Source organism: Bombina bombina, chromosome 5 (genome assembly GCF_027579735.1).
Source record: "Bombina bombina isolate aBomBom1 chromosome 5, aBomBom1.pri, whole genome shotgun sequence".
NCBI lineage: Eukaryota > Metazoa > Chordata > Amphibia > Anura > Bombinatoridae > Bombina > Bombina bombina.
Window position 1 is genome coordinate 809,389,828 of NC_069503.1, and position 288,358 is coordinate 809,678,185.

Consider the following 288,358-nt stretch of genomic DNA (forward strand, 5'->3'; position numbering starts at 1 on the left):
GCTTCAGTATGTCACAGTACATGTTGGCATTCATGGTTCCCTCAATAAACTGTAGCTCCCCAGTGCTGGCAGCACTTATGCAGGCCAAGACCATGACACTCCCACCACCATGCTTGACTGTAAGTAAAACATACTTGTCTTTGTACTCCTCACCTGGTTGCCGCCACACACACTTGACACCATCTGAACCAAACAAGTTTATCTTGGTCTCATGGGACCACAGGTCATGGTTCCAGTAATCCATGTCCTTAGTCTCCTTATCTTCAGCAAACTTTTTGTGGGCTTTCGAGTGGATCATCTTTAGGAGCGGCTTCCTTCTGGGATGACAACCATGCAGACCAATTTGATGCAGTGTGCGGCGGATGGTCTGAGCACTGACAGGCTGACTCCCCCCATCAACCTCTGCAGCAATGCTAGCAGCACTCATACATCTATTTCCCAAAGACAACCTCTTGATATGAGGCTGAGCATGTGCACTCAACTTCTTTGGTCAACCTGTCCTGTGAAACCGCTGTACAGGGAGTGCAGAATTATTACGCAAGTTGTATTTTTGAGGATTAATTTTATTATTGAACAACAACCATGTTCTCAATGAACCCAAAAAACTCATTAATATCAAAGCTGAATAGTTTTGGAAGTAGTTTTTAGTTTGTTTTTAGTTATAGCTATTTTAGGGGGATATCTGTGTGTGCAGGTGACTATTACTGTGCATAATTATTAGGCAACTTAACAAAAAACAAATATATACCCATTTCAATTATTTATTGTTACCAGTGAAACCAATATAACATCTCAACATTCACAAATATACATTTCTGACATTCAAAAACAAAACAAAAACAAATCAGTGACCAATATAGCCACCTTTCTTTGCAAGGACACTCAAAAGCCTGCCATCCATGGATTCTGTCAGTGTTTTGATCTGTTCACCATCAACATTGCGTGCAGCAGCAACCACAGCCTCCCAGACACTGTTCAGAGAGGTGTACTGTTTTCCCTCCTTGTAAATCTCACATTTGATGATGGACCACAGGTTCTCAATGGGGTTCAGATCAGGTGAACAAGGAGGCCATGTCATTAGATTTTCTTCTTTTATACCCTTTCTTGCCAGCCACGCTGTGGAGTACTTGGACGCGTGTGATGGAGCATTGTCCTGCATGAAAATCATGTTTTTCTTGAAGGATGCAGACTTCTTCCTGTACCACTGCTTGAAGAAGGTATCTTCCAGAAACTGGCAGTAGGACTGGGAGTTGAGCTTGACTCCATCCTCAACCCGAAAAGGCCCCACAAGCTCATCTTTGATGATACCAGCCCAAACCAGTACTCCACCTCCACCTTGCTGGCGTCTGAGTCGGACTGGAGCTCTCTGCCCTTTACCAATCCAGCCACGGGCCCATCCATCTGGCCCATCAAGACTCACTCTCATTTCATCAGTCCATAAAACCTTAGAAAAATCAATCTTGAGATATTTCTTGGCCCAGTCTTGACGTTTCAGCTTGTGTGTCTTGTTCAGTGGTGGTCGTCTTTCAGCCTTTCTTACCTTGGCCATGTCTCTGAGTATTGCACACCTTGTGCTTTTGGGCACTCCAGTGATGTTGCAGCTCTGAAATATGGCCAAACTGGTGGCAAGTGGCATCTTGGCAGCTGCACGCTTGACTTTTCTCAGTTCATGGGCAGTTATTTTGCGCCTTGGTTTTTCCACACGCTTCTTGCGACCCTGTTGACTATTTTGATTGAAACGCTTGATTGGTCGATGATCACGCTTCAGAAGCTTTGCAATTTTAAGAGTGCTGCATCCCTCTGCAAGATATCTCACTATTTTTGACTTTTCTGAGCCTGTCAAGTCCTTCTTTTGACCCATTTTGCCAAAGGAAAGGAAGTTGCCTAATAATTATGCACACCTGATATAGGGTGTTGATGTCATTAGACCACACCCCTTCTCATTACAGAGATGCACATCACCTAATATGCTTAATTGGTAGTAGGCTTTCGAGCCTATACAGCTTGGAGTAAGACAACATGCATAAAGAGGATGATGTGGTCAAAATACTCATTTGCCTAATAATTCTGCACTCCCTGTATGGTCTTGCCCACCGTGCTGCAGCTTAGATTCAGGGTCTTGGCAATCTTCTAATAGCCTAGGCCATCTTTATGTAGAGCAAAAATTCTTTTTTTCAGATCTTCAGAGAGTTCTTTGCCATGAGGTGCCATCTTGAACTTCCAGTGACCAGTAGGAGTGTGAGAGCAATAACACCAAATTTAACACCCCTGAGACCTTGTAACACTAACGAGTCACATGACACCGGGGAGGGAAAATGGCTAATTGGGCCCAATTTGGACATTTCCACTTAGGGGTGTACTCACTTTTGAGTTATTTTGAGGTGACAGCAAATTTACACTGTTATACAGGCTGTACACTCACTACTTTACATTGTAGCAAAGTGTCATTTCTTCAGTGTTGTCACATGAAAACAGAAAATATTTACAAAATTGTGAGGGGGTGTACTCACATTTGCGAGATATTGTATATACGGATTGTTATTGGCTCACCCATGTGTTCAGTTAGAAACCAGTTGTGCATTGCTGCTTCTTCAAAAAATTATACCAAGAGAATGAAGCAAAGTTGATAATAGAAGAAGTAAATTGGAAAATTGTTTAAAATTGTATGTTCTACCTAAATCATGAAAGAAAAGTTTTGGGTTTCATTTCCCTTTAAGGATTTAAATAGGCACATACACATTGAAGATATTACAATGAACGTTTCTACCAGGAAACGTTACTAACATGCACCAAGCAATGTCTTCTCTATGTAAAAGAAAAAACATAGCTTCTCTTAATACCCAGAGACAGGCAGAACAAGAACGCTGCTCAGTTCTCAGCCGGAGAACGAGGCGTGGTCATATATCCAGACTCAGTAAGATCTAAAAATGGTGCCGCTCTGCTTCTCAGAGGAGGCGGGCCAAAAAAATCGGCATGGAAATTAAGTGCTTCATTCTGCCGAGGAAATTTAGTCTCCAGAGTCCAGCTGCTAAATAACAACGAGGTGTTCTTGCAGTAAATGTATGCAAAGAAGACCAAGTTGCTGCTTTGCAAATCTGATCAATGAAGCTTCATTCTTAAAAGCCCAAGAAGTGGCAACTGATCTAGTCTGATAAGCCTTGTGAATCAAAAGCTTTAACTAAGATGCCAAAGAACTAGGACCAGAAAAAACAACAAATAGACTAGAAGTCTTCCTGAAATCTTTAGTAGCTTCGACATAAGCTCTTACAACATTGATTCAGCATGCAAAGCTGCAGAGGTCTCATATGAAAACGAGCAAAGGGGATCGCGTCTGATGCTGCAGTCATGAGACCTAAAACTTCCATGCACATAGCCACTGAAGGGAAAGATTGAGACTGAAGGTTCCAACAAGCTGAAACCAATTTTATTCGTCTCTCGTCTGTTAGAGACAAAGTCATGGACACTGAATCTATCTGGAAACCTAAAAAGGTGACCCTTGTCTGAGGAATCAGGAAACTCTTTGGAAAATTGATCCTCCAACCATGTCTTTAAAGAAACAACACTAGTTGATTTATGTGAGATTCTGCTAAATGAAAAGATTGAGCCAGTACCAAGATATCGTCCATATAAGGAAACACCGCAATACCCTGCTCTCTGATTACAGATAGAAGGGCACCTAGAACCTTGAAAAAGATTCATGGAGCTGTTGCTAGGCCAAATGGAAGAGCGACAAATTGGTAATGCTTGTCTAGAAAAGAGAATCTCAGAAACCGATAGTGGTCTGGATGAATTGGAATGTGAAGATATGCATCCTTTAAGTCTATTGTGGACATATAATGACCTTGCTGAACAAAAGGCAGAATAGTCCTTAGAATAGTCACCTTCTTGAAAGTTGGGACCCTTACAAAACGATTCAAAAATGTCAGATCCAGAATTGGTCTGAATCAATTTTCCTTCTTCGGGACAATGTATAGATTTGAATAAAAACCCAAACCCTGTTCCAGAAGTAGAACTGGTACAATTACCCCTGAAAGCTCCAGATCTGAAACACACTTCAGAAAGGCCTGAGCTTTCACAGGATTTGTTGGAATGTGAGAGAGAAAAAAACCTTCTCACAGGAGTTCTTATTCTGAAACCTATTCGATACCCCTAAGAAACAATATTCCGAATCCAATGATTTTGAACGGAACCTGACGAAATGTCTTGAAAAAAAATTCAATCTGCCCCCCACCAGTAGAACTGGATTGAGGGCCGCACCTTCATGCAGTCTTGGGGGATAGCTTTGGTTTCATATAAGGCTTGGATTTATTCCAACTCAAAGATGGCTTCCAATTGGAGCCAGAGTCCTTAGGGGAAGGAGTGGTTTTCTGTTCTCTTTTCTGGCGAAAGGAACGAAACCGATTAGAAGCTTTAGATTTATTTTCTGATAAACAGAAGCTTCATTCCTAAAAGCCCAGGAAGTAGAAACTGACCTAGTAGAATGAGCCGTAATCCTTTGAGGCGGGGATTTACCCGACTCTACATAAGCATGATGAATCAAAGACTTTAACCAAGATGCCAAAGAAATGGCAGAAGCCTTCTGACCTTTCCTAGAACCAGAAAAGATAACAAATAGACTAGAAGTCTTTCTGAAATCTTTAGTAGCTTCAACATAATATTTCAAACCTCTCACTACATCCAAAGAATGTAAAGATCTCTCCAGAGAATTCTTAGGATTAGGACACAATGAAGGGACAACAATTTATCTACTAATGTTGTTAGAATTCACAACACCGCCTTATTCTGATGAAAAATCAGAAAAGGAGATTCACAAGAAAGAGCAGAAAACTCAGAAACTCTTCTAGCAGAAGAGATGGCCAAAAGGAACAAAACTTTCCAGGAAAGTAATTTAATATCCAGAGAATGCATAGGTTCAAACGGAGGAGCCTGTAAAGCCCTCAGAACCAAATTGAGACTCCAAGGAGGAGAGATTGACTTAATGACAGGCTTGATACAAACCAAAGCCTGTACAAAACAATGAATATCAGGATGATTAGCAATCTTTCTGTGAAAAAGAACCGAAAGAGCAGAGATTTGTCCTTTCAAGGAACTTGCAGACAAACCCTTATCCAAACCATCTTGAAGAAATTGTAAAATTCTAGGAATTCTAAAAGAATGCCAAGAGAATTTATGTGAAGAACACCAAGAAATGCAAGTCTTCCAGACTCGGTAATAGATCTTTCTAGACATAGATTTACGAGCCTGTAACATAGTATTAATCACTGAGTCAGAGAAACCTCTATGACTAAGTATTAAGCGTTCAATCTCCATACCTTCAAATTTAATGATTTGAGATCCTGATGGAAAAATGGGCCTTGAGACAGAAGGTCTGGCCTAACGGAAGTGTCCAAGATTGGCAACTTGCCATCCGAACGAGATCCGCATACCAAAACCTGTGTGGCCATGCTGGAGCCACCAGCAGTACAAACGAACGCTCCATTAGGATTTTGGAAATCACTCTTGGAAGAAGAACTAGGCGGAAAGATATAAGCAGGTTGATAATTCCAAGGAAGTGACAACGCGTCCACCGCTTCCGCCTGAGGATCCCTGGATCTGGACAGATACCTGGGAAGTTTCTTGTTTAGATGAGAGGCCATAAGATATATTTCTGGAAGCCCCCAGATTTGAACAATCTGAAGAAATACCTCTGGGTGAAGAGACCATTCGCCCGGATGTAACGTCTGGCGACTGAGATAATCCACTTCCCAATCCACTTCCCAATTGCCTGGGATGTGAACCGCAGAAATTAGACAGGAGCTGGATTCCGCCAATACAAGTATCCGAGATACTTCTTTCATAGCCTGAGGACTGTGAGTCCCCCCTTGATGATTGACATATGCCACGGTTGTGACATTGTCTGTCTGAAAAACAAATAAATGATTCTCTCTTCAGAAGAGGCCAGAACTGAAGAGCTCTGAAAATCGCACGGAGTTCCAAAATGTTGATTGGTAATCTCACCTCCTGAGATTCCCAAACACCCTGCGCTGTCAGAGATCCCCATACAGCTCCCCAACCTAAAAGACTCGCATCTGTTGAGATCACAGTCCAGGTTGGACGAACAAAAGAGGCCCCTTGAACTAAACAATGGTGATCCAACCACCAAGTCAGAGAAGATCGAACATTGGGATTTAAGGATATTAATTGTGATATATTTGTATAATCCCTGCACCATTGGTTCAGCATACAAAGCTGGAGAGGTCTCATGTGAAAACGAGCAAAAGGGGTCGCGTCCGATGCAGCAGTCATGAGACCTAAAATTTCCATGCACAAAGCTACCGAAGGGAAAGATTGAGACTGAAGGTTTCGACAAGCTGAAGCCAATTTCAGACGTCTCTTTTCTGTTAGAGACAAAGTCATGGACACTGAAATTTGGAAACCCAAAAAGGTTACCCTTGTCTGAGAAATCAAGGAACTCTTTGGTAAATTGATCCTCCAACCATGTCTTTGAAGAAACAACACAAGTTGATTCATGTGAGATTCTGAAGAATGTAAAGACTGAGCAAGTACCAAGATATTGTCCAAATAAGGAAATACCGCAATACCCTGCTCCCTGATTACAGAAAGAAGGACACAAGAACCTTCGAAAAGATCCTTGGAGCTGTTGCTAGGCCAAAAGGAAGAGCAACAAACTGGTAATGCTTGTCTAGAAAAGAGAATCTCAGGAACTGATAATGGTCCGGATGAATTGGAATATGAAGATATGCATCCTGTAAGTCTATTGTGGACATATAATGCCCTTAATGAACAAAAGGCAGAATAGTCCTTATAGTCACCATCTTGAATGTTGGTATCCTTACATAGCGATTCAATATTTTTAGATCCAGAACTGGTCTGAAAGAATTCTCTTTCTTTGGAACAATGAAAAAATTTGAATAAAAACCCCAGGCCCTGTTCCGGAACTGGAACTGGCACAATTACCCCAGCTGACTCCAGATCTGAAACACATTTCAGAAACGCTTGAGCCTTTACTGGATTTACTGGAATGCGTGAAAGAATCTTCTCACAGGCGGTTTTACCTTGAAACCTATTCTGTACCCTTGTGAAACAATGTTCTGAATCCAAAGACTTTGAATCGAATTGATCCAAACATCTTTGAAAAATCGTAACCTGCCCCCTACCAGCTGTGCTGGAATGAAGGCCGCACCTTCATGCGGATTTGGGAGCTGGTTTTGACTTTCTAAAAGGCTTGGATTTATTCCAGACTGGAGAAGGTTTCCAAACGGAAACTGTTCCTTTAGAGGAAGGGTCAGGCTTTTGTTCCTTATTCTGACGAAAGGAACGAAAACGATTAGCAGCCCTATATTTACCTTTAGATTTTTTATCCCGAGGTAAAAAGGCTCCCTTCGCCCCAGTAACAGTTGAAATTATTGAGTCTAACTGAGAACCAAATAATTTATTACCTTGGACAGAAAGAGAAAGCAAAGTTGACTTAGAAGTCATATCTGCATTCCAAGACTTAGGCCATAAAGCTCTTCTGGTTAAAATAGCTAAAGACATATATCTGACATCAATTCTAATGATATCGAAAATGGCATCACAAATAAAGTTATTAGCATGTTGAAGGAGTTTAACAATGCTATAAGCATTATGGTCTGACACTTGTTGCGCTAAAGCCTCCAACCAGAAAGTTGAAGCTGCAGCAACATCAGCCAAAGAAATAGCAGGTCTAAGAAGATTACCTGAACATAAATAAGCCTTCCTTAGAAAGGATTCAAGCTTCCTATCTAAAGGATCTTTAAACGAAGTACTATCTGCCGTAGGAATAGTAGTACGTTTAGCAACAGTAGAGTTAGCCCCATCAACTTTGGGGATTTTCTCCCAAAACTCTAATCTATCAGATGGCAAAGGGTACAATTTCTTAAGCCTTGGAGAAGTAGTAAATGAAGTACCCAGACTATTCCATTCCCTAGAAATTACTTCTGAAATAGCATCAGGAACTGGAAAAACTTCTGGATTAACTACATGAGGTTTAAAAACGCTTATTAGTTTTAATATCAAGAGGACTAGACTCCTCCATATCTAATGCAATCAACACTTCTTTAAGTAAAGAACGAATAAACTCCATCTTAAACAAATATGAAGATTTATCAGTGTCAATATCTGAGGTAGAATCTTCTGAACCAGATAGATCCTCATCAGAAATAGATAAGTCAGAATGATGGCGGTCATTTAAAAATTCATCTGAAATATGTGAAGTTTTAAAAGACCTGTTACGTTTACTAGAAGGAGGAATAACAGACAGAGCCTTCCGAATAGAATTAGAAACAAATTCTTTAACATTAACAGGAACATCCTGAACATTAGATGTTGAAGGAACAACAACAGGTAATGGATTATTACTAATGGAAATGCTATCTGCGTTTGATAGCTTATCATGACAACTAACACAAACTACAGCCGGAGGAACAGTTACCAAAAGTTTACAACAAATGCACTTAGCTTTGGTAGAACCGACATCAGGCAGCGCTTTTCCAGAAGTAGATTCTGATCCAGGGTCAGGTAGTGACATCTTGCAATATGTAAAAGTAAAAACAACATATAAAGCAAAATGTATCAAATTTCTTAAATGGCAGTTTCAGGAATGGGAAAAAAATGCAAAATGAAACAAGCCTCTAGAAAACCAGAAGCAACTAAAAAGTGAGACTGAAATAATGTGAAAAAAACTGGCGCCAAGTATGACGCCCACATCTTTGGCGCCAAGTATAACGCCCATATTTTTTTGGCGCCAAAAAAACGTCCGCAATACACATAAATACACGTGAAAACTTCCGGCGCCAACTATGATGCCGGAAATGACGAAAATTTTTGCGCCAAAAAAGTCTCGCGCCAAGAATGACGCAATAAATAGAAGCATTTTCTGCACCCACGAGCCTAACAGCCCGCAATTTAGAGAAAAAGTGAATTGAAAATTTTAAGGTAAGAAAAAATAAAATTTATATGCATTTTTCCCAAAAAAATTAAACTGGCAGTCTGAAGAAGGAATACTGATTATACTGAATCATGGCAAATATAAGTTTAAACACATATATTTAGAACTTTACATATAAAGTGCCCAAACATAGCTTTGAGTGTCATGAAAGGAAATAAGACTTACTTACCCTAAGACACTCATCTACATATAGTAGATAGCCAAACCAGTACTGAAACGAGAATCAGTAGAGGTAATGGTATATAAGAGTATATCGTCGATCTGAAAAGGGAGGTAGGAGAAGAAATCTCTACGACCGATAACAGAGAACCTATTAAATAGATCCCCTAGAGAAAGACCATGGTATTCAAATAGGCAATACTCTCTTCACATCCCTCTGACATTCACTGCACTCTGAGAGGAAAAACGGGCTTCAGCCTGCTGCAAATCGCATATCAACGTAGAATCTAGCACAAACTTACTTCACCACCTCCATGGGAGGCAAAGTTTGTAAAAACTGAATTGTGGGTGTGGTGAGGGGTGTATTTATAGGCATTTTGAGGTTTGGGAAACTTTGCCCCTCCTGGTAGGAATGTATATCCCATACGTCACTAGCTCATGGACTCTTGCTAATTACATGAAAGAAACATAGATTTAACATCAATATTGATGATATAAAAAATAGCATCACAGATAAAATAAGCATGTTGAAGCAAACGAACAATGCTATGCAAATCAGAGTCTTTTTCCCGTTGTGCTAAGCTATCCAACCAAAATGTTGATGCAGTAGCAACATCAGCCATAGAAATGGCAGGTCTGAGAATAAAGCCAGAATGTAAATAAGCTTTCCTTAGATAAGATTCAATTTTCCTATCTAAAGGATCCTTAAAAGAAGTAGGAATAGTATTACGTTTAGCAAGAGTAGAAATAGCCCCATCAACCTTAGGGACTTTTCCCAAAAACTCTAATTTAGCCACTGGCAAAGGATATAACTTTTTTTTTTTTAAATTTTCAAAAGGGCTTTATTTTGGTACTTTATGCATACACGTCATAGGTTAAATGTGCACATCATAAATTCAAGCTGTTACATTAAAATGCTTCATCACAATAAACCATTATAAAAACTGTAAAAAGGTGTGAGATATAGTCATGTACATTCACTTCATCACTTGAGGACACCTTCTAAATTCAGTGTATGCTATAACTGTTCCCTTATATCTAGTTATGCAGACCACTCTTGGGTCCGAGATAAATACTTATAAGAACAGTATTGAGTATGTATAAAGATGTGAGGAGAAGCTGAGGGGTAAAGAAAATCAACAATTATAATATAACCGAAACAGGCTATTGGGTAACACAGAACTTATGTGCTTTAAGGCTATATCAGGCATGTATATTTCAAAACCGATTCCCGTATTTGCGGGAGCTTGATATGGAGTAATTGTAGATTACAGGGGGTAAATGAGTTACTAACAAATAACCATGGGAATATTATATAAAAACTGAGATCGGAGGACTAAAATGATATATCTTGTTCGTGCGCTTAGATGAATGAATGTGCAGTTAGGGGGCATTAGTATGTGCATACTAAAACAGCTTAGGTCTTATAATTCAGATTAGCTCCTTTATATATATTTTAGGATGTATCTAGGTCACTCAGATACTAGCCCCTTGAATGCATAACACATAGACCCCTAGATAGTGTCATGATACAGACGGTATGTTTTATCAATGTATGTGAGTCATTAATCTTTTCCCACGTTGCACCACAAATTTAAAAAAACAAACAAAAAACATGCAACCAAGCAAACACACCATGTTTTTTTTTTTTTTTTAAATTTGTGGTGCAACGTGGGAAAAGATTAATGACTCACATACATTGATAAAACATACCGTCTGTATCATGACACACCATGTGCAGCAATATTCTCAATACATTTCAGAAACTATCAACATAAAATTGAACACCTCCATCTTAGTTTTATTAACGTCCATTTAGCATGTCTTTAGGTAGAGGTGTTCACCCTCGTTCCCTAGGGCTTTGCTGGCTTACTCCATTCATTTAAGTAACAGACAGGCTTTTTAACAATAAAACTACTGCTAATTCATCTACAGATCAGAGAGAGGGAGAGGGAGGATAAATAAGGGGCATAGCTTAACTAAGGTTTAAATGTCAAACATTTCAACAAATCATAAGAAAAAGTTAGTCATAACTGCTGTAAAGTTACCAGTGTCCATTTTATGTGGCGTTAGCTGAAGGGATATGCTGCAGTGAAGGGCAAAACCGACCACATGCTGGTTGAGGGGAGCATCTGCCATCTACCCCTCTCCTTTCTTCGGGGTATGACCGCTTATGTGTGAGCAGGAGATGTTTTGCCAGGTACTGGCATGAAATATGTTTGTGGGTCTCCTCGCCATTTGGTCTGGTAGCTGAATTGCCGACATTAATAAGTTGCACAGTCCTGCTTTCCCATCTGCCGTGATGTATGTCATCCTCCTCTTGTTTGCCCGAGAGCGCGGGGCCTCCGTCAGAGGCATCCCCTGAGGCTGGGCAGTGTGTTCGCTATGCTTCCCTGAAATGCCGGTAAGAGGAGGCAAAGGCTGTGGGAGAGGTTTCGCAATCAGCTCTCTTTGAATGTTTGCTGTACTCCATGCGGGCTACTTGTAATGGCGGGTGGTCATGCTGGCTTTGTGGAGTACTTGTTTGGGTCGGTGGCACTAAATCAAACACGGTTTCTGTTTCTGGAGGCTTGTGTGGGCTTATTTGTATGCGCTGTATCAGAAAGTCATATGGCGCCCTATCCATCAAGTTTTGCATGAGTAGCTCAAATTTCCATAGGTGGCTGTCAGGCTGCTGCATATGTCTCACTTCTGCCATGTCTATTATATCAGATGTCTTCCGGGCGTAGCAGGAGAGAGAAGAGAGATGATCAATGGGCGCAGATGTTGCTGTCCTCCAGTACAACTTGCTTTCCCGTTTTTAGTATGCGGTGAAGAAATTTCAGCAAGTCGGAGTCTACCGACAGCGCTGATACCCCGTTTCTTCTCAGGGGGGGAGGTGTATGCCTGACAATGGGCCGCCGCCCTAGGCCTTCTTTTTCCAATCTGAATCTCCGAGGTCATAAAAGCAAACAAGAATTTAAGTGCCGGGTCACAATCAGTGACAGTGTGAAGCCTTAATGTAATATGATTTTAATCTTGCTGCTGTTAACAATAATCAGCGGATTATCAGTTTTTCTGCCGGAGCATTCAGAAGATGCGTCCTCACCAGAACGCTGCACGGACACGCCCCCAGGATATAACTTTTTAAACCTTGAAGAAGGAACAAAAGAAGTACCAGAGAGACCATTCCTTAGCAATCACATCAAAAATAGCATCAGGAACAGGAAAAACCTCAGGAGTAGACACAGGAGGTTTATAGACAGAATTTAAACGTTTACTGGATTTATTATCAAGAGGACCAGACTCTTCAATATCCAAAGTTATCAACACTTCTTTTAACAAAGAACGAATATACTCAATCTTAAAAAGATAAGATGATTTATCAGTGTCAATGTCTGAAGTAGGATCTTCTGAGTCAGAGAGATCCTCATCAGAGGATATATCAGTATGTTGTTGGTCATTACAAATTTCATTAGAAGCATGAGAAGTTTTAAAAGACCTTTTACGTTTATTTGAAGGCGGAATAGCAGACATAGCCTTCTGTATCACATCAGCAATATAATTTTTTATATCAACAGGGATTTCATGTACTTTAGATGTTGAAGGAACAACAGATACTGTACTAGCACTAATAGAAACCTTTTCTGCATGCAAAAGCTTATCATGACAACTGTTACATACTACAGCTGTAGATATAATCTCCACTAGCTTACAACAGATAGCTTTGGTAGAACTGTCATCAGGCAGCATGGTTCCTACAGCAGTTTCTGAGAAAGGATCAGATTGAGACATCTTGTAAAATGTAAAAAAAAAAAATAACATTTAAGGGGACAGTCAACACCCGACACAACAGGATTTCATGTTTGTAACGCAAACGAAGATCCGCCTGCACTGCCTCCCTTCTCTATTACCTCTATCCTTGTCCTAGTAATCCTTCCAAATACATCTGTTAATCTTTTTGAAATATGGCCGCCAAACTCCCCCCACTGTTACGTATTAACCTTCTTTTTCAAGCCATCCTCCAATCAGAATAGAATCCTCGGTCAGAATCTTTAAACTCGTTCACAGCGTTAAGCGCATGCGCAACTCAATTTTTTAAAGCTAACAAATTAATTTGCTGCAACAAGTCCGATTGCTGTTTCCGATCTGACTGAATTACAAATGCGCATGCACAATGACATATCGAGCGCGTCATCAATCCCTACATGAACGAGCCTGAATTGGAATAGAGATGAGGGAGGAGGAGGGGGAAGAAATTGGCAGACATTTTTTGAGTCGTTTAACGGATGTATTTGGAAGAATTACTAGGACAAGGATAGAGGTGATAGAGAAGAGAGGTGGTGCAGGCGGATCTTCATTTGCGTTACAAACATATGAAATCCTGTTGTGTCGGGTGTTGACTGTTCCTTTAAACAAAAATATCTTATTTCCACATATAGCAGTTTCAGGTATGGGAAAAAATGCAAATGCTAAAATTGACAAAAAAGCAAATAGCATAGCCCACTGAGCATAAAGAAGGCAAGGAGCATATAGGAAGTAAGGAAAATAAAACTAAATTTCTTTCTGACACAATGAGTCCACGGATCATCTAATTACTATTGGGAATATCACTTCTGCCCAGCAGGAGACGGCAAAGAGCACCACAGCAAAGCTGTTAAATATCACCTCCCTTCCCTCCAACCCCAGTCATTCTCTTTGCCTACGTTAGAGAAAGGAAGTGGTAAAGTTAGGTGTTAGGAAAAGATTCTTCAAGCAAGATTTTATTCTTTTTTTAAGCAGTGCAAGATTGTTCTGCTTTGCTCTAGGGTGTAGCCGTAGTCCATATCAGTCTCTTCAGTAGAGCAGTGGTGGCTTTAAAGCAATGGGAACTTGTGGGACATAATTCTCACTGCGCCTCCCATGTATTTATGCTGCCCTATCCATGCAAGCCTGAGTAAGATTACTCAGTCTTTGTTTCTACCCACAGGTAGATGTGAGGGAACTGGCCTCCCAAACCTAGTGAGCTGCTGTGCTGCCTGGCAGAAGTATTAAGGTATGTGCTAACTTAATATTGTTCTGGGACATGCAGAGAAAAAGGATAGAACTTTTATGATGTTCAGGATCCCTGGGCGGTGGACATCGTGTCCCAGGGATACAAACTAGAGTTCAAAACTTTTCCTCCCAGGGGCAGGTTTCTGCTTTCAATATTATCTGTAGACCAGACAAAAAGAGAGGAGTTCTTACACTGTGTTCGGGACCTCTGGGAGTAATAGTTCCTGTTCCGATGCAGGAACGGGGTCTGGGGTTCTATTCCAATCTGTTTATGGCTCCCGAAAAGGAGGGAACCTTCAGACCAATTTTAGATCTCAAGAGTCTAAACAAATTCCTCAGAGTGCCGTCCTTCAAGATGGAAACTATTCGTTCCATTCTTCCTTTGGTCCAAGAGGGTCAATTTATGACAATGGTGAATTTAAGGACGCGTACCTGCATGTACCCATCCACAGGGATCATCACAAGTTTCTAAGGTTTGCATTTCTAAACAAACACTTCCAGTTTGTGGTTCCTCCATTCGGCCTTGCCACAGCTCCCAGAATTTTCTTAAAGGTTCTGGGATCCCTGTTGGCGGTACTCTGGACGACATTCTGGTTCAGGCATTATCCTTTCAACAAGCAAGATCCCACACGGAAATGTTGTTTTCTATCAAGAGATCTCACGGTTAGAAGGTAAATTTGGAAAAGAGTTCCTTAGTTTCAAATACAAGGGTAATTTTCTTGGGAACCATAATAGATTCCTTATCAATGAAAATTTTTCTGACAGAAGTCAGGAAATCAAAGATTTACAATTCTTGCCTAGCGCTTCAGTCCTCTCCCCGGCCTTCAGTGGCTCAGTGTATGGAGGTAATCGGTCTGATGGTAGCAGCAATGGACATCATCCCGTTCGCACATTTCCACCTCAGACCTCTGCAGTTAAACATGCTCAGTCAGTGGAATGGAGATTATGCGGATCTGTCTCCACGATTAAAGTCGGAGCAGGAGACAAGGGATTCTCTTCTTTTTCGTGGTTGTCTCAGGATCATCTCTCCCAGGGAACCTGCTTTTGCAGACCCTCTTGGGCGATTGTGACAACAGATGCCAGCCTTCTGGGATGGGGAGCAGTCTGGGGCTCTCTAAAGGCCCAGGGAACATGGACTCGGTCGGAGTCTGTTCTACCCATAAACATTCTGGAGCTGAGAGCAATCTTCAATGCTCTTCTGGCTTGGCCTCAGCCCGGTTCATCAGGTTCCAGTCGGACAATATAACTTCAGTGGCTTACATCAACCATCAGGGAGGAACTCGGAGATCCTTGGCCATGAAAAAGGTAGACAAGATCATTCAGTGGGTAGAGACCCACAATTGCTGCTTGCCAGCGATCCACATCCCAGGAGTGGACTACTGGGAGGCAGACTTCCTTCCGACCTTTCACCCGGGGGAGTGGGAACTCCATCCGGAAGTGTTCTCCAGCCTGATTCTCAAATGGGGTCAGCCGGAATTGGATCTCATGGCATTTCGGCAGAATGCCAAGCTTCCGAGATATAGGTCGAGATCAAGGAACCCTCAAGCCATACTGATAGATACCTTGGAATTTCAGTCTCGCATACCTATTTCCTCCGTTCGCTTTTCTTCCTCGGGTCATTGCTCGAATCAAACAGGAGAGAGCGTTGGTGATCCTCATTGCACCGGCGTGGCCTCGCAGGATTTGGTATGCAGACTTGGTGGACATGTCATCTCTTCCACCTTGGAAACTTCTGTTGAGGAAGGACCTTCTACTTCAAGGACCCTTCCTTCTTCCAAATCTATTTTCTCTGAAGCTGACTGCTTGGAGATTGAACGCTTAATTTTATCCAAGCGTGGATTTTTAGAATCGGTAATTGAGACCATGATTCAGGCTTTTATAACATATGGCGTAAATATCTATATTGGTGTGAATCCAAGGGCTACTCTTGGAGTAGAGTTAGGATTCCTAGAATTCTGTCCTTTCTCCAAGGTTTGGAGAAGGGTTTATTGGCAAGTTCCCTAAAGGGTCAGATATCTGCCTTGTCTATTTTGTTACATACACGTCTGGCGGACGTCCCAGACGTGCAATCGTTTTGTCAGGCCTTGGTCAGGATCAGGCCTGTGTTCAAGCCAGTTACTCCTCCCTGAAGTCTTAATTTGGTTCTTTAAGGGGCTCCGCTTGAGCCTATGCATTTCTTAGATATTAAGTTGTTATCTTGGAAAGTTTTGTTTCTTGTTGCTATTTCATCTGCTCATAGAGTGTCAGAGCTCTCGTCATTACAGTACTAGTCTCCTTACCTTGTTTTTCATTTGGATAAGGTGGTTTTGCGCACTAAGTTTAGGTTTCTCCCTAAAGTAGTTTCAGACCGAAACATTAATCAGGAAATTGTTGTTCCTTCCTTGTGTCCTAATCCTTCTTCTCAAAAGGAACGGCTTTTGAACAATCTGGACGTGGTGCGTGCATTAAAATTCTATTTATCGGGACTAAGGATTTTCGGCCGTCTTCTGCTCTGTTTGTGGTTTTCTCTGGGAAATGTAAGGGGCAGAAAGCTACAGCTACTTCGCTTTCTTTGTGGCTGAAGAGTATCATTCGCTTTGCTTATAAAACTGCTGGACAGCAGCCTCCTGAGAGTTACGGCTCATTCTACAAGGGCTGTTTCCTCTTCCTGGGAATTCAAAAATGAAGCTTCTGTGGAACAGATTTGCAAGGCTGCAACTTGGTCCTCTCCACACTTTTTCAAAATTCTATACATTTGACACTTGACTCTTTTGGGAGAAAGGTTCTTCAAACAGTGGTGCCTTCCGTTTAGGTTCCCTGTCTTGTCCTTCCCTTATCACCTGTGTACTCTAGCTTGGGTATTGATTCCCAATAGTAATTAGATGATTCGTGGACTCATCATGTCAAGAAAGAAATTTATCAGGTAAGCATAAATTTTGTTTTTTTTGGCCCCAAGTATGACGCACAACGCAAAAGAAAGTGTATATACATTTGGCACCAACAAACATATGGAAATGACGCAACTCGCGTCATAAACACAACTTTGCGTCAACTAAGACGCAGGAAATGTCAAACTTGCTTCATTATAGACGCACATTTGCGCCAAAAAAACTAAATTTATGCTTACCTGATAAATGTATTTCTTTTTTGACACAATGAGTCCACGGATCATCTAATATCACCTCCCTTCCCTCCCACCCCAGTCATTCGACCAAAGTAAAGGAGAGAAAAGAAGTAACAAGGTGCAGAGGTGTCTTAAGTTTATAACAAACCTGTCTATAAAACAGGGCTGGCCGTGGACTCATTGTGTCAAAAAAGAAATACATTTATCAGGTAAGCATAAATTTTCTTTTTAATGACACAAGTCCACGGATCATCTAATTACTATTGGGAATCAATACCCAAGCTAGAGTACACAGATGATACGGGAGGGACAAGACAGGGAACCTAAAACGGAAGGCACCACTGCTTGAAGAACCTTTCTCCCAAAAGCAGCCTCAACCGAGGCAAAAGTGTCAAATTTATAGAACTTTGAAAAAGTGTGGAGAGGACCAAATTGCAGCCTTGCAAATCTGTTCCACAGAAGTTTCATTTTTGAATGCCCATGAGGAAGCAACAGCCCACGTGGAATGAGCCATAACTCTCTCTGGAGGATGCTGTCCAGCAGTCTCATAGGCAAAACGTATGATACTCTTCAGCCAAAAAGACAGAGAAGTAGCCATGGCTTTTTGACCCTTATGTTTTCCCGAGAAAACCACAAAGCAGAAGACTGACGAAAATCCTTAGTTGCCTGTAAGTAAAATTTTAAAGCATGTGCCATGTCTAAATTGTGCAGCAGTCGTTCCTTCTGAGAGGATGGATTAGGGCAGAAGGAAGGAACAACAATCTCCTGATTAATATTCCGGTCAGAAACTACTTTAGGAAGAAATCCTAATTTAGTACGTAAAACTACCTTATCCGAAAGAAAAATAAGGTAAAGAGACGCATACTGTAACGCCGAGAGCATAGGCTCAAATGGAGTCCTTTGAAGAACTAAATTAAGACTCCATGGAGGAGTAACTGGTTTAAACACAGGCCTGAGCCTGGCAAAAAGATTGCACGTCTGGTACGTCCGCCAGACGCTTATGTAACAAAATAGACAAGGCAGATATTTGACCCTTTAGGGAACTTGCCGATAATCCTTTCTCCAAACCTTCTTGGAGAAATGACAAAATTCTAGGAATCCTAACTCTACTCCAAGAGTAGCCCTTGGATTCACACCAATAGAGAGATTTACACCATATCTTGTGGTAAATCTTTCTAGTCACCAGTTTACAAGCCTAAATCATGGTCTCTATGACCGATTCTGAATAGCCCCGCTTGGATAAAATTAAGCGTTCAATCTTCAAGCAGTCAGTCTCAGAGAAACTAGATTTGGATGAAGAAAGGGCCCTTGAAGTAGAAGGTCCTTCCTCAACGGAAGTCTCCAAGGTGGAAGAGACGCCATGTCCACCAGATCTGCATACCAAATCCTCCCTCTCCTGCTTGATTCGAGCAATGACCCGAGGAAGAAGAGCGAACGGAGGAAAAAGGTATGCTAGACAGAAGGTCCAAGGTACCGCCAGGGCGTCTATCAGTACAGCCTGAGGGTCCCTGGACCTCGATCCGTACCTCGGAAGCTTGGCATTCTTTCGAGATGCCATGAGATTCAATTCCGGCTGACCCCATTTGAGAATCAGACTGGAAAACACTTCCAGATGGAGTTCCCATTCCCCTGGGTGAAAAGTCTGCCTGTTCAGGAAGTCCACCTCCCAGTTGTCCACCCCTGGGATGTGGATCGCCGACAGACAGCAAGAGTGGGTTTCCGCCCACCAAATTATTTTGGCTACCTATGTCATTGCTAAGGAACTTTGCGTTCCTCCCTGATGATTGATGTAAGCTACTGAGGCTATGTTGTCCGACTGGAACATGATTAACTGTGCCGAAGCTAACTGGGGCCAGGCCAGAAGAGCATTGAAGATCGCTCTCAGCTCCAGAATGTTTATAGGCAGAACAGACTCTGATTGATTCCAAACTCCCTGAGCCTTCAGGGAGCCCCAGACTGCTCCCTATCCTAGAAGTCTGGCGTCTTGTCACAATCACCCAGGAGGGTCTGTGAAAGCAGGTTCCCTGGGAGAGATGGTCCTGAGACAACCACCATTAAACAGAATTCCTTGTCTCCTGCTCCAGTAGAATTCATGGAGACAAATCCGCATAATCTCCGTTCCATTGACTGAGCATGTTTAACTGCAGAGGTCTTAGGTGGAAACGAGCGAACGGGATGATGTCCATTGCCGCTACCATGAGCCCGATAACCTCCATGCACTGAGCCACTGATGGCCAAGGAGAAGGCTGAAACGCTAGGCAAGAATCGAAAATCTTTGATTTCCTGACTTCTGTCAGAAAAATCTTCATTAATAGGGAATCTATTATGGTTCCCAAGAAAGTTACTCTCGTATTTGGAACTAAGGAGCTTTTTTTCAAAATTTACCTTCCAAACGTGAGATCGCAGGAAGGATAACATTTCCGTGTGGGACCTTGCTAGTTGAAAGAATGGCGCCTGGACCAGGATGTCGTCCAGATAGGGCGCCATTGCAATGCCCCGCAATCGGAGCACAATTCTGGGAGCTGTGGCAAGACCAAAGGGAAGAGCCACAAATTGGAAGTGTTTGTCTAGAAAGGCAAACCGTAGAAACTTGTGATGATCCCTGTGAATGGGAACATGCAGGTACGCGTCCTTTAACGCCACCATTGTCATGAATTGGCCCTCTAGGACCAAAGGGAGAATGGAACGAATAGTTTCCATCTTGAAGGACGGTACTCTGAGGAATTTGTTTAGACTCTTGAGATCTAAAATTGGCCTGAAGGTTCCCTCTTTTTTGGGAACCAGGAACAGATTGGAATAAAATCCCAGACCCTGTATCGGAACAGGAACTATCACTCCCAGGTCGGAGAGGTTACTTATACAGTGTAAGAACGCCTCTCTCTTTGTCTGGTCTACAGATAATCCTGAAAGCAGAAACCTGCCTCTGGGAGGAAAACCTTTGAACTCTAGTTTGTATCCCTGGGACACTATGTCTTTGATTTAATAGCAGGCTTCTTGGATTGTTTTCCCTTAGTCTAAGACTGATTGGGTCTCCATGAAGGTTTAGACTGCTCCTGCTTGGAAGTGGAAGAATTTCCCTTAAAATTTCGAAAGGAACGAAAATTACTCTGATGTTCCTTTTGCTTGTTTCTCTTATCCTGAGGGAGGAGATGATACCTCCTGTAATTTAAGAGATTATTTCCGTCAATCCCGGTCCAAAGTCTTCCCTTTGTAAGGAATTGCTAAAAGTTTAGACTGAGAAGAAAGCTACGGCATATATTGAAACTCGTCATTAGACTCCTGGACAACATCTGTTTTAGAAATTGCTGGCTCAGAAAAAAGTTTATTCCTATAATTTAAAGTCCTCTCAATGCATGAGGAACAGAAAAGGATTGGTGGTTCCACATTGGCATCAAAACACAAGGAACAGGTGACATTTTGCAAGGGCCCTTGGTCCATTCTGGTTCACAATAGGTTAATTATCAAATAAAAACCTTAATTTTATTTAAAAAAATATAAGTGAAAAAACGTTACTGTCTCTTTAAATTTAAAAGTGTAACTTTTTTACCGGAGATTGCAGAAATACCAAATCAACAAATTAATGGCAATAGAGCACCTCTACGCCTCAGCAGCTTTGCTGAGGTGCCTACCTGACTCGTTATACCAGAGCTTATTCTTCCCCCTTTTATTTCAAGAAGACAATCCGGAACTCAGCAGGAGAGGAATGTAGCCGATCTCTGGTCCTAGAAACGCATGCTTCTCAGAGAATCATGCGTTTTTAGGCAGACCTTGAAGATCTCTATCCGTGATGTACTCACTCTGAGGCGCAATGAAAGTGGCGCGCAGCTCAGATTACCGCCTTAAAATGATCCGCCCATCTCCCGGTCGGCATTTTTCTAAATTAAACCGCCGGGAGATTCTGTTAACCACCAGAGCCATCTTAAGCCTTCTCAGCCCCAGTGCCTGCATCATAAAGGCTGCCAAACCGTCCTCTCCAGACTAGGAGAGTTTACATGTCCCACAAACAAAGTGCCCCTTTTTTACTCTGAGCCCTTTATAATGGTTTGAAATAGAGTGCTCACTTCTTTCTGAGTATTTCCTTTTGTTGCCCCAGAAATAATAAAGTCAGCACTTCGACCTGTGGAAAAAATAAAGACTGAATAATTTCACTCAGGCTTTAGGAGTTAGGGCAGCATAAATTACATGGGAGGCGCAGTGAGAATTATGTACCACCAGTTCCCATTGCTCTAAAGCCACCACTACAATAAATATACCGAATATCACAAAGAAAAAAATGTGAAATAAATGTGATAACAAAAATCAAAAAGGAAAACCAAATAAAGTTCTGAATCAAGGATATGTCTGTGTCCTCTGGATGAGTTTTTCAGCTTGTTAGCATTCCTCAGTGAGATCCCATAAAAAAGAAAACAGAAAATTGCAACATAGTGTGAATCTGTAACGGCACTTTGAGGAAGTAGTTGTTTTGTAACAAATGACTACTCACATTTGTTGGAGCTTTCGACTAAGCTCAAGGATATGCGCACTCACACTTTATACTGATGGGAAAACAGTATACTAGGCAAAACTTGGATACAAATTTATTTTAAAATATATAAAAGCGTCACATAAGCCTTGATAACACCACAATGTAAGGGTACAAAAGCAGATATGCTGTAACAAATGCTTCAAATCGCCAAACTTGCAAAGAGGTAAATGGATCAGCAGGAGTGTGACCGCCAAAACCAAAACCTCTATAGTAGCAAGACAATAGCGCTAAGCCCCCAGGTGTCCTGGCTAGTATAGAGACGCGATAAAACTCAATATAGAACAGTTCAGTTCCGACGTACGTTTCACTGGTATGCTTTGTCAAGGAATGTTAGTGCGCATGTCCAAGAGTCCTTTTAAACAATCCATTGATAAGTTTCTGACAGGTTTGTGGTTACATCCTCCATTTTGGAAGTTGGCATTTAGGTAATATGTCATTAAACAACTAGTATGTTTTTCAACTTCTTTCAGTTTTATACATTTTGTTGATATATGCATAGATGTTAAGATGGATAACCAGAATTGGGAAATTATGCATTATAATGTTATAGCATTATACATATATGCAAAACTTCAAAAAACATAATCACATTGTGCCTGCAATTAGTGTCTATACTGATGATATATGTAGGTATTTGTTTTTTAACCCCTTATTGTGAAGGTATTAGTTATATCTTTTTTAGTTTAAGTGATGTTACTGACTATATGTCCTATGGACCATAATTAAACTACTAGCCTTATCATAAACCTAGTTGTGTCGCAATGTTTTCAAAAATAGATTTTATTTGTTAGCATGTAACATGTTTAAAAACATATATTGTACTTATGTGTGTTTGTGCTGAAAAGTTATGATAGGATGTTGAGGTTACTGTTTCTAACTATGTGTTTAATTTTACATTTGGGGTTCCATATATTGAAAATAAGTTTGTTCAAAATCTTTATTAAGACCATTGGGTATGAAGCTATCCATAATATGGATCCACTTCATTTCCAATTGTCCCAATCTATTCTGTGTGTCTCCTCCCTTACAATTCTGTTCTAATTTCCTAATGCCCAGAAATTCCAAATCCTTTACATTTCTATTGTGCTTTTTATCAAAGTGAGACGATACTGTATGATTAGCATAACCCTTTTCAATATTGTAAATATGCTCATTCATCCTAATTTTTAGAAGTCTAGAGGTACGCCCTATATAGATTAAATTGCATGAGCATCGTAACATGTAAATTACGTTTTTGCTATTGCAAGTAATAAATTGATCTATACTGTACTCCCTTTTGTTATCTCCAGAATTTTTTTTTTTTACAGAATTTGAGTTTTTTTCATAAATTTACAAGCATTGCAGAATTGACACTTTCTAAAACCCATTTCAGATGGTAACAACTATGGTTGCACCGATACCGATATTAGTATCGGTATCGATACCAAGTATTTGCATGAGTACTTGTACTCGTGCAAATGCACCGATACTTAAACCAATACTTCCAATTACTACTCATACGCCATCTTGTGGTGTTTTTCAAACTGCATGTTCCCATTTAATTTTAAGCTGGAGTGGAGACTTAACTAAAATTTTTCACTTTTGTTCTGCCAATACAAATTGCTGTTATTTGTATTATTGTACGTTTGGGAGCAGTGCTCCAAAAGCTGCTACTTTACAGCTGGAAGCCTACCTGGGAGAGATCAATGTACCTCATTCAGACAAACCCCGAAGTACTGGGCAGTTAATAAACTGAGATTTAATGGCCCAAAAACATAATTTATGTAAGAACTTACCTGATAAATTCATTTCTTTCATATTAGCAAGAGTCCATGAGCTAGTGACGTATGGGATATACATTCCTACCAGGAGGGGCAAAGTTTCCCAAACCTCAAAATGCCTATAAATACACCCCTCACCACACCCACAATTCAGTTTAACGAATAGCCAAGAAGTGGGGTGATAAAAAAGTGCGAAAAGCATATAAAATAAGGAATTGGAATAATTGTGCTTTATACAAAATCATAACCACCACAAAAAAAGGGCGGGCCTCATGGACTCTTGCTAATATGAAAGAAATGAATTTATCAGGTAAGTTCTTACATAAATTATGTTTTCTTTCATGTAATTAGCAAGAGTCCATGAGCTAGTGACGTATGGGATAATGATTACCCAAGATGTGGATCTTTCCACACAAGAGTCACTAGAGAGGGAGGGATAAAATAAAGACAGCCAATTCCTGCTGAAAATAATCCACACCCAAAATAAAGTTTAACGAAAAACATAAGCAGAAGATTCAAACTGAAACCGCTGCCTGAAGTACTTTTCTACCAAAAACTGCTTCAGAAGAAGAAAATACATCAAAATGGTAGAATTTAGTAAAAGTATGCAAAGAGGACCAAGTTGCTGCTTTGCAAATCTGATCAACCGAAGCTTCATTCCTAAACGCCCAGGAAGTAGAAACTGACCTAGTAGAATGAGCTGTAATTCTCTGAGGCGGAGTTTTACCCGACTCGACATAGGCAAGATGAATTAAAGATTTCAACCAAGATGCCAAAGAAATGGCAGAAGCTTTCTGGCCTTTTCTAGAACCGGAAAAGATAACAAATAGACTAGAAGTCTTTCTGAAAGATTTAGTAGCTTCAACATAATATTTCAAAGCTCTAACAACATCCAAAGAATGCAACGATTTCTCCTTAGAATTTTTAGGATTAGGACATAATGAAGGAACCACAATTTCTCTACTAATGTTGTTGGAATTCACAACTTTAGGTAAAAATTCAAAAGAAGTTCGCAACACCGCCTTATCCTGATGAAAAATCAGAAAAGGAGACTCACAAGAAAGAGCAGATAATTCAGAAACTCTTCTGGCAGAAGAGATGGCCAAAAGGAACAAAACTTTCCAAGAAAGTAATTTAATGTCCAATGAATGCATAGGTTCAAACGGAGGAGCTTGAAGAGCCCCCAGAACCAAATTCAAACTCCAAGGAGGAGAAATTGACTTAATGACCGGTTTTATACGAACCAAAGCTTGTACAAAACAATGAATATCAGGAAGAATAGCAATCTTTCTGTGAAAAAGAACAGAAAGAGCAGAGATTTGTCCTTTCAAGGAACTTGCGGACAAACCTTTATCTAAACCATCCTGAAGAAACTGTAAAATTCTCGGAATTCTAAAAGAATGCCAAGAAAAATGATGAGAAATACACCAAGAAATATAAGTCTTCCAGACTCTCTCTAGATACAGATTTACGAGCCTGTAACATAGTATTAATCACAGCGTCAGAGAAACCTCTTTGACGAAGAATCAAGCGTTCAATCTCCATACCTTTAAATTTAAGGATTTCAGATCCTGATGGAAAAAAGGACCTTGTGACAGAAGGTCTGGTTTTAACGGAAGAGTCCACGGTTGGCAAGAGGCCATCCGGACAAGATCTGCATACCAAAACCTGTGAGGCCATGCCGGAGCTACCAGCAGAACAAACGAGCATTCCTTCAGAATCTTGGAGATTACTCTTGGAAGAAGAACTAGAGGCGGAAAGATATAGGCAGGATGATACTTCCAAGGAAGTGATAATGCATCCACTGCCTCCGCCTGAGGATCCCGGGATCTGGACAGATACCTGGGAAGTTTCTTGTTTAGATGGGACGCCATCAAATCTATTTCTGGAAGTTCCCACATTTGAACGATCTGAAGAAATACCTCTGGGTGAAGAGACCATTCGCCCGGATGCAACGTTTGGCGACTGAGATAATCCGCTTCCCAATTGTCTACACCTGGGATATGAACCGCAGAGATTAGACAGGAGCTGGATTCCGCCCAAACCAAAATTCGAGATACTTCTTTCATAGCCAGAGGACTGTGAGTTCCTCCTTGATGATTGATGTATGCCACAGTTGTGACATTGTCTGTCTGAAAACAAATGAACGATTCTCTCTTCAGAAGAGGCCAAAACTGAAGAGCTCTGAAAATTGCACGGAGTTCCAAAATATTGATCGGTAATCTCACCTCCTGAGATTCCCAAACTCCTTGTGCCGTCAGAGATCCCCACACAGCTCCCCAACCTGTGAGACTTGCATCTGTTGAAATTACAGTCCAGGTCGGAAGCACAAAAGAAGCCCCCTGAATTAAACGATGGTGATCTGTCCACCACGTTAGAGAGTGTCGAACAATCGGTTTTAAAGATATTAATTGAGATATCTTTGTGTAATCCTTGCACCATTGATTCAGCATACAAAGCTGAAGAGGTCGCATGTGAAAACGAGCAAAGGGGATCGCGTCCGATGCAGCAGTCATAAGACCTAGAATTTCCATGCATAAGGCTACCGATTGTGACTGAAGGTTTCGACAAGCTGCCATCAGTTTTAGACGCCTCTTGTCTGTTAAAGACAGAGTCATGGACACTGAATCTATTTGGAAACCCAGAAAGGTTACCCTTGTCTGAGGAATCAATGAACTTTTTGGTAAATTGATCCTCCAACCATGATCTTGAAGAAACAACACAAGTCGATTCGTATGAAATTCTGCTAAATGTAAAGACTGAGCAAGTACCAAGATATCGTCCAAATAAGGAAATACCACAATACCCTGTTCTCTGATTACAGACAGAAGGGCACCGAGAACCTTTGTAAAAATTCTTGGAGCTGTAGCAAGGCCAAACGGCAGAGCCACAAACTGGTAATGCTTGTCCAGAAAAGAGAATCTCAGGAACCGATAATGATCCGGATGAATCGGAATATGCAGATATGCATCCTGTAAATCTATTGTGGACATATAATTCCCTTGCTGAACAAAAGGCAAGATAGTCCTTACAGTTACCATCTTGAACGTTGGTATCCTTACATAACTATTCAATATTTTTAGATCCAGAACTGGTCTGAAGGAATTCTCCTTCTTTGGTACAATGAAGAGATTTGAATAAAACCCCATCCCCTGTTCCTGAACTGGAACTGGCATAATTACTGCAGTCAACTCTAGATCTGAAACACAATTCAGAAATGCTTGAGCTTTTACTGGATTTACTGGGACACGGGAAAGAAAAAATCTCTTTGCAGGAGGTCTCATCTTGAAACCAATTCTGTACCCTTCTGAAACAATGTTCTGAATCCAAAGATTGTGAACAGAATTGATCCAAATTTCTTTGAAAAAACGTAACCTGCCCCCTACCAGCTGAGCTGGAATGAGGGCCGCACCTTCATGTGGACTTAGAAGCAGGCTTTGCCTTTCTGGCTGGCTTGGATTTATTCCAGATTGGAGATGGTTTCCAAACTGAAACTGCTCCTGAGGATGAAGGATCAGGTTTTTGTTCTTTGTTGAAACGAAAGGAACGAAAACGATTATTAGCTCTGTTTTTACCCTTAGATTTTTTATCCTGTGGTAAAAAAGTTCCTTTCCCACCAGTAACAGTTGAAATAATAGAATCCAACTGAGAACCAAATAATTTGTTACCCTGGAAAGAAATGGAAAGTAGAGTTGATTTAGAAGCCATATCAGCATTCCAAGTCTTAAGCCATAAAGCTCTTCTAGCTAAAATAGCTAGAGACATAAACCTGACATCAACTCTGATAATATCAAAGATGGCATCACAGATAAAATTATTAGCATGCTGAAGAAGAATAATAATATCATGAGAATCATGATGTGTTACTTGTTGCGCTAAGGTTTCCAACCAAAAAGTTGAAGCTGCAGCAACATCAGCCAAAGATATAGCAGGTCTAAGAAGATTACCTGAACACAGATAAGCTTTTCTTAGAAAGGATTCAATTTTCCTATCTAAAGGATCCTTAAACGAAGTACCATCTGACGTAGGAATAGTAGTACGTTTAGCAAGGGTAGAAATAGCCCCATCAACTTTAGGGATTTTGTCCCAAAATTCTAATCTGTCAGACGGCACAGGATATAATTGCTTAAAACGTTTAGAAGGAGTAAATGAATTACCCAATTTATCCCATTCTTTGGAAATTACTTCAGAAATAGCATTAGGAACAGGAAAAACTTCTGGAATAACCACAGGAGATTTAAATACCTTATCCAAACGTTTAGATTTAGTATCAAGAGGACCAGAATCCTCTATTTCTAAAGCAATTAGAACTTCTTTAAGTAAAGAACGAATAAATTCCATTTTAAATAAATATGAAGATTTATCAGCATCAACCTCAGAGACAGAATCCTCTGAACCAGAAGAGTCATCAGAATCAGAATGATGATGTTCATTTAAAAATTCATCTGTAGGGAGAGAAGTTTTAAAAGATTTTTTACGTTTACTAGAAGGAGAAATAACAGACATAGCCTTCTTTATGGATTCAGAAACAAAATCTCTTATGTTATCAGGAACATTCTGTACCTTAGATGTTGAAGGAACTGCAACAGGCAATGGTACTTTACTAAAGGAAATATTATCTGCATTAACAAGTTTGTCATGACAATCAATACAAACAACAGCTGGAGGAATAGCTACCAAAAGTTTACAGCAGATACACTTAGCTTTGGTAGATCCAGCACTAGACAGCGATTTTCCTGTAGTATCTTCTGACTCAGATGCAACGTGAGACATCTTGCAATATGTAAGAGAAAAAACAACAACATATAAAGCAAAATTGATCAAATTCCTTAAATGACAGTTTCAGGAATGGGAAAAAATGCCAAAGAACAAGCTTCTAGCAACCAGAAGCAATGAAAAATGAGACTTAAATAATGTGGAGACAAAAGCGACGCCCATATTTTTTAGCGCCAAATAAGACGCCCACATTATTTGGCGCCTAAATGCTTTTTGGCGCCAAAAATGACGCCACATCCGGAACAACGACATTTTTGGCGCAAAATAACGTCAAAAAATGACGCAACTTCCGGCGACACGTATGACGCCGGAAACGGAAAATAATTTTTGCGCCAAAAAAGTCCGCGCCAAGAATGACGCAATAAAATGAAGCATTTTCAGCCCCCGCGAGCCTAACAGCCCACAGGGAAAATAGTCAAATTTTTGAAGGTAAGAAAAAATTATTAAATCAAATGCATTATCCCAAATATGAAACTGACTGTCTGAAAAATAAGGAAAGTTGAACATTCTGAGTCAAGGCAAATAAATGTTTGAATACATATATTTAGAACTTTATAAACAAAGTGCCCAACCATAGCTTAGAGTGTCACAGAAAATAAGATTTACTTACCCCAAGACACTCATCTACATGTTTGTAGAAAGCCAAACCAGTACTGAAACGAGAATCAGCAGAGGTAATGGTATATATAAGAGTATATCGTCGATCTGAAAAGGGAGGTAAGAGATGAATCTCTACGACCGATAACAGAGAACCTATGAAATAGACCCCGTAGAAGGAGATCACTGCATTCAAATAGGCAATACTCTCCTCACATCCCTCTGACATTCACTGCACGCTGAGAGGAAAACCGGGCTCCAACTTGCTGCGGAGCGCATATCAACGTAGAATCTAGCACAAACTTACTTCACCACCTCCATCGGAGGCAAAGTTTGTAAAACTGAATTGTGGGTGTGGTGAGGGGTGTATTTATAGGCATTTTGAGGTTTGGGAAACTTTGCCCCTCCTGGTAGGAATGTATATCCCATACGTCACTAGCTCATGGACTCTTGCTAATTACATGAAAGAAAATATCTTTCTGACCCATGCAGTAGTGTGAAAAGTGAAAGAACATGCAGAGATACTTCTGTTCCTTAATGAGAACTTGCCACTAACTTTTGAAAAATGTATTCTAATTGCTAGATTAACTGTTATACTGCTACTTCTCATCTTGCACAATTATGCTCAAAACATACTGTACTCTGAGGAACATCCTTAGCCAGGGCTGGACTGGGAATAAAAAGCAGCCCTGGAAAAATATGAAGACCGGCCCTATTTTCTATTGAGTCAGTAGAATGCAAATGCCCCATTTTTCTCAAAGGGGATTACTGGGACACTCCTTCCCCAATATTTTTTTCAGAATTAAATTATATTACTTTGTATTAAGTACAAATGTTAGATTTATCAGTTATATAGGCACCCTACAACCCAATTGCATCTAGTAATCACCCCTTTTAAATTGTAGCTTTCCAGCCCCAGCTGCTGCAAGCTGTTATTTATTGTTATTATTAATATATGTTATTGTAATATTTTTATTTATAAACATGTTCTGTGAACTTTGTGACAACAAGCACATAAAACTGTTTAATTATTTAAAAATGTCTTTTGAGATACAGTTCATAATTATAAAGAAGCAATCTTAAATCAGTCTTTTTTGTGCTTGATAAACTGTCATGACATAAAAAGTATCGGTAATTGGTATCGGTGAGTATTTGAAATAAAGTATCAGTACTTGTACTCGGTCTTAAAAAAATGGTATCGGTGCAACCCTAGTAACAACCAATTTTTTACTTTGTTGTTGTCTACTTCTTTAATACATTGGGATAGTTGAAACTTAAGATTGGGAACCTTTCTAAAAATGTTAGGTCCATCACCTAAAAATTCATTTAATGCTGCATCTCTTGTGAGAATTCCCCAGTGTTTTTGTATGATGTTCCTAAGTTCTCCACTCTGAGTGCTATGTTGGAAGATAAGTCTATTTGCTAGTTTATCATCAGTGAATTTCTTATTTTTGATTTTATATTTTAATAAATCTGACCTGTCCATGTTGGTTACTTCTATTTTTTCATCTAGAAAATTAGCTGGATAATTTTTCTCTAAAAAAAGTTTTTTTAGGATTTGAGATTGAACCTTATACATATCTTGTTCTTTACAATTACGTCTCAATGAAAACATTGCGACACAACTAGGTTTATGATAAGGCTAGTAGTTTAATTATGGTCCATAGGACATATAGTCAGTAACATCACTTAAACTAAAAAAGATATAACTAAAAACTTCACAATAAGGGGTTAAAAAAACAAATACCTACATATATCATCAGTATAGACACTAATTGCAGGCACAATGTGATTATGTTTTTTGAAGTTTTGCATATATGTATAATGCTATAACATTATAATGCATAATTTCCCAATTCTGGTTATCCATCTTAACATCTATGCATATATCAACAAAATGTATAAAACTGAAAGAAGTTGAAAAACATACTAGTTGTTTAATGACAAATTACCTAAATGCCAACTTCCAAAATGGAGGATGTAACCACAAACCTGTCAGAAATTCATCAATGGATTGTTTAAAAGGACTCTTGGACATGCGCACTAACATTCCTTGACAAAGCATACCAGCGAAACGTACGTCGGAACTGAACTGTTCTATATTGAGTTTTATCGCGTTTCTACACTAGCCAGGACACCTGGGGGCTTAGCACTATTGTCTTGCTACTAAAGAGGTTTTGGTTTCGGCGGTCACACTCCTGCTGATCCATTTACCTCTTTGCAAGTTTGGCGATTTGAAGCATTTGTTACAGCATATCTGCTTTTGTACCCTTACATTGTGGTGTTATCAAGGCTTATGTGACGCTTTTATATATTTTAAAATAAATTTGTATCCAAGTTTTGCCTAGTGTACTGTTTTCCCATCAGTATAAAGTGGGAGTGCGCATATCCTTGAGCTTAGTCGAAAGCTCCAACAAATGTGAGTAGTCATTTGTTACAAAACAACTACTTCCTCAAAGTGCCGTTACAGATTCACACTATGTTGCAATTTTCTGTTTCCTTTTTTATGGGATCTCACTGAGGAATGCTAACAAGCTGAAAAACTCATCTAAAGCCACCACTGCTTTACTGAAGAGACTGATATGGACTACGGCTACACCCTAGGACAAAGCAGCACAATCTTGTACTACTTTAAAAATAATAAACTCTTGATTAAAGAATCTTTTCTAACACCTAACATTACCACCTCCTTGCAGTTAACGTAGGCAAAGAGAATGACTGAGGTGGGAGGGAAGGGAGGTGATATTTAACAGCTTGGCTGTGGTGCTCTTTGCCGCCTCCTGCTGAGCAGGAGTGATATTCCCAATAGTAATTAGATGATCCATGGACTCATTGTGTCATTAAAAAGGAATTCTCGCGCCAAGAATGACGCAATACATAACAGCATTTTGCACACTCGCAAGCCTAATTTACCCGCAACAAGTAAAATTGAAGAGAAAACCCCCCCCCCAAAAAAAAAACCCAGGTAAGACAAAAACTTCCTAAAACATGATTCCCATATTGAAACTGCCCGACTGCAAAGGGAAATATACATAGACCTGACTCATGGCAAATATAAGTAAATACATATATTTTGAACTTTATATAAATACATAAAGTGCCAACCATAACTGTGTGTGTCTTAAAATAATAATAATAATACACACTTACTGAAAAACACTCATCCACATATAGCCAAACCAGTACTAAAAACTATCAGCAGAGGTAATGGTATAAGAGTATATCGTCGATCTGAAAAGGGAGGTAGGAGATGAATCCCTACGACCGACAACAGCGAACCCTTGAAAAAAATTCCCGCGAAGGAAACAAAAAAATAAATAAATAGGCGGTACTCTCTTCACATCCCTCTGACAAACAATGTATTCTGAGAGGAATTGGGCTTCAGAATGCTTAGAAGCAATTATCATTAGAAGAAAACAAAAACAAAAAAATCAAGCACAAACTTACTTCACCAACTCCATAGGAGGCAAAGTTTGTAAAACTGAATTGTGGCTGTGGTGAGGGGTGTATTTATAGGCATTTTGAGGTTTAGGAAACTTTGCCCCTCCTGGTAGTATTATATATCCCATACGTCACTAGCTCATGAACTCTTGCCAATTACATGAAAGAAAAAAAGAACAAAGTAAATCTACTCTGACTTTCTATACTAGCAGCAACATGTTAGGAAAACACAGTGAGGCCCACCTCTCAAGTTCCTAACTGCTTTAAAGCCACTACTACTCTACTGAAGAGATTAACGTGGAGTACGGCTAGACCCAAAAATCTTGCTTGTAGCGAAAGAAAACAGAATTTATGTTTACCTGATAAATTTCTTTCTCCAACGGTGTGTCCGGTCCACGGCGTCATCCTTACTTGTGGGATATTCTCTTCCCCAACAGGAAATGGCAAAGAGCCCAGCAAAGCTGGTCACATGATCCCTCCTAGGCTCCGCCTACCCCAGTCATTCGACCGACGTTAAGGAGGAATATTTGCATAGGAGAAACCATATGGTACCGTGGTGACTGTAGTTAAAGAAAATAAATTATCAGACCTGATTAAAAAACCAGGGCGGGCCGTGGACCGGACACACCGTTGGAGAAAGAAAATTATAAGGTAAACATAAATTCTGTTTTATACAACATAGGTGTGTCCGGTCCACGGCGTCATCCTTACTTGTGGGAACCAATACCAAAGCTTTAGGACACGGATGAAGGGAGGGAGCAAATCAGGTCACCTAAATGGAAGGCACCACGGCTTGCAAAACCTTTCTCCCAAAAATAGCCTCAGAAGAAGCAAAAGTATCAAACTTGTAAAATTTGGTAAAAGTGTGCAGTGAAGACCAAGTCGCTGCCCTACATATCTGATCAACAGAAGCCTCGTTCTTGAAGGCCCATGTGGAAGCCACAGCCCAAGTGGAATGAGCTGTGATTCTTTCGGGAGGCTGCCGTCCGGCAGTCTCGTAAGCCAATCTGATGATGCTTTTAATCCAAAAAGAGAGAGAGGTAGAAGTTGCTTTTTGACCTCTCCTTTTACCTGAATAAACAACAAACAAGGAAGATGTTTGTCTAAAATCCTTTGTAGCATCTAAATAGAATTTTAGAGCGCGAACAACATCCAAATTGTGCAACAAACGTTCCTTCTTTGAAACTGGTTTTGGACACAGAGAAGGTACGATAATCTCCTGGTTAATGTTTTTGTTAGAAACAACTTTTGGAAGAAAACCAGGTTTAGTACGTAAAACCACCTTATCTGCATGGAACACCAGATAAGGAGGAGAACACTGCAGAGCAGATAATTCTGAGACTCTTCTAGCAGAAGAAATCGCAACTAAAAACAAAACTTTCCAAGATAATAACTTAATATCAACGGAATGTAAGGGTTCAAACGGAACCCCCTGAAGAACTGAAAGAACTAAATTGAGACTCCAAGGAGGAGTCAAAGGTTTGTAAACAGGCTTGATTCTAACCAGAGCCTGAACAAAGGCTTGAACATCTGGCACAGCTGCCAGCTTTTTGTGAAGTAATACCGACAAGGCAGAAATCTGTCCCTTCAGGGAACTTGCAGATAATCCTTTTTCCAATCCTTCTTGAAGGAAGGATAGAATCCTAGGAATCTTAACCTTGTCCCAAGGGAATCCTTTAGATTCACACCAACAGATATATTTTTTCCAAATTTTGTGGTAAATCTTTCTAGTTACAGGCTTTCTGGCCTGAACAAGAGTATCGATAACAGAACCTGAGAATCCTCGCTTCGATAAAATCAAGCGTTCAATCTCCAAGCAGTCAGCTGGAGTGAAACCAGATTCGGATGTTCGAACGGACCCTGAACAAGAAGGTCTCGTCTCAAAGGTAGCTTCCAAGGTGGAGCCGATGACATATTCACCAGATCTGCATACCAAGTCCTGCGTGGCCACGCAGGAGCTATCAAGATCACCGACGCCCTCTCCTGATTGATCCTGGCTACCAGCCTGGGGATGAGAGGAAATGGCGGGAACACATAAGCTAGTTTGAAGGTCCAAGGTGCTACTAGTGCATCCACTAGAGCCGCCTTGGGATCCCTGGATCTGGCCCCGTAGCAAGGAACTTTGAAGTTCTGACGAGAGGCCATCAGATCCATGTCTGGAATGCCCCACAGGTGAGTGACTTGGGCAAAGATTTCCGGATGGAGTTCCCACTCCCCCGGATGCAATGTCTGACGACTCAGAAAATCCGCTTCCCAATTTTCCACTCCTGGGATGTGGATAGCAGACAGGTGGCAGGAGTGAGACTCCGCCCATAGAATGATTTTGGTCACTTCTTCCATCGCTAGGGAACTCCTTGTTCCCCCCTGATGGTTGATGTACACAACAGTTGTCATGTTGTCTGATTGAAACCGTATGAACTTGGTCCTCGCTAGCCGAGGCCAGGCCTTGAGAGCATTGAATATCGCTCTCAGTTCCAGAATATTTATCGGTAGAAGAGATTCTTCCCGAGACCAAAGACCCTGAGCTTTCAGGGATCCCCAGACCGCGCCCCAGCCCATCAGACTGGCGTCGGTCGTGACAATGACCCACTCTGGTCTGCGGAACGTCATCCCTTGAGACAGATTGTCCAGGGACAGCCACCAACGGAGTGAGTCTCTGGTCCTCTGATTTACTTGTATCTTCGGAGACAAGTCTGTATAGTCCCCATTCCACTGACTGAGCATGCACAGTTGTAATGGTCTTAGATGAATGCGCGCAAAAGGAACTATGTCCATCGCCGCTACCATCAACCCGATCACTTCCATGCACTGAGCTATGGAAGGAAGAGGAACGGAATGAAGTATCCGACAAGAGTCCAGAAGTTTTGTTTTTCTGGCCTCTGTTAGAAAGATCCTCATTTCTAAGGAGTCTATAATTGTTCCCAAGAAGGGAACCCTTGTTGACGGGGATAGAGAACTCTTTTCCACGTTCACTTTCCAGCCGTGAGATCTGAGAAAGGCCAGGACAATGTCCGTGTGAGCCTTTGCTTGAGGAAGGGACGACGCTTGAATCAGAATGTCGTCCAGGTAAGGTACTACTGCAATGCCCCTTGGTCTTAGCACCGCTAGAAGGGACCCTAGTACCTTTGTGAAAATCCTTGGAGCAGTGGCTAATCCGAAAGGAAGCGCCACGAACTGGTAATGTTTGTCCAGGAATGCAAACCTTAGGAACCGATGATGTTCCTTGTGGATAGGAATATGTAGATACGCATCCTTTAAATCCACCGTGGTCATGAATTGACCCTCCTGGATGGAAGGAAGAATAGTTCGAATGGTTTCCATCTTGAAAGATGGAACCTTGAGAAACTTGTTTAAGATCTTGAGATCTAAGATTGGTCTGAACGTTCCCTCTTTTTTGGGAACTATGAACAGATTGGAGTAGAACCCCATCCCTTGTTCTCTTAGTGGAACAGGATGAATCACTCCCATTTTTAACAGGTCTTCTACACAATGTAAGAACGCCTGTCTTTTTATGTGGTCTGAAGACAACTGAGACCTGTGGAACCTCCCCCTTGGGGGAAGTCCCTTGAATTCCAGAAGATAACCCTGGGAGACTATTTCTAGCGCCCAAGGATCCAGAACATCTCTTGCCCAAGCCTGAGCGAAGAGAGAGAGTCTGCCCCCCACCAGATCCGGTCCCGGATCGGGGGCCAATATTTCATGCTGTCTTGGTAGCAGTGGCAGGCTTCTTGGCCTGCTTTCCCTTATTCCAGCCTTGCATTGGTCTCCAAGCTGGCTTGGCTTGAGAAGTATTACCCTCTTGCTTAGAGGACGTAGCACTTTGGGCTGGTCCGTTTTTACGAAAGGGACGAAAATTAGGTCTATTTTTCGCCTTGAAAGGCCGATCCTGAGGAAGGGCGTGGCCCTTACCCCCAGTGATATCCGAGATAATCTCTTTCAAGTCAGGGCCAAACAGCGTTTTCCCCTTGAAAGGAATGTTTAGTAGCTTGTTCTTGGAAGACGCATCAGCCGACCAAGATTTCAACCAAAGCGCTCTGCGCGCCACAATAGCAAACCCAGAATTCTTAGCCGCTAACCTAGCCAATTGCAAAGTGGCGTCTAGGGTGAAAGAATTAGCCAATTTGAGAGCATTGATTCTGTCCATAATCTCCTCATAAGGAGGAGAATCACTATCGAGCGCCTTTATCAGCTCATCAAACCAGAAGCATGCGGCTGTAGTGACAGGGACAATGCATGAAATTGGTTGTAGAAGGTAACCCTGCTGAACAAACATCTTTTTAAGCAAACCTTCTAATTTTTTATCCATAGGATCTTTGAAAGCACAACTATCCTCTATGGGTATAGTGGTGCGTTTGTTTAAAGTAGAAACCGCTCCCTCGACCCTGGGGACTGTCTGCCATAAGTCCTTTCTGGGGTCGACCATAGGAAACAATTTTTTAAATATGGGGGGAGGGACGAAAGGAATACCGGGCCTTTCCCATTCTTTATTAACAATGTCCGCCACCCGCTTGGGTATAGGAAAAGCTTCTGGGAGCTCCGGCACCTCTAGGAACTTGTCCATTTTACATAGTTTCTCTGGGATGACCAACTTTTCACAATCATCCAGAGTGGATAATACCTCCTTAAGCAGAATGCGGAGATGTTCCAACTTAAATTTAAATGCAATTACATCAGGTTCAGCCTGTTGAGAAATGTTCCCTGAATCAGTAATTTCTCCCTCAGACAAAACCTCCCTGGCCCCCTCAGATTGGGTTAGGGGCCCTTCAGAGATATTAATATCAGCGTCGTCATGCTCTTCAGTAATTAAAACAGAGCAGCCACGCTTACGCTGACAAGGGTTCATTTTGGCTAAAATGTTTTTGACAGAATTATCCATTACAGCCGTTAATTGTTGCATAGTAAGGAGTATTGGCACGCTAGATGTACTAGGGGCCTCCTGAGTGGGCAAGACTCGTGTAGACGAAGGAGGGAATGATGCAGTACCATGCTTACTCCCCTCACTTGAGGAATCATCTTGGGCATCATTGTCATTATCACATAAATCACATTTATTTAAATGAACAGGAATTCTGGCTTCCCCACATTCAGAACACAGTCTATCTGGTAGTTCAGACATGTTAAACAGGCATAAACTTGATAATAAAATACAAAAATCGTTTTAAAATAAAACCGTTACTGTCCCTTTAAATTTTAAACTGAACACACTTTATTACTGCAATTGCGAAAAAACATGAAGGAATTGTACAAAATTCACCAAATTTTCACCACAGTGTCTTAAAGCCTTAAAAGTATTGCACACCAAATTTGGAAGCTTTAACCCTTAAAATAACGGAACCGTTTTAACACTTTAACCCCTTTACAGTCCCTGGTATCTGCTTTGCTGAGACCCAACCAAACCCAAAGGGGAATACGATACCACTAAAAAACTCTAAGCCATCTCCGTGGAGATGTTGCCTGTACAACGGCAAAGAGAATGACTGGGGTAGGCGGAGCCTAGGAGGGATCATGTGACCAGCTTTGCTGGGCTCTTTGCCATTTCCTGTTGGGGAAGAGAATATCCCACAAGTAAGGATGACGCCGTGGACCGGACACACCTATGTTGGAGAAATCCAATTTTCTTCACACACACCAAAACTCCACCTCCTCCATTGACAAAGGCAAAGAGTATGACTGAGGTTTTAGGGAAGGAGAGTGGTACTGAACAGCTTTGCTGTGGTGCTCTTTGCCTCCTCCTCCTGCTGGCCAGGAGTGATATTCCCAATAGTAATTGAAGACGTTGTGAACTCACCATATCTTAGGAAAGACAAGACATTCACCAGTCAGTCATTACAAGACAAACATCATTGCCACTGAAAGCCTAAACTCCTAGAATATTATACTCTTCAGAGAAATAATCATAAAAAGGAAGGACAAAAATTAAAATGCATACAATATCAAATATCATCTAGGCTAGGGCAAATCATTCTCTCTAAACTGTCCTGCATATGTGAATGAAACAAGGACGTATGATATCTATAGAATAGTCAAGAGTCCAATAATGTGCTTGGTGTATCTAATATTTGAAGAAACATTACCAAAATTAGTAAAGAAATAAGTGCAATGGTAAAGAGTAACAGTAAATTTAAAAACCAACATCCAACCAAATGCAAAACAAAAGGATCTATAATCCGGAGATGTAAGGGAAAAAAAAGGCCAGTACAGACAACAGCATTGGTAGCATATAGTTTCCCCCCCATGGAATCTTCTGTTAAGAAACGGAGGGAGAGTGTAAATAAGTCTGTTTTATATAAAGTACACTATCCCCACGCACTACTGCAAAATGCAGTTTAAATGGACAACACAAACATGCACACAAAAAAAATGCAGCAAATATTTTTCAAGAAAAATCACAAAACCGTTTATTTTATTTTGGAAAGGTTTGTGAGGACAATCTTAGAATTGCTGTAAAATTCTGGTACATTGTACATAAGCTGAATGTATGCTTTACTTTTCCAGTGTTAAATGCCTTCAGCTCCACCACGAGGCTGCAGTGAATATCAAATGATTTATATCATTAAATGGACACGATTCCCAATATTTTTCTTTCTTGATTCAGATAGAGCATGCAATTTTTAAACACATTTTTAATTTACTTCTATTATCACATTTTCTTTGTTCTCTTGGTATCTTTTGTTGAAAAGCAGGGACATAAGCGTGCATGTGTCTGGAGCACTAGATGGCAACAGCAAGAACGTTACCCATATGCAAGAGCACTAGATGGCAGCAAAAAAAGAATATTATGGGAAATAAGCAAATTTGATATTATAAGTAAATTGGGGGGGGGGGGGGAATTGGGTTATCTATCTGAATCACAAAATTTTATGGGTTTCATATCCCTTTAAAGATTAGGCTCGTATAAATGACCTTGATTTGATTTAGCTTTTATCTGTTGGTGGGGGCATTAAATATAAGAGGGTCCCCTAATCCAGGTGAAAACTCGTATGTCACTTTAAATGAGCTTTTGGCTTCTTTTTTTGGCCATTCCATTAGATTAGGAGCTTTGAATTAGCCAAAAAAAAAATATGTAAACAATACAGAAAGGAAAACACACGCACAAAAAAAAAAAAAAAATGAAGACAGGCAGATTATTGACTTTGCAAATTAGTTTTTGCTGGAATTTAAGGAAGCAAAAAATAGACAAAGTAAAATTAAACAATGGCTAATTGAGCCAATATTGTTAATGATAGCCGAATCAGTTTAAATACAAGTTTTTCACTTACCGAAATAACAATTTATGACATGTGTTAAACACTTTCTCATTGTTTTGAGCAATTGACACATTAGCATTTAAACAACAAAACAGTTAATTGCAATCCTAAATGAATATTCAGCATATGTTGCTCAAGGCAAAATGAGTTTTCATGAGGTAAAGGCTGTTAAATTTAAAAAGTCCAAATATTCTACTTGAAGCTGCTAGAAAAAGTGTTTTTTTTATAGACTGGAATATCCCTGTCAAATTATTGTACTAGTAACATATTTGAAAAGCTGGTGATAAAGGGGTCTCAATGGATATTTCTAATGAAATGGAGTATGAAAACCCACCAAAAAGCCATGTGAGGCAAAACATTTTGAATTGAATAGGGGTCACACAGGAAATACTGTGTTTCCCACATTGATATACATACAGAGTTATTAAGGTCAAAGAGCCTTGATTTTGGAACAAACATTGTTAAGCCCTCTAGTAACAAACAAATAGATTATTTTAGAAAGATGTCAATGTTTAAAGAAAAGCAACATTTTTTCCCAGCTTTGCACAACCAACATTCATATATAAATATACTTTATAACCTCTAAACCACTAAATATTTGCCAGTTTCTAAGTCACTACAGGCCGCCTCTTATCTCAGTGCATTTTATTAGCTTTTCACAGCCAAACACTGCTAGTTCATGTGTGCCATATAAATAACATTGCAGGAGTCAGCACTGATTGGCTAAAAAAACAAGTCTGTAAAAAGAACTGAGATAAAGGGGCAGTCTGCAGAGGCTTACATACAAGGTAATCACAGAGGTAAAAAGTATATTAATATAACCATGTTGGTTATGCAAAACTGGGAATGGTTAAAAAGGGATTAGCTATCATTTTAAACAAACATTTTCAAGAAGACTGTCACTTTAACGTCATCAAATCACACATTTAGCCAATGTCTGTAATAATTGTGAAAGGTGAGAATTCTTCTTTTAGAACACACACCCTGATTTTGGGAACTTTTTTTTTTTTACTTTTTTTTTATAGCAAAGTATGGAAAATTGTGCAGATTTTTACCAGTCACAAACTATATATGTTTGATAAACAACCATAAAATCATAACATAAATCACTTGACGCAACGCAAGAGACAAATTGATATTAACTCTAAAACTAAAAGAATGCAGAAGGAATGTTTTTAAGTACAAACCCACACCAGACATTCATTCTATAATTACAAGTCCAGGTGGTTGATAGTTTAAAATTACTCCCCCATGTTTTTTTTTTTTTTACTAAAATGTTTGGACTTACTCAGTTCTACTAGATAAATTATACTTAGGAGTATCAGGTGAGAAGACATTGATACATAGGATCATTTAACATTACGATTACATATATTTGCATTCAAAAAAAACAAAATCTTACTTTCCTACAAATATTTAACAATGAAAATGTTCCTGGTTCATTGAAAATTGTTACAATAACCAGTCACTTATGGTTGAATTCAAATAAAAAAATCTTGTTTGAATATGAACTATTATAAGAATGTTTATAATTATTTTGTGAAGATATTACAGTCGAATACATTTTATGCAGAATGTGCACACAGATCAGCTGAAAAAGAAATGTATTGTTTGAAGAAGTACTTAGACAACATGCTGTGAGTTCTAGTGCAAGAGCTTTTAACACAAAAAAAAATTATATTTGCATCACAATAATCAACAGTCTTAATTATATAGCCTGTTTAAAATATGACAAAACATAAAACCAGTAGAATACTATATGTGTATAAACAAACTAAATAACTTGTATAGACACACATACAACAAAGTGCCACGTATTAGTAGCATATACAATCCGATAGAGGTTTATATTTAAATATTTAATATTCCAGTCATTTACAGAAAACCAGTATTACATATTTGTATAAATACAGACAGGGGCTCAATAATATGAGACCACATGATCAATCTAGGTGACTAAACTCATGCTGTAATTATATGTGATCCTAAATACAGTCACTTTACACATTATTATGAACTGGGGCGCAGCAGCCTTACATACACTCTGCCAAGTTACATAACGGCATTGAATGGCAACAGAAAGTGCAGAAATATGTAAATTGTTTTTCCACAATACATAAATACTATTCATTTGTATCCCAACTTTATATCCGTATCATCACATTATCCAGTAAATCTGATGCCAGAATCATAGATACATATTCAATCAATGCAAGCTATTGATATTAACAAAGTCCTCCTGAATATTCATCATCTTCATCTACTTGAGCCGATCCTTGAGCAGTTGCTGGTACTCCATCCTGTGAAGTTGCAGGGGATTTCTTTTTTATCCCACCTCCAGGAACTGCCAAACTTAAAGCAAGCTTAGCATACTAAAATGGAAAAAAAGTTAGACTTTTAAACTCAACATTTAACAATGCATAAAATGTTTTTATTATTGAAAATAATATCCATAATTTATTTTTCTGCCTTTTGATGTAAAATACAAATAAATAATTGTGTTTATTCTACTTGGGTTAATACAGTTATCTAAATTTCTGTTTACCTCTTCCCCTCCCTCATTTTCTCTCCAGCCATTTGCTCTTTTAAAGGTGAATTATCAGTTTTGCATCAACAATGCATAAAATGTTTTTATTATTGAAAGTAATATCTATAATTTATTTTGCTGCCTTTTGATGTAAAATACAAAATAAATAATTGTGTTTCTTCTACTTGGGTTAATACTGTTATCTAAATTTCTGTTTACCTCTTCCCCTCCCTCATTTTCTCTCCTGCCATTTGCATAAACAATCATAGGAAATTCATTATTTTCAATAGCAGTGGGCATACTAGGCAGTTTAGTAGTAACTATTAGTGTATATATATATATATATATATATATATATATATATATATATACACACACATATACATACACACACATATACATATATATACACACACACACATAAATCAGTTTGTACTCGTAGGTGTAATGTATACCCGATGTGTGTACAACCTGTGTGTGAATAACGTGACTTTGGATTGTACACACATCAAGTATACATTACACCTACACATAGGAGTAGAAACGGATTTAGCTCCACACTCAAAGATTTATGTATGCACTTAACTTTTCTAACAATTACTTTACTAGGGAGCTGTATCAAATAATTGTGTTATCTCATGTATGAATTTATGTATGTATTTGACAACTTGTTAAAAATAATGTTGATTTTTGATAATTATCACCATGGACTACAGGGTCACATTTTGGCGCAATTTTCAAACTTGGGGGAGGGGCTAGAGGGTATTTAAGATCACTTTGTTTCACTAAAGTTGTTTAGTTTGAGGAAGGGGTCTGTGGATCCCGAAACATCACTATGATATAACAAAAAAATTTTTTTTTTCACAAATCCAGTGCAGGCTATATGTTTTTCTATTAAAATGTAATCCTGACCAAGCCTCCTGGTCGATGACTACCTGGCAGTGAGAGTGCAGATGCTTGTGGGATAGAAATATATATATATACATAAACACACACACACATATATATATATATATATATATATATATATATATATATATATATATATACACACCATACACACAATATATACAGTCGTAAGCAAAAGTTTGGGCACCCCTGACAATTTCCATGATTTTCATTTATAAATAATTGGGTGTTTGGATTAGCAATTTCATTTTGATCTATCAAATAAATGAAGGACACAGTAATATTTCAGTAGTGAAATGAGGTTTATTGGATTAACAAAAAATGTGCAATATGCATCCAAACGAAATTAGACAGGTGCATAAATTTGGCCACCTCAACCAAAATATTGCATCAATATTTAGTAGAGCCTCCTTTAGCAGAAATAACAGCCTCTAGACGCTTCCTATAGCCTGTAATTAGTGTCTGGATTCTGGATGATTCCTCCTTGCAAAACATCTCCAGTCCAGTTAGGTTTGATGGTTGCCGAGCATGGACAGCCCACTTCAAAACACCCCACAGATTTTCAATGATATTCAGGTCTGTGTACTGGGATGGCCATTCCAGAACATTGTACTTGTTCCTCTGCAAAAATGCCAGAGTAGATTTTGAGCAGTGTTTTGGGTCGCTGTCTTGTTAAAATATCCAGCCTCTGTGTAACTTAAACTTTGTGACTGATTCCTCAACATTATTCAAGTATCTGCTGATATTGAGTGGAATTCATGCGACTCTGACAAGATTCCCAGTACCGGCACTGGCCACAAAGCCCCAAAGAATGATTTAACATCCACCAAATTTTACTGTGGGTAGCAAGTGTTTGTCTTGGAATGCTGTGTTCTTTTGCTGCCATGCATAACGGTCCTTGTTATAACCAAATAACAATCTTTGTTTCATCAGTCCACAGCACCTTCTTCCAAAATGAAGCTGGCTTGTCCAAATGTGTGTTTGTGGCGTGTGTGCAGAAAAGGCTTCTTCCGCATCACTCTCCCATACAGCTTCTCCTTGTGCAAAGTGCACTGAATTGTACAACGATGCACAGTGACACCATCTGACGCAAGATGATGTTGTAGGTCTTTGGAGTTGGTCTGTGGGCTCTTTTTGACCGTTCTCACCATCCTTTGACTTTGCCTCTCCAATATTTTACTTGGCCTGCCACTTCTGGCCTTAACAAGAACTGTGCTTGTGGTCTTCCATTTCCTCACTATGTTCCTCACAGTGGACACTGACAGCTTAAATCTCTGCAATAGCTTTTTGTAGCCTTCCCCTAAACCATAATGTTGAACAATCTTTGTTTTCAGGTCATTTGAGAGTTGTTTTGAGGCCCCCATGTTGCCACTCTTCAGATGAGAGTCAAAGAGAACAACAACTTGCAATTGGCCACCTTAAATACCTTTTCTCATGATTGGATGCACCTGTCTATGAAGTTCAAGGCTTAATGGGATCACCAAACCAATTGTGTGTTCCAATTAATCAGTGCTAGGTAGTTACAGGTATTCAAAGCAACAAAATGACAAGGATGCGCAAATTTATGCACCTGTCTAATTTCGTTTGGATGCATATTGCACATTTTCTGTTAATCCAATAAACCTCATTTCACTACTGAAATATTACTGTGTCCTTCAGTTATTTGATAGATCAAAATGAAATTGCTAATCCAAACACCCAATTATTTATCACAAGTATCTGCACTCTCACTGCCAGGTATTCATTGACCAGGAGGTTTGGTCAGGATTAAAATTTTAATAGTAAAACATATAGCCTGCACTGGATTTGTGAAATATTTTTTTTTTTAGTAAGGGGTTGATACTGTGTACATAGATTTGCAGGAAAGCAGTGGCATTGCAGGGACAGTAAAGTTAAAAAAAAAATAATAAATAATAATATATATATATATATATATACACACACACATACACACACAGTATATATATATATATATATATATATATATATATATATATATTATTATATACATATATAAATTTTTAACTTTACTGTCCCTGCAATGCCACTGCTTTCCTGCAAATCTATGCACACAGTATCAACCCCTTACTAAGTTTCAAGAAGATCAATGAATAGAACATTATTTGGAGTGGAATAGATATGCACAAGGACCTAATTGTGAGAAGGGAGAGGCAAGCAGTAAATATTAAATATAATGTCATTGTTTTAGCTAAATAAAACTATTTAAATTGTTATTATTAAAGTAATCATTCTATTTCTCCTTCCAATAAAGTACTGCTGTAAAGTTGATTAAATATAAACCTATTAAAACTGAAGATAGTTCACCTACCAATAATTTTATTCATTTCAATGATCTATTTATTTCTAATAGTATATAACCAAATCAGTAATTGTCTGATATAACTGGAAAAATAATCTGAAAAATGTATTTTAAAAATTAAACCTTTATGTAAAAAAACAATGATTTTCATCTATTTAAATCAAGTCTTAGTGACTATTGATTTAAATCAAATACACCCTGGCGCAAACTAATTATTACATTGCAATATAGACTGCAGGAAATCCCTTAAAAAACTATCACAAGAGCACTAGTCTTTACAATACTACAGGGACAACTTCTTACTATGTTCACACAGATCATGTAAAGATGACAATTTCAATGCACCTGACAATATGTCTACAAAATCCCTGACTTTGCTTAAGTGTACCAAGTAGAATTGATGCAGTTTTGAAGGCAAAGGGTGGTCACATGAAATATTGATTAGATTAAGATTTTTCTTCTGTTAACTCACTTTGCATTTTGTTAATTAATAACAATAAACTATTAACATTTCTATTTTTTAAAGCATTTTTACTTAACAGCATTGTTTCACACCTGCCTAAAACGTCTGCACAGTACATATATTACAAAGCAAAATTATTAACACAACACATATAAAACATCATTTATGCTTACCTGATAAATTAAAGAGTCCACAAACCATTACTCATGGGAATTACTCTTTTCTACCACTAGGAGGAGGCAAAGATTCCCAAACCCCAATAGCTCTATAAAACTCTCCACCTCACACATACCTCAGTCTGACATATATCCAAGCAAGTGAGGTAAGAAAAAAGGAATAAGAGCCATAAAAGGAGCAGGGAAAAAAAATTGAAAACATACAGGTGGTGAGAGTCTACGATCCATTACTCATAGGAACTAATACCCAAGAGTCCACAAGTAATAACATAAAGGGAGGGATTTAAAAAAAAAAAATTCCACAACCCTAATAACTGTTTTTTTTATAAATGCACTTAAAAAGTAAACAGGCAAAGCAATCAAACTGAGACAACTGCCTGAAGAACCTTTCTACTAAAGGCTGCTTCAGCAAAAGCAAAAACATAAAATAGGTAGAATTTAGTAAAAGTATGCAAAGAAGACCAAGTAGCTGTCTTGCAAATTTGGTCAAATGAAGCCTCATTTGTAAAAGCCCAAGAAGTGGCAACTGATCTTGTAAAATAAGTAGTAATCTGCTGCGGTGGAGGCTGACCTGCCTCCAAATAAGCTTTGTGATTCAAAAGTTTTAAACCAAGAGGCTAAAGAAATAGATGCATTCTTAAGGACAGAAAAAAGAACAAACCAACTAGAACTTTGTCTAATATCCTCACTAGCATTAACATAATACTACATTTTTAGGATTAGGACACAAAGAAGGAACAAAAATCTGAACAAAAGTTGTCTGAAGAAACAACCTTAAACCAAAAAGTAAATAATGTCCGTAAAAAAAGCCTTGTACTGATGAAAAAACAAAATTTATGCTTACCTGATAAATTCATTTCTCCTGTAGTGTGGTCAGTCCACGGGTCATCATTACTTCTGGGATATTATCTCCTCCCCTACAGGAAGTGCAAGAGGATTCACCCAGCAGAGCTGCTATATAGCTCCTCCCCTCTACGTCACCTCCAGTCATTCGAACAAAGGACCAACGAGAAAGGAGAAGCCCAAGGGTGTAGTGGTGACTGGAGTATAATCCAAAAATTTTTTAGCCTGCCATAAAAAACAGGGCGGGCCGTGGACTGACCACACTACAGGAGAAATGAATTTATCAGGTAAGCATAAATTTTGTTTTCTCCTGTTAAGTGTGGTCAGTCCACGGGTCATCATTACTTCTGGGATACCAATACCAAAGCAAAAGTACACGGATGACGGGAGGGACAGGCAGGCTCTTTATACGGAGGGAACCACTGCCTGAAGAACCTTTCTCCCAAAAACAGCCTCCGAAGAAGCAAAAGTGTCAAATTTGTAAAATTTGGAAAAAGTATGAAGAGAAGACCAAGTTTCAGCCTTGCAAATCTGTTCAACAGAAGCCTCATTCTTAAAGGCCCAAGTGGAAGCCACAGCTCTAGTAGAATGAGCTGTAATTCTTTCAGGAGGTTGCTGTCCAGCAGTCTCATAGGCTAATCGTATTATGCTACGAAGCCAAAAAGAGAGAGAGGTAGCCGAAGCTTTTTGACCTCTCCTCTGGCCAGAATAAACGACAAACAGGGAAGACGTTTGACGAAAATCCTTAGTTGCCTGTAGATAAAATTTCAGGGCACGGACTACATCTAGATTGTGTAGAAGACGTTCCTTCTTCGAGGAAGGATTAGGACACAAAGATGGAACAACAATCTCTTGATTGATATTCCTGTTAGTGACCACCTTAGGTAGGAACCCAGGTTTAGTACGCAGAACTACCTTGTCTGAATGAAAAATCAGATAAGGAGAATCACAATGTAAGGCAGATAACTCAGACTCTTCGAGCCGAGGAAATAGCCATTAAAAACAGAACTTTCCAAGATAACAACTTGATATCAATGGAATGAAGGGGTTCAAACGGAACACCCTGTAAAACATTAAGAACTAAGTTCAAACTCCATGGCGGAGCAACAGTTTTAAACACAGGCTTGATCCTAGCTAAAGCCTGACAAAAAGCTTGAACGTCCGGAACTTCTGACAGACGTTTGTGTAAAAGAATGGACAGAGCTGAAATCTGTCCCTTTAAGGAACTAGCGGATAAACCCTTTTCTAAACCTTCTTGTAGAAAAGACAATATCCTTGGAATCCTAACCTTACTCCATGAGTAACTCTTGGATTCGCACCAATATAAGTATTTACGCCATATTTTATGGTAAATCCTTCTGGTAACAGGCTTCCTAGCCTGTATTAAGGTATCAATAACTGGCTCAGAAAACTCACGTTTTGATAAAATCAAGCGTTCAATTTCCAAGCAGTCAGCTTCAGAGAAGTTAGATTTTGATGTTTGAATGGACCCTGGATCAGAAGGTCCTGTTTCAGAGGTAGAGACCAAGGCGGACAGGATGACATGTCCACTAGATCTGCATATCAAGTCCTGCGTGGCCATGCAGGTGCTATTAGAATCACTGATGCTCTCTCCTGTTTGATTCTGGCAATCAATCGAGGAAGCATCGGGAAGGGTGGAAACACATAAGCCATCTTGAAGATCCAAGGTGCTGTCAGAGCATCTATCAGAACCGCTCCCGGATCCCTGGATCTGGACCCGTAGCGAGGAAGCTTGGCGTTCTGACGAGACGCCATGAGATCTATCTCTGGTTTGCCCCAACGTCGAAGTATTTGGGCAAAGACCTCCGGATGAAGTTCCCACTCCCCCGGATGAAAAGTCTGACGACTTAAGAAATCCGCCTCCCAGTTCTCCACTCCCGGGATGTGGATTGCAGACAGGTGGCAAGAGTGAGACTCTGCCCAGCGAATTATCTTTGATACTTCCATCATTGCTAGGGAGCTTCTTGTCCCTCCCTGATGGTTGATGTAAGCTACAGTCGTGATGTTGTCCGACTGAAACCTGATGAACCCCCGAGTTGTTAACTGGGGCCAAGCCAGAAGGGCATTGAGAACTGCTCTCAATTCCAGAATGTTTATTGGAAGGAGACTCTCCTCCTGATTCCATAGTCCCTGAGCCTTCAGAGAATTCCAGACAGCGCCCCAACCTAGTAGGCTGGCGTCTGTTGTTACAATTGTCCAGTCTGGCCTGCTGAATGGCATCCCCCTGGACAGATGTGGCCGATAAAGCCACCATAGAAGAGAATTTCTGGTCTCTTGATTCAGATTCAGAGTGGGGGACAAATCTGAGTAATCCCCATTCCACTGACTTAGCCTGCACAATTGCAGCGGTCTGAGATGTAGGCGTGCAAAGGGGACTATGTCCATTGCCGCTACCATTAATCCGATCACCTCCATGCATTGAGCTACTGACGGGTGTTGAATGGAATGAAGGACACGGCATGCATTTTGAAGCTTTGTTAACCTGTCTTCTGTCAGGTAAATCTTCATTTCTACAGAATCTATCAGAGTCCCCAAGAAGGGAACTCTTGTGAGTGGAAAGAGAGAACTCTTCTTTTCGTTCACCTTCCATCCATGCGACCTTAGAAATGCCAGTACTAACTCTGTATGAGACTTGGCAGTTTGAAAGCTTGAAGCTTGTATCAGAATGTCGTCTAGGTACGGAGCTACCGAAATTCCTCGCGGTCTTAGTACCGCCAGAAGAGTACCCAGAACCTTTGTGAAGATTCTTGGAGCCGTAGCCAATCCGAATGGAAGAGCTACAAACTGGTAATGCCTGTCTAGAAAGGCAAACCTTAGATACCGGTAATGATTTCTGTGAATCGGTATGTGAAGGTAAGCATCCTTTAAATCCACTGTGGTCATGTACTGACCCTCTTGGATCATGGGCAAAATTGTTCGAATAGTTTCCATCTTGAACGATGGAACTCTTAGGAATTTGTTTAGGATCTTTAAATCCAAGATTGGCCTGAAAGTTCCCTCTTTCTTGGGAACTACAGATTTGAGTAAAACCCTTGTCCTTGTTCCGACCGCGGAACTGGATGGATCACTCCCATTAATAAAAGATCTTGTACGCAGCGTAGAAACGCTTCCTTCTTTGTTTGGTTTGTTGACAACCTTGACAGATGAAATCTCCCTCTTGGGGGAGAGGATTTGAAGTCCAGAAGGTATCCCTGAGATATGATCTCTAACGCCCAGGGATCCTGAACATCTCTTGCCCAAGCCTGGGCGAAGAGAGAAAGTCTGCCCCCCACTAGATCCGGTCCCGGATCGGGGGCCCTCGATTCATGCTGTCTTAGGGGCAGCAGCAGGTTTCCTGGCCTGCTTGCCCTTGTTCCAGGACTGGTTAGGTTTCCAGCCTTGTCTGTAGCGAGCAACAGCTCCTTCCTGTTTTGGTGCAGAGGAAGTTGATGCTGCTCCTGCTTTGAAATTACGAAAGGAACGAAAATAAGACTGTCTAGCCTTAGCTTTGGCTTTGTCCTGAGGCAGGGCATGGCCTTTACCTCCTGTAATGTCAGCGATAATCTCTTTCAACCTGGGCCCGAATAAGGTCTGCCCTTTGAAAGGTATATTAAGCAATTTAGATTTAGAAGTAACATCAGCTGACCAGGATTTTAGCCACAGTGCTCTGCGTGCCTGAATGGCGAATCCGAAATTCTTAGCCGTAAGTTTAGTTAAATGTACTACGGCATCTGAAATAAATGAGTTAGCTAACTTAAGGGCTTTAAGTTTGTGTGTAATCTCATCTAGTGTAGATGATTCCAGTGTCTCTTCCAGAGACTCAAACCAAAATGCTGCTGCAGCCGTGACAGGCGCAATACATGCAAGAGGTTGCAATATAAAACCTTGTTGAACAAACATTTTCTTAAGGTAACCCTCTAACTTTTTATCCATTGGATCTGAAAAAGCACAGCTATCCTCCACCGGGATAGTGGTACGCTTAGCTAAAGTAGAAACTGCTCCCTCCACCTTAGGGACCGTTTGCCATAAGTCCCGTGTGGTGGCGTCTATTGGAAACATTTTTCTAAATATCGGAGGGGGTGAGAACGGCACACCGGGTCTATCCCACTCCTTAGTAACAATTTCAGTAAGTCTCTTAGGTATAGGAAAAACATCAGTACTCGCCGGTACCGCAAAATATCTATCCAACCTACACATTTTCTCTGGTATTGCAACTGTGTTACAATCATTCAGAGCCGCTAATACCTCCCCTAGTAATACACGGAGGTTTTCCAGCTTAAATTTAAAATTTGAAATATCTGAATCCAGTCTGTTTGGATCAGAACTGTCACCCACAGAATGAAGTTCTCCGTCCTCATGTTCTGCCACCTGTGACGCAGTGTCTGACATGGCCCTAATATTATCAGCGCACTCTGTTCTCACCCCAGAGTGATCACTCTTACCTCTCAGTTCTGGTAATTTAGCCAAAACTTCAGTCATAACAGTAGCCATATCCTGTAATGTGATTTGTAATGGCCGCCCAGATGTACTCGGCGCTACAATATCACGCACCTCCCGAGCGGGAGATGCAGGTACTGACACGTGAGGCGAGTTAGTCGGCATAACTCTCCCCTCGTTGTTTGGTGAAATATGTTCAATTTGTACAGATTGACTTATTTAAAGTAGCATCAATACAGTTAGTACATAAATTTCTATTGGGCTCCACTTTGGCATTAGCACATATAGCACATGTATCTTCCTCTGAATCAGACATGTTTAACACACTAGCAATTAACTAGCAACTTGGAAATGCTTTTCAAGTAATTTGCAATAATATGAAAACGAACTGTGCCTATAAGAAGCACAGAAAAAATTATGACAGTTGAAATAAATAAATTATAGCATCAAATCTTTGTAAGAAATATACAATTTTAGCAAAGGATTGTTCCCATTAGCAAAGGATAACTAACCCTGACAGCAGAAAAAATACACAAATAAACGTTTTTTATCACAGTCAACTACAATCTTCACAGCTCTGCTGTGAATGATTACCTCCCTCAAAACAAGCTTTGAAGATCCCTGAGATCTGTAGAGATGAACCGGATCATGCAGGAAGAAAATGAACCTCTGACTGAGTTTTTTGATGTGTAGTAAAAGCGCCAAAAATGGCCCCTCCCCCTCACACATAACAGTGAGGGAGATCAGTAAACTGCTTAAATTTAAACAAAACTATTGCCAAGTGGAAAAAACAGTGCCCAAAAGATTTTTTCACCCAGTACATCAGAGAAATAAACGATTTTACATGCCAGCAAAAAACGTTTAACCTCAATAAATTAATTGTTATTTAAACACCTATTGCAAGTCCCTGCAAATTAGGTTAAGTCTATGCATACAGTATAAATCCAGTGAAGTACCATTCCCCAGAATACTGAAGTGTAAAATATACATACATGACAGCCTGATACCAGATACATCTACTGTATTTAAGGCTGAGTTTACATTATAACGGTATGGCAGGATTTTCTCATCAATTCCATTGTCAGAAAATAATAAGCTGCTACATACCTCTTTGCAGATTAATCTGCCCGCTGTCCCCTGATCTGAAGTTTACCTCTCCTCAGATGGCCGAGAAACAGCAATATGATCTTAACTACTCCGGCTAAAATCATAGTAAAAACTCAGGTAGATTCTTCTTCAAATTCTACCAGAGAAGGAATAACACACTCCGGTGCTATTATAAAATAACAAACTTTTGATTGAAGGTAATAAACTAATTAAAATCACCACAGTCCTCTCACACATCCTATCTATTCGTTGGGTGCAAGAGAATGACTGGAGGTGACGTAGAGGGGAGGAGCTATATAGCAGCTCTGCTGGGTGAATCCTCTTGCACTTCCTGTAGGGGAGGAGATAATATCCCAGAAGTAATGATGACCCGTGGACTGACCACACTTAACAGGAGAAATCAGATAAGGAGGTTCACAAGAAAAAACAGACAATTCAGAAACTCTTCTAACAGAGGATATATCCAGGAGAAACAACACTCTCCAAGAAAGTAGTTTAATGTCCAATTTATACATATGTTTAAAAGACAAATGATCATTAGGAAGATTAGCAATCTTTTTGTGGAACAAAACTGAAAGGGCTGAAATCTGCCCTTTCAGAGAACTGGCAGATAGACCCTTATCTAGACCATTCCTCAAACATTTCAGAATTCAATGAATCCTGAAAGAAAGCCAGGAAAAAACATTATCTATACACCAAGAAATGTAATATGATGGTACACTGAGCGCCTCCTACTTTGGGAGACCTGTGGCTCTGATAAATTGACCCCTAGCGGTCAAATGCAAATGGAAAAACAGAAAAATCAGAAATATATCAGAGCGCCAAATAACAATGGCAGGGTCTAGATGAAACCATATGTTCAGGACATTTTATTCATACACATATAATACATAAAACATGAATTTAGTACATAAAATGGCAGATAAAACAAATAAAAACAAATAATCAAGGATCCAAGATTTCACAATGTATAAAAAGCCCAATTTCTTGGGTGATTCACAATGTTGTTCAACAGTGGCAGATTAAAAACATAAAATTGTGTAATTGTCTTGCTGATGTTTAGTCTGGGAAAAAATATATATTGTGGACCTAAGGAGGTGAGATAGCAGTGGTCCTACTAATTGGTATAAGGTGTCAGTTGATACTTGTATCAAAGTGATTTAACAGGTGTCTTTTAAATAGTAATTTGTGTGATCATTGAGTTAGCTAATGATCTCCATAAGTTGAACCTTATATCAAAGTGATTGATTGGTGTGGCTTTCCAATTAATAATTTATATGAACAAAGAAATTAACTAGTGGCCTCCATGAAGGGTAATAATACAATATAAATAAGCTTAGTGAGATGAAAAATGCAGATGATTTGATGTAAAAAACTTCTGTGTGTCAAAAATAAAAAAAATGGCAATAGTGAAAAGACATCACAAAAAAACGATAAGCAAAGAACAGTGTGTGCACACAAAAACTTGAATAGTGCAGATTGTATAAACAATCTGTCTAGATAAACAATGGACAGTCAGAATGCAGTCTTCACAATTGTGCAAATACAATCCAAATATCAAATCTTTATAAAAAATGTTCCATAGTGGAAAATTTCCAAGTGCAAAAAAGAAGAAAACGAAAAAACTTAGTCCTGGATAAGTGTGAACAATCACACAACAAATAGTGAATGTCAGATTGTGATAATATGTGTAGTGGTTTTCTCCCAATATTAGGTGCATTATGTCTTCTATGCAGTAGCCCAAACGATAATTTCAACTTGCTGCACAGATATTGCCTTCTGCCAAAAAGAAATAAATAATAGTGTAGATAGTTTAAAATAAGTAATATTACCAGAGTATCACTCACCAGTCGACGCATTTCGGTCATACACTGACCTTTATCAAGACTGGTTTTACATTACAATGAAGGTCTTTAAATACCCTGTTTAGTAATTACCTTTTTTCTTTTTTTCGTAATACCGGAAGAGAGTTTTTCAACTTACGGTTTCGCGTTAGGCTAATATAGTTATAAAGTTTATTTAATTCTTCTCAATTTTATTTATAGAGCAAATTTTACTATTTAATTCATGTCTGTTACATGAGGCTTTTATTTTCTGAGACACTTTTTGCGCAATTTTTGCGCGAAGTCTTGGCTTTTACTCCCGTTTTTCTATTGGTAGCCTCATTTCTTATACATACCTTCCTGATTGGCTAGATCAGGGGTGTGTTATAAATGACCCACATCATTGGCCATAGGTAGTATTATGTGTGTCAGGAACGGATATACCATTAGTGGAATTCCCTGTATTTACAGGTTAGCGTTTCCGTTTTTTTCTGCGTTCCTATTGGATGGTAGCAAGCCTATCCACATCCATTACTGATTGGTTAGATTTAGGGGTGTGTCGTGACTTGAAGAATTCTATTGGTCCCTATACGAGTGTAAAGAGATATGTAGTGGTGTGCTCTCAAATGATAATATATACCGAGGTGTACTCAAGATATATACATATATGATAAAAAATATATACACAGAGGTGCAATGGGGATATACATAATAAAACCTTTACATCACGTAAATGTATAAGTCTAAAAAGAATGCGATAGTCATCTAAGGAGATAGAGCAACCCTATTAATTTTCTTAGTACTTATAACGAGTAAATAGTGTATTTCAACCATATGGCTCATCTGTCACCTTTAATATTTCAAAATTGCGAGGTTTAACCAGGCTATCTTTAAGAAACATTCTATGATTGATTGTTTACACGGTAAATACCAATGTTTCTAATTTTTCACCATTAGAAATAAATATTGGAGGACCCAAATATTTCTGATTTTTCAACATTATAATTAAATGTCAGAGAACCCAAAACGAGATATGTATATATTCCTGTATATCATACAAGCTTGATGTATCGTCTATGCTGTTTATAAATCAGTCATAATCTTTTATAAAACTTGAGTGATCTTGCAGCTCTTATAAATTTAAATATCTATTTTGACTTGGAGATGGAATGAGACCAAATTATATCGATGAGTAAAAATATATAATAGTGTGTATTTGTAGGAAGGGTAATTGTCACCTTAAAATATCAGAAGAGATTTTTTCTTTCTTTCAGTTTATACTAAATTAGATCAAAGGGCTACCGTTATACTTCAACTAAATGCTAAGGATTAATTAGAATTTCTCAAAAGGTAGCTTTATCTTGATTGGTAAATTAAGGATATAAAGGAAGCTTATATTGTTAATCGTCCTATATGGGATTGCTTTTGTTGATATGATAGACTGTTATAAATTAGGACTTTGTATATTCATTTTAAAAGAAGGGGCTTATATTGTTAGCCTTCCTAGTAGGCTTACATTGAGTGATATATCGACTTATTAAATTGAAAACTATTCATGTTCATTTTTAATTATAGTCGTCAAGTTGTTAAACCATATGTTAATCTGAATAAGGCTCTGCCCTCCAAAGGAGGGACTGTGCTCACCAATAATATGGGACAGTTTAGACAACTATTGGAATATTAGTCTGGACAGAGATGGACATTAGATAAAAAGAGAGATCCAAAGAGAGAGATTTACACACCAGTTCCTATTTTTTATTCCATTGTTCTGATTTTCACTTTATCTGGTTGTGATCATATAGTTGTTTCATCAGGTCAAGGTAAGACAACTTGGAGAAATGTTCATGATTCTTTTATTCATTCACTTAGATAGATTTGAAGGCGGAGTATATTCTATTATCTTTATTCTTTCCATCAATACATACAGAATCTTCAGTTTTTTTCAAGAGAAATAGAGTTAGGTAGTTTCACCAGGTCATCAGATTGTCTTGCTCAGATGTAAAAATAGGGAAAGCGAGATTTGTTATATATTTGTTCGAAGTTTAAGAGCTTATAAGTTACTCTGGTACTCTTCATCCTCATGATTTCTTCTAAGAAAGTCTTTAATTGAGGTTTAGTAAGTGGGACAAATCTTCTTTATTATTTAATCCTCTCGGGTAGAGGCAATCCAAACGAAAGATCCATTTTGATTCTTCAGTGAGTAGCTTTTTCTCCTGGTTACCTCCTCTCCAATTCCTTGGTACTTTTTGTATTCCCATATACTTCAATGTTTTAATGTCTCCATGATGTTTTTCGGAGAAATGTTTATACAACGCGGTCTCTTTATTGAATTTCTCAATGCACAAAAGATGCTCACGTATTCTGTCCCTCAATGGCCTGGACGTTTGTCCCACATACTGGAGGCCACAGGGACACTGGAGTAGGTACACCACTTTCTTATCTTGACAGCGTATCAAGTCCTTGATCTTATATTTTTCTTGATTGTTATGTGATTGGAATTCCGTAGATTTTTTACCGCATTTGCATGCCTTGCATGTGTGACAAGGGAAAAACTGTTTTCCCAAATGTGTCTTTCATTTCAGGTTTTTTGGCCTTTTTTATGCTTGGGGCTAGTTTGTTTTTCAAATTATTAGTCCTTCTATACACAAATTTTGGTCTATGAGGTAGTTTTTCTCCGAGGATGTCATCATCCTTCAATATATCCCAATGCTTATGAAAGATGTCCTCAATGATACCACTATTTTCACTGTATTCCGTTATTAACGGTACATCAAGGATCTCGTTATTTTTGTTCCCACTTGTCTTATCTTTATATTTGGTTAGCTCTTTTCTTTCAATTTTTCGAATTTCTTCTATATTCTGGTCCAGGAGATTTTCTTTATATCCTCTATCGAGAAATTTAGCCTTAATTATCTGGGCTTGTTCTTCCCATTTTTGTGGATCTGAGCAATTTTTCTTCATCCTTAGAAGTTGTCCCTTTGGGATGTTAGCTTTCCAATTTCTATGATGGCAACTGGTTTGGTGGACATAGTTGTTACTGTCCACCTTTTTAAAATGAGTAGATGTTTCAATGGCATTATCCTTTATTTCTATATTCAAGTCAAGGTATGTGAGAAATTTCTGGCTGTGTTCATATGTAAAACGAAGATTTACTTCATTTTGGTTCATCACCTTGAAGGTATATTCCAGATCTTCTTGTGTTCCTTTCCAGATCAGAATGATATCATCAATGTAGCGGCGGTAGAGGACCAAGTCCGCGCCTGCTGGGCATGATTCCCAGAAAATTTCTTCCCACTTTGCCATGTAGAGGTTAGCATAGCTAGGCGCGAACCTGGTCCCCATCGCCGTCCCACATATCTGTCTGTAAAATTTCCCTTCATTACAAAAATAATTGTGATGTAAGATGTAATGGATGCTCTCAAGTATGAAATCACATTGTTTTGCCGGGATCTCTTAGTCTCTCTCTAGATAAAATTGTACTGCTTTCATTCCTTCTTCGTGAGGAATACTTGTGTACAATGCTGTAACGTCACAAGTTGCTAAGATGTAATTCTCTTCCCAGTTTATTTCCTCAAGAAGGTTTATTATCTGAGTAGAGTCTCTTAAATAAGATGGACGTTCCTTGACATGCTTTTGAAAGTGTCTGTCCACATACTCCGACAGATTGCTGCTCAAGGATCCTATCCCCGAAATTATTGGTCTTCCCGGGGGATTATTAAGATTTTTATGAATTTTCGGAAGATGGTATATTAATCGGAGTCTTCGGGAACTGTACCATTGATGTAATTGTACTCTTTTTCATTCAAGATGTTGTCATCTTTTGCTCCCTTCAGGAGATTAATCAATCTTTTTTTATATATGTTGACAGGATTTTCTTTTAGTTTTTGATATGTATTTTGGTCACTCAAGATCCTCTCTGTCTCATTGTTATAATCTGTTCTGTTCATCACCACAATCCCCCCGCTTTTATCGGCGGACTTGATGGTAAGATTGTGATTCTCTTCCAGTTGTTTAACAATTCGAAATTGTTTATCCGATAGATTCTTGTTTTTCAATTTTAACTTTTTATTATCAATGTCTCTTATTTCTCTACAGACTATTGTCTCGAAAGTCTCGAGCGCCGTCCCCTTATGTGTGAAGGGATAGAATGTAGACTTTGGCTTAAGGTTTGTATGTTTATAACCATCGTTTTGCTGAGTCTGATTGTATTCTTGAAATCCATAAGCCATCCTTTCAAGAGGTGATTTCAGAAAAAATCTTTTCAGAGTTAATTTCCTGATAAATTCTTTTGTGTTTACAAATGTAGTAAACTTGTCCAAGCTTTTGGACGGGGCAAAAGATAAACCAAGTTTTAGGATAGATTTCTCATCCTTATTTAGTTCATAGGAGCTCAGGTTGAATATCCCTTTATCAGTTACCTCTTCTTCCTGGTCATCATCTTTATTTATTTTCTTCTTTATTTTTACACCTCCTCTTTTCCCTCTGTGGGTCTTGTTTTTACCCGGGTGGTAGATTGGTTTTGTTCTTTTTTGTAATTGTGATGGCCCAGCTCTAAAAAAAGAGGAGGAGGAGTGGGGTACTTGTATGTTTGTTAATGTTTGATGAGTTCGCTCCAATTTCTTTCTCTCTGACTCTTACTTGTTCCCCAGATTTTTCAGTCCTCTCATTCAATCTCTCATTATGAGGATCATCTCTTGATCTTTGTTGTCTTTTCTCTTGTTTCGGGGTCTCATATGTTCACATTTCTAGAATGTTGATCATACCTTTCTCCATATGGTCTTCCTCCATCAAAATTTCGCTTCTGCTGGTAGTTTCTCGTATCTCGATAGTATTCCCTTTCCTGGTAGTTTTGATTTCTCCAATTCCTCTCTGGGTAGTTGGAATTTCTCCAATTTCCTCATGCAAATCTCCCTCTATAGTCTCGTTCTCTCCATCTCTCATCATAGGGATTTATATATTGTTCCCTTCTTTGTTCAAATTGGTTATTGCCCATTCTGCGATTATTGAATGACCCTTCATACATATTTCGCCTGTTATATGTATGTTGCCCCCTAAAACTGTTATCAAAATTTCTTTGTCTCTGATTGTATGTACAAGTATTATATTCATTTCTATAATCAGTATATCTAAAGTTATCATTGTAATAATCTGACATATCATTCCTATAATATGGAGTGTGTTGTTGTGTTTCAGGATCTTGCGGGTTAGATCTATCTTTATTAGCTTTCTTATATGTCACTGTTGTCCATGTATTAGATTCATTTTTGTCATTTTCAGTGTAAGTATTTGCCTCATTTAAATTCTCTTCAGATTCAAAATTACCTTTTTCTTCATTATTCTTCTTTTCTAATTCCCTTATTAATTTCTTAGTCTTCTTTTTTATTATATCATCCTTTATTTTGCTTACTTTTTTAACCAAGGTCTCTTTTTTATCTGCAATTTCCTCACATTCTGGTCCTGAATTCTCCATATTCAGAACAATAACTTCATTATCCTTAATTTCTAAATCTATCTTTGTAATTCGTTTCTCTATATTCTATAATCAATTTTATCAGCTCTTGTGAAGTTTGTATTAGTACATTTTTCAGCTAGAGTGTCTGAAAGTGGGAAAGCACACTCTTTGTGTACTAGTAATCCTTTTGGAATAATTTCTAATTCTAGACATTTTTTGAGGAAAGATATTTCTCCTTTATATTTCACCTCGGAGATAAGTAGTTTTTCTAATTCTTTAAAAATTAAGTGTATATCTATAGTATCTTCTTCATCTTCTAATATATGCTCTTCTCTTCCTGTATTTGTAATGTTAATATTAATAGGCCGTCTTAAACTCTGGAAGGGGTTCATTTTGTGTATAGTTAGTATGGTAGTGGCTGCTCTGTGTTAGCTAGGAGAAATATGACAATGTAATATGATGGTACATTGAGCGCCTCCTACTTTGGGGGACCTGTGGCTCTGATAAATTGACCCCTAGCGGTCAAATGCAATGGAAAAACAGAAAAAACAGAAATATATCAGAGCACCAAATAACAATGGCAGGGTCTAGATGAAACCATATGTTCAGGAAATTTTATTCATACACATATAATACATAAAACATGAATTTAGTACATAAAATGGCAGATAAAACAAATAAAAACAAATAATCAAGGATCCAAGATTTCACAATGTATAAAAAGCCCAATTTCTTGGGTGATTCACAATGTTGTTCAACAGTGGCAGATTAAAAACATAAAATTGTGTAATTGTCTTGCTGATGTTTAGTCTGGGAAAAAATATATATTGTGGACCTAAAGAGGTGAGATAGCAGTGGTCCTACTAATTGGTATAAGGTGTCAGTTGATACTTGTATCAAAGTGATTTAACAGGTCTTTTTTTTTTTTTTTTTTTTTTAATTTTTTATTGAGGTTTAAGAAGGGAGGGCATACAAACAAAATATGACATTTGAAAGATATACATAGAATTTGTTATCAAGCATGAATACATATACTGCGTATCAGTGAGTAAACAAAACATCAGCCCATATGAAATTATCTTTAGATCATATAAAATCAACACCTCAATTTAAGGGTAAAGGGAATATATTGATATCATACTTCAAATGTTCACAATTAAACAAAGTTAGGGGGTTTCGATGGGGTCTGTGCCCCTAGGCTTAACCAGTAAGCTATATATACAAGGGGGGGTAATTTAACAGCGGTCATATAGAAAATGACCAATATGTAAAGTTAGGTTATAACAGTGGTATTAAGTGTAAACACTTAGCTAGGTACAAAATCCACCTACAACTTGGCAAAATATGAGCTATAAAGTCAAATAACATCTTTCACATTTCAAATAGTATTAGATATGGAGAGCTATTGGTAGATAACTGGCAGCTAAAACATAATAACTAGTAACAATATCGTTAAAGTCATATTTATCATGGAATACATTATACCTCCTACCCAGAAGCATGGGCCCTATGCCCCTAGGCCAAAGGCAAAATGATCAGCTACCTAATAAACAATATAAAAATATATCTAGTAAGAAAAGGATAAGGGGTTAACAAATATATATTTGAATTGCAGCCATAGCCCACCAGGTTAGTCCCAAAGTAGGCATTAACAGCAATATTAGGCACATCCTAGTACGTATCTTATAAGGAGCAAAATATTTACACATAAGGACAATACAGTGTCTAAACCTATGTCTAATAAGTAAGCAATCTGTACAATGATCAATCTAACAGTATGAGCAATATCTATATTATAGAAGCCATAAACAGATAGGGTAGTAATTTAACCTAAAGTAACTAACGTCTAGTAGACACACAGCTTCATATTAGTCCGTTTAAACTGCATGCTTTACAGAATAACCCTTAGTCCAGACAGGCGGCTAGCAAGGGATGAAAGGCATTTTAAAGGATCTTAACCAATGCCAAGCCTGAGTCGCATGTCTATGTCCCTTGTCATTTGCAGTGAATAGCAACTTTGAGACTCTCCGATCCTAACGAGTCGTTCCCTCAAGAGAGAGTCATCAGCAGGCCGGGTTATGAAATAATCTCCCAGATCTAGGCCCACCATGTTTGTACCTGTATGCCGCTGTGGGTCTCCACACAGGGAGCAACGCAATATTTCTGTCCACATTGTCTCTGCGGAGCGGTCGCTCCAGATCCCGGTAAGCTGATCCCCATCAGCACGTCCAGATTCCCCATCCAACTGTGAAAACCCGTCTTGTACAGCCAAGTCTCCCCACCGGGGTTCGGCCGCCACCACCGGTGGCGAAACCAATGAGATAGGCATTAGGGATACCGACGGCGAAGCTGCTAGTCGGGACAGGGAACCCGACTGTGGTAAGGCAGCTCTCCGGCTCTGTATCAATTTCTCTGCCTGTGTCAGCGGTTGCCGAACAGGCTCTCCAGGTCGGGCCTCCTGAAATGCATATTCCAGCTGCTGTTGGATCGATAATGCGAATTCTTCAAATAAAGCGGAGATAGTTGTAATAGTGCCCTCCATAGTTGGTATATGGTAGAGATGAGTGGTCTTAGCCTGTAAAACCAACAATTCACTTGTGTTGGAAAGTTTAGAGCAGCTCCCAGGCCTCTTCTACAACAGAACCTTCCACGTGGCTTTGATCTAGGTGCGGGTAGTCCAAAAGTCAGCATAGGACCCAATCCTTTTCAGATTCTAGTGGCGGACCAGCATCATATAGGTTTCCAGTAGATTTGAATAAAAATTTGAGAAGAAATACACTGCTATTTAGCTCAAAATATCATTTATAAGCAGGAGCTCTCAAAATGTGCGTCTGATCATTGCAATGGCTAGCTCCACCCCCCTAACAGGTGTCTTTTAAATAGTAATTTGTGTGATCAGAGAGTTAGCTAATGATCTCCATAAGTTGAACCTTATATCAAAGTGATTGATTGGTGTGGCTTTTCAATTAATAATTTATATGAACAAAGAAATTAACTAGTGGCCTCCATGAAGGGTGATAATACAATATAAATAAGTTAGTGAGATGAAAAATGCAGATGATTTGATGTAAAAAACTTGTGTGTGTCAAAAATAAAAAAAATGGCAATAGTGAAAAGACATCACAAAAAAAAAAAACGATAAGCAAAGAACAGTGTGTGCACACAAAAACTTGAATAGTGCAGATTGTATAAACAATCTGTCTAGATAAACAATGGACAGTCAGAATGCAGTCTTCACAATTGTGCAAATACAATCCAAATATCAAATCTTTATAAAAAATGTTCCATAGTGGAAAATTTCTACATTGTGAAATCTTGGATCCTTGATTATTTGTTTTTATTTGTTTTATCTGCCATTTTATGTACTAAATTCATGTTTTATGTATTATATGTGTATGAATAAAATTTCCTGAACATATGGTTTCATCTAGACCCTGCCATTGTTATTTGGCGCTCTGATATATTTCTGATTTTTCTATACACCAAGAAATAAAGGCTTTCCAGACCTTGTAATAGATCTTCCTAGTAACACGTTTACAAACCTGAATCAGAGTTTCAATCACAGAATAAGAGAAACCCCTATGTCTCAGAACTAAGCGTTCATTTTCTATGCCATCAAGTTTAGAGACATGAGATCCTGATGGAAAAAATGACCTTGGGACAGAAGGTCTGATTGCAGAGAAAGAGGCCAAGGAGGGCAACTGGACATCTGAACTAGATCTGCATACCGAATCCTGCAAGGCCAAAATGGGGCAATCAGAATTACAAACAACTTCTCTAGTCTTATCTTGGAAATCACTCAGGGAAGAAGAACCAGAGGTGGAAAATTCCAAGGAACTACAAGGACATCCACTAACTCTGCTTGAGGATCCCCGGACCTCACAAAGTACCTGGGAAGTTTGTTGTTCAAACAGGCCATTAGATCTATTTCCTGGTGAAAAGACCCCCCCAGATGTAGAGACTGACAACTTAGAAAGTCTGCCTCCCAATTGCTCACTCATGGAATGTGAATTGCAGAAACTAGACAAGAATTGGCTTCAGCCAAAGAGAAAATCCGAGACACCACAATCATTGCCAGGGAACTGTGATGGTTGATATAAACCACTGCTGTGACATTGTCTGTCTGAAAACAGAGATGAGACTCCCTTTTCAACAAAGGTTAAAACTTGAAGGGCCCTGAAAATTGCACGGAGAACATTGATTAGTAACCTCGCCTCCGGAGGATCCCAAATCACTTGTGCAGTTAGAGACCCCCGGACAGTTCCCCGACCTGAAATACTTGCATGTAAGAAAACAAAAGAAGAAAAGAACCCCCCTGATTAATACACTAATGATCGTGCCACCAAGTTAGAGAAACTGATTTGTACTGGGATCCAAAAATATCTTTTGGGACAGCCGAGTATAATCCCTGCACCATTCACACAGCATACAAAGCTGAAGAGGAACCTGAATTGCACCTGAAGCTGAAATCATGAGACCTAGTACTTCCATACACAGAGCCACTGAAGGAAGAGAGAGAAACTGAAGGTTTAGACAAGCTGACACCAATCTGAACCGTGTTTGCTGTGTTAGAGAAAGACTAATGAGTCTTTTTGGAAACCCAAGAAAGTTATCTTTGCCTGAGGAACCAAAGAACTCTTTGGAAAATTGATCTTCCAACCATGCTTTTGAAGAAACAAGGAGTTGAGTGGTGTGAGATTCTGCTAAAGGAAAAGACTGAGCTTAAACCAAGATGTCGTCCAGGTATAGAAACATTGTAATAACCAGAGTTCTGATCACAGACAAAAGGGCACCCAGCAACTATGTAAATATTCTTGGAGCTGTAGCCAGACCAAATGGTAGACCAACAAACTGAAAATGCAAGTCTAGAAAAACAAACCTCAGAAAGTGGAAATGTTCTCTGTGAATAGGAACATGAAGGTAAGCATCCTTTAAATCTATTGTGGACATAAACTGACCTAGCTGAACATAAGGCAGAAAGGTCCTGATAGTTTCCATTCTGAAAGATGGAATCCTTAAAATTTGTTCAGAGCCTTTAGATCCAGAACTGGTCTGAAAGTGCCTTCCTTCTTTGGAACAATGAAGAGCGTTAAATAAAATCCCATCCCCTGTAACTGCAAAGGAACTGGAACAATTACTCCCATATCTATCAGATCTGAGACAGATTGACGAAAAGCTTGAACTTTTATAGGATTCCTTTTGGACAGAAAAAAACCTTCCTCAAGGAGGCCTTGTTCTGAATCCTATTCGACATCCTTGAGAAACAATATTCCGGACACAAGGATCTGGAACAGGTTGAAACCAAGCCTCCTGAAAGATGCTTTATCTTCCCCCCTACCAGAACGTCTGGATTAGGGGCCACACCTTCATACAGTTTTGGAAGTTGGGATAGATTTCTTACCCTCCTTTGACTTATTCCAGTTAGCATTAGGTCTCCAGACTGAACAAGAGGAACCTTGCTTCTGAGCAGAGGAGTCCGTTTTCGTTCCTTCCGGCAGAATAATGAACAGAAAACTATTAGAAGCTTTGGATTACCCTTTAGACTTTGTCTTGAGGAAGAAAAGCCCCTTTACCTCCAGTAATAGTTGAAATATTAGAATTTAAATCAGAACCAAATAACTTCTTTCCCTGAAAGAAAAACAACAATCTTGATTTAGACACCTATCAGCAGACCAGGATTTAAGCGACAAGTCCCTCCTGGCAAGAATAGCTAATTACATGCTTTTGACATTAATCTTCATAATGTCAAACACAGCATCAGAAATAAAAGAATTAGCATTCTGAAGCAAACCCAATAGATTTGCACTAACAGGGTCATTAGAAAACTGCTCTGAAAGACTAGACAACCAGTAAGTAGAAGCAGCAGCTACATCAGCAATATAAATAGCTGGCCTGGGAATATAACTAGCATGTAATATGGGTAGACTTGATGGGCCTTTTTGGTTCTTATCTATCGTAAAATTTTATGTTTCTATGTAAAAGGGCGTTTCTATGAAAATGCTCTCATTTTCCGTCTAAAGATTCCTTAAAAGAAGTACTGTCTTTCAAAGGAATAGTAGTATGTTCAGCCAGAGTGGAAATGGCCCCATCCACCTTAGGAATGGTTTCCAATAAATTTAAAATTAGCATCAGGCACAGGGATATAACTCTTTAAACCTTGCACAAAGAGTAAGAGACATACCTGGCTTAGACCATTCCCTAGAAATCAGGTCAGAGGCAGCATCAGGCACAGGGAAAACCTCAAGGAGATTAACAACAGTCATAAAAACTTAATTTAAACAATTACAAGGTTTATCATTAGATACTTTTAAATCTATAAACCCTAAAGTAAAAAGGAACTCTCTTAAAAGAGAACGAATATGTTCAACGTTAAACAAAAAAAAGGAAATATCAGGTTCAACATCAGATGAGGAATCCTCATCTCCAGCGGAAAACTTCATTATCTGAAGAATAAAAAGTATCCCTGGTCTCAGGGCACATAGCACTTGTAGAAGGTACATTTTGAACTGACCTTTTACGCTTATTAGAAGTTGGGAGAGCAGCCAACACTTCAGAGACTGCAGCCTTGATAAAGGTTTCAAGGCAGGAAGCACTAACCTATAATTAACAAAGACTAGGTGCATTAGTAACCAAAGAAAAAGCATTAAATTAGTCTGTTTGCATTAACAAAACACGAGCCACATAAATGAGCTGAAGAAGGCACTTCAGCTTTCTTACAATAAGCACACATAAAGGCGGTAGAAAGGCGTTCAGAAGATTCAGCTGCTTGGGTATATTTTAGGACAGAATCCCGCTGTTCCATTATAGCTTATAGCATATAGCAAAGCAATGCAATAAACACAATTAAAACCCCTAAAAAAGCTCTTGAGGAATGGAAACAAAATACCCCGTCCTAAGCAGCTTTTACAGGAACAATGCATGCTAAGCCGAGCTGAAATATATGTGAAAAAACACATTACCACCCAACGCGTGTCAAACGACTGACAACTAAGATGGGAATTGTGCGTGTCAAAAACCTGACGTGCACATAGCCGAGTGAACTCGACGTGTGTAAACCAACATGGAGGAAGACTAATGGGGCGTGTGCTAACCCTATGAGCATAAACCCAACACACAAAAATCTAAGCGGGCCAAAAAAGCCCCCACTTGCAAATGCAAGGGAATAGTGAAAAGGAACTGTTTGTCCCTGGGCCAAATATAAACAACATAAATAGAAAAACTTTTTATAATTAATAAGTGCCTATAACATAGCTATATGAGTGTCTAAATATTAAAATAAAAAAATACTTACCACTAGCAATCAAGTAGCAGATAGCCAAACCAGTACTGAAACATATAAGCAGCGGTTTATGGAATAGGAGTCTATTTTAGATACCTAAAGGGAGGCAGAGGACACGTTCCTGCAACAGATTATAAAAAATTTCCTATGAGGTGAAACAAAGAATCATAAATCATACCCCAAATACATCCCTCTAACAAGCACTGTACTCTGAGTGGAAACTGGGCCTCAACATAGACTGAAACCCCTTTCTCTCAAGAATCATATGCAGGGGTTTTATTGAGCTCTTGTGTTTTGGGAATCTTTGCCTCCTCCTAGTGGTAGAGAAGAGTAATTCCCATGGGTAATGGACTCTCACTGCCTATTTGAAAGAAATCTGGCATTTTCTTTTAATCTAGCTTTGTGCTTGCAAGAGAGTGCCAGACTTTCTATGTGTTGCATTAATAGTTTTGTAATTTTCCCTATGGGCTTTGAACCCAGGCTGGTCTGGGGTTAACTGCCTGAGTCACTGAAAGTTGCGGAGCTGGCTGTGAGTGCTGGTACGGCTGGTACACAGTACGGTTTAAGAGTGCAGTCTATTTCAGTGTTTTGTATATGTCTAGGGAAATTGCAAAGGGCTTACGTCACCCTTGCTTATATCTCAGTGTGTTTCGTTAAGGTATGGATTGTGTGGCTGTAGGTTAGGGACCTACGGAGGAAGAAGCCTTGATGTGGTGCTGGGCCTATCACTATTTGGCCAAATATTCTAACTCTTCCATTTTGCTTTTAATATAGCTGTATGCTTGCACATACACATATTTCATTCTTACTATGCAACTGTCCATTGTTGTTTTCAAACACAGAAATCTTGCTATCACATTTCTCAACTGCAAAGGTGTCAAATTTGTGAAAACACTTAAATGTCTTGTTCTTGGAGTTGTGCAAAGATGGCAACCAGTGCTTTGGTGAAATTCCTTGGAAAAACGAAAAGCCAAAAGGGAAGACAACATGAAAATGGTTTCCTCTGAAAGCAAACTGCTGCTTATAGGTTCTTTCAGACATTTAAAAAGTTGATGTTTCACTTTGAGGACTATTCTAGCCAAATTGTACTTTTTCGCCAACTGATTGTTCACCTAAAGTTTTTAGAATTGTGGGCAGAATCATGCACTTGCCTCAAAGTCTTTGGAAATAAAATGATTCTAGTGCCGAATAATTTTTTTTTTTTAGTAAATTCTTATATTAATATACTAGCCACTACAGACAGCCTCTTATCACATGCTTTTTTATCAGCTTTTCACAACAAGAGACCGGTAATTCATGTGTGCCATATAGATAACATAGTGCTCTCTCCTGTGGAGTTGTGCATGACACTGCACTAATTGGTTAAAATGCAAGTCAATAGAAAAACAACAAGTCATGTAATCAGGGGGCTGTCAGAACAGTCTTAGATACAAGTTAATCACAGAGGTAAAAACCAAAAATTTATGCTTACCTGATAAAAAAATTTATTTCTCGACACAACGAGATTATCTGGGTATAGGGCAATGTTTAGTGAGTCTCACATGTCACCCCCAGAGGGACAGGAGTTCAGGTGGAAGGGATGACATGTCCACCAGGTCTGCATACCAAATCCTGCGAGGCCACGCTGGTGCAATGAGGATCACCGACGCCCTCTCCTGCTTGATTCAAACAATTACCCAAGAAGAAGAGCAAACGGAGGAAATAGGTATGCGAGACTGAAATTCCAAGGTACTGCCAGGGCGTCTATCAGTACAGCCTGAGGGTCCCTTGACCTCGACCTGTACCTTGGGAGCTTGGCATTCTGCCGAGATGCCATGAGAGCCAATTCCGGTTGACCCCATTTGAGAATCAGGCTGGAAAATTATTTCCGGATGGAGTTCCCACTCCCCCGGGTGAAAGGTTTGCCTGCTCAGGAAGTCCGCTGCCTAGTTGTCCACTCCTGGGATGTGAATCACCAACAGACAGCAATTGTGGGTCTCCGCCCATTGAATTATCTTGGCTACCTTTGTCATGGCCAAGGAACTCCGCGTTCCTCCCTGATGGTTGATAAAAGCCACTGAAGTTATGTTGTCTGACTGGAACCTGATGAACCGGGCCAACGCTAACTGAGGCCAGGTTAGAAGAGCATTGAAGATTGCTCTCAGCTCCAGAATATTTATGGGTAGTATAGACTTTGATCTGAGTCTTTATAGAGCCCCAGACTGCTCCCCATCCCAGAAGGCTGGCGTCTGTTATCACAATCACCCAAGCGGGTCTGCGAAAGCAGGTTCCTTGGGAGAGATTATCCTGAGACAACCACCAAAGAAGAGAATCCCTTGTCTCCTGCTCCAGCTGTAATCGCAGAGACAGATCCGCATAATCTCTGTTCCACTGGCTGAGCATGCTTAACTGCAGAGGTCTGAGGTGGAAACGAGCGAACAGGATGATGTTCATTTCCGCTACCATCAGACCGATTACCTCCATGCACTGAGCCACTGATGGCCAAGGAGAGGACTGAAGCACTAGGCAAGAATCGAAAATCTTTGATTTCCTGACACCTGTCAGAAAAATCTTTATTGATAAGGAATCTATTATGGTTCCCAAGAAAATTACCCTTGTATTTGGAACTAAGGAACTCTTTTCCAAATTTACTTTCCATCCGTGAGATCGCAGGAAAGATAACATTTACGTGTGGGATCTTGCTTGTTGAAAGGATGGCGCCTAAACCAGAATGTTGTCCAGATAAGGCGCTACTGCAATGCCCCACAATCGGAGCACCTCCAACAGAGATCCCAGAACCTTTGAGAACATTCTGGGAGCTGTGGCAAGGCCGAATGGAAGAACTGGAAGTGTCTAGGAATGCAAACCTTAGAAACTTGTGATGATCCCTGTGGATGGGAACATGCAGGTACACGTCCTTTAAATCCACCATTGTCATAAACTGACCCTCTTGGACCAAAGGAAGAATGGAACGAATAGTTTCCATCTTGAAGGACGGCACTGAGGAATTTGTTTAGACTCTTAAGATCTAAAATTGGTCTGAAGGTTCCCTCCTTTTTGGGAACCACAAACAGATTGGAATAGAACCCCAGACCCCGTTCCTGTATCAGAACAGGAACCATCACTCCCAGGTCGGAGAGGTCCTGAACACAGTGTAAGAACGCCTCTCTTTTTGTCTGGTCTACAGATAATCTTGAAAGGAGAAACCTGCCACTGGGAGGAAATGTCTTGAACCCTAGTTTGTATCCCTGGGACACGTATTGCACCGCGCCCAGGGATCCTAAACATCTCAAACCCAAGCCTGAGTGAAGAAGGAAAGCCTGCCCCCCACAAGATCCTGTCCCGTATCGGGGGCAGGCCCTTCATGCCGTTTTTGAGTCAATAGCAGGCTTTTTGGATTGTTTTCCCTTGTTCCAAGACTGGTTGGGCCTCCAGGAGGGCTTGGGCTGCTCCTCCTTGGAAGAGGGAGTGGAAGGATTTCCTTAGAAATTCCGAAAGGAACGAACGTTAATCTGATGTCCCTTTTGTTTATTTCTCTTATCCCTTTCCTTCCCTAATGTCAGAAATTATTTCCGTCAAACCCGGCCCAAACAAGGTCTTTCCCTTGTAAGGAATCTCCAAAAGATTAGACTTAGATGACACATCCACAGACCAAGACTTCAACCATAAAGCCCTGCGGGCCAGTACGGCAAAACCAGAAATCTGAGCTCCCAGCTTAATAACCTGAAGGGAAGCATCTGTAATAAAGGAGTTGGCCAACTTAAGGGCCTTTATCCTATACTGGATTTCTTTGAGGGGAGTGTCTGTCCGAATAGAATTGGACAATGCATCAAACCAGTATACTGCCGCACTAGTGACAGTAGCAATACAAACCGCGGGTTGCCATTGAAAACCCTGGTGTACATACATTTTCTTGAGTAACCCCTCTAACTTCTTGTCCATAGATCCTTAAAAGAACAACTATCCTCTATGGAAATAGTAGTTCTCTTGGCTAGGGTGGAAATTCCCCCCCTCCACCTTGGGTACCGTCTGCCAAGACTTCTTGATAGAGTCTGCTATAGGAAACATCTTTTTAAATATAGGGGATGGAGAAAAAGGGATACCCGGTCTCTCCCATTCCTTAGCAATAATCTCTGTAGCCCTATCTGGTACAGGAAATACCTCCACCATGGAGGGCACGTCAAAGTACTTGTTAAGTTTACTAGACTTCTTAGGATTGATTACGACGGTAGTGTCTGTGTCGTTCAGGGTACCTAAAACCTCCTTAATTAAAAAATGGAGGTGTTCAAGCTTAAACCTGAAAGAAACAACTTCAGTATCAGATAAAGGTATTACACAGTCTGAGATTTCACCCTCAGATGCTACCGAAGTATCTCCCTCTTCAGGCTTCTGGGAAGAAACATTCGGAATAGCCACTACTGTGTCAGCAACCTTATACACAGATTGATTAAATTTCCTCTTACGCTTTCCCTGCAGCATGGGAAAAGCAGACAACGCATCAGATACCGCTGATGACATTAGGGAAGCGATGTCTTGCAAAATAAATCCAGGTGGAGTAATAGAGGAAGCGCAGGGCATAGAAAGGGATTGGTGGTTTTAAATTGGCATCAAAACATAAAGAACATGTTACATCTTGCAGGGTTTCTTGGTCCATCTTTATTCACCATTAAACAGACAAAATTGATATTTTTATTTAGAAAATAGCCCCCCCCCCCAAAAAAAAAAAATCATTACTGTCTCTTTAAATTTTAAACAACAAAAATAACACCTCAGACAGCTCTACACCTCAGCTTAGTGCTGAGGTGCTTACCTGCCTGCCTACTAATGCAGTATATGACCTGTAGTTGATCCGGACTCAAATGTCTAACTGCAGAGGTTTGTTAACATTAAAGTTCCGTAACCGCAACACTACATAATATGTGACGCAGCTGATCTCTAATGCGGAACACAGGAAGTGATACAGGGCCAGACAAAAAATGCGCGCAATAGACTGCCGCCGAATCTATCTCCGCCCATCGTGGGCGTAACCACAAGAAACTCCCGATCTGCTAAATTATCACAGCCGTCGGGAGTAAAGTTAAAACACATACACCACCGTCACTGAGCCAGTTCTCCTTGTCCCCAGTGCCTGCTCTGCTGCCCTTAATAAACATTCCCCTAACTAGGTGAATGTGACTTGTCCCCAAAAAAATTTATATGTGAAAGTGCTATCTTTTTCTCTGTATGAGTCACAGAAAAAAAACAAAATTTATGCTTACCTGATAAATTTCTTTTTGCGATGTACCGAGTCCACGGATTCATCCTTACTTGTGGGATATTATCCTTCCTAACAGGAAGTGGCAAAGAGAGCACCACAGCAGAGCTGTCTATATAGCTCCCCCTTAACTCCACCCCCCAGTCATTCGACCGAAGGCCAAGGAAGAAAAAAGGAGAATCTATAAAGGTGCAGAGGTGACTGAAGTTTTCAATAAAAAATACTATCTGTCTTGAATAGACAGGGCGGGTCGTGGACTCGGTACATCGCAAAAGAAAGAAATTTATCAGGAAAGCATAAATTTTGTTTTCATTTGCAAGATGTACCGAGTCCACGGATTCATCCTTACTTGTGGGATAGCAATACCAAAGCTTTAGGACACGGATGAAGGGAGGGACAAGACAGGAGCCTAAACGGAAGGCACCACTGCTTGCAAAACCTTTCTACCAAAAATAGCCTCCGAAGAAGCAAAAGTATCAAATTTGGAAAAGGTGTGAAGCGAAGACCAAGTCGCAGCCTTACAAATCTGTTTAACAGAAGCATCATTGTTAAAAGCCCATGTGGAAGCCACCGCTCTAGTAGAGTGAGCAGTAATCCTTTCAGGAGGCTGCTGTCCAGCAGTCTCGTAAGCCAAACGGATGATGCTTTTCAGCCAAAAGGAAAGAGAGGTAGCCGTAGCCTTTTGACCCCTACGTTTCCCAGAGTAGACAACAAACAAAGAAGATGTTTGACGAAAATCTTTGGTTGCCTGCAAATAGAACTTCAAAGCACGAACCACGTCCAAGTTGTGCAATAAACGTTCCTTCTTAGAAGAAGGATTAGGACACAGAAGGAACAAATATTTCCTGATTGATATTCCTGTTAGTAACAACCTTAGGGAGGAACCCAGGTTTGGTACGCAAAACCACCTTATCAGCATGAAAAACAAGATAAGGCAAGTCACATTGTAATGCAGATAGTTCAGAAACTCTTCGAGCTGAAGAGATAGCCACTAGAAACAGAACTTTCCAAGATAGAAGCTTAATATCTATGGAATGCATGGGTTCAAACGGAACCCCCTGAAGAACTTTAAGAACTAAATTTAGACTCCATGGCGGAGCAACAGGTTTAAACACAGGCTTGATTCTAACTAAAGCCTGAACGTCTGGGACATCTGCCAGACGTTTGTGCAATAGAATAGACAAAGCAGATATCTGTCCTTTTAAGGAACTAGCTGACAAGCCTTTCTCCAATCCTTCTTGAAGAAAGGACAAAATCCTAGGAATCCTGATCTTACTCCATGAGTAGCCTTTGGATTTGCACCAAAAAAGATATTTACGGCATATCTTATGATAGATTTTCCTGGTGACAGGCTTTCGAGCCTGAATCAAGGTATCTATGACCGACTCAGAGAACCCCCTCTTGGATAAAAATCAAGCGTTCAATCTCCAAACAGTCAGCCGCAGAGAAATTAGATTTGGATGCTTGAACGGACCTTGAATCAGAAGGTCCTGTCTTAGTGGCAGAGTCCATGGTGGCAGAGATGACATGTCCACCAGATCTGCATACCAAGTCCTGCGTGGCCACGCAGGTGCTATCAAAATCACAGAAGCTCTCTCCTGTTTGATTCTGGCAATCAGACGGGGAAGGAGAGGGAAGGGTGGAAACACATAAGACAGGTTGAACGACCAGGGTACTGCTAGAGCATCTATCAGTATTGCCTGAGGATCCCTGGACCTGGATCCGTAACAAGGAAGTTTGGCGTTCTGACGAGACGCCATCAGATCCAATTCTGGTGTGCCCCATAGCTGACCCAGTTGAGCAAACACCTCCGGATGGAGCTCCCACTCCCCCGGATGAAAAGTCTGACGACTTAGAAAATCTGCCTCCCAGTTCACTACCCCTGGGATATAGATCGCTGAAAGATGGCAAGAGTGAGTGTCTGTGCCCATCGGATTATCCTGGAAACTTCTATCATCGCCAAGGAACTCCTTGTTCCCCCCTGATGATTGATATAAGCTACAGTCGTGATGTTGTTGGACTGAAATCTGATGAATCCAGCCTTAGCCAGCTGAGGCCACGCCTGAAGAGCATTGAATATCGCTCTTAATTCCAGAATATTTATCGGCAGGAGGGCCTCCTCCTGAGTCCACAAACCCTGTGCTTTCAGGGAATTCCAGACTGCACCCCAGCCCAATAGGCTGGCGTCCGTCGTCACTATAACCCACGCTGGCCTGCGGAAACACATTCCCCGGGACAGGTGATCTTGTGACAGCCACCAAAGAAGAGAGTCTCTGGTCTCTTGATCCAGATTTATCTGAGGAGATAAATCTGCATAATCCCCATTCCACTGTTTGAGCATGAATAGTTGCAGTGGTCTGAGATGCAAGCGAGCAAACTGAACTATGTCCATTGCCGCTACCATAAGTCCGATTACATCCATACACTGAGCCACTGACGGCCGAGGAATGGAATGAAGAGCTCGGCAGGTGGTTAAAATCTTTGATTTTCTGACCTCCGTCAGAAACATTCTCATGTCCACCGAATCTATCAGAGTTCCCAGGAATGGAACTCTTGTGAGAGGAATAAGAGAACCCTTTTTTTACGTTCACCTTCCACCCATGAGATCTTAGAAAGGCAAACACTAAGTCTGTGTGAGACTTGGTTAGTTTGAAAGTCGACGCTTGAATTAGGATGTCGTCTAGATAAGGCGCCACTGCTATGCCTCGCGGCCTTAGGACCGCCAGAAGGGACCCTAGCACCTTTGTGAAGATTCTTGGCGCCGTGGCCAACCCGAAGGAAAGCGCCACAAACTGGTAATGCCTGTCCAGAAAGGCAAACCTGAGGAACTGGTGATCTTTGTGGATAGGAATGTGTAGATACGCATCCTTTAAATCCACTGTGGTCATATATTGACCCTCCTGGATCATTGGTAAAATAGTCCAAATGGTCTCCATCTTGAAGGATGGAACTCTTAGGAATTGGTTTAGGATCTTGAGATCTAGAATTGGTCTGAAGGTTCCCTCTTTTTTGGGAACCACAGATTGGAGTAGAAACCTTGTCCCTGTTCTGCTTTCGAAACTGGGCAATCACTCCCATGGCAAAAAGGTCTTCTACACAGCGTAAGAACGCCTCTCTTTTTGTCTGGTTTACAGACAATTGAGAAAGATGATATCTCCCCCTTGGAGGAGCATCTTTGAAATCTAGAAGATACCCCTGGGTTACAATTTCTGTTTTGCATATATAAATATGACCCTGGGGATAGTCTCCCTAAGGGTGATGGGGGAAACCAGACGTGGACTCCTTGCCCAATGTGCTTAGAGGGATATGGCTGCACCTCACTGACGAGGCCCAAAGGAGGCCGAAACGATCGTCTGGGGTTGTCATGTTCCTTGTTCAGAGGAGAATTGCCTGGTATTTCGGGGCTGGACTGACCATGTCGGCGGGATCAGACTGATATACTACAGGAAAGTTTTCCTCTGTTAAAAGCACAATTGGGCAGAAAGAAGCTACTGCCAGGTGGCAACCAGGCCATAGAACAAGCTATTGATGCTGCTGTTCGTTCCTGGCAGACTGCTTCTCATTCTGTTTTGCATATATAAATATGACCCTGGGGATAGTCTCCCTAAGGGTGATGGGGGAAACCAGACGTGGACTCCTTGCCCAATGTGCTTAGAGGGATATGGCTGCACCTCACTGACGAGGCTCAAAGGAGGCCGAAACGATCGTCTGGGGTTGTCATGTTCCTTGTTCAGAGGAGAATTGCCTGGTATTTCGGGGCTGGACTGACCATGTCGGCGGGATCAGACTGATATACTACAGGAAAGTTTTCCTCTGTTAAAAGCACAATTGGGCAGAAAGAAGCTACTGCCAGGTGGCAACCAGGCCATAGAACAAGCTATTGATGCTGCTGTTCGTTCCTGGCAGACTGCTTCTCATTCTGTTTTGCATATATAAATATGACCCTGGGGATAGTCTCCCTAAGGGTGATGGGGGAAACCAGACGTGGACTCCTTGCCCAATGTGCTTAGAGGGATATGGCTGCACCTCACTGACGAGGCCCAAAGGAGGCCGAAACGATCGTCTGGGGTTGTCATGTTCCTTGTTCAGAGGAGAATTGCCTGGTATTTCGGGGCTGGACTGACCATGTCGGCGGGATCAGACTGATATACTACAGGAAAGTTTTCCTCTGTTAAAAGCACAATTGGGCAGAAAGAAGCTACTGCCAGGTGGCAACCAGGCCATAGAACAAGCTATTGATGCTGCTGTTCGTTCCTGGCAGACTGCTTCTCATTCTGTTTTGCATATTACAATTTATACGGCCCAGGAGTCCTGAACGTCTCTTGCCCAGGCCTGAGCAAAAAGAGAGATAGTCTGCCCCCTAATAGATCCGGTCCCGGATCGGGTGCTACCCCTTCATACTGTCTTAGTGGCAGCAGCAGGCTTTTTGGCCTGTTTACCCTTGTTCCAAGCCTGGTTAGGTCTCCAGGTAGGCTTGGATTGAGCAAAGTTCCCATCTTGCTTTGCAGCAGGGGAAGAGGAAGCGGGACCACCCTTGAAGTTTCGAAAGGAACGAAAATTATTTTGTTTGGTCCTTGTCTTATTTGACTTATCTTGAGGGAGGGCATGGCCTTTCCCCCAGTGATGTCTGACATGATCTCTTTCAGTGCAGGCACGAATAGGGTCTTACCTTTGAAAGGGATGGTCAAAAGTTTAGATTTTGATGACACATCAGCCGACCAGGACTTAAGCCATAACGCTCTACGCGCTAAAATGGCAAAACCTGAGTTCTTTGCAGTTAACTTAGCGAGATGAAAAGTGGCGTCTGTAATAAAAGAATTAGCTAGTTTAAGAGCCTTAATTCTATCCAGAATATCATCTAGTGGGGTCTCCACCTGAAGAGCCCCCTCTAGAGCCTCAAACCAAAAGGCAGCTGCAGTGGTTACAGGAACAATGCACAGTATAGGTTGAAGAAGAAAACCTTGATGAACAAAAATTTTCTTTAGGAGACCCTTTAATTTTTTATCCATAGGATCTATGAAAGCACAACTGTCTTCAATAGGTATAGTTGTACGCTTAGCCAGAGTAGAAATAGCTCCCTCCACCTTAGGGACCGTCTGCCATGAGTCCCGCATGGTGTCAGATATGGGAAACAATTTCTTAAAAACAGGAGGGGGAGCGAACAGAATACCTGGTCTATCCCACTCCTTAGTAACAATGTCCGAAATCCTCTTAGGGACCGGAAAAACTGTAAGCAGGAACCTCTAAATATTTGTCCATTTTACACAACTTCTCTGGAACTACAATAGGGTCACAATCATCCAGAGTCGCTAAAACCTCCCTGAGCAATAAACGGAGGTGTTCTAGCTTAAATTTAAATGCCGTCATATCTGAATCTGTCTGAGGGAACATCCTTCCTGAATCAGAAATCTCTCCCTCAGACAGCAAATCCCTCATCCCTACCTCTGAACATTGTGAGGGAATATTGGATACGGCTACTAAAGCTTCAGAAGGCTCAGCATTTGTTCTTAACCCAGAGTTACTGCGCTTCCCTTGTAATCCTGGCAGTTTAGATAAAACCTCTGTGAAGGTAGAATTCATAACTGAGGCCATCTCTTGCAAGGTGAAAGAATTAGACGCACTAGAAGTACTTGGCGTCGCTTGTGCGGGCGTTACTGGTTGTGACACTTGGGGAGAACTAGATGGCAAAACTTGATTTCCTTCTGTCTGAGAATCATCCAATGCCTAACTCATATAAGTCAAAATATGCTGTTTGCAATTTATAGACATATCAGTACAAGTGGGACACATTCTAAGAGGGGGTTCCACAATGGCTTCTAAACAAATTGAGCAATGAGTTTCCTCAATGTCAGACATGTTTAACAGGCTAGTAATGAGACAAGCAAGCTTGGAAAACACTTTATTTAATGAAAAAAAAAAAAACTGAATTTATGCTTACCTGATAAATTACTTTCTCTTACGGTGTATCCAGTCCACGGATTCATCCTTACTTGTGGGATATTCTCAATCCCTACAGGAAGTGGCAAAGAGAGCACACAGCAGAACTATCCATATAGCTCCCCTCAGGCTCCGCCCCCCCAGTCATTCGACCGACGGTTAGGAGAAAAAGGAGAAACTATAGGGTGCAGTGGTGACTGTAGTTTATCAAAATAAATTTGAACCTGACTTAATTGCCAGGGCGGGCCGTGGACTGGATACACCGTAAGCGAAAGTATCCAGTCCACGGATTCATCCTTACTTGTGGGATACCAATACCAAAGCTTTAGGACACGGATGAAGGGAGGGAACAAGTCAGGTAACCTAAACGGAAGGCACCACTGCTTGCAAAACCTCTCTCCCAAAAATAGCCTCCGAAGAAGCAAAAGTAACGAATTTGTAAAATTTGGCAAATGTATGCAGTGAAGACCAAGTCGCTGCCTTACAAATCTGTTCAACAGAAGCCTCATTCTTGAAAGCCCATGTGGAAGCCACAGCTCTAGTGGAATGAGCACAAATTCGTTCAGGGGGCTGCTGTCCAGCAGTCTCATAAGCCAATCGGATGATGCTTTTCAGCCAGAAGGAAAGAGAGGTAGCAGTCGCTTTCTGACCTCTCCTCTTACCAGAATACACAACAAACAAGGATGAACCATGAACCACATCAAGATTGTGCAACAGTCGTTCCGTCTTAGAAACTGGATTAGGGCACAGAGAAGGAACAATGATTTCCTGGTTAATATTCTTATTAGAAACCACTTTTGGAAGGAAACCAGGTTTGGTACGCAAAACAACCTTATCTGCATGGAACACCAGATAGGGTGAATTACACTGCAAAGCAGACAATTCAGAAACTCTTCGAGCAGAAGAAATAGCTACCAAAAACAAAACTTTCCAAGATAATAACTTTATATCTATGGAATGCAAAGGTTCAAACGGAACCCCTTGAAGAACTGAAAGAACTAAATTTAGACTCCATGGAGGAGACACAGGTCTGAAGACAGGCTTGATTCTAACTAGGGCCTGTGCAAACGCCTGAACGTCTGGTACAGCTGCCAGACGCTTGTGTAACAGGATAGACAGAGCAGATATCTGTCCCTTTAAGGAACTAGCTGACAAACCTTTCTCCAATCCTTCTTGGAGAAAAGACAATATCCTTGGAATCGTAACCTTACTCCACGAGTAACTTTTGGATTCACACCAACAAAGATATTACCGCCATATCTTATGGTAAATTTTCCTGGTGACAGGCTTTCTAGCCTGGATCAGAGTATCTATAACTGATTCAGAGAACCCTTAGCTAGAATTAAGCGTTCAATCTCCAAGTAGTCAGTTGCAGAGAAACTAGATTTGGATGCTTGAATGGACCTTGAATAAGAAGATCCTGCCTCGATGGAAGTCTCCATGGTGGAGCCGATGACATGTCCACTAGGTCTGCATACCAAGTCCTGCGTGGCCACGCAGGCGCTATCAGAATTACCGAAGCCTTTTCCTGTTTGATTCTGGCTACTAGCCGAGGGAGAAGAGGAAACGGTGGAAAGACATAAGCTAGACTGAATGACCAAGGCGCTACTAAAGCATCTATCAATGCCGCCTTGGGATCCCTGGACCTGGATCCGTAAAGGGGAAGTTTAGTGTTCTGACGGGACGCCATCAGATCCAATTCTGGAATGCCCCATAGCTGGGTTAGTTGAGCAAAGACCTCCGGGTGGAGTTCCCACTCCCCCGGATGGAAAGTCTGACGACTCAGATAATCTGCCTCCCAGTTGTCTACTCCTGGGATGTGAATTGCAGATAGATGGCAGGAGTGATCCTCCGCCCATTTGATGATCTTGGTTACTTCCTTCATCGCTAGGGAACTCTTTGTTCCTCCCTGATGATTGATGTACGCTACAGTCGTGATGTTGTCCGACTGAAATCTGATGAATTTGGCCTCCGCTAGTTGAGGCCAGGCCTGGAGCGTATTGAATATCGCTCTAAGTTCCAAAATGTTTATCGGGAGAAGAGATTCTTCCCGAGACCATAGACCCTGAGCTTTCAGGGAGTCCCAGACCGCACCCCAGCCTAACAGACTGGCATCGGTCGTGACAATGGTCCACTCCGGTCTGCGGAAACTCATTCCCTGAGACAGGTGATCCTGAGACAACCACCAGAGAAGAGAGTCTCTGGTTTTCTGGTCCATTTGTATTTGAGGAGACAAATCTGCATAATCCCCATTCCACTGCTTGAGCATGCACAGTTGCAGTGGTCTTAGATGAATTCGGGCAAAAGAGACTACGTCCATTGCCGCAACCATTAGACCGATTATTATTATCGGTTATTTGTAGAGCGCCAACAGATTCCGCAGCGCTATAAACAAAGGGGGAGTACAACAAAACAATTATAGGGTAGAGGGCCCTGCCAAGAGTTGCACTGTTGTAGTCAGCTCTTAAGAAGGTGATCTACAGACAGCTGGACTTTTAGGCTTACATGCTAAGAGGGTTCAGGGGATTGCAGTGGAGGAGAGGAACTGGTAATAGGAAAGGTTAGCGTAGGTTGTATGCGTCCCTGAACAGTAGAGTCTTTAGGGAGCACTTGAAGCTTTTAAAACTAGAAGAGAGTCTTGTGGAGCGAGGCAGAGAGTTCCATAAGATGGGAGCCAGTCTGGAGAAGTCCTGTAAACGGGAGTGTGATGAGGTGACAAGAGAGGAGGAGAGTAGGAGGTCATGAGCAGAGCGAAGGGGACGGGAGGGAGAGTATCTGGAGACAAGGTCTGAGATGTAGCGGGGAGCAGTGCAGTTGAGGGCTTTGTATGTAAGAGTGAGAGTTTTGTGTTTGATCCTAGAGGCAAGAGGAAGCCAGTGAAGGGATTGGCAGAGAGGCGCAGCAGATGAAGAGCGACGTGTAAGGAAGATGAGTCTGGCAGAGGCATTGATTATGGATTGTAAAGGAGCTAGGCGGTAGGAGGGGAGACCAGAGAGGACAGAGTTGCAGTAATCAAGGCGGGAAAGAATGAGAGAGTGGATTAAAATCTTAGTTGTGTCTTGTGTAAGGAAGTGTCTAATTTTAGAGATGTTTTTAAGGTGGAAGCGGCAGGCTGTGGCCAAGGACTGAATGTGAGGAGTGAAGGAAAGATTTGAGTCAAATGTGACCCCGAGACATCGGGCATGCGGGGTAGGGGTAATGATGGAGTTGTCGACAGTTATAGAGATATTGGGGGTGGAGATTTTGGAAGAAGGGGGGAAAATGAGGAGCTCAGTTTTGGAGAGATTTAGCTTGAGGTAGTGAGAGGACATCCAGGAAGAGATGTGAGAAAGACAGTTAGTGACACGGGTTAGCAAGGAAGGAGATAGTTCTGGTGCAGAGAAGTAGATTTGGGTGTCATCGGCATACAGATGATATTGGAAACTGTGGGACTTAATAAGGGAACCTAGTGATGACGTATAGATTGAGAAGAGAAGGGGACCGAGGACAGAGCCTTGCGGTACTCCGACAGAAAGGGGTGACGGGGCAGAGGAGGCCCCAGAGAAGGCTACACTGAAGGTACGGTTTGACAGGTAGGAAGAGAGCCACGAAAGGGCTGTGTCACAGATGCCGAAGGATTGGAGGGTTTGGAGCAAAAGAGGGTGGTCGACAGTGTCAAAGGCTGCGGACAGATCAAGGAGGATAAGCAGAGAGAAGTGGCCTTTTGATTTAGCTGTAAGTAGGTCATTGGTGACCTTAACAATAGCTGTCTCTGTGGAGTGATAGGGACGAAATCCAGATTGCAGCGGGTCAAGAAGGGAGTTTAACGTAAGGAAATGGGATAGGCGTGCATATACTAGTTTTTCGAGAAGCTTTGAAGCAAGAGGGAGGAGGGAAATTGGGCGGTAGTTGGATGGGGAGGTAGGATCAAGGGAAGGTTTTTTGAGGATAGGTGTGACCAGTGCATGTTTCAATGATGAGGGAAATGTACCAGTGCTGAGGGAGAGGTTGAAAATGTGTGTTAGTATAGGGGTAAGGGTATCAGAGAGAGAGGGGAGCAGCTGTGAGGGGATAGGGTCAAGGGGACAGGTAGTGAGGTGAGAGCGCAGTATAAGTGCTGAAACTTCGTCCTCAGTAACAGGGGAGAATGAACTAAGTTTCAGGTTATGAGGGTTGTGGTTGAGTGAGAGTATTTGAGGGGGGGAGAGAATGGAATTGTGTTGAGAGCTGATTTCATGTCTGATGGAATCAATTTTGTTAATGAAGTGACTGGCAAAGTCTTGAGCTGACAGAGAAGTTGTATTAGGAAGTGGGGGAGGGCGGAGGAGACTATTGAAAGTGGAGAACAGACGTTTTGGATTTGAAGAAAGATTAGAGATAAGAGTAGAGAAGTAGTGTTGCTTGTGGAGATTAAGGGCAGAGTAGTAGGAGTTCAAGATGAATTTGTAATGAAGAAAATCAGCTGAACTCCGTGATTTTCTCCAATGCCGTTCAGCAGTACGGGAACATCTGCGTAGGTACCGTGTCAGAGGAGTATGCCAGGGCTGGGGATGAGTGTGTGATTTCCTAGCAGTGGTAAGAGGGGCGAGATTGTCAAGGACGGATATAAGGGTGGAATTATAGTGGCAGATAGATTGTTCAGGGCAGGAAAAGGAGGAGAAGGTTGAGAGGAGCGGTTGAAGGGAATTAGCAAGTTGTTGCTGATCTAAAGACCTAATGCTTCTGTGAAGTTTGGTATGAGGAGTAGAAGGTGGGAGAGTTGTAGGAAGGGATGATATGTTGCAGGTAAGGAGATGGTGGTCAGAAAGAGGAAAAGGGGAGTTTGAGAAGTTTGAGAGAGTGCATCGATAGCTAAACATCAGGTCAAGGGAGTGACCGTCTTTGTGAGTGGGAGAATCAGTCCATTGTGACAGACCGAAAGAGGAAGTGAGTTGCAGAAGTTGTTTAGCAGATGAGGCAGTGGGATTGTTAATGGGGATGTTGAAGTCGCCAAGAATGAGGGCAGGGGTGTCTGAGGAAAGGAAATAAGGAAGCCAGGCAGCAAAGTGATCTAAAAATTGAGTTGGGGAGCCAGGGGGGCGGTATATGACTGCAACACGTATAGAGAGGGGAGAGAATAACCGAATCATGTGTGCTTCAAATGAAGAAAATGTGAGTGAAGAGAAGGGCTGTATTTGTTGGAAGGTGCAACGAGAGGAAAGTAAAATACCGACACCACCTCCTTGTCTATTGCCAGACCTAGGAGTGTGGCTGAAATGGAGACCCCCATGTGACAGTGCAGCAGTGGATGCTGTGTCTGAAGCAGAGAGCCAGGTTTCTGTAAGAGCCAGAAGGTTAAGAGAGTGGGAGATGAAGAGATCATGGATAGAAGTTAGCTTGTTGCAAACAGAGCGAGAGTTCCAGAGTGCACAAATGAAGGGGGAGGGGGTTTTAGATGTAAGAGGAATGCGATTAAGGTTACCAGAGTTTAGTTTTTGAAGTCTATTGAAAGGCACACAAGGATGTGAAAGGTTAGGAGGTTGTGAGGGACCAGGATTAGGGGAGATGTCGCCAGCAGCTAGTATGAGCAAGAGGGAGAGTGACATGAGATGAGAAGCAGATTTGTAGTAATGAGACTGTTGTTTAACTGAAGTGCAGGGGGGAGAGAGAGTATTTAGGAATAAGTAGAGTTCATGAGTACAAAAGTAAGGTGAGTATAAGAGAGATGGGCTAATGAACAGTGCAGGTGGAGAGGGAGAAGGAGTAACTGAGTAATGTAGTTTGTTGTAGAGACAAGAGGTAGCAAAAAGGAATATGAAGATATTGAGCATTATTCTGAAAGTGGGAACCAAGTAAACACATAAGACACAGTGTTACAGCAGCACTTGCAAGAGGATACAATGATATAAATAAAACATAGTAATACAAGAGTACTTGCCTTGTGTCTTGCCCCTTGCCCAATCCTTGTTCAATTCTTGTATAATTCTTAAAAATTAATGCCTCACTTATAAAATGTTCACTTTGAAAATGTGAACATATGCTATTGTTAAAAAGTACACAGCCCTGTTACCAATGCACAAACCCCTGTGCAATGCACATCCCCTAACTAGTCTGAAATATATACAGGTAGGGCAGTCAGCTGAGTCCACTAAATTTACTTAATTGCTAATCAAAGACAGTTGGTAAGGCCAATTGGAATGTTAGAGTCTGGTCAGGGTGAGATGAGTTAGGTAAACAGACAATAAAATTTGGAGGGGGTTAAAACTGTGACATAAGAAAACTATAAATTTTAGAGTTATAGCAAGTATTGATAAGGAGTGAGCATCACATGGCAATTAACTAGACATTAGAATTGAGACATTGGGAAAAATCATTTAAAAAAAATGCAGGACTTTATTTTAACAGACTAAATTCAATTGCTCAAACACAGAGGGATTTGTTGTAAAATGACAGAAATGCAGGGAATAGCAAGATATCAGTGCAGGGCCTGAGTTCACGTACCAAAAAGAGGGATTTGTTGTAAAATGACAGAAATGCAGGGAATAGCAAGATATCAGTGCAGGGCCTGAGTTCACGTACCAAAAAGAGGGATTTGTTGTAAAATGACAGAAATGCAGGGAATAGCAAGATATCAGTGCAGGGCCTGAGTTCACGTACCAAAAAGAGGGATTTGTTGTAAAATGACAGAAATGCAGGGAATAGCAAGATATCAGTGCAGGGCCTGAGTTCACGTACCAAAAAGAGGGATTTGTTGTAAAATGACAGAAATGCAGGGAATAGCAAGATATCAGTGCAGGGCCTGAGTTCACGTACCAAAAAGAGGGATTTGTTGTAAAATGACAGAAATGCAGGGAATAGCAAGATATCAGTGCAGGGCCTGAGTTCACGTACCTGAAAGCAGAAGAGACAGTAGGTTAACTCAGCATTCCTTAGCAGATGTCAGTAGGCAGTTTGATAGTTAGTAACCAGCAGTGTGGAGAGTATTGAGAGTAATTCTTGTATAATTCTTAAAAATTAATGCCTCACTTATAAAATGTTCACTTTGAAAATGTGAACATATGCTATTGTTAAAAAGTACACAGCCCTGTTACCAATGCACAAACCGATTACCTCCATGCACTGAGCCACAGAAGACCGAGGAATGGAATGAAGAACTCGGCAAGTATTCAAAAGTTTTGACTTCCTGACTTCTGTCAAAGATTTTCATTTCTACCGAGTCTATTAGTGTTCCCAGGAAGGGAACCCTTGTGAGCGGGGACAGAGAACTTTTTTCTACGTTCACCTTCCACCCGTGAGACCTTAGAAAGGCCAGAACAATGTCCGTAAGAGCCTTCGCTCTGTGAAAAGACGACGCCCGTATTAAGATGTCGTCTAGGTAAGGTGCTACTGCAATGCCCCGCGGTCTTAGTACCGCTAGAAGGGACCCTAGCACCTTTGTGAAAATTCTGGGAGCGGTGGCCAACCCGAAAGGAAGGGCCACGAACTGGTAAAGCGTGTCCAAAAAGGTGAACCTTAGGAACTGATGATGATCCTTGTGGATAGGAATATGTAGGTACACATCCTTTAGATCCACAGTAGTCATATATTGATCTTCCTGGATTATTGGCAAGATTGTCCGAATAGTTTCCATTTTGAAAGATGGAACTCTGAGGAATTTGTTTAGAATTTTTAGATCCAGGATTGGCCTGAAAGTTCCTTCCTTTTTGGGAACTACAAACAGGTTTGAGTAAAAGCCCTGTCCTTGTTCTGCAATTGGGACTGGGTGTATCACTCCCATCTTTAGGAGATCTTCGACACAGCGTAAGAACGCCTGTTTCTTTGTCTGGTCTGAAGACAAGCGAGAAATGTGGAACCTTCCCCTTGGGGGGGGTCCTTGAATTCTAGAAGATACCCCTGAGCAACAATTTCTAATGCCCAGGGATCTGGAACGTCTCTTGCCCAAGCCTGAGCAAAGAGAGAAAGTCTGCCCCCAACTAGATCCGGTCCCGGATCGGTGGCAACCCCTTCATGCTGTCTTGGCAGCAGACGCAGGCTTCTTGGCCTGTTTACCCTTATTCCAGCCCTGCAAGGGTTTCCAGGTTGCTTTAGGCTGGGAAGCGTTACCCTCTTGCTTAGCGGCAGCAGAGGTTGAAGCAGGTCCGCTCCTGAAGTTGCGAAAGGAGAGAAAATTAGCCTTGTTTTTGACCTTGAACGGTCTATCCTGCGGAAGGGCATGACCCTTCCCTCCAGTGATATCCGTAATAATTTCTTTCAACTCGGGACCAAAAAGGGTCTTTCCCTTGAAAGGAACGTTTAGTAGTTTTGTTTTGGACGACACGTCAGCCGACCATTACTTGAGCCAAAGCGCTCTTCGCGCCATAATGGCAAAACCTGAATTTTTCGCAGCTAACTTAGCTAATTGGAAAGCGGCATCAGTGATAAAAGAATTAGCCAGCTTTAAAGCGTGAATTCTATCCATGACACGTCATATGAAGTCTTCCTCTGGAGCGACTCCTCCAGCGCCTCAAACCAAAAAGTCGCTGCAGTAGTTACAGGAATAATGCAGGCAATTGGCTGGAGGAGGAAACCTTGCTGAACAAACATTTTCTTCAGCAAAACTTCCAATTTTTTATCCATAGGATCTTTGAAAGCACAACTGTCCTCTATTGGTATAGTTGTACGCCTAGTAAGCGTTGAAATAGCTCCCTCTACCTTAGGGACCGTCTGCCACGCGTCCGCCTGGGGTCATTTATGGGGAACATTTTCTAAAAGATAGGGGGGGGGGGGAACAAAGGGTACACCTGGTCTCTCCCACTCCCTAGTCACAATATCCGCCACCCTCTTTGGGATCAGAAACGCCTCAGTGTGTACAGGGACCTCTAAAAACCTGTCCATTTTACACAATTTTTCTGGGACCACCATGGGGTCACAATCATCCAGCGTAGCTAAAACCTCCTTAAGCAGGACGCGGAGGTGTTCCAGCTTAAATTTAAACGCTAAGGAATCTGACTCTGCCCGCTGAGAAACTTTTCCTGTGTCAGAAATTTCTCCCTCGGACAGACCATCCCTCACTGCCACTTCAGAGTGTTGTGAGGGTACTACAGATAAATTATCCAAAGCTTCCGATTGCTCATCCTCTGTATTTAAAACGGAGCTATCGCGCTTTCTTGGAAAAACTGGCAGTTTGGATAAAAATGCTGCAAGGGAATTATCCATTACTACTGCTAATTGTTGTAAAGTAATAGGGGCCAATGCGCTAGAGGTACTAGGCATCGCTTGCGCGGGCGTAACTGGTGTTGACACATGGGGAGAGGAAGAAGGACTATCCTCATTACCCTCCGTTAAAGAATCATCTTGGGCTACATTTTTAAGTGTCACTACATGGTCTTTAAAATGCTTAGATGCTTTAGCACACTTTAAACACAAATGCAATGGGGGTACCGCCATGGCTTTTAAACACAAAGAACAGGGTCTATCTGAAGGCTCAGACATGTTTGACAGACTTAGACAGCACTAAAATACAGTAAAAAACACTTTTTGAAAAAACATTACTGTGCCTTTAAATAAAAAGCACACACTTTTTTACCAAATCACCAAAAAACATCCGATCTTGATGAAATTTTCACCACATGATCCTAATGCCTTGAAATGCACACAAATTTTCAAATCAATTAACACATTGCCCAAACCGGAGCTAAATGAAGCAGTCTACCGGTTTAAAACACTACAGCACGGTGCCACAGTCTCTGCTGTGGCTTTACCTTCCTTAGGGTTTATTTGTAGACGAAAATAAGCCGAAGCTGCATGAAGCTGTCTTGTAAAACAACTGCGCAACTGAGGCGCGAAAATGAGGCCCCCTCCCTCCGGAGTTATTGGGCCTTCCTGAGACAGATTAGGTGTCTTATAATATGCCAGGCGTAATAAAACCCCAAAAAGTGTTCCAAACGTCTAAAACACTTGCACAAATATGAGATTATACTAATGAAGTAATCGATTTAGCCCATAACAGTGTCCACCAGTATTTAAGCCCTTAACCTAAGCCATCCTTCTATACTGAGTCTCAGAAAATGGCTTACCTTACCCCATGGGGATTTCTGTCAGTCTTCTAGCATTACCAGGTCTTGTTAGAAAAAAATGACTGAGCATACCTGAAGCAGTTAAGCCTGCAAACTGTTCCCCCCAACTGAAGTTCTCCGGTTGTAACTGAGAGTACAACAAAGTTATAAAGAGAGAGTAAATCCACTAGTGTCTAATAACACTATCACATCTACTGATATCATAAGGTTTTCCAAAAAAAATAGTGTTGAAAAATTGGTTCCCATTCATTCATACATTATAGTTTATTAGGCTAAGGAACTCACACTCATACAAGTAGCAAAAGCTGTGAATTAAAACCACTTGAACTCTGTGATTAGCATAATAGCCTTAAAGTTAATATGTCACTATTAGATATCCTCAATCCAAAAGATTTAAAGTTAACTAAGCCCTTACAATCCGAGGGCTGTTTTACTTTTACATATGCAATAAACGATATGAGGATATAGTATTAACTATTTGGTACATAATATATCACAAGAGTAAGCAAAGTTAAAAACGGACGATAGGAGAGACAAAGCTGCCCCTATCGGACCCCTGACGCGCGTTTCACGAACGCTTCCTCAGAGGGGGTGCGGGCCGCTGCTACTCGGCGTCCTATATTCAATCTTAATGCCCACCACTTAGACCGGATTGGATACCGGATTGGGAGTTGTCTCCTTACGCTTGGTTGATTCTCCTGTCAATCTTGGTAGGTATTTTACGTAGGAGACATGCGAAAAAAAGGGGATGTGTGCTTGATGGGTTACCAAGGCAGCACCAATCAGCAAATACGCTTGTCTTGCCTACAGTGGGTGTGCTGATTCGAATAACTGTGATTGGATGATCAACTAAAAAAGCGTTATTGTAAACATCACAGTAGCTAGATTATAACTTTGTTGGTATACAATTCTTATCGCCAAAAATTGGCAATTGTGAAGTATATACCTGGGATTGCTCTTCTGATTACACACTCGTAGATCAATTTATACTTTGCGGGATTTATACAATACGTTTTTTGATTATATTCACGATAGTCAAATCTTTTTTGTTTTCTGCTTTTTTACTGTTCTTGTTAGAATTCAATTGCGCAATAAGTAATACTATCTTCTTATTTCTTGCATAACAATTTTAGGATTCGTACTTCAATATCCATGCAAGGAATAAATATTCTGTGTTAATACTAACTACTTATTTTTACTGGTCACCGTCCTCACAGTTAATATCGGTGTGTGCTGTAAAACTATATGCTTACTTATAAGCTATTACTATTCACTTATATTTAATGCGAGGTTGAAGTAGTTATTCTGATGTTCCTAGGATGCTAAGTTGAAATGATTATATTAATTCCACTGTTATCCCAGATGATCCTGTGGCCAGATTCTTTATGCATGATGGAACAAGCATGTTATGTACTAATAATATTTAAGATTGTACAGAATCCATATCTTTAGGAATATTAAGAATGTAAAGATATTTTACTGACACCTAGGACCAAGCTGCAAACAGCTCAATTATAATATGTGAGGGAATGTATAGATCTGAATAGATATATACTGAGGTTCATTGTGCTACCGTTACTAAAGCTATTCCAGTGTAAGTGAGTGTGCCCACTTAGAGAAAATATATATCTATGTGCTCAAATCCTAGCGTGCAATTAATTCTTGAAACTAATACATAACAACACTTAAATAAGATTGTGGTGAATGTGTGTAAATTATAAAAAGTGACATTATAAAAGTAAATGTGTTAAGGGATATCAAATCATATTATTATGTTTCAGTGATTGGAGGTGGCTTAAATAAGATTGTGATGAATGTGTACAAATGACATTATAAGGGTAGTGTATAAGTGAATGAATGTTTTAGGGGATATCAAACTTTATTATTATTATATTCCAGTGATTGGAGGTACGTGTGTGAGGTGAATGGTAAGTATATATTGATATCGATCCTAAGTGTAGTAAGGTGAAAGTTGAATTTTTTGCTACATTACGACCTTTAGATCTGTGTGTTTCATAACTAATAATCTCTTAATCCCATGTTGGACATGATCCACATTGGACTGGATATAATTCACTTGGGACTGGACTGGTTATATTAGCTGTAACGTCTGACAGTAACTTATTGCAAAAGATTTTACAGATAAACAAAATAATTATTGTAGTCATTCATCCCACTTGGTTTGACAGTGTTCAATAAGTAAATCCACCTGCATTCCATTTTTAACAGCACTTTTTCTATGTTACCACCTCTAATGCCAAGTGATGCTTTTTGAATTACTGTGAATTTCAGATCTTTAGGAGAGCTCTCATGGTGTAGTAAGAAATGTTTGGCAACTGAGGTTATTTTTTTGCCCTTGCTCAGATCTCGTTTTGCTGTTTTGATGTTATAGCAGTGTTCCAAAATTCTTGTTTTTACCTCCCTAGTAGTCATGCCAACATAGAACATCTGGCATGAACAATGTAGTGCATAGACTACTCCAATTGTAGTGCATGAAAAATGGTAGGGTATTTTATGAATCCTACCAGTTTTATCAGTCAAAGTTTTGACTTTCCACACATATTGACATGCAGAGCATGTTCCACAAGGGTACATGCCTGGGTCCTTATGTTGTTTTTTTATAGATCTCACAAAATGGCTAGATACCAATTTATCCCTTAAATTCTTTGGTCTCTTATATCCAAGTGATACTCTTTCTCCAATGAGAGGTTTGAGGGTCTCATCATTCTGTAGTATTTGCCAATGGTCAGTTACAACTAGTTTGTCTAGTTGTTGTTAGGTTTCCTAGTGAGTAATCCACTCCAGGTTTTGCTTCTTTGCAGAATCAATAATCTCAATATCTGAATATTATATGTAAAACGTCAATTCAGGTAAAATCTGGCAAAATTTTCACAAATCTACTCCCCCCAACCCTTTATCTCTAAATAAGTTTGCACTTTGGGAGAATATACTCAGACACCTGTACTGAGTTTAGCCCTTTTCTTAGGGGGAAAAAATATTACTTTGATAATGAATATCCAAAATGATATGGCGAACCGCCACCAAAAGAGACTACAAGAATTAAATTCTATTTTTAATGTCTCATCTAAGGACAACATAGTGATTAATGAGGAGGAACTAAACAATGTACTATGTAAATTACATCAAACATTACATAAACAGTCCAAAAGGTGGTGGAACTGGCACTTCTTTGAGAAGTATGCAGAGAAAAACATCATACCTAGAGGTCTGAGAATGAAGGTATTCCCTGCCTTTAATTTAAACAATGAAGTCTTAGTTAAAGAGTGGGAAACAGCTTTATCAGAATGCTCTCTGAAATTAATCCAAATATTAATCAAACATGATAAGTTGGAACTAACCAAATTGGATACAGAGATTGAAGAATACAATGCTCAGTTGTCTCAATTCAATGATAAAATTGATTACAAAACACAATATGACAGATATCAAAAAGAATTAGACAAACTAGAGCTAGAAATAATAGCTACTAAAAAACAGAAACTTCAAAGGGATATAGAGGATTTCTCAAACCATAGAGTCTATAGATGGCGTAATAACACCAACACCACATTTAGACGGAGAACCAGTAGATACTTAGTACAGCAATCTGAAAGCAGTGCTGAAAGTGAAACTGACAATTCTGATATAGACTCAGACCACATAAGTGGGGATGAACCCAATGACACAACACCGAGTACATCTAGTATCAGACCTAGAAGTTATAGCTCTGCACAATCTCGAACCTCCTCCACTTCCTCCTCTGTTTCTTTTTTGTCCACCACACCACAGAACACGACTCAACCAGTTACACAGTCCAATCCAACCAACACACAGAACAGAGGCAACAAAAGAAAGTTTTCAGGCCCTGTAAGGCAATCAACAAGGAGAAGGGAATTGAGTCCATTCAGCAAAATAAGGATGAACAAATGAGAGTGATTAATTTATCAGACCATATACTAAGTGAAACACATAAATCAGTACTTTCTAAAGGACTATCTTTCTGCCCTGTTAATTCTCTTAATAAATTTGAATTGATTAAGGATATACACCTATTTTCTAGAAAAATGTTACTCAAGAAAATGTATGCATATAATCCAAATATCCTTAATGCAGAAGATTTAGCCACAGCTGATATATTATGTGAATTGTCAGAAAGTAGTAATGATACTGATAATATTAACTTGACACCGACACATCAAGTCTGGAAGTCAAATGTGAAACCTAAGTCAACATACGTTCCATCCTTATCCGTATCACCTGAGATACAAGTGTTTTGCAAAATGGTTTGCCAAAAAATCGAACAGATACCTATATACAATGTGAATAACAATCTTAGCAGTTCTGAAATACGAGCTTTAAAGGAGATTGAATCATGGCAGGATATACTGATTAAGCCATCAGACAAGGGTGGGAATGTGGTCCTATGGCCACAACAAATGTACCTAGATGAAGCTACAAAACAACTGTCTAACAATTCCTGCTACAAATTATTGATATTCAATCCCCAGAATTCTTACCTCATACAATATAATCGAATGATTAAAGAAGCATGGGAGAATAACATACTCTCCAATTCAGAAAAAAAGTTTTTGACAAAAGACAATCCTAAAATTGCCACACTGTACTTTCTACCGAAAGTTCACAAAAACCCACTAGAACCACCTGGTAGACCTATCATGTCTGGAAATGATAATTTAACTGAGAATGCTAGCAAATTCATAGACTTAAGATTGAGGGAATATTTAACAACATTACCATCATACGTTCGTGACACTATGGAGGTCTTGCAAATGGTAAAAGATATTGAACTAACAGACAACATGTGGTTAGTCACAGCAGATGTAGAGTCCCTATACACCAACATCAGGCATAGGGATGGAATAGAAGCCATTAAATACTACCTAGCCTCAAACAGTATAGAGAATGAAACACATAATGCTTTCATAATTCAGTTGTTACATTTTATTCTAACACACAATTTCTTTACATTCAATGATAGGTACTATCTTCAAACACAGGGTACCGCAATGGGTACTGCCTGTGCACCTACATACGCAAATTTATTCCTTGGTTTTTGGGAACGCTTCTGTGTATTTTCAGACGTATTGCAAATGTATACTGAACATATACCCCTGTGGGTAAGATTCATTGATGATGTCCTGTTCATCTGGGAGGGTACATTTGATGATTTGCAACTCTTTATGTCTAAACTCAATGAGAATGAATTAAACATAAAATTGACATATTCTGCGAGCCAGCAGGAGATATGCTTCTTAGACTTGAAATTGTTTAAAAACATAGATGGTATTATCAACACCACAATCTATAGAAAGGAAACAGCAACGAATACTCTCCTACATTACTCGAGTGCTCACTCACCAAGCACCCTTAAAGCGATCCCATATGGGGAATTCTTAAGGCTCCGCCGAAACTGTACAAGTAAAGATATCTACATAACAGAGAGTGAGGCACTATCGCAGAGGCTAATATCACGAGGGTACAGCAAAAAGTCTGTAAAGAGAGCCAAGTATAAGGCACTAAAAGTTTGCAGAGATGAACTATTGGTTCCCAAGGAAAGAACAAAAGCTGAATCCTGCCCAAGGCTAATAACTACGTATAACCCACAGATGAGACATGTGACAAAAATCATAAATGACCATTGGCAAATACTACAGAATGATGAGACCCTCAAACCTCTCATTGGAGAAAGAGTATCACTTGGATATAAGAGACCAAAGAATTTAAGGGATAAATTGGTATCTAGCCATTTTGTGAGATCTATAAAAAAACAACATAAGGACCCAGGCATGTACCCTTGTGGAACATGCTCTGCATGTCAATATGTGTGGAAAGTCAAAACTTTGACTGATAAAACTGGTAGGATTCATAAAATACCCTACCATTTTTCATGCACTACAATTGGAGTAGTCTATGCACTACATTGTTCATGCCAGATGTTCTATGTTGGCATGACTACTAGGGAGGTAAAAACAAGAATTTTGGAACACTGCTATAACATCAAAACAGCAAAACGAGATCTGAGCAAGGGCAAAAAAATAACCTCAGTTGCCAAACATTTCTTACTACACCATGAGAGCTCTCCTAAAGATCTGAAATTCACAGTAATTCAAAAAGCATCACTTGGCATTAGAGGTGGTAACATAGAAAAAGTGCTGTTAAAAATGGAATGCAGGTGGATTTACTTATTGAACACTGTCAAACCAAGTGGGATGAATGACTACAATAATTATTTTGTTTATCTGTAAAATCTTTTGCAATAAGTTACTGTCAGACGTTACAGCTAATATAACCAGTCCAGTCCCAAGTGAATTATATCCAGTCCAATGTGGATCATGTCCAACATGGGATTAAGAGATTATTAGTTATGAAACACACAGATCTAAAGGTCGTAATGTAGCAAAAAATTCAACTTTCACCTTACTACACTTAGGATCGATATCAATATATACTTACCATTCACCTCACACACGTACCTCCAATCACTGGAATATAATAATAATAAAGTTTGATATCCCCTAAAACATTCATTCACTTATACACTACCCTTATAATGTCATTTGTACACATTCATCACAATCTTATTTAAGCCACCTCCAATCACTGAAACATAATAATATGATTTGATATCCCTTAACACATTTACTTTTATAATGTCACTTTTTATAATTTACACACATTCACCACAATCTTATTTAAGTGTTGTTATGTATTAGTTTCAAGAATTAATTGCACGCTAGGATTTGAGCACATAGATATATATTTTCTCTAAGTGGGCACACTCACTTACACTGGAATAGCTTTAGTAACGGTAGCACAATGAACCTCAGTATATATCTATTCAGATCTATACATTCCCTCACATATTATAATTGAGCTGTTTGCAGCTTGGTCCTAGGTGTCAGTAAAATATCTTTACATTCTTAATATTCCTAAAGATATGGATTCTGTACAATCTTAAATATTATTAGTACATAACATGCTTGTTCCATCATGCATAAAGAATCTGGCCACAGGATCATCTGGGATAAAAGTGGAATTAATATAATCATTTCAACTTAGCATCCTAGGAACATCAGAATAACTACTTCAACCTCGCATTAAATATAAGTGAATAGTAATAGCTTATAAGTAAGCATATAGTTTTACAGCACACACCGATATTAACTGTGAGGACGGTGACCAGTAAAAATAAGTAGTTAGTATTAACACAGAATATTTATTCCTTGCATGGATATTGAAGTACGAATCCTAAAATTGTTATGCAAGAAATAAGAAGATAGTATTACTTATTGCGCAATTGAATTCTAACAAGAACAGTAAAAAAGCAGAAAACAAAAAAGATTTGACTATCGTGAATATAATCAAAAAACGTATTGTATAAATCCCGCAAAGTATAAATTGATCTACGAGTGTGTAATCAGAAGAGCAATCCCAGGTATATACTTCACAATTGCCAATTTTTGGCGATAAGAATTGTATACCAACAAAGTTATAATCTAGCTACTGTGATGTTTACAATAACGCTTTTTTAGTTGATCATCCAATCACAGTTATTCGAATCAGCACACCCACTGTAGGCAAGACAAGCGTATTTGCTGATTGGTGCTGCCTTGGTAACCCATCAAGCACACATCCCCTTTTTTTCGCATGTCTCCTACGTAAAATACCTACCAAGATTGACAGGAGAATCAACCAAGCGTAAGGAGACAACTCCCAATCCGGTATCCAATCCGGTCTAAGTGGTGGGCATTAAGATTGAATATAGGACGCCGAGTAGCAGCGGCCCGCACCCCCTCTGAGGAAGCGTTCGTGAAACGCGCGTCAGGGGTCCGATAGGGGCAGCTTTGTCTCTCCTATCGTCCGTTTTTAACTTTGCTTACTCTTGTGATATATTATGTACCAAATAGTTAATACTATATCCTCATATCGTTTATTGCATATGTAAAAGTAAAACAGCCCTCGGATTGTAAGGGCTTAGTTAACTTTAAATCTTTTGGATTGAGGATATCTAATAGTGACATATTAACTTTAAGGCTATTATGCTAATCACAGAGTTCAAGTGGTTTTAATTCACAGCTTTTGCTACTTGTATGAGTATGAGTTCCTTAGCCTAATAAACTATAATGTATGAATGAATGGGAACCAATTTTTCAACACTATTTTTTTTGGAAAACCTTATGATATCAGTAGATGTGATAGTGTTATTAGACACTAGTGGATTTACTCTCTCTTTATAACTTTGTTGTACTCTCAGTTACAACTAGTTTGTCTAGTTGTTGTTAGGTTTCCTAGTGAGTAATCCACTCCAGGTTTTGCTTCTTTGCAGAATCAATAATCTCAATATCTGAATATTATATGTAAAACGTCAATTCAGGTAAAATCTGGCAAAATTTTCACAAATCTACTCCCCCCAACCCTTTATCTCTAAATGAAGTTCTCCGGTACTCAACAGTCCTGTGTAGGAACAGCAATGGATTTTAATTACAACATGCTAAAATCTTTTTCCTCTCAGCAGAAATCTTCATCACTTTCTGCCTCAGAGTAAATAGTACAAACCGGCACTATTTTAAAATAAACTCTTGATTGAAGAAATAAAAACTACAAATCTAACACCACAAACTCTTTACCCTCCCGTGGAGACGCTACTTGTTAGAGCGGCAAAGAGAACGACTGGGGGGGCGGAGCCTGAGGGGAGCTATATGGACAGCTCTGCTGTGTGCTCTCTTTGCCACTTCCTGTAGGGATTGAGAATATCCCACAAGTAAGGATGAATCCGTGGACTGGATACACCATGTAAGAGAAAACACAATTTTCAAAAACTGTACTGTGCCTTTAAGAGAAAAAAAGGCATACACAAACTGCTTAAAATTGTTTCAAATTTTCCAAAATTTTTACAGTATACCCACTAAGCTTTAGTAAGATTGCACCACAAGTAATTAAGCAATAAACCCCCAAATGAGAAAACCGGATAGACAAACGTCCAAACCAGTAAAAAAAACCCTGTCAGCACCTTGCCACAGCTCTGCTGTGGCGCCTACCTGCCCTTAGGGAACAATAATATGGGGATAAAGCTTCAATTAGGCCCCAGAAGTGTACTAGGACCTCTGGAGATGTTGCTTGCTGCTTGTCTGCATAAACTAAATGCACAACTGAGGCGCGAAAATAGCCCCCGTCCATCTCACTCGATGTTGCTGGGGCCTAAACAAAATCTACAAAACCTTTTTTGTAAGCCATGTGGGTTATAAAAACCCCTAAATAAGCCAAGTGTACCCTCAAACAGATGTCCCATAAGAATAAAAACAGTACTCCCAAAACACACAAACGTTTGCCTAATATATCATATACAAACTGAGTGCCCATAAGATTAGCCCTGTATGCAAGCTAGTAATGCCCCTTATTAAACTAGGATTACAGCTTACCCTTCCCCTAATGGGGATACTGTCAGCCTTTCTGAGTTAACAGTCTCTGCAGAAAAAAATGACTGAACATACCTCATTGCTGTATAGCAAGAAACCGTTCCTCACACTGAAGTTTTCCTGTACTCCTCAGCTTCTGTGGGAACAGCAGTGGACCTTTGTTACAAATGCTAAGATCATCATCCTCCAGGCAGAAATCTTCATCTATGTCCTGCCTGAGAGTAAATAGTACAACACCGGTACCATTTAAAAATAAACTCTTGATTGAAGATAAAATAAAACTAACAGTTTAACACCTCTTTCACTTTACCCTTCCTGCTTAGAACCGGCAAAGAGAATGACTGGGGGGTGGACTTAAGGGGGGAGCTATATAGACAGCTCTGCTGTGGTGCTCTTTGCTCCACTTCCTGTTAGGAAGGATAATAACCCACAAATAAGGATGAATCCGTGGACTTGGTACATCTTGCAAAAGAAATCACAGTTAGCACTTACCTTAAGACTTCTGCCAGACAGCACAGCAGCTCACTAGGTTTGAGAGGCCAGATCGCTCACATGGACCTGTGATAAAAACACAGACTTAGTAATCTTACTAAGGCTTGCATGGATAGGGCAGCATAAATATATGGGAGGCGCAGTGAGAATTATGTCCGACAAGTTCCCATTGCTTTAAAGCCACTACTGAAGAGACTGATATGGACTACGGCAACACCCTAGAGCAAAGCAGAACAATCTTGCACTGCTTATAAAATAAAATCTTGCTTGAAGAATAATTTCCTAACACCTAACTTTACCACTTCCTTGCTCTAACGTAGGTAAAGAGAATGACTGGGGTTGGAGGGAAGGGAGGTGATATTTAACAGCTTTGCTGTGGTGCTCTTTGCCGCCTCCTGCTGGGCAGGAGTGATATTCCCAATAGTAATTAGATGATCTGTGGACTCATTGTGTCATTAGAAATAAAGTACATTAAAATAACCATGTTGGTTGTGCAAAACTGGGGAATGGGTAAATGAAAGGGATTATCTATCTTTTTAAACAAAAAAATTGGAGTAAAATGTCCCTTTATGCACCCTATTTATCAATAGGCACACTGACAATGTTCCCAGTTAGGGCATGTGTCTGCCCTTGCTTGCCGCGAGCAAGCAGCAATGTGCCTGCGTTTATTATTGTACAAGCAAATGCTTGTGCAGAGATCAATCCCGAGAGAGCATGTCAAATCACCATGGACTAGCGCGTTTGGGATGATTTAACTTTGCCACCTTTGCGGAGGAGAGGATAAGAAGCAGCCTCTACTGCTTGATAAATAGATCCATAAGCTTCCATTTAACTCTTTAGAGTGAAAACAACATCCAACGTACAGGACACAAAGGCTGTTAAAGGGTTAATGGTAAATGGAACAGATTCCAGGACAGAACTAAAAATAATGCTGTGTTGTAAAAAGAATGAAACTTATAGCGCACTCAAAAAAAAAAAAAAGTTACGATATTTGCTGGTGAGTGCTTTTCTTGTGCTCCAATGTACTAATAAATTTATGTATATGTTTTACTTCCAAATATCAGCCCTTTTTTTAGCATTGAGGTTTATTAAAAACACTTATTTTACATCTCACAATTTATTTTAACACACTGTGACAGGGTATTTGCATTTATAACCAACAAAGAGGTCTATCATAATAGTTTACAAAAACGTATTAAATTATCTGTAAAAATCCCAGTAGACTTCAATGGTGATTTTCTGTAGAAAATCCATTAGATTTACTTTTCCAAAACATTGTAATCAACCCTAAACTCAGGGGGAAAAAAATTATCCACTAACCACAGAGGAAGTACACACATTGTACAGAGCACCTGTATTCTAAAATGCAACATCACTAAATAATATACATGCACACACACACCTGTCTTTAATTATAAAACAAAAGCAAAAAAACAAAACAGCCTTCTTGAACATATTCACCTATGTGAACAATCTGGTTGACCAAAATCTCTGCCGCTCATTTTAATTAGATTTATAAGGTGGAAAATAGCTGTTCTAATAGATAAAGCTGAAAAATAGGACAACCTTTTTAGGTTGCTTCAAATAACAGTGAGAACCAACAACCTAATGGACCAGTACTAAATATAAATATATATATATATATATATATATATATATATATATATATATATATATATATACACACATATATATACACACACACACACAAAGAGAAGTGCACTCACAGGAGCGAACAAATGGCTCAATACCATTGTTAGCCTGCTCTATGGCGATTTCCCACCTTGGTGCAGACACACACGATAGATATATATATATATTTATTATCTATCGTGTATGTCTGCACCAAGGTGGGAAATCGCCATAGAACAGGATAACAATGGTATTGAGCCAGTTGTTCGTTCCTGTGAGTGCACTACTCTTTGTGTGTGTGTATATATATATATATATATATATATATATATATATATATATATATATATATCAAAATTTCCAGTACTAAGCTACTAGCTAGGCCGAAACGTTACTCGCCACTTTTGATCCCACCTACAAACTGCCCATGCCATGTCCACTACCCCACCCTATCTTAACATATGTTTAGACATTGCAAAACACCTTCTTATGCAGTAATTTTTATTTTATACAATAAGAAATTAAATAATGATACATACAGTAATAAATAAACACAACAAAGTGCATAACAGAATCAACAACTAGAGATTCTGGGGAAGACAACAGCTAGATGAAGTAGGCTGCTCATTAAATAATCCTAGTTAGACTCAATTAAGAGTGTGGTCTCCCCTATGATAACAGAGCTCCACAGGGGTATATACTGTAGGTGTAAGTCACATGTAACTGTAGCCTTGTATTGATAGAGCTTCACACAGGTACGAGACTAAAAGTTCCAAGGAAGTAGCTGAAACTTTGAGTCACCGTCTCTCTGGAAACATTTTTTCAGACAGTGTATGCTTATTCAGAAAACTTGATATATTGTCTGGAATGGCAACATTTAAATAAATAAATCTATTTATCTATATCTCCCTCTCTCCCACATACTCCCCTCTTTCCCTCCCTCACACACTTCCTCTCTCTAACACTTTACCCCTCCCTTTCCACATACCCCACACCCTCTTATGCACTTAAATTTCAATATATGCACTCATATATACAAGCACATACATATCCACACACTTATCAAAAATCTATAAGATTTCCAAATGGACCCACAGAAAATGAGATTCACCTATTGTATGAACATATTTCTTTAGGACAGACAGGGCCGGCTCAAGACATTGTGCTGCCTGTGTCCGATAATTAAATTACCCCCCCCCCTTCCCCTTAAAGGGATATGAAACTCAATTTTTTTTCCTTTCATGATTTAGGTGTGATTTTAAACAACTTTCCATTATACTTCTATTATGTAATTTGTTTTGTTCTCTTGGAATCCTTCAAAATCTGTTCAAAAGGATACATAGGTAGGCCAAGGAGCTGCTTATTGGTGGTTGCACATATATACCTCATTTTATTGGATCAACTGGTGTTCAGCTAGGTCCCAGTAGTGCGTTGCTGCTTCTTTAACAAAGGATACCAAGAAAATTAAGTAAATTAGACGAAAGCAGTAAATTGGAATGTTGTTTAAAATAGTATTCTCTATTTGAATCATGAAAGAAAAAAATTGGGTTTCATATCCCTTTAAAAAGCCTGCCTGGTGCATGCATGCAACTTGACCATGAACCAATTCTTATGCAGTGTCTGGTGTGGGAGAGACGCAGGAGAGAAGCGGCACCTTTTGGCCCAGGTGGCAAGTACAACCACATGGTCATACAAAATAAATACATATATACAGTGTATAAGTAAACAGAGGTCCCTCACACACACAGACCCTTACTCAGTACCATATGTACCGTATATTATAGAGAGATAGATTATATATTATAGAGAGCATTGCAATTCCTGAGCAGAACTTGGCCAGTGAGACCAGGAGCAGCAGATTCACATAACTGAGCTGACAATGATAAGCATATCAGCATCACATCCGCTGCAAATTCCTTTGTTCCACAGTTGCAGGTTCTACGGTGTTATCAATTACAGCATTTTAATATTAGACTGGCATGTCCTTTTGATGAAATCAAACAATAATATTCATTCATTAATAGAAGCAGAACATGTTTTAAAACAATAAATTAGGGAGATCAGTCAAAATGAATGAGGTCATTTCTTAAATCCTGAAACATAAGTCAAAGCAACAACTGATCAAAATATAATGCCTCATTTTACACTTTATTTATGATGATAGAATACTGCCCGAACACAAAGCAGCTGAGAGGGGATCACACAGTTAAAAACAAACTTTTAGAAGAGGTCTGACAAATTGGACACATTTAAAAGTGATTACTTATTTTAAGATTTTAATTAATTGTGTAGATTAAGTACTTTAAGATGCTTGTTAATAATTTAATGTTACATGTTTGGGGCTACATGCATATAATTAATGATAATGCCAGAGGACAAAAAAACAATGCAATGGGCAGCCCTGCAAATGTAAAGCTGACCCTAGGTCTTACGTCATGCCCTGACACTGTCAAGGTAATGTCTGTGCTCTCAGTCAGAAACATACAATTATTATCGGTTATTTGTAGAGCGCCAACATATTCCGCAGTCCTAACAATGTAATCTGACACACAGAACAAGAGGCAGGCTAACACTTCACTCACCTCTATCTACCATTCAACACAGCCAGATCTGAACATGATCGCACAGGAATGTGGGTTTGTAGTTGTAGCAGAGTGAGGGGTTTGGTAAAAAAAAAATAAAAAAAAAATGTAATATTATTATTGCCCAGCTACAGCAGCTTAGCCTTACATGATGTAGTTCTCCATTAGGATGTCAACCTTACACTAACACCCCCTCCCTCCCCCATCTTCTACAAAGATGCAACCTGTTTATCCACACTGCCACCGTAAGTCCAAGCTGGTCCCTTCCTGTTCGCAGAAGGATCCACGTGTGGGAAAGAGGGAGACGGCTGCACATCATTGGCAGTAAGGAGTGAGTAGTGTGTTACATCACACTGTGGGTCAGAATGACTCACTCGTGCACTTCTCTAAGTTTGCACCCCCCCTGTTGGGGTGCCTTTAGCTTACTGGAGCTGACTGTTAGGGAAAGTGGACTGAGATTGTAAGAAAGGGGTGTGGTAGCCTGGGACTAAGTCTGACTCTCAGTTATTAAAGAGATGCTCCCTCCCGATGCAGTTATGTTGAAAGCACAACCTGTTGCTGCAACTGCGAGGTCAGGAGGAGAGACAGATCGAGCACACTCAGTCACTGAAGTGCCGCCCCCTCTTAAGTGCCGCCTGGGAGACAGTTTCACCACTTTAAACGCTTCAGTGCTTGGCAGGATATTCAATCAAGATAAGGATAAGCACTCACTGGATTTAAGTATAATAACTATTTATTGGTAGTGACGTTTCGGGGCATTCACCCCTTCCTCAGACGATCTGGTCTGAGGAAGGGGTGAATGCCCCGAAACGTCACTACCAATAAATAGTTATTGTACTTAAATCCAGTGAGTGCTTATCCTTATCTTGAATATATATATATATATATATATATATATGGCCCTCGTTTTACAACGGTTCAATTTACACCGTTTCAGAATAACAACCTTTTTTTCCAGTCATGTGACTGCTATTGAAAAGCATTGAGAAGCAGTGCATTTATTAAAATAGCCAGTAGGTGGAGCTGTCCGCTTGTGTTGCAGCAAAGCCAAGCAAGCTGAAATTAATCAGTTTAACCAGACCTGAGCTATTGAGCAGATTTCAAAGGAACAATATCTTCCTGTCTATAAATCAGTCCAGATTGGAATGCATAGAAAGAACTATTTGCAGAAAAATGCACGTGAAGTCTGTGTTGTGTGATTATTGTATTAGGTTTATAATGCTGTTTTGCAAATGTTTTTGTTCATTTAACTTAGTTTAATTATATATTCTGTGTTGTGCGATTATTTTATTAGGTTTATAATGCTGTTTAGCATTTAAAGTCTTCATTTCAAAGCTTTAAAAATAATGTATTAGGTGTTACTTATGACAATTTTGAGAGGGGCCTGGAACCTATCTCCCTCACTTCCCATTGACTTACATTATAAACTGGGTTTCAATTTACAACGGTTTCGATTTACAACCATTCCTTCTGGAACCTAACCCCGGCGTAAACTGAGGGCTACCTGTACACACATACATACACATATACATACACACATACACACATATATATATATTTACACACACATACATATACACACACATACATACACATATATATATGCATCTAAGTGTACTGTGTGATCATATGAACCTGAAGGGTGATTAATTTGCAATGAAGGTTATGCTACATATGCATCACTACTACATAGGTATGTAAAAACTACTTGAGATAATTTGTAGCATATTTACAAAAACATGAATGCATTTGTTGGAAATTTCTTTAGCAAACATAATTGAACATTTTCATATTTTCTTTTAGGCATGCAGATACGAACAACTGCCAGTCTGTTTACAAACTGTGAACTTACATCATTATCCATGTATTTAAAAAGCGGTGAGTTACAAACATCAGACACCTGATCCTGGTCTTGCTGATCATAACCCTCTAGAAGCTGTTCCAAGGCAGCACAGTCTTCACTGCCATTAAAACCAGGTATACTAAAAAAAGAAAGAAAAAAATATATATTTTTGTGTGGATAAAATGTTAAAACATCAAAAAAATATGGCACACTTCGAATACAAACAATAAAAACAGAATTTATGTTTACCTGATAAATTTCTTTCTCCTACGGTGTGTCCAGTCCACGGCTTCATCCTTACTTGTGGGATATTCTCTTCCCTTACAGGAAATGGCAAAGAGAGCACACAGCAAAGCTGTCCATATAGCCCCCCCTCTGGCTCCGCCCCCCAGTCATTCGACCGACGGTTAGGAGAAAAAGGAGAAACTATAGGGTGCCGTGGTGACTGTAGTGTTCAGAAATAAAAAAATTGGAACCTGACTAAAAGCCAGGGCGGGCCGTGGACCGGACACACCGTAGGAGAAAGAAATTTATCAGGTAAACATAAATCCTGTTTTCTCCTACATTGGTGTGTCCGGTCCACGGCTTCATCCTTACTTGTGGGAACCAATACCAAAGCTTTAGGACACGGATGAAGGGAGGGAACAAGTCAGGTTACCTAAACGGAAGGCACCACGGCTTGCAAAACTTTTCTACCAAAAACAGCCTCCGAAGAAGCATAAGTATCGAATTTGTAAAATTTGGCAAAAATATGCAGAGAAGACCAAGTCGCTGCCTTACATATCTGATCAACAGAAGCCTCGTTCTTGAAGGCCCATGTGGAAGCCACAGCTCTGGTGGAGTGAGCTGTAATTCGTTCAGGAGGCTGCCGTCCGGCAGTCTCATAAGCCAATCGGATTATGCTTTTCAGCCAAAAGGAAAGAGGTAGCAGTAGCTTTCTGACCTCTCCTCTTACCAGAATAGACGACAAACAAGGAAGATGTCTGTCTGAAATCCTTTGTTGCTTCTAAATAGAATTTTAAAGCACGGACCACATCTAGGTTGTGTAACAAACGTTCCTTCTTTGACACTGGATTCGGACACAGAGAAGGAACAACTATTTCCTGGTTAATATTCCTGTTGGAAACCACTTTAGGAAGAAAACCAGGCTTGGTACGTAAAACTACCTTATCTGTATGGAATATCAGATAGGGAGAAGAACACTGCAAGGCAGATAATTCAGAAACTCTTCTAGCAGAAGAAATAGCAACTAAAAACAAAACTTTCCAAGATAATAACTGAATATCTATGGAATGTAAGGGTTCAAACGGAACCCCTTGAAGAACTGAAAGAACTAAATTTAGACTCCAAGGAGGAGTCATGGGTCTGTATACAGGCTTGATTCTAACTAGGGCCTGTACAAACGCCTGTACATCTGGCAGTAATCCTCCGCCCAATTGATGATCTTGGAAACCTCTCTCATCACCAGGGAACTCTTTGTTCCCCCCTGATGATTGATGTACGCTACAGTCATCATGTTGTCCGACTGAAATCGTATGAACCTGGCCCTCGCAAGATGAGGCCAAGCCTGAAGCGCATTGAATATCGCTCTCAGTTCCAAAATGTTTATCGGGAGAAGAGACTCTTCCCGAGACCATAGACCCTGAGCTTTCAGGGAGTTCCAGACCGCACCCCAGCCTTGGAGACTGGCATCGGTCGTCACAATGACCCACTCCGGTCTGCGGAAAATCCTTCCCTGAGACAGGTGATCCTGAGTCAACCACCAGAGGAGAGAGTCTCTGGTGACCTGGTCTACTTGAATCTGGGGAGACAAGTCTGCATAATCCCCATTCCACTGTCTGAGCATGCACAGTTGCAATGGTCTTAGATGAATTCGAGCAAAAGGAACCACGTCCATTGCTGCAACCATTAATCCTATTACCTCCATGCATTGAGCTATGGAAGGATGAGGAATAGCGTGAAGAACTTGACAAGCGTTTAGAAGCTTTAACTTTCTGGTCTCTGTCAGAAAAATCTTCATTTCTACAGAATCTATAATTGTTCCCAGAAAAGGAACCCTTGTGGACGGGGAACTTTTTTCTATGTTCACCTTCCACCCGTGAGATCTGAGAAAAGCTAAGACAATGTCTGTATAAGCCTTTGCTTTGGAAAGAGACGACGCTTGAATCAGGATATCGTCTAGGTACGGCGCTACTGCAATGCCCCTCGGTCTTAGGACCGCTAGAAGGGACCCCAGCACCTTTGTAAAAATTCTGGGAGCAGTGGCTAGACCGAATGGAAGAGCCACGAACTGGTAGTGTTTGTCCAAAAAGGCGAACCTTAGGAACTGGTGATGATCTTTGTGGATAGGAATATGTAGGTACGCATCCTTTAAGTCCACGGTAGTCATAAATTGACCCTCCTGGATTGTTGGTAAAATCGTCCGAATGGTTTCCATCTTGAATGATGGAACTCTGAGGAATTTGTTTAGAATTTTTAAATCCAGAATAGGCCTGAAAGTTCCCTCTTTGAGTAAAACCCCAGACCTTGTTCCACTATTGGAACTGGGTGTATCACTCCCATCTTCAGTAGGTCTCCTACGCAATGTAAGAATGCCTGTTTTTTATCTGGTCTGAAGATAAGCGAGACATGTGGAACCTTCCCCTTGGAGGAAGTTCCTTGAACTCTAGAAGATACCCCTGAGAGACTATTTCTAGTGCCCAGGGGTCCGGAACATCTCTTGCCCAGGCCTGAGCAAAGAGAGAAAGTCTGCCCCCTACTAGATCCGGTCCCGGATCGGGGGCTATCCCTTCATGCTGTCTTGGTAGCAGCAGCAGGCTTCTTGGCCTGTTTACCCTTGTTCCAGCCTTGCATTGGTTTCCATGCTGGTTTAGGCTGGGAAGTGTTAACCTCTTGTCTAGAGGCTGCAGAGTTAGTAGACGGTCCGTTCCTGAAATTGCGAAAGGAACGAAAATTAGAATTGTTCTTAGCCTTGAAAGGCCTATCCTGTGGGAGGTCATGGCCCTTCTCCCCAGTGATGTCTGAAATAATCTCCTTCAATTCTGGCCCAAAAAGGGTCTTACCTTTGAAAGGAATATTAAGCAGTTTTGTCTTGGACGATACATCCGCCGACCAAGATTTTAGCCAAAGCGCTCTGCGCGCCACTATTGCAAAACCTGAATTTTTCGCCGCTAATTTTGCCAATTGCAAAGCAGCATCTAAAATAAAGGAATTAGCCAACTTTAATGCGTGAATTCTGTCCATGACATCCTCATATGGAGTCTCCTTATTGAGCGAATTTTCTAGTTCCTCGAACCAAAAAGACGCCGCCGTTGTGACAGGAATAATGCACGAAATTGGCTGGAGAAGGAAACCTTGCTGAACAAATATCTTTTTAAGCAATCCTTCCAATTTTTTATTCATAGGATCTTTGAAAGCACAACTGTCCTCAATGGGAATAGTCGTGCGCTTGGCCAACGTAGAAACTGCCCCCTCAACCTTAGGGACCGTTTGCCATGCGTCCCTTCTGGGGTCGACAATGGGGAACATTTTCTTAAATATGGGAGGTGGGACAAAAGGTATACCTGGCTTCTCCCACTCCTTGTTCACTATGTCCGCCACCCTCTCGGTATCGGAAAGGCCTCAGCGTGCACAGGGACCTCAAGGAATTTGTCCATTTTGCACAATTTCTCTGGAATCACCAAAGAGTCGCAATCGTCAAGAGTAGTTAGCACCTCCTTAAGCAGGGCGCGGAGATGTTCTAACTTAAATTTAAATGTCACGATATCAGGTTCTGCCTGCTGAGAAACTTTTCCTGAATCAGAAATTTCTCCCTCAGACAGACCCTCCCTCACTGCCAATTCAGACTGGTGTGAGGGTATAACGGATAAATTATCGTCAGCGCCCACTTGCTCATCCCTCTGTATTTAAAACTGAGCAATCACGCTTTCTGGGAAATGCTGGCATTTTGGATAAAAGATTTGCTATAGAATTATCCATTACAGCAGTTAATTGTTGCATAGTAACAAGCATTGGCGCGCTAGATGTACTAGGCGTCGCCTGCGCGGGCATAACTGGTGTTGACACAGAAGGAGAGGATGATGGAACTATCCCCACTACCTTCATTTGAGGAATCATCTTGGGCAACCTTATTAAATGTGACAGTACTGTCCTTACTTTGTTTGGACGCCATGGCACAATTTTAACATACATTTAAAGGGGGAACCACCTTGGCCTTCATACACACAGAACAAATTCTATCTGAAGGTATAGACATGTTAGGCAGACTTAGGCAGGCTATTAATGCAATAAAACCGTTTTTAAGCAAAACCGTTACTGTCTCTTTAAATAATAAAAGAGTACACTTTATTTCTGAATGTTTGAAAAACTATGAAGGAAATATCCGATCTTTACAAAATTTGCACCCTAGCGTCTTAATGCTTTGAAAGTATTGTACACCAATTTTTAAGTCTTTAACCCCTTAAATGAGCAAACCGGAGCTAATTGTTCAAATTATCAGTTTAACCCACTACAGTCCCTGCCACAGCATTTGCTGCGGCTTTACCTTTCCTTGGGGGTTATTCACCACAGCAATAAGCCTTCTAGAAATCGTTTTTATGGCCACAGGACCTTCTCACATGAAGCTGCATGCACTGCTTCCAGAAGTAACTGCGCAATTAAGGCGCGAAAATGAGGCCTCCTCCCACTGCATACCAGAGTGAAGGGGCCTTCCTGACTAGATTAGATGCCTAAATAGCTGCCAGGCGTAATAAAAACGTTCCCAAAAGTGTTTTTAAGACCAAAAGTCATATAAATACCATAAAAATCAATCGATTTAGCCCACAATAGTGTCAACCAGTATATAGCCCTTTATAAGCCTTCATTCTGTTATGAGTCTAAGAAAATGGCTTACCGATCCCATAAGGGAAAATGACTTCTAGCATTACTATGTCTTGTTAGATAAGAGACTAGTCATACCTGGAGCAGAAAAGTCTGCAAACTGTTCCCCCCAACTGAAGTTCTCTGGTTTCAACAGTCCTGCGTGGGAACAGCAATGGATTTTAGTTACTGTTGCTAAAATCATACTCCTCTTTAAACAGAACTCTTCATCACTTTCTGTTGTAGAGTAAATAGTACAAACCGGCACTATTTTAAAATAACAAACTCTTGATAGAAGAAATAAAAACTACAACTAACACCACATACTCTTTACCATCCCCGTGGAGATGCTACTTGTTCAGAGCGCCAAAGAGAATGACTGGGGGGCGGAGCCAGAGGGGGGGGGCTATATGGACAGCTTTGCTGTGTGCTCTCTTTGCCATTTCCTGTAAGGGAAGAGAATATCCCACAAGTAAGGATGAAGCCGTGGACCGGACACACCAATGTAGGAGAAATAGTATAGGCTATAAAAATATCCACTTCATCATTCAATTCATTATAGCAAGCACATTAAATGAATGACATTTAATGTAATGGTTACATCTGGAAATAATTTCAGAAGGGGATTATGTACATTAAAGCAAACAGAAGATTGCATTTTATAAGTGGCTACCTGTCTCCTTTAAGCAGATAAAAAAAAAAAATTCAGAAGATTTAAATAAAGACTTCTGTAGAAAAGCTCAGGGTTTTCACTGAAAATAGACTGCGTTTACAATGCTGGTGGGAAACTTTTTTTGGCATATCGATAACTATTGGCTTTTTGTTATCTGTCGGCTCTGCAGCTTGATAATGTATAAATAAAGAGAGAAGCGCTCAACCTGGGAACGAACAATAGCATAATAGCTTGTTCTATGGCTAGTTACCACCCTAGAAGCAGCCTCTTTTTGCTCAACATGTGCCTTTTACAGAGAAAAATTTTCCTGTAGCATATCAGTCTGATCCTGACTTCACAGTAAAGTCCAGCACCAGAATACCAGGCAATCCCTCTCTGAACGAGAGAAACGGCAAAACCCCAGACGTATGTTTCAGCCTAGAGTGGGCCTCGTCAGTGAGGTGCAGCCATATCCCTCTAGGCACACTGAGCAACAGGTCGACGTCTGGATTCCTGCATCACACTTAGGGAGACTTCCCTAAGAGTCATAATTTGCATAAATAAAGAGAGAAGCGCTCAACCTGGGAATCAACAATAGCATAATAGCTTGTTCTATGGCTAGTTACCACCCTAGAAGCAGCCTCTTTTTGCTCAATATGTGCCTTTCACAGAGAAGAACTTTCCTCTAGCATATCAGTCTGATCCTGACTTCACAGTACAGTCCAGCACCAAAATACTTGATAAGCACGGAAAGCTTGATAATGTAGCCCTCTGTCTCTTCACAATATGAAACACATACTGAAAAGTTGACATAACTAAGGGCACACACTTGTATGTCCTCTCTTTAGGAGCAACATGATCATTCTTTAAAAACATATTGGAAAAAGGTCAACATAATTGAAAGAAAATAAACTATATATGGCGCAAAACAACTGAATTTATAAAATCTTCATATGAAAATGGAAAGCTTCCATTTGGGGAGAGGACCAACTATAATTACTGCATTCAATTTATGTTTGTGTGTAAATATGGTTTCACTCTTAGAAGAGGCAAGATCAACTACAGATTCTAATGTTTTGATGACCATTTTAAATGTAATATACATTAAGTAACCTGAAGTGGGAGATCCCAGCTAAAACATACTTATCTTCAACAAAAGGAAAAGATTGCTCACTTTATATGGAATGAAGGATGGATCACACATGTAAACTAAATGTATTTCATAAAGGTAAGCACATCCTGTCCTATACAGGTTCCTGCACATAGAAAATGCCAAATGATTATATGGCTCCTTGAAAAGAAGATGGAGGAAACAAAATGCCCTCGTTCTAAAAATGAAAAGCTCAAAAAGTTGCTTTTATAACAGTAGAAGACAGAAAAATAGTCATCTAGAAGAAGAGAAAAAAGTTAACTTCACACCTTATTTTTCAACAGGACTTTCAATTTACAGTCTTCAGAAAACCTTGTGAGTGTCTATCAAAAGTTCTAAATCCAAAAACAATTTTTGCTGACATGTATTTCCAGCAACAGTGCTGAAACATAAGAGGCATTTGACAACCACGGAGGTGCATTTCATTGAGTTAGTAAATTGTTTTCTCACAGACAAGGTCATATAATAGTGTTTTTATTGATTTATATACTAAACACTATGAAGTAATTCAATGAAAAAGCTCTCTGCGAGGCCGTTTTGCTCTTGACAATGTTTTAGGATTCGTAGCGTGAACAGTTTAAGAACTTGGTTGAGCTTACTCTGCAAAATTGTCATAAAAATGCAGTAATTGAACAGCTACATGTGGAAAAAAAAAAAATTAGACATTAACCCATTTTTATTTTGCACTTCAAAAAGGGACATTATCTTGGTAGCCTTTGTTAAAGAAGTAGCAATGCACTAATGGGAGCTAGCTGAATACATTGGGTGAGCCAATGATAAGATGAATATATTATAAAGGTAATAAGGCAAATACATGACTGGAACCATTTTATCAGGAAATGTGTTGCAGACCCTAAGGTTTGATTGGAAACAACTCTGAGTAAGCTGTTATTTATACAGGTAGAACAGAAGTACCAGAGGAATAGCTGTTTAACAAGACAGATAGACCGTAAGAAGCCGGTTGTCGTGACATAGCATCATTTCCGGTTTCTTCTAGCTGTGACATTGCGGTAGGTCTGCAGACAGCGAGGTGCTGTTCTTTTATTACATGCTACAGCTAACATGTCGGATGAAATTTAGAGAAAGATCAAAAACTTCAAAACTGCAGGTACATTCCCAGGCAAAATCTGAGTGGCACATGCCCATCTGAATTGGACTCATCTGGTCGATACAGAAGAAACCTTGATGCTTGAATGTTGTTGATAAGGATATTGTCCATTTTAAACTATTTGCATCTGTTGTTCGCTCAATAGAAAGCTTCTAGTAAATTTGATTTATGTGTCAATAAAAGGTCTGAAAAATAGACCAAAAAAATAATAACAAAGCTGGTTGTCACAACATAAGGGGGTTTCAATACAGTAAGCCAGAATAGAGTTCCAGGGGTCTTTCACCAGGATATAAGTCCATGAACTGAGGTACAGATTAAGCAGGAGACAGAAGTCATAGAACTTGCTAGGGTCAAAAACAGAAGGGCAACCTGGGGAACAAGATTGCTAGGATTTCCAAACAAATACAAGCACTGAACTGGTGTAGGCAGTGACCTTTTAACTCCTCCCATTCAGTCTTAGCGCCCAGGAAACAGCTGGAACACTTCCAATGCAAAATATACAAATAGCGTTAATCTTTGAGCACCCCCTCTACAAGTATCCTCACATGGAAGGCCACTGGCGCACGTTGAGCTGCTAGCCATGCTAGACCAAAGTTTCTTTAGCGCTGTCCCGGACTCCTGCAAGAACAGCCTTCCTAAGAATAGCATGCCCACAGTCTGCCACACCACTGCTACAGGTAGGAAAAGCAACTCACATATATAATAAGAATCATAACTTAAATAGCACATTTTTTCCTCGGTTGGACTCAAAGCAGGCAAAAATCACCAGCTAGCTCCCAGTAGTGTTTTGCTGCACCAGAGCCTTAATAGGTTTGTTCAACAAAGGATATCAAGAGAACAAAGCATTTAATAGAAATAAATTGGACAGATGTTTAAAACTGCATGCTTTATTTTAATCAAAAAATATTTTGGGTTTCATGTACCTTTATGAAGCTTTAAACATTACAGTACACCTGTTTTTAAAGGTGAGATAGACAACTTGTTAGACAAGTTAAAGCTTGGGATCTTTATACATTAAACTTTATGGTTTTAAGGTGAGGCTACTGTCTGCTTCATGTATGAATAACTTAAAAGGGACACTGCACCCAAAATTTTTATTTCTCCAACATAGGTGTGTCCGGTCCACGGCGTCATCCTTACTTGTGGGATATTCTCTTCCCCAACAGGAAATGGCAAAGAGCCCAGCAAAGCTGGTCACATGATCCCTCCTAGGCTCCGCCTACCCCAGTCATTCTCTTTGCCGTTGTACAGGCAACATCTCCACGGAGATGGCTTAGAGTTTTTTAGTGTTTAACTGTAGTTTTTATTATTCAATCAAGAGTTTGTTATTTTAAAATAGTGCTGGTATGTACTATTTACTCTGAAACAGAAAAGAGATGAAGATTTCTGTTTGTATGAGGAAAATGATTTTAGCAACCGTTACTAAAATCCATGGCTGTTCCACACAGGACTGTTGAGAGGAATTAACTTCAGTTGGGGGAACAGTGAGCAGTCTTTTGCTGCTTGAGGTATGACACATTCTAACAAGACGATGTAATGCTGGAAGCTGTCATTTTCCCTATGGGATCCGGTAAGCCATTTTTATTCACACAGTAAATAAGGGCTTTACAAGGGCTTATTAAGACTGTAGACATTTTCTGGGCTAAATCGATCATATTTACACATATTTAGCCTTGAGGAATCATTTAATCTGGGTATTTTTTGTAAAAGAATATCGGCAGGCACTGTTTTAGACACTTTATTCTATTGGGGCTTTCCCTAATCATAGTCAGAGCCTCATTTTCGCGCCGGTATGGCGCACTTGTTTTTGAGAACAGCATGACATGCAGCTGCATGTGTGTGGAGCTCTGATACATAGAAAAGTCTTTCTGAAGGCATTATTTGGTATCGTATTCCCCTTTGGGCTTGGTTGGGTCTCAGCAAAGCAGATTCCAGGGACTGTAAAGGGGTTAAATATAAAAACGGCTCCGGTTCCGTTATTTTAAGGGTTAAAGCTTCCAAATTTGGTGTGCAATACTTTTAAGGCTTTAAGACACTGTGGTGAAATTTTGGTGAATTTTGAACAATTCCTTCATACTTTTTCGCAATTGCAGTAATAAAGTGTGTTCAGTTTAAAATTTAAAGTGACAGTAACGGTTTTATTTTAAAACGTTTTTTGTGCTTTGTTATCAAGTTTATGCCTGTTTAACATGTCTGAACTACCAGATAGATTGTGTTCTGACTGTGGGGAAGCCAAGGTTCCTTCTCATTTAAATAGATGTGATTTATGTCATAATAAATTTAGTAAAAATGATGCCCAAGATGATTCCTCAAGTGAGGGGAGTAAGCATGGTACTGCATCATCCCCTCCTTCGTCTACACCAGTTTTGCCCATACAGGAGGCCCCTAGTACATCTAGCGCGCCAATACTCCTTACTATGCAACAATTAACGGCTGTAATGGATAATTCTATCAAAAACATTTTAGCCAATATGCCCACTTATCAGCGAAAGCGCGACTGCTCTGTTTTAGAAAATACTGAAGAGCATGAGGCCGCTGATGATATTGTTTCTGAAGGGCCCCTACACCAGTCTGAGGGGGCCAGGGAGGTTTTGTCTGAGGGAGAAATTTCAGATTCAGGAAAAATTTCTCAACAAGCTGAACCTGATGTGATTACTTTTAAATTTAAGTTGGAACATCTCCGCGCTCTGCTTAAGGAGGTGTTATCCAATTTGGATGATTGTGATTATCTGGTCATTCCAGAAACACTATGTAAAATGGACAAGTTCCTAGAGGCCCCGGGGCCCCCCGAAGCTTTTCCTATACTCAAGCGGGTGGCGTACATTGTTAATAAAGAATGGGACAGGCCCGGTGTACCTTTCGTACCTCCCCCCATATTTAAAAAATTGTTTCCTATAGTCGACCCCAGAAAGGACTTATGGCAGACAGTCCCCAAGGTCGAGGGGGCGGTTTCTACTCTAAACAAGCGCACCACTATACCCATAGAAGATAGTTGTGCTTTCCAAGATCCTATGGATAAAAAATTAGAAGGTTTGCTAAAAAAGATGTTTGTTCAGCAAGGTTACCTTCTACAACCAATTGCATGCATTGTCCCTGTCACTACAGCCGCGTGTTTCTGGTGCGATGAGCTAGAAAAGGCGATTATTAGTAATTCTTCTTCTTATGAGGAGATTATGGACAGAATTCGTGCTCTTAAATTGGCTAATTCTTTCACACTAGACGCCACCTTGCAATTGGCTAGGTTAGCGGCGAAAAATTCTGGGTTTGCTATTGTGGCGCGCAGAGCGCTTTGGTTAAAATCTTGGTCAGCGGATGCGTCTTCCAAGAACAAATTGTTTGACATTCCTTTCAAGGGGAAAACACTGTTTGGCCCTGACTTGAAAGAGTTTATCTCTGATATCACTGGGGGCAAGGGCCACGCCCTTCCTCAGAATAGGTCTTTCAAGGCCAAAAATAAACCTAATTTTCGTCCCTTTCGCAGAAACGGACCAGCCCCAAGTGCTACGTCCTCTAAGCAGGAGGGTAATACTTCTCAAGCCAATCCAGCCTGGAGACCAAGGCAAGGCTGGAACAAAGGAAAGCAGGCCAAGAAACCTGCCACTGCTCCCAAGACAGCATGAGATGCGGGCCCCCGATCCGGGACCGGATTTGGTGGGGGGCAGACTCTCTCTCTTCACTCAGGCTTGGGCAAGAGATGTTCTGGATCCTTGGGCGCTAGAAATAGTCTTCCAAGGTTATCTTCTGGAAGTGATTCATCCTGTTCCATTAAAAGAACGAGGGATGGGGTTCTACTCCAATCTGTTCGTAGTTCCCAAAAAAGAGGGAACGTTCAGACCAATCTTAGATCTCAAGATCCTAAACAAGTTTCTCAAGGTTCCATCGTCCAAAATGGAAACCATTCGAACAATCCTTCCATCCAGAAAGGTCAATTCTTGACCACGGTGGATTTAAAGGATGCGTATCTACATATTCCTGTCCACAAGGAACATCATCGGTTCCTAAGGTTCGCATTCCTGGACAAGCATTACCAGTTCGTGGCGCTTCCTTTCGGATTAGCCACTGTTCCAAGGATTTTCACAAAGGTACTAGGGTCCCTTCTGGCGGTGCTAAGACCAAGGGGCATTGCTGTAGTACCTTACTTGGACGACATTCTGATTCAAGCGTCGTCCCTTCCTCAAGCAAAGGCTCACACGGACATAGTCCTGGCCTTTCTCAGATCTCACGGATGGTAAGTGAACGTGGAAAAGAGTTCTCTATCTCCGTCGACAAGAGTTCCCTTCTTGGGAACAATAATAGACTCCTTAGAAATGAGGATTTTTCTGACAGAGACCAGAAAAACAAAACTTCTAAACTCTTGTCGGATACTTCCTTCCGTTCCTCTTCCTTCCATAGCACAGTGCATGGAAGTGATAGGTTTGATGGTAGCGGCAATGGACATAGTTCCTTTTGCGCGCATTCATCTAAGACCATTTCAATTGTGTATGCTCAGTCAGTGGAATGGGGACTATACAGACTTGTCTCCGAAGATACAAGTAAATCAGAGGACCAGAGACTCACTCCGTTGGTGGCTGTCCCTGGACAACCTGTCGCTAGGGGTGACCTCCCGCAGACCAGAGTGGGTCATTGTCACGACCGACGCCAGTCTGATGGGCTGGGGCGCGGTCTGGGGATCCCTGAAAGCTCAGGGTCTTTGGTCTCGGGAAGAATCTCTTCTACCGATAAATATTCTGGAACTGAGAGCGATATTCAATGCTCTCAAGGCTTGGCCTCAGCTAGCGAGGGCCAAGTTCATACGGTTTCAATCAGACAACATGACGACTGTTGCGTACATCAACCATCAGGGGGGAACAAGGAGTTCCCTGGCGATGGAAGAAGTGACCAAAATCATTCAATGGGCGGAGACTCGCTCCTGCCGCCTGTCTGCAATCCACATCCCAGGAGTGGAAACTTGGGAAGCGGATTTTCTGATTCGTCAGACATTGCATCCGGGGGTGTGGGAACTCCATCCGGAAATCTTTGCCCAAATCACTCAACTGTGGGGCATTCCAGACATGGATCTGATGGCCTCTCGTCAGAACTTCAAGGTTCCTTGCTACGGGTCCAGATCCAGGGATCCCAAGGCGACTCTAGTAGATGCACTAGTAGCACCTTGGACCTTCAACCTAGCTTATGTATTCCCGCCGTTTCCTCTCATCCCCAGGCTGGTAGCCAGGATCAATCAGGAGAGGGCGTAGGTGATCTTGATAGCTCCTGCGTAACCACGCAGGACTTGGTAGGCAGATCTGGTGAATATGTCATCGGCTTCACCATGGAAGCTACCTTTGAGACGAGACCTTCTTGTTCAAGGTCCGTTCGAACATCCGAATCTGGTCCTACTCCAGCTGACTGCTTGGAGATTGAACGCTTGATCTTATCAAAGCGAGGGTTCTCAGATTCTGTTATTGATACTCTTGTTCAGGCCAGAAAGCCTGTAACTAGAAAAATTTACCACAAAATATGGAAAAAATATATCTGTTGGTGTGAATCTAAAGGATTCCCTTGGGACAAGGTAAAGATTCCTAGGATTCTATCATTTCTTCAAGAAGGATTGGAGAAAGGATTATCTGCAAGTTCCTTGAAGGGACAGATTTCTGCCTTGTCTGTGTTACTTCACAAAGAGCTGGCAGCTGTGCCAGATGTTCAAGCCTTTGTTCAGGCTCTGGTTAGAATCAAGCCTGTTTACAAACCTTTGACTCCTCCTTGGAGTCTCAACTTAGTTCTTTCAGTTCTTCAGGGGGTTCCGTTTGAACCCTTACATTCCGTTGATATTAAGTTATTATCTTGGAAAGTTTTGTTTTTGGCTGCAATTTCTTCCGCTAGAAGAGTTTCAGAATTATCTGCTCTGCAGTGTTCTCCTCCTTATCTGGTGTTCCATGCAGATAAGGTGGTTTTACGTACTAAACCTGGTTTTCTTCCAAAAGTTGTTTCTAACAAAAACATTAACCAGGAGATAGTCGTGCCTTCTTTGGGTCCGAAACCAGTTTCGAAGAAGGAACGTTTGTTGCACAATTTGGATGTTGTTCGCGCTCTAAAATTCTATTTAGATGCTACAAAGGATTTTAGACAAACATCTTCCTTGTTTGTTGTTTATTCTGGTAACAGGAGAGGTCAAAAAGCAACTTCTACCTCTCTCTCTTTTTGGATTAAAAGCATCATCAGATTGGCTTACGAGACTGCCGGACGGCAGCCTCCTGAAAGAATCACAGCTCATTCCACTAGGGCTGTGGCTTCCACATGGGCCTTCAAGAACGAGGCTTCTGTTGATCAGATATGTAGGGCAGCGACTTGGTCTTCACTGCACACTTTTACCAAATTTTACAAGTTTGATACTTTTGCTTCTTCTGAGGCTATTTTTTGGGAGAAAGGTTTTGCAAGCCGTGGTGCCTTCCATTTAGGTGACCTGATTTGCTCCCTCCCTTCATCCGTGTCCTAAAGCTTTGGTATTGGTTCCCACAAGTAAGGATGACGCCGTGGACCGGACACACCTATGTTGGAGAAAACAGAATTTATTTTTACCTGATAAATTACTTTATCCAACGGTGTGTCCGGTCCACGGCCCGCCCTGGTTTTTTAATCAGGTCTGATGATTTATTTTCTTTAACTACAGTCACCACGGTATCATATGGTTTCTCCTATGCAAATATTCCTCCTTAACGTCGGTCGAATGACTGGGGTAGGCGGAGCCTAGGAGGGATCATGTGACCAGCTTTGCTGGGCTCTTTGCCATTTCCTGTTGGGGAAGAGAATATCCCACAAGTAAGGATGACGCCGTGGACCGGACACACCGTTGGAGAAAGTAATTTATCAGGTAAACATAAATTCTGTTTTTGTAATTCAGAAAGAGCATGCAATTTTAAGCAACTTTCTAATTTACTCCTATTATCAATTTTTCTTCGTTCTCTTGCTATCATTATTTGAAAAAGAAGGCATCTAAGCTTTTTTTTGGTTTCAGTACTCCGGACAGCACTTTTTTTTATTGGTGGATGAATTTATCCACCAATCAGCAAGGACAACCCAGGTTGTTCACGAAAAATGGGCCAGCATCTAAACTTACATTCTTGCATTTCAAATAAAGATACCAAGAAGAGAAAGAAGAAAATTTGATAATAGGAGTAAATTAGAAAGTTGCTTAAAATTTCATGCTGAATCTGAATCACAAAAGAAAATTTTTGGGTACAGTGTCCCTTTAAGTTTGTTGGACAGTCATAAAAAAAGAACTGGAGAAAGGAGTAAAGGGACACTGAACCCAATTATTTTCTTTCATGAGTCAGATGGAGCATGCACATTTAAGCAACTTTCTAATTTACTCCTATTATCAATTTTTCTTCATTCTCTTGGTATCTTTATTTGAAAAAGCAGCTTTCGAGTTAGTCCATTTTTGGTTCAGCACCTGGGTAGCACTTGCTGATTGGTGGCTACATTTAGCATGACAGTTATGTTAAAGGCTGATAAAGAAATGTACTTTTCACTAAAGTCAGTTACAAACTTACCTATAGGTTTCTCTGACACATTTTTCAGCAGCTACATAGTCATTTCTGTGAAGATGTACTAACACTTGAGCAATTGCTTTCTTTAAACAAAAGAAAATTAAAAATTCAGAAAGATTTCAGGGAATTTATATATATTTTAGATATTAAACAGTGCACACATACAGAAATATTCCATGCATACCTTCTTTCCTTGCTACTTTAATCATGAACTGCTTATCTTGGCTCGCCCTAGTTAATAACCAGTGACATACTGCTCCCACAACCAAACATTTTAGGCTGTAGAGGTATGAAGAACATCTATTAGTAACCCAAATGTCTGCAGTGCACATTATCTGATCAGATTTCCAGTAAACCAGAAAGAAAGGTAATCCAGCAACAGTCACCAAGCTATTTCCCATCCACTTCTACAATACAGGTTGATGCCTTTTTTCAAATATGCAACTTAATGCTCATTTATGTTTCTCTAATATTAGTTAAACCACTATTTGTATGCAAGGTCAAGAAAGCAGAAGCAAAATGTATTGTAATACTTCCACTTAGGCCAAGAAACCATGGTCCCACTGCTCATATTGCATGTGCTTTCATAACATATGCATCTCTGGCATGTCTTTCCCTAGAAGGCCGCATGACAACATATTTGGAAAGGAAGCACATTATAAAAAAAAAAAAAAAAAAAAAAAAAAAAAGAGAATAAAAAAAGAATACAAATTTTCATCAATTTAACAGTGTTAACTAAATATAAAAAAATTAGATTGTATTATATTACTCTCTATGTGAGGTTTAACAATTTACCATATAATCTAATGAAAAATATATTTTTTTTCTTTCTATTCTTATATATTCAATAAAGTGCAATCCCTTATAAATACATGTTTATCCAAAACAAACCTCCAATAGAAAGTAATAAGCACAGTACACACTGAGAAATTGACTGGGATATTAGCACTTCATAAAAATACGAGATACATGCAAGTATACCACAAGGTATATAAATATACTTCCAATGACCGACAACACTCAAGCCCATACTAGACCCCAAAAATGTGAAGGGTAATGTCTAGACGGGAGAAATATCCGAGATCTAGGTCGTTCTTAAAGTTTCTACAACTATATACAAAGTACAAATATAAAGGCTTCAAGGGACCGGCATTTGCACACTCGCTACACCCCAACCTAAGCAAACACCAAATCCAGAAGGGATAGGAACCCTGTCTGCTCTATACATATAGGGATCTATGACAGACTGCAGCGGTGTCTTGTTACAAAATCAGGTTACACGTAACAAATAACCAGTATACAATAAGACCATGTCAAAGAATTCTTCACATAAAGCAAAGGAAAATTTTGATGATGTAGAAGTGTCCGTTTCCCAGACGCTACACAATTAAAAAAAAAAAGTCATATGTGTATAGATTTAGTAGCGTTACTTCCTCACTTCCTACATCAATAATCATTAATGCTGTTATGTAACAAGAGTTTATACAAAGTTACCAGAAAAGGTTAGATTGTTTTACCTTATAGCAAGTGGGATAATTTTCTATTTCTTTATACATATTCTTTTCCTTCTGGATCGATGCTACTGCCTCATCTAACCTAAAAATAGACCAAAATGTAGATTGTTAATATATTTAAAATACATTCTATAACAATTGTAATGTACATGACTTAAAAAGACGTTAACAAGAGAAAAAAAAAAGAAAACAAGACAAACAATAACCAAAGTACAATTCAAGGTGCTCATTGTAGCAAATAAATATGATGCAACATTAATTATGAAATATAGAAACATCAATTTTGAATGCCTGACGAAGTGACAGTGCCCTGGAAGCTTGCTATTGTATCCACTATTAGCTATTAAAAAGGTATCACCTGCACAATGGTTTTGTTATCTTTTTACAAAGGAATTTTTACTGAGTTTTATGGCACAACGCAGTAACATAAAACTCATAACTAAAGTGCTAAAAAGTACACTAACACCCATAAACTACCTATTAACCCCTAAACCGAGGCCCACCCGCATCACAAACACTAAAATCAATTTTTTAACCCCTAATCTGCTGCTCCGGACATCGCCGCCACTTGAATAAACATATTAAACCCTAAACCGCTGCACTCCGGCCTCACAAACACTAGTTAAATATTAACCCCTAAGCTGCCGCCCCTAACATCGCCGCCACCTACCTACATTTATTAACCCCTAAGCTGCCACCCCCAACATCACCGCCACCTACCTACATTTATTAACCCCTAATCTGCCGCCCCAACGTCGCTGCCACTATACTAAATGTATTAACCCCTAAACCTAAGTCTAACCCTAACCCCAACACCCCCTTAACTTAAATATAATTACAATAAATCTAAACAAAAAAAAATATTACCTAAATAATTCCTATTTAAAACTAAATACTTACCTATAAAATAAACACTAAGCTAGCTACACTATAACTAATAGTTACATTGTAGCTATCTTAGGGTTTATTTTTTATTTTACGGGCAAGTTTGTATTTATTTTAACTAGGTAGAATAGTTACTAATTAGTTAACTAATTAATAACTACCTAGTTAAAATAAATACAAAAGTACTTGTAAAATAGAACCTAACCTAACCCTACAATTAAATAAATTAACTAAATTAAAAACAATTAAATAAATTAAATTAGCTAAAGTACAAAAACAAACAAACACTAAATTACAGAAAACAAACAAATTACAAGATATTTAAACTAATTACACCTAATCTAATAGCCCTATCAAAATAAAAAAAAAACCTAGCCTAAACTAAACTATCAATAGGGCCTTTTGCGAGGCATTGCCCCAAAGAAATCAGCTCTTACCTGTAAAAAAAAAAAAAAAAAAAAAACCCCAACAGTAAAACCCACCACCCACACAACCAACCCCCCAAATAAAATACTATCTAAAAAAATCTAAAGCTCCCCATTTCCCTGAAAAGGGCATTTGGATGGGCATTGCTCTTAAAAAGGGCAGTTAGCTCTTATGCGGCCCAAACCCTAATCTAAAAAATAAAACCCACCCAATACACCCTTAAAAAAACCTAACACTGACCCCCTGAAGATCGACTTACTGTTCTGAAGAACGGACATCCATCCTCAAGGAAGCGGCAGAAGTCTTCATCCAGACAGCATCTTCTATCTTCATCCATCTTCAAGACATCCGACGTGGAGCATCCTCTTCAAACGAAGTCTTCTTACTGAATGACGGTTCCTTTAAGTGACGTCATCCAAGATGGCGTCCCTTAGAATTCTATCAGCCAATCGGAATCTATCAGCCAATCGGAATTAAGGTAGAAAAAAATCCTATTGGCTGATGCAATCAGCCAATAGGATTGAAGTTCAATCCTATTAGCTGATCCAATCAGCCAATAGGATTGATCTCGCATTCTATTGGCTGTTCCAAGACTTAGTTTGAAGAGGATGCTCCGCGTCGGATGTCTTGAAGATGGACCCGCTCCGCGTGAGATGGATGAAGACTTCTGCCTGTCTGAAGGACCACTTCGACCGGCTTGGATGAAGACTTCTGCCGCTTCCTTGAGGATGGATGTCCGGTTTTCAGAACAGTAAGTTGATCTTCAGGGGGTCAGTGTTAGGTTTTTTTAAGGGTGTATTGGGTGAGTTTTATTTTTTAGATTAGGGTTTGGGCCGCAAAAGAGCTAACTGCCCTTTTAAGGGCAATGCCCATCCAAATGCCCTTTTCAGGGCAATGGGGAGCTTAGGTTTTTTTTTAGATAGTATTTTATTTGGGGGGTTGCTTGTGTGGGTGGTGGGTTTTACTGTTGGAGGGGTTGTTTGTATTTTTTTTTTTTACAGGTAAAAGAGCTGATTACTTTGGGGCAATGCCCTGCAAAATGCCCTTTTAAGGGCTATTGATAGTTTAGGCTAGGGTTTTTTTTTTTTTTTTTTTTTTGGGGGGGGGGGGTTAATTTTGATAGGGCTATTAGATTAGGTGTAATTGGTTTGAATCTCTTGTAATTTGTTTATTATTTTCTGTAATTTAGTGTTTGTTTTTGTACTTTAGCTAATTTAATTTAGCTAATTGTTAATTTATTTAATTATAGTGTAGTGTTAGGCGTTATTGTAACTTAGGTTAGGTTTTATTTTACAGGTCAATTTGTATTTATTTTAGCTAGGTAGTTATTAAATAGTTAATAACTATTTAATAACTAATCTACCTAGTTAAAATAAATACAAACTTGCCTGTAAAATAAAAATAAACCCTAAGATAGCTAAAATGTAACTTAGTTATATTGTAGCTAGCTTAGGGTTTATTTTACAGGTATTTAGTTTTAAATAGGAATTATTTAGTTATTAATAGTAAGTTTTATTTAGATTTATTGTAATTATATTTAAGTTAGGGGGTGTTAGGGTTAGACTTCGGATTAGGGGTTAATACATTTAGTATAGTGGCGGCGACGTTGGGGGCGGCAGATTATCGGTTAATAAATGTAGGTAGCGGCGATGTTAGGGACGGCAAATTAGGGGTTAATATTTAAAGGTCTGTGAGGTGGGAGTGCGGCAGTTTAGGGGTTAATATGTTTATTAGAGCGGCGACGACGTTGGGGGCGGAAGATTAGGGGTTAATAGATATAATGTAGGGGACAGCGGTGTCCAGAGTGGCAGATTAGGGGTTAATAAGTATAATGCAGGTGTTGGCGATGTCGGGGGCTGTAGATACGTATGACCAGCTCACCGCTGACTTAAGCAGCGCTGGTATTGGAGTGCGGTAAGAAGCACAATTTTGCTCAACGCTCACTTCTTGCCTTTTAACGCCGGGTTTAGAAAAACCCGTAATACCAGCGCTGCAGGTAAGTGAGCGGTGAGAGAAAACTGCTAGTTAGCACCGCATAGCCTCTAACCGCATGTTTCCTTATGAAGTGTAAGCTTTATTAAATGCCTTATGTACAGTATATCCCATTCTTGAACTCCCTTACTAAATTTGCCTCGCCAACTTACAGGAAATAAACCACCCTTTCAAAACATACTACATTGTTAGAGATGCAGTAAGAAAGTTTAAATACATAGAAAATTGATATAATCCGGGGTGCATCCCAGCTATATCCTTAGAAGTAATCAAGAGGGGTGTGTTTGTGTGTGAGAAAATAACTCATTGTCTAGTTCATTAACAAATCTATACACACACACACACCAACATCTAAAATTAGGGGGAGGTAAAAAGTGAGTTTAAAATCCTCCACTACGCATAAAATAGAGAAAATAACTCATTGTGTAGTTCATTAACAAATCCAGACAGGTAAGAAGGCTTGTTTTTTTCCACAGAAAACCTCTGGAATACATTGTTTCCAATGCAGCAAAGGATTCTGGGTAAGATATGCAAATTCAGTTCACAATGACACACATTTTTACTTCATGTCTGCTTCTCAGCAGATTCCCTTAACGCCAAGGCATTGCTGTCACACATCTTATAAGCTTAGCTAGGGTAAGTGCAGTGATTCTTTGATAGAGTAGACAATACATTTTTAACCCCTGACTAGTAAAACTATATTGATATTTTTCATGTGATTTTTATGCATATATACACACATACACACATACATACATACATACATGGTAGCTCAGCCATATACCATAACTTAAGATACTGTGAGTATTATCACAAGTAAAGATTCACATAGTATGTACTTTACCGGCGAGCTCTCACTAGAAGTCTTGAAGCTTTACCTACAAGTTCCACTGCTTGGCGTAAACGGTCTTCATTCTAAAAAGGAAGACGACTAATGGTAAAGCAAACAAACTGCAAAACAGCTGTGACATTATAATACATTTAAAGAGCTATATACCTTATACCAGTGAAAATAAATAAAAGGCATTTTTCATGTAACTCATTATACAGGCTTTAAAGTTATTTTCTATTAATTTATATTAAGTATTTGGCTTTTGACATTAAAATGAACCCAGAATACTTTAATCCTTTCACAGCTGAGCCATTCCAAGCTATGTACTGATTTGTTTCACAGTGTTTCGGTACTACTGTATAAAAAAAAAAAAAAAAAAAAAATTATATATATATATATATATATATATAATTTTATATCTTGACATTATGGTAGCTGCAAGAATAAGTTTTGTCATTTCATTTTGATTAACAAGGTTTTAAACAATAGCTTGTGTTTTTCCTCTAAACTCTATAGAAAAAGGGGTTATTGTCATATAAATAAAGGCCTCTCAGTACAGTTGTGTAACAGCCTCTATGCAAATAAATAGGCATTTATTCAGGTAATAACTATTACCACTGTGATCAACTGGCTATTAAAACCTATATTGGGGTTAAAAGTGGGGCTTTAAAACAAGTGGTCTTGAGAGTCTCTGCCTTTCTAACAGCCTGTTACAATGGTATGAATTAAAACTTTTTTTCTCTCTTTTAAATGTACTTAAAAACTTAAACCCCCAAGACACACAACATTTGAAATGACAGGCAATTGGCTTTCGCGTGTTAGGTAGTCTTGGCGGTTTCTTTCACAATTTGGACAAAAAAAAAAAAACAAACAAAAAAAAAACAAAAAAAAAAAAAAAAAAAACAACTTTCCAATTTACTTCTATTATCAAATTTGCTTCATTATCTTGTTATCCTTTGCTGAAGGAACAGCATTGCTCTACTGGCAGCTAGCTGAACACATCTAGTTAGCCAATCACAAGAGACAAATGTGAGCAGACCAATCAGCAGATAGCTGCCTCTAGTGTTGGATATGTACGTATTCTTTTTCAACAAGGGATACCAAGAGAGTGAAGCACATTTGAAAATGGAAATTAATTTAAAAGCGTCTTAAAATGACATGCTCTGAATCATCTAAGTTTCATTTTGACTTTCCTTTCACTTTAAAAGGAGCCGAGATTGATGGGTTTGAATACCACCCACCCATCCAGCTCCCTTAAGCCCTGTGGTTTTTCTGGGGCTTGGTGACATCACAATCAAAGACCACTAAGGATGTAGGGTAAGTGCAATGGTTGCCACAATGAACTCTAAAAGTGTCATCATTTGTACTGAAAACCATTTTATTTATTTTTTTAAGATTAAAAAATTTTGGGATGTGAAAACCAAAAATTATTTTGTGATTCAGAGTATACGATGTTAAAAAAAGTTTCCAATTTACTTCTATTATCAAATTGCTTTCTTCCCATGGTATAGTTTGTTGAAGATATACATAGGTAGATGTCTGGAGCACTTACATGGCAGGAAACAGTGCGGCCATCTAGTGCACTTGCAAATGAATACAATTATTGTAAAACTGTTGCCATATATAGTACTTCAGACATGTGCATGCTCCTAAGCTTTTTTCAACAAACGATACCAAGAGAATTAGGATAATAGAAGTAAATTAGAAAGTTGTTTAAAGTGCATGCTCTATCTGATCATGAAAGAAAAAGTGTTTCAAGTCCCTTCAGAAATGTATTCACAAAAATGACTATGGTCTACTCGAACGTGTTTGGTTCGTAGGACATTGTTCAGAGGTCTTGAGTGCCATCTGTTGGATTTTTTTTTTATTGCATGGATACTTAAAGGGATTTAAAAGTGCAAAAAGATGCTCTGTATTAAAGGATTTTATTAGTGTGCACATATTTAAAGTCAGCTACAGAAGCAGCAATGCATTATTAAGCTGAACACATCTGTTGAATTAATGACAAGAGACATGTAATCCTAGCCACCAATCAATAAATAATTTCCAGCAGTGTTCTGCAGCTTCTGAGCCTACCTAGGTGTGCTTTTCAAAAAAAAGATAAGAGAACAAAGGAAGTTTGATAGAGAAAATTCTTTCAAAATTGCTTGTTGTAACTGAAACATGAAAGTTTAATTTCTTTCCTAAGATATGGAGAGCCCCCAACGTAATTCAATTGCTAGTGGGAATATCACCCCTGGCCAGCCGGAGGCGGCAAAGAGACCCACAGCAAAGCTGTTAAAGTGTCACTCCCCTACCCATAATCCCCAGTCAGTCATTCTCTTTGCCTCTGTCAATGGAGGAAGTGAAGTTTGGTGTCTGAAGAAATGAATTCCATTTTTGGGTACTTCACCCTGCAAGCAAGGATTTGGGTTTAACCGAGTCCACATCAATCTCTTCAGTAGAGTAGTGGTGGCTTTTAAGCAGTTATGAAGTTGTGAGGTAGCTCTTGCTTTGTTTCCTAACATTGCTGCCCATGATACAGAAAGCCAGAGTTGGTTACTCTGTTCTTTCTTTTTCTACAGGTCTCTGTAAGTAAGGAGTATGTGTCCTTTCACGCCTTGTGAGCTGTCTTCCTGCCGGACATCTAGACTACAGGTAAGTGCTTTTGATTCTAGGTCTTGGAGACTTGCATTTCAGAAGAATATGTCCTATGCAGTAGATGGGGACATTTTTAAAATCCTTTATACAGGATTTTCTTTGGCAGCGGGCAGGCACATTATGTATGTTGAGACTAGGGGTTAATCTTCCCTTTATTGGGACGTTTTTCCTCTTTGGGCTAATTTTGTTGAAATACTTTATTAGTATGTGTGTGGCTTATGTTTTATACAGGGATCTATGTATAAACTTAAAATTTGGCAGTTGGTTTTCTTTGCTTGCTTAGCTAGAACAGGCTAACTGACAGACTACTTGAGTTTGAAACCAGCTGCAGCTACTTGCATCTTATGTTGTAGGCAGATGGAAACGCACGCCTTTTACTTGCTGCGTAGTTTCCTCTCTCTGCCGGTCATGTGACTTCTCTCTGCTGTTTGAAATTCAATGACTCCGCTCTGTGAATATCCGTCTCTTCAGTGTCGATCTACTATACGATCGTTTTAGTGACTTCTGGCAGCCAAATTGTGGTATTAAAAATTCTTAAAGTGACAGTGTATTTAAACATTTCTACAATTATTATTATGGTGATGGATCAAGACTGTATTTTGACAAATGCTTGCTATGCCTTGACACAAATTGTTTTGCCTATGCAATTATGTGCTGCATGCTTAGCTAGAACACTTCAATTTAAAGATAAATTGTTGCCCTCTGAGCTCAATGTCTCTCAGGATGATGCTGTTCAGGCAATGCCACAGCTTTCTCCTCAAATGTCCCAGGCCTCTATGGCGTCACATACAGTGCCCTGCAGTTCCCCTCAGCCTCCTGGAGAAGTTTATTTGCCTGCAGATTTTGCTGCACAGGTATCTTCGCGGTATCTGCTGCATTATCTGCTTTTCCTATGCTGGGAAAACGCAAGAGGAAAAGGAGACATTAAGATAGTAAGGTTTCTGTTCCATCTACTGCTACGCCGGTAGCCTCTGAAAGTGAAATCTCAGATTCGGACAGTATTATTCCTTCATCTGATACTGAAGAAGTAAACTTCAGATTTAAGCTTGAACACTTGTGTACTGTTAAAGGAGGTATTGGCTACTTTGGACGACTCCGATACTTCTGTCGTTGTCAACCCTAAGAAGTCTAGTAAACTTAATAAATACTATGATGTTCCTTCCTCTGTGGAAGTTTTTCCTGTCCCAGACCGTGTGACGGAGATTATTTCACAGGAATGGGAGAAGCCAGGGATTCTTTTCTCCCCGTCTCCCTTATTTAAAAATATGTTTCCTGTTGTCGACTCCATTAAAGATTCTTGGTGCAAATATTATCTAAAGGGATATTATATATACATTAAAGGGCAAGTATATGATATTCCTCTAGGGACCCCATTAGGAGGGAGGGAGAGAGAGTGAGAGAGAGAAAAAGACAAAGTGAAAGAGTTATGAAAGGGTGAAGAGAGAAAAAAAAAAAGAAAGTGTGAAGAGATGTGAGAGAGGAGAGAGAAAGAGTGTAAAGAGAAGATATGGCCTGAGAGAGAAGGGAGGAAGCAAAGAAGAAAAAAAGGGATAATTATAAAAACATTTTTTACAGGTCTGCTATGACTTCACAATGTCAACATCTTCCATTTCTGTCCTGCTGTTGTCTTCCCACGAACCCCTAGATGATGTTGCTAACTGCTATGCACTTATTTTTGTTAATTTATTACTGTATGTAGCATTATTCATTTTATGGTATAAAACAAAACATTAAAAAAGTACTGCACAATAAGGTGCTTCACATTGGCTAAACATATGCAAAGAGGGGTTGGGTAAGGTGTGGGCGGGATCAAAAGTGGTAACATTTTAGGCTGGCATACACAAAATGATCTTAAAGTGACAAAATCTACAGATTTTCAAATATTTACAACTAACAATTCACTGCTTTAATTGCACCTTATAGAAGTTATGAACAACCAAAAGAAATTTAAAGTTCAACACTGCAGGAATAAATAAATTAGGAAGACGAAATTTTAGTGAACATATTAGCTAAGGTAAAAAACATTTTTTAAGAACGGTTTCCAATAAAAGACATTAAATCTGACAATTACTGTCTTCTACTCATGAGAAAACTTTGCATAACACACCTCAAAAACAGAAGCAGATTGTTGATAGAGCTGGACAGCTTTTTCCAGGTTCAGATTCTCTATTAACCTAAATTAAACAAAAGCAATGAATTAGCAGTGGTTTCAGAAAAACACAAACTACTTTTTAAAAATGTTATAGTTTACCCACTTTCCAGCTCGTTCCAATGCCATTGCTGCAGTGTCAGGGGTTCCATTTTCTAGATACATCATACAGGCTTTTTCTATTAGCTGGACAGCTTCCGGAAGTTTCTGCATCTCCTAATGTAATAAATGGGGAAAGAAAAGCGCATGTTGCATGCTTCCATTTTAGAGAGTCTACTTGACTCACCAAAATTAGTGTTAATTTAAAAAAATAACTAAAAACAAAAGTTTTAATATCCTTTTTTTCAAATGCAGTAATAAGTTAATGGACTATCCCTGAATCCTTTAACATTTAATCACCCAAAATTTAGTCACTGTTTGTATAAAGTTATGTCATAAATGGTGAAACAACTTGATACATTTTAATTAGAAGTGTCCTTTTTAATCTAATGCTTACATTTATTTGGGTATTTTCTGATGCTTTCTGCTGCTAGCTGCACAGTTTGGGCTGAATATATATTTTATCATATGTATAAAAAGGAAGTGTAAACAAGACATTTTAATTCATGATAATTTAAAATCTTTATTAATTTGATAAAAAAAAATCTCACCTTTAACATCATCCCAGCTTGTTCATACGCTCTATTGAAAACAAATACAGTAGTAATGGTTTGCATATAGGCCAAGTATTTTTTATTTTTATTATGCATTGCAATGTGACCACCCCTCTCAATCTCTCATAACTTAGTGGACTTGGGAAAGTGAAGTACACTTGATGGCATTTCAGATAGTGGGAAAAAAGCCTATGCATTCTGACACTTCCCCAAATAAAAATGGATGGCAAGAACATCTCATATGCATAAGGCATTAAGCAGCCATGAGATACAGGGTGTAGGAAGCTGTCCACATACAATAAATTGGGGTATCTTTTTAAAGATATATTAAAAACACCACATGAAATATATTTTATTTAGAATAATATATAAAAAACAAATACAATGCACATTTTTTTATATCTGTTTTGCACATCTGTCACATAATTAAAGTCTCAAAATTGTGTTCCCCCTTCACATACTCCATACTTAAAAATGGACAACAAAGTAAAAATGTAATTTAAATGATTTAGATACAACTTGCAGTTTTAAGAGATTTTCCACTTTACATACACACGGATTAGATAGATATATATATATATATATCTATATATATATATATATATATATATATATATATATATATATATATATATATATATATATATATATAGAGATAGAATATATATATATATATATATATATATATATATATATATATATATATACACATACATATAGATTTAGAGAGAGAGATCAAATAAATAATTAAATTCAAAATAAAATATTAAATGTGTATGATTTTATCTTCTAATAAAAATGCATGTCAGTGGTAAATACTATACTTACTTAGCTGCATGGAAAAGACTGGATGTGGTTTATGGTTATGGAAAATTATATATATATTATCAGTAAACAAAATAAAAAATACTGGAAGAAAATAAATAAATAAATAAATAATAACAGAATACTAGTATTACAGAAACCATCTGAGAAAAGAAAAATAAGTGGCACATTTGACATCACAGTATAAGAGTGTAATTATGTAGGTGTAAATTATGCCTTGTACTAAAACAGCAGACAATCACCTGAGAAAAAAGTCTTGGCAACATAAGTAAAAAATGTATATCCTTGGCAACCTCCGATTCCAACTCATTTGTTCTGTAGCAAATGAGGAATTGTGCACGTTTCAGTGGATAATAATGTGCTGACCTCTACACACTAAAAGTAAATCAGATGACACAGTCTTTCTTCACTATTGATAAGTTAACTGCAGTATGTCTTGCATTTGTTTGCAGGCAATATAGCTTTTCACATGAACTGCTGATAATCAATCTTTACAAACTGTGAGCTTATAGAGAAAAGGTCTAAAAAAAGTTAAAAAAAGGCAAACATTAAAAAAGGATACGCTTTGTGATTCTCATACGATTCAGCTTCCTTTAAATAAGCTTCTTTTGCTTGGTCATACTGTTTGGCATTCTTAAAAGCAACAGCTACAAACAGAAAACAGAAGTGTTATGGTAGAAAACTACACGTAACTTTTATGATTAAAACAAATTACTATTATGCATATACTTTGTTTCCCTATAATAAAGAATCAACATATCTAGTCATTTACAGTATTATTAAAGTGAAATGTAAATTTTGATGAATTAAAGTGCCCTTGTTTTTAATAGGATTATTAAAAACCGGGCAACGATTCATCTGAATTGACATTCACGTTAATAAAAACCACATGATCATTTATTTTACTAGGCATCAGTTTAAAATACAGAAAGTGTGTATTTAAAAATATTAGATTAAATTACATACCTGCCTTTGCATATTCAGATGCTGCACTGTCATAGTCAGGTTTCCATTTTAAGAAACCTGTTTTAAGGCTGTAATACAAAATAATTATTTCATTGTGTGTGTGTGTGTAATGACTTGTGATTTTACAAGGTAACACTATTAACATTGATAAACAAGAGCAAAAGTCTATGAATGTGTTACTTCAAACTAGAAAAATTCCTAGCTATAAACAATATGTAAATATACTGTGTATACTTTATGTGCTTGTGTACTTAAAAGGACACTAAAGTCAAAACCTTCATGATTCAGATACAGCATGCAGTTTTAAGAGGCGTTCCAATGTACTTCCTTTATCAAATTGTGCAGTCTATTTATATGCACAATTTGAGGCACCAGATGCTACTGAGCATGTGTTCACAGTGTGTTTGCATAAGTCTGTGATTGGCAGATGGCTGTCTCATGATACAGGGGCCAGCAAACTGAGGCAAAGTTAAAAATTGTCAGAATAAAAAAATAAATCAACTACTCATTTAGAATTGAGTTAAGTGCTATTGCATTTTCTTTTACTATGCACTTGTTGATTATGTATTTCTACTGTATTCAACAAATAAACCAACATATCAGCAAAGTGGTTCTAAAACTTATTTTTAACTTGTAATAGCATTGTCATACTGTTGTAAAACATGTGCCAACGGATCTTTTTATTTATTTATTTTTAATTTATTTAAAAACGCCAGTGACACCCATGGAACACACATATTTAAAAGCAAAGCAGAAATTAATGCTTATGACACAAACCAATCGCAATGCATGTTCTAATTGCCTGAAACTGAGTAGGGGGGGGGGCACACATGACTTACACAGATAAAGTAGTCACCCTACTTATTTCTGAGTCACTATTGGAGAAAATGCTCACTGGTTGGAAATTACTAATTGTGACATACCATTTCAAAGATTTTTTGTCCAAGCAGGTCAGAGGTTGCAAGTGACAGCATCACCAGTTTATGTAAACACATTGCTTGCACACTCCCCCACTCTGTCCAAAAGTGCATCCCCAAACATCCAACAGTTGTACATTAGTGCGCTGCTTATTGTCAATGAGTAATCACAAATAAGGTTGCTAAAAACAAATTTTAAACAATGAGATATATATTTAAAAGTGATTTTCTGTGTACATATTTCAGAAAAACAAAAGGGGGAAAAAAACCATATCTATGTTCTTTTTTATTTTTTTTCTCCATGAAAAGAAGGCCATGTGTTTATTTTGATTATGCAACTGCCTGGCAGTGCACAACGGGTCAGTGGGACAGAAGCTCACAGATGGGTAAATACAATTGCCACAGCTTTATTGGTAGAAAGTGACAAGTCTCGTAATCGTAAAAAGTAGTTTCTTTCTTTCACAGGTGTATATAAATATATATATATATATATATATATATATATATATATATATATATATATATATATATATATATATATATAAAAACCTTATACAAATACATTGAAACATACACGTTTCACTTCTTCTCAGCTTGCCATTAAAAGAATCACCTAAACCAGGGTTCTTCAAACCACGGGTTGGGACCCAGTGCTGGGTCGCAACACCAGGTTTACTGGGTCACGACTTGTGTGTGTTGTAGGACAGTGTGTTTGGTGTGCGCTGTATGAGAGGGCGTGTGTTGTATGAGAGTGCGTGTGTGGTTATGGTGTGGTGTATGAGAGTGTGTTTGGGTTTTGTTTGTTGTATAAGAGAGTGTGTGTGTGTGTGTGTGAGTGAGTGTGTGGTGTATAAGAGTGTGTGTTGTATGAGAGAGTGTGTGTGTGGTTATGGTGTGGCGTATGAGAGTGTGTTTGGGGTTTGTTTGTTGTATAAGAGTGTGAGTGTGTGGTGTATAAGAGTGTGTGTGTGTTGTATGAGAGAGTGTGTGTGTGTGTGTGTGGTTATGGTGTGGCGTATGAGAGTGTGCTTGGGGTTTGTTTGTTGTATAAGAGTGTGTGGTGTATAAGAGTGTGTGTGTGTGTGTTGTATGAGAGAGAGAGTGTGTGTGTGGTTATGGTGTGGCGTATGAGAGTGTGTTTGGGGTTTGTTTGTTGTATAAGAGTGTGTGGTGTATAAGAGTGTGTGTGTGTTGTATGAGAGAGAGTGTGTGTGTGTGTGGTTATGGTGTGGCGTATGAGTGTGTTTGGGGTTTGTTTATTGTATAAGAGTGTGTGAGTATGTGTTGTATAAGAGTGTGTGTGTGTGTGTTGTATGAGAGTGTGTGTGTTATCACCTTTTACAACACTATCAAGTTTGACTACAATCAAGAATAAATTACGCACACATTTCAGTCACTTGGCCAAAAATTGCAGCTATCTTGCATCAGGCATTTTCAAATGAAGCATAAAAATAGGGTTGTGAAGGTGTGTGGTATCATGGCACTGGGTCTTGGGGGGAAAAAAAGTTTGAAGAACCCTGACTTAAACAACACTTCTACTGACTCCTTCAGTATACTAGGTTTTGTTCTGTAAATTAAATGTATTGCTAGATAAACTATTAGCACTGATTATGATTTCCCAGGGGAATAGAACAATTGTTTCATGGGCTTAACCTTGCAAAAAAAAAAATACAGAACATTGATAGACAGTATCATCTGCATCCAGCAGACTTTATGCATATAAACTGTAGTGCATTTAAAAGTACACTGAAATAAGAAAGTAAACGCACATCAAAATGTTTAAACGGATACTAAACCCACATTTTTTCTCTAATGATTCAGATAGAGCAGGAAATTTTAAGCAATCAATTTGTCTTTGTGCCCTCTTGCTATCTTTATTTGAAAAGCAGGAATGTAAAGCTTAGGAGCCGGCCCATTTTAGGTTCAGCACCCTGGATAGTGCTTGCTTATTGGTGGCTACATTTAGCCACCAATCAGCAAGCACAACCCAGGTGCTGAACAAAAAATGGGCTGGCGCCTCAGCTTTACATTCCTGCTTTTTTTTCAAATAAAACTACCAAGAGAAGGAAGAAAAAATGATAATAGGAGTAAATTAGAAAGTTGCTTTAAAATGCATACTCTATCTGAATAATTAAAGAAAAAAAATTAGGTTTAGTATCCATTTAAGGAAAATTAAAAAATAAGCAAGTTAAATTATTTTGCTGTAAAATGAGGCGCTGGTTACACTGCCACTTGTGAGTCTGAAGTGCCTCCATCATTGCTAACAGAAAATAAAGGAAATATATAATAATACTGCTTGAACATAACCATTTGTTTAACCCCACATATGGATTAAACACAGCAGGGGTAGCATATGTGCATAGCCATGAATTATCAGCAATGTTCAATGCTGATTTTAATTATGTGTTTGCAATAATTATAGCATTTTATAGTTGCTACTTTATTTTAACCAATCATGCAATATTCGTAGACCAGTGATGGACAACTTCCCAACACATGGGGTAGCAGGGTAATTTCTTATTTTAACGTATGTATCCCTATGGCAGAGAAATGACTGGGTTGCAGATACATATGTTGGTAAAATTGTACCCATATTTTATGTCTTAAGGGCTGCATATAAATATATGCTTATTAAACACACAAATTATAATTCCCTAACAAAATATCTAGTGGTACAACAAGGCAAGATTTGGAGAGAGGGGGGCAAGAACGGTAATGTAGCCACCTGAAGTTCCAACTATGAAAATGAAGGGGAAGCACCGAATCCGAAGCGCCTGTTAACTTTATCATGCTCTATGGCAAGTAAAACATGAACGTCAAATACCAATGTAAAATTTAACAGAAAGTTACTGTTCATCCGTTCTATTTACAACATGATTTGGCATTATTCCCTGAAGAACGAAACACTGCGGGTTTCGCATTACTAAATTAAACGAGTGTTTCTCCAGATAACATTATATAACACTGAGGCATTATGAAAATCGTATAGCTGGCCCTGCATACACCGAAAAGGCAAGAGCTCTGCTTGTCTATAAGGGTGGATAATACACTGATATGTTCACACAAGCTAGTCTGACTGGTGTATAAGGAACTGATTTAGCTACACAAAATAATAATCCCGCCCATTAATTATTATCACCATTTCTCAGCTTTCGCGAGGTGTTCCAGACCCTCATTGATCTTCTGTGCCGCCATGACAGCCCAGGTAATGTTGTTACACGTCACAAAGGAGGAGCTGCGTCATGACGGCCGTTGGATGCCGTGCAACGTCATTTTCATAAAGTGGGGTGGATAAACAATACAACTAAGCGAGGGGCGTGAGAAGCTTCATTTAAAGTCGCACTACACGGATAATAATTATGCGACATTTTTATGTTAGGATGACCCTCAATGTTAGGGCGTTCTGTCTCCATATGATATTGATAAAAAAAGTAATACGTTTGCATAACAGGAACAGCGTGGAGTTACCTCTAGTTTTCATGATGCGGATTTTTGCCGCACGAGCAAACAAACATTTCAAACGTAATCTGTTGTTTCTAGTTTTCAAGACGTACCTACAGGAGCGTTCTAAGGGGAAATTAAAATCACTAATACAGTGATCCCTTACAAACTGTTTAACTTATTTAAAGGAGTTGACACAGGGGTAAAGTACTTTCCAACATTACTAGAATGGTTTCTGGGAGTTCCGCGCAGTTCTAAAGAATGTTGCTCCAAAGGCACAATTCTAAAATGCGCCCTCTCATAATTTTTTTTATATATCTAGGGCTTTTTTTGTCGGGGTACTCACCGGTACTGAGGAGATTTAGAATGTTTTTTTTTATTGTGTCCGTCAGTGCCATGTATGTAACATTACGCACAAACTCTAATGCAGGTTTCTTTTTTTATACAAAGCAATGCGCCTACGCTAATATATAAATATTTCGAGGCTCTTCTTTTCCTCTGGACGTAACTAAGAAATAATCCTACATCGGCGGTTTTGCCGTTATTCATTAGAGCACACTTTGACATTCAGTGTTCACTACTAGGTACAGCAAACGACAAGGAAGTTGGTTTCTTATTCAAGCCGTTTCTTATTTGTGAAATTCTGTTTCTTATTCATGGAAGTTGGTTTCTTATTAATTTTTTTTTTGTTAGACTGCTTTAAATTGACTTTAAAATAAAAATATAGGTTTTATTTAAATAATAATTTGATTCATATAATGTAGTTACACAGAGGTGGAATCCCTTTATACAACAATTGGGTATACAAACTGTAAAAAAGGCATACGTTGGCACCACTACAAATATTACTATTTTGAATAAGTAACAGATATTTTCAAAGGGTTAATAACTATTGGGCCACTGATTTCACTATGAAAATATACAGGGTAGATCCCCCTCCATGCTATGCAATTGTTTTTAGCTTGGCACAATGGTGTTTTTGGTACAGAAATCGATGCCAACCCTGGCATTGGTGTTGTAATTCTCATTTTTGAATAAGTAACTGATATTTTCAAAGGATTAATAACCATTGGGCCACTGATTTCACTATGAATATATACAGGGTAGATCCCCCTCCATGCCATGCAGTTATTTTTGGCCTGGCTCAATGGTGTTTTTGGCACAGAAATTGATGCCAACCCTGGCATTGGTGGTGTAATTCTCATTTTTGAATAAGTAACAGATAATTTCAAAGGGTTAATAACCATTGGGCCACTGATTTCACTATGAATATATACAGGGCAGATCCCCTTCCATGACATGCAATTGTTTTTAGCCTGGCCCAATGGTGTTTCGGGCACAGAAATTGATGCCAACACTGGCATAGGTGACATAATTCTCATTTTTTAATAAGTAACAGATATTTTCAAAGGGTTAATAACCATTGGGCCACTGATTTCACTATGAATTTATACAGGGTAGATCCCCCTCCATGCCATGCAATTGTTTTTAGCCTGGGCCAATGGTGTTTTTGGCACAGAAATTGATGCCAACCCTGGCATAGGTGACATAATTCTCATTTTTGAATAAGTAACATATTTTCAAAGGGTTAATAACCATTGGCCACTGATTTCACTATGAATATATACAGGGTAGATCTCCCTCCATGACATGCAATTGTTTTAAGCCTGGCCCAATGGTGTTTTTGGCACAGAAAGTGATGTCAACCCTGGCATAGGTGACATAATTCTCATTTTTGAATAAAACATAATTTATGTAAGAACTTACCTGATAAATTCATTTCTTTCATATTGGCAAGAGTCCATGAGCTAGTGACGTATGGGATATACATTCCTACCAGGAGGGGCAAAGTTTCCCAAACCTCAAAATTCCTATAAATACACCCCCCACCACACCCACAATTCAGTTTAACGAATAGCCAAGAAGTGGGGTGATAAGAAAGGAGCGAAAGCATCAACAAGGAATTGGAATAATTGTGCTTTATACAAAAAAATCATAACCACCGTAAAAAGGGTGGGTCTCATGGACTCTTGCCAATATGAAAGAAATTAATTTATCAAGTAAGTTCTTAAATAAATTATGTTTTCTTTCATGTAATTGGCAAGAGTCCATGAGCTAGTGACGTATGGGATAGCAAATACCCAAGATGTGGAACTCCACGCAAGAGTCACTAGAGAGGGAGGGATAAAAATAAAGACAGCCAATTCTGCTGAAAAAGAATCCACAACCCAAATCGAAAAGGTTTATTCTTATAATGAAAAAAACTGAAATTATAAGCAGAAGAATCAAACTGAAACAGCTGCCTGAAGAACTTTTCTACCAAAAACTGCTTCTGAAGAGAAAACATCAAAATTGTAGAATTTTGTAAAAGTATGCAAAGAAGACCAAGTTGCTGCTTTGCAAATCTGATCAACAGAAGCTTCATTCTTAAAAGCCCAGGAAGTAGAAACTGACCTTGTAGAATGAGCCGTAATCCTCTGAGGCGGGGATTTACCCGACTCCACATAAGCATGATGAATCAAAAGTTTTAACCAAGAAGCCAAAGAAATAGCAGAAGCTTTCTGACCTTTCTTAGGACCAGAAAATATAACAAATAGACTAGAAGTCTTTTTGAAATCTTTAGTAGCTTCAACATAATATTGCAAAGCTCTTACCACATCCAAAGAATGCAAAGATCTTTCCAAAGAATTCTTAGGATTAGGACACAACGAAGGGACAACAATTTCTCTACTAATGTTGTTGGAATTCACAACCTTAGATACAAATTTAAATGAAGTCCGCAAAACCGCCTTATCCTGATGATATATCAGAAAAGGAGATTCACAAGATAGAGCAGATAATTCAGAAACTCTTCTAGCAGAAGAGATAGCCAAAAGAAACAATACTTTCCAAGAAAGTAACTTAATATCCAGAGAATGCATAAGCTCAAACGGAGGAGCCTGTAAAGCTCTCAAAACCAAATTAAGACTCCAAGGAGGAGAGATTGACTTAATGACAGGCTTGATACGAACCAAAGCCTGTGTTGAAGAAAAAATTAACATCAGACAGCTGTTCCAAATTAATAAGGTTATAATTGTACAATTAAACATGATTACAACAAAAATGACTACAGGTCATTTTACATAGTAATACAAGTGTGTGTGGCGTGCAGCATTAGATTGCAGCAATGTCTCTCTTTTATAGGCCGTGTTCGGTGTTTCTTCACAATAAGCACCTCGTGGTCTTCTTATCTTGTCCATACAAACTTTGGGTGTTACTGTAGCTGAAAATACTTACTTTGCATATACAGCAGTTTCTGTACTAGCTGAATTGACAAAAAGAAATGTAACTTTAAAAATATCACTTGTCAGTCCCTCATAACATATAAGTAAAATATATATACAGAATTAAAAATATTTTTCCTTAACATTTCTCACCCTTTTGATAATTTTATTATTGCATGTATTTATCTATTACCTTGCGTTAATTATCACGCCATTATTACTTTGTGTCTCTTACTTGACTAACAACCTTCCTACCTGGAAATGACCCCTTAGACAGACTGTATATCACCGAGTATACAGATAAGCTGCATAGACAGTGGGATGCTGAGCCTCCATTCCAGATCTGCCTACATAGTTATCATTTCCTCTAAGCATTCACACATCTTTATTGGTAACATGCAAACACAAAATATGCTATCTCTATCTAAACAGATAACAACAGCAGCCAGAACTGCATCCCTTCACAGGCCTAGGTCCAAATCCTGTAGTAGGCCCAAAGCTGATGAGGTGCAATTGTGGGACCCCCTCGCAGAGATGAGATCTTCCACCTGTCTCCTAAAATGACTGGAGGGTCTGCAGGGGAGGCAGGTAGCTGAACTAAGTTATCAGTCGGTCATCTCTGTAGCTGTTGTATCATCACCCTAAACAATCGGTATCTTCATCTTTTTCTGCAATGAGAAACACAAATCATTAACAATTTCCAAACAATTAGGCACATTAGAATTACTCCTATCACTAACACTATGGGTTTTAAAAGATTTGTAAGCATATTTTAAACCAGGTTCCAATCGATCCCATCCTTCCTTAGCTATATCTCTAGATCTTTGTTGTAACTCTTTTACTTGTAGTCTCATTAATAATCCCATCCATAATACTAGCATATTTGTTAATTCTACTTGCTAGCTCAATTCCCTAACCTGTCCAGGCAGGAAACCACATTCAGACTTTATCTGCAGATGAGAATAATTCTTACTTATACCTTGTTTAAGGACCATTGGAATAATCTTACCATCTTTCCCAGCCATAGTTGAAACCATCTCATATTGTTATATAACTGAGTTTGACAGGTCCATTCATCATTGTCTGTATGTTCAAGACAGGCACACCTAGTGGTACACAAAGCTTTTAATATTGAACAAAAACACAAACTATTACAATCAGCAGTTCCTGTATCACATGGTACTTTGTTAGATTCCATATTAAATGTTAAAGTAGCATTTCTACAATCTGTTTCCCCCACATATACCTTGGGCAAACTATGGCCTAGATTTGGAGTTTGGCGGTAAAAGGGCTGTTAACGCTCCGCGGGCTTTTTTCTGGCCGCACCATAAATTTAACTCTGGTATCGAGAGTTCAAACAAATGCTGCGTTAGGCTCCAAAAAAGGAGCGTAGAGCATTTTTTCCGCAAATGCAACTCTCGATACCAGCATTGCTTACGGACGCGGCCAGCCTCAAAAACGTGCTCGTGCACGATTCTCCCATAGGAAACAATGGGACTGTTTGAGCTGAAAAAAAACCTAACACCTGCAAAAAAGCAGCGTTCAGCTCCTAACGCAGCCCCATTGTTTCCTATGGGGAAACACTTCCTACGTCTGCACCTAACACTCTAACATGTACCCCGAGTCTAAACACCCCTAACCTTACACTTATTAACCCCTATTCTGCCGCTATCGCTGACACCTGCATATTTTTTTTAACCCCTAATCTGCCGCTCCGTAAACCGCCGCAACCTACGTTATCCCTATGTACCCCTAATCTGCTGCCCTAACATCGCCGAGCCCTATATTATATTTATTAACCCCTAATCTGCCCCCCTCAACGTCGCCGACACCTGCCTATACTTATTAACCCCTAATCTGCCGAGCGGACCTGAGTGCTACTATAATAAAGGTATTAACCCCCTAATCTGCCCTCCCTAACATCGCCGACACCTAACTTCAATTATTAACCCCTAATCTGACGACCGGAGCTCACCGCTATTCTAATAAATGGATTAACCCCTAAAGCTAAGTCTAACCCTAACACTAACACCCCCCTAAGTTAAATATAATTTACATATAACGAAATAAATTAACTCTTATTAAATAACTTATTCCTATTTAAAGCTAAATACTTACCTGTAAAATAAATCCTAATATAGCTACAATATAAATTATAATTATATTATAGCTATTTTAGGATTAATATTTTACAGGCAACTTTGTAATTATTTTAACCAGGTACAATAGCTATTAAATAGTTAAGAACTATTTAATAGTTACCTAGTTAAAATAATTACAAAATTACCTGTAAAATAAATCCTAACCTAAGATATAATTAAACCTAACACTACCCTATCAATACATTAATTAAATAAACTACCTACAATTACCTACAATTAACCTAACACTACACTATCAATAAATTAATTAAACACAATTCCTACAAATAAATACAATTAAATAAACTAGCTAAAGTACAAAAAATAAAAAAGAACTAAGTTACAAAAAATAAAAAAATATTTACAAACATAAGAAAAATATTACAACAATTTTAAACTAATTACACCTACTCTAATCCCCCTAATAAAATAACAAAGACCCCCAAAATAAAAAATTCCCTACCCTATTCTAAATTAAAAAAGTTACAAGCTCTTTTACCTTACCAGCCCTGAACAGGGCCCTTTGCGGGGCATGCCCCAAGAATTTCAGCTCTTTTGCCTGTAAAAGAATAAATACAATACCCCCCCCCCAACATTACAACCCACCACCCACATACCCCTAATCTAACCCAAACCCCCCTTAAATAAACCTAACACTAAGCCCCTGAAGATCTTCCTACCTTGTCTTCACCATCCAGGTTCACCGATCCGTCCTGAAGAGCTCCTCCGATGTCCTGATCCAAGCCCAAGCGGGGGGCTGAAGAGGTCCATGATCCGGTCAAAGTCTTCATCCAAGCGGGGCAGAAGAGGATCTTCCATCCGATTGAAGTCATCAATCAGGCGGCATCTTCTATGGTCTTCCATCCGGAGCGAAGCGGCAGGATCCTGAAGACCTCCAGCGCGGAACATCCATCCGGACCGACGACTGAACGACGAATGACTGTTCCTTTAAGGGACGTCATCCAAGATGGCGTCCCTCGAATTCCGATTGGCTGATAGGATTCTATCAGCCAATCAGAATTAAGGTAGGAATTTTCTGATTGGCTGATGGAATCAGCCAATCAGAATCAAGTTCAATCCGATTGGCTGATCCAATCAGCCAATCAGATTGAGCTCGCATTCTATTGGCTGATCGGAACAGCCAATAGAATGCGAGCTCAATCTGATTGGCTGATTGGATCAGCCAATCGGATTGAACTTGATTCTGATTGGCTGATTCCATCAGCCAATCAGAAAATTCCTACCTTAATTCCGATTGGCTGATAGAATCCTATCAGCCAATCGGAATTCGAGGGACGCCATCTTGGATGACGTCCCTTAAAGGAACAGTCATTCGTCGTTCAGTCGTCGGTCCGGATGGATGTTCCGCGCTGGAGGTCTTCTGGATCCTGCCGCTTCGCTCCGGATGGAAGACCATAGAAGATGCCGCCTGGATGATGACTTCAATCGGATGGAAGATCCTCTTCTGCCCCGCTTGGATGAAGACTTTGACCGGATCATGGACCTCTTCAGCCCCCCGCTTGGGCTTGGATCAGGACATCGGAGGAGCTCTTCAGGACGGATCGGTGAACCTGGATGGTGAAGACAAGGTAGGAAGATCTTCAGGGGCTTAGTGTTAGGTTTATTTAAGGGGGGTTTGGGTTAGATTAGGGGTATGTGGGTGGTGGGTTGTAATGTTGGGGGGGGGTATTGTATTTATTCTTTTACAGGCAAAAGAGCTGAAATTCATGGGGCATGCCCCGCAAAGGGCCCTGTTCAGGGCTGGTAAGGTAAAAGAGCTTGTAACTTTTTTAATTTAGAATAGGGTAGGGAATTTTTTATTTTGGGGGTCTTTGTTATTTTATTAGGGGGATTAGAGTAGGTGTAATTAGTTTAAAATTGTTGTAATATTTTTCTTATGTTTGTAAATATTTTTTTATTTTTTGTAACTTAGTTCTTTTTTATTTTTTGTACTTTAGCTAGTTTATTTAATTGTATTTATTTGTAGGAATTGTGTTTAATTAATTTATTGATAGTGTAGTGTTAGGTTAATTGTAGGTAATTGTAGGTAGTTTATTTAATTAATGTATTGATAGGGTAGTGTTAGGTTTAATTATATCTTAGGTTAGGATTTATTTTACAGGTAATTTTGTAATTATTTTAACTAGGTAACTATTAAATAGTTCTTAACTATTTAATAGCTATTGTACCTGGTTAAAATAATTACAAAGTTGCCTGTAAAATAAATATTAATCCTAAAATAGCTATAATATAATTATAATTTATATTGTAGCTATATTAGGATTTATTTTACAGGTAAGTATTTAGCTTTAAATAGGAATAAGTTATTTAATAAGAGTTAATTTATTTCGTTATATGTAAATTATATTTAACTTAGGGGGGTGTTAGTGTAAGGGTTAGACTTAGCTTTAGGGGTTAATCCATTTATTAGAATAGCGGTGAGCTCCGGTCGTCAGATTAGGGGTTAATAATTGAAGTTAGGTGTCGGCGATGTTAGGGAGGGCAGATTAGGGGGTTAATACTATTTATTATAGGGTTAGTGAGGCGGGTTAGGGGTTAATAACTTTATTATAGTAGCGCTCAGGTCCGCTCGGCAGATTAGGGGTTAATAAGTGTAGGCAGGTGTCGGCGACGTTGAGGGGGGCAGATTAGGGGTTAATAAATATAATATAAGGGTCGGCGGTGTTAGGGGCAGCAGATTAGGGGTACATAGGGATAACGTAGGTGGCGGCGCTTTGCGGTCGGAAGATTAGGGGTTAATTATTTTAAGTAGCTGGCGACGACGTTGTGGGGGGCAGGTTAGGGGTTAATAAATGTAATACAGGGGTCGGCGGGGTTAGGGGCAGCAGATTAGGGGTACATAAGTATAACGTAGGTGGCGGTCGGCAGATTAGGGGTTAAAAATTTTAATCGAGTGGCGGCGATGTGGGGGGAGCTCGGTTTAGGGGTACATAGGTAGTTTATGGGTGTTAGTGTACTTTAGGGTACAGTAGTTAAGAGCCTTATGAACCGGCGTTAGCCAGAAAGCTCTTAACTCCTGCTATTTTCAGGCGGCTGGAGTTTTGTCGTTAGAGCTCTAACGCTCGCTTCAGAAACGACTCTAAATACCGGCGTTAGAAAGATCCCATTGAAAAGATAGGATACGCAAATGGCGTAGGGGGATCTGCGGTATGGAAAAGTCGCGGCTGAAAAGTGAGCGTTAGACCCTTTAATCACTGACTCCAAATACCAGCGGGCGGCCAAAACCAGCGTTAGGAGCCTCTAACGCTGGTTTTGACGGCTACCGCCGAACTCCAAATCTAGGCCTAAATATGCAAACTTTCATGTTTGCTATGTAATTAACATACATTGGCCCAAGACACATTGTAGCTATAGAAACTATACCAGCAAGTTTTAAGTATGTACCTTGATCTAAGATAGCATTATGCATTCATTGATATTGGTACACCTATTAAAGGGATTCCTTTATGATTGGCAGGAACATGAGAGCATATCCAACAGTCTGTGGCATTCAGTTGCTTGGCTGTTTGTTGGTGTAAAAGCCAGATAGAATTTGTCTGTTTGTCACCCTTCACTGGTATATAGAGGTATAAAACACAAAGAAAAGGACACAAAAAACAGGACAGTATATGCATCTTGGCAGTTAGTTAACCCACTTTGTCCCCAGTGGTCTCACCCTTTTGACACAGGTTTTTATCACCGGCCTGGAAGTTTACTTTCTTACAGTGAGAGGCGTGTATCCAGTTTGGTTTCCCTTCCACTTTGACTGAGGTGGGTGTTGTCAGTAATACCTGATATGGGCCGTCAAACCGGGGCTCTAAGTGTCTCCTCACGTATCTTCTTATCACCACCCAGTCTCCAGGGTGCAGGTAGTGAGTTCCAGTTATTTGTTCTGGATCTGGTAATGAAGAGAAAACTTTTCCATACAAATTAGTCAGTTGCTCATGCAGCTGAACAACATAATCAGTTAGAGCAGCATACTGCCCATGTAATTCTTGTGGAAAGAAAAGACCTATTAGTGGTCTACCAAACAAAATTTCAAATGGTGAAAGGCCATGTTTTGCCTTTGGGGTATGTCTTTCTGCAAAGAGGGCTAAAGGTAAGGCTTGTACCCAAGTAAGTTTTGTCTGCTCACAGATCTTAGCTATTTTATTTTTTAAAACACCATTGGCTCTCTACTTTCCCAGACGATTAATCTGCAACCCTTTCATCATTTCTGCAAACACTTCCCCAGTAAAATGAGTCCCTTGATCAGATTCTACTGTTTTCAGGTAAACCATATCTGCACACAATTTCAGTTATCAGTTTTTTCCTGTTACACCTGCTGTTGCCTTGGCAACCGGCCAGGCCTCCACCCAAGAGGAAAACATGTCTACACACACCAAAACATACTCATACACACCACATTTGGGCAGCTGAATATAGTCTATTTGCAGGTTTCACAAGATGTTTCATCTCCACCTTTGTCAATTTACCTGGAGTGTATTTAGCACACATCATGCATTTCTTGCACCATTCAGTTACAAATTGTGAGAAACCTGGTGCAAACCAAAATTTATTAATACTTGCAATCATTCTTGCAATCATTCCCCCTTTGGAAACATGGGAAGGGAGATGAGATAAACTGGCTAAAACAGGATATAGCACTGTAGGTGCACACAATCTACCATCCCCATGTTTCCAAACCTCATTTTCCAGTTTGCAACCAGCATTTTTCCACTTTCAAATTCTCTATAGTTGTAGAGGACTGTTGGAGTATCATGAGAGCTGCCTTCTTGGCTGCTTCATCTACCCTATTATTACCCATAGTGATAGGATCTATTGCTCGCTGATGTGCCTTTAATTTCATAACAGCTATAGCTCTTTTGAAAACGCTGCGGTCTGTTCCAGTGTCCACCAAACACTCCACAAAATGGTATGGCATGTCAGAGAGGGTCAGGCGAACAAAGGCATCACCCCCTCTGCTCTCAGACATGATTGGTAGCACTGGAAGCCCAGTCCATCAATTGTTCTCCCACAGTTATAACATTTACCTTTTCTGGGTTCCCCCTCATTTATCCCTTAAACTGTTTCTATTGGGGTTTCCCAGGGGCACATACTGGCATTACCCTTAGTGCTTTCTTTTTCTATACTTCTATGTTCCTTTGTATTGAGCTCGCTAAGCTCATTAGTGTTGGGACTGATTTATCTCGCCAATCAGAATGGGCGGAAACCAATTGAGAAACCAATTTATTATGGATTTCTTTATTCAGTCCTGACACCAATGTGGCAGTGAGCATTTTTCCCATACCTTAGTCATCAAGGTTACCTCCCCTTGGGGCATATACATCTTGCCATGAGGTGGTATGGGCACATAAGATACTACAGTCAAAACTGGGGGCACTAATAATTTTCCCCAGCAACACTAAAACCCAACAGTTTCCTTTTATTACTTAGAACATGCAGTTGTAAACAATTTTCCATTTCATGTCTATTAGCAAAATATCATTATTCACTTGATATTCTTTATTAAAGGATCAGCAAGGCACCACTGGTAGTCAGCTGAACACATCAGGTAAACCAAAGAAAAGGTCCATCTATGTGCAGCCTACAATCAACAGCTAGCTCCCAGTAATGCATTCCTCCTCCTAAACCTACCTAGAAAAACATACATATATACATATATATATATATATATATATATATACAGTATATATACACAGTATACACAGTATACACATACATACATTCATACATACATCTATACATACATCTATATATATATACACACATATACAGTGCATACATACACATAGATATACATACACATACATATATGCATATACATATACAGCACACATGTACACACTGTGACATAAATATTCACACTCTCACACGCATGTATTTACTATCAAATACAATTACAAAGATACTCACTGACAAACTGGCACACAGATTCTACACACTCTACAAAAAAAAATGCACACAAACCCCAGGACTAGGGCACATAGTCCACAAGGCCTTGGCATGCAGTCACAAATGACAATAGACATCCAATTGCCAATGCCCACATACAATCAGACCCACAACCAATTATCTAACCTTATAAATGCAAGGGCTACCATTAATAACCAAATAACTTTCAGAGGGGTAAGTACTAGTGGTCTTATCAGTTGTGAAAATACGTCAGGGTAGTAAAAGTGAAATTACCAATAAAGTAACTAGCAAATCAAACCTCTTAAAGATTCACTACTAGAATCTTGTGTATATTATAATTTATATTAATTCTACTGCAAAGATATCACTAGGACCATAATGTACAAAGGGACAATGTATGGCTATTGCAGTGTCACTTATGCAAGTTACAGCAGTGCTGGCCTTTTAAAACTCCAGTTAACCCATATAAATACCAAGCAGAAATGTAAAAGCCCTAAATGCCCTCAAGCATAGCATACACTCTTATGTCATTTAATGGAAGACTTGCATACGTGTGTGTGTGCAAAACATACATAATCTTACATTTAATTCAGTTGAACAAAAAGTTTCTAGCAGCACATAAAGTCTAGGACAAAAAAAGGGTTAAAAAAACAACAACAACAAAAATTGTTCTGCTCTGTGCTGGAGGAAGGGAGGGGGGTTGGAAGCCCCCACCCAGTACAGTAGCTGCAGCACACATACTTTGTCTTCTACAGAAAAAATAAATTGGGCTGTTTCTGATAGGATTCTACAGTTATTTTTATAGAGATTTTGCTAGTGGAATAATTCAAAGGTTCCCCCTTTGGAAACCCAACATCCATTCCCTTAGTCAACTTGCACCATTCAGGCAGATGCCAGCTGACCCACATACTATATTCTTTATACATTTCCTCCTGTGGGCTATTGAGGAAATTTTGGACGTCCATTGCTTAAGGATGACCTCATGTCACCCTTTCTAAGAATCGTTTCTCATAACCCAGTTATGATGGAGGGGACTCTTACCCTTCTCTCTCAACTCTTAGCAATACTGTGGCTGTCAGGGAAAGGCTCACACTATAAATCCCACACTATAAATTCCATACTAAAAATCCCTCCTAATTTTCCAACAAACCCAAATAATAAACAGTAGGGAGACAAATCCTAAAAGTACTTGGCCTCTTATATCATCAAAATCAAACCATGCGAGGGGACTTACATCAACAGTTTTATACATCATTAGAGACAATTCTACTACAGCTCAGGGATGCGCCCTTCAGTATAGGAGCGTGCAAACTCAAACCAGTGTGTCCAAGGTTTTCAGGAACAAAGCCAAGAGGTGATCAAAAGATCAGAATTCGCCCTTGTTCTCTGGGAATAGCACTATGCCCAATAGCAGCAATGGACTGAAGCTGAACTTAATCAACGATGTCCATAGGCCGAGCATAGGGGGTACCCAGAGACTTTGTACTGACAGACCAAGGTTGACTAGTAAGGAATTCTGCAGCTACCCACACTTAACCTTCTATTGTTTGCTGTACAGACAATTTTAGTAACAGTTTATGTTTACTTAACAAACACAGAAAATAGAAAACATTTGTCTCTGAGGACAGTAGAATCCTCTTACTTAACACATTACTGCTCCCACTTGCTTTCTCCGCAGAGGGGCGTCTTGGAGCAGTACATTCACACGCCGTAAAGGACCTCTTACACTCACACATTCATAACAAAAGATGTTAAAACATAAAATACAACTGTCTCAGGTTCTTGGGAGTTTGTACTCACGACAGGACAGAGGGTTTAGGAATCAGAGGATAGGAGAGCAATTTGAGAAACAAAGGTTCTCACCTTTTTGGCGCCTGTGGTCTCCTGTCCTCATAGTTCCAGTCCTGGCTCTGTCCATAATCGCTTTCAAACTCCCGGGTTTCGGCACCAAATTGTTGAAGAAAAAATTAACATCAGACAGCTGTTCCAAATTAATAAGGTTATAATTGTACAATTAAACATGATTACAACAAAAATGACTACAGGTCATTTTACATAGTAATACAAGTGTGTGTGGCGTGCAGCATTAGATTGCAGCAATGTCTCTCTTTTATAGGCCGTGTTCGGTGTTTCTTCACAATAAGCACCTCGTGGTCTTCTTATCTTGTCCATACAAACTTTGGGTGTTACTGTAGCTGAAAATACTTACTTTGCATATACAGCAGTTTCTGTACTAGCTGAATTGACAAAAAGAAATGTAACTGTTTAAAAATATCACTTGTCAGTCCCTCATAACATATAAGTAAAATATATATACAGAATTAAAAATATTTTTCCTTAACACCTGTACAAAACAACGAATGTCAGGAAGAATAGCAATTTTTCTGTGTAACAGAACAGAAAGAGCAGATATTTGTCCTTTCAAGGAACTTGCGGACAAACCCTTATCCAAACCATCGTGAAGAAACTGTAAAATTCTAGGAATTCTAAAAGAATGCCAAGAGAACTTATGAGAGGAACACCATGAAATGTAAGTCTTCCAAACTCGGTAATAAATCTTTCTAGACACAGATTTACGAGCCTGCAACATAGTATTGATCACTGAGTCAGAGAAACCTCTATGACTAAGCACTAAGCGTTCAATCTCCATACCTTCAAATTTAATGATTTGAGATCCTGATGGAAAAACGGACCTTGAGATAGAAGGTCTGACCTTAACAGAAATGGCCAAGGTTGGCAACTGGACATCCGAACAAGATCCGCATACCAAAACCTGTGTGGCCATGCTCGAGCCACCAGCAGAACAAACGAACGTTCCATTATGATTTTGGAAATCACTTTTGGAAGAAGAACTAAAGGTGGAAAGATATAAGCAGGTTGATAATTCCAAGGAAGTGACAACGCATCCACTGCTTAAGCCGGAGGATCCCTGGATCTGGACAGATACCTGGGAAGTTTCCTGTTTAGATGAGAAGCCATCAGATCTATTTCTGGAAGCCCACATATCTGAACAATCTGAAGAAACACCTCTGGGTGAAGAGACCATTCTCCCGGATGTAAATCTGGCGACTGAGATAATCCGCTTCCCAATTGTCTATACCTGGGATATGAACCGCAGAGATTAGACAGGAGCTGGATTCCGCCCATGCAAGTATCCGAGATACTTCTTTCATAGCCTGAGGACTGTGAGTCCCACCTTGATGATTGACATACACCACGGTTGTGACATTGTCTGAAAAGAAATAAATGATTCTCTCTTCAGAAGAGGCCAGAACTGAAGAGCTCTGAAAATCGCACAGAGTTCCAAAATATTGATTGGTAATCTCGCCTCTTGAGATTTCCAAACCCCCTGCGCTGTCAGAGATCCCCAGACAGCTCCCCAACCTGAAAGACTCGCATCTGTTGAAATCACAGTCCAGGTTGGACAAACAAAAGAGGCCCCTTGAACTAAACGGTGGTAATTTAACCACCAAGTCAGAGAAAGTCGAGTATTGGGATTTAAGGATATCAATTGTGATATCTTTGTATAATCCCTGCACCAAAGGTTCAGCATACAAAGCTGAAGAGGTCTCATGTGAAAACGAGCAAAGGGGATCGCGTCCAATGCTGCAGTCATGAGACCTAAAACTTCCATACACATAGCTACTGAAGGGAATGACCGAGACTGAATGTTCCGACAAGCTGAAACCAATTTCAGACGTCTTTTGTCTGTTAGAGACAAAGTCATGGATACTGAATCTATTTGGAATCCCAAAAAGGTTACCCTTGTCTGAGGAATCAAGGAACTTTTTGGTAAATTGATCCTCCAACCATGTTTTGAAGAAACAACACGAGTTGATTCATGTGAGATTCTGCAGAATGTAAAGACTGAGCAAGTACCAAGATATCGTCCAAATAAGGAAACACCGCAATACCCCCTCTCTGATTACAGAGATAAAGGCACCGTGAACCTTTGAGAAGATCCTTGGAGCTGTTGCTAGGCCAAAAGGAAGAGCAACAAACTGGTAATGCTTGTCTAGAAAAGAGAATCTCAGGAACTGATAGTGATCTGGATAAATTGGAATATGAAGATATGCATCCTGTAAGTCTATTGTGGACATATAATGCCCTTGCTGAACAAAAGGCAGACTAGTCCTTATAGTCACCATTTTGAATGTTGGTATCCTTACATAACGATTCAATATTTTTAGATCCAGAACTGGTCTGAAAGAATTCTCTTTCTTTGGTACAATGAACAGATTTGAATAAAACCCCAGACCCCGTTCCAGATATGGAACTGGCACAATTACCCCAGATGACTCCAGGTCTGAAACACATTTCAGAAAAGCCTGAGCCTTTACTGGGTTTATTGGAATGGGTGAGAGAAAGAACCTTCTCACAGGCGGTCTTACCTTGAAACCTATTCTGTACCCTTGAGAAACAATGTTCTGAATCCAATGATTTTGAATAGAACTGATCCAAACATCTTTGAAAAATCGTAATCTGCCCCCTACTAGCTGTGCTGGAATGAGGGCCGCACCTTCATGCGGACTTGGGGGCTGGTTTTGATTTTCTAAAAGGCTTGGATTTATTCCAGACTGGAGAAGGCTTCCAATTGGAAACAGTTCCTTTAGGGGAAGGGTCAGGCTTCTGTTCCTTATTCTGACGAAAGGAACGAAAACGGTTAGCAGCCCTAAATTTACCCTTAGATTTTTTTATCCTGAGGCAAAAAAGCTCCCTTCCCCTCAGTGACAGTTGAAATAATAGAATCCAACTGAGAACCAAATAATTTATTACCTTGGAAAGAAAGAGATAGCAATGTTGACTTAGAAGTCATATCAGCATTCCAAGATTTAAGCCATAAAGCTCTTCTAGCTAAAATAGCTAAAGACATATACCTGTCATCAATTCTAATGATATCAAAAATGGCATCACAAATGAAATTATTAGCATGTTGAAGAAGCTTGAAGCTGAAGTTGAAGCTGCAGCAACATCAGCCAAAGAAATAGCAAGCCTAAGAAGATTACCTGAACATAAATAAGCCTTCCTTAGAAAAGATTCAAGCTTCCTATCTAAAGGATCTTTAAAAGAAGTACTATCTGCCGTAGGAATAGTAGTACGTTTAGCAAGAGTAGAGATAGCCCCATCAACTTTGGGGATTTTTTCCCAAAACTCCAATCTATCAGCCGGCAAAGGGTACAGTCTTTTAAACCTTAAAGAAGGAGTAAATGAAGTACCCAAACTATTCCATTACCTAGAAATTACATCTGAAATAGCATCAGGAACTGGAAAAACCTCTGGAATAACTATATGAGGTTTAAAAACCGAATTTAAATGTTTACTGGTTTTAATATCAAGAGGACTAGACTCCTCCATATCTAATGCAATCAACACCTCTTTTAGTAAAGAATGAATAAACTCCATCTTAAATAAATATGAAGATGTGTCAGTGTCAATATCTGAGGCAGAATCTTCTGAACCATATAGATCCTCATCAGAGATAGATAAATCACGATGTTGGCGGTCATTTCAAAATTCATCTGATTTATGAGAAGTTTTAAAAGACCTTTTACGTTTATTACAAGGTGGTATAACATACAGAGCCTTCTGAATAGAATTAGAAACAAATTCTCTTACATTGTTGTGTTGAAGGCACAAGAACAGGTAATGGACTACTACTAATGGAAATATTATCAGCTTTTGAAAGTTTATCATGACAACTAACACAAACTACAGCCGGAGGAACAGTTACCACAAGTTTACAACAAATGCACTTAGCTTTGGTAGAACCGACATCAGGTAGCAGCTTTCCAGAAGTAGATTCTGATACAGGGTCAGATTGCGACATCTTGCAATATGTAATAGAAAAAACAACATATAAATCAAAATTATCAAATTCCTTAAATGACAGTTTCAGGAATGGGAAAAAATGCAAACAGAATAAGCCTCTAGGAACCAGAAGCAAAAAGAAACTGAGACTTAAAGGGTCATGAGACCCACATTTTTTCTTTCATGATTTAGAAAGAGAATGCAATTTTAAACATCTTTCTAATTTACTTCTATTATCTAATTTGTTTTATTCTCTTGATATTCTTTGCTGAAAAGCATATCTAGATATGCTCAGTAGCTGCTGATTGGTTGCTGCACATAGAAGCCTCGTGTGATTGGCTCACCATGTGCATTGCTTTTTCTTCAACTAAGGATATCTAAAAAATGAATCAAAATAAATAATAGAAGTAAATTTTAATGTTGTTTAAATTTCTATTCTCTATCTGAATCATGAAAGAAAGATTTTGGGTTTAGTGGCCCTTTAAATAATGTAAAAAAAAACTGGCGCCAAGTATGACGCCCACAATTGACAATTTTTTTGGCGCCAACAAACATGAGCGTCATAGATGACGCAACTACGTGAAAACTCTCGGCGTCAACTACGACGCCGGAAATGACGTCATAAACGTCAACAAACGTAATTTTCGCGCCAAAAAAGTCTTGCGCCAAAAATGACGCAATAAATTCTAGCATTTTTTGCACCCGCGAGCCTAACAGCCCGCAATTTAGAAAGAAAAGTCAATTTGAAAAATTTTCAGGTAAGAAAATTTTTTATTCATATGCATTTCCCAAAAAATGAAACTGACAGTCTGAATGAAGGAAATACTAATTAATCTGAATCATGGCAAATATAAGTATACAACATATATTTAGAACTTTACATATAAAGTGCCAAACCATAGCTGAGAGTGTCATAAATAAAATAAGACATACTTACCAAAAGACACTCATCTACATATAGTAGCTAGCCAAACCAGTACTGAAACGAGAATCAGTAGAGGTAATGGTATATAAGAGTATATCGTCGATCTGAAAAGGGAGGTAGGAGAAGAGATCTCTACGACCGATAACAGAGAACCTATGAAATAGATCCCCGATAGGATGACCATAGCATTCAATAGGCAATACTCCCAATTCACATCCCTCTGTCATTCACTGCACTCTGAGAGGAAAACCGGGCTTCAGCATGCTGCGAAGCGCATATCAAAGTAGAAATCTAGCACAAACTTACTTCACCACCTCCATAGGAGGCAAAGTTTGTAAAACTGAATTGTGGGTGTGGTGAGGGGTGTATTTATAGGCATTTTGAGGTTTGGGAAACTTTGCCCCTCCTGGTAGGAATGTATATCCCATACGTCACTAGCTCATGGACTCTTGCCAATTACATGAAAGAAATAACAGATATTTTCAAAGGGTTAATAACCATTGGGCCACTGATTTCACTATGAATATAAACAGGGTAGATCTCCCTCCATGACATGCAATTGTTTTTAGCCTGGCCCAATGGTGTTTTGGCACAGAAATTGATGCCAACCCTGGCATAAGTCACATCATTCTCATTTTTGAATAAGTAACAGATATTTTTAAAGGGTTAATAACCATTGGGCCACTGATTTCACTATGAATATATACAGGGTAGATCTCCCTCCATGACATGCAATTGTTTTTAGCCTGGCCCAATGGTGTTTTGGCACAGAAATTGATGCCAACACTGGCATATGTGCTCTAATTCTCATTTTTTAATAAGTAACAGATATTTTCAAAGGGTTAATAACCATTGGGCCACTGATTTCACTATGAATATATACAGGGTAGATCCCCCTCCATGACATGCAATTGTTTTTAGCCTGGCCCAATGGTGTTTTTGGCACAGAAATTGATGCCAACAATGGCAAAGGTGCTCTTATTCTCATTTTTTAATATGTAACAGACCTGAGGAAGGGGATACACTGTCCCCGAAACGTCACTATTTTTGCCAAGTAAAATTTTGTTGAAAAATCCAGTGAGTGCAAGGTCTTTCTTTGATGGTATATATATATATATATATATATATATATATATATATATGACTCACTGTATATATATTTATATGTGTGTGTATATATATATATATATATATATATATATATATATGTGTGTGTGTGTGTGTGTGTGACCATAGTGAATGCAAGCCCTGGTGAACATCTACTTAAAGACTTATTTTTTTTAATTATTTTTTTTTACACCCTGACAAAAAAAACAACATTATGTCTAAAAAAATGCTTTAAAACTGTGGGGGGCAGCAGAATTTTGAGTGCCTAGGGCAGCACAAAACCTAAATACGCCCCTGTTTACATCAGAACTTTATTCTGATGTAGACAAACGACTCCCGGCAGCAAAAGGTTTAGCATACATAGACAAAATAATTTTTTAAACCTCTGTGATATTATATTTTGCATATTTTTATAAACATATGTATATTTATGTTTGTATAATTTTACCTATTTTTTGCATACATTTTAACATAACACAAAGAGATAAAAATACATGAACTAGATTACTTGTGAAGCTATATCCATTAAAATAAATGGACATGCTAAAAATGTTTTGGTCAAATTACAGTGCTTTGGTTAAAATATTTAACCATCCTCTTCAAATACCAGATTATGTGTAATCTTTGTCCAATTAAAACCTGTATTTTAACTATATAGCAAATATGCAGTTTTTTTATTATGTATGCTATAGAAAATGACCAAAAGTATATTTTCTGCAAATTATTTTATACAACTGCTTACCATGCTATTTTTTGTGAATATCTATCAGAAAGAGCAGTAAAATTGAAGTATAAACAACTAAAGGTAGCTTTAGTACTGGGGTTAATGAAATGGTTATTTTTATAATAGTGTTTTACATTTAAGTCTATGGAGATTTTTTGTTCTTACTGTCAGTGTTATATTTACTGTAATATGATCTAGCTCTATGTTGGAGAGTGTCAATATAGAGTTAATTTTAAAGATGTTTGATTTAATTTTTTTTTTACTATGTTTATCGAACCTCTCTATTCAATGAGTAGGGGAGTTCTGGCATGTTGAAAACCTTTTTTTTTCTCTTATGAGTAATTAAATAATGTCTGCTTTTATGATCATCAGTTTTACACTCAATAGCAAACAAAAAATGTCAGTGAGTTTGAACATTTGAGATTCTAGCATTTATTCCACAATTCACTAAACTATTTTTTGGTTTAGTCCATTGAGATCTTTTCTTGTTTACTGTGTGTAGTTCACTGCAGGTAGTAAAAAGTGAGAACCATGGTGTGGAAAGTATTTCCAGACAAAATAGAGACTGAAAAGAAAATTATAGAGCTGTTTATTAAAAATCAATGTCAACTAGAAAAGGATGGATACCGTCAAACAAGTTCTGTGTGGGGTAAAATGGCATTATTACTTTATGTAAACAACTTGTCTACAAGAAAATGGCTGTATCAAATCTGTCATGATGACCGCAGGAAAATACGCACAAGAGCTGAAACAATAATGCAGAAAAACCAAATAGATGCAGTTATGCCACATCAAGTTAGTCTTATTCAGGAGGAATCTAAAGCAGATTATGTTTTTAATGATAATGAAAAATATGATGATAAATTGTATTGTGTCTGTAGACAGACAAACAATCCAAAAGAACCTTATGCACAGTGCAGTCTATGTAAAGATTGGTTTCATCCTGCATGTGTTGGATATAAAGCTATTGAAGATATACAAGTAATTTCACCCTGGTTTTGCCCCTCATGTAAGCAAAAAGGAAAATCGAGAAATAAAATGAAATTGAATTAATACAACCAAAAAAGCTGGAGATCATTATTTTATGTCTCTCAAGACAATCTTGTTGATAATAAATCTTCAGATGATACAGAAAAAAGCAGAGACTGCATTTTGCTGGACGCTGCAGATACTAGTGGCATTTCACAGTTTAAAATTGTAAAATCAAAAGAAAATGTTTGTATTAAACCATCATTTCAAATAAATGAAAAAAGGGGTATCTCAAATAGATGATAATTTTACTATTAACAGTGAATCTACAGTATCTGAATGTGAAATGAATAATAATTTTAAATATGAAACAATGCAAATGATGATAAAATCAGACACATATAGCAATCAGAATCATAGCCCATCCAAATTTTATATCACTATATCCATGGCAGTGACGTGCAGTCACAGGAGGCAGGTGAGGCAGCGCCTCCCCTGGCCAATCTATGTAATTACAGGCAGCATTTATTTAAAATAAAAAAATAAAAAAAATTATTATTTTTTTTTTCATATTTTTTTTTTTATATAAAATAAGGTGACCCCCCCACCCCTCCACCAAAATCATGATTCTGTGTAAAAATTTTATTAAAACCGACTCACTGTTTGTTTATACATCAATACATTCATATTGCGCAAGACAAGGACAGCCGGCTGTCCTTGCATTGCGCAATATGAATGCATTGACTACTGTGGAAGTGTATGGGACGCTGAGAGACTGCCACCAGAGGAGAAAAGGTGCTAATGCAGTCCTCTCCAATGCGCCCCATACGCTTCCACAGGAGGCTAGCCTCCGTCATGGCCGCCTCTCAGTCGTCACTACTAGTCTGACTCTCAGCCAATCAGATTCAGAATTCAGAACTCGTCTGAATCTGACTGGGGCTGGGCCGTCTCTGAGTGCCTCTGAGTGTCTCTCAGTCAGTGTCTGCCACTCTGATTAGTCAGTCAGTGTCGTCCCTAGTGAAGTCTGAGTCGAGTTTTTGACGCCGTGACCGGTGACCCCGGTGTGTTTAACTGTCAGTGTCTACTGTACTGAACTACTGATAACACATCACAAGGTAGGTGCGGTGGTGCCTGGGGCTGGTGGACTGGACGGTGAGGTGATGACGACGGTCGGTCAGAGACTGAGAGTGACCGTGTGACGCACAGACATAACAACATAATTTCTGACTGACTGACTCTGAGACTAGTGATTATTTATATTTATTACGGTACTGGCTCTGGCCCTGTATGTTGCAGTAGCACTAATTCTGAGTCTGACTTCTACTAGTACTTACTACTGGCGCAAAAATAGAATGATCTATTCTGCGGCTGCAGTGTGAAAGTCAAGTCAACATTTCATCTGGATCGTTATCTTGTTTGATCACATTGTGATCAAACAAGCTAACGATCCAGATGAAATGTTGACTGTAAATTGATTGTATTTTTTAAGACACAGTGATCATCACGACACAAATCAAAATTAAACTTATCTGTGTCTGTGTGTAACTGTAGTCGTGTATATAATTATATTCATTGGCTAAGTTCTAAGTTACTTGTAATTTGTAACTGATCGTCGTTATGATCCATATCCATATGAATTGTTTGTGACCAGTAAGTTATGTTCAGAAATGCTAAGTCCAGTTGCTCAAACAATAGTAAAACAACTAATTCCCTTTGTGATTTCCTTCCCAAATATTCCACCCAACACCTAAACCCCTAAATTACAAAAAGCAATCTGTATATAGAAATTATAAAAAACCTTAAATGTTATCAAATGACCTTGCATTTGTCAGCCATTTCGTTGCCATCAGCTAATGGTAAAGCATGTTAAACCTACAGTAAAACCGAAGTGTAATTTGTTAATGGACAGCAGGTTATTTTGCACAATCAATAAGACTCCATTAGGTATTACAAGTTGTAAGGCAGGGTGAATAGCTCCCAGCATGTGGCTAATGGCTATTATAATAAACTAAAACAGTAAAACTGAATAGATAACTGTGTTACTGTTGTAATTAACCCCTTGCAGCTCCAACCCCTTTAAGCACTTTGTTAAGGTTTAGAAGTAAATTGCTGCTTGATTCACTGTTAATGTCATTAGTATTAACTATTTCCTTAGCATTCATATCCATGTTATATTATAGTTACTAACTTTCACTAGTATATGTGATAATATCAATGGGAGAGCTATCATGTGTCAGCAACAGTTTGCTTAGGCCATCCTTTCCACTTCTCTTCTCCAGTGCAATCAATCAGGAAACATTTCCTAACATTTGTGCCTTAGATCATCCCTGTAATCTTCCTTACCAAGAGCTTGCTGCATGGAGGCACTAAGGATTCATTATTTTTTATTTAATATCACTAATTAATTAAAGGGACATTAAACACTTTGATATGGTAATATAAAATTATAAATTGTATATATAAGCCAAATTTGCAATATACTTTAATTATTTATTTTGTCCCCTTTTCCTGAAATTCCATTCTGAAATTGTGAGCTTTTCAGTTCCTGTTAGAAATGGAAGTGCAGACCACTGTTATATTTCACATAACCATTGGCTGAACACTCTAGTGACCTATTTATAACTGTCCCTAATTGGCCACAGGAGAGAATGCAACCTAAGTTACAAAATGGCAACTCCCATTGTTTTATTAGACACTTAAACTTTACACTTATTTTGTCTATATTTAAACAGCTAATGAAACTTTAAAAAATAAATCTACATGTTATTCTCAGACTAATCTTTTCTTTGAATGATTCATTCTATCTAGCATTTATGTAGTGTTTATTGTCCCTTTAAAAAAAATCCCTACATCTTTTGGTATGCACAGTTAAAGGGACAGTCTTGTCCAAAATAAACTTTCATGATTCAGATAGGGCATGTAATTTTAAACAATTTTCCAATTTACTTTTATCACCAATTTTGCTTTGTTCTCTTGGTATTCTTAGTTGAAAGCTTAACTTAGGAGGTCCATATGCTAATTTCTTAGACCTTGAAGGCCGCCTCTTAAGAATGCATTTTAACAGGTTTTTCACCACTAGAGCTGTCCTGTCCGCCATGATAATAACAAAAGCACACTATCTACAAATAGTAATAAAGAATAATGATAAAGATGGCACTAGGTCTTCTGCTGGCAGGGTGTCCCCTCTCCCCAAGCGTTTCAGGTAGCTCCTCCTCAATAAAATGGGCCTCTTATTACTTTATTTCTTTATTGATGGGAGAAGAGAACTAATAGCAGAAAAGCTATCTAGTGCCACCCAGTGCAAGCAGCTGACAGATGAGCAAGGATGGGATGGGAGTGCATGTATGAAATGACTTAATTACACACAAAAATTACATGTCCCCAGCAGCAATCAACAGCTCATCAGGTCTATGCTTCCCAATCAGGGAGTTGCATTTGTTACTATGAATTATTAATGATGCAGAGAGGTTGCTTAAGTTTTATTATGGTTATTTGTAAGTTAAAAGTATGTGTGTCAGTGATACGCAGCAGATGTTGTACGCAACCTGCAAGGACTGACGTTTATTATCTCCAGTACATGTGATATACGCTGCTCTATATTCATTATACAACATACATCTAGAGATCCTGCAAGGTTAAAAATGATTATCAGAGTATCAGAGTATTATTAAGTGATAAGTGATCATTTTTAGCCTGTCAGGGTCTCTAGATCTAAATGAATATAGAGCAGACTCAGAGTATATCACATGTACTGGAGAAGATAATAAAGTAACTTTAATCCTTGCAGGTTGCGTACATGATTTAGAAAGAGCATGCAATTTTAAATAACTTTCCAATTTACATCTAATATCTGATTTTCTTCATTCTTTTGATATCCTTTGTTGAAAATCATATCTAAATATGCTTAGAAGCTACTGAGCATATTTAGATATGATTTTCAACAAAGGATATCAAAAGAATGAAGAAAATCAGATATCCTTTGTTGAAAATCATATCTAAATATGCTCAGTAGCTACTGATTGGTGGCTGCATATAGATACCTCATGCGATTGGCTCGCCCATGTGCATTGCTATTTCTTCAACAAAGGATATCTAAAGAATGAAGGCGTATCTGATTCCTAGCCACTGCCTCACCAGCCTCTGAAGTCACCGCACATCACTGATCCATGGAAGAATGGAACAGAATAAAACCTGAAAAAAGGCAAGGTTACGGTATTCTAAAAACTGGTTGGACAAATATTCTAAGTAAAAAAATAGCTGAAAAAAATAACTTGTGCATTATTAAATATACATACAATAGAGTAAAAACAACACATTCAAGAAAGCAAAATGCATATTATTGGCATGCCAAAGCACAATGTAAATTTGCTGGATGTACACAATACAATATTTCATTACTCAGAAAACCAAAAAAGAAAGATAGACTAGTATATTTCACAGTAGATGTTAATGGTTCCATAAATCACTCAAAGAAACAATCTTTCAAGAGGCATACCCGATGGGAAGAAAGAAATAAACTAAAGATGCAGCTTAAAGAAATGAGACCTATGTTGCTATATACAAAACAACTTGCAAATGAAAATGCAAAATAACTTATATTTGGTAATAACAATTCTATAAAAACAATTGAAGTACTTCGTAAAATCTCAAGTGAAAAAATTTAGAAAACAGACTAAACAAGAATGATTTCCTAGATTGCATGTCAGTACAAAGACTACAAGATGATGAAAAAGAATTAAATCCACTAATATCAAAACATGCATATATTCAGTATATATATGTATGTTCCCTTTTGTCATACACATGTATTCTGATACCCAGTTATATATGCTAAAAGACCTGCAAAATTCTAAAAGTTGTTGGTTGCATTTAGATGCTACTGGTTCTGTTATAAAGAAACCACCAGAAGTAAAAAAACAGATACTATATTATGCTTTGTGCATTCACTTACAGAAAACAAAGTGCACCTTCCCAGTAGCAGAAATGTTGTCCTCTGACCAAAGCACACCAACATGCCAGCATTGGTTAGCTTGCATGTGTCGTGATTTTTTTAATGTGTGCAAGCAGAAACTTAGACCACAAAAAAATCGAAGTTGACTTCAGCTGGGCATTAATTCATGCCTGTCTAGAATCATTCAACCATTTGACAATTATGGCTTATTTAAACAAATGCCTATCAGTTTGTGAAGGAAAACAATTACTTGATTTCACTGTACTACATATTTGCGCAGCATATATGATAAAACTTATAAGCATGAAGGTTCACAGAACAAATGTAAGCAAGCATGCAAAAGAACAATTTCTATATTTATTTGCATTATCGCAAAATGCAACTGACATAAAATATATTAAAAACCATATTTCTTTAATGGCATATGTATATTTTTCAAAAATGGACTCAAGGAACTGCAAAAAGTATAAAGCAATGCTAATAAATGCTGTTCAAAAACAAGAATTATACCATTTAAAAAGCATTTTGGAGAATACAATGTGTGATGACATCGAAGAGAGTATTGAAAATGAAAGAAACATCAAGAAGAATTCTCCATTTTCAAAAATATTTATTAAAATAATCATGGAATCCTAAATAAAAGCTCAGCTCGATACAGTGATTTCTAATGTTCTACTACTACAATAAGATTTCATGAGAATTGGAATATATGTGTTGTCAACATTCAGATTATAGTCTGTTTTAAATATATTATATGTGTATGTTGATTAAAAAAAATAGATATTAAAAAGTAAAATCAATGCATATCCATAAATTAATAACTGTTGTCAGCATAACTTAAGGATTATCAACATAAAATCACTTTTATTAGAAACGACATTAATAAATAAAGAATAAATATAACCTTTTTTTTATTAAATTATTCTTTTTATTATGATAAATATGATTTATGAAGGTCATAAAACATAAATAACATAATAGGACCTAGAAGTCAGAATGATAACATAGCCCCTTTGGAGCCATCTGACAAGGTGACATAGTGCATCACAGTCCTTGGAGGGAGTTGACAAGGGTCAACAAAGGCCAACATAGCCCCTTTGGAGCCATCTGACAAGGTGACATAGTGCATCACAGTCCTTAGAGGGAGTTGACAAAGGCCAACATAGCCCCTTCGGAGCCATCTGACAAGGTGACATAGTGCATCACAGTCCTTAGAGGGAGTTGACAAAGGCCAACATAGCCCCTTTGGAGCCATCTGACAAGGTGATATAGTGCATCACAGTTCTTGGAGGGAGTTGACAAGGGTCAACAAAGGCCAACATAACCCCTTTGGAGCTATCTGACATGGGCAAACAAAGTGCAAAAGGCACAACAATGACAAGAAAACAAATCTAAGGCAACGCCCAACAAATAGAACATGTTATATGGACGGTGGAGTTATTCCTGCTCCCTTGGGTCATCTCCGGACCCTCCACTTACTGGGGCATCCTCTTCACCTTCCTCGGCCTAAGGTTCTGCAGCTTCAGCTTGCTGCCTTGCATCCATATGGCTCATGTGTTTTAGCATGAGACACTTAAGCCGCAGCTGCAGAACCATGGAGTCTTGCATCCTTCCCAGCAACTGATGGCAACTCAGCATGGTTCTCTCCAATTGTGCTAGAGCCTCTAGCATCAACCATGCTGAGTCACAACCTAAACAAAAATAAATAATTAAAAATTAATATTAATTACAGAACTGGATAAAAATATAGCAATGGGACATTGTACTAATTTAAATACAAATCAGGATTAGAATAAAATATGCTATTTAGAAGAATAATTACACATGAAATATGTTCTTCATAGATAAACCATTAAGATATTAAATAAAATCAAAACCCTATCGACAAATCATTCTTTCTTTGGTTTATGACACACAAGGCAAGAGGCTGTGATTAAACAAAACATAAAAATGCATATTTACATAATTGATATCCAACATCTAGGCAATTTAATTTAGATAATAAAAAAATGAGGATGATAATTTCAAAGAATGTAAATATGAAACATTCACAATCATAAAAAAAAGAAAAGCTTTATAAATAAACTTTTCTATTCAAAATCTATTTATGTATAGTTAGATCAGTATAATGTTCCTTTAAGTATGTATGTTCTAATGTTGATTTGTAATGATACTTACATCTGTGGCTGGGAAGGAGAACAGGAAACCCAGGCCAAGGAAGGTGAGGATCATGGTAAAGGGGTTGTTGGGGAGTTGGTGCCTTTGCAGGTGAGGTAGGAGCAGGACGGGCAAGACGGGGAGAGCAGCAAGGGGGGACAGGGGGGTTGGTTTGGGAAGGGGCAGGACGGGAAGGGTGGAGCGGGGGGGGTTGGCAAGGTGTGGCAGGGTGATGCCCAGAAGTGGAAGAACCATCTGAAATATATAATACAATTGTTTAAATACATATATTATATGAAAATATATTTTTTTCACTATAAAATTAATATTCACCATTATTTTAAATCTGTAATTTTTTCTGCTTCAAGTATTAATTTTTTTGAAGCAAGTCTAATTTTCAATCTTTTTTAATTGATCCTTGAAACTCTGTTTGTTCACTGGTATTTTTTATGGAACGTTTGATAAATACATTTAAAATCATGTTTCAAAGTCAACATTATGTGCTAATCTTTATGATTTTATAATATGACATTTCTCTTTTTGATAATATATATATCAGTACACATGGATGCATTTGATATTGAAAAGAAATAGAGGTCCGTCTCTTATGTGATGTACTTGTCATTGGATCACATCTCGAGTGCATTATTAAATGTAAACAACATAGAGCTCTTTTAGACACATGCCCGTGGATTGACTTCAGAGAGTCCACCAATTGGATAATATGGGAGTGTGTAATATGAGCAAATATAAATGGCCACTCCACATAGGCTTTGAAAAAAGGTAATCACTGATGACAAAATATATCTTTTACATTAGGATTAAATGTATGTCATCCCAATATTAATAGACACATTCAGACCTGAACTTTTTAGGTTAGAGGAATATTAATGTTTGTCTGAGTGAGGACAGTCTACACATACATCATATTAAAATCCCTTTACAGATCATACATCATGAAATTAAATCAAGGAATTTCAACATTATTATGTTTTATGTATACTTAGAAATGGCTGATAAGCTCAGAACAATGATGACATAACGAGATGGTCTGCATCCAGGCTCTCAGATGATTAGCAATGACTGTCTGTACAATTATAAGATGATTATTGTGTAATTGGATGTAATATGCATGTGACATCATGATGTCATTCATGACAATTTATACATAAATAAGCAAATAAATTCTTAATTTCTATGTTCATGCTGCATGATATAGAAAGGGGGGCAGTAGTGTATTTGAAACTTTATGGACTTATAGTTTTGAACAGGACCAAACTGTAGACTTTTTTGTATTCAAAAATATGATTTTGAAACAATACACATTATACACATGTTGTTATATATATTTGACGTACCATCAAACTCCAAGGGAACCACATTCTCCTCTGTCACACATATAACATCCAGATAGGTAAAACATAATATGTTGTGTACACGTTAAAATCACATTTTAAAACATGTGTTACTGGTGCTCAAGGACACACATCAATGTTGCATTAAAGAGATACTGAACAAAAGTAATGAATTTTATAATTTAGATGGAGCATGCAATTGAAATAAAATATATAATTCTCAATGATTAATATTTAAATGTAATTGTCTGTATTTTTAAAATCCGGATAAAAAACATAGTACACGGACCATTTAATGCTTATCATTTGTGTATCGCTTGATGATTGTTTACATTTATACAAAATATCACCATGTGCTATCCATGTTCTGAAGCACAAAGGTGTAGACTAAGAAGCTTTGATATTTTACTATTAAACTAATTAAATATATATATATATATATATATATATATATATATATATATATATATATAATTAGAGGAGTACATTATAAGGTTTTTTCAAATTGAATGCTCCATCATAATTTTTTGGTTAAGACACCTTTAATGACGTTTGAATGAGTACATGGACTTACCATCATCCTGCAAAGGCAGGTTTGTATCAGGGCTGGATCCCTCCGGGCTTGTCAAATTAACTTAAACTATTAATGATATAAATAAAAATGATGTAACACAATTTGTACATCTGCTTTAAAAATATATATTTTGCATGAATAAAAAATTATTCTAAACAATTTAAAATAATATATTTCGAAATGTGAAGACTAGACTACTAATATGGAAATTAAATTCATTAGTTAATCAAGGTGAGTGGAAAGAAAGCTTTGTCTTTCACAGATGTACTATTTCTTTAAATATTAGACATCAGGTTCTTATCATATTCATCTATTGCAAATCTAAAAATATCTATTGGTCCCTGTTTCAAAATAAATCCAGACAGACAATTAACACTTTGAATAACAACTGGTGACAACTAGAGCATAATACATGTGGCACATATAGATAACTTTGTGCAATGTACAGTAATGTGGTTTCTGACGCAACACATATTGATCACAACGCACAAGAGCTGAAACAATAATGCAGAAAAACCAAATAGATGCAGTTATGCCACATCAAGTTAGTCTTATTCAGGTGGAATCTAAAGCAGATTATGTTTTTAATGATAATGAAAAATATGATGATAAATTGTATTGTGTCTGTAGACAGACAAACAATCCAAAAGAACCTTATGCACAATGCAGTCTATGTAAAGATTGGTTTCATCCTGCATGTGTTTGATATAAAGCTATTGAAGATATACAAGTAATTTCACCCTGGTTTTGCCCCTCATGTAAGCAAAAAGGAAAATCGAGAAATAAAATGAAATTGAATTAATACAACCAAAAAAGCTGGAGATCATTATTTTATGTCTCTCAAGACAATCTTGTTGATAATAAATCTTCATATGATACAGAAAAAAGCAGAGACTGCATTATGCTGGACGCTGCAGATACTAGTGGCATTTCACAGTTTAAAATTGTAAAATCAAAAGAAAATGTTTGTATTAAACCATCATTTCAAATAAATGAAAAAGGGGTATCTCAAATAGATGATAATTTTACTATTAACAGTGAATCTACAGTATCTGAATGTGAAATGAATAATAATTTTAAATATGAAACAATGCAAATGATGATAAAATCAGACACATATAGCAATCAGAATCATAGCCCATCCAAATTTTATATCACTATATCCATGGAAGAATGGAACAGAATAAAACCTGAAAAAAGGCAAGGTTACGGTATTCTAAAAACTGGTTGGACAAATATTCTAAGTAAAAAAATAGCTGAAAAAAATAACTTGTGCATTATTAAATATACATACAATAGAGTAAAAACAACACATTCAAGAAAGCAAAATGCATATTATTGGCATGCCAAAGCACAATGTAAATTTGCTGGATGTACACAATACAATATTTCATTACTCAGAAAACCAAAAAAGAAAGATAGACTAGTATATTTCACAGTAGATGTTAATGGTTCCATAAATCACTCAAAGAAACAATCTTTCAAGAGGCATACCCGATGGGAAGAAAGAAATAAACTAAAGATGCAGCTTAAAGAAATGAGACCTATGTTGCTATATACAAAACAACTTGCAAATGAAAATGCAAAATAACTTATATTTGGTAATAACAATTCTATAAAAACAATTGAAGTACTTCGTAAAATCTCAAGTGAAAAAATTTAGAAAACAGACTAAACAAGAATGATTTCCTAGATTGCATGTCAGTACAAAGACTACAAGATGATGAAAAAGAATTAAATCCACTAATATCAAAACATGCATATATTCAGTATATATATGTATGTTCCCTTTTGTCATACACATGTATTCTGATACCCAGTTATATATGCTAAAAGACCTGCAAAATTCTAAAAGTTGTTGGTTGCATTTAGATGCTACTGGTTCTGTTATAAAGAAACCACCAGAAGTAAAAAAACAGATACTATATTATGCTTTGTGCATTCACTTACAGAAAACAAAGTGCACCTTCCCAGTAGCAGAAATGTTGTCCTCTGACCAAAGCACACCAACATGCCAGCATTGGTTAGCTTGCATGTGTCGTGATTTTTTTAATGTGTGCAAGCAGAAACTTAGACCACAAAAAAATCGAAGTTGACTTCAGCTGGGCATTAATTCATGCCTGTCTAGAATCATTCAACCATTTGACAATTATGGCTTATTTAAACAAATGCCTATCAGTTTGTGAAGGAAAACAATTACTTGATTTCACTGTACTACATATTTGCGCAGCATATATGATAAAACTTATAAGCATGAAGGTTCACAGAACAAATGTAAGCAAGCATGCAAAAGAACAATTTCTATATTTATTTGCATTATCGCAAATGCAACTGACATAAAATATATTAAAAACCATATTTCTTTAATGGCATATGTATATTTTTCAAAAATGGACTCAAGGAACTGCAAAAAGTATAAAGCAATGCTAATAAATGCTGTTCAAAAACAAGAATTATACCATTTAAAAAGCATTTTGGAGAATACAATGTGTGATGACATCGAAGAGAGTATTGAAAATGAAAGAAACATCAAGAAGAATTCTCCATTTTCAAAAATATTTATTAAAATAATCATGGAATCCTAAATAAAAGCTCAGCTCGATACAGTGATTTATAATGTTCTACTACTACAATAAGATTTCATGAGAATTGGAATATATGTGTTGTCAACATTCAGATTATAGTCTGTTTTAAATATATTATATGTGTATGTTGATTAAAAAAAATAGATTTTAAAAAGTAAAATCAATGCATATCCATAAATTAATAACTGTTGTCAGCATAACTTAAGGATTATCAACATAAAATCACTTTTATTAGAAACGACATTAATAAATAAAGAATAAATATAACCTTTTTTTTATTAAATTATTCTTTTTATTATGATAAATATGATTTATGAAGGTCATAAAACATAAATAACATAATAGGACCTAGAAGTCAGAATGATAACATAGCCCCTTTGGAGCCATCTGACAAGGTGACATAGTGCATCACAGTCCTTGGAGGGAGTTGACAAGGGTCAACAAAGGCCAACATAGCCCCTTTGGAGCCATCTGACAAGGTGACATAGTGCATCACAGTCCTTAGAGGGAGTTGACAAAGGCCAACATAGCCCCTTTGGAGCCATCTGACAAGGTGACATAGTGCATCACAGTCCTTAGAGGGAGTTGACAAAGGCCAACATAGCCCCTTTGGAGCCATCTGACAAGGTGATATAGTGCATCACAGTTCTTGGAGGTAGTTGACAAGGGTCAACAAAGGCCAACATAACCCCTTTGGAGCTATCTGACATGGGCAAACAAAGTGCAAAAGGCACAACAATAACAAGAAAACAAATCTAAGGCAACGCCCAACAAATAGAACATGTTATATGGACGGTGGAGTTATTCCTGCTCCCTTGGGTCATCTCCGGACCCTCCACTTACTGGGGCATCCTCTTCACCTTCCTCGGCCTAAGGTTCTGCAGCTGCAGCTTGCTGCCTTGCATCCATATGGCTCATGTGTTTTAGCATGAGACACTTAAGCCGCAGCTGCAGAACCATGGAGTCTTGCATCCTTCCCAGCAACTGATGGCAACTCAGCATGGTTCTCTCCAATTGTGCTAGAGCCTCTAGCATCAACCATGCTGAGTCACAACCTAAACAAAAATAAATAATTAAAAATTAATATTAATTACAGAACTGGATAAAAATATAGCAATGGGACATTGTACTAATTTAAATACAAATCAGGATTAGAATAAAATATGCTATTTAGAAGAATAATTACACATGAAATATGTTCTTCATAGATAAACCATTAAGATATTAAATAAAATCAAAACCCTATCGACAAATCATTCTTTCTTTGGTTTATGACACACAAGGCAAGAGGCTGTGATTAAACAAAACATAAAAATGCATATTTACATAATTGATATCCAACATCTAGGCAATTTAATTTAGATAATAAAAAAATGAGGATGATAATTTCAAAGAATGTAAATATGAAACATTCACAATCATAAAAAAAAGAAAAGCTTTATAAATAAACTTTTCTATTCAAAATCTATTTATGTATAGTTAGATCAGTATAATGTTCCTTTAAGTATGTATGTTCTAATGTTGATTTGTAATGATACTTACATCTGTGGCTGGGAAGGAGAACAGGAAACCCAGGCCAAGGAAGGTGAGGATCATGGAAAAGGGGTTGTTGGGGAGTTGGTGCCTTTGCAGGTGAGGTAGGATCAGGACGGGCAAGACGGGGAGAGCAGCAAGGGGGGACAGGGGGGTTGGTTTGGGAAGGGGCAGGACGGGAAGGGTGGAGCAGGGGGGGGGGGGCAGGGTGATGCCCAGAAGTGGAAGAACCATCTGAAATATATAATACAATTGTTTAAATACATATATTATATGAAAATATATTTTTTTCACTATAAAATTAATATTCACCATTATTTTAAATCTGTAAATTTTTCTGCTTCAAGTATTAATTTTTTTGAAGCAAGTCTAATTTTCAATCTTTTTTAATTGATCCTTGAAACTCTGTTTGTTCACTGGTATTTTTTATGGAACGTTTGATAAATACATTTAAAATCATGTTTCAAAGTCAACATTATGTGCTAATCTTTATGATTTTATAATATGACATTTCTCTTTTTGATAATATATATATCAGTACACATGGATGCATTTGATATTGAAAAGACATAGAGGTCCGTCTCTTATGTGATGTACTTGTCATTGGATCACATCTCGAGTGCATTATTAAATGTAAACAACATAGAGCTCTTTTAGACACATGCCCGTGGATTGACTTCAGAGAGTCCACCAATTGGATAATATGGGAGTGTGTAATATGAGCAAATATAAATGGCCACTCCACATAGGCTTTGAAAAAAGGTAATCACTGATAACAAAATATATCTTTTACATTAGGATTAAATGTATGTCATCCCAATATTAATAGACACATTCAGACTTGAACTTTTTAGGTTAGAGGAATATTAATGTTGGTCTGAGTGAGGACAGTCTACACATACATCATATTAAAATCCCTTTACAGATCATACATCATGAAATTAAATCAAGGAATTTCAACATTATTATGTTTTATGTATACTTAGAAATGGCTGATAAGCTCAGAACAATGATGACATAACGAGATGGTCTGCATCCAGGCTCTCAGATGATTAGCAATGACTGTCTGTACAATTATAAGATGATTATTGTGTAATTGGATGTAATATGCATGTGACATCATGATGTCATTCATGACAATTTATACATAAATAAGCAAATAAATTCTTAATTTCTATGTTCATGCTGCATGATATAGAAAGGGGGGCAGTAGTGTATTTGAAACTTTATGGACTTATAGTTTTGAACAGGACCAAACTGTAGACTTTTTTGTATTCAAAAATATGATTTTGAAACAATACACATTATACACATGTTGTTATATATATTTGACGTACCATCAAACTCCAAGGGAACCACATTCTCCTCTGTCACACATATAACATCCAGATAGGTAAAACATAATATGTTGTGTACACGTTAAAATCACATTTTAAAACATGTGTTACTGGTGCTCAAGGACACACATCAATGTTGCATTAAAGAGATACTGAACAAAAGTAATGAATTTTATAATTTAGATGGAGCATGCAATTGAAATAAAATATATAATTCTCAATGATTAATATTTAAATGTAATTGTCTGTATTTTTTAAATCCGGATAAAAAACATAGTACACGGACCATTTAATGCTTATCATTTGTGTATCGCTTGATGATTGTTTACATTTATACAAAATATCACCATGTGCTATCCATGTTCTGAAGCACAAAGGTGTAGACTAAGAAGCTTTGATATTTTACTATTAAACTAATTAAATATATATATATATATATATATATATATAATTAGAGGAGTACATTATAAGGTTTATTCAAATTGAATGCTCCATCATAATTTTTTTGTTAAGACACCTTTAATGACGTTTGAATGAGTACATGGACTTACCATCATCCTGCAAAGGCAGGTTTGTATCAGGGCTGGATCCCTCCGGGCTTGTCAAATTAACTTAAACTATTAATGATAAAAATGATGTAACACAATTTGTACATCTGCTTTAAAAATATATATTTTGCATGAATAAAAAATTATTCTAAACAATTTAAAATAATATATTTCGAAATGTGAAGACTAGACTACTAATATGGAAATTAAATTCATTAGTTAATCAAGGTGAGTGGAAAGAAAGCTTTGTCTTTCACAGATGTACTATTTCTTTAAATATTAGACATCAGGTTCTTATCATATTCATCTATTGCAAATCTAAAAATATCTATTGGTCCCTGTTTCAAAATAAATCCAGACAGACAATTAACACTTTGAATAACAACTGGTGACAACTAGAGCATAATACATGTGGCACATATAGATAACTTTGTGCAATGTACAGTAATGTGGTTTCTGACGCAACACATATTGATCACAATGCAAGACATAAGATATATTTAAAACTATGTCATCATGGTGCTGTTAGAATATGCTTATATATAAAGGTAATCCTAGAGGGAAAGATGTTATTTAAATCACAGTATTTTTTCATCCAAACAGTGTAATGGGTAAGAAAGATATTTTGTATCTTTAGATGAATACAATATCAATATTTGAGACTGTCACTCTAAAGGAATAGTCTATTACATACATACATAGTAACATAGTAGATGAGGTTGAAAAACGACCGAAGTCCATCGAGTTCAACTTAGAAAAATCTAAAATATATACAAAAAGCTCCAGTTAACATTAAATAATCCCACTAAAAGGTGACCCATTTAATACTAGCAATCATATCCATGAATTTTTCTTTATAGACAGAAATGTATCCAAATAATTTTTAAATGTATCTAGGGTATTGGCATTCACTACCTCCTTTGGTAATGACTTCCACAATTTTATTGCTCTTACAGTGAAAAAAAAGTTTCCGTTGCAGGAGATTAAATCTCCTTTCCTCCAACCTTAAATTGTGACCTCAGGTCACAAACAATTTTCTTGGAATAAACAGAGCTTCTGCCATCTCTGTATATGGGCCTTGAATATATTTATATAAAGTAATCAAGTCACCTCTTAAGCGCCTTTTTTCTAAAGAAAACAGACCCAGTTTGGCTAGCCTCTCCTCATAGGTTAAATTCTCCAATCCCCTTATTAGCTTTGTGGCTTTTCTCTGAACTTTTTCTAGTTCTGCAATATCTTTTTTTGCGATTGGTCCCCAGAACTGCACTCCATACTCAAGGTGAGGTCTTACCAGGGCTTTATATAGTGACAGAATTATGCTTTCCTCCCTTGAGTCAATGCCTCTTTTAACACATGCTAGTATCTTATTAGCCTTTGAAGCTGCTGCCCTGCATTGTGCACCCATCTTTAGCTTGTTATCTATTACTACCCCCAAATCCCTTTCCTCCTGTGTTTGGCTAAGTCTTGTCCCATTTAAATAATACGTTGCCTGCTTATTTTTACTTCCAAAATGTATAACCTTGCATTTTCCCGTATTAAATCTCATTTTCCATTTACCTGCCCATACTTCTAATTTTTGCAGATCCCTTTGTAACGAAAGTTCATCCTGCTCTGACCTAATGACCTTACTTAACTTAGTATCATCTGCAAAAATAGAGATGTCGCTATTTAATCCTAGCTCCAAGTCATTTATAAAAATATTAAAAAGAATAGGGCCCAGCACTGATCCCTGAGGTACTCCACTGATTACCTTTGTCCAATCTGAGTATGATCCATTTACTACTACTCCTTGCTCCCTATCTTTTATCCAGTTATTTATCCACAAACTAACATTTTCAGCTATTCCCAGTCCCTTAATTTTGTGCATTAATCTCTCATGTGGCACTGTATCAAACGCCTTTGCAAAATCTAAGTATATCACATCAACTGATTCCCCTTTATCTATATTTTTATTACTTCCTTATAGAATCTAATTAGATTAGTTTGACATGATCTATTTCTCATAAAACCATGCTGATTAGAACTCATAATCTTGTTTACACGAATATGCTCATCAATGTAATCCCCTATAATCCCTTCAAATATCTTCCCCACTATTGATGTCAGACTAACTGGTCTATAGCTTTCTGGATCATCCCTACTTCCCTTTTTGAAGAGTGGCACCACATCAGCTTTACGCCAACCCTTGGGTATCATGCCTGAGGATAATGAGTCTTGAAAAATTAAGAGTAGAGGTTTGTCTATAACAGTGCTAAGTCCCCTTAACACCCTTGGGTGTATTCCATCTGGGCCTGGAGTTTTATTTACCTTAATATTATCCAATTTGTTCCTGATATCCTCTATACATAACCCAATTAATGGTATGGGCTAGCATGTTCTATTTTGTTCCAAAGTATCATCCAATGGTTCCTCTCTTGTGTATACTGAAGAAAAAAACTGGTTTAGTATCTCAGCCTTCTCCCTGTCACTGTTAATCATGCTACTCTCCCCGCATTTTAATATACCTATATTGTCTTTCTTAGATTTTTTGCTATTTATGTACTTAAAGAACCTTTTACGGTTAGATTTAGAATCCTTTGCAATTAATTTTTCATTTTCAATTTTGACTAATTTGATAGCTTTTTTGCATGCTTTGTTACATTCCTTATAAATATGGAATTTTGAGTCTGTACTATTTTCTTTGAATAATTTAAATGCCCTACGTTTTTTTCCTAATTTCTCTTAACACATTTATATTCAGCCACATTGGCTTGGATTTTTTATTTTTATTTTATCCATATGTTAATGTAATGAATCGGATAGAGCATGCAATTTCAATCGAATATATAATTTCCTTCTATCATCATGAATATTTAATTCTCCTATCTTAATTATAAGAATAAAATATCTAAGCATATGAGATGTTTCTTTTTATATTCAGCACCTGTGTAATAATGTGTTATTGTTGTCTAAATGTAGCCACCAACTGTCAAGCACTACCCAGGTGCTGAATCCAAAATGGGCCAGACCCTAAGATTACATTCAACTAAAGATAGCAAGATTCTGAGGAATATCTTCGAATACTAATACATTTTGATTTTGCTTACAATGGAATTCAATTTCTGAATCATGATTTTTCTTTTTAAATACACATGAAATTTAATTAGAGGATCCATGTTAATATAGATCAATGTGAATGTATTAGGCAATGTTATGTCCAATTTTGTAAGCCAAAAGTGAAGTATAATGAGACACACCAGACTGGGACAAACCTGAGATTGAGGGTCCAGCACCAACATCAATATCTGTAAAATATTAAATCAGGATTGGATATCATTAAAAATCATAACTTTGATATGAACAATCATACATTGTTTTCGAATTTGACAAAGTAAAACATATTCTTAATTATTTACATGAGTTCATTGTTTTTTAAAATGTATTTATAAATGAACAGAGCTGATTTACTAGTTTGTATTTGCCATTAAGTGATAACTTAATCACAAATCTTATGAAAATGGTATATATGTTTAGGAATCATTGATATTTACGATTTCATTTAATGTTTTAAATCTCTGTTTGATCCATTTATCAAGGCACTATTAAACTAGAAGGTTGAATACAATGAACCCATGTGTTAAATTGTCAGTGAATCAAATAATACTATTTTTGAATTAAAAACCTTATTTTTAATTCTTTATTTTTCATCATTTTTTTTAAATTAGAATTCTTTGGTATTCATGTTGTTATCATGAATTACTTACATAATCATCTAGTCTCACATGTTATTTTATTTTAATTTGAAGTGTGCTTCTTATGTTAAAGGGACCGTTTATTGTGAATCCAACCTTAATTAAAGGGACACTGTACCCAAAATATTTCTTTCGTGATTCAGATTGAGCATGAAATTTTAAGCAACTTTCTAATTTACTCCTATTATCAATTTTTCTTCATTCTCTTGGTATCTTTATTTGAAATGCAGGAATGTAAGTTTAGATGCCGGCCCATTTTTGGTGAACAACCTGGGTTGTCCTTGCTGATTGGTGGATAAATTCATCCACCAATAAAAAAGTGCTGTCCAGAGTATTGAAACCAAAAAAAAAGCTTAGAAGCCTTCTTTTTCAAATAATGATAGCAAGAGAACGAAGAAAAATAGATAATAGGAATAAATTAGAAAGTTGCTTAAAATTGCATGCTCTTTCTGAATTACAAAAGAAAAAATTTGGGTTCAGTGTCCCTTTAATTACATAGGAAATGCAATTGTGACATAATTCGAAGTTCACTTGTAACATCAATTTGTGTTTCATCTCTTTTTTATTCTCTGTTGAAAGCTTTAAAATATTCTGGTCATATGCTATTATCAATATCCTTGAAATGGAAGGATTATTTCAATGCATTTTCCCCTTTTTAACAGCTAGAGGATTCATGTGTGCCATTCAAATAACATTGTGACCACGCCCATGGATTCACAAGGGAGAGGCCACTGATTGGCTAAATGCAAGCATGTCCAAAATTAAAAAATAAAGGTCAGTCTGCTATGGCTTATATACAAGCTAATCACAGAGTTAAAATATTTTGGATTATAAACTTTATTTTATTAATCAAACTGTATTTAGAAATAAAGAGATCATGGGCTCCATGTACTAAGCCGTCAATTCATCCGTCATTTTAGACGCGGATAAACTCGCCGTTACTCGCCACGGGCGAAATGGTGTCCGCTGTCACTATGTACTAATAATCCCCCAATAAATAGACAAGTCTAGCCCGCCGCGAGCAGTGGTGGATTATTGATAAATTTGACGCCTCGCTCGCCGCGACTAAGCTGATGTACTTAACTTTCAGTTGAATTGTCTGGCCAATTATTAACACGTGACATGCAAGGTGTCACGAACATCATAGTAGTCGCGGGAATAGAATTTTGCTCCTATAAAAGTTCAACTTATCTAAACAACTTTATTATTGTTCAAAATTTTTTGAAGAGTGATAACAGAGCGTTATTTTTGTAATATTTATTTACAATTTGGATATGGCTTCATCTGGATCTGATAATATATAATTATAAAGATTGACAACTATACAATACAAATTTAAAATATAGATTACTCTTTAATTACAGTCAACAAATTTGGCGCAATTTATGTACATGGAAATGAGAGACAAATTAGACGCCAGTTATGCTGTACAATGCTGATATTACTGCCTTTTATATATGTCTAGACTGGCGTCTAGATTGACTTTCCTATTGTTTTGTATCTTGCCCGCCACCTAAAAGGTGGCGAGGCAAAAATAACGAGATGGGAGCGGAAATTGTAGCGAGCGGACAAATAGATTTTTTAGTACGTTTTTGGCGAGTTGGTGGTCAAATGTGTCTAATTACAGTGAAAAATGGAGAGGTAGCGAGGTTTGGCGGATAAGTACGCTCGCAATTTTAAAGATGCGAGTTTGAACATAGTTGACGACTTTGTACATATCAGTTTGCGAGTTTTGACGCGAGATTTGTTGCGGGTAGCTCGCTGACTGCTTAGTACATGGAGCACCATGTATGTTTTTTAAAAAGCTTTTATGTTGTTGACTATCCCTTTGAGTCATGTTATGTAATTCTTGCATTGTCATCAATTGTTATACATTGATCTGTCATTTTTAAAATTTATATTGCTAGTATAGATCATTTTATTTATAATATTAAAAATCATGATACTGTATTCTTAACATTTATACAAATGAATGTATACATTTGACCAACATGTCTAAAGTAATGCCACTGTAACAGCAAACCCATGTTCACGTGTCTGCACAATTATATTTTCCATGAGCATTGCGCAATAATTAAAAGCGTAATTGCACATCTGTAATTATAAATTTATTGTGCTCTAGTAGCGTGATGATTATATTTTTTAAATCTTTAAAATATATTTACAATTGTATGTATCACGAGATTCAAATATAATCATTGTAAATATTTAATGATACAAATTAATATTTCAAAGTTATGTATGAATCGTTATTCAATGGATAAAATGGCGGATAGGGTGGGCCTGACTTCTCACCACTCCGACGGGCACGAGTCCACTCCCTCATGAGGCAGACTTTATTCTGCAGCCGCAACGTCATATCCCCCAAATCTCTGCAACATTTTCAGGGCTGTCCTCTGGACGTCTGCCACCCCATTAACAGAGAAGGGCGACAGACGCCCAGATGGCCTTTTTGACCGGTCCAGTCGTCAACCTCCTCTGATTCCCATAAAGCTGAGATAAAATTCCTTGACCGCGTACACCAGTGCAGCACTTTCCTTTCTGGTGAACCTGGGAGTAGACATCCTGACTTCAGGCATTAGAGAACTGACAAAAATGGCTACGTGTAATGGACTTTTATATGGGGAAGTAAACATGAGATACACCATGAGACATGGTATCTGTACATCTGATTGGATAAAATAATGTAATTTTGTTAGCACGCAGGAGAAATGACTGACTCAAGTCATGTTTGTGTGATGAACTCTGATTGGCCGTTACTTAATGGTTCATGGATTCATATCTTTGTTACTTCCATACACATACCACCTAGGGCTGCTGTTACTACATTTGACATGTAGACTTTTATTTAGAATTTATGGAAATGTAATGCGTATGTGATGCATATATAATATACGTAATCTGTTAAATATTAATCTATTTTGTTGACCTTTGAAATATATTTTATATCATGATAGTAAATATAATCCAGTCACATTATTAAATGTTTATTAAACATTTCAAAGTTTAATATTGATCAATAGATGTGTAACATTGTTCAAGTTTTAAATTTTTTTTTTTTAATACAGGGAGTGCAGAATTATTAGGCAAGTTGTATTTTTGAGGATTAATTTTATTATTGAACAACAACCATGTTCTCAATGAACCCAAAAAACTCTAATATCAAAGCTGAATAGTTTTGGAAGTAGTTTTTAGTTTGTTTTTAGTTATAGCTATTTTAGGGGAATATCTGTGTGTGCAGGTGACTATTACTGTGCATAATTATTAGGCAACTTAACAAAAAACAAATATATACCCATTTCAATTATTTATTTTTACCAGTGAAACCAATATAACATCTCAACATTCACAAATATACATTTCTGACATTCAAAAACAAAACAAAAACAAATCAGTGACCAATATAGCCACCTTTCTTTGCAAGGACACTCAAAAGCCTGCCATCCATGGATTCTGTCAGTGTTTTGATCTGTTCACCATCAACATTGCGTGCAGCAGCAACCACAGCCTCCCAGACACTGTTCAGAGAGGTGTACTGTTTTCCCTCCTTGTAAATCTCACATTTGATGATGGACCACAGGTTCTCAATGGGGTTCAGATCAGGTGAACAAGGAGGCCTTGTCATTAGATTTTCTTCTTTTATACCCTTTCTTGCCAGCCACGCTGTGGAGTACTTGGACGCGTGTGATGGAGCATTGTCCTGCATGAAAATCATGTTTTTCTTGAAGGATGCAGACTTCTTCCTGTACCACTGCTTGAAGAAGGTGTCTTCCAGAAACTGGCAGTAGGACTGGGAGTTGAGCTTGACTCCATCCTCAACCAGAAAAGGCCCCACAAGCTCATCTTTGATGATACCAGCCCAAACCAGTACTCCACCTCCACCTTGCTGGCGTCTGAGTCGGACTGGAGCTCTCTGCCCTTTACCAATCCAGCCACGGGCCCATCCATCTGGCCCATCAAGACTCACTCTCATTTCATCAGTCCATAAAACCTTAGAAAAATCAGTCTTGAGATATTTCTTGGCCCAGTCTTGACGTTTCAGCTTGTGTGTCTTGTTCAGTGGTGGTCGTCTTTCAGCCTTTCTTACCTTGGCCATGTCTCTGGGTATTGCACACCTTGTGCTTTTGGGCACTCCAGTGATGTTGCAGCTCTGAAATATGGCCAAACTGGTGGCAAGTGGCATCTTGGCAGCTGCACGCTTGACTTTTCTCAGTTCATGGGCAGTTATTTTGCGCCTTGGTTTTTCCACACGCTTCTTGCGACCCTGTTGACTATTTTGAATGAAACGCTTGATTGTTCGATGATCACACTTCAGAAGCTTTGCAATTTTAAGAGTGCTGCGTCCCTCTGCAAGATATCTCACTATTTTTGACTTTTCTGAGCCTGTCAAGTCCTTCTTTTGACCCATTTTGCCAAAGGAAAGGAAGTTGCCTAATAATTATGCACACCTGATATAGGGTGTTGATGTCATTAGACCACACCCCTTCTCATTACAGAGATGCACATCACCTAATATGCTTAATTGGTAGTAGGCTTTCGAGCCTATACAGCTTGGAGTAAGACAACATGCATAAAGAGGATGATGTGGTCAAAATACTCATTTGCCTAATAATTCTGCACTCCCTGTATTGTCAAATCCAGAATGTTAATATTGTATGTATTCCTTGGTTCTTAAATAAATATTGTGACTCATTGTCAAGTATTGACAGTGCTTCTTTTTAAAATGTATTTACAATCCCAACAATGCACATCGATTGTGTGCTAAGTGACAGTGTGTGAAATTATATTTGATCTTTCATAAATGCAAATCTCGTGTTGAAAGATACGTTTACAACGCTATATTTCACTAATGGTGAAATGCGTTAATTGTATTTAAATAGACATTACTTTGATCATTTAAAAAAAAAAAATGTTGTGGTTATTTACAAAATATCAAATAGAGCATGTATTTGTATTAAATATTTACATATACTTAATCTTAAATTTTCATTCTCATGGTGTATTTTATTTTTTGGAGCAGATATGCAATGCTGTGACATATCTGAAGACATTTGGCTAACCATTACAACTATGCATTGTTTCCCACCCATAAATAAGCATATAGCTCCCAGTAATGCTTTGCTGCTCATGAGCCTATGTAGATTGGTTTTTCAAATTAGGATAATAAGAGAATGAACCAAATGTGATTATCAAAGGAAAATTTTATTTTTTAATAAACTTTGCTCGGTCAGAATCATGGAATATTAACTTTGGGTTGCATGTCCTTTTCACTACAAATGAAATAGCCATCACAAGCGATTAACAACAACTAAATAGTTGACATATTTACTTTTATAATATTGCTCTTATCATTGATGAATGCTTGTAATACACACTATTCTAATAGTAAATATGCAATGGTAATGTTTTTCAAAAATAACATTTAGATGCAGTCATATCTAAATGAAATAATAAATTTAAATAGATGAGTGTAGATACCGTCAAAAGTTATATACATTTAAAGGGACAGTCTACAACAAATAGATATTTACTTTAATACCCATTCCACATTTTGGCATACTCAACCCTGTTATATGTATATACATTTGACCTGTGTGAGGACCTTGTATGTAGGTTGATGTGAACTGGCCACTTTACTCTGTCCTTTGATGGAGCTTTTTAATGAATCAGTGCAGACTCTGAAGGGACAGCATACTATAATATTTTGGTCCCTTAATGTGTTTCAAATTCCTTTTTTTTATCAGCAGCAGAGTATATAATGTATGATATTTTATCTTTACAGTTTGTGTATCTGAATTCTGTTTTTGTGTTTTGAAGCCACAACCAAATAAAATGGTTGTAGCTTGTAGATATAATCTGATCTCCTAACTTTATCACATTGTGTACATATACATGCTTCTTTATCTTATATCTGTCTGTAAACCAAACAATACTTTAAATTTAACATTGTATTACCTTATCTGTTGTATGCCCCACTGGGAGTGTAATTTCTTATGATGGCTGTGTTTACACAGCTTGGCCTTAAGGCCAAAAACCTTATGAATAGGTGGAGATACCACAGGAGAAATAAACTATTTTAAAATAAAAAAATAAGGGTAACAGAAAAACTTGTAAACAATTTTATACACTCCAGCAGGTAAAGTGGATAATTGTGAACAAATTGAATTTGAAACTAATTTGAGTTAACTAACCCCCCTTCAAATGACTCCACTAGAGTGAAAACTCATCAATATGGCATACAATAACTAGCTCTGTCTCAATGTGAAAATAAACTTAGCTATCATGTTTTATTTAAAGATTATTTAATCTACCTATGTTATCTTGCAAATAATGATACCATAATAACTCAGCTATATTTAGTTTAAGAATATATTAAACTTTTCTAAAAACGTGAATTTTAGATATTAGAATGGGAATAGAAAATTAAGCTAGACTGTCACTTTAATCTAGCAACTTCACCCTACACATTTCTTAAAAGTGACATAACCAAAGTTGTTATGTAGACTTAACTTCTAAATTATATTGCATAGCCTCGTCATTAACCCTTAATTAACATTTTCTGAGTTGTACATCTCTAAATCACACAACCAAAAATCATTATATGGCTGTATCTAAGTCCACCTTCACTTTGTTAAGATACTTTAACACTCATTATCTGCTGGAGCTGTGTTGATATTTTAAAGTAAATTTAAACAAAGGTAACTGTATTATATATAATAGCAGGCATGTGCTTGTAAAATAGATCATTTAACAACCAGTCATGGGACTATTCTTTTCTTTGCATGTCCTAATATTAGAAGGATGTGTTTGTTAGTGTCTTAATTGGATATATATATGATTTTAAAAGATGTATTTAAATAAATTAAAGAATATATAGTATGTAAAGATATTTATTTTAAAAATAAATACACTAACAATAACTACAAATTCTTTTTTGAATTCATCAAACTTGAAAATCTTTAAGAAAAAAGAATAAAAATAATTAGAATATGAAAGCAATTATGTTATTTCATAACACATGACTAAAAAAATGCTGTAAGTATAATAATTCTAAAGTCATCTTTTGTCTATGCTCTAAACTTAAGTGTTTTTTTACTGATATTAAAGCCTGCTTCAGACTGGATATCTATATATACATAATTTGAAATTAATCACATTAAATTGGGTAATCAACAGTTGACTTACATATTAACATTTAAAATTAGACAAATGAATGCCTAATATTCTATTTTGTGCAAAATTTCTTAATTATTCAATTGTATGAGGGACATAATTGAATGTAATATTTCCTATCCCTTCAAAAACTAAAATACCTAAATGTCACCTATGAAATTTTTTCAGATGAAATGTATCCCTTTATCTGTATGATCGGCCACAATCTGAGTCCTCTCTAGTACAAAGTAGGGGGAATGTATATGAAACACATTTTAAAAAAATAGGACATTGTTAAAACTAATTGTTAGACACATTCAATATATTAATCAATGATTGCACCATTATTCCTCCTATGATTCTTACCAATCGCATGCATTGTGCAAACTAACCTGATGTATGATCCCTAAAAGTCGATTCTATTCAAAATATTAGTTTATCTGCATTATGTGTCACATTCATCACTTTCAAAATAGAGGATTGTGAAATACCATCTAAAAGAAATGAGAGGAAACATGTGTTTCCCTTAGGATGCCACAGACATGATCACCTACAGTATCCCACAAAAATGAGTACACCCCTCACATTTTTGTAAATATTATATTATATCTTTTCATGTGACAACACTGAAGAAATGACACTTTTCTACAAAAGTAAAGTAGTGAGTGTACAGCCTGTATAACAGTGTAAATTTGCTGTCCCCTCAAAATAACTCAACACACAGCCATTAATGGCTAAACCGTTGGCAACAAAAGTGAGTACACCCCTAAGGGGAAATGTACAAATTGGGCCCAATTAGCAATTTTCCCTCCCCGGTGTCATGTGACTCATTAGTGTTACAAGGTCTCATGTGTGAATGGGGAGCAGGTGTGTTAAATTTGGTGTTATTGCTCTCACACTCTCTCATACTGGTCACTGGAAGTTTAACATGGCACCTCATGGCAAAGAACTCTCTGAGGATCTGAAAAAAATAAATTGTTGCTCTACATAAAGATGGTCTAGGCTATAAAAAGATTGCCAAGACCCTGAAACTGAGCTGCAGCACAGCGGGCAAGACCTTTACAACTGTTTCACAAGACAGGTTCCACTCAGAACAGGCCTCACCATGGTTGACCAAAGTAGTTGAGTGCACATGCTCAGCATCATATCCAGAGGTTGTCTTTGGAAAATAGACGTATGAGTGCTGCCAGCATTGCTGCAGAGGTTGAAGGGGTGGAGGGTCAGCCTGTCAGTGCTCAGAGCATACGCCGCACACTGCATCAAATTGGTCTGCATGGCTGTTGTCCCAGAATGAAGCCTCTTCTAAAGATGATGTACAAAAAAGCCCGCAAACAGTTTGCTGAAGACAAGCAGACTAAGGGCATGGATTACTGGAACCATGTCCTGTGGTCTGATGAGACTAAGATAAACTTATTTGGTTCAGATGGTGTCAAGCGTGTGTTGTGGCAACCAGGTGAGGAGTACAAAGACAACTGTGTCTTGCCTACAGTCAAGCATGGTGGTGGGAGTACCATGGTCTGGGCCTGCATGATTGCTGCCGGCACTGGGGAGCTGCAGTTCATTGAGGGAACCATGAATGTTAACTTGTACTGTGAAATATTGAAGCAGAGCATGATCCCCTCCCTTCGGAGACTGAGCTGCAGGGCAGTATTCCAACATGATGACGACCCCAAACACACCTCCAAGACGACCACTGCCTTGCTAAAGAAGCTGAGGGTAAAGGTGATGGACTGGCCAAGCATGTCTCCAGACCTAAATCCTATTGAGCATCTGTGGGGCATCCTCAAATGGAAGGTGGGGGAGCGCAAGGTCTATAACATCCATCAGCTCCGTGATGTCGTCATGGAGAAGTGGAAGAGGACTCCAGTGGCAACCTGTGAATTTCTGGTGAACTCCATGCCCAAGACGGTTAAGGCAGTGCTGGAAAATAATGGTGGCCACACAAAATATTGACACTTTGGGCCCAATTTGGACATTTCCACTAAGGGGTGTACTCACTTTTGTTGCCAACAGTTTAGACATTAATGACTGTGTCCAATAGTCAAGCAAGCATATTACATAGTGTTTGGTAACAAGTGGCGTTAGTCAGAATCATTCTGACAAGAGCACATATATCCACTCAGCAACATTGGTGCCCTAGAGGCCAAGCAATATATTAATTCACTCTCTAGGTAAGGTGTGAATAATGTAACAACAGAATCACACTTACCTAGGTATAGAACAACCCAGATCAATAGTACCAGTTATACAGTGAGACTAGATAACAATAATGGTTACAAGGCCATAATGATTAATAATAGTTCTCACAAGATATAGCTACTAAGGTTAGACTACAATTTTTAAATGTGTGTGTTCACCCATGTTTTAAATAAACAATAAAAGTTAAATTTTAATTTCTTTTTTGCCTCTACTAAATAAGTCTGGGCATAGAGTGCTATTAGAGCATTATTCTTTCAGGAATCTTCAATCCCAATTGTTTGCCAAAGTTTGTGTAAATTAATGCTAGCACCACTTCTCACATGAGAAACTTTGCAGAGATACTGACACAAAAAGTATCCAAGAAAAATTTTAATAGGTGAGAAGTTTGCCTCAATAGTGCCCTTGTTATCTTGTGTGGGTAGTATTAATGACTGTGTGTTGAGTTATTTTGAGGGGACAGCAAATTTACACTGCTATGCAGGCTGTACACTCACTACTTTACATTGTAGCAAAGTGTAATTTCTTCAGTGTTGTCACATGAAAAGATATAAAAAAATATTAACAAAAATGTGAGGGGTGTACTCACTTTTGTGGGATACTGTAGGTATTCTTCACTTTAAGTCTGTAGATGAAGTCAATATCCCTAATAGAAAATAAAGTGTAAATCAAGGGCCCCATTACATATGCAGCGGCGACGTTGGTTTTTGCACGTTTTTGGTATTACATATACGGCGTAGCATACAAGTTACGCCCGTATATTTCACCCGTCGCTCGCAATTTTTACTCCCATAAGCTAGCATGGGACTGCGTCGTAAATCGGTATCCAATATCCAGCACAAGGCCTTACGTGGCGAAAATGGAGAAATCTTACTCCATTTTCACCTCGCCATAAAAAGCATCCGTAGCAGGCCTTGCGCTGAGTATGGGAGCACCTTAACTCCCTAAAATGCCTGCAAAAATAAACTAACACCTAACGCATGCGCAATGTCTATCTACCTGTCAACCGCAATCCCCCACCGCAATAACTAATTAACTGTATTAACCCCTAAACCGCCATAGCCCACACCGCAATAAACCTATTCTAGTATTAACCCCTAAACCGATATAGCCCACATAGCCTATTAAATGTATTAACCCCTAATCTGCCGCCGCCAACGTCGCCTTCACTATAATAAAGTTATTGACCCCTAAACCTAAGTCTAACCCTAACTCTAACACCCCCTAACTTAATTATTATTTAAATAAATCTAAATAATTTTACTATTATTAACTAAATTATTCCTATTTAAAACTAAATACTTACCTATAAAATAAACCCTAAGATAGCTACAATATAATTAATAATTACATTGTAGCTATTTTAGGATTTATTTTTATTTTACAGGCAACTTTGTATTTATTTTAACTAGGTACAATAGCTATTAAATAGTTAATAACTATTTAATAGCTACCTAGTTAAAATAATTACAAATATACCTGTAAAATAAAACCTAACCTAAATTATAATTACACCTAACACTACACGATCATTCAATTAATTAAATAAATTAACTACAATTAGCTAAAATTAAATATAATAAAATAAAATAAACTATAGTACAAAACCCCCCCACTAAATTACAGAAAATAAAAAAAAATTACAAGAAGTTTAAACTAATTACACCTAATCTAAGCCCCCTAATAAAATAAAAAAGCCTTCCAAAATAATAAAATGCCCTACCCTATACTAAATTACAAATAGCCCTTAAAAGGGCTTTTTGCGGGGCATTGCCCCAAAGTAATCAGCTCTTTTACCTGTAAAAAAAGAAATACAACCCCCCCAACATTAAAACCCACCACCCACACCCAACCTTACTCTAAAACCCACCCAATCTCCCCTTAAAAAAACCTAACACTACCCCATTGAAGATCACCCTACCTTGAGCCGTCTTCACCCAACCGGGCCTAAGTCCTCAACGAATTGTAGTGTAGTGTTAGGTGTAATTGTAACTTAGGTTAGGATTTATTTTACAGGTACTTTTGTATTTAATAACTATTTAATAACTATTGTACCTAGTTAAAATAAATACAAACTTGCCTGTAAAATAAAAATAAACCCTAAGATAGCTACAATGTAACAATTAGTTATATTGTAGCTAGCTTAGGGTTTATTTTATAGGTAAGTATTTAGTTTTAAATAGGAATAATTTAGTTAATAGGAATTTTATTTAAAAAATATTTAAGTTAGGGGGGTGTTAGGGCTTAATAAATGTAATGTAGGTGGCGGGCGGTTTAGGGGTTAAACAATTTATTTAGTTGCGGTGGGCTCCGGGAGCGGTGGTTTAGGGGTTAGTAAGTATAATGTAGGTGGCGGCGGTGTAGGGGGGGCAGATTAGTGGTGTTTAGACTCGGGGTACATGTTAGGGTGTTAGGTGTAAACGTTCCCATAGGAATCAATGGGATATCGGGCAGCAGCGAACATGACCTTTTGCTGCTTTCAGACTCCCATTGATTCCTATGGCATCCGCTGCCTCCAGGGCGGCGGATTGAAAACCAGGTACGCTGGGCCGGAAAAGTGCCGAGCGTATCTGGTAGTTCTTTGATAACTTCCAAAAGTAAACAGATTGTGCCGAACTTGCATTCGGAACATCTGTAGTGACGTAAGCATCAATCTGTGTCGGACTGAAACCGGTGGATCGTATGTTACGTCACAAAATTCTACTTTTGCCGGTCTGTAGCCTTTGATTACTAAGGCGAATCAGGCTCGCCACAAATACGCTGTGGAATTCCAACGTATTTGCGGTTAACAGCTTGATAAATAGAGGCCTAGGACTTCATCTAATACAGAAGAGATTTACTGGAATGGAATTTAGGTAGAAATACGTGCATTACTATATGTGAATATTGCAGGCTTTAGGCCATTTGGTAAATTAAGTCACTAGTTACTCAATGCCTTGCCACCAGCATATTGAGGCACTAGTGGTAGGAGAATATAGGCCGGTGACATGTTCCTTCATTTTTGTCGGTGTGAAACAGTTTCTTCTGGTTCTTGGAGCACATAAAGGAAGACTTCCAGATGAAGACTGGGCACTGCTCTTTCTGCACAGCTGTGTAGTCAAGCCCTTCTCTGTAGCCGTGTCGGACCAAAGCTGCTTTATGACCCTTCTTGGTCTCTTCACTGGAATCACTGTGTGAATGTGGCTCGTCCAACCTCCCCAGAAGCGGCCACCTTGCCAAGGACCCCAACTCTGTCAGATCAGCCCCTGGAGGTGTGATAAAGTGATCTGTAAGTTCCAGCTTCGCGGCCATCCATACAGCCTCCCCATGGCACTCAGACGCAGCACTCTCCTCAATTGTAAGAAGCTGTTCCGGATCATCGTTTGCAGTGTCCTCGGGTACCCCTTCATTCCACATGGCCACTTCACTGTCTGCTACAGCTGTGTCCGAGCCGTCTCCTGATACCAGACAGACTGTAGCGTTGTTCCAGGCCTCAGTGTTACTCTTAGTGAGTCGCACAAAATGATCTTGTAGTAAACGGTTCAGATCTTGCACAGAAATTATGTTTCTAGACGCCATTATATATACAGGAATTCTTCACTTCACGTTTCAATTGTGCCTTTGCTGGTAGTTGAGTAGGCTATATGACACTGATATAATACTGTTAAACCTCTCCAACTAAGGGCCGCCTTAGGCCTCAACACTCTGGATTGGCAGTGTGGTGCAGATCCACATAAGTTTGGTATCATTAGATAGCATTTAATCTCCTAGTTATTAAACTTGTTGTTTTAGAGATAGATTTGTAGGAAAGCTGCCAATAATTACCGATTTTACTAGCAGCTTGCACGCAGCTACCAAAATTGCAACCATTCAAGGTACTGCCCAGAGACATGCCCGACTTGGAAATCTTTATAGAAGATGGGAGAATACAAAGTAAAACCCATTTTAACCCCTTAACGACCAACGACATATGGGGTACGTCCTGCAAAAAAATGCAGTTAATGACCAAGGATGTACCCCGTACGTCGTTGGTCTTTGAAAGCAGTGTAAGCGATCCTGATCACTTCCAACTGCTTTCATGTTATAGCAGTGATGCCTCGATATTGAGGCATCCTGCTATAACATTTTTTAGCCGTCCGATGCAGAGAGAGCCACCCTGTGGCCCTCTCTGCATCGGCCATCAATGGCTATGTTCGTTGGTGGGTGGGAGCTGATCCAGGGAGGCGGGTGGGTGGCCATCGGTGGGAAGGGGGGCGGGATCGAGTGCGCGCGCGTGCGCGGGAACCCTACACTATGGAACAACAAGTAAGGTGGTACTTGGTGGGAGAGAGGGTGGGAACATTATACATTTTAACGATCTGGGAGGGTGGGAGGTTGGGGGTTGAGGGGGGGGGGGGCAGCTACACTACAGAAAATAGTAGTTTTAAAATAATAAAATAAAAAATGTGATAAAAAACATTTGATTTCAAACTGGGTACTGGCAGACAGCTGCCAGTACCCAATATGGCGCATAATAAGGCAGAGAGGGGGGTTAGAGAGCTGTTTGGGGGGGATCAGGGAGGTTGGGGGCTAAGGGGGGATCCTACAGAGCAGAATTATTATTATTATTTTTTTTAAATCCCCAAAAAACTCTTATTTTAGTACTGGCAGACTTACTGCCAGTACTTAAGATGGCGGGGACAATTGTGGGGTGGGGGAGGGAAGAGAGCTGTTTGGGAGGGATCAGGGGGTGTGATGTGTCATGTGGGAGGTTGATACCTACACTAAAGCTAAAATTAACCCTACAAGCTCCCTACAAGCTCCCTAATTAACCCCTTCAATGCTGGGCATTATACACGTGTGGTGCGCAACGGCATTTAGCTGCCTTCTAATTACCAAAAAGCAAAGCCAAAGCCATATATGTCTGCTATTTCTGAACAAAGGGGATCCCAGAGAAGCTTTTACAACAATTTATGCCATAATTGCACAAGCTGTTTGTAAATAATTTCAGTGAGAAACCTAAAATTGTGAAAAATGTAACGCTTTTTTTTATTTGTTCGCATTTGGCGGTGAAATGGTGGCATGAAATATACCAAAATGGACCTAGATCAATACTTTGGGTTGTCTACTACATTATACTAAAGCTAAAATTAACCCTACAAGCTCCCTACAAGCTCCCTAATTAACCCCTTCAATGCTGGGCATAATACACGTGTGGTGCGCAGTGGCATTTAGCGGCCTTCTAAATACCAAAAAGCAATGCCAAAGCCATATATGTCTGCTATTTCTGAACAAAGGGGATCCCAGAGAAGCATTTACAACCATTTATGCCATAATTGCACAAGTTTGTAAATAATTTCAGTGAGAAACCTAAAGTTTGTGAAACAATTTGTGAAAAATTTAACAATTTTTTTTATTTGATCGCATTTGGTAGTGAGATGGTTGCATGAAATATACTAAAATGGGCCTAGATCAATACTTTGGGATGTCTTCTAAAAAAAAATATATACATGTCAAGGGATATTCAGGTATACCTGAAAGATATCAGTGTCCCAATGTAACTAGTGCTAATTTTGAAAAAAAGTAGCAAAGTGCTACTTGTATTTATTTCCCTATAACTTGCAAAAAAAACCAAAGAACATGTAAACATTGGGTATTTCTAAACTCAGGACAAAATTTAGACACTATTTAGCATGGGTGTTTTTTGGTGGTTGTAGATGTGTAACAGATTTTGGGGTTCAAAGTTAGAAAAAGTGTGTTTTTTTCCATTTTTTCCTAATATTTTATAATTTTTTTATAGTAAATTATAAGATATGATGAAAATAATGGTATCTTTAGAAAGTCCATTTAATGGCGAGAAAAACGGTATATAATATGTGTGGGTACAGTAAATGAGTAAGAGGAAAATTACAGCTAAACACAAACACTGCAGAAATGTAAAAATAGCCTTGGTCCCAAACGGACAGAAAATGGAAAAGTGCTGTGCTCCTTAAGGGGTTAAACCAGTAGATGCTGGAAAGAGAATATACCAAAAGGCAAGATGCAAAGGATAAAAAATATAAAATAAAAAATAATTGTAGTAAGGATGAACATTATTTGGAACAATCAACAATATTAAAAGAAAGATTTATGAAGTGGGGTTACTCAGAGAAGGAAATAGAAAAACAAGAGACTAATACAATAAAAAGAGAGAACCTACTGATAACCCCCCCCCCCCGTAAACCACAGTCAGATATTGTATTAAAAATTCCCTTTATTACATAGTACAGTGGCAATCATAGACTAATAGAAAAATATTTAAAAAATGAATGATAGATTAGGACAGTTTAATCTACAGAAAAGCAAAACACTTGAAAAATATATTGGCACACCATACATTAATAAGACAAATACAAATATTGAGCTTGATATTGGAGGGAACCGAATAAATGGATTCTTCCAATATTTTATATGTAAAGCATGCAGACACTCAACAAAAAGTGCCTCCTTTTGTTCAAGTATAACAGGAAAAGAATACAAAATAGACGGTACTATAAGATGCACTGACAAAAATTTAGTTTATTTACTTGAGTGTAAATGTGGGAAACCATATATAGGAGAGTCGGAAAGGAGGTGGTTATGGAGCACCTAACTACTGCTTGACAAAGGAGGGTTAAAACTCGTAGCAGATTCGCTAAGCACTGGAGACAGTTGTATTTCACTAAAGAGGTTCCATAAATCCTCTCTCTACTGCAGCTGATTCCCAAGCCAGAAAAAAAACTGTTGCACGTCTTCCTTTTGGAGCTAGGCAGCTTTCAAAGAGGAGAGAGTTGCAAGCAGATTGTGGTGAATGGAACATAGGGTGACTTTATAACTTTATCTCCATATATGACCGGTCATAATAAACAAGTGCCTTGAAAACTTGACAGTACTTTTCAGATTGTGTAAAGTGCCTATAATTACATACATGGATATTTACCACCAATACCGTTTGGGAATAACTCTAAATAAGGATTATAAAAGGCACTACTACCATTTCTCTGTGGAGACATCAGATGAAAGTCTACTGTTGTTAACAAAGTGTTAAAGTTTAATAAGGACAAATTTTATGCATGTACATTACACAGAGACATTTCATTTTATCACAGGCTGGAAAGACATATATTTTCTGTCAAAGCAATACGGCTTTTATTAAAGGAACATTTTATTGATGACTGTTTTTTATTTTTGCACAGCGTACTTTTGATTTTTAATATACCCAGGGATTCGCAATTTAAATATTCACCTTGTTCATTTGAGATTTTGTTTGCTGTAATAAATTATTTGAATACATTTCCTTTTTATCTGATTTAAACTTTTTTTAATCTATTTAAATTTAATTTTTATCCCTCTGATTGTTAGCGCACCATAGTATAATTTAAGAGCGGACGGATTACCACAAGTAGAGGTTAAAAGCTTCATGCCACTGCCATTTATTCTATGAATCTGCACTGAGTTACTTGAATAAAATAACTTAAAAAAACTTTCAGGTCCAGGAATCCTACAGTTGGGTAACCTTAAACAAAACACATTCATGGGAAGAAATTAAGAGAACTTCATGTCTTATCATAAAAAATGTACCATCTGCTGAGTTGGCTGAAAATGAGATGTATGTCTACTTGAAGCAATTTTTAACTGCGGTAAAAATTGTGAATGGGCTGCTAATAAAACATTGCCAGTTCTAAGATGGGTTGAAATGGTCTCCTCCCAAAAAACATGTTTCTTGCTCAAATACTCTTAAATTAGTAGAGTTTCTTTTCTAACTTCCTGGATCTAATGCTGCCACTGAACTTGTATTTTCCCTCATGAACAACGTATGGACCAGTGAGAAAACTCAGCTTAGTGTAGACACTGTGAAGGCAATGTTAGTTACCCCAGGTCAACTATGATGAAACTTGTGTTGAGTTTTTTAAGATGCTTCAGGTGAAGAAAAAGCTTCTTAAGAAAATACACAGCTCTGAAAAATACAGCATCTCTCTTCTTCCTAATTGCAAGGATAGCAAGTTTTATCTTAGAATACATTTTTTTTTACCTTTTTCTGTGACAATTCAACTGTACAGAAATGAAAGGACAGATGCAGGTCAGGTTTCCAGGGCAAAGAATTTAAGTTCAATAACAGGTCCAAAATCAGGCCAGGCAGAACAAACAGGTAAACAAGTCACTAGGAATAACTGTAAAATAAAAGTGAATGCAGCTTTTTAAAAGTAGCTAATTAGTAAGGAGCTCCAGCTGGAACATCAGGTGAGCAATTAGGAGCCAAATTATCACAGTGCACAGGTTCACTTAGCAAATATTTTTCTCTATTTCAATTTCCACTGAAGCTTTAGTGGAAATATGTGCTAGGGGTATTCCACTTAGCAATAGTATTGATTTACATTGTATTTCAATTGTTTTCACATTCAAAAGACTGTCATCAATAGTTTTGAGGTGTACTGAATTTTGGCCAGAGTTTCCATGAATATGAGTTTTGGAAATCTGGTCACCTTAATTTATGGTGTGAGATTGTGTGCACCAGTATTCAAACACTACACCTTCTCAGAGACTCATCAGTGGCTTAAATGACACAATACCCCTTCTAAAAGACAACAGCTGACCTTCAATAGCTGTGGCTTTATGCACTTCTGCTGGATAAACATAGGCACCTTTTGCACAAGTGCACACTCCCTTGCAAATTCAAAAACATTGACTGAAAGTGCAGTAAACCATGCATGGACATCTGTGTGGATAAGGAGTAAAAAATCCTTGTACTCTGCTCCAGTTCAAAGAGCAACTGAGGAGCTCCCCTGTGAAGTAGGAAATGTGTGCATGCTAGGTGCACACCCAAGCAGAATTTGAAATATACAAGAGCATGGAGGTTTGGAGTTGAGTAGGGTCTGAGATATATGAACAGTGTAAGTAGTCCCAAATAAATATTACCAAGGCTTTTTACAGCCATCCATAGAGTCTTGATATGTCTGCACTCCCACCAAATGTGTGACATTTTACCAATGTCTCCAGCACAAGCTTGAACAATTTGGGTAGGTAAGATTAAAGGGATACTAAACCCAAATTTTTTTCTTTCATGATTCTGATAGAGCATGCAATTTTAACCCCCTTAGTGACCAGACCATTTTGCAATTTTCTTACTGTTAAGGACCAGCGCTATTTTTAAATTTTTGTGGTGTTTGTGTTTAGTTGTAATTTTCCTCTTTCTCATTTACTGTACCCACACACATTATATACCACTTTTCTCGCCATTAAATGGACTTTCTAAAAATACCATTATTTTTATCATAAATCATTAAGTATACAAAATTTTATAAAATATATCATGAAAAAAATGAAAAAAACACACTTTTTTTAAAAATTGACCCCCAAAATCTCTTACGTATCTTCAACCACCAAAAAACTCCCAAGCTAAATAGTTTCTAAATTTTATCATGGGTTTAGAAATACCTAATGTTTACATGTTCTTTGCTTTTTTCGCAAGTTATAGGTCAATAAGTACAAGTAGAACTTTGCTATTTCCAAACCTTTTTTTTTTTTTTTTTAAATTGCGTGTTACATTTTAACACAGATATCTGTCAGGAATGCCTGCATAACCCTTAACATGTATACATTTTATTTAGTAGACAACCCAAAGTATTGATCTAGCCCCTTTTGGTATACTTCATACCACCATTTCACCGCCAAATGCAATCAAATAAAAGAAATCTGTAACTTTTTCACAAACTTTAGGTTTCTCACTTAAATTATTTACAAACAGTTTGTGCAATTATGGCGCCAATGGTTGTAAATGCTTCTCTGGGATCCCCTTTGTTCAGAAATAGCAGACATATATGGCTTTGGCAATGCTTTTTGGTAATTAGAAGGCCGCTAAATGCCGCTGGGCACCACACTTGTATTATGCCCAGCAGTGAAGGGGTTAATTAGGTAGCTTGTAGCATTAATTTTAGCTTTAGTGTATAGATCAGCCTCCCATCTGACACATTCCCTGACCCCTCTCAAACAGCTTTCTTCCCTTCCCCACCCCTTAATGGTGATCCCCATCTTAAGTACTGGCAAAAAGTCTGCCAGTATAAAAATAAAGTTTTTTTTTTTTTTTTTTTTTAAATGTTAGAATATTTTTTCTGAAGTGTAGGATCCCCCATTACCCCCCAACCTCCCTGAACCACCCCCCCACTTTTACACTGAGCTCTTTTGTACCATGTTGCCTAGCTATGTGATGTAGGCCTTAATCGCTAGCCTCCTGATGACATCACATGCCTATTTAACCTTGAGCTGCAGGATTTCCTGTGCCCTTTTGTTGTTGATTTCAACTTTGCAGCTACCTGTTTATCTCTCTGCCTGATTGTGAGTATGCTATTTGCTTAATCTTCCTGAAACACCTAAAGGTTTTAACTCTGCATTTAACCTGTGTGAAGCTATTAAGACACAGCCTGTGTTAACCTGTTACTTGCTGAAACTTCCTGAAACACTCTGCATGTAACCTGTATCAAGCTATTAAATCAAAGCCTGTGTTAACCTGTTACTTTCCTAAACTGCTTGAAATTCCAGAAGTGCTAACTCTGCATTAATCCTGTATCAAGCTATTCAGTCAAGGACTGTATTAACCTGTTACTTACCTGAACTGTCTCATTTACCTGAAGTGCTTAACCCTGCAGTTGACCTGAATCCAGCTTTCACTCTGAATCAGTGAATTGCCTTTCTTCCTGTCGTGACCCTCATTATCCCAGGGCACGGGAGTTATTCTAAAGCACTTCCTGATTCTTCACAGTTGTCTCTGGGGTCACATCCTGGATCATATTCAGTGTGCTAGAGTGTATCATTAACTCATTCTAGCCTTTCGATCTTCTTCAGGACAGATCCCAAAACCTGACAGTGTATGTGTGAGTCGGTTAGAAGGCGTCTTGCTAACGATAAAAAACCTCTTCTGGGATTACCATCTAATTTACTCCATATTTTATATTTTAAATTCCCTTCCTATTTATTTAATATAGGGTAAGTATATATATATATATATATATATATATATATACTGTATATATATATATTTATTATTTTTGTTTTTTATATGATTTTGAAGACTCTTATACAGGTGGCCCTCGGTTTACGATGGTTCAATTTGCGCCGTTTCAGAATAACGCCCTTTTTTTGCTATTGAAAAGCATTGACTGCTATTGAAAGCATTAGCACATGCATACATTAAAATAGCCAGTAGGTGGAGCTGTCCGCTTGTGTTGCAGCAAACACATGCAAAGAAAAGCAAGCCAGACATGATCAATGGATCAGCTTTCAAAGGAACAAGATCTAGCAGCCACTTTCCTTAGCTGCAGACTCAATGCAGAAAACTGTTTGCAGAAAAAGGCAAGTAAAAAAACGTTTTTTGTTCATTAAACTTAGTTTGATGATGATACAGTCTGTTGTGTGATTAAACACAGGCAGGCTGAAATCAGTGTATAACCAGACCTGAGCAATGGAGCCGTTTTTAAAGGAACAAGATCTAGTAGCCACTTCCCTTAGCTGCAGAAAAATGTAAGTAAAAAAATGGTTTTCTACATTAAACTTAGTTTGATGATGATACAGTCTGTTGTGTGATTATTTTGTTTGTGTTCATTAAACTTTCATAATGATTCATGATGATACAGTCTGTGTTTGTGTGATAATTTTATTAGGTGCGGTTTAGCAAATGTTTTTGTTTATTAAACTTAGTTTGATGATGATACAATCTATTTTTTTAGGTTAATACTGCTGTTTCACATTTAAAGTCTTCATTTCAAAGCTTTAAAAATAATGTATTAGGTGTTACTTATGTCTATTTTGAGAGGGGCCTGGAACCTAACTCCCTCACTTCCCATTGACTTACATTATAAACTGGGTTTCAATTTACAACGGTTTCGATTTACAACCATTCCTTCTGGAACCTAACCCCGGCGTAAACTGAGGGCTACCTGTATTGTATATTTTATACTCCTAATCTATAACTTTCAAGATATGGACAATATGATACATAATTACCAAGACATTGGTACATTGATACTTTAAGATGTAAACTGGAAACATACAGAGTGGGCAGACCTAACAGCTCAGTATAAATGTTTCCATACAGAATACAGTGTATTACCTTAATAAAGGCGTGATAACATGGAAACACATAGCAGATATATGCTGTGCATTACAGATTAACAGCCTAAACCCATATCCTATAATTTTCCAATTTGTGCACAACTTTTGGAAGAACTAAAAGATCCGGAATTCTATGAGCCGATACTAGTTGCCTGATTAGCCTACTCCATCATGTAACATCAAAGATTAAGGTGACCCACTGCATCATTGAGTGGTGTGTTTGGAATCACTGGGAAGACCCCAAACAGTAAGAGGGGTTCTGTTATTATCTTTCAGAGTGGCAGTCTGTTGCGACAAACACACTAAACAGATAGTGAGTACCAAGGGACATCAGACGTCTGGTTAGGACTCGTAAATCCGGATGGTATTTGATTTGTCTATCGAAATCTATTAATGAAATCTTGCATACTTCTAACATTTTTAACCATTTCAGCTATTTTTTATTTAGAGTATTGCTCTTTGATTATAATACAACAAACTGTTTTTTTGGTTATAACAAACTATTTTCTGGTTCTATCTAACGACTCTATTTTTAAAGTTTTTTTGAACTATCGATCAAATATGAAATTTTACAGCTTTAAACGGTTTATGACCATAACCATAGATTTGGTTTGTGTTATATATGTTGTTTTTATGTAATTAATTTAATTAAATAATATATCACAATTTCATAATATTCAGAAGCGGTATTGATAATCTGTAACCTTAGCTCTTTAGAGTGCTTCTCAAAACATTTGTTTGTACTATTTCACTAATTCTCTGTGGTTTGGAAGACACACAAAATTAAACACAATTTAATATGAGTTAGCATTAAGGGTTAGTGAGCATTTCTGGTTAACACGTTGTCCTTTTTCTAGTCTAACATATACTTTTATGCTGCACATGCAAAATTGGCAAACTTAAAGAGAAATCATTGTTGTGTATCATGTTAGCGATTACTTAAATTGCATCATATAAGTATCAGACCACAGGAAGCTTGTTCATGGTCCAGGCCATGCTAAGAAAAAGATTTATTAGCTGGAGACCTGTGGTGCCCTAACTCCTGCCTGCTCTCAAATGCAGAGAATGGGTTTAGCTCTAAGAATAGTGTGATGGCTGAAGAGGAATGTGCTAAGGTTAGCTTGGCAAAATGTTTAAAGACAGCAGCACTGTGAAATATCTTCAAAAGATTATTTTATTCCAGCATAGAGAACAAAAATACAGACCATGTTTCAGGCCTTTCACCCTTAGTAATGTCATTTTAGGTTATACCAAACCACACACCTTTATACACCTCACTAGGTGTCTCATTAGCATTTCCATTAACCTCTTTATTACTGATTATACTTATACATATACAATATCACCACCTAGTTTCAAGTATTAAAATTACACTCAAAAGTGTTTTTTAATTAGAGGTAGCAAAAACTATACAAATAAATTCCACTCCATCTCTCTATTCATACCCTTAGGATACATAACATCAAGTTTATAAATCCAATAAGCTTCACGTTTCTTTAAATATAATTCTCTATTCCCACCTCTTCTCATCACAGCAACATGTTCAATGATTTGAAATCTCTGTTGAGATACAGAATGACCAGCAGCTATAAAGTGATGGTCCACAGGGACCTCCTCATCTTTTCTCCTAATGGATGATTTATGCTGTATCATTCTGTCTCTCACTCTCTGGGGTAGATTTAACTAGGGCCGAATGGCCCTTGTTCCTGTCAGGGTGCCAGGAATCAGACTGAGACGAGAAGTGCAAAAATAATCACACCTTTATTAATGACAAAAAATAATAAAAAGTCCACAAGTCAAATAACAAGCCAGGAGTCACAACCAGAGCTGGTAGTCAGACGAGCCGAGTCAGGAGCCAAATCAAGTAGTTAGACGAGCCGGAATCAGGAACAAGGAGAACAGCAGAGTCAGGAACAAGCCAGGGATCAGGAACCAGGAGGGGCGTAATACACAGGAACTGGAACTCACAAACAGGTCTGACACAACGCAAGGGCAAAGCATACTGAACAGAGGCCCTTTAAATAATAAGTGATGACATCACAATTCTGATACTGCAACCTGTCTCACACGGATGATGTACACCAGCCAGGCCATAAAAGAGTGTGCAGGAAATGAGCAGCATCACACACTTTGCACCAGGGTCAGCAAGAGAGGTGAGTAAAATGGCTGCCAGGACAAAAGGCTTATTGGAGAAACGGGCATGGAAGTCACGGAGGAGGGCAGGAGCATGAAAATCAGAGGAGGGAACCCATGAACACTCCTCCGGACCATAGCCCCTCCAGTGAACCAAATACTGTACGTGGCCCCTGGACATACGAGAGTCAATAATGCTGCTGACCTCATATTCTTCATGGTTGACAACAAAGATAGGATAGGGACGAGGCAACACAGTGGTAAACCAATTACAAACCAATGGTTTCAAGAGGGAGACATAAAAAACATTGGCGATGTGCATTGCAGGAGGAAGGTCAAGAGCGTAGGCCACAGGATTGACCTGTCAGAGTATTCGAAAAGGACCAACATAACGGGGATCCAGTTTATTGGAAGGCACACGAAGGTTCAAGTTGCGGGAGGACAGCCAAACCCTCTCACTAACCTGGTTGGAAGGCGCAGGCAGACGCCTACGAGCAGCCTGGAACTTTTAGCGCTGCATAGAACGATGAAGGCAATCCTTGCCGGAGATGCTCCTCCAAAGCCGGAATACCCTGAGACATGAATGAATCGGGCAACAAGGATGGTTGAAACCCATAATTCGCCATGAACGGGGATAACTTGGAGGAAGCATTAATAGCACTTTTATGAGCAAACTCTGCCCAAGGTAACAGTTCAGACCAATTATTGTGGTGATCTGAGACATAGCAACGGAGGAACTGTTCCAGAGCTTGATTAGGCCATTCCGTAGCCCCATTGGGTTGAGGGTGATATGCTGAGGAGAAGGAAAGCTGGATCCCCATTTGAGCACAAAAGGAACGCCAAAATCTGGAGACAAACTGGCTACCCCGGTCCAACACTATCTCCTTGGGTAACCCATGTAAACGGAAGACTTCCTGGGCAAAAATTGAAGCAAGCTCCTGAGTGGTAGGCAGCTTCTTCAAGGGAATGCAATGTGACATTTTAGAAAAACGGTCAACCACCATAAGGATAACAGTATTGCCATTTTAAACATGGAGCTCGACAAAGTCCATGGAAAGATGTGTTCAAGGATGCTCACCATTAGCAATAGGTTGAAGAAGACCCACAGGAAGACGTTGAGGAGTCTTATTCTGTGCACAAACTGAGCAGGAGGCAACATCAGAACGAAGGCCTGGCCACCAGAATTGTCGAGTGACAGACCAAATCATTTGGTTCTTGCCTGGGTGACCTGCAGCTTTAGAATAGTGGTAAGTGTGCATAAGTTTAGTTTAAAGATTCTCAGGAACAAAACACTTACCACTTGGTTTCTCAGGAGGTGCATTGGTTTGTGCAGCCAGGATCTCCTCCCCCAAGGGAGAAGTCAAATTAGTACGTATGCCAGATGGCTTTACGGCCATTTTTTATAAACAATTCACCTCACTCATTGTCCCTCTACTCTCCAGAGTCTTTGCAATGGCAGGGGAGAAAGGCTCTTTCTCCCCCGAATTTCTCTCTGCCACAATAGTGACGATACCTAAGCCTGGTAAAGACCCCAATATCTGCGAAAACTTTCGCCCTATATCCCTTCTAAATCTAGACACAAAGATATATGCTAAGGTGTTGGCAAACAGGCTCAATAGCATTCTCCCCTCCCTACTTGATTGGGATCAAGTTGGATTCACGCCTAATAGAGAGGGACCTGACAACACTAGGCGCCTTTTAAATATATTCTTGGAGGCCAAGAGGCGAAAGATACTCTGTACCACCTTAGCCCTTGACGCGGAAAAGGCCTTCGACCGCTTAAATTGGTCATACCTTTTTGAAGTCCTCGACAAATTCCATTTCCCACATAATTTTCTCACTCGTGTAAAAGCCCTCTATACGTCCCCTTCAGCATCTGTTAGAGGCCTGGGGTTCCAGTCTCCCTCTTTCCCAATCTCCAATGGTACAAGGCAGGGATGCCCCCTGTCTCCATTAATTTTTGCACTGGCAATGGAACCTCTTGCTGAGTCCATTCGGTCCCATGATAACATTAAAGGTATTAACCTGGATGGACACACCCATAAACTCGCCCTATTTGCAGATGACCTTACAGTACTCTTAAGCGACCCAGTTCACACTCTACCCAATCTATTCGACCTCCTACATACATTTGGTACGGTCAGTTACTACAAGCTCAACATGACTAAAACAGATGCCTATACTATCAATATTTCTGACTCAGAGTTCTCCACTCTTAAAAAGAGATATCCTTTTAATTGGTCACGGCAGCGCCTTAAACATCTAGGAGTCTTTCTCTCCTGTAACATCTCGACCATAGTAGAGTCTAACTTCTATCCCCTTCTACACTCCTTCAAAAAAACTGTTGACCGATGGCATGTCCCTAACATCTCCTGGCTAGGCAGAATTGCAGCCTTTAAGATGACCCTTCTCCCCAAACTTACATATTTGTTCCGAACATTACCGATACCCATTCCTAAGTCCCTCATTGGGAAATTCCAGCTCCTATGCAACAAATTTATCTGGAAAAATAAACACCCTAGAGTGGCTACTAGGATCTTACAACAACCCCTACTGAGTGGGGGCGCTGGCGTCCCTAACTTAGCTTACTACCATGAAGCTTCTAGACTAGCTCACATCCTGCCATGGAACTTCAAAACTTCTAATTGCAAATGGTGGATCCTTGAGCAAGCCACTCTTCCTCACCCACTTACACTCTCGGACCTATTGTGGATCCCTAAACATATCAGAGCTTCCCTTGACATTCAGAATTTCATTGTTCTCTCTGCCTTAAAGTTCTGGGATAAAACTAGTCCACTCCCTCAAATAGCCCCTCATCCCTCCCCGATTCACACACTTTCGGGCTTGCTATGTGCCCTCCAAGACTCACAACACCCATTATGGTATTCCCATGGAATTACCACCATACAAGACTTATTCCCTAACGGGCACCTAATGAACGTCACAACCTTTCGCTCCACATTCCAACCTTCCCAACTATTACAGTTCGAGTTTTGGAGACTGAGGAGTCTCCTGCATTCGTGGGGATTCACAACCCTTCCCCTTCGTCCCCCAACAATATGGGAACTGAGATGGCGTACTGCCAAAAAATCCCTAAAGCCCTATCACTATCATATGAAGACATTCTGAATCCTCCCACCTACCTTAAATCAACATATATCATTATGTGGGAGAGAGATTTACGATTTCAAGCCACCCCAGAAGAATGGTCTAAAGCTATAACAGTGACAAAAAAAGCTCTCCATTGTATCACATTGCTAGAATTACATCTCAAGATCTGTATGCAATGGCATATGACCCCACTGAGACTCTTCAAAATCTCTCCCATTAATTCTCCGCTTTGTTGGAGAGGTTGTAACCAGATAGGATCCCCACTACACATATGGTGGGAATGCCCCGTTTTAAAACCTCTTTGGGATATGCTCTCTCGTAAATGCTTTGAGATAAATCCTACCTTATGGTTAGATCCGCAGAGAGTACTGTTTCATCTGGGGGTGGGGTGCCCTCTATCTCCTGTGGGTCTCCTCAGCATCTACTTAATGATGGCTGTTAAACTCAATATAGCCCGTCTGTGGAAACAAACCAATATTCCCACCTGGCACGATCTAATCAAAACTATGGACTATTTAGAAATCATGGAAAGTCCCATCTTTATTGCAAATAACAAAATCTCCCTACATTGCCAGTCTTGGGAATTGTGGAGAAAAATCCGGTCCCCCAGTACTTAAAATCCCATAATTTACTAAAAATATAGACGATGTTCCTATCTCTGTTCCTTTAACCTTCTTTCCTACCTTAACTCCTTCTCCCTATTACTTTCCCCTATCTCCCTCCCCCCCCTTTTTTTTTTTTCTCACCCCTCCCCCTCCAACCTGGTGCTCTTCCTTCGGATACTACCCCTGGACGTACATGAGTTCTCCCTCTTAGCAGCCAAGTACAGCTAGAATCCCCTACACATGCTTGGCATAATTATACACCAACGTATATCGCCTGTCATACATATCCATATACCCTGATTATATTTTGAACCACTATACATATCTTCTCATTTAACGCATTCATTGTTTAATCTATAGCAATGCCATAGCCTATTATCATACACTGTGTTTATTCGTCCCTGCCTAGTCTAACAATATAGCTTGATTACACAATAGCTATTTTTCAGCTATTCACTGCTTTCCCTGTAAATCTTAAATTTATCATACCGTACATATGCTTTCTTGTTGTTAAATGTTATAAAAATTAGGTTCATTATTGAGATCCACAGTTGGTCTCACATGTTTATAATCTCCTTCTCTAGCTTTAATGTTCCTCCTCACATATAGAGGTCTGAAAGTGACCTATGGTGTCATTTAGAAGGTTTACAGAAGTTTGGCATTTTATTTTCTTCGTGTCTATAAGATGTGTAAAGAGTTGGCGTTATATCTTTCATCTTTTCATTTTATTATTCACGTCGCTTGTAATATTGAAACTTTATTACATGTAATGAAAGAATTGTTTTTATGACCTTGTATGCCCTTAAATGAACCTTCAATAAAAATATTATTTAAAAAAAAAAAAATAGTACGTATGGTAGCCAAAATATGGTCAGGAGGTATAACTGGAATAGGTACAGACTCCACCTTGGATAGAGGTGCAAATTGTCGAGAGAGGGCATCAGCCCTAACATTCTTACTACCAGGCAGGTAGGAGACCACATAATTAAACCGAGACAAAAGTAGCGCCCATCTGGCCTGTCGGGGCAACAAATGTTTTGCTTCAGATAGATAAGTTAAATTCTTGTGGTTAGTAAGAATGAGCACTGGTACGCTAGTACCCTCGAGAAGATGCCTCCATTCCTTGAGTGCCAAAACTATGGCCAGTTATTCCCTGTCGCCAATTTCATACTTGCACTCCGCTGGAGACAATTTCTTAGAGAAGAAACCACACGGATGCAAGGAACCGTCAGGCGTAGGGACAAGAGAGCACCTACTCCAGTCTCAGACGCATCAACCTCAAGAACGAAAGGCAGGACAGGATTAGGATGAGCCAGAACTGGAGTGGCAGCAAAGACAGTCTTAAGACTATCAAAGGCCTTAATGGCAGTAGGTAACCAATGGAGTGGATCATTCTCTTTACGGGTCATGTCTGTGATAGGTTTGACCAAGGAAGAAAAGTTTTTAATAAACTTTCTAGAGTAATTGGCGAACCCCAAAAAACGTTGACTAGACCAAAGACCAACTAGGTGAGGCCACTGCAGAACTGCAGACAACTTTTCAGAATCCATGAAGAACCCTGCAACGGAGATTACATAACCTAGGAAGGTTACTTGAGTCTGATGGAACTCACATTTCTCGAGTTTACAAAACAAGCCGTTCTCACGTAATCTCTGAAGTACCCGTGTAACATCAGAACGATGAGCCTCAAGTGTGGGTGAGTGTATGAGGATGTTGTCTAAATACACCACAACACACTGTTGCAACATATCTCATAGGACATCATTAATAAATTCCTGGAAAACAGCAGGAGCATTACATAGGCCAAAGGGAATTACAAGATACTCATAATGCCCGCTCCTTGTGTTAAATGCTGTTTTCCATTCGTGGCCCTCCTTGATCCTAACGAGATTGTACGCACCTCTCAAATCAAGTTTAGAAAACACCGTAGCTCCCTTGAGGCGGTCAAAGAGTTCCGTAATGAGCGGAATAGGGTAAGCATTCTTAAGGGTAAGATGATTAAGACCCCTATAATCGATGCATGGTCTTAACTCGCCACCCTTTTTCCTCACAAAGAAGAAGCCAGCCCCTGCAAGAGAGCAGAATTTGCGGATGATCCCCAGCGACAGAGCATGGGCAACATACTCCTCCATAGCTCAATTCTCCACAACAGACAGAGGGTAAACCCGGCCCGAGGAGGAATGGCTCCGGGTTGCAGGTCTATGGCACAATCGTAAGACCGATGAGGAGGCAACGTACCAGCATGCACCTTGTCAAAAATGTCTAGGAACTCTCGGTACTCCTCTGGCAATTGAGATACCGAAGAAGTGCACAAGACTTTAACTGGTTTCCGAGGACAAGTGGCAATACATTGCGAAGACCACGACACAATTTCAGACCTGCACCAGTCAAGACTGGGATTGTGCTTTTGGAGCCAGGGATAACCCAGAACAACTGGAAAATGCGGAGAATTTATCACCTGGAACTGGAGAGTTTTAAAATGGAGAGCCCCAGCATCAGTACTCTAGTTACTAGGAGTCTTATACAATCTGGTCTGATATAACCAGAGTTGCTCTTGAACTAATATTGCAAGTGCTTACAGCAGCATTACTTGGTCATTTTACCCTGTATCAACTCTGCTGACTCTATTATAGGTTCTTAAGAGTGTTTTTAACTTTGCACTTCTCCTATTTTAATTGTATGTTTTTAAATTAATAAAGCTTATATTTTAATTTAGCTGAACCCTTCAACCATTGTTACAATTCCCCCCCCCCCATTGTCTTTTCAGCCGCACAGCTGGAAGTTGTGCATTTTCACCCCGCACTAAACCCTTTGAGTGCTCTACATGTAGTCTTTCTCAAAAGTAGGTCTCTCCACCTCTCTTGATATCTTTGTAAGTTTAATTTACTACATAGCACCTGTACCCCTTAAAACTTACCTCTTTATTGTTTATTTTACCTTGGGGATATTTAGAGAACATTGGGGACATACAATACTCTAAGTAGTGCTATTGGTCTCTTTCAGTCTCCTAATCATACACATACATATACACACACATACATATATATATACATAGTACATACTGTACATATATATATATATATATATATATATATATATATATACAGGTAGCCCTCAGTTTATGCCGGGTTAGGTTCCAGAAGAAATGGTTGCAAATTGAAAACGTTGTAAATTGAAACCCAGTTTATAATGTAAGTCAATGCGAAGTGAGGGAGTTAGGTTTCAGGCACCTCTCAAAATTGTCATAAGTAACACCTAATACATTATTTTTAAAGCTTTGAAATGAAGACTTTAAATGTCAAACAGCATTATAAACCTAATAAAATAATCACACAACACAGAATATATAATTAAACTAAGTTAAATGAACAAAAACATTTGCTAAACAGATTTATAAACCTAATAAAATAATCACACAGCACAGACTTCACTTGCATTTTTCTGCAAACAGTTCTTTCTATGCATTCCAATCTGGACTGATTTATAGACAGGAAGATCTTGTTCCTTTGAAATCTGCTTGATAGCTCAGGTCTGGTTAAACTGATTAATTTCAGCTTGCTTGGCTTTGCTGCAACACAAGCGGACAGCTCCACCTACTAGCTATTTTAATCAATACACTGCTTATCAATGATTTTCAATAGCAGTCACATGACTGGAAAAAAAGGTTGTTATTCTGAAACGGTGTAAATTGAACCGTTGTAAACCGAGGGCCACCTGTATATATATATATATATATATATATATATACATACATATATTTATATATATATATAAAAACACACACACACAATCTATATCTACAGTATATACATAGATTTAAAGTAAAAATAACGCTTTCTTCTAAGAGATAAACAATGCTATTTTAGGTATTTCTTAACTTGGCTTAGCACACCTTCTAGTTACCGTGCAAGAGAAAGCCAGAACAGGGTTTTTAGGGAGCTCCATAGAAGTCATTGGGGAGAGGGATTTAGTGTAGCTGCACTATCCACCCTCCAGATGTTTGCAAACCATTGACTATCGCTTGAGCAAACAGTTTTTACTTTCAACTTGTGATATACAATATGAGCGCAGGAATAGGAGCGCTATTGATTTAACTTGAGAGGTGTTAGCACTCAAAAGCACTAATATTTGTGTAATCTAGTCTTCTGTCATCTAGGGGAAATCTGCAGCACTCCAGCTTGCTGATCCCTTTGTTCCAATCTTCTACATCTGTAAAAGATAAAGCAGAACAAGACACACTTCTATTGTGGATTAACTTCTCAATAACTTGGAAAAACACAGTGTAAAAATAGTGCTTATCAGGCAGTCTAATAGAGTGTGCAGCTTCCCAGCTCACTATTGCTTTAAGATGAACTCTCCAAATCCCAGATCCAAGCTTTTAAATATGTAAAATATTTGCTTTAAGCAGTGGCGTCACTAGGGGGTGCGGGCTGCACCTGGGTGAAACCCTCCAGGGGGTGACACCAAAAAAAAAAAAAAAATTTTTTTTTTTTTTTAACATTTTATTGAAATTCAAAGAAATACAATGTTGAGATGCATAGATTATTTTATTAGAGGCTGGCATTTGTGAACATTAGTGGGACTGGGGAAGTTGTAGACACACAATTTTTTTGCCCCTTGAGCCAGTGCTGCAATTTCAACAAATAGTTTTCCCGGCTGCTTTTGCTTGTTTGTACTTTGCTCCTCCCCTGCCCAATTTCACTATGAATGTTGTGGGTGTGCCGTGGGGCTTGCAAAGTTGCGCTGCTAGCCTAAACCTGCCTGCCTATCTGTGCTCACTGCTCAGTGACATGCGGCCCAGGGCTGTGCACTGACAGACTTGGAACAGAGTCAGAGAGCAGAATTTTCATAGTTTGCGCGCCTAAACCTTTTCTTCAGTGATTTATTTTAGAGTGCTCTGTTTTTCTTTCATTTGATGTTCTGCTGAGCCAGGGAGCAGCTCTAGGCATGAGCTTCATAATTAATGCAGTGCAGTTTACATATTTTGTATGTGTGTGTCTGAGTTTTTTTTGTGTGTGTGTGTCTCAGTGTTTTTGTGTGTGTGTCTGAGTGTGTTTCCGATTGTTTGTGTGTGCACCTGAGTATGTTTTTAAGTTTGTCTGAGTGTTTGTATGTGTGTTTGCCTGTGTTTTTGTGTGTGTCTGCTTTCTGGGGGGGGGGTGACACCATGACTTACCGCACCGGGTGACACCAACCCTAGTGACGCTATTGGCTTTAAGATGACGTTTCCAAATCCCAGATCTAAAAGAGAAAAGGAAAATATTCTAGTTAGTTGTATAGAAAGTACTACATATACTCCTTAAGTTTTTTTTTTTAACCCACAAGTAAAAAAAAACTTTTCTTTCCTAAGATATGGTGAGTCCATGGCTTGAGTAATTACTGTTGGGAATATCACTCCTGGCCATCAGGAGGAGGCAAAGAACACCACAGTTAAACTGTTAAAGGGACATTCTACCATAGAATTGTTATTGTTTTAAAAGATAGATAATCCCTTTATTACCCATTCCCCAGTTTTGCATAACCAACACAGTTATATTAATATACTTTTTACCTCTGTGATTACCATGTATCTAGGAACCTTCTTCCAGCCCCCTGATCACATGACTGTGACTGTTTATTATCAATTGTCTTAAATTTAGCATTGTTTTGTGCTAAATCTTAAATAACCTCCTGTGCCTGAACACAGTGTTATCTATATGGCCCACGTGTACTTTCTGTCTCTTTGTGTTGAAAAGAGATTTAAAAAAGCATGTGATAAGAGGCAGCCCTCAAAGGCTTAGAAATTAGCATATAAGCCTACCTATGTTTAGTTTAAACTAAGAATACCAAGAGAAAAAAGCAAATTTGATGATAAAAGTAAATTGGAAAGTTGATTAAAATGAAAAGTCCTATCTGAATAATGAAAGTTTAATTTATACTAGACTGTACCTTTAAATATCACTCCCTTACCCACAACCCCCAGTCATTCTCTTTGCCTTCGGTGCATGGAGGAGGTGAAGTTTAGGTGTCTGAAGAAAAATTTTGATTTAATCTACAAGCAAGTTTTGGGGTATAGCCATATTCCACGTCATTCCTTGCACTCGGGTAGTGGTGACTTTAAAGCAGTTAGTACCTTTTAAGGGGTACTTACTGAATTGCTGCCCTAGTTTAGAAAGCCAGAGTTGGCTACTATGTTCTTTCTTTTTCAAAGGTCTCTGTGAAGAACTGTGTCTTCTCATACCTTGTAACTGTCTACATGTCAGACAGCGGAGCAGGTAAGTGCTTTTTATTCCAGTTTGGGAGACCATGCACTTAATAAATTAAAATATACTGCTTTTTTATTGGGACATAGATAATCCTGCTGTATGGGATACACTGGGGCATGAAGCAGACACTGTAGCATGTGTGAGACTAACATTTAAACTCTTTTAAAAAGAAAGGGTAAAATGTTTTTATTAGGCTTTATTTTCTGACACATATTTACTTGATAAAACAATACAAGTTTAAACTGAAAGTAAAGCTGAATTTTCTATTTCAGCAGCTTATTCATTTCCCCTTTGCTTTAAAATAAAACAATGCAACATTTTAAAATGTCAGGTTTGAAAAAACGGTTATTTCTGGTACTCAGTGTACAAGAAAGCTACTTTTAGTGCCTCTCTGTGTCACAGCAGTAATTTGAAAGTCAGACAACATAACGGCAGTTGCGGTCACATGACCGGCTTTACTTCATAAAAGTTTCTAAAGAAAAAGTAGTTTTTTCTCCATTTCTGGGTGACCCGGTCTTAATAGGTATTTTAGAAGTTTATTTGATGTTTTTCTCACATAATTTTAGCTGGGGATCGATCCTCATTTTGGATAAAATTTAAAGTGTATTTTTTCCTTGGCTTATTTTAATTGAATAATAAAATCTTGGAAACTTATCTGTACAAGTTTATTTACTGTTTCACAAAATGTCTGATATGGAGCAAGAGCCTGCTCTCATTAATTCATGCTTATTATGTTTAGATGCACAAATTTTGTTCTTCATGTGTCAAGAAAAACTTCAAAATAAAGGTAACATTTTTGAGCCTAATGTCTCTCAGGATGATGCTGTTAAAATAATACCTTGGCTTTCTCCTGCTATGTCCCAAGCCTCAATGGTGTCACATGCAGTGCCCTGCTGTTCCTCTATAACTTCTAGTGGAGTTTATTTAAAAGCAGAAATTGCTGCAGAGGTATCTTCAGCGGTATCTGCAGCATTAGCTGCCATTCCCAGATTGCAGCGAAAACGCAAGAGGAAATCTAGAAATTCAGAAAGTAAGGTGCCTGTCCTCAGTTCTGCTTCCCAAGTTGCCCTTTCTTATAAGTCTGATGAGGAAGATACATCTGGACTTTCTGAGGGTAAAATCTCAAATTCGGACAGTATAATTCCTTCTTCTGAGACTGAGGTGGTATCCTTCAGATTTAAGCTTGAACACCTTTGTGTATTGTTAAAGGAGGTTTTAGCTACTTTAGATGACTCTGATACCCCTGCCGTTGTCACTCCTAAGAAATCTAGTAAACTTAATAGTTTCTTTAATGAACCTTCCACTTCAGAGGTTTTTCCTGTGCCGGACCGTGCTAGGGAGATTATCTCACAGGAATGGGAGAAACCAGGGGTGTCTTTTTCCCATAGAAAAATCAGGGAATGTATGGGGTGCAAGCACAGTAATAGTGTCCAAATGTTCCCCTCTGGAACCTTTAATCAGAAACACTGTCCAATCATTGGTTAGGGAGCATCCCCTACCCTCCCTTATCAAATATACACATAGGGAATGCTGTAAATGCTTTTAGAAAATACCGGATAACTCACCACTTCTGGTGGAGTGCTGGGATTTTTTTACACACAGACGTCCCCTCTGCCAACTTTTGTTTCATCTCCAATGCTGAGTTGACCCTGAAAAAATGGATTCAAACTTTGCACGAGTACCTGGAATGCTGGTTCATGTCCTTTGTAAGAAAGCCCCTTCTCACTTGCATCAATACTTTAAACAGCATTCTCTTGTTCCCCTTTGTTGAAGGTCAGTCATCCAAAATAAAGTGCCTCCCCTCCACAGCTGCACCCTTCGTCATGTGCACAGTTGAAATCATGGGCTGACCGGTTTCGGCTTCTGCCTTAATCCTAGCCTGCTTAAAATCGAATGATACATTACAAGCTTAAAAACATTAATCTGTTTGCTAATTGGTAGAGGTTTAACACTCCTCTCTCTCCTACACCAATTAGACCGTCCCGTTTTGTCCCCCACCTCCCTTACAGCTAAAATCCATATATTATGATACAATGCAACATAAGGATATCAAACAAACATACCAAAAATGAAACAAAAATGGAACAAACATCTCACGTCACATCCAAAAATAATCCAATACACCTCCATGCTTCTATTTGAGAGTCTATTTACCTCTATCACTGGCTGCTTACTTAAGATGCCTGCTGTCTGCCGTAAACACTACTGAACACTAACTTGCTATATAGAGGATAAGGAGGATAAAAAGATAAATACTCCCTCCATGTTCGATCAGACAGCAATACAAAACAAAGGTACAAACAATGTGCAAAATATACAAAAAACTCTTCACAAAAATGCGTGCTCGTCATGTTATTGTGTAGTCTGCACCTCTTTGTTTGTGTATATTGTATAGACCTGCCTACTATCCCTTCTCTAGCCTCAGGGTGGACCAATCCGGTCACGCTGTCAGCAGTGGTATCCTTGGTAACATATACACAACCTTGTTAACGTACATTCCCATACCTGAGATTTGGAAAACGGGGGCTTACTTTGACCGCTGATTACACAAGCAAAGAGGTGCAGACTACACAATAACATGACGAGCACACATTTTTGTGCAGAGTTTTTTGTATATTTTGCACATTGTTTGTACCTTTTGTTTTGTATTCCTGTCTGATCGAACATGGAGGGAGTATTTATTATTATTATTATAATTTATTTATAAAGCGCCAACAGATTACGCAGCGCTATACAAAGAATAAAAAACATTACAGGGATACAGTAATACACAAACAAGTACAGTAGGGGTAAATAACAGTTGTAGGTGTGATAATTCAGTTATACAAAAGGAGAGAAATGCCCTGCCCTTGAGCACAATCAGTAGTAGTTCACTTTAAATACAAAGTGGCCTGCAGGTAGAAAGGCTCTCAAGCTTACAATCTAAAGGAGAGGTAATGGACACAGAAGGTAAGGGAGAAAAAAATGTCTGATATAAGGCTGAGTGAACTGAGAGTGAGTGATGACATGGGGGGGGAGTGTGTGGTGACTGAGCAAGTGAGATTTGGAAAAGTGTAGAAGAATGTGGTAAAATGTCAGTACAAAGGCTGTGAGTCTGAAGTGGTTTCTCTATCCTGGATTATTAGTGACAGCTGCACATAATTACTGTTAGGTGTGTGTATATATTAAGGTAAACAATAGGGTGGGTGGTGGTTGGGAAGGATTGGTGGGTTTGTGCTTGCAAATCTGGAGTCTGAGGTTAGGTGTGAGGCTGTGGAAAGAGAGAGGAGTGTAAACATGGGAGGAGGGGTTTGAGACACAGCAGAGGGGGAGAAGAAGTTTGGAAACAAAGATTGGAACATTACAATGAGATTTAAAAATAATTCCATCATAGCCCAACAGAAATAAGGAATAATTGCACTCAGTATCTTGATTGGAGAGAGGCCAGTCAGGTGAATTACCTTGTAAAATGTCTTTGCAAATCTGGGGTCTGAGGTTAGGTGTGAGGCTCGTAAAATGTATTTGCAAATCTGGAGTCTGAGGTTAGGTGTGAGGCTTGTAAAATGCCTTTGCAAATCTGGAGTCTGAGGTTAGGTGTGAGGCTTGTAAAATGTCTTTGCAAATCTGGAGTCTGAGGTTAGGTGTGAGGCTGTGGAAAGAGAGAGGAGTGTAAACATGGGAGGAGGGGTTTGAGACACAGCAGAGGGGGAGAAGAAGTCTATATAGTAAGTTAGTGTTCAGTAGTGTTTACGGCAGACATCAGGCATCTTAAGTAAGCAGCCAGTGACAGAGGTAAATAGACTCTCAAACAGAAGCACGGAGGTGTATTGGATTATATTTGGATGTGGCGTGAGGTGTTTGTTCCTTTTTTGTTTAATTTTTGGTATGTTTGTGTGATATCCTTATGTTGCATTGTATCAAAATATATGGATTTTAGCTGTAAGGGAGGTGGGGGACAAAACGGGACGGTCTAATTGGTGTAGGAGAGGGAGGAGTGTTAAACCTCTACCAGTTAGCAAACAGATGAATGTTTTTAAGCTTGTGATGTATCATTCGATTTTAAGCAGGTTAGGAGTAAGGCAGAAGCCGAAACCGGTAAGCCCATTATTTCAACTGTTTATTTTCTGTATTTTTACCCTCGGGGTGAGGACACCCTATATGTTTTTGTACAAATAAAGTATTATATTTTACCCCTAAGCATGGTGCTCCTGCAGATATTCATTTTATATTCATTTTTTATTAACAGTGTCTTTTTCCCAGTTTCCCATTTTTAAGAAAATATTTCCCATCGAGGACTCTATTAAAGACCCTTGGTATACTGTACCCAAAGTTGAAGGGGCCATTTCCCCTCTGGCTAAGAGAACCACTATTCCTATTGAGGATAGCTGCTCTTTTTAGGATCCGATGGACAAGAAGCTGGAGGCTTATTTGAAAAAGATATATGTTCATCAAGGTCTCCAATGGCAACCTGCGGTGTGTATTGCCACCGTGACTAGTGCGGCATCTTATTGGTTCGATGCCTTGTCTGATTCTCTTCAAGTAGAAACTTCTTTGGATGAAATTCAAGATAGGATTAAAGCTCTTAAGTTGGCCAATTCCTTTATTGCAGATGCCATTTTACAGGTTGTTAGACTAGGAGCTAAAACTTCTAGTTTTGCTGTCCTAGCCCGCAGGGTGATATGGTTGAAATCCTGGTCTGCGGACATTTCCTCTAAAGTCAAGCTTCTGGCGATTCCTTAAAAAGGCAAAAACCTTGTTTGGACCTGGTTTGGCAGAAATGATCTCTGATATTATGGGTGGAAAAGGATCTTTTCTACCTCAAGATAAGAAGAATAGGCCTAAAGGACGTCAGAGTAATTTTCATTCCTTTTGTAACTTCAGAGGAAAGCCTTTCCTTTCTTCTTCCAAGCAGGAACAATCCAAGTCTTCTTGGAAACCCAATCAGTCTTGGAACAAGGGAAACAATCCAAGAAACCCGTAGCTGATTCCAAACCAGCATGAAGGGTTTGCCCCTGATCTGGGATCGGATCAGGTGGGGGGCAGACTTTCTCAGTTCTCTCAAGCCTGGATACAAGATGTCCCAGATCCCTGGACTGTGTACATAGTAGCCCAGGGTTACAAATTGGAATTCAAGACTTTTACTCCAAGAGGCAGATTCCTTTTCTCAAGATTATCTGCAGACCAGATAAAGATAGAGGCGTTCTTGAAATGTATGCAAAATCTTTCCTCCCTGGGAGTGATAGTTCCAGTCCAATGCAGGAACAGGGTCTCGAGTTCTACTCTAACCTATTTGTGGTTCCCCAAAAAGAGGGAACTTTCCATCCCATTCTAGACTTGAAGCATCTAAACAAGTTTCTCAAAGTTCCATCCTTCAAAATGGAGACTATACGCTCCATTCTTCCTTTAGTACAAGTTCAGTGAATAGGAACATGAAGATACGCATCCTTTAGGTCTATGGTGGTCAGTTCATGACAACCATAGACCTAAAGGATGCGTATCTTCATGTTCCTATTCACAGGGACCATCACATATTCCTGATATTTGCCTTTCTGGACAAACATTTCCAGTTTGCGGCCCTTCCATTTGTACTAGCCGCGGCTCCCAGAATTTTTTTGAAGGTTTTGGGGGCTCTTTTGGCAGTGATCCGTTCTCGTGGAATTGCTGTTGCAATCTACCTGGATGACATATTGGTTCAGGCTCTATCTTTTCAATAAGCAAAATCTCACACAGAGATATTGTTGTCTTTTCTTCGTTCTCATGGATGGAATATGAATCTGGAAAAAACCTCCCTTTCCCCTGCTACAAGAGAAGTGTTCTTAGGGACCATAATAGATTCTCTATTGATGAAGATTTTTCTGAGGTCAGGAAAAACAAAATCATTTCCTCTTGCATCTCTCTTCAGGCTACTGCTCATCCTTCAGTGGCTCAATGTATGGAGGTAATCGGTCTCATGGTGGCTTCCATGGATATCATTCCTTTTGCTCGATTCCATTTGAGAGCTCCCCAGTTGTGCATGCTCAGACAATGGAATGGTGACCATGCGGATCTATCTCAGAGAATAGAGTTAGATCATTCGTCAAGGGATTCTCTCCCGTGGTGCATTCCTCAGGAACATCTGTCTAAGGGCACATGCTTTCGAAGACCTTCCTGGGTGATTGTGACCACGGACAACAACCTGCTGGGCTGGGAAGCAGCCTGGAACTCGTTGAAAGCACAGGGCCTTTGGACTCGGGAGGAGTCTTCCCATCAACATCTTGGAGTTGAGGGCAATTTACAATGCTCTATTGGCTTGGCCTCAGTTGTCATCAGCCCAGTTTATCAGGTTCCAGTCAGACAACATAACCTCTGGGGCTTACATCCATCACCAGCGAGGAACTCGGAGTTCCTTAGCCATGAAGGAGGTTACTTGGATTCTTCAGTGGGCAGAGACCCACAATTGCTGTCTATCTGCCATCCACATTCCAGGAGTAGACAATTGGGAAGCAGATTTTCTGAGCAGACAGACTTTTCATCCTGGGGAGTGGGAACTCCATTCAGAGGTGTTTTCCAGCTTAGTCATCAAATTGGTGGTGCCGGAGTTAGATCTGATGGTGTCCCGTCAGAACGCCAAGCTTCCAAGGTACGGTTCAAGGTCAAGAGATCTGCAGGCCGTTCTGATAGATGCTCTGGCGGTTCCTTGGGCTTTTCAGGTTGGCATAACTGTTTCCTCTGTTTGCTCTCCTTCCATGAGTCATTGCTCGTATCAAACAGGAGGGGGTGTCGGTGATTCTAATAGCCCCTGTGTGGCCTCGCAGGATCTGGTTTGCAGACCTAGTCTGACTGCTTGGAGATTGAACGCTTAATTCTGTCTATGCGTGGTTTTTCTGTATCAGTCATTGAAACCATGATTCAGGCTCGCAAGCCTGTTTCTAGAAAAATTTACCATAAGATATGGTGTAAATATCTTTATTGGTGTGAATCCAAGGGCTACTCTTGGAGTAGAATTAGAATTCCTAGAATGTTATCTTTTCTTTAGGAAGGTCTGGAAAAGGGATTGTCAGTCAGTACCCTGTAGGGTCAGATTTCTGCTTTATCAGTTTTACTACATAAACATTTGGCGGATGTGCCAGATGTGCAATCTTTTTGTCAGGCCTTGGTCAAAATCAGGCCTGTCTTTAAGTCTGTTGCTCCTCCTTGGAGCCTTAACCTTGTTCTTAAAGTTTTACAGCTGGCTCAGTTTGAGCCGTTGCATTCAATAGACATTAAGTTGTTATCTTGGAAGGTTTTGTTTCTTGTTGCTATCTCTTCTGCTCGAAGAGTCTCGGAACTCTCAGCTCTGTAGTGTGATTCCCCTTAGCTTATTTTTCATGCCGATAAGACGATTCTTCGTACTAAGTTAGGTTTCCTTCATAAGGTTGTTTCTAATAGAAATATCAACCAGGAAATTGTTGTTCCCTTTCTGTTTCCTAATCCTTCTTCTTCCAATGTTTGTTACACAATTTGGATGTTGTACGTGCTCTTAAATTCTACTTACAGGCGACTAAGGATTTTCGACAGTCCTCTGCCCTCTTTGTCTGTTTCTCTGGGAAACGTAAAGGTCAGAAAGCTATTGCTACTACTCTTTCTTTTTGGTTACGAAGTATAATTCATTTGGCTTATGAGACTGCTGGACAGCAGCCTCCTGAGATAATTACGGCTCATTCCACAAGAGCTGTTTCCTCTTCTTGGGCATTCAAAAATGAAGCTTTATATAAGGTACTCCTACTATAGCAATCCTGTGTATATAAAACAGCTATCTTATAAACATCCATCAAGTAACAAGCTCTGTGTGATTAAAATTGCATACAGTCTCCTCCTAGCTTGCTGGGCATCTATTTTTCTTCAAAATTGGGGATCACTGATTCCAACTGCACTTATCAGTTTATGGTTGTAAATATTTTGCATAACTAAGGTTTATGAGCTATAAAGTAAGTAGTTAAGTTATACTAAGCCCTAGCAGAAGCCCTTTTTATCCTATTTACTACTAAGTAAGATATTCATACTATTTTAGATTTGGTTAGTATGTATAGTGCTCATACTATAACAATCCTGCATATATAACAGATACCCTATAAACACCCATTTAGTAACGATCTCCTAACAGCTAAAGATATATACAGCTTTTTTTCTAGCTTATTATGTATTTATTTTCTTCCATAATTGATGATCACTGACACCAATTGCACCTATTAATTTCTAGTTGTAAATACTCTGCTTATTTAAGGCATATAAGATATATAGCAATCAGCGGAGACATATTAAGCCCTGACAGGAACCCTTTTTATCATATTTACTGCCAAATAAGGTATTTTCCTGAAGATATATAGGTGGTTGGGTACACAGCAAACGGCTATGTCAAGATATGGTAACTCTATAAGGTGTCCCTATTGTAATGATCTTAAGATGTTTTTGTGTCCATATAACAGGTCTCTTGAGGCCACTCATTAAGCGAATTGTATTTGCATTCCCTTCAATTAACAGTACAATCCCCTGTTCAATTTTTATATAATGTTGTTAGATATCACTATATTAGGCAAACTAATTACTCAGGGAAGACTGTGTAATTATAATTCTATAATTGAAAAAGAGGTATCAATTTATTATGGTTGCACTGTAAGTTTGGCAAGGTTAATAGAGATAACATGTTTTATTTACTAATGTGTTTTATGCCTAACATGAACATTTTGAACATTTTTTATCTGCATTCTATCAGTGTGGTATTGCAAAGTGTATGTTATTAACCGAAATACCTTAATAAAAAACCTTGATTTAAAAAAAAACACAGGAATGACCGCTAGACTTAAAGACTTAAAGGGACACTGTACCCAAAAACTTTATTCTGTGATTCATATTGAGCATGAAATTGCAATCAAATTTTAAATTTACTCCTATGATCAAATTTTCTTCATTCTCTTGGTATCTTTATTTGAAATGCAAGAATGTAAGTTTAGATGCCGTCCCATTTTTCTTGAACAACCTGGGTTGTCCTTGCTGATTGGTGGATAAATTCATCCACCAATAAAAAAAGTGCTATCCAGAGTACTGAAACCAAAATAACGGTTAGAAGCCTTCATTTTCAAAAAAAGAGAACGAAGATAAATTGATAATAGGAGTAAATTAGAAAGTGGATTAAAATTGCATGCTCTTTCAGAATTACAAATGAACAAATTCGGGTTCACTGTCCCTTTAAGTAAAAGGTGAAATGGTTAAACAGAAAACCGGTCAGGGCAATAAAAAGCTGGAGACTCTGATTCTTGCACTATGACAAGAAAAGGATTCACAATAGTGATTTTGTATTACAGTTGGTAGCCAGAGTAAAGAATTCTAACCAGTAAAGTCTTGGGATACAAGCCTATATCAAATGATAATATCCCTCTAGTTAGTCGATATCTGATTATTTGATTTGGAGTCTGGATAATATCATTTGTATCTATATATAGAAACCATTTATATAAGTTTGTGTTGTATGCTTGTTGTAAACTTGAAATGCTAGGTAGTTGGCACAAGAGATAGTTGTTTCATATATATTGCTGCTTAGTGTTAAATATGATGCAAGATCATTACAGTAACTGCAGCTATGTCCCAAAATAAACCTTATTTCCACTACTTATTTCCACTACTATATACTTGTTGTGAACTAGAAATGATATGTAGTTGGCAGTAGTTGTTTCATGTATATTGCTACTAAATGTTAAATACAATACAAAGTTGTTACAGTAACTGCAGCTATGTCCCAAATAAACCTTATTTCCACATTGTGGCTTTGCTATAAGCATGTAGTGATTAAAGTACATCAAATAAAGATTTGTTACGTTATTTGTCTTCCTGATAATATATCACGTATATAGGTGTGATTATAATAATTACCATCTCAAAACAAACTATTTAATTGTGGTATATATAATAAATAAGTCAACTTCTATTTTTAGGCGAAAATAGTGCGTATATTGCTGTATGTGGTAACGGTTAAAAAAAGCCGTTCACAATTGTACAACAGCAACAATAGAAATGTGTTTCTATATGTGTGTATGGCAGTTTACATACATCATATAAAAATAAGTTGCGCAATGTGCGATTGTAACTTTAACCACAACGATAAATAAACTGAGAAAGTTGTAATTAATCCTATAGGGATTTGTGGCACTACCAAAGCTCTGACCTAAATCTCACAAATATATTAAAGTGGTTTGAATTTTTCTGTCAAAATTAGTTGCGCTTACTGTGCTTCCAACAATAGTCTCGTAATGCTTTGCAGACTACACTGCTAAATCAAGGTTCTAACAAAAGGAGCCAATCGCCAAAGCGAATGAAGAGAATGTACTAGAATAGCACTCACCAATACTAGACGGTGGGGCCACTGTATACTAGTAGAGGAAGGCCCAGATTAGGCAGGTTTTAAAACTTAACTTTTAATATAAATGATAAAAATATATACACAAAATATAAAAACACAGTTGTGGACCATGGAACAGACTAAACGTGGTACTAAGGCGGGAGACACCAGGGAAACATAACCGTATTTCAGTAAAGTACTGATAATTATAGGACCTGTGTGTGAGTGATTTAAGGTGCGCTACCACATATTCCAGTAAGGTACTGGTAGATGCCAATCCTGTGTGTGAGTAACTTATAGTGCTTTACCACTCCCTCAAATACGAGGTTATTAGTGGTGTACTTTGTCAGGTACCACTAATGGGAATACAAAGTGATCAGTAGAATATTCAGACCAAATTATATCCCTTCAGTGGAGAGGGAGGGCAACACCCTAATAGTTTATGATTGTACAGGTTGCTAATGATGATGGCCTTTAAGTGATATATACACCATGAACTGAAAGTATCATATGAGCTGGAGTTGCTATTATATTTAATAATCAGCTGGAACAGTAACTGGGTCAAAAATAATTTTCCAGATTAATAGTCAAGGGTTAGGTTGGACTAATGTTAGAGGCCACCAAGTGATAAAGATATAGTTCTCAATATTTTAAGGTACTTGGTAATATTTCAATAATAATGTAAGCCTATTATTAGTTTAATATTAGTGAACATGTATCTTGTATGTTGGTTATAGTGTTTACCACTCCCTCAAATTGAAGGTTATTAGTGGTGTACTTTGTTGTGGTACCTCGGATGGAAATAGTGAGATTTATCTGGAATTAGTTCCAAATTATCTGCTGCTGCAAAACTATCAGAGGACAGACCCCTAGTATTTATAGAAGTAAAAATTACTGATGGTTCTCAATCTTAATCCAACTGTTGCCCTCACCCAGCACTGTAAATATAATTTAACTAGTTAGCATGGTAATGAGCTAAAGCAGTCAATGGGTTAATCAGAAATATTTGTCCTTTATAGTTGTTAAAAATAGAGTTTGGCTAATACTTTAGACCAGCCTACAACACAGATATAGTTCTTAATATTTTATGGTGGTCCTAAATGTCTAAATTGAATTAGTAATAAGCTAATACGTAATGTTTGTGCAGCAAACTTAAAAATTATAGGGAAGCCCCAAATGTATTGTTGCAACAGACCTCTAATAGTTTCCACACAGGATGTCAAATGTATCTTTTGGTCTAGTTATACTATCCGGACAATGAGTTACTGCTGTATATATTATAGTAGCTCTCCATGGAGAAATATCCACAGGGACTTGTAAGGGTAATTTTGAATAAAGCTAAACTTAACCCGTTTTTTAAAGCTAAATGCTTTTTTGCAAGTAGCCCTGCTAATATAGTTCACTAATGTGCAGTATCAGCTCAAAATTGTATATAGCATTAGAAGTAAACTGGTAATCTCACAGGGTCAGTAAAGATGCACTTATAACAATCACACAATCTCACTCATACTTAGTTTAAATTTCGAAATAGTCGTCACTCGCACATCCAAACAACTACTAGTATATTTAAAAACAGAGACCGGAGGTCTCAGCGGGCCCTGACATGTTTCGCCAGTTCGGCTTTGTCAAAGGTGGGGCGCCCGCCATTGTGCAGAGCTTAAATAGGCTGACAGTGGGGGGGAGTGGTGCAATGGAACCACCCGATTGGTTCAGCGCTTACAAGAGGGAGATTGGTCGGCTTGGAGGTGTGGCGGTCGTGATGTACGATACAAACTTGCGGTATGGATTACTAGGTACCGGACACTTGATTGACAGATAGTGTACACAAATTGAGTTGTATACGTATCGGATATGTGATCAGAGAGTGATCTTACAGTAAAGTGGGTTTGGGCAAATAAAGCCCCCCAAAACTGAACTAAAAATGGACTTAAACAAAAAGTCCTACTAATGTTAAGAAACTAATGTGACAAACAAGTGAATATTACAAGATCTGTTTATGCTTGTGATTAAATTCCACTCTAACACAAAATAAAGAAATAATAAAAAATTGGTGTTTTACTGTAGATGCATTTTTAAAAAATATTCCAACAATGTTGGAAAAATAGTGAGGAACGAACAGAAGAAATTCTATTGCTTCATATACTTATAAATCTAAATACAGTAAAAAGTGAAAAGGGATCAAAGTAACCCTTTAGTTAATTGAAGGATGCTCCTGTTTACATAGTGACTGTGCATGAATTGGTCATACCAAAAATTCAGGGTACCCGATGTAGGTGGATGTGAAAAGGAAAAACGAAAGAATATGTACAACAACCATAGATTTAAGGGACCCCAATGGGAGTCTTTGGTGATAGAAGTGAAGTGCATACAAAGGTGTGTGTGCCAGAAACAGGTTAAGAATTAAGCCTGTGTTTTTAAAAGGATATTGGCCTTAATATTGAGGAATAATGGTATTATTACGAGTTTAATACCTTAGTGTCTGGACTAGGCAGAATTGTATAGACTTCCTATAAATCTGCTGACATGAATATAGTGCCTACAATTTAATGGGGACATTGGTTGTATCTTGCCACACTTCTCCAGGTTCTTCTTTATAGTATTTATTTGTCATTAGAGGTGAATTCACAGAAAACAATAATAGTTGTTTTGCTCGTTAAGCCCCTTAGGCTGTACACAATCCAGGAGGTATATCCACCTGCATTCAGATCTTAAAAGTGCTTGTTCCAGATTACCCCCCCCCCCTAATTCCTAGGGATATTTTTTCAATTCCTTGACATTTTAACTTGCTAGGGTTAGAACGATGACATGTAAGAAAATGCGATGCTACTGACGTGATAGTTTTGCCATCTTCCAAGTCTTTACTGGCATTTTTAATATTTCTAACATGCTCCTGTAATCTAGTATGGAGCTTCCTGCTTGTCATGCCCACATAAATTTTGGAACAGCTACAGTACAGAGCATATATTATGTTTTCTGTTGAACAGCTGATGTACTTCTTCATTTTATGTGTGTGGCCGAATCTATCATGAATTAAATCAGTCTTGTGTATGTACTTGCAGGAGGAGCATGTCCCGCAAGGGAAAGACCCTGCGGTGATGGCCGTTCTTGTTTTGCCCACCTGGTAGTGGCTCCTGGAAACTTTATCTTTAATGTTGAGGGTTCTCCTGTACCCAATTTGGACTCTATCACCCACTATTGATTTTAGATCATGATCTAACATTAAGATGTGCCAGTTTCTATTCAAGATTTCACTTACAGCATAGATCTGAGGGTTGTAAGTAAGAAGTACTGTGCTTCCAACAATAGTCTCGTAATGCTTTGCAGACTACGCTGCTAAATCAAGGTTCTGTTTAAACGTACAAATATCACCGTAAAAAGAACACCACCACCATTGTAAAAAAAAATCAAAATGTATTCTTACCTGATAATTTTTTTCTTTCATGGTGTTGAGATTCCATGACCCATTACTCCTAGGATTCAACTACTGGCAACTAGGAGATGGCAAAGATACCCCACATTCCACAAGCTGTTAATCCCTATTACCTCTCTGGTATCCCAATCTAAAGTATAGCTGAGAAAAATAGAGAAGTAGCAAGGACAAGCAGGATAAATGAGGTACGTACTAAAAACTGCTGTTAAAGGGACAGTCAACACCAGACTTTTTGTTGTTTAAAAAGATAGATAATCCCTTTATTACCCATTCCCCAGTTTTGCATAACCAACAAAGTTATAATAATACATGTTTTACCTCTGTAATTACCTTGTATCTATGCCTCTGCAAACTGCCCCCATATTTCAGTTCTTTTGACAGACTTGCATTTTTGCCAATCAGTGTTGACTCCTAGGTAACTTCACGTTTGTGAGCTCAATGTTATCTATATGATACACATGTACTAACGCCCTCTAGTGGTGAAAAACCGTCAAAATTCATTCAGATTAGAGGTAACCTTGAAATTAGCACATGAGACTACCTAGGTTTTCCTTTCAACTAAGGTTTAGCTTTCAACTAAGAATACCAAAAGAACAAAGCAAAATTGGTGATAAAAGTAAATTGGAAAGTTGTTTAAAATTACATGCCCTATTTGAATCATGAAAGTTTATTTTGGACTTGACTGACCCTTTAACTTGAAAAATATAATAGGGAGGTCTTGTGGACTTTCACCACCATGAAAAAAATTAATTTATCAGTTAGGTGAAAAAAAAATCTTTGATAATGTGGTGAGAGTCCATGAGCCATTACTTTTGGGATATAATACTCAAGCTGTGGAGTCCAAAAGTAAATGGGAGGGAAAAGGTTAAGGTAGGTGCCCATTTACCAGACACTTAGACAGTAGGACTTTCCTGTCAAGAAGTAACCTAAAACAAAAGTAATTAACCTCTTAAGGACATATGATGGAAATTTTCCGTCATAAAACAATTGAGCAAACTGAAAGCTGTGTCCTTAAAGGGTTAAAAAAAACAAGCCTCAGTTTAAAAGGCCCACAAAGTGAACCTAAGCTAGTAGAATATACTGTTAAATTCCTAGAAGAAGTGTTCTGCTTCCAGTAAAGCCATGCTTAATGAGAGCTTCAACCATGAAGCTAAAGTTACAAATGTAATCCTCTGACTCATACAAATGGTCTTATTAAATCTTATGTAAGAAGCAAATAACTTTGACATGCCTTTTAAAATTGAAATAGGACAAAGAAAATTCCTTATCCTAATAGAAAATAAAAAAAATTACAAGAATTTTAAACTAATTACACCTAATCTAAGCCCCCCTAATAAAACAAACAAGCCCCCCAAAATAATAAAATTCCCTACCCTATACTAAATTACAAATAGCCCTTAAAAGGGACTTTTGAGGGGCATTGCCCCAAAGTAATCAGCTCTTTTACCTGTAAAAAAAGAAATACAACCCCCCAACATTAAAACCCACCACCCACACACCCAACCCTACTCTAAAACCCACCCAAACCCCACTTAAAATACCTAACACTAACCTCTTGAAGATCACCCTACCTTGAGCCGTCTTCACCCAGCCGGACACAAGTGGACCTCCAGACCGGCAGAAGTCTTCATCCGATCCGGGCAGAAGAGGACATACAGACCGGCAGAAGTCTTCATCCAGACGGCATCTTCTATCTTCATCCATCCGGAGCGGGTCCATCTTCAATCCAGCCGACGCGGAGCATCCTCTTCCATCGACGTCCTAAAGAAGAATGAAGGTTCCTTTAAATGACGTCATCCAAGATGGCGTCCCTTGAATTCCGATTGGCTGATAGGATTCTATCAGCCAATCAGAATTAAGGTAGGAAAAATCCTATTGGCTGATCCAATCAGCCAAAAGGATTGAGCTCGCATTCTATTGGCTGATTGGAACAGCCATTAGAATGTCAGCTCAATCCTATTGGCTGATTGCAATCTGTCTAATCTAGTTTCAGAAGATTCTGCTTCCAGTAAAGCCATGCTTAATGAGAGCTTCAACCATGAAGCTAAAGTTACAAATGTAATCCTCTGACTCATACAAATGGTCTTATTAAATCTTATGTAAGAAGCAAATAACTTTGACATGCCTTTTAAAATTGAAATAGGACAAAGAAAATTCCTTATCCTAATAGAAAATAAAAAAAATTACAAGAATTTTAAACTAATTACACCTAATCTAAGCCCCCCTAATAAAACAAACAAGCCCCCCAAAATAATAAAATTCCCTACCCTATACTAAATTACAAATAGCCCTTAAAAGGGACTTTTGAGGGGCATTGCCCCAAAGTAATCAGCTCTTTTACCTGTAAAAAAAGAAATACAACCCCCCAACATTAAAACCCACCACCCACACACCCAACCCTACTCTAAAACCCACCCAAACCCCACTTAAAATACCTAACACTAACCTCTTGAAGATCACCCTACCTTGAGCCGTCTTCACCCAGCCGGACACAAGTGGACCTCCAGACCGGCAGAAGTCTTCATCCGATCCGGGCAGAAGAGGACATACAGACCGGCAGAAGTCTTCATCCAGACGGCATCTTCTATCTTCATCCATCCGGAGCGGGTCCATCTTCAATCCAGCCGACGCGGAGCATCCTCTTCCATCGACGTCCTAAAGAAGAATGAAGGTTCCTTTAAATGACGTCATCCAAGATGGCGTCCCTTGAATTCCGATTGGCTGATAGGATTCTATCAGCCAATCAGAATTAAGGTAGGAAAAATCCTATTGGCTGATCCAATCAGCCAAAAGGATTGAGCTCGCATTCTATTGGCTGATTGGAACAGCCATTAGAATGTCAGCTCAATCCTATTGGCTGATTGCAATCTGTCTAATCTAGTTTCAGAAGATTCTGCTGTTGAAGATTTTTAAAAATACTTTGCTAACAGTCATCGATCTTGACAGATTTTGAAAACAGTGAACCCACTTGTAGTAAACAATGCCTTTTTAAGGGAAGAATCCAAATTTCTGTTTACTAGTAGTGATGTCGCGAACCTAAAAATTTCGGTTCGCGAACGGCGGACTCGAACCTCCGCAACTGTTCGCGAACCGGGCGAACCGCCATTGACTTCAATAGGCAGGCGAACTTTAAAACCAACAGGGACTCTTTCTGGCCACAATAGTGATGGAAAAGTTGTTTCAAGGGGACTAACACTTGGACTGTGGCATGCCGGAGGGGGATCCATGGCAAAACTCCCATGGAAAATTACATAGTTGATGCAGAGTCTGGTTTTAAGCCATAAAGGGCATAAATCACCTAACATTCCTAAATTGTTTGGAATAACGTGCTTTAAAACATCAGGTATCGATCAGGTAGAGTAAGGTTTACGCCCGCTTCACAGTGACAGACCAAACTCCCTGTGTAACGCACCGCAAACAGTCCATTTGCACAACCACGAGATAGATAGATTTGATAGATAGATACATAGATTACATAGATCAATAGATGCAATATACATTTGATAGATACAAATTACACTAACTTGGCAAGTGGGCCTGGCACACACGCTGGCAGGCAGGCAACTGCAATTAGATTACACTAGCAGACTGATGTTTCACAGTCAAAAAAGTTTTTTTATTAAATATTTACACTTCTGTTACAACAAATATGAGTGTTTCCACTAACTTGGCAAGTGGGCCTGGCACACACTCTGGCAGGCAGGCAGGCAACTGCAATTAGATTACACTAGCAGACTGATGTTTGTTTCACAGTCAAAAAAGTTTTTTTAAAAAATATTTACACTACTGTTACAACAAATATGAGTGGTGCCACTAACTTGGCAAGTGGGCCTGGCACACACGCTGGCAGGCAGGCAGGCAACTGCAATTAGATTACAATAGCAGACTGATGTTTCACAGTCAAAAAAGTTTTTTTATTAAATATTTACACTACTGTTACAACAAATATGAGTGGTGCCACTAACTTGGCAAGTGGGCCTGGCACACACGCTGGCAGGCAGGCAGGCAGGCAACTGCAATTAGATTACACTAGCAGACTGATGTTTCACAGTCAAAAAAGTTTTTTTTTAAATATTTACACTAGTGTTATAACAAATATGATTGTTGGCACTTAGCAAGTGGGCCTGGCACACACACAGGCAGGCAGGCAACTGCAATTAGATTACACTAGCAGACTGATGTTTCACAGTCAAAAAAGTTTTTTTTTTAAATATTTACACTACTGTTACAACAAATATGAGTGTTGCCACTAACTTGGCAAGTGGGCCTGGCACACACGCTGGCAGGCAGGCAGGCAGGCAACTGCAATTAGATTACACTAGCAGACGGATGTTTCACAGTCAAAAAAGTTTTTTTTTTAAATATTTACTCTACTGTTACAACAAATATGAGTGTTGCCACTAACTTGGCAAGTGGGCCTGGCACACACGCTGGCAGGCAGGCAGGCAACTGCAATAAGATTACACTAGCAGACTGATGTTTCACAGTCAAAAAAGTTTTTTTTAAAATATTTACACTACTGTTATAACAAATATGATTGGCGGCACTAGTTGGCAAGTGGGCCTGGCACACACTCTGGCAGGCAGGCAACTGCAATTAGATTACACTAGCAGACTGATGTAAAAGTTTTTTTTTTAAAATTTACACTAATGTTACACCAGATATTACTGGTGGCACTGAGGAAGTTGGCACAGTATATGCTGTGAGCCTGACACACAGGCTGGCAGTGGCAGGCTGGCCTGGCAAGTGAAATTAGATTACACTAGCAGACTGATGTAAAAGTTTTTTTTTTAAATTTACACTAATGTTACACCAGATATGACTGGTGGCACTGGGCAATTAGGCACAGTATATGCTGTGAGCCTGACACACGCTGACAGGCAGGTAAATGCAATTAGATTACAAAGAAAAAAAACGAAAAAAAAAAAAAACGAAAAAAAACAAAAAACGACTGATGTTCTAGCCCTAAAAAGGGCTTTTTGGGGTGCTGTCCTTACAGCAGAGATCAGACCTTCAGTCCTTCAGGACTGTAGTGGACACTGAATACACTAGCCTAGCTATCAATTTCCCTATAAAATCAGCAGCAGCAGCAGCACTATCCCTCCTCTCACTAAGAATGCAGGATCAGAATGAATCTAAAATGGCTGCTGCCCAGGAGCTGGGAGGGTCTGGGAGGGATTGTCTGCTGCTGATTGGCTGAAATGTGTCTGCAGACTGTGAGATACAGGGTCAAAGTTTACTCAATGATGACGAATAGGGGGCGGATCGAACATTGCATATGTTCGCCCGCCGCGGCGAACGCGAACAAGCTATGATCGCCGGGAACTGTTCTCCGGTGAACTGTTCACGACATCACTATTCACAGGGTCTCTGAAAATTAACTATCCTCAAGGGAACATTAAATCATATAACTTAAGTGGTTTTTGTCAAAGATTTCCAAAAACTCTACAATACAAGCTGTTAAAGAGAACGTCATTTAAAACTCAGGAAACTGAGTAAGGTCCTGGCTTGGCATATTCCTAAGAAATAAATTCTGAAATAGCATCAGTAATAAAACATGCTTCTAAAGGTTTAGCAGAAATAGAAAAAAATATATAAAAATGTATTATATATTTCTCTTAGGGTCTTGGATACCTAAAATACTTAAAACCTCTCTTAACAAATAGCAAAGGTGCAGATAAATGCAGTTTCTCCACAAAGGCAGTTGTGGGGACTGAGGGCACCCTTTAACACACTTCTTACTCCTGCTCTACTCACATCTTCAACCTATCCATCTCTACTGGTTCATTCCCATCTTCTTTAAAACATGCAAAGGTCATACTCATCTCTCCCTTGATTCTAAGGGCCCCATGTATCAAAAGGCATGCAGACAGCTTCTAAACTTGAGAAGCTTTTCGCACGCCTTTGCCACATACGGCCAGCGGATCTGTTCATCTTTTGGCCCGTATGCAGCATTACACACTCCGCTGAGTGTATAATGCCTGCCACTTCACTCGCATGTCTTTGTGACACTGCTCTCTCTTGGATCCACTCTTAGCTTTCTGACGGGTCCTTTTTTGTGTCATTTGGTGGTGACACCTCTTCAATAAGTCTGTTGGAGTACCTCAAGGTTCTGTCCTTGGTTCTCTTCTACATATATACTTCTTCACTGGGTAAACTTATCAACAGCTATGGCTACACATATCACCTCTATGCTGATGACACTCAGATCTACCTCTCCACCCCTGCTCTCTCTCCCTCTGTCCTTTCTCATGCCAGCGACTGCTTATCTGGCATTTCTTTCTGGATGGTCTCTCACCACCTTAAGATTAACATGTCCAAGACTGAGCCCCTTCTTTTTTTTAAATATAATTTTTATTAGTTTCATATTAACATAAAAATGAAACAACAAAATTCATATACATTATCCCGTAATAATTAGGTTTACATTAGCCAGAGAGCGAACTTAAAAATATGATAATATACATCATTCCCATACCCAAACATTGCTTGGAAACAAATAAATGAAATTTGACAGTCCTGAATAAAAATGCAATACATGTGTCTAACAAATGTGACCTAAATGAAAGCACAAAGTGTCACAATTATCATAATCTGATAAACAATATAAATTGGATTAATCTCCTCTATCAGCTCAATATAATGATATAATGTAGAAAACAAAGAAGGGGAAAGAAAAAGAGAGGAAAAAAAAAAGGAGGGGGGGGGGACTCTCCTCTTGGACTCTCCCATGTTGACCCATTCATGGATCATAACATCACTATCTTAACAAATCGATTTGCATAACATCACTATCTTAACAAATCGATTTGCAAGTGGCCAAATCAAGTGGACATAGACAGAATTAATGAGTAGTTTAACTATTTGAATGTGGATAGTATTCGAAAATGTGGTAATTACCCCTATCCATTTAGTGAAAAATTGTTGCAATTGGCGACTATTCAAGTTCTGTATATTATATTGTTCCAAAGTAATTTGTACAATCACAGATTTTTTAAAATCTGAAATGTGTGGCCTTCCATGTCCTTAATATAATATTACATGCCAGCAACAATATTGTTTTAATAAGTTTATGGTTTCTGCACGTCGGTGAGTACTTAACTAAAAAAAAAAGACATCTTGTGGTGTTACCATAGATCCCAGTTCCAAGACCTCATTTAACCAATAATTTATTCTGCCCCAGAATTGTACAATCTTGGGACATGACCAAAAATAATGATATAGGTCTGCACCTTCTCTGTTACATCTTGTGTACTGGCTTGATTTTTTATACCAGCTCAACAGTTTTTCTTGTGTAATATATACATCATACATAAGTTTTATATGGGATTCTTGCCATTCCGTGGGCACCCATGCGGCATTCATTATTTTGAAACAGTCCTGAATATTTTGTATTTCAATGTCTTGAAAATATCTTCACCATTTAAATTGTATATACTTCATTTGTTTCAACTTATTTTGTGCAATCAAGATATTATAGAAGGAGGAAATAGAGAACCTACCAGCTCGATAAAGTTTGATTCCTGTGGAATTTGGTCCTATTGACCAATCTGGGCTGTATTTATTTTGTATATCTGTTATAAAATGTCTAATCTGCAAATATGCAAAGAATTCTTTATTATAGATTCCAAAATTAGAACAAATATTTTTAAATGAATCTAACGTACTGTCCGCTGTTACTATTTAACCCATTTTATTATTATTCTTTAGTTATAAAGCGCCAACAGATTCTGCAACGCTGTCCATGGGTACAAGGATAAAAGTACAACGGAGAAACAATACAATAAAAGACAACATTTTACAGTCAAATACAGGGGGGGGTTGAGGGCCCTATTCCCATTGGAATTTACAATCTAGATGGATTTTAATTCTTTATCTTTCCATTCTTGAAATACTTTGGTAGTATGACCTGGTAAAAATTCAGAGTTACCCTGTATTGGTAAAAATTCGGTAGCAAACGGGTTTATTTTGATCTCAAGGCAATATTTCTGCCAAGCTATTACAACATTTCTGAAGGTCATAAGATTATAAATATTGGATGGTAATTTATCTATTGGACAGTGTAACATAGCCTTCAGAACAAAAGGAGCAATAAGATTACATTCACAATGAAAGAAGGAGACATATCCCACTTCTGTGATCCAGTCAATGACAAATTTAAGAAGAGTGGCAAGATTATAATATTTAGATTCATCAACCTATATAATGCAATACACGGTCTCTTCCCTTTCCATATAAATTTCGTACAAAGTTGGTTGAATTTATTAATAACTGACTTTTTAAGCAAGATTGGAATATTTCGTAAGAAGTATAGTAATTTTGGAAATAATATAGCTTTCACGAGCATAATACGTGCCATAAGAGAAATTGGCAAATTCATCCAACTATCTATTTTGTTTTTGGCTTCTCTAAAGAAAGAAGGTAGATTCAAGTCATAACATTCTTGTGGATTTTTGCTCAGCAATATACCTAAATGATTAATCTGAGTTGTTTCTTTAAATGGGTGCTTGACAAAAATTTTAGCTGGTTTCGCTATCCATAACAATTATGATTTAGCTAAATTGGTATTTGTAGCCAGATGCAGACCCAAATAGATGTATATGTACAATTAGTTTTGGGAGACTAACCTTAAGATTACTTAAGAATAACAAAAGATTGTCAGCATATAAAGAGAGGATACATTTTTACCTCCTATTTGAATACCATCCAAATGTTCACGTAACATAATTGCCAGTGGTTCTTACGTAATATTAATAAGCAGGGGGGGATAACGGACAGCCTTGTCTAGTACCTCTCTGAAGAACAAAAGTTTCAATAATTGAGCCATTTATAATAAATTACGAAGCTGAATTGCTATAAATTAGCTGCACAAAATTATTAAAGTGACCACTAAATCCAAATTTCTCCAACGTGTGGAAAAGGTTATTCCAACTTATAAAATCAAAAGCTTTTTCTGCATCTACTGTTAACAAGGCCAAATCAGTTGCATTCTCGTTGTTTTTTTTTTTTTTTTTACTTTGTTCCAAAGGAAATCTAAGATAACCATAGTCTTACGTAGATTTTTAACAGGGTTCCTTCCTGGCATAAATCCTACCTGATTTTCGTGAATAATCGTGCCAAGATGGGGTTTCAATCTATTAGCTATAATTAAAGTTAATAACTTATAGTCAATATTTAGAAGTGATATTGGCCTGTAGGATGATGGTGTTTCAGGATCTTTATTCTTTTTCAAAATTAGTGAAATATTAGATGCTGGAAAATATTTAGAGCATTGTGATGCAGAAGAATAGTATATGTTAAAAAGTCTACATAAAACTGGAATTATTTGGTCTTGTAATGTTCTGTAGAATTTTATTTGAAGGCAATCGTGTCCAGGGACTTTATTTGGTTTTGCATGCATGAAATTGTCTATTAGAAAGGCCACTACTGCTAGTAGATATGTTAGTAAAGTAAATAAAAAGTGGAACACAAAAAAATAAAAATAAAGGGGTGACCTTCTGTTATTTATCTATATATCAGCCCTTTAAGTTAACAGCAATAAACTGTAAATAGTAAGCAACACCAATTATTTTTACAATGTAAATATTAAGGGCAGTGAAATGTGGTTCAGTAGTATCAGTTTTACTTCACTGGAATAAGCAAGAAGCATAAACACCTAGAGCTTCCATTGAGCCGTAATTCCGTTTGCGTGCTCTCGCAAACTGATAAATATGCTGTCGGAAGCAATATCGTTTATCAACTGCTTCCAACGGCCCTTATAACCCAATTTCAGCAACTGGACTCCGGCTCCCGAAAACATTATCATGTCTCATACAAAGTATAGGAAGCCTCTAATCTTTAAATTATACCCAGTTTCCAATGCCCTTGCAAACCGTAAATACACTGTCAGAAGCTGCCGATACATTAACCAAAAATAACACCCAGCTCAACTAGGTGTAAAACAGGAAAAAGGTGCTCTTTGAGACCTTTTTCCCATTAAAATCTAACCTGACACGTCAAAACCCCTCTATTCACCGTCCCCCCCACATCGCAACTTATAATAAATGTATTAACCTCTAAACCGCCATGCCGCACAACGCAAACTAGCTGTTTAAACTATTAACTCCTTGTCAGGTTGCTTTCTATGTACATGTTGCTTTAAGACCTGTTTGACCAATCACATAGTCTCGCCCCTTTATAGCACCTGCACAGCAGTTACTCCTTGCTTAGTAATTTGTCTAACTGCCGCAGTGTAGTACTGTCGTAGCTAAGCTCCTGGAATTCCTAACATCCTGTTTGAATTATTATCCTGCTTCTATTACTCCAGCAGTGTTGGTGCTAACTTATAACATTCACCAGTGTCTGTGCGTCTCTCTTTCTACAGAGTTTTGTGCAAGTCGTTCCTGACGTTGTTAGCAACAACATTCCGTTGGCAGACTGCATCGTATACTACTGAAACAACTCATCGCTACTCATAAGGATTCTTCGTCGAAGCAAGGTACATTCAAACCACTTCTACTCTCTCACCTTTGCTGTTTTAAGTTCTCTGGAAATATTTCGGCAATCCACCGTCTCCGGTGCTCTGACGTCAGACGCCACACTGATCAGCTGCTGGATAGACCAGAAGGGAAATGCATCCTTTGTTTTTGCTCTCACATCTAAGCTGCCGAAATATGAGACCCACCCAATAAACCCTTAAAAAAACCTAACACTAAACCCCAAAGATCCACTTACAGTTTTGAAGACCGGACATCCATCTTCAAAGAAGCTGGGAAAAGTCTTCAGCCAAACGGAGAGAAGTCCTCAACGAAGCCGGGAGAAGTCTCCATCCAAGCCGGCAGAAGTGGTCCTCCAGACAGGCAGAAGTCTTCATCCAGACGGCATCTTCTATCTTCATCCATCCGGCGCGGAGCAGGTCCATCTTCAAGACATCCGGCGCGGAGCATCCTCTTCATTCGAAGTCTTCTTCCAGAATGAAGATTCCTTTAAGTGACGTCATCCAAGATGGTGTCCCTTGAATTCTGATTGGCTTATAGAATTCCATCAGCTAATCGGAATTAAAGGTGAAAAAATTCTATTGGCTGAAGCAATCAGCCAATAGGATTGAGCTTCAATCCTATTGGCTGATCCAATCAGCCAATAGGATTGAGCTTGCATTCTAATGGCTGTTTACAGCCAATAGAATGCAAGCTCAATCCTATTTAGATTATATTAAAGCTAGGGGGTGTTAGGGTTAGATTTAGGGTTAGGTTTAGGTGTTAATATGTTTATTATAGTGGCGGCGATGTCTGGAGCGGCAGATTAGGGGTTAATAAATGTAGGTAGGTGGCAGCAGTGTTAGGGATGGCAGATTAGGGGTTAATAATATTTAACTAGTGTTTGCGATGCGGGAGTGCGGCGGTTTGGGGGTTAATATGTTTTATAGTGGCGGCGATGTCGGGAGCGGCAGATTAGGGGTTAATATTTTTATTTTAGTGTTTGCAATGTGGGAGGGCCTCGATTTAGGGGTTAATAGGTAGTTTACGGGTGTTAGTGTACTTTTTAACACTTTAGTTATGAGTTTTATGCTACAGCTTTGTAGTGTAAAACTCATAACTAATGACTTTAGACTGCGTTATGAATCTTGCGGTACCGCTCACTTTTTGGCTTCCCAGAAAAAGCTTATAATATCGGCGCTATGGAAGTCCCATTGAAAAAAGACTTTATGCAAATTGCTTAAGTTAATTTGCGTTACGGCCAAAAAAGTGTGCGGTACAGCTTTTTTGACAAGACTCGTAATAGCAGCGGTAGTGAAAAAGCAGCGTTATAACCCATAACGCTGCTTTTTCCCTTATAACGCAAAACTCGTAATCTAGCCGTTTGATAGATACTTTGCGGTATGGGGATTGGCGGATTAGGGGTTAATACATTAGTTATTGCGGTGGGGGGGTTGCAGTTGATTTTAATCTAACAGCAAGAGACAAGTAATATATACAGCGCCGCACTTGTATGCACCACCGTATATATGCGATCGAGTGTGTTATTGCAGATGTTCTCTGTATGTTAAAACAGTATATTGTAATGATACGTGTTTGTATGTTAGAACAGGTGATGGATAAAGTTCTGGTACCTAGTATCCACTATTGAAGGACCACTCAGCCTCACACCAAACCTTGGATTCACACAAATCTAACTTATAGGAATCCAGTTATGCTCATTGAACTGAGGGTCACTACTGCAGGGTACAGAGTGAATTCGGAGCTGTCACACAACCAGTATATATGATAGATAGATATCAACAGATAAATATGATAGAAATGTATCTACTGATAGATATGATGAATATTCCACAAGGTAACTAGTGTATATAAATATGATAGAAGAGTCACACATACACAGTAGGCAAATAACATATATAGAAGTCACACAGACTGAGTCATGCAAAATGCCATAATGTAGCAAAGGGCAGAGAGTATAATCCCCAAATGTAGTTGGAGTGGTATGCTAGACTTGTAATGTTTGGGGATGAGTGAGTATGGAGACAATATAAGGTACAAAGCACAACCACAGTATGAATTAGTTGAAGCTGATAACAAAACCTTGTCCAAAGTTGTTGATGTAGTTACTGTATATAGATGCAACAGTTGAGGTGATGGCGTTAGACAGATACAGTTATATTGGGATATGCAGATAGTAGATGATATAGCAGGCTGAAGTATTAATAAGCAAAAACAGTCACTTAGGTTAGTTCAAATTGAAACAGCAAGCGTTATAATGTCATGCAGAGTTCCGGAGATAGTATGCAATGGTTATAGCAGGTAAAGATATTTTGCAGTATGGAGGTAGCAAACAGTCAATTAGTGTAGCGGTATTAAGTTAACAAGCATGAGAGACATTCAGATATCCAGACAAGGTAGATAATATATACAGACCAAATCCAAGTTGTATTACTGGAACAGAGAGTCAGCAGATGCTGGAGAGATCGTTACCCTTTGGAGGAGAGACAGAGCGCGGTACACGCGCTGAGAAACGCTGAGATGCCGGGTGTGACGTCATACACACCCGGAGTAGCACAACGGGGAAACTTTAGCTGAACTTTTGGTTCCGGTATGGCTGCAGATAGCAGATTCAGGTAGACCGGCACAGAGCAGCTGAGGAAGGCAGTAGTCAGCAGAGTTTCACAGGAACAGGTAAGAAATCCCCCTAGACAGAGGAATGGGCTAGGTTTCTTAGGCATGAGTCACTTAGAGCAACTGATACAAATTACCAAGCAGGGAGCATAGAGGGGAGGGGCCTTAAATAGGGTAAGAGGAGTGAGAGTTAAAGGGACAGGCTTGTAATGATGAAATCCCTGACAGAACACCCCCCTCAAGGAGCCGCTCAGCGGATCAAGGACCTGGACGGTGGGGATTCCTCCGATGGAATAAAGAAAGAAGGCGTTGAGCCGTGACATTCGTAGCAGGCTCCCAGGAATCCTCTTCAGGACCATAACCCTTCCAACTGACCAGATACTGGAGGTGGTTCCTAAAGTATCGAGAATCCTGGATAGACTCAATCTCATACTCCATCTCATCTGCCACATGAGTTTGAGAAGCATCCATTGTAGGTGTAGCCCGGATAGAAGCATAGGGTTTGAGAAGTGAGACGTGAAACGTTGGATGTATTCACATGGAAGAAGGTAATAGGAGCGTGACTGCATTAACATTAACAACCTTCTTAATTTCAAAAGGACCCAAATAGAGAGAAGCAAGTTTCTTGGATGGAACCTGTAATCTTAAATTCTTAGTGCTCAACCAAACTTTGTCGCCGACCCTATATTCAGGAGGTTTAGAACGTCGTAGATCATAATAACGTTTTTGAGCAGCTTGAGCATCATGTAGTATTTGTTTTACACTGGCGAAGCCTTTAGCCAGGGTGTTGACTTTGTCATTAACAATAGGTATGGGTGAGTTTTTAGAACTCTGAATATCATAAGAAGGATGAAACCCATAGTTAAGGAAAAATTGAGTCATTTTAGTGGAGGAATTGAGCATGTTGTTATGAGCGAATTCAGCAGTAGACAGGAGTGAATGCCAATTGTCTTGTTCTAGGGAACAATAACAACGGAGATACTGCTCCAAAGCTTGATTTGTTCTCTCAGTCTGCCCGTTGGTTTGAGGGTGAAAGCTGTACTTAACTTTCTAGAGATGTTGAGGGATTGACAAAGATGATTCCAAAACCTAGAAGAATATGAAGAGTCCTATGTACCCCAGGATGACCTGCTAATGTTGAATCATGGGCTGCTGCCAATACCTGATTCCTAAGAGCCATAGGTACATAAAGTTGATTATGATGATAGAACAGCTCATCAGAATGTTTATCTAAATTGAGATGCCTTATTAAAGAATCCTCCTTCTGTTGCAGCTTTAATGTTTCCAAAAAGTCATTTGTTAAACAAATAATCCTATCCGCAGGTATCACAGCGGCAGGAGCCAGATGATTTTGTGGCTTAGAAGGTATACGAGAGAGGGTATCAGCCTTGACGTTTTTTGAACCAGGACGGTAAGTGATCACGTAATCAAAACGTGAGAAAAAAAGGTTCCAACGGACTTGGCGAGAAGTCAGGGTCTTGTTTGTCTTCAAGTACTCCAAGTTATGATGGTCAGTATAAATAGTAATGGGATATTTTGTACCTTCTAAAATATGCCTCCAGAATTCCAATGCGGATTTAATGGCAAGCAATTCCTTATCTCCAATGCCATAGTTAATCTCAGCTGAACTCATGACACGAGAATAGAATGAAACTGGGTGTAAATGTTCTTTTTGGGAGACCCTCTGGGACAGAACAGTCCCAGTTGCAAATTCAGAAGCATCAACCTCAAGCGTAAAATGACAACTGGGATCTGGGAATTGCAGTATAGGGGCTGAAGTAAATTTGTTCTTAAGGGTAGTAAAAGAATCTTCAGCTTTACTATCCCATGAAAATTTGATATGTTTTCTAGTTAGACTAGTTAAAGGTCTGACAATGTGTGAAAAATCTTTAATGAATTTTCTATAAAAATTTGCAAATCCAAGGAATCTCTGGACATCTTTTTTGCAACTGGGTACTGGCCATTTGAGTATGGCTTCTACTTTACTGGTTTCCATGTTAATCCCAGTGGGGGAGATACAATAACCCAGAAAGGATATAGTGTTGGTATTAAATATACACTTCTCTAATTTGGCGTAAAGATGATGTTGCCTTAATCGAGATAGGACTTGTTTTACATGTGATAGATGGTTTGCATAAGTGTCTGAATAAACAAGAATGTCATCCAAATAGATAACTATACAGACATCCAAAAGGTCATGGAAAACATCATTAATAAAGCACTGGAAAGTGGCTGGGTCATTACATAGCCCAAACAGCATCACGGTATATTCATAAAGTCTGTAACATGTACGGAAAGTCGTTAACCACTCATCCCCTGCTCTCATCCTGATCAAATTGTAAGCGCCTCTAAGATCAAGCTTGGTATAGATGGTGGCACCTTGTAGACATTCAATTAGTTCAGGAATGAGAGGCAGGGGGTATCTGTTTTTCTTAGTGCATTTATTCAGTTGTCTATAGTCTATAATGGGGCGTAAACTGCCATCTTTGTTTTTCACAAAAAACATAGCAGCACCCGCTGAAGAAGTAGATGGTCGTATAAACCCTTTTTTCAGATTTTCATCTAAATATTCCTTGAGGTGAGCCAATTCTAGCTGAGATAGAGGATATATATGACCATAAGGAATGGAACAATTAGGAATCAGATCAATAGGGCAATCATAACTTCTATGTGGTGGAAGTGTGGCTGCCTCAGCTTTATCAAAAACATCTGCATATTCCTTATAACAATCTGGTAGTGTGTCTACAGTAATATGACAAAGTGTATGAGAGTCAGTACAAGATTGCTTACAAAACTGAGAATCAAAAACCACTGTCGCGTCTGTCCAAGATATAGTGGGATCATGTTTTGACAACAACTGAATACCAAGTATCATAGGGTAGACAGAGCTTGGTAGGACATCAAAAGACATCAATTCTGTATGCCCAGAAGCTGAGGTAACAGTAAGCGGAACTGTATGGTGTGAAATAGGGCCTGAACTAAAAAAAGAACCGTCAACCAAACGGATGGCTAGTGCAACACTCTTTTTTATTAGTGGTATTTTGTGCTTAACAACAAAAACTAAATCTATGAAATTCCCAGATGCTCCAGAGTCAATTACGGCCTGTACGTCTGTCTTCTGGTTATCCCACTGTAATGAGAGAGTGATTGATAAATGGGGTGAACTATTGTTAACCAAATTCACTGTGTGACTATTACTTGATCTCTTACCCTTCTTTTGACGAAGGAGAGATGGGCAATCCCTTACGCCATGATCTTTTTCAGCACAATACAGACACAGGTTCAGCAGTTTGCGTCGGGCTTTCTCTTCAGCCTTTAGTGGCCCTCTAATCACAGCAACATCCATGGGTTCGTCAACATTCCTGGTAGAATGGGAAGGAAGATTGGAATGATACGGGGTGTATTTCCTAGAGGTATTATCTGCTGTGGATTTCTCAAACTTCCATTCCCTGAGTCTTCGATCAATTCCAATACACAAAGTCATTAGAGCCTCAAGGTCGTCTGGAATTATACCTCTAGCAAGTTCATCTTTTAATGCATCACTCAGACCCAAACTAAATTGATTCTTCAAGGCCGGATTGTTCCACAAGGTGTCAGGAGCCCACCTCTTGAAGTCCGTTATGTATTCCTCTACCATCCTTTTCCCTTGGTGTAAGGATATTAGAGCAGTTTCAGCAGTATTCTGCTTGTTATGATCCTCATATAGAAGGGACATTGCGGTGAAGAAAGAGTCAAGGGAATTTAATATGGGGTCATCAGTTTCATAGAAGGCGTTGGCCCAGGATCTAGCCTCTCCACGCAAGAATGAAATTACAATCAAGACACGTATTCTGTCAGTAGGATAAGACTTTGGTTTCAAAGTAAACATGAGAGTGCAAGAATTTCTAAAGTCTCTGAACATAGACCTATCCCCAGAGAATTTCTCAGGCAGGCTTACGACAGGCTCAGGTGTGGTCTCAGAAGTAGAAGATTTATTTGCCATATGCTGATTGATACATTTTCTAATGTTCTGGTTCTCAATTTGTATCTCTCTTAAGCCCTGTAACATATTGTCCATACTTTGGGCTAGAGAACCCACTCTGTTAGAAAGCTCACTTAGCTCCATGATAGAGGATAGAGGTACTATAAGAGGCTTGGTAATATGTAATGATACGTGTTTGTATGTTAGAACAGGTGATGGATAAAGTTCTGGTACCTAGTATCCACTATTGTAGGACCACTCAGTCTCACACCAAACCTTGGATTCACACAGATCTAACTTATAGGAATCCAGTTATGCTCATTGAACTGAGGGTCACTACTGCAGGGTACAGAGTGAATTCGGAGCTGTCACGCAACCAGTATATATGATAGATAGATATCAACAGATAAATATGATAGAAATGTATCTACTGATAGATATGATGAATATTCCACAAGGTAACTAGTGTATATAAATATGATAGAAGAGTCACACATACACAGTAGGCAGATAACATATATAGAAGTCACACAGACTGAGTCATGCAAAATACCATAATGTAGCAAAGGGCAGAGAGTATAATCCCCAAATGTAGTTGGAGTGGTATGCTAGACTTGTAATGTTTGGGGATGAGTGAGTATGGAGACAATATAAGGTACAAAGCACAACCACAGTATGAATTAGTTGAAGCTGATAACAAAACCTTGTCCAAAGTTGTTGATGTAGTTACTGTATATAGATGCAACAGTTGAGGTGATGGCGTTAGACAGATACAGTTATATTGGGATATGCAGATAGTAGATGATATAGCAGGCTGAAGTATTAATAAGCAAAAACAGTCACTTAGGTTAGTTCAAATTGAAACAGCAAGCGTTATAATGTCATGCAGATTTCCGGAGATAGTATGCAATGGTTATAGCAGGTAAAGATATTTTGCAGTATGGAGGTAGCAAACAGTCAATTAGTGTAGCGGTATTAGGTTAACAAGCATGAGAGACATTCAGATATCCAGACAAGGTAGATAATATACACAGACCAAATCCAAGTTGTATTACTGGAACAGAGAGTCAGCAGATGCTGGAGAGATCGTTACCCTTTGGAGGAGAGACAGAGCGCGGTACACGCGCTGAGAAACGCTGAGATGCCGGGTGTGACGTCATACACACCCGGAGTAGCACAACGGGGAAACTTTAGCTGAACTTTTGGTTCCGGTATGGCTGCAGATAGCAGATTCAGGTAGCCCGGCACAGAGCAGCTGAGGAAGGCAGTAGTCAGCAGAGTTTCACAGGAACAGGTAAGAAATCCCCCTAGACAGAGGAATGGGCTAGGTTTCTTAGGCAGGAGTCAATTAGAGCAACTGATACAAATTACCAAGCAGGGAGCATAGAGAGGAGGGGCCTTAAATAGGGTAAGAGGAGTGAGAGTTAAAGGGACAGGCTTGTAATGATGAAATCCCTGACAGAACACCCCCCTCAAGGAGCCGCTCAGCGGATCAAGGACCTGGACGGTGGGGATTCCTCCGATGGAATAAAGAAAGAAGGTGCGGAGCCGTGACATTCGTAGCAGGCTCCCAGGAATCCTCTTCAGGACCATAACCCTTCCAACTGACCAGATACTGGAGGTGGTTCCTAAAGTATCGAGAATCCTGGATAGACTCAATCTCATACTCCATCTCATCTGCCACATGAGTTTGAGAAGCACCCATTGTAGGTGTAGCCCGGATAGAAGCATAGGGTTTGAGAAGTGAGACGTGAAACGTTTGATGTATTCTCATGGAAGAAGGTAATAGGAGTGTGACTGCATTAACATTAACAACCTTCTTAATTTCAAAAGGACCCAAATAGAGAGAAGCAAGTTTCTTGGATGGAACCTGTAATCTTAAATTCTTAGTGCTCAACCAAACTTTGTCGCCGACCCTATATTCAGGAGGTTTAGAACGTCGTAGATCATGATAACGTTTTTGAGCAGCTTGAGCATCATGTAGTATTTGTTTTACACTGGCGAAGCTTTTAGCCAGGGTGTTGACTTTGTCATTAACAATAGGTATGGGTGAGTTTTTAGAACTCTGAATATCATAAGAAGGATGAAACCCATAGTTAAGTAAAAATTGAGTCATTTTAGTGGAGGAATTGAGCATGTTGTTATGAGCGAATTCAGCAGTAGACAGGAGTGAATGCCAATTGTCTTGTTCTAGGGAACAATAACAACGGAGATACTGCTCCAAAGCTTGATTTGTTCTCTCAGTCTGCCCGTTGGTTTGAGGGTGAAAAGCTGTACTTAACTTTCTAGAGATGTTGAGGGATTGACAAAGATGATTCCAAAACCTGGAGGTAAACTGTGAACCTCTGTCTGTAGCAATGGAATTCGGTAAACCATGTAGTTTGACCACATGATCTATGAAGGGGGTAGCTGTTTCAGAAGCTGTGGGTAGACTTCTATGCGGCAGGAAATGGGCCATCTTAGAAAAGAGATCAACGACCTGCAAAATAGTGTTAAAGTTTGCGGAAGGTGGAAGATCAACAATATAGTCCGCCCAAGGTCTTTCAGGTAAGGGAAGAGAAAGAAGATATCCATAGGGACGTTTATGTTGATGTTTTCTAGTAGTGCAAAGAAAACAAGTGTTGATATATTGACTGACTGTATCAGACATTTTGGGCCACCAGTAGTTCCTTGAAAGAATATGAAGAGTCCTATGTACCCCAGGATGACCTGCTAATGTTGAATCATGGGCTGCTGCCAATACCTGATTCCTAAGAGCCATAGGTACATAAAGTTGATTATGATGATAGAACAGCTCATCAGAATGTTTATCTAAATTGAGATGCCTTATTAAAGAATCCTCCTTCTGTTGCAGCTTTAGTGTTTCCAAAAAGTCATTTGTTAAACAAATAATCCTATCCGCAGGTATCACAGCGGCAGGAGCCAGATGATTTTGTGGCTTAGAAGGTATACGAGAGAGGGTATCAGCCTTGAGGTTTTTTGAACCAGGACGGTAAGTGATCACGTAATCAAAACGTGAGAAGAAAAGGCTCCAACGGACTTGGCGAGAAGTCAGGGTCTTGTTTGTCTTCAAGTACTCCAAGTTACGATGGTCAGTATAAATAGTAATGGGATATTTTGTACCTTCTAAAATATGCCTCCAGAATTCCAATGCGGATTTAATGGCAAGCAATTCCTTATCTCCAATGCCATAGTTAATCTCAGCTGAACTCATGACACGAGAATAGAATGAAACTGGGTGTAAAGGTTCTTTTTGGGAGACCCTCTGGGACAGAACAGTCCCAATTGCAAATTCAGAAGCATCAACCTCAAGCGTAAAATGACAACTGGGATCTGGGAATTGCAGTATAGGGGCTGAAGTAAATTTATTCTTAAGGGTAGTAAAAGAATCTTCAGCTTTACTATCCCATGAAAATTTGATATGTTTTCTAGTTAGACTAGTTAAAGGTCTGACAATGTGTGAAAAATCTTTAATGAGTTTTCTATAAAAATTTGCAAATCCAAGGAATCTCTGGACATCTTTTTTGCAACTGGGTACTGGCCATTTGAGTATGGCTTCTACTTTACTGGTTTCCTTGGTAATCCCAGTGGGGGAGATACAATAACCCAGAAAGGATTTTGTGTTGGTATTATATATACACTTCTCTAATTTGGCGTAAAGATGATGTTGCCTTAATCGAGATAGGACTTGTTTTACATGTGATAGATGGTTTGCATAAGTGTCTGAATAAACAAGAATGTCATCCAAATAGATAACTATACAGACATCCAAAAGGTCATGGAAAACATCATTAATAAAGCACTGGAAAGTGGCTGGGGCGTTACATAGCCCAAACAGCATCACGGTATATTCATAAAGTCCGTAACGTGTACGGAAAGTCGTTAACCACTCATCCCCTGCTCTCATCCTGATCAAATTGTAAGCGCCTCTAAGATCAAGCTTGGTATAGATGGTGGCACCTTGTAGACGTTCAATTAGTTCAGGAATGAGAGGCAGGGGGTATCTGTTTTTCTTAGTGCATTTATTCAGTTGTCTATAGTCTATAATGGGGCGTAAACTGCCATCTTTGTTTTTCACAAAAAACATAGCAGCACCCGCTGAAGAAGTAGATGGTCGTATAAACCCTTTTTTCAGATTTTCATCTAAATATTCCTTGAGGTGAGCCAATTCTAGCTGAGATAGAGGATATATATGACCATAAGGAATGGAACAATTAGGAATCAGATCAATAGGGCAATCATAACTTCTATGTGGTGGAAGTGTGGCTGCCTCAGCTTTATCAAAAACATCTGCATATTCCTTATAACAATCTGGTTGTGTGTCTACAGTTATATGACAAAGTGTATGAGAGTCAGTACAAGATTGCTTACAAAACTGAGAATCAAAAACTACTGTCGCGTCTGTCCAAGATATAGTGGGATCATGTTTAGACAACAACTGAATACCAAGTATCATAGGGTAGACAGAGCTTGGTAGGACATCAAAAGACATCAATTCTGTATGCCCAGAAGCTGAGGTAACAGTAAGCGGAACTGTATGGTGTGAAATAGGGCCTGAACTAAAAAAAGAACCGTCAACCAAACGGATGGCTAGTGCAACACTCTTTTTTATTAGTGGTATTTTGTGCTTAACAACAAAAACTAAATCTATGAAATTCCCAGATGCTCCAGAGTCAATTACGGCCTGTACGTCTGTCTTCTGGTGATCCCACTGTAATGAGAGAGGGATTGATAAATGGGGTGAACTATTGTTAACCAAATTCACTGTGTGACTATTACTTGATCTCTTACCCTTCTTTTGACGAAGGAGAGATGGGCAATCCCTTACGCCATGATCTTTTTCAGCACAATACAGACACAGGTTCAGCAGTTTGCGTCGGGCTTTCTCTTCAGCCTTTAGTGGCCCTCTAATCACAGCAACATCCATGGGTTCGTCGACATTCCTGGTAGAATGGGAAGGAAGATTGGAATGATACGGGGAGTATTTCCTAGAGGTATTATCTGCTGTGGATTTCTCAAACTTCCGTTCCCTGAGTCTTCGGTCAATTCCAATACACAAAGTCATTAGAGCCTCGAGGTCGTCTGGAATTATACCTCTAGCAAGTTCATCTTTTAATGAATCACTCAGACCCAAACGAAATTGATTCTTCAAGGCCGGATTGTTCCACAAGGTGTCAGGAGCCCACCTCTTGAAGTCCGTTATGTATTCCTCTACCATCCTTTTCCCTTGGTTTAAGGATATTAGAGCAGTTTCAGCAGTATTCTGCTTGTTATGATCCTCATATAGAAGGGACATTGCGGTGAAGAAAGAGTCAAGGGAATTTAATATGGGGTCATCAGTTTCATAGAAGGCGTTGGCCCAGGATCTAGCCTCTCCACGCAAGAAGGAAATTACAGTCAAGACACGTATTCTGTCAGTAGGATAAGACTTTGGTTTCAAAGTAAACATGAGAGTGCAAGAATTTCTAAAGTCTCTGAACATAGACCTATGCCCAGAGAATTTCTCAGGCAGGCTTACGACAGGCTCAGGTGTGGTCTCAGAAGTAGAAGATTTATTTGCCATATGCTGATTGATACATTTTCTAATGTTCTGGTTCTCAATTTCTATCTCTCTTAAGCCCTGTAACATATTGTCCATACTTTAGGCTAGAGAACCCACTCTGTTAGAAAGCTCACTTAGCTCCATGATAGAGGATAGAGGTACTATAAGAGGCTTGGTAATATGTAATGATACGTGTTTGTATGTTAGAACAGGTGATGGATAAAGTTCTGGTACCTAGTATCCACTATTGTAGGACCACTCAGCCTCACACCAAACCTTGGATTCACACAGATCTAACTTATAGGAATCCAGTTATGCTCATTGAACTGAGGGTCACTACTGCAGGGTACAGAGTGAATTCGGAGCTGTCACGCAACCAGTATATATGATAGATAGATATCAACAGATACATATGATAGAAATGTATCTACTGATAGATATGATGAATATTCCACAAGGTAACTAGTGTATATAAATATGATAGAAGAGTCACACATACACAGTAGGCAGATAACATATATAGAAGTCACACAGACTGAGTCATGCAAAATGCCATAATGTAGCAAAGGGCAGAGAGTATAATCCCCAAATGTAGTTGGAGTGGTATGCTAGACTTGTAATGTTTGGGGATGAGTGAGTATGGAGACAATATAAGGTACAAAGCACAACCACAGAATGAATTAGTTGAAGCTGATAACAAAACCTTGTCCAAAGTTGTTGATGTAGTTACTGTATATAGATGCAACAGTTGAGGTGATGGTGTTAGACAAATACAGTTATATTGGGATATGCAGATAGTAGATGATATAGCAGGCTGAAGTATTAATAAGCAAAAACAGTCACTTAGGTTAGTTCAAATTGAAACAGCAAGCGTTATAATGTCATGCAGAGTTCCGGAGATAGTATGCAATGGTTATAGCAGGTAAAGATATTTTGCAGTATGGAGGTAGCAAACAGTCAATTAGTGTAGCGGTATTAGGTTAACAAGCATGAGAGACATTCAGATATCCAGACAAGGTAGATAATATATACAGACCAAATCCAAGTTGTATTACTGGAACAGAGAGTCAGCAGATGCTGGAGAGATCGTTACCCTTCGGAGGAGAGACAGAGCGCGGTACACGCACTGAGAAACGCTGAGATGCCGGGTGTGACGTCATACACACCCGGAGTAGCACAACGGGGAAACTTTAGCTGAACTTTTGGTTCTGGTATGGCTGCAGATAGCAGATTTAGGTAGACCGGCACAGAGCAGCTGAGGAAGGCAGTAGTCAGCAGAGTTTCACAGGAACAGGTAAGAAATCCCCCTAGACAGAGGAATGGGCTAGGTTTCTTAGGCAGGAGTCACTTAGAGCAACTGATACAAATTACCAAGCAGGGAGCATAGAGAGGAGGGGCCTTAAATAGGGTAAGAGGAGTGAGAGTTAAAGGGACAGGCTTGTAATGATGAAATCCCTGACAATATATATAAACTCACAATCCTTTACAGTAGCAATAACCTGTATATAATTAAAAGAACTTGTTGTTTATACTGTAGATACTAAGAGCAGATATAATTTGGTATTATCTACTTTACCTCACTTTATACATTATATATCAATTATGTGTTTACACATTTTAGTTCAGGTTTGCTAAGTATCAGGAATACTTATCTCTTGATTAGAACAGTGTATATTAATTCCCACTCTTTTGCAGTCACAATAACCTGTGTATAATTAGCAGAATTTACTATTTACAATATAGATATTAGCGGCAATGTAGTATAATTTGGTATTGTCTGCCATTACTTAAATACCATGTGTATAAATTATGTACTTACAAAGTTTAAGTTTACAGACTTGGTAGACTAAATACCGAGTTATTCTGAGGAAATATATTTATAAAATCTTGTAATACTTAAAGGTTTATTCACAGTACAAATACATTACCACATGGTATCTACATAGACATATACTAATGAACCAATAAGAGAGAACTTAATTCAGGTCTAGAATATATTCAGAAATTTGCTATACAATCTTGCTCACCGCAGGTCCTGATATTATAACTCAAATGTATATTCTAAACTTGCTTACAGATCCCAGAACATTGTATCTCTTATTATGTAATGCCAAGTTTAAATAGTTATCTCAAGATCTTCTGCTTCAGAATTCAGTATATATTCACAGCATTTTATACATTTGTATTCAGATTTATAATTATAGCTGATACAATGGCATTTCTTTGTAAGGACACTTACTTATTTATTCACATAAATTGCTGTTTTTGCTACCACTGTTTAGAGGAAATAAGGTTTTGTATATAGTGCACAATAAGAGTAAATTATTTGAAAGACTTTTGTATTCAAACACTATATTTTACAGGGGTTCCTAATGTGTTCCTACCCTTTATGGGTTTTAGGGGTATAGCAATCAGATCTCCTTATGCAGTGTTTTGTAATGTAGGGGATTTCCCATATCTGAAGCTTGTAATACACTTCAAATTTGAAGAGAGGTCCACATGTGACTTTGATTGATACCACCGTTTGAATAGAATAAGGTTTGGTATATAGTACAAAGTATGAACAGTTCCTTTAGAAAACCTTTGTGTTCAGGCGCTATGATTGCAATGAAAAAGTTCCACTTATGCTCCTACTCTTTATGGGTTTTCGGAGTATGAAAGTCAAAGCTCCTTATGCTGTGTTTGCAGTATAGGGGATTGCCAACTCAAGAAAGAGGAAAAACTCTTATAATCCTGTATCTGTAAATCTGGCCAACAGTGACTGTTCAGGCTTGAGTACTGGCCCTTGGTATGATTTTGGAAGTTACCGGGTTTGTCCCACTATTATTAGTAAGTTCATCTTGAGCACATATTTTAACAAAAGACAATTTTAGCATATATAGTAATTATGTACCTTTTATTGGTACTTATAGGTTCCTTAAGCACCTCCTTATATGCCCCGATAGCTGTTTTAACTGCTCCTACCTGGAATGGGTCTTGAGACCTCCGTTACCAGTCCTGATGTACGCCGATATGTCCGCTTCCTAGTAGATGGGGCTCAGATGGTGGTGGATGAACAGGTAGGCAAAGGTATCGCTTCAGCCATGAAAGCGCATAGCTGCCATATGGAGGTTCCAAGATGCGGGATGATGGATCTCTGACCCGGGCTGGTGGAAGTCTTCTTGGACAAGGAAACTGCGTCACACGGTCGTTGGAGTAGCTCTTAGGTGTAGAGCGAGCGACAAGTAATAGGTGTAGAGCGAGCGAAACTGCAATCCTATATGCTCTGCCCCTTCCAGAACCTGACTGAGCCACTTCTAATCCCCACTCTAGCTTTACTCCAATTTCTGACTTCCTCAATTCGATTGATCTGTCTTAGAATCAGTAACCAAAAATTATACCAGTAGGAAGATTATTAGACAAATCCAGGCACAGACTTGGAGGAAGCTAAGCCATCCTAACTGCAGATATTGTAGAGCACTGAAGGGACATTAAACCCCAAAAATTTCTTTCATGATTTAGAAAGAGCATGCAGTTTTAAACAACTTTCTAATTTACTTCTATTATCTAATTTGCTTCATTCTCTTGATATTCTTTGCTGAAATGCATATCTAGATAGGCTCAGTAGCTGCTGATTGGTTGCTGCACATAGATGCCTCATGTGATTGGCTCTCCCATGTGCATTGTTCTTTCTTCAACAAAGGATATCTAAAAATGAAGCAAATTAGATAATAGACGTAAATTGGAAAGTTGTTTAAAATTGTATTCTCTATCTGAATCATGAAAGAAAAAATGTGGGTTTAGTGTCCCTTTAAATTCTGGAGCCGAATCTATACAACTACCTTGCACAATGGAAAAAAGGGAGTACAGAATCCTTTAGAAAAAAAAAATGCATTAGTTAGAATGCATAAAAAGATCCATACAGAATTTCAAAGCTGAAGTGATAATTTCAGATATAAGCTTGCAAATATACACCTAAACAAAAAAGTGGAGAGTAGATGTACTTTCTAAAGGAACTAAATATATATAAATTGGGACAGTTCTAGTATCTTGCATAATGTACATAACAAAACATAGAGAAATAAATACAAAACCACCAATGCAACTTTATTATACAAATTTGAATATACACAACAGTAAATAAATAATGCAACATGTAATAGGGTATTTATGTATAAAGTCAGAGAATAATATTGTACAAGAGAAATATAAGAATAAAAGCCCTCTGACATTTAATTTAAAAAAATAATTGTAAATATATATATTTAAAACACAATTTACAATATAGTTTACAATATTATTTTGGCCCTTAAAGGGACAGTCTACCATAGAATTGTTATTGTTTTAAAAGATAGATAATTCCTTTATTACCCATTCCCCAGTGTTGCATAACTAACACAGTTATAGTAATATACGTTTTACCTCTGTGATTACTTTGTATCTAGGAACCTTCTTCCAGCCCCCTGATCACATGACTGTGACTGTTTATTATCTATTGACTCAAATTTAGCATTGTTTTGTGCTAAATCTTAAATAACCCCCTGTGTCTGAACACAGTGTTATCTATATGGCCCACGTGTACTTTCTGTCTCTTTGTGTGGAAAAGAGATTTAAAAAGCCTGTGATAAGAGGCAGCCCTCAAAGGCTTAGAAATTAGCATATGAGTCTGCCTATGTTTAGTTTAAACTAAGAATACCAAGAGAAAAAAGCAAATTTGATGATAAAAGTACATTGGAAAGTTGATTAAAATTAATAGTCCTATCTGAATAATGAAAGTTTAATTTATACTAGACTGTCCCTTTAAAAGCAGTAACTTACCGCCTACTGCAGGTAGAGCACAGGTATAGAGAATGCAGGTGACAGTTCAAATGACCGAAATAGTGCGGCAGGAAAACTGAGTGCGCTGATTATAAGCATGCAAAAATTAAAGCGCAACAGAAAAATAACTAAGAGCTGTCGCATGTTAAACTATATAGTAAAATATATATAAATTTAAACAGGCTGTAAAGGGTAGGTAAAAAGGGACAAGTGCACCTGCGACTCACAACATCAATTTATTACAGCTAAGTTATGCACACATAAAATCACACTTACTAGATGTAAGTAAAAACAAGCCTCCTTAAATGCCTCCTTTTAAAATTTTGGCAAACAGTTCACGGCACTCCGGTTCTTTGTAGCACAATCGAGTCTCCGTAATTACAATGGGCTGGGCCTTCACGTGATGTACTCAGAGCTCTTTCTTGCCCCTCCTCAGCTTGCTATACCGGAACCACTTTTGCCTTGTACCGTGACACTCCTGCTCCTGGACACGTTTTGTCTGTACCCGGACAGACTTTTACAACAGGGTAAACTGACTGTTCGTGTAGCTGTGATTTCTGGAATGTCCTTTTTTAAATTTACCGGGCTTCCTATCAGGCTCCGCCCCCAACAATCACAGACTGTTCTTATTGGTTCTTTAGTCGGTATCCCTTTCGTACATAATTTCTGCTGCATATTCACAAAAATCTTTCATACATTTGATACATAGCCGTAAGAAGGATAGGGACATTAAAAGTTTAATAGCACCATCAAAATTGAAACCAATAAAGGAAGAAAAGACAATAAAATCATCTAACTGGCTATCACTAAAAGGTGGTACCTACAAATGTAAAACAAAAAATTGTTGCATGTGTTCTATCATTGATTTGTAGTGTACCAGCTGACTTGTGTATGTGGAATGATCTATATAGGTCTTACCAAAAGAAAGCTAAAGCGTAGGATTTATGAACATCTTGCAAATATAAAAAATGGTTTGAAGGCCACAGTGTGTCAAACCATTGCAAGTTTAAGTATACATGCAGTAGTGAGGGACTAAGGTGTAAGGTCCTCAAACAGATTGCTATCGGGGGAAAGTGAGGGAAATCGCCTAATGAAACTAAGGAAAGCAGAGACTAAATGGATCCATTCCCTAGGCTGTATGTCCCCTCAGGGATTGAACATTGATATAGATCTTCAGGCTTTTATGGTATAAAATACATACACAGGCAGAGACATGTATGCATGTATGCCCATGTTTATATGTATAAAGGTACACATATGTTGACAAATATATGTACAGCTGTATGCAGGCATGCAGGTGTACATGTCCAATAAACAGTAAATTGGGTGATAATAAACAGTTGGAAACTATTATAAAAATAATAAGCTTACATATTACCTCTGTCGGTTGTAATATGGCTGATTTTGGGGTTTGTGATAATTCTCATATCCCCTAAAAAATGCTGATCTGATGTATTATTGCATCTTTTAGAATCTTGACTTGCAAATTCATTATTAAAACATTCCCAATGGTTGTCCCTAACTTCTTTCGGCTTTGCTCCTTCCCTCTCAGAAGTGGGATTAGAAGTATCTATATTCTCTCTATTACCATATAGTGGTTTGAATCTATTTTGCATAGGTATATAACTATCATGTCTTACAGTTTTTCCATGTTGTTTTCCTTCGTTTGTCACCTGATATTTGTGTACCTGCTGGTTAGTTACCTGATAGTTCTTTTCCCTTCCATCAGTTTAATTACCTGACTTCCCGTTTATTATTTTGTTCACTTGGCTATCATTTAAAAAAAAAAAAAAAAGCTTTATTAAATATTATTCAAATATACAGCATGTTTTTCAAGAATTATTCTTCCTTTTTAAATAAAACATTCAAGTTATCATCACATTGTGCCTCACATAACTGTATTTTTTTTATTAACCCCTTTATCTCCAAATGTCCATTGGTAGTGCTTGTTTTCTTCAGTTCCATCAGCCGATATAGAACAGTCCCTGTTCAGCTGATGAGCAGTGTAACAGACATCACACTTCTCAATTGTATAAACAACAAACAGATAGCAACACAAAACAAAAACCTGCACAAAATCAGTGCAGTTACTTTCTGCTAATAAACCTTAATCATAGCTGAGTGAACTTAATGTGCCTCTCCCCTTTTTATTTCCATTTCCCCAATGGGCCTTAACGCCCGTCTTTTTCAGTGTTGTGTCTTTGTGTTATTAATCCCTTGAGCTGTCACGTATTTGACATTCCCTCCATTGCATCAGCATAATCTCATGGGTGTCTAATGTGCCATTCTTTAGGTGGTGTTACCTCTCCAGGTGTAACAAGGAGTCTATCTGCCATTTCCACTCCTCAACTGTTGGCACTGCCTTGTTTTACCAATGTTTCGGGATCAACATCTTTGCCCCATTTAACATGACTAATCTTAGAGCGTTAGTAACCTTACTCTCAAGGTGGGGTAATGAAAAAAACAATAAGGCTTTGGGGCTATTCTGCAAGGATTTCCCTGTTGCTACCCTGATGTAGTTAAAGTGAAAGTTAATTTTGAACATTCAAAACACAGCATCTCATTATCCCCATGTATATAAACATAATCGCAGTTTTTTTTAAATAAAACATATTAATATTTTAATTTTATTACTAACGTTTCTTTTCAGCCGTTTTCGTCCTGACTCCTCCCATCTAATTCTTCCTGCTTTCTCAGTCTTTACGTATAGAGCAGACCCGCTCTATACATATCATCTATGCGCGTTCACAACGATCAAGAGCATTTGCGCATGCGCGACTTAAGTATGTGAACCGCAATGCGCATGCGATTGACAAAACTGCTGAGCTCCAATGCGCAGGCGTCTCCCTCATATAGTGTGTGAATCATCAGAAGATTATGCGCATTAAGGTGAATGCTGTGCGCATGCACGAATCGGCCACAAGCGTTGGGATGTGGAATATGCAGATTAGATGTGACACATGCGCAGATGGGCCAATATGAAGATGACGTAGTGTCACGGCCGCCTAACGGCCAGGATTTCAATTGGCACATAGAGATACGTAATGAGGAAGTAGAAAAATTAGAGAAAAACAGGTTGTTATTACCGGAGATGATATTGGGATATAAAAATAAGTAAAACTTCGTTTTAAAACAAATGTAATAGTCCTAATGAATTTAAATATTAAACTTAATTCTGTAGATCAAACGTTTAAACTTTACCTTCACTTTAAGTATCTCTGTCCAGAACTGATCAAGGCCAGGGCAGTCCCACCAGATATGTGTCAGTGTGCCTCACTCCCTCCAACACTTCCCAGAGGCTGTTTTATATATTTGTTTATGTCTGCTAGGGGTGAGATACCATTGTGATGGATCCGTTGCCTATTGCTTCTCAGGCATATAATCCAAGTCCTAAATTATAGTTGATTTGTAGATTAATATTCAAAGAACGGATTTGTATGTGTTTGACTTTGAATTCCAGCTAAGCAGACCGGAATAGACGAGGTCCGCAGCGGAGGCCTAGTAACAGACCTGGCTCCTCATTTACCCTCCCAGAATTCTGATATGTCAGGAGTAACAGCCGTTTGAGCTGTTTTGATTCATTGCAATCTTTCTAACCAGAACCGTTACCATTTACTCTGCAGTGTAAACTACTTCCTATCATGGAAAAGACAATAGAGGAGGCACTGCTAGTACTGCTAGACGAGCACTATCAAAAACTGCACCAGCTACTTGAGAACTGTTTTAAGGGGAGAATAGACAACAGAGAGAACTGTGGGGAGATGATAGAAACTGCTTCTCATCCCGGCAAGTTCACTGTAATGGAGGCTGAAGTTCAGTGAAGTCCAGCGCATCCATCTCTTACCCTGAGCCCTGCAGCAAACTTTGATATAGAGGGAGCAAAGGTGATAACGGATGGCTGTGGCGAAAATACGATCTACCCCGAGGAATCCCCATGATTTGTACTCACCTACCCGCTGAAAATTGTGTCTCTGTCATGGGACATGTCAGCTATGCCGCCTCCCACGTGGAACGATGTCTGTGCAGTAGCCGAGGGCGGCTCTCTGAAGAGAAACATATGGGACATAGATCCCGCTACTCTGGGGCTCTTCGATCTCCAATGGGAAGTTCCTCCCATTCGCTCATGCACAGTCTTGGTTTGGATTAGAGGCATCACAGGTATGGATCTCTTCTATACTTATTTAGACTGGAGCTTTGGGATTGCAGGTCGCTTAGGACTGAGTGCCCTGGACAGCGTTGTTCTTGCTGAGAGACAAGGTGTGGGCTGAGATGGTTCTGAGTCCCAGGACTAAATCTAATACTCAAGTCTTGCGACCAGTTACCCTGACCCGGGAAAAAACAAACAAAAGGACTGTTAATGCAATCGGACATCTTATTTTACAAACGGGATTGCTATACTCATTGACAAAAACATATATCTGATGTTGACACCGATCATATGTGACATTCTATTGACAGGTCTGATGTTGCTGAACTTTATCAATATAGAGTCATCATTGTATGTAGTAGTTAATTTAAGAAAAACCTCATACAACACATGTCAACCTCTACCTAACAGCGAATTACATACATAACATAATGCTATTGTTTATAATATGCAGAAAGGTGTATGCACACACTTAATTTATATGGAGCTTAGTACCATGATTTCTTTGAGTTCATGTCAATATCACCGATCTAGTATAAATACCCAAGTGACAAGGGATAGAACTGATGCACTCCACCATATAATCAATATTATTACTCAAGCTTAACAGTGTTTTGAGATACATTCGGCAATTTATGTGTCTTTATAGAGTGTTAATCCCTGCTCGCAGTAAACACACAATGATATTGTCAAATATGTTGTTAATAACTGAATCCTTGTTTATTTTTTTTTTTTTTTTGTAGCTGATGAATATTTTAAAGACTTGTATGTTCCTTGCACAATTTCTTGCATAGAAATATAACCCCCTATGCTTTACACTGTTATTTCCACCCTCACCCCCAAGGCCCCCAAATACCCCTTAACCTCTCTTTCTCGTTTGAGAACTAACAAGTTATGGAACCACTACCAATGTGGTATATATATGCCCACAGCCTTTATTTATTTTCCTATAGAATAAATAATATGAAGCTCTAGCAGTCTAGTAGGCCCAATAGATGCAAGTTGTACTTAATGGTATTCTCTGAAAATTTTAAAGAGGTTCTGTTTCTTCTTTTCCTTTTCTAAAATAGAAAATGAGGTCTGGAAAGTGGCCTCCTCTGATCAAATCATCCCCCTGTAGGTTTGTTCTAGGGTTGTGAGGACCAAAAGTGTCCTCTAGGGTCATATAGGGAGTGGTATATTGTTTGGCATACAAGTTGTACAGTATTTCCGTTGAATTGACTTTGTAGTCTGTGCTGTGTAGTTTACACCATTTTTATGTCTTTTTTGTCTTTTGATATTTGTATGCCCTAGCTTGCACCTCAAATAAAAATTATAAAAAAAAAAATAAAAAAAATTATAACTGGATTCTTGTACCCTGGTCGAGATTGAGGATCTTTTCGTGGTCTGGAATGCTGTCAACCAGTCTTGTAACTCAATATCTATGTGTAGCTCCTTTTCCTAGGTTCTGGTGAATGTAGGCAAGGTTTGCACGTCCTCTATTAACAGTAATTTGTATAAAATGGATATTGCATGTTCAGTGTGTCGCGTAAGCAGAGGGTTTCAATGTAGTGGTCTGTCTGAGTAAGTTATGTTTTTGCCTATGTGTCATCAAGAAGTGGCTTAACTGTGAATGTACCGGCCAGTTCATGCTGTCACCTATCTCCGTCTCTTTTATTTTTTCAAGGGGTTTCGATTTGCCTCCCTCGACCAGTGCCGAGATTGACCATTCTCTAAAGGGTGCCCTGTGGTTCCAGGGTATTACAGGGTTCTGGCATAAAGGGGTCAGTGGTGAGAGGTGTGAGGATATGTTCGTTGAGGGGTTCATTAGTTTGCCCCAGTTAGCAAAGAAATCTATATACAATGGATATTCGGCCACCGTAGATGGCCTATCATTTTTTAACAGCCAGGCAGTACCTCCAGCGTTCCCAGTGCCCAATATGGAGCAGTCCAACTGCACCCATATTTTGTCATTGTCATTATTACACCAGTCAAGTAGTGTGTGTAGTGTAATAGCTTGTTTTTATATCGTTATGTTGGGTTGACCCAATACTCCCCTATCCCTTGGCAGGTAAAGTGTTTTCTTGGGCATTCTAGGTCTAACACCCCCCCCCCAAATATATTGTTCTATGTTTTGAACTCTGTGTAAATATCTTGATGTCATTGGTATAGGAGTTGTTTGTAACAGGTAAAGAAGTCTTGGTAATACGTTCATCTTAATGACGTTAATCCTGCCCAACCACGATATTGTTTTATTTTTCCAGTTTTACAGGCCAGCTACCAGATTGTTCTCCAGACGCTTGTAATTGGCCTGGAAAATCTCCTGCTGGTCTGGTTATATGTATATGCCTAAGTATTTCATTTTGGTGCCCTGGCTTTTGAGAGGACATTCCCTTAACGTTCTATCAGGTGTCACCGTGTCACATGTTATGTTTAGCAATTCAGACTTTGAGAGATTCAGCTGAAAATGTGATACCTTCCCATAAGCTTTAAAAATCTCTAGTGCCCTGGGCAGTGATATGTCAATATTTGACAGTGTAAGCAGGATGTCATCTGCATATAACGCCAGTTTGTGACTGCTGGTTGCTGTGGTCATTCCCGTTACTAGATCGTCGTTCCTAACTTTTTGGGCCAGTGCTTCTATGGTGTTCGCAAAAAGTATGGGGGAGAGGGGGCAGCCCTGTCTTGTACCGTTTCTGATTATGAATTTTTCAGAGAGAAGGCCATTTACTTTTACTCGCGCTCTGCAGTTTTTGTATAGGGTGAGGATTAGTTGTATAAAAGAGTCACTAAATTTCATTTTGTGGAGGAAAGATTTGAGGAAGTGCCAATTTACTCTGTCAAACGCCTTCTCCGCATCTGTGGAGACAGGGGCCATCGGCAGGTTGTGTAGTTGTGCATATGAAGTTAATTGAAAAGTCCTAAGGGTGTTGTCTCGGGCTTCCCGGCCAGGGGCAAATCCCACCTGGTCTGGGTGTATCAAACTGGGGAGGTATTTATTAATTCTGATGGCTAAGACTTTTGCGAAAATTTTAATGTCCGAATTTAGGAGTGAGATGGGGCTATAATTTTCTGGCCTATCCATTGTTTTCCCTGGTTTGGGGAGTACCGTGATGTGTGCCTCCAGCATGTTGTCAGTAAAGCCCCCCTCCCTGAGCAAAGAGTTAAATAAGGTGGACAATGGTGTCAACAAATGGTGTATGTATGTATAGTATTTTATACTTATACCATCAGGTCCTAGGCTTTTGCCGTTTGGCATATTTGTAATGGCTGTTTTAATTTCTTCAGGAGTAATTGGTGAGTCTAATTTTTCGGAGTCTTCCCAGTGTAGTTCGTTAAGTTGTATGTCAGCTAAGAAACTGCCTATATCTTCCTGTCTACATTCTGTCTGAATGTTGTACAGCTTCCCGTAGTACTGTCTAAAAGTGTCAGCTATTTGTATACTGTCTGCGTATTTGGCCTGTCGAATCTATCATTGTATGAACGTGGGTGTCTAGTTGCTTTCTCTTAAGGGCTTTCGCTAACGAGGAGCCAGTTTTATTATTAACATCAAAATACCTCTGTTGTAACCTGGTTGCTTTCCTCTGGTATTCCTTTATCATGTGATTATTAAGTTCTGATTTAGCTTTGGTCAGACTGTTTAGAACGTCTGCGGAGTTGGGTTGTTTTTTAAGTTCTGACTCCCAGTATCTAATTTGGAAAGTTATTGAGTTCACAAATTGCCTATTATTTTTCTACTCTCTAGCCTTATATCTTATAAGCTCTCCCCTCAGAACACATTTATGTGCCTCCCAGAGCACAGAGGGGGCAGTGCCCCCGTTTGTATTTTGCCTAAAGTAATGGCCTATGACAGTGTCAATCTCTGTTAGAATCAGAGGGTTGTCCAGCATGTGTTCATCTAACCTCCAAAGGAAGGGTTTTATAGGTGTACTCAGCCATCTGATTGTGCACTGCACTGGCGCATGATCTGACCATGTGGTCAGCATTATTGTAGAGTATTCTACCAGTGCTAGTCCTATTTGGTCCGTGATAACATAATCGATTCAAGTGTAAATGTGATGTGGTTGGGAATAAAATGTATAATCCCTTGTGTGTGGATGCTGTGTCCTCCAAACATCATGCAGTCGGAGTTGATGTAACTGGGTATGTATGGCCTTTATCACCTATTGAGGGGTGCTGGTTCTACCTAGTGACGTATCGTGTATCGGGTCCAGTGGCTGATTAAAATCTCCCCCCAATAAGATAATGCCTTTTGAGTGTTCCAATAGCAGCTGGGTAATCTGTTTGAACAGCAATTGCTTCCCCACATTTGGCAAGTATACATTCACCAGTGTAACGAAGGTCTTAAAGAGTAGACCAACCACTACTAAGTAGGAGCCATTGGGGTCCCTAAGGATGTTTGATGGGCAAAAATGGATGTTATTTCTCATGAATATGCCCCCCCCCCCCTTCTTTGTGTTGCTTGAAGCCAAGAATGCAGTTTTGTACCTGTTGTTAATAAACTTAGGTTCTCTCCCCTTTTTAAAATGTGTCTCTTGTATGTACAATATGTCCCCAAGGTCCTTATGCATCTGGTTAAAGGCTATTGAGTGCTTCTCCGGGCTATTAAGCCCTTTTGCATTAAATGTCAACAGTTTTATTGGCCTTGGTTGCATAGTGTAACTTTAAGCTTGGACGCTGAACCACAATCTGTGGACTGCCGCTCAGCGTCAATGAGGGTTATGCCCTGGTGATTTAGGTCTCCTTGGGATGCTAGATATGCGGTGTGCTAGGTCCTCTGTTCCACTGGAGTGTATAATCACAGTGTTTTATGTGTTATGGGTGTAGTGTTGTTGGGGGAGAGGTGCTCGTATGAGGTGATGTGTTCGAGTAATACTTATGTAAGAGCTTATTCACTGTAGCCTGGCTGGCTGCTAGTTTACAGTAGCTATACCCTATGTCAGCAGAATTCAATAACTTACAGTAGTTAACACAAATACTAACTTGTGTTGCAATGCAATGCAAAACAAAACAATACAATTTAGTACAATACAATGCAATTGGGGCAATATCCCTGTCCCCTAACCTAACCTGTGAAAAAAGAAATATATAAACATTGTTAGCATACGACCTGTTATCAACTATTCGGGTTCAGAGTTCCTGCTGTTATTGTCCCTGAGCTAGCAGTCACTATGTCATTCAGCAACCACATTAGCTTCAGCTTTGTTCCCTTCAGGCTGTGGCGCTTCAGCTGGTGCATCTGTTGTCCCTTTTAAAGATGGGTGTGAGCTGTGCCCACGAGGTGTTTCTGTGTGCTTCGTAGATTCCTGCAGTCGGATGGTAAGCTGCAAGGCCTCACAGAAGTCTGGAAGATCTTCTCTGCTTTTAAAGATAGCCATTGTGTTCCCTCTATTCGCGATGATGCTGACTGGGAAGCCCCATCTATATGCAATCTTCTGTTCTCTCAAAGCGTTTGTGATGTAGCTGAGCTCTCTCCTTTTTTGAAGAGTGGTTGGGCTGAGATCCTGGAAGATATGAATGCGGTTTCCTGCGTGGGTGATGTTTTGTTTCATTCTAGCATGTTGCAGTATCTCTTCCTTATCCTTGAAATGAAGCAACTTAATTATTACGTCTCTCGTGGGGCTTTGGGTGGAGGTTCTGCCCGCAATGCTCTATGGGCTCTTTCAAACACCAGGTCTGGTGCACCGTTGTCTCCTTTAACCGTTCTGAATAGATCCTGTAGACACCCCTCTAGTGCCACTGGTGGGATAGACTCTGGAATGCCCCTTATCCTTAAGTTGTTTCTCCTGCCCCTGTTGTCCAGGTCTTCAACCTTTTCTAGAAGGTGGTGTATGGTCTCTTCTTGGTCATATGCCAGTCGTGACATATGTTGGATGTCTGTGTCCATAGTGTTATGGCTCTCTTCCAAATTGGTGACTCTTTGGGTTACTTGTGATAAGTCTCTCTTCAAGACCCAATACCAAGTCTTTACTTCTGTTACTATTTCTTTGAGGTCATTCTTAGTACAGAGTGGCAGGAGATCCTCTTTTGTGAGACCTGTTTTGCTGTGGGTCAGGAGTGATGTTTCTACAGGGTCATCTTGTTGCATATCATTATTAGAGATTGCTAGTGTGGAATCTAGTAGCGGGTCAATCGGTTTCAAATATTGCTGCAGCATTCTGGAGCATGGAGTGCTGTCAGGTTTATTGAGTTTGCGGCCTGGCATATTTCTTAATGTGCACAAGAAGATGTTAGAGTACACTGTAAAAGATTTTAAGGAATTATATGCCTGTCTAAGCACACACCAAGTGAAGTTTTTCTTTTGTCCCTTCTTTCTTTTGTGTTTTCTCTTCTGTGGAGGTTGCAGCCTGTAAAGGTTTTTATAGGAATCTATTCTTCAACGGACTTTGTTTCTTCCCATGCAGTTTGTGCATTACATATGTTTGCCTCAGTCCTTGTGTTGCATAAAACGTTATAGCCTGTTAACCTATGTGCTTTTTGCTGTGTGGGTCTACTGTCTGTGCAGCAGGTTAAGTATGTGTGGCTTGTTTCAGGAAAAAAATAAAAATAAAGAGAAATTTAAAAATAAATAAATCTCTTTTTCTCTTATTTTTAACTGTCCTTTTTCTTAATTCGTGATCCTCTTATAAAGAGGTATACCAATGTTCTTAGCTGCGTCTCAGTTTAGGCTACTGTTCTTAGTAATTCTCCCCCTCTACTTATGTCTGCCACACTACTAGGATAGAAGATTTTTACTTTATAGTTTATAAATTATGGTGCCGGCCTCCTGTTTATGTAACTGAGCCCAGTTTGGAGCGCACTCGTTTATGCCCAAGGAACTCTGGTATGAAGTGTAACGTGCTGCACTTACTGTACTGGTGGCCCTTCTCTGCTTCCCCCCCCCTCTTTGCATAGGTACTTTGGTGACCTGTGGTTGTATGGCCTAGCTCCATGCTTCTCTCTGATGCAGCGGGTAACCTCCGCTATCGCGTGGTCACGTGTTGTCACGTCTCCGGCTCCCAGTGCCGTTTCTCCTGGGGTAATGATCTCCCTGCTGGGTCTATTTCTGTGATGTGTCCAGATGCCGGGAGCCCTTGAGCAGTTGCAGTGCTGCACCTAAGGTATCGTGCTGTGCTCACCGCTCACCTACAAACAACGCTGGTATTACAGGTTTTTTTCAACCCGGCGTTAGCCTTTAAAAAGTGAGCGGAGAGCAAAATTTAGCTCAACATCTCACCTCAATACCAGCGCTGCTTACGGTAGTGGTAAGCTGGCTAAACGTGCTCGTGTGCGATTTTCCCATAGGAAACAATGGGGCTGAGCTGCCTGAAAAAAAACCTAACACCTGCAAAAAAGCAGCGTTCAGCTCCTAACGCAGCCCCATTGTTTCCTATGGGAAAATACTTTTTATGTCTGCACCTAACACCCTAATATGAACCCCGAGTCTAAACACCCCTAATCTTACACTTATTAACCCCTAATCTGCCGCTCCCGACATCGCCGACACCTACATTATATTATTAACCCCTAATCTGCCACTCCGGACACCGCCGCCACCTACATTATACTAATGAACCCCTAATCTGCTGCCCCCAACATCGCCGACACCTACATTATATTTATTAACCCCTAATCTGCCGCTCCCAACGTCGCCGCAACCTAACTACAATTATTAACCCCTAATCTGCCTCCCCCAACGTTGCCGCCACTATAATAAATATATTAACCCCTAAACCTAAGTCTAATCCTAACCCTAACACCCCCTAATTTAAATATAATTTAAAATAATCTTAATAAAATTAATACAATTAAATAAATTATTCCTATTTAAAACTAAAGAATAAAGGTTCCTTTAAATGACATCATCCAAGATGGCGTTCTTTCAGTTCCGATTGGCTGATAGGATTCTATCAGCCAATTGGAATTAAGATAAGAAAAATCCTATTGGCTGATGGAATCAGCCAATAGAATTGGAGTTCAATCCTATTGGCTGATCCAATCGGCCAATAGGATTGAGATTGCATTCTATTGGCTGATCCAATCGGCCAATAGGATTGAGATTGCATTCTATTGGCTGATCCAATCAGCCAATAGGATTTTTCCTACCTTAATTCCGATTGGCTGATTCTATCAGCCAATCGGAATTGAAGGGACGCCATCTTGGATGACGTCATTTAAAGGAACCTTCATTCTCCAGTTGGACTTTGTTTGAAGAGGATGCTCCGCGTTAGCTGGATTGAAGATGGACCCGCTCCGCTCCGGATGGATGAAGATAGAAGATGCCATCTGGATGAAGACTTCTGGCCGTCTGGATGTCCTCTTCTGCCCGGATCAGATGAAGACTTCGGCCCCTCTGGAGGACCACTTTTGCCCGGCTGGGTGAAGACTTCTCAAGGTAGGGTGATCTTCAAGGGGGTAGTGTTACGTTTTATTAAGGGGGGATTGGGTGGGTTTTAGAGTAGGGTTGGGTGTGTGGGTGGTGGGTTTTAATGTTGGGGGGGTATTGTATTTTTTTTACAGGTGAAAGAGCTGATTACTTTGGGGCAATGCCCCGCAAAAGGCCCTTTTAAGGGCTATTTGTAATTTAGTATAGGGTAGGGAATTATATTATTTTGGGGGTATTTTTTATTTTATTAGGGGGATTAGATTAGGTGTAATTAGTTTAAAAAAATTGAATTATTTTTTTATTTTCTGTAATTTAGTGTTTGTTGTTTTTCGTACTTTAGTTTATTTAATTTAAATGTAGTTAGTTTAGGTAATTAATTTAATTATAGTGTAGTGTTAGGTGTAATTGTAACTTAGGTTAGGGTTTATTTTACAGGTAAATTTGTATTTATTTAAGCTAGGTAGTTATTAAATAGTTAATAACTATTTAATTACTATTGTACCTAGTTAAAATAAATACAAAGTTGCCTGTAAAATAAAAATAAACCCGAAGATGGCTACAATGTAATTATTAGTTATATTGTAGCTAGCTTAGGGTTCATTTTACAGGTAAGTATTTAGTTTTAAATAGGAATAATTTAGGTAATAATAGTAATTTTATTTCGTTTTATTTAAATTATATTTAAATTAGGGGGTGTTAGGGTTAGGGTTAGACTTAGGTTTAGGGGTTAATAAATGTAGGTAGGTGTGGGCGATGTTAGGGATGGCAGATTAGGGGTTAATAATATTTAACTAGTGTTTGCGAGGCGGTAGTGTGGCGGTTTAGGGGTTAATACATTTATTTAAGTGGCGGCGATGTCCGGTTGGCAGATTAGGGGTTAAAAACTTTATTTAAGTCTTTGCGATATGGGGGGGGGGCTTGGTTTAGGGGTTAATAGGTAGTTTACAGGTGTTAGTGTACTTTTTAGCACTTTAGTTAAGACTTTTATGCTACGGCGTTAGCCCATAAAACTCTTAACTACTGACTTTTAAATGCGTTAGGAGTCTTGACAGGAGAGGCTGTACCGCTCACTTTCTCCAAGACTCGTAATACCGGCATTAGGAAAATCCCATTAAAAAGATAGGATACGCAATTGACATAAGGGGATTTGCGGTATGTTAAAGTCGTGGAAAAAAAGTGAGCGATACACCTGTACCTGCCAGACTCGTAATACCAGCGGGCGTTAAAAAGCAGCGTTGGGACCTCTCAACTCTGCTTTTTAAGGCTAACGCAAGACTCGTATTCTAGGCGATAGTATATTTATATAGTATTTTTTTTTTTTTCAAAAAGACAGACCTTTCATAGTCTCTATTGAGACCCTTAGGATACATGGCATCAAGCTCATCTATCCAATACATTTCTCTCTGTTTGAGAAGTTTTTCCCTATCTGCACCATTTCTTTGTGGTTTTACAGTGTCTATAATTTGCCATCTTAGTTGGCTTATCTGATGACCCTGCTGGAGAAAGTGATTTGCTACTGGTGCCTTTAAATCTTCACCTCTAATATTTGATCTATGCTGACTCATGCTCTCTCGTGCTTTACGTGTAGACTCCATTATGTGAATTAAAGAACAAGGACATTTTATCATATATATGATGTATATGGATTTGCATGTGAATAAGTGATTAATCTCATTCTTTTTGCCACTTCTGGGATGTGTGAACTCTTTTCCTTTTATAATGGAACTACAACTCATGCATCCAAGGCATGGGTAACAGACAATATTTTTTCTATTATGGATGTATGTCTGCATTATTGTCCTTTTTGGGCCTATGTCAGATCTCACTAGATGATCTCTTAGATTTTTAACTCGCCTATACGCCATTAACAGGGATTTTCAAAAGTTTTACAGTTTTATTACAATCACTTAATATGTGCCAATGTTTGCGTACTATTTTTACTATATCTTCACTGTGTGTCCCATATTGTGAGACAAATATCATCCTATCCTTTTTGTCTTTATCTCCCATTTTTGGTTTGTTATCTATGGCTTCTAAATGTGCATCTATTAGTGGTTTTGGATACCCCTTTTCAATAAATTTACCTTCCATCTCTTTCAATCTCTTTTCCAAATTTCCTTGCTCACTCACTATTCGCTTAACACATAATAATTATCTTTTAAGAAGAGAATCTATTAATTTCCTGGAATGAAAGCTATCATAAGTTAACAGGGTGTTTTTGTCCGTTTCTTTTGTATATAGATCAAATTGTATTGTGTTACCACTCTTATAAACTGTTGTGTCTAAAAATGACACTGAAGTTTCACTGTATGTTAGTGAATATACTAGGCCCTTCACTTCTGAATTCAATGTATTTACAAACCTTAAAAGAGATCCTTCATCACCCCAACATACGCCAAATATTTCATCTATGTAGCACCACCATGTGGCGCCATATTGCAAAAAATCAACAATAGACTATTTTTTCTTCTATACAATTCATAAACAAATTGGCGTATGATGGGGCAACGTTGGATCCCATGGCTGTACCCCTGACCTGGATGTACCAGTCATCCTGAAATAGGAAGTAGTTCCAATATAAAATGAACTGCAACAATTCTCATAAAAAAATGACTTTGTGTATTTGAATATCCACTTTCAGCAAGTACTTGTTTTATAATCTGAATACCAGCTTCTTGCTTAATAGATGTATATAAGCTTTTAATGTCCATTGTAAACAGAATACATTTATCATAAAGGAAATATATCTCTTTTACCTTTTTGATAAAATCTCCTGTGTCTTTCAAGTATGATGTCATTTTTAATACTTCTGGTTGTAAGATTTTATCCAAAAATATAGAGATATAAGTACATACAGAGTTGTATGGTTCTAATGAATTTTGGGGACCGTATAGAAAATGGGGGTATGATGACATTTGTTAAAGGGACACTGTACCCAAAAATTTAATGTCGTGATTCAGATTGAGCATGAAATTTTAAGTAAATTTCGAATTTACTCCTATTATCAAATTGTCTTCATTCTCTTGGTATCTTTATTTGAAATGCAAGAATGTAAGTTTAGATGTCGGCCCATTTTTGGTGAACAACCTGGGTTGTCCTTGCTGATTGGTGGATAAATTCATCCACCAATAAAAAAGTGCTGTCCAGAGTACTGAAACCAAAAAAAAGCTTAGATGCCTTCTTTTTCAAATAATGATAGCAAGAGAACGAAGACAAATTGATAATAGGAGTAATTTAGAAAGTTGCTTAAAATTGCATGCTCTTTCTGAATTACAAATGAACAAATTTGGGTTTAGTGTCCCTTTAAATAGGTATTCTTTTAGTTTTTTTGTCAATAACACCTACATTAAATGCTTTAGAGAGTAATCAATTTATTTTTTAATTTTAAATACTGGATTATTATTAATTTTTTTGTATGTTTCCCCATCATGTAATTGAGACAATATCTCTGTAACATAATATTTTTTGTCCATTATTATTGTAGCCCCACCTTTGTCTGCCCCTTTTAAGATAATATTTTTAGATCCTTCAATTTTCTCAATGCTTTATTCTATTCTAGGGTCATATTGTATTTTTTATACATCTTCTTCTTTGAAACTTTACCTTTTAATTTTTGAATAACTAGTTTGACTAGATCTATAAATGTTTTCACACTATTGTTATTAATATCAGAACAAACGTTGTTTTTCTTTCTCAGACCCAGATCTTTTAACGTCCATAGAGAGTTCTCTCTTTTTTCATTACTAGGGGCTAGCTGTATTAAAGCTGAGGCGGACCTGTACGCCTCAGCTCGTCTGTGGCGGGGCGAAATTACACGCAGGTATTCGCCATTGCACACGAGCGCAATTTTGTGCTCGGGTGCAATCCCACCCCCTGCCCGTGCACAGCCAATCACGTGCGGGCAGGAGCTGTCAATCTCCTCGGTCTGACTAGACCAAGGAGATTGAATTTCGCCACCTTAGAGGTGGCTAAGATGTTATGGAAGCGGCGGTCTGGTGACCGCTGCTTTATAAATGACGGCGAGCAAGTTCTTGTGAGAACTTGCAGTCGTAGGGCTTTAATAAATCTAGCCCTAGCTGTTTGGTAAATATCCCCATGTGCATACCACACTTTCAGTTTTACATTACAAAATAATTGTTCTTTTCTATTTTAAAAAAAGTTTTTGTCGGTGTATGGACAAAAAGAGAGTCCTCTATTTAGTAAGCTGTACTCACTTTCGTTAAGATCCTCATTAGAGAGGTTGATTACCGTTACTTCTTCTGGTGTTGTTTTCCCTTGCGGATCGATCGTCGGATTGGTTTTTACACTGCCACCTCTTCCATGAACCATGTTTCCTATCGCCTCTCCATCTGTTTCACCACTGCTGTTTTACAACAAAACGGAGGAAGACGTGATCGATTTGAGTGGGAGTTGGTTGTTTTCTCCAAATTTTGTCTTTGGCGAGTATGCCTTTGATTGGATCTTTGCCAGTCATGTGGGAATTGCCTGCCACCGTGGTCATAGTAACCTGGGTGCCATTTGTAAACTCTGCCGGAGACTTTGGGGGGTAGTTATCAATCCGTCAACCTCATATACGCTGGAATTCCGCAGCGTATTTGTGGCGAGGCTGATTCGCCTTAGTTATCAAAGGCTACAGACCGGCAAAAGTAGAATTTTGTGACGAAAACTTCGATCCGCCGGACTCAGTCTGACACAGATCGATTCTTACGTCACTCCAGATGTTCCGCACACAAGTACGGCACAATCTGACTACTTTTGCTAGTTATCAAAAAACTAGCAGGTACGCTCTGCACTTTTACGGCCCAGCGTACCTGGTTTTCAAACCGCCACCCTGGAGGCAGCGGATCCCATAGGAATCAATGGGAATCTGATCGAAACAGCCAATAGAATGCGAGCTCAATCTGATTGGCTGATTGGATCAGCCAATCGGATTGAACTTGAATCTGATTGGCTGATTCAATCAGCCAATCAGATTTTTCCTACCTTAATTCCGATTGGCTGATAGAATCCTATCAGCCAATTGGAATTGAAGGGACGCCATCTTGGATGACGTCCCTTAAAGGAGCCTTCATTCGTCGGTAGTCCGTCGGTAAAGAAGGATGTTCCGCGTCGGCTGGATGAAGATTCAAGACCCGGCTTGGAAGATGACATCCCCGGATAGAAGACTTCTTCAGCGCCTCTTGGAAGATGACCTCGACCGGATGGAAGATTTCTTCAGCGCCGCTTGAAGGATCACTTCTGCCGGTCCGGGTCTCCTCTTCAGTTCCATCGGTGGCTCGGCTGAGTGAAGACGACTAAAGGTAGGATGATCTTCAGGGGATTAGTGTTAGGTTTTTTTAAGGGGGGTTTGGGTTAGAGTAGGGGTATGTGGGTGGTGGGTTTTAAAGTTGGGGGGGATTGTATTTTTCTTTTACAGGCAAAAGAGCTGAACTCTTTGGGGCATGCCCCCACAAAAGGCCCTTTTAAGGGCTGGTAAGGTAAAAGAGCTTTGAACTTTTTTAATTTAGAATAGGGTAGGGCCTTTTTTATTTTGGGGGGGTTTGTTATGTTATTAGGGGGCTTAGATTAGGTGTAAGTAGCTTAAAATTGTTGTAATATTTTTAAAATGTTTGTAACCTTATTTTTTTATTTTTTGTAACTTAACTTTTTTTATTTTTTGTACTTTAGTTAGTTTATGTAATTGTATTTAATTGTAGTTATTTGTAGGTAATTTATTTAATTAATTTAATGATAGTGTAGTGTTAGGTTTAATTGTAACTTAGGTTAGGATTTTTTTTACAGGTAATTTTGTATTTCTTTTAGCTAGGTAGATATTAAGTAGTTAATAACTATTTAATAACTATTCTAACTAGCTAAAATAAATACAAAGTTACCTGTAAAATAAATATAAATCCTAAAATAGCTATAATGTAATTATTAATTACATTGTAGCTATCTTAGGGTTTATTTTACAGGTAAGTATTTAGTTTTAAATAGGAATAATTTATTAAAGTATAGTGTAGTGTTAGGTGTAATTGTAACTTAGGTTAGTTTTTAGTTTACAGGTACATTTCTCTTTATTTTAGCTAGGTAAGCTATTAAATAGTTAATAACTATTTAATAGCTATTGTACCTAGTTAAAATAAATTGAAAGGTACCTGCAAAATAAAAATAAATCCTAAGATAGCTACAATATAATTATTATTTATATTGTAGCTATATTAGGGTTTATTTTAAAGGTAAGTATTTAGCTTTAAATAGGATTAATTTAGTTCATAATAGAAATATTATTTAGATTTATTTAATTAATATTTAAGTTAGGGGGGTGTTAGGGTTAGTGTTAGACTTAGGTTTAGGGGTTACTAAATTTATTACAGTGGCGGCGGTGTAGTGGGGGGCAGGATAGGGGTTAATAAATTTATTATAGGTGGCGACGGTGTAAGGGGGGCAGGATAGGGGTTAATAAATTTATTATAGGTGGCGACGGTGTAGTGGGGGGCAGGATAGGGGTTAATAAATTTATTATAGGTGGCAACGGTGTAGGGGGGGCAGGATAGGGGTTAATACATTTATTATAGGTGGCGACGGTGTAGGGGGGGCAGGATAGGGGTTAATAGGTATAATGTAGGTGGCAGCGGTGTCCGGGAGCGGCGGTTTAGGGGTTAATACATTTATCAGAGTTGCGGCAGGGTCTAGGAGCGGCGGTTTAGGGGTTAATACATTTATCAGAGTTGCGGCAGGGTCTAGGAGCGGCGGTTTAGGGGTTAATACATTTATCAGAGTTGCGGCAGGGTCTAGGAGCGGCGGTTTAGAGGTTAATACATTTATCAGAGTTGCGGCAGGGTCTAGGAGTGGCGGTTTAGGGGTTAGTAACTTTATTTAGTTGCGGGGGGCGCCGGTATAAGGGGTAGAACAGTGCAGTTTAGTGTGAGTGCTTAGTGACAGGCTAGCAATAAAGCTGGGAAAAAGCCGAAGAGCAGCGAGATCGGATGAGTGATAACTCTCACAGTCCGCTGCTCATCGCCCCGCGGCTTTTTGACAGCTTTATTTGATAACTTAGGCAAATTTTTTCAGGTCCGCGACGGCGATGTGAGGCGAGCTTAGGCGGGCGTATTGGGCCGGCGAAGGCAGGAAAGTTGACACGTTGATAACTACCCCCCTTTATCTTGTTCATCTCTAATGAACTTTTGTCTCTTAATCTCTTTCAATTCCTTCTGCAATGTAGCGATTTTCTCATCTACTTCTGTGATTAACTTCTGCAACTTCTCCGTTGTCACTAATCTGGCGAGTTCTTCTTTTTTATTCTTAATGACATCCTTCTGTATATCAATCTCTTTCAGTAATGATTCTACCATGAGAACCATAATATCATAGGAGTATTTGTTTAGAATTGCTTCGAACTTGTCACAGTATTCCTTATTGTCATGTGACAGAGTAGGACAAATACTCATCCTTAAAGGGACAGTACACTGTAAAATAGTTTTTATATTAATGTATTTTCAATTACTTGTTTTACTAGCTGCAGAGTATAAAATGTATGAGAAATTGCATTTTTAGGTTTATTTGTGTATATGAAGTACCTGGTTTTGTGCTTTGAAACCACAGCCTATTACAATGGTTGAGCTTCAGGTAATATCATATCTCATTATATTATAACTTTGTGTACACACACATGCTTCCTAATCTTATATTTGTCTGGAAAACTAAAGCTCAATACATAGAGAGAACAATGGAAAATTAACATTTTATTACTTAACTATCCTGCACCCCACTGGCAGTGTAATTTCTTCTGCTGGCTGTGTTTACTTAGGCTATTCAATAGCTGAGACTCCAGTATCAAAACTTTCAGTATAGGTTGGGAAAACCACAAGCTTAATCAGCTATTTCAAAGGCCAAAATAGGGGTAAAGGAGCTACTTGTAAACAATGTAATACACTCCAGCAAGTAAAATGGATCATTGGGAACAATTTAAATGGGAGAACATTTTTGGGTGAAATGTCCCATTAAGCCTCTTGGTATTCGCTTCACTCGATAATATCCCACTTTGTGTTTTTATATCTGAGTTTTTCATATTCCTTAGTCAAACTTTCAATAGGTGCTGTTCTTAAAAAGTCCCTTGAACCCCTTGGTAATATAGTGATCCTCGCAGCATCCAAGTCAGAATTTTTGTTCCATCTGTTTGTATGTTGACTTTCCATTTGCAAGCATTCCCAAACAAATGTAATCCATTCTTTGTGACTATTTTTGTATATAAAATGTAATCCATTATTTGTGACTAATTTTGTATATAAAATGTAATCCATTCTTTGTGAAAATGTATCATGTAATGATTTATTACTACCAGTAGGTGGCAATAATGGTGTGTAATATGTAAATAACCACTTGAATGGCGCAAAATAGAGTATCATTGAATTTTCAAACATGCAAGATTAAAGGGACGTGAAACCCAAATTTTTTCTTTCATGATTCAGAGAGAAAATATAATATTAAACAACTTTCTAATTTACTTCTATTATCTAATTTGTTTCATTCTCTTGGTATAATTTGTTGAAGGAGCAGCAATGCACTAATGGTTTCTAACTGAGCACGTGTGAGCCAATCACAATCGATATATATATATATATATATGAAGCCACCAATCAACAGCTAGAACCTAGTTTCTCTGCTGCTCCTGAGCTTGCCTAGATAAACATTTAAGCAAATGATAACAAGAGAAGGAAGTAAATTAAATAATAGAAGTAAATTGTATTCTCTATCTGAATCTAGCTGCTGATTGGTGGCTGCATATATATACTGATTGTTATTGGCTCACCCATGTGTTCAGTTAAAAACCAGCAGTGCATTGTTTCTCATTCAACAAAGCATACCAAGAGAATGAAGAAAAAAGGAAATTTATGCTTACCTGATAAATTTATTTCTTTTACGATATGACGAGTCCACAAATTTCATCCTTACTTGTGGGATTAAACCTCCTGCTAGCAGGAAGTGGCAAAGAGCACCACAGCAGAGCTGTATATATAGCTCCTCCCTTCCCTCCCCCTCCAGTCATTCGACCGAAGTTAGGTAGAGAAAGGAAAAGCCAAAGGTGCAGAGGTGACTGAAGTTTAATAAAAATAAGAACATACCTGTCTTAGAAATGACAGGGTGGGCCGTGGACTCGTCATATCGTAAAAGAAATAAATTTATCAGGTAAGCATAAATTTCCTTTTCTTTTATAAGATATGACGAGTCCACGGATTTCATCCTTACTTGTGGGATACAATACCAAAGCTACAGGACATGGATGAAAGGGAGGGACAAGACAGGAACCTAAACGGAAGGCACCACTGCTTGAAGAACCTTTCTCCCAAAAACAGCTTCATAGGAAGCAAAAGTATAAAATTTGTAAAATTTGGAAAAAGTGTGAAGAGACGACCAAGTTGCAGCCTTGCAAATCTGTTCAACAGAAGCATAGTTTTTAAATGCCCATGAGGAAGCAACAGCCCTAGTAGAATGAGCTGTAATTCTTTCAGGAGGCTGCTGTCCAGCAGTCTCGTATGCCAGACGGATGATACTCTTCAGCCAAAAAGAAAGAGAGGTAGCCGTAGCTTTTTGGCCCCTACGCTTTCCAGAGAAAACAACAAATAATGAAGATGATTGACGAAAGTCCTTAGTCGCCTGCAAGTAAAACTTTAGGGCACGGACCACGTCCAAGTTATGCAACACACGCTCCTTCTTAGAAGAAGGATTAGGACATAAAGAAGGAACAACAATTTCCTGATTAATATTCTTATTTGAAACAACCTTAGGAAGGAACCCAGGTTTGGTACGTAAAACCACCTTATCAGAATGGAAGATAAGATAAGGCAAGTCACATTGTAACGCTGAAAGCTCAGAAACTCTACGAGCAGAAGAAATAGCAACCAAAAATAAAACTTTCATAGATAACAACTTAATATCTATGGAATGCATGGGTTCAAACGGAACCCCTTGAAGAACATTAAGAACTAAATTCAAACTCCAGGGTGGAACAATTGGTCTAAACACAGGCTTGATTCTGGTCAGAGCCTGACAAAAAGACTGAACGTCTGGAACATCTGCCAAACATTTGTGTTGTAAAATTGACAAAGCAGAGCTTTGTCCCTTTAAGGAACTTGCTGATAGATCTTTCTAGTAACAGGCTTACGTGCCTGAATCAAAGTATCAATGACCGAATCAGAGAACCCTCGCTTAGATAAAATCAAGTGTTCAATCTCCAAGCAGTCAATTGCAGAGAAACTAGATTTGGGTGTTGGAAGGGTCCCTGAATGAGAAGGTCCTGCCTCAATGGAAGCTTCCACGGTGGCAGAGAGGACATGTCCACTAGATCGGCATACCAAGTCCTGCGAGGCCACGCAGGCACAATTAGAATTACTGAAGCCCTCTCCTGTTTGATCCGAGCAATCACCCGGGGAAGGAGAGCAAACGGTGGAAACACATAAGCTAGGTTGAACGACCAAGGCACCGCCAAGGCATCTATCAGTTCGGCCTGAGGATCCCTTGACCTGGATCCGTATCTCGGGAGCTTGGCATTCTGACGAGACACCATCAGATCCAATTCTGGTCTATCCCATTGGAGGATCAGAGTGGCAAAGACCTCTGGGTGGAGTTTTCTCTCCCCCGGATGAATCGTCTGTCTGCTTAAAAAGTCTGCTTCCAAGTTGTCCATTCCTGGGATGTAGATTGCTGACAGATAACAAGAGTGAGCTTCCCCCCACCTAATTATCTTGGATACTTCTGTCATCGCTAAGGAACTCCTTGTTCCTCCCTGATGATTGATGTAAGCCACAGTCGTGATGTCCGACTGAACGCGGATGAATTTGGCCGAAGCCAACTGAGGCCACACCTGAAGTGCATTGAATATTGCTCTTAATTCCAGAATATTGATTGGAAGAAGAGATTCCGGCTGAGTCCACACACCCTGAGCCTTCAGGGAATTCCAGACTGCACCCCAGCCTAGTAGACTGGCGTCCATTGTCACTATCACCCATGAGGGTCTGCGGAAGCACGTCCCTTGGGACAGATGATCCAGTGACAACCATCAAAGAAGAGAGTCTCTTGTCTCCTAATCCAGATCTATCTGAGGAGACAAATTTGCATAATCTCCATTCCACTGTTTGAGCATGCTCAGTTGTAGTGGCCTGAGATGAAAACGAGCAAACAGAATGATGTCCGTTGCCGCCACCATCAATCCAATTACCTCCATGCACTGAGCCACTGATGGCCGAGGATTGGACTGAAGAGCTTGGCATGTATTCAGAATCTTTAACTTTCTGACCTCCGTCAAGAAAATTTTCATAGATATGGAAACTATTAGAGTTCCCAAGAAGGGAACCCTTGTCTGTGGAGTTAATGAACTCTTTTCTAGATTCACCTTCCACCCGTGAGTCCTCAGAAAGGACAGAACCATGTCTGTATGAGACTTTGACAGATGGTAAGATGATGCCTGGATCAGAATATCATCCAGATAAGGCACCACTGCAATGCCCCGCAGCCTGAGAACCGCCAGAAGTGACCCTAGAACCTTTGTGAAGATCCTGGGTGCTGTGGCCAACCCGAAGGTAAGAGCCACAAACTGAAAATGTTTGTCCAGAAAGGCAAACCTTAGGAACTGGTTATGATCCTTGTGGATAGGAATATGAAGATATGCATCCTTCAAGTCTATGGTAGTCATATATTGACCCTCCTGGATCAATGGCAGAATTGTTTGAATAGTCTCCATCTTGAAGAAACTTGTTTAGACTCTTTAGATCTAAAATAGGACGAAACGTGCTCTCTTTTTTGGAGACCACGAAGAGATTTGAGTAAAACCCCTGCCCCTATTCCAATATCGGAATGGGACGAATTACTCCTATAGTAGAGAGGTCTTTTACACAACGTAAGAATGCCTCTCTTTTTATCTGGTCTACAGACAATCTTGAAAGAAGAAACCTCCCCCTTGGGAGAGAATTTTTGAATTTCAGTTGATACCCTTGGGACACAATTTCCAGTGTCCAAGGATCCTGATCATCTCTTACCCAAGATTGGGCAAAGAGAGAAAGTCTGCCCCCTACTAGATCCGGTCCCAGATCGGGGGCCACCCCTTCATGCTGTCTTGGTAGCAGCAGCAGGCTTTTTGGGTTGTTTACCCTTGTTCCAAGCCTGGTTGGTTCTCCAGACGGACTTGGCCTGAGCAAAATTCCCTTCCTGTTTGGTGGAAGAAGAGGAAGAAGAGGGGACTCCTTTAAAGTTCCGAAAGGAACGAAAATTATTTTGTTTACCCCTCAATTTAGCAGTTCTATCCTGAGGTAGGAGATGAACCTTACCTCCCGTAATCTCAGAAATGATTTCTTTCAAGTCAGGCCCGAATAGGGTTTTTCCTTTGAAAGGAATAGCCAAAAGCTACGCGCTAAAATGGCAAATCCGGCATTCTTAGCCGCCAATTTTGCAATCTGAAAGGCGGCATCTGTAATAAAAGAATTAGCCAGCTTAAGAGCCTTAATTCTATCTAAAATATCCTCTAAATGAGTCTCAGTCTTAAGAGACTCTTCCAATGCATCAAACCAGAAGGCCGCCGCAGTGCTAACTGGTACAATGCAGGCCGCCGGTTGTAAAAGGAAACCCTGATGAATAAACAGTTTCTTTAGAAGACCCTCCAATTTCTTATCCATAGGGTCTTTGAAAGCACAACTGTCCTCAATAGGAATATTTGTACGCTTAGCCAGGGTAGAAATAGCTCCCTCCACCTTAGGGACTGTTTGCCAAGAGTCCCGAACAGTTTCTTAAAATTAGGAGAAGGTAAGAACGGGATACCCAGTCTGTCCCATTCCCTCTTAATAATCTCCGAAATTCTCTTAGGAACCGGAAAAACATCAGTGTAAGCAGGTACCTCTAAGTATTTGTTCATTTTACACAATTTCTCTGGTGGTACCACAATAGAGTCACAGTCATCCAGAGTCGCTAAAACCTCCTGAAGTAATAGGCGGAGATGTTCAAGCTTAAATCTAAAGGACATGACGTCCGAGTCCGTCTGAGGCAACACACTTCCCAAATCGGAAAGTTCCCCCTCAGACAGAAGTTCCCTGACCCCCAAATCAGATCCCTGTGAGGGTACATCGGAAATAGCTAGCAAAGCATAAGAGGACTCAGTATTCACATTGACCTCTGTCCTGCTGCGTTTGCCCTGTAACACTGGCAACTTAGATAACACCTCTGTAAGGGTAGTTGACATAACTGCAGCCATATCCTGCAGAGTAAATGAATTAGACGCGGTTGAAGAACCCGGCGTCGCTTGGGTGGGCGTTAAAGGTTGTGATGTTTGGGGAGAATTTGGTGGCATACCCTGATTCTCCTCAGACTGAGAATCATCCTTAGACACACTTTCTTTATAAAAAATCTTCTCTTTACATTGTAAGGCCCTCTCAGTACACGAGGGACAAAAAGTAAGAGGGGGTTCCACAATGGCATCTAAACACATAGAACAAGTAGTTCCCTCAAGTTCAGACATGTTAAACAGACTAGCAATATCAATAATAGTCTTTCTTCACTCAAAATATTGAGCTCTGAATTCAAATTATATAGACAAAAATATTAACACAAAAAAGTGTACTGCGCCTTTAAATAATAAAAGCGCAACCATTTTTCTGTTATCTTCAAAACAGCGTTTGTGGCAATAAAAATTGTTTTAATGTGCCCAAAATATGTGCTCAAAATATTCTAAAAGTATTGCATCAACTTGCTTAAATGTGTAAAAAAGCAATATAAAGCGATTTAACAGTTATGACAAAAACTCTTTATTTATTTAGGCCCCTGCACCTCGCCACAGCTCTGCTGTGGTGCCTACCTGCCCCCGGAATACACTGCTGCTGCTTGAGAAGCTTTTAAGACCCTTCGAATAGCAAAACAATTTAGGCCCCACCGGAGCCCAGGCCTTTGCTGTCTATGCGATCCGGATGATACTGCGCGTCTGAGCGCGCGAAATTAGGCCCGCCCTCCCGTGGGCGTAACACTAGCCTTTACAGAGACCCGCATGGGTTGCAAGGAAAAACCAAACATGTTGTTTATAATAAATATGAAGCCATGTGCCCCTCTTACACAAACATGCCAAAATCAAGCCTAACTGCATGACAAAAAAAAAAACTGTACTCCCTTAGGTCAGATAAATGTATGACTGTTCTTAGCCAGCAACCGCATCTCCCAGCGTTTAGCCCATACTGAATAATTCTCATAAGTGATATTAGACACATATAGCAGTCAATATAAAGGGAATTCCAGGTACACCATTACCATACATGTAGTGCATACTTATTTACCCCTCCCCAGATAGGGAATAATGTCAGCCTGTTCTGATGCATCAAGTCTCCCCAGAAACAAATGACGGAACATACCTCAATGCTGCTTGTAGCATGACACAATTCTCCACACTGAAGATGTTTCTTTACACTACCTTCAACTGCTCTGTGGGAACCAGCATGGATCTTAGATAACATTTGCTAAGATCATCAACATCAGGGCAGAAAAATAAGATGTCTCCACTCCTCTTGGGAAGATATAGACTGACGATTTCTCCCTGAGGAAAATAGTACTCACTGGCACCATTTTAAAATAAAAAAACTTCTTGATTGAAGAATCTAAAACTAACACCTCACTTTACCTCATCCTATCACTAACACAGGCAAAGAAATGACTGGAGGGGGAGGGAAGGGAGGAGCTATATATACAGCTCTGCTGTGGTGCTCTTTGCCACTTCCTGCTAGCAGGAGGTTTAATCCCACAAGTAAGGATGAAATCCGTGGACTCGTCATATCTTGTAAAAGAAATTGATAATAGGGGTAAATTAGAAAGTTGCTTAAAATGGTATGCTCTATCTGAATCACAAAAGAAAACATTTGGGTTTCATATTCCTTTATGTGAATCATAATCTTTTTGCTGGTGGTGTGTATATATAGGTGTGTGTGTATATATATATATATATATATATATATATATATATATATATATGTGTGTGTATGTGTATATATATATATATATATATGTATTCATGTGTGTTTATGTGTTTATATGTGTATATATGTTGGAAAAATGGCAACGATAGACTTGCACTGACAGGGTTGCCACAAACCTTCAATTTGTAAAAAGCACAATAACGTTAAGTGCAATAAATTGAGGTATGCCTGTATTTCTATATGTATCTGTATATATATCTATACATGTCTAAGTGTTCATATAGGTATAGATATATATTTTACAAAAAAATCATTAGTTATATACAGCACAGTTGGTCTAACGTGTCTTGTTAGTGCCCCATTAAAGTTTACGGGAGAAGAAGTTAACAAGGTCACAATATCTGAAGTCGGACTTTCCCTTGCACGCTAACTTTTTACTTTCAACTTGTAATACAAACGCTAACGCCCCCACATTAAAGGTTTTATTTTTAGCGGAGTTAGCATGCGAGCGAAAGTAAAAGTTAGCTCACCACCTATAATCTAGCCCTCTGTTGGGCATAGCACAAATTTTAATTTCTGCTGTGCCTAGGGTAAGCTGTGTTTGTAGACAAATTCACCATTTGCACAGCAGTTGATGTCCCAATGAATACTCAGAGAGGAATTGGTGCTTTTGAATATAATACCATATGAAACATCTACATTATGTTAACTGAAGATCATACGCTCAACTCATGCCTTTGTAACTTTTTTTGAAGTTGTAAGCTCTTGTGAAAACAAAAACTGGCACTACAATTTTACATACCAGTGCCAATAAATTAAAAGCCACTTCCTTGAAACACCCCATTTGAGGGTCAGATTACAAGTGGTTCGCTATTGGGTTTTTTCTCTCATAGACTAGCTGAACTTATTTTAAACTTTTAATGTGGTTGGTTAGCGTGGGTATTAAAAGTTGAAAGTAAAATGTTATCGCACAAGTAAAACCCGATGCTCGCTAACTTCAGGACTTCAGATATCACAACCATGTTAACATCTTCTCCTGAAAGACTTCAATGGAGCTAACTCGACTTCAATTAGACCAACTGCGCTAAACCGAAGGAAGTTATAAATATTTTACATTCCAATGTTCTTCACATATAAGAAAATGTTCTTTTTATTTTTAAATACATCTTTCTATATATAACTGATATTTCTTTTAAATATATATCTATACCTAAATATCTATATGAATATATATATATATATAAAACAACAAACAGAGTAATACAGCGCTATAAATACAGAAAGTCCCAAACAAAAGGTACTAGTAATGTCCTATGTATGTAGGTCTCCCTGTTTTCTTCCAATCACACCAATTTGTTGTTGTCCGGAGGGAGAGAAAGGTTCTTATCTTCTACCTGCAGCCTAATCCCAAAAGGAAACGAAGTCCCCCTGCAGACAGGAAAGCTCCTTGGAAAAAATCTAGAACAGAAGAGGGAAGGGCACACAGCAGAAAAGACCTCCTGGTGTAGTATGTCAAAACACTTGCTATATATTCTATGAGGCAGTGCCAACTCACATGTTACTACCTCAACCTTATGAGGTATAGATAAGACTATGAATGATGAATGTCCACTAAGGAAGGCAATTCAATCCCCTTATGCTCCCAGCTTACTTCTCTCTCCTTAGACAATGTGTGCACCTCTCCAGCAGAAGATTAACCACTTCAAAAAGATGTCAGCACAGTCCTTATAGGTAGAAGTACTCTAACCGGTTTGCACAGGGGGGGTGGCCAAAAAACAATTATGCTCACAAATAGAGCTTTGTATATATAAAAGTGTGCTTTTATTCAATAAACAAATTCATGCATGTACTGTTGCTATAAAAACGTGATGAAAACGTAATTGAAACTTAGTGCAATGCTGCAATGTTCCAAACAATGTATCTTTCTTTTGTACAATTCTTACTTGGGCTGAATCAATTGCCCCAAAATATAAAACGTCTTGTGCATATATATCATGTAAGAATATCAAACATTCACAGCAATTCTTATGCCTAAGTTCAATAAAACGATAAAAAGTTAAAATACTTCCAGCAGCCCTGGAGATATATCAAACCATGCCGTAGCACTCCGTTCTCAAATTTCGGCTAATGAGGGGGTGTGGCCTGACACGTTTCACGACTCGATTGGTCGCTTCATCAGAGGTAGGGTACGCCCCCCCTAAGCCTCCTATTTATACAGTTAAACATCATCCCTTGTTAGCTGACTCCATCTTTGTTTTGGGGAAAATGGAATCTTTTACTACTCAGTGTATCTCTTCTAAGGGCAAGTTCAGTTTGCTTAGATATCGATCTCACTTTTTTCCCCTCAAAAACAGCTACCTAAGACCTATGTATAAAACATTTTACAAACAGACTTTAAACATTTATGCCCTTATCTGTAATTAAAAACATATTTTTTGTTTGTGCATTCACAGTTATATTTGCAGCCTTTTTCATTATGCAAGTGTGTACCTTTTCATCAAAATCCTCTATAACCTATATATTGCTCTTTATATCTATGTAAATATATATGTATCTGCATTTTTCACATGTGTTTCCATACCCCTATATTCATTTCTAACCATTGTGTTTATTTTCACAGTGAGTTGTTCCTATATGGGTCTCTCTCAATTATTTCCCCTATGTGTTTAACCCTTGCGTATATGCTCATTTCTCTACAAAAAAGCAGCCAGGTCAATATCTTTGTTCAAACCTTGTGGATCCAAGCTTTTCAAAGCGTGGATCCAAAAGGTCTATCTTTTCCTAAGCTCCAATAGTCTGCTCCCACCTCTGGGTCCCACCTGTACCTGCTCAATAGCTTTGATGTAAAACTGTGAGGGATCTTTATTGTGTATATTCGTGAAGTGTTTAATTAGTGGAGTTTTTAAAAATCCAGCCTCTATATTTTTTATATGTTTGAGGCATCTCACTTTCAAAATTCTTTTTGTTCTTCCTATATATTTCAATGGGGTCTTGCATTTGCATATACAGTATACAATGTGGTCCGATTTGCAATTCAGCTTCCCTTTGATTTGATTTAATTTGTCTTCCCCTTCTATACCAGTGCTTTTATTATAGTTTTTGGAGGGGTGTATGCGACTACAGCATGCACAATTTTTTCTAAAGCATTTGAAAAAACCTTGTACCCATGTTGTTTTTCTCCCTACCTGGCTCCCTGATAATACTGGGAGCTAGAATATTCTTAATACATTTGTTCTTCTTAAAGATAACCTCTGGATGTTTACCCAGGGTTTCTTTTAATAGGGGGTCTTTCAAAAATATATTCCAATGCTTTTTAAAAGTAGTTTTAACTTGTGTGTAGCCTGTGTTAAAGGTGGTAACAAAGCTGAGGCATCTCTTATTCTCCTTCCTTGCATTCCTAACCTCCTTGTTTGATTGTCCTTGTGTCTCCATATTTGTAATATTTCCTGAATCTTTCTTACCCATAACTAAATCACTTCTATTTAGATTTTTTGCTTTTTTGTAGGCTTTCTCAATGTTATCTGATCCGAAATGTTTAGCCTCAAACCGTACTTTCAACCTACTAGCTTCATCCTCAAAATCTTCAAGGCGGCTGCAATTTCTTCTTATCCTCTGAATTTGCCCGAAGGGTACATTTTCAATCCACCTAGGGTGATGACCACTTTGGGCATCCAGAAACCCATTGGTGTCTGTCTCTTTCCTATACCCTCTTGTGCCTACCTTGTCACCTTCTTTAAAGAGGACAAGATCCAAAAAATTAATCTCCTCTTCACTAGATTCACCGGTAAATCTCAGATTCATGTTATTTGAATTTAGCTCTTCCATAAATGTTGACCAGCTTACTGAGTCCCCATCCCATATGACCAACACGTCATCTATATATCTCTTCCAAAATATGAGATGTTCATTTCTGAAATTCTCATAGATCATTCGCTCCTCTAAACACCCCACATACAAATTCGCAAAAATTTGGTGCAAATTTTGTCCCCATCGCGGTGCCCTTCTTTTGTAAGTAAAACGTGCCCTGAAAAAGAAAATAATTCTTTTCCAGAACAAATCCTATAGACTTTGCCAGAAAGTACTGCTGGGTTAGAGTATACTCCCCATATTTCTCCAGGAAGTATCTCACAGCTTCTATACCACCGCCATGCGGAATGGATGTGTAGAGGGCTGATACGTCTAGTGTAGCCCATCTATAAGTTGATTTCCAGCTTATCTCTTGTATTATTTGTAATAATTGGGATGTATCCCGTAGATGAGATCTGAGGCCAATTACCATTGACCTCAAAAACCCATCTATATACTCAGACAGTCTTGCTGTCAATGAATCAATTCCCAATATGATAGGTCTCCCAGGTGGGCATTTTTGATCCTTGTGAATTTTTGGCAAGTGATAGAATATAGCTATATTCGGCTCATCACTTGCCAAGAACTTCCACTCTTTTTGATTCAGTACTTTATTTTTGTATCCTTGATCAATATTTAGTTTGTATTCCTCTAAAAATCGGTGGGTGGGATCGCCATTCAGTATCTCATATGTGTCGACATCAGACAATAGGTTAAATGCCTCTTATAGGTAGTCAACTTTGTCCTGGATGACGATACCACCCCCCTTGTCTGCGGCTCTAAAAATGATATGATCCTTCTCTTTCAGATTTTTGAGTGCTGCCTTTTCTTTTAAACTTAAATTATGTTTTCTTATGTTAAAATCTTTACATAATTCTAAACATTCCTGGATGACTACATCCTTGAATTGGGAAATATACTTTCCCTGTGAATGCACAGGGAAAAATATTGATTTCGGATTTAATTTGCTGTGACTACAACTTTCTATTTCTGGATCATCATCCTCATGTATAGACCATAATTCCTGGTCAATCTGGGTGTGATTATTAAATTCCCTTTCTAGGTCAGCTAATGCTTGTAGGGTTTCTTTTTCATCTTCTGTTAAGATACCTCCATTTTCATTAGTTTTGCCCTTGTTGAAGTGCCTAGTAAGTGTTAATTTCCTAATGAACTTATTGATATCCACAAATAAATCAAAGGAATTGGGAACTTGTGTAGGTGCAAATGAAAGACCCCTTTTCAGGACCCTCTCTTCTATTGTATTGAGTGCATATGAGGAAATGTTGAATATTTTTATTGTTTCCTATACTGTGCTTACTGTGGTTTCCTTCTTTTTGTGTTGAATCATTCTACCTGCCCTACATCCTCTTCTTCTATTTCTATGGTTCTTTTTCTTCCCCTTGCTTGATTTTGTCCATGATTGGGCCTCCATTCTAGATCCCAATCTACCTGCTTGGGTCTTGCCCCTTCTATTGAAAGTCTTGGTCTGAACCTGTGAAACAGCCACACAATGCAAGCTTTCAAATCCAAACAAACTGGGAACAAGGGAAGGGTGCACAGGCATATGTAATCACCCTAGACATATACAAAACACGGAAGGGAACTGCACTCTCATACCGGACTGGGTACACATCCCATGACCCTGCAACATGTTCAGCCCTGGGTGCCACTGGCACTCACAGGAAGCTGTGCTGTCCCCAGAGTCACAGGCAGTTAACCCCAGTCAGGTGCATTGTGTGGCTGTTTTAGGGTCCCAGGTATTGGAAAGGACCTTGACAAGGTACCTGGGCTTGTCCTAATTGGCCAGATGCGGTAACTAACCTTTCCATTTTTGCTTTTAAATCTTAGCTGAGAGCTTGTAAGTGAGTGCTGGATTTTCTCTGTGTGTTATATATATAAATATCTATTTAAAACTACAAAGAACATTTTCTTCTGTGAAGAACGTTAGAATATAAAATATGCAATTTCAACTCCTGGACATAAGGAGGAGGCAAAGATTCCCAAAACTCCAAGAGTACTCATTCCCTCCCACTTCTCTGATAAGCCAGTCTAACGTATAGCCAAGTAAGGAGACATATAAAAGAAGTAAAGGACAGAGCAGGGAAAATGAGGAGCAAAACTAGAACTGCCACTAGAAAAAAAAAATTACAAAATTGAATGGGCAGGCCTCGTGGACTTCTCACCACATTGAAAGAAATGAATTTATCAATTAAACATCCGGTTTTTTTTTTGTAAGGTGGTGAGTGTCCACAAGTTCATTACTTCTGGGAACTAATACCCAAGCTGTGGAGTCCATGAGTAATTTGGGCGGGATAATAAAAATGTTTTTAAAAAAGGCAGACGCCTCAACAAAGTTGTGCATAACCAAGATGGAGAAATCAGAATTACTGATGATAGTTTTTGCTTGATTTACTCTATCATTCTTGGAAGCAGAACAGTAGGTGGAAAAATGTATGCCAGACGAAACCACTACGGAGCTGTTAAAGCATCTACAAATTCGGCCTGAGGATCCATGAATCTCACAAAATAGCTGGGAAGCTTGTTGTTTAAATGAAAAGCCATTTGGTCTATCTCTGGAAGCCTCCGAAGAAGCGCATGTACGCATGTGTGAAACGCGTCAGGCATCTCTGACTGTGACCCATATTTGTACCAGCATACTTAAAGGAACCAGCATACTTAAAGGAACCTTCATTCGTCGTCTAGTCGTCGGAAGAAGAGGATGCATCCATGCCGGAGGTCTTCAAGATGGAGCCGCTCCTCATCGGATGGAAGAACATAGAAGATGCGGCTTGGATGAAGATGTTTGCCGGTCCGGATCTACTCTTCTGCCCGGATAGGATGAAGACTTCTGCCCGAAGATGGAATTCTTTAGCCGCCGCTTGGATCAAGACTTCAGCCGGAGGATGGACGTCACTTTTCAGCCCCAGCTTGGGCTTGGATGAAGACTTCGGAGGCTCTTCTGGACTGATCGGGACCCGGTGTGGTGAACATAAGGTAGGGAGATCTTCAAGGGCTTAGTGTTAGGTTTATTTAAGGGGGGTTTGGGTTAGATTAGGGGTATGTGGGTGGTGGGTTGTAATGTTGGGGGGGTATTGTATGGGGTTTTTTTTACAGGCAAAAGATCTGAATTCTTTGGGGCATGCCCGCAAAGGGCCCTTTTAAGGGCTGGTAAGGTAACAGAGCTTTTCTATTTTAATTTTAGAATAGGGTAGGGCATTTTTTTATTTTGGGGGGCTTTGTTATTTTATTAGGGAGCTTAGAGTAGGTGTAATTAGTTTAAAATTGTTGTAATATTTTTCTAATGTTTGTAAATATTTTTTTATTTTTTGTAACTTAGTTCTTTTTTATTTTTTGTACTTTAGTTAGTTTATTTAATTGTATTTATTTGTAGGTATTGTATTTAATTAATTTATTGATAGTGTAGTGTTAGGTTTAATTGTAGATAATTGTAGGTATTTTATTTAATTAATTTATTGATAGTGTAGTGTTAGGTTTAATTGTAACTTCGGTTAGGATTTATTTTACAGGTCATTTTGTAATTATTTTAACTAGGTAGCTATTAAATAGTTATTAACTATTTAATAGCTATTGTACCTGGTTAAAATAATTACAAAGTTGCCTGTAAAATAAATATTAATCCTAAAATAGCTACAATATAATTATAATTTATATTGTAGCTATATTAGGGTTTATTTTACAGGTAAGTATTTAGCTTTAAATAGGAATAATTTATTTAATAAGAGTTAATTTATTTTGTTAGATTTAAATTATATTTAACTTAGGGGGGTGTTAGGGTTAGCGTTAGAATTAGCTTTAGGGGTTAAAAATTTTATTAGAGTAGCGGAGAGGTCCGGTCGGCAGATTAGGGGTTAATACTTTAAGTTAGGTGTCGGCGATGTTAGGGAGGGCATATTAGGGGTTAATACTATTTATTATAGGGTTATTGAGGTGGGAGTGAGGCGGATTAGGGGTTAATACATTTATTATAGTGGCGGTGAGGTCCGGTCGGCAGATTAGGGGTTAATAATTGTAGGTAGGTGGAGGCGACGTTGGGGGCGGCAGATTAGGGGTTAATTAGGGGTTAATAAATATAATATAGGGGTCGGCGGTGTTAGGGGCAGCAGATTAGGGGTACATAGGGATAACTTAGGTGGCGGCGGTGTGCGGTCGGCAGATTAGGGGTTAAAAATTTTTAATAGAGTGGTGGCGATGTGGGGGGGCCTCGGTTTAGGGGTACATAGGTAGTTTATGGGTGTTAGTGTACTTTAGAGCACAGTAGTTAAGAGCTTTATGAACCGGCGTTAGCCCAGAAAGCTCTTAACTCCTGACTTTTTTCTGCGGCTGGAGTCTTGTTGTTAGATTTCTAACGCTCACTTCAGCCAAGACTCTAAATACCGGCGTTAGAAAGATCCCATTGAAAAGATAGGATACGCAAATGACGTAGGGGGATCTGCAGTATGGAAAAGTCGCGGCTGCAAAGTGAGCGTTAGACCCTTTCATGACTTACTCTAAATACCATCGGTAGCCCAAAACCAGCGTTAGGAGCCTCTAACGCTGGTTTTGACGGCTAAAGCCAAACTCTAAATCTAGCCGTGTGTGTTCCCCCTTGATGATTTATTTATGCCCACACTGTGACATTGTCTGATAGAAAATGTAGATAAGACTCCTTCAGAAAAGGCCAGCTCTGGAGGGCCCTTAATATTGCACTAATATTGTTCTAATACATTTATTGGTAACTTCGCCTCCTGAAGAGACCAAACTCCCTGTGCTCTCCTAGACCCCCCACACTGTACCCAACCTGAGAGACTTGCATCTGTTGTGATTATTGTCTAAGTAGGACATAGAAAAGAAGCCCCTAGAGAAATGGACTGGTGATTTATCCACCACTAAAGAGATCGCCTTGTTACAGTATCCAAAAGAATCCTTTGGGAAAATTGATCTTTGCACTATTGACTAAGCATGCAAAGTTGAAGAGGTCTAACATGAAACCGAGCAAATGGAATGGCGTCTGATGCCGCAATAAGACCTAGCACTTCCATACAGAGAGCTACCATAGGGTTGGCAATTGACTGATGTTTTGCACAAGTTGACTGTAACTTTAGTCTCCTCTGATCTGTTAAAGACAGTCTCATTGATATTGATTCTATGACGACTCCTAGGAAAGACACTCTGGTCTTAGGAGACAGAGAACACTTTGGAACATTGATTTTCCAACCATGTTGTCGAAGAAACAAGAAAAGATTGTTGGTATGAGAAATTGCTAAAGATAAAGATGGAGCCTGAACCAAGATATTGCCTGGGTAGGGAACCACTAAAAATATCTTGAGCTCTGATGACAGAAGAGCTCCCAGAACTTTTGTGAAAATTCTGGGAGCTGTAGTCAGCTACAAACTATAAAATGTTTGTCCAAAAAGGCAAATCTGAGATACTGAAAATGCTCCTTGGAAATTGAGTGTGAAGGTAAGCATCCTTCAAAACTATGGTGGGCATGAATTAGACTTGCTGAACAATAGAAGGGATAGTTCTGATTGCCTCTATTTTGAAAGTCGAAAGTTATAGATAACTGTTTTTAAGTGCGCAATATTATTAGCTCAGTTTTAATTAGTGTGCGAATATAGGGGAATAGTTGATGCAATCACGATATCTGAAGTCCAAATCTTTGCATGCGTTGGGTTTTTGCTTGCTCTCAAACCTTTAATTTCAACTTGTGATACGAGTGATTCCTGACGTGTGCAAAAAGTTAACATTTTAGTGAAGTTAACGCTCGAGCGGGATCGCTAAATAGTGTGCCACTTATCATCTAGCCCTATATAAGTAAAAATGTATTTTATTGTATAAATATGCAGTATTATATTACAAAAATAAAAATGTTTTATTGCTAAATAAATGCAAAGAAAATTTAATAAATAAGAATACAATATTGCAGAGTTTCAATAGTTTAGTCTTGCTTGCATATAAATACATATTATACCATACCTGACATTTTGACAGCATTTTGGTGCAGATAATAGTTTATGTGCCCCTTTAAGTTTATGGAAGGGGTATTTATTCCCTTTTAGACAATCCATTGATATAACATCATGATTAATGAAAAAAAAAGTCCTATAACTTTAAGCTAAAAACACAAGTAGCATACTGACACCATTGAGAGTGGTCATAAGACATAAACAATTTTATA

The 288,358-nt window shown here is 38.8% G+C and overlaps 1 protein-coding gene across 1 annotated transcript; it reads right to left on the bottom strand.

The window, feature by feature from the left end:
* Positions 1-38,714: 38,714 nt before the first annotated feature.
* NAPG (NSF attachment protein gamma) lies at positions 38,715-136,420 on the bottom strand. Its single transcript, XM_053714913.1, has 12 exons — positions 136,326-136,420; positions 132,270-132,337; positions 131,866-131,950; positions 131,307-131,324; positions 130,476-130,506; positions 129,932-130,041; positions 129,784-129,850; positions 125,049-125,119; positions 120,905-120,983; positions 119,391-119,470; positions 104,104-104,233; positions 38,715-41,961 (listed from the first exon to the last, which is right to left on the bottom strand). Exons 1-12 carry the CDS (start codon positions 136,379-136,381, stop codon positions 41,815-41,817), a joined length of 942 nt encoding a protein of 313 aa, XP_053570888.1. The 5' UTR covers positions 136,382-136,420; the 3' UTR covers positions 38,715-41,814.
* Positions 136,421-288,358: the final 151,938 nt, after the last annotated feature.

What these genes read in the sequence shown, in the direction of transcription:
- NAPG (XM_053714913.1), bottom strand. Translation starts at nt 136,381, where the DNA reads ATGGCGGCACAGAAGATCAATGAGGGTCTGGAACACCTCGCGAAAGCT. An exon ending in CTCGCGAAAGCTGAGAAATG is followed by an intron (nt 132,338 to 136,325) that starts GTGATAATAATT and finishes TTTGTATTACAG; the next exon opens with CCTTAAAACAGGTTTCTTAA. An exon ending in AAGCTGGGATGATGTTAAAG is followed by an intron (nt 130,042 to 130,475) that starts GTGAGATTTTTT and finishes TTATTACATTAG; the next exon opens with GAGATGCAGAAACTTCCGGA.